A 288358-nucleotide genomic window follows, 5' to 3' on the forward strand; every position below is an offset into this window, starting at 1 on the left:
ACACTTTGAGTCCTTCGCTTTTTACATATTATGGAAGAGGGAGCAGTCGAATGTGTGATTGCCTTCAGCTGGGTGCTTGGGTGTTTCACGAAACATAAGCACATGAGCCTGCATGTCCAACTTTGCCAAAAAGCTGTGAGATAGACACAGGTAGGTGTTACAGAGCGACTTTTTTGAGGGGGGGGGGGGTTTGGAAGAGATGACCTTAGGGCATCCTTTAGATGATTTGCTGGGTAGTGTTTGGGTAATTGCTGGGTAGTGTTTGGGTAATTGCCAGGTTCTTGTGGCCTGGTTTGGCCTCTGTTGGAAACAGGATGCTGGGCTTGATGGACCCTTGGTCTGACCCAGCATGGCAATTTCTTATGTTCTTATGTAACACTTGTGAGCATGGAGAATACTAGGTACAGTACAGCTCATAATAAAGATAGCTTTTTTAGGACAGGTTGGCATAGCATGATATGTGGCCATGAACCTACCTCTAGCAGTGTTTTTATGTTAAAAGTTAGGTCCATGGGGGCTAGAGAGATGTTAATACTTCTTTTTAGAATACTATGTACATGTTCATACTCTGTACATGGCACATGAACACTGGTAGGATAAGGGCAGCAGGAGGATGGAAATGCTACATCACAGGGCTGGCGAGGAGAATGCAGCTTTCTCTCTTCATAAGGCCTGGTCTTCTCTATACTGGTTAGTCTGAGCTTCCAACATAATTCTCTTTCCCCCATCCCTTGATTTACTATGTTCAACTTTTTTACCCTCATTTGTTTGCACAACATTCACAGAGGCAGCAAGGCCAGGGGTGGGAGCCTGAGGAGATTGAAGGCAACACAGCCAGGAGTGTTTAAAGCTGTGGGCCAGAGTGCCTTTCAGGAGCTCTACTGTTTGTGACTATTGCCAGATCCATCCCTTTGTGTGTGTGTTGTGCTGTGTAAGGCTCTCAGTGACCCCTTCCAGGTCTTCTACCAGCAATACTGGGTGATAGCAAGGGGGAAGAGGAATGAAGAATAGTGAGCCTAGAGAAGAACTGCCCTGTAGATTGGCTTTGTAAGCATGCTAAGAGGTTGAGGAACAGCATAACTAGCCCTTTGCTCACTAAATAGGCCATAGTTGCCACTAATAAAAGGAACATATGCACACTTGGTCTCTTGGCAGAAGCCTTTCCATCCCTCCGGAATTCCCCCATTTCCTGTCCCACTTCATTCATCGCTTCTCTATACATGAGTAGCTGCATTTCACATTTTAAGTGGTGGGATGCTTTCTGGGTCCCCAGGGTATGCAGAAATGTGTTAATGAAGGTCGCAATGCAAATGTGTTTAATGTGTTATATTGTCAGCTGCATGTCAATGTCGTTGCTCTTCTCTGCTGTAGGTGGAGATAGTGATTGTGCTCCTGAAGTTCCTTCCAGTGCAGATGCTTCAGATGCCTGCATGCCTCATCTCTTGGCAGATGGCTCTCCCTCCTTGACCGCCGGCAGATTTCTTGAAGATGAAGTAAAACCTGAACATATACCTATCTGGAGTTCTTTCATTTATCGTCTGTTCTTCTTTTATTATTCACACTATGTATTCCCTCTCCCAAAACCCCTTGCTCCCTTCCCCCCACTCCTCCCTTCCTCCTCTCACTACATACTCAATAAACAGACAGGTGAATGAGGAGTAAACAATTTTTTTGCAAAATTGTAAAAAACTATTTACAATTAAATGAAAGAAATAATAAAGCAATCGGGGAAGGGGGACATCTAGGTACAAAATAGTATACAAAAGTATAAAAATAAAATATCCCAGGGAGTTAGGGAGGAGGGTGCTCAGGACGATGGCATCCTGCTAGCTAGGAGCCTTACAGCTGCCTCCAGCAGCTGTAAGGCTCATATGTTCACTTCCAGCATCCTGAGCACCCTCCTTTGGTAGGCATACAAAGCTCTCTGCTCCGCCGCCATCCCCCTCAGGAAAGCATGAAACTCCTGCCTTGTGAGAGTCTCATCATCGGGAGCATTTGCTCCCGATGATGAACCTCTTGGTTGCTGAGCTAGAGGGGTACCAGAGGAAGCAGAAGGCCATCCATGCCTACCTTGGCCAGCAAATGCTGGCCGGTCTAGGTCTCTGCATCTCTCTCTGGGCAAAACTGGGAGGAGGCCCTGCGGGAATGGAGTGTGGTCCAGCTGTAGGTGCACTTTTTGCACAAGGGGTGGTTCCATCCTTGCCACTTCCACCCTTGGTGGTGATAGATGAGGGGGGAGAGTATCCTGCTCCTCCCCAGCAGAGGCTGCTGCAGGTGCGGGGGCTGGTGCTTCCTCCTCCACTTCTTCCTGTATTTCGACCTCTTCAGCAGCACCTTAAACAAAAGCATGTGTGAGAATGATGTCCAGTGAAACTTTGTGATGAATTTAATTTATTGTGCCCAGTAGGCTGGAAGATTTATTTACCACCAGCCCCATCTTGCTGAGCACGTAGCCAATCAAGCCACCATCTCTTCCGGAGGTTCAGCCACCAGGCCTTTTCTTTAGGTCCTCGATCTAATGCAAAGAAATAGGAAGAGAAAATTGAGTGTGCTCTATAGCTGGTATTAGTTCCTCCATACTGGTGTGTGACAATGTATGCTACTACTATATGATTTGAGAAGCTGGTCTTGGGAATCCATTTATGGATGCTGCAGCTGCACCATTCCTAAATATTTAACCTCCATGAAGGAGGTCATGTAGCTGTGCAGTGCAACTAGTGGGAATATCCTTGAGCAGTTCCAAGGACTGTGCAAGTGGCCCTCATCTATGCCTTCTAAAGGCATTCTTAATGGTTTGCTATCCTATAAAGTCACTCACTGGGGCACACCTAGGCATGTAGGTTTTCTGGATTTCCTCTAGAAGCATGCATCATAATGAGTAAAGGAGAATGGCAGCTGAGCATGTCAGAATGGCTCATGCATAGTCATCGTGACTACCGTGAGAGCCTGATTGCCTAGGTGTCCCCTGAGGACTATCTTGCAAGCTATTGCTTGACATATCAGCATTAAACAATTCTCTAATACCTGAGAAAGTTGGTACCATATCTTTCTTATAGCATTATTATACTTGTGTCTCTAAGGCTTCAATCATTCCATGTAAATCTGCCCTACTATATGTCTTTTATCTACTATGATATAGTTAAGCAATGAACGTCCATGCTATTAATGTCAGGTTAAATCAGTACAATCAATATAAGTATCGTTTTAATATATCCCAGGGAGTTAGGGAGGAGGGTGCTCAGGACGATGGCATCCTGCTAGCTAGGAGCCTTACAGCTGCCTCCAGCAGCTGTAAGGCTCATAGGTTCACTTCCAGCATCCTGAGCACCCTCCTTTGGTAGGCATACAAACCTCTCTGCTCCGCCGCCATCCCCATTGGCACTCCCACCCAGGATTTAGCCTATCTCGCCACCACCCCCCCCGCCCCTCTTATGCAACAGCTAAGATTATCACTGTAAGAGCAGTCATCTTACCCCCCAATGGTAAGAGGCCTGCTGGTGGAAGGTGAGCTGCAGTTCCCTCCAGGCCCTGCGCATTCGTCAGAGATGCCTCCTCTGGTCAGGAATCAGGAACAGGTGACCCTCAACTATTACCACTAGGGACATCAAATGGGCGACTTCCCTGATGGTGAAATTGGGCTGCCTAGCTAGTCCTGGCATTTTCTGAAAGTGCACCCAGGAACAGGAAGTCCCACTCTTGCATTTGTGAGAATGCGAACAATAACCCACATCTGTGTATAACACGTGGAGATTTACGCACATATTAGTGCGTTCTTGGAGGCAAAAACATATGCTTATTTTACAGCATTCATGCGCATGTGGAAGAATAATTCAAAACACTGCCATGCATGCCCACAAACACACGTTTCTTCATGTTTCTTCGTGCACGCACAAACCTTTCAAAATTTACCTGCATGTGTTTAATGTATTTTTGTATCATTGTGGAGTAAATTTGTGACTGGTGACCTCAATCAGGGAATCATAATTATCTCTAGGAAATCAACAGGTGAAGAGAAGCAGACTCTAGAGAGTTCAAGTATTGGGAGTGGAAAAGAGGAGAATGTGGAGCAATAGGACTGAGAGGTATGAAATTTGGACTGGACACTAACATTAATTTGGAACATAAGTACTGTTATCCTTAGATGGGAAAGAAGCTTAACCACTATTTCATATATAGAATTGGAATAAATTCAGTGAATGAGCAATTGGTTCTATCCATCCATCCAAGTAATTTAGAGAAGAAGAGTTGTAAATTTATTAAAATCATAAAATGTGAATTTGGACTTTGTGAATATTAATAGCTGTAACAAAGATTTTCCAGATTCCATTATTTATCAGTAAAATTAGGTCGGAAACCACTCTTTGCTTCCAGCCTGATTATTACTGCCGTTTACAGAGACAGACTTTAATGGATGAATAATATCTATCCAACACTAAGGGCCTAGGAAACGATCTCCCCCCCTATCAGGAAATCATGGGCATGCAGATTAAAATGACAGCAGGAACAAATGGTAACATAATATCTAGCACTGAATTTGAGGTGTGGCCCTTGGGGACCTCAGGGGAGACCCTAGCCCAGGAGTTACATATTAAAATGTATAAATGAAATCATTAAAAATAATATAAAACATAATAGTAACAAAAATAATATATAGCAGAAGCAGTATACACACCTCTCTGCTGCAGGTGAATCACCAGCAACAGCAGTAGCAATAAAAGCCTGCCATTCTATCTTCTAGCTACAAGATGTCAGTAGTTATACAGTATGCCCAGTCTTTTCTATTTGAGTTGCTGCTCCCTTAATTTAAATTCTCTTCTACAGCTATACTGATTGGCTCTCTTTTCTGTGGCGCACAACACACAATGCAGCTACTCCTCTTGCGGTCTCACTCTGCTCTCTATGCCTTGGGTCGTTGATGCCACTCCTTGTGCCATTTTCCCCTCTTTGGGTGCCTTGGGGTCTTCATGCAAATTGGTACCCTTTGCCCATCTCTTGGTGCCTTAGGGTGTCATGTGCCACATTTTTGCCTTCTCTGGTGACTTGGAGTCTTCATACCACTGTTGTTAGTGCCCTTTGCCTTTCCTTTGATGTTTTGGTATCTTCCTGACACTGTTTTTGGTGCCTTTGCTCCTTTCATGGTATCTTGAAGTGTTCTACTGTGATGCTTTGCCTTGGTCATGCTGCCTTGGACTGTTAGTACCACTTTTCCCCACTCTTGGTGTTTTAGAATGCTGTTCTTCCTGCTGCTGGTGCCTGCTTGCAAGTTTCATTAGACTTGGATAGAAAACCCCAATGTTAGAGACTAAATGAGGATGCATTGCTTTCCCCATTGACTTTAATGGACACAAATATAATGATAGAATGAATGAACTTGGTATCCAGAATGAACAAACAAATAAAAATGGAAACTGAACTGAAATAACAAACCAAACCATTTTTTTTCAAATGCACACCCCTAGCTCTCATTTAAGATGGGAAGGACAAAAGCTGAAGAGTAACTTAATCTATGATACATCAGCAAAATACCACCACCCTGTCATGAACCATTAAAGAGAAAGAAAAAAATGTCAGCATGTGTCAAAAGAGCCAATGTATCTATAAAATAATTTTCACCATAATAGCCTTCAAAATCTTTTCTGATCATTTATAAAATTCACTTCCATCATAAAATTAAATTGACAATACAAAAAGAAAAAGAATTGATCATTTGGTCTATTTCAGAATACAGCTAAGTCTGTCTCAATGGTTTAGACTACTTAGCCATAAATGCATTGGGACCCCCTGAAAACACTGGTGGCAATTAGTAATGTGCCGACCTAAAAATCTAACCAACTTAATTACAGTTATATTACAACACATAGTATAATCATTCACAAAATCTGTATTCATGCCCAACAATAAACATACCGGATTTTACTTCTATAAGCTCTAAGATGTAACCTGAGAGCAGTATTTTAGCTCACTCCACCTTACAGGCGATGAAGTTATAGATTAAAACAATTCTTTGTAACAGTACCCATTTGTAAATCATGTTCTTCAGTTTTAATCATCTGCAATATACTTCAGTTACAGTGCTAACACATGATATGCTACAGAAGTGTAGCAGCCCACAAACTCAAAGAAATGCATTTAAAATCATGTTTAAACCACATGATTTCATAATGTTCATATTATGAATCCCAAAACGTTCACATTCCCTCAGATATACATCCAAGCCACCACACCACATGTGGATCAGAAACTTCTTTTCCAGAATTCGAAATATCAGTGCATCTGCAAAATGATAAGGTTGAATGAAATATTCCTTTTTTCAGAACATAAATGTGGCATCTGCAATGAAATCATGAGTCGACTATTCATGGAACATGTATAATTATATTAAAAGCAAATGTTTTAAACTGCAATATATTATGCATAAAAAATGAATTTTCAAAGGAGTTAACGCATGTAAAATTAGCAAATGTACACTTGAGTAGCTTGTAATCATGTACATGCTATTTTATAGGGTGAAAGCACACAGGGAAAGCGGAGAAAAGGGCACACACATTTAGATAAACAACAGCAGAATGATGTGCGGCAATTAATTGTACTGGACAACAACACTTTAGAACACCATTAGTTTTTTATTCTGTGTGTGTAGAAGACTGGAGTACATGGGAAGCACAATTCTTAAAGCCTTACCCACATTTTCAAAGCTCACACTTTATAGGCTGCATTTAAGGAAGGCATTTACAGAGGCATATTTAAGTGGGGGGGGAAATAATGTGCACAGATTGAATTTTAAAGTCCATGTGCTTTGATTTTCCTGTGAAATTTTCTCCCACACTCGGGGGCATTGTGAGCGAGGAATTTTCCTGTGCGTGGAACCTTCACCCCACAGCAGAGTAATAAGAAGTGACATCACAGAGGAGCATTATGACTGTGGGTTGGCTGCATGACATATAAGACCATCCGACCTCTGATAGATCACCTTTGTGGTCAGTTAGGAATTTGAGTGGGAAAAATTTATTGTGTATTGCTATTTTATTCGTTCTTTTGCTTGCCTTTTTCTTTGTTTTGCTGGGGGTTTTTTAACTTATTTTTTTTAGTTGTTTTTAAAAATATTTTTCTACTCCTCTTCCCCATCCCCTTCAGGACATAGACTGGGTGTTGTGCTCCATTTTGGGGCTCCTTTCCCCCCAGTTTACTGAGGAGAGCGTGGGTGCAGGTCACTCTCCCGTCCCCCAAGTCTGAGGAGAGTGGGCAAAGTTTAGCTCTCAGGAGAAGATCCCTAATAAAAACAAACCTGAAAAGCTGGTGTGTGCGACCAGTCAGGGAAGGAAACAAGGAGGAGAGTTATTGGAAATGATAAGTAAAGATGGCATTTTCCTCTCTATTGTAGGAAGAGGGCAATTGGTGACCTCTCTGGAACTTGGGGACCACTAGTGATTGAGAGATTGTGACTTAGGCATTCAAGGACAACCAGGGACAGAACTTGACGAGGTTGAGGGGACTTCAGGATCATGGGGGGAGCTAGATCAGACCTAGGGGAGGAGGGGATAGAGTTAGTAGGAATATGGGAGTCTACAGGACAAAGGGGTATAAAAGAGAGAAAGTTCACATGCACCCCTATCCCCACCCAATAATTCACACAGGTTTCAGGGTAACGAGGCATACTACTTCGAGTTTCCAGTTCAGATTTTGTTAGCACATTTCTGTCTGTAATTTGTGATCCCTTATTCTATATTTGGTGAGGGTCTGTCAATGCTCTGCATATGTGATGGAGATAAGGCATTGCATTATTTATTCATTTACTTACTTATTTTTTTTTATATACCGGTGTTCGATTTTACATATCACATCGGTTTACAGAGAACTGAGTGGTGCAGGACACTGAGCGGTTCCTCTTGTCAGTTACAAAGAACATCTATAACAGCAAAACGGTTTAGTAAATAACAAAGGAATAGATATATATTACAAAGGAACGTCTATAACTGGTAAACGGTTTAAACAATAAACAGTGGTATGTATATACGTGTCTTGTTGGTATACAGCGAACTGGATATCTATAACAGATAAGCTGTTGAACAGACAATCATAGAAGTAGGTATTACAGGTAAATAACTATTATTGATGAGCAATTAGACAGGGGTTCAAGGTGTGGAAAAAGAGGTAGATGTTAATTAGAGTAGAAGCGGAAAGGTTTTCCCATAGCATGGGGGGTTAGTGTAGGGTTTGGGATTCGGTCATATTATTGCTGCAAAGGTGTTACGTCCGTTGGCCCTAGACAGCTTTGCCCTGTTTGCCTCACCTTGTTCTCGCCTCCTCCCGCTTACCTTGGGAAATGGCTACCGCCGCATCTACAAGCCGCCCTCTCGGCGTCCCTGGAACGGCTATGGTGCTGCCTCCCCCCCATGTTCCTCCCAAGGCCCTACTAGGGTGCACACGTGCACGCTACCCACGTCTTTATTCCAGCATTGGCGTGAACCTCGGGGGCGTCCCCCTCAAGGCCCTTTAAATTCACTCTTACCCTCGACGGCTCCAACGCCGATCGCGAGCCATCCAGCGCCATCCTGCCGTCCTCGAGGCCCGCCCATGAAGCAGCCCTCCTAGGACCAGCCAATAAGAGCAGCCGCTCCCATCAGCCAATCCAGAGAGGCTCCAGAGGCCTTTAAAATTGAAACCAGCCCGGCAGATCTTCCTTCTTTCGTCGGACGCTGCGAGGGAGGGCCTGTGCAATCGGCGCCACAGACCCGCCGAGGTAAGGCCCTTTAAATTCACTCTTACCCTCGGCGGTTCCAACGCTGATCGCGAGCCATCCAGCGCTGTCCTGCCATCATCGAGGCCCGCCCACGAAGCAGCCCTCCTAGGACCAGCCAATAGGAGCAGCCGTCCATCAGCCAATCCAGAGAGGCCCGGAGGCCTTTAAAATTGAAACCAGCCCAGCGCGCGACAAAAGGGCAGGCCCTTTGTGCGACCCTTTGTGCAGCCCCTAAGTGTAGCCCTACAGATTAATTTTGACCAAAGGACTTGTCCGGAGGCCGGCCACGCAAGCTCATTCTGGTCCCCTGCTTCTCAGCATACCATACAGGAGCGGCGGTCGTAAAAAGCTGTCCCCTTCCGCTAGTGACTGTCGCCCTCAAACTAGGCCCCACCGGGCACCAAACAGCCAAGAACCCGAACCACGGAACAGCACTGATACGCTACATCAATCCTATCCCCTCAAAGACCATATCCACAATCCATAACATCCTCTCAGGCCATAGGATAACCACTGCTGCCAAATCTTGTACACGCAAACACTATAATCCTCTAAGGATGCTAGGATACTCAATACCCATATTATATCACAGTACCTCCTTCAAGATGAAGCCACCGATGCGGTACCATCTCAAATTCCATAGAAATCTCACTCCGGTGATGATCTCCCCTCTTACCCAACTCCTTGGGCTTGCCCTGTTCACTCTAACACTATTCAATGCCCAATCAATCACCAAAAAAACCCACATTCTATACGACTACTTGCTTGACGCCAAACCAGACATCTGTGCCATCACAGAGACCTGGCTGAACCCACAGACACAGTCTTAACAAATCAACTTCCTACCCAGATATACGATGTCTTCTCCATCCCTAGACAAAAGAAAAAAGGGGGAGTCTCCTCCTGGCTGCCAAAAAAGATCTTAATCTCATCCTACAACCTATCAATACAATACCTAAACTAGAGGTAGGCCTGTTCAAATCCAAATCTCTCCAAATCCTCCTCACATGCCCCCCTGGATTACTAGACTTGGATGCCTCTCCTATAGTGGAAATCATAGCAAAATACTTAAACCTGGACTCACCAGCCATTATCCTTGGGGACTTTAATCTACACATTGACGCCAATCCTCAATCATCTAACTGCGAAGCCCTCTTATCCGCCCTCTCGGACATGGGCTTCAAACAACTCATCAACCAACCCACACATAAAGCAGGTCATACTCGACCTTATCTTCACAAACACCAGCCTTACACCACTCTCCCCCCTCTGCCTCCCGGTCCATGGTCAGACCATTTCATGATCACCTCCACCCTCAGATCGATGACAAGATCTTCTGCACCCCCTCAGCTCACCACACTGCACTATAGGAAACCCTGCCCATCAGAACTCTCGGCAACTCTCTGATCAAAGAACTTTCTAACCTGGATCTATCAAACCCCAATGCAGCTATTCTTCTTGGCAAAATATCACAGAAACTATAGCCAACAACTTATGCCCACTGTCGACAAAAAATATAAACCCTTCTCAAAAAAACAAGCAGCCATGGTTCTCAAAGGAGCTCCGCTCGCAAAACAAAGCCTGAGACGGAAAGAAAAGGAATGGAGGAAGAACCCCAACCCTCACTCTCTAACCATACAAAGCCGCTCTCCACCACTACAGAACTGCAACGCTACGAACTAAAAGAGATTTCTACGCCCACCGTATCCATGATATGATTTTCGATGCGAAGGCTCTCTTCTCGTACGTCTTGGAACTCCCAAAACTGCTCCCCCATCAATCCCTGACGACCTAGCCCATCGAAAGCCAATGATCTGGCCTTATTCTCCAGAACAAATCTCCAATACCCTGGCTAGATTACCTACCAGCCCTACACGCTGTCTCTGGATCACCCCCACCCCCCGAACTCAGATGCAGGGTTGGAATCTTTCGATCCCACTTACACTATAGAGGTGGAAAACCTGATAAAAAGAATGAAACCTCCACTCACCCTCTAGACCAAATCCCATCCAACCTTCTGATTCTCATACCGGAATCCATCTCTAAACATCTAGCAGATATTATCACACTGCACCCTCTAACAAGGAATCTTCCCGGACGCTCTCAAATTGTCCACCCTTAAACCTATACTCAAAAACCGAACCTGGAACCCGACGACCCCAATAACTACACTACCGCCCTATCTCAAAATTTGCCGTTTTGTAGCCAAAATCATGGAGAAAAATCGTAAATAATCAACTTTCAAATTACTTGGAAGGAACATAATATTCTACATCCGTCACAATATGGATTTCCAAAAAGAACAACACCGAACACCCTCCTCATCTCACTTTAGATAGGTATTATTGGCATTGACAAAAGGATAGTCCTTCCTCCTAGCACTTCTCAATATCTCTGCAAGCTTTCGACACCGTAAATCATACTAGCCTTCTAAAACGGTTATCAGACACAGGAATCGCAGGATCCCGCTCTCAGATGGTTCGCCTCATTCCTTAGCAACAGAGGCTACAAGTGTTAAACTCGATAACAAGGAATCTCGCACTAACTCCCCATTTGGAGTCCCCCAGGGCTCCTTTTTATCACCCACCCTGTTCAATATTTACCTACTCCCTCTCTGCCATTTACTCTCAAAACTAAAACTGAAGTTCTACATAAACGCAGACGACGTTCAAATTTTAAATCCCCATATCTAACTCACTGGATTCAGCAGTCAAACTATGGGATTCTCACTTGCAAACGATCAACCATCACCTTTCAAGCCTCAACTTGGTGCTTTAACACTGCCAAGACAGAACTCCTGCTCATCACCCCAGAAGGCAGTTCCTTCCATCAACAGCTGCATGCTAACATACAAATCTCCCATGCAAGAGACCTTGGAGTCATAATAGATAGTCACCTGAGCCTAAAGAAATTTATAAACCACACTACGAAGGAGTGCTTCTACAAGCTACACGTACTCAAAAAAACTCAAGCCTCTTCTATTCCATGATTTCAGATCTGTTCTCCAAGCCATTCTGTTCTCCAAGGTCGTTTACTGCAATTCCATCCTGCAAGGTCTTCCTGCTACTACAATAAACCCCTCCAGTTGCTCCAAAATGCGGTGGCGAGAATTCTGATGAATACTAATCAGAGAGAGCACATCTCTCCTATATTAAAAGATCTTCACTGGCTCCAGTAACTTAGGATTCTCCATAAATCACTTACAATTATTCACAAAAGCATTCACCATCAGACCCCCCTTGACCTGCTACATCCGCTTCAAACTACACTCTATGGCCAGACCCTTAAGGGAAGCTTACAAGGGATCCTTACACGTTCCTCCTATCAAAGTGGTGCACCACTCAAACATCAGAGACCGGGCATTCTCAACAATAGGCCCATCCATCTGGAACACCATGCCCCTGGACCTCAGGCAGGAAACCTGTCTCCTAACTTTTAAAAAGAAACTCAAGACATGGCTCTTCGGTCGAGCCTTTCCCTGTTCCTGGTCCAACAGCTTGACTCAAAATTGTTCCTATCACTTCTGTATATAAAGAATCACTAAGACACACAAATACGTCATAATGAGGTTGGCTCCTTTGCCTCCCTCCCACACCCTCATCTGTATATAGTTCACTATCATTGTCAGCCCCTCTTTATTTCCTATCCCCAGTTAATGCGCCCTTGTTACAATGTAACTTTATGCTTCATCAAATTTTGTCTCTTGTTATTTGGATATGGTTAACTGCTTAGTTCGATGTAAACCGAAGTTGATTTGATTTGTATCAAGAAAGTCGGTATATAAAAGCCTTAAATAAATAAACAAATAAATAAATAGTTAAATAAATAAATAAGTGACGTCACACCATCCGGGTATTTAGCCTGAACTTTGTTGTTAGCTTGTTGAGTTAGCAAAGGATTGGTTTCGGCAGGTCTTAGCTACTCTGCCGCTTCCGTGCTGCTGCTGGAAGCTCTCTCTCCTTGCCCTTCGGGGTATTGACTAACCTGGGTACCCGCTCCTCAGGGGCCTTCTGCTTTATTTCAGGTGCCTTTCAGATATCAGGTAACTTGCTCTTCGAGGGCTGCTCTCCCTGCCTCGGTGCCAGTACATCTACTACAAGCCTGGTGGAATCCCCTACCTACAGCTACCATCTGGTGAGTACATCTCTCTGTCTGTCTCATCTCTAGCATTGCCTTGCTGGGAAACCTACACCGGACATCCCTATACCATCGGGTGAGAAGGGTCCCCTCTACTGAGGGTCCCGACAGCTGCCTTACACAATCCAGACTACCTCGCTACTGCCACCTCTGGTGGTATCCATCAGCTGTATAATAAAAGACTAATTCTGTGTTTGCGCGTCTTGAGTCTAGCCCAGTACTGTAGCTCCCCGCAGGGCTCTCCCCGTAGACGTGGTCATCTGTCACAGTACCTAAGAATCCACGCAAACATCACTAAAACCCTAACAGATTGCTAACTTCATAGATTCGTCTCAGTTCAACGCATTGCAGGCCATTCCAGGCCTGGCCCCGTGAATCTCCGAACAAGCAGAATGCACTGGAGGAATTTGACTGCTGCATTCAACCAGCTGCACACACAGATGACCTTACCAACCCACCACAGGTAAGAAGTTACACCGCCAGAAGTGACGGTCAAGACTACTGTATCTCTATCTGCTCCAACATGCTTCTCGGGGAAGTTTGGAAATGTAGAGGTTTTATTAACCAGTGTTGCATGCACTTTTCCCTGGCAACCTAGCCATTTTCCTACAGCTTATGCCAAGATCACCTATATCCTGTCTTATCTGGATGGAAGAGCGTTGGCTTGGGCCTCTTCACCTGTGGGAGCGCAATGATCCTGTTCTACATGATCTTGCCAGATTCCTTGAGCTGTTCAAAATCAGATTTTTATGACCCTGCCCGGCCTTACCGTTGCAGGATCTTCGTTGGTTCACTTGAAACAAGGTACCAAACCTTTGATGACTTCGCTATCAAATCAAGACACTGGCGGTCTGAATTACATTGGGGACCCTAAATGCCTGAGGACCCTCTTCTTTGAAGGACTGAACCTCTCGTTTGAAAGACGAGCTCGCAGCTCATGAGATGCCTGAGACCTTGGATGAACTGGTGAAGTTGGCAACTAGGATTGATCGCCGAGTTCATGACAAGGTTCAAGAGACCAAGACTCCCAGAAGACCCTGTCAGGGTGAAGCTCGAGTTAAGTCCACACCCAGGCCTGTTCCCCTCGGGTCCAGTTGCTGGCAAAGAAGAACCAATGCAATTAGGCCGCAGGCCACCTGACATCAAAAGAGAGAAGAACTCAGAAGAAATTGGGGTGTGCATGTGCTTGTGGACAAGCTGGCCATGCTGTTCAAACATGCCCTATATGTCCAGGAAACTAGCAGACCTAAGTCCTGGGGGAGGACTCTTCTTAAGTCTTACTTGCACCCTCTCCTCTGCTCTCTCTTCCTGTATCCTTGATCTGCGGACCCTTAGAGTATCAGACTCTTGCCCTAGTGGACTCAGGGGCAGGAGGTAATTTCATTTTTACAATGACTAGTGGAACACTTGTGGATCCCACTACCCACCATGATGTCTCCACTACTCCTATCTTCAATTCATGGAGAACCCTTTCCGGGCGAAGTAACCACTCACCGAACAAGTATGTCTACGACCGGTGCTCTCCATTTGGAAACCATCTCCTTCTTTGTTTTAGAGAAAGGCCATGTATTTTATTTATTTTATTAATTTATTTATAGGTTTTTATATACCGAAGTATTGGTGGAGGCCTTCACTCCGGTTTTACATTTTAAAACAACGAGATACAAAAAACAATCAAATGATAACTTTAACATATAACTTTAACAAAACAATCAGATGATAACTTTAACATATAATATTGAACGGGGGGTATTTACAGGTAGCATATGCGAGAGGAGTTAGACGAGTATAGTCCATTTTAATATGAAGAGGTCTTAGTTGAAAAATACATTGTGATCGGAGGATCCGCAGGGGGGGGTTGGGTGGGCTGGAAGGGAACAAGAGGAGGAGAGTGAGGATATACAAGAAGTGGCAGGGGGGGCAAGGTGTGGGAATGGAGGGAGAGGGCAGGGGGGGTGGAGGAGGTAGGGGAAGTGCCTGTGATTTATCCATCCCATCTTTGTATGCCTCGTTTGAAGAGCCATGTTTTGAGTAATTTTTTGAACATAGATGTGTTGTTTTGTGGTCCCGAAGGTGGAAGGGAGGGCGTTCCAGAGGTGGGGTCCGGCTATAGAGAATGCTCTATTCCTGGTGGTGGTTAATTGGCTGCACTGACTGGTGGGATTTCGAGTTGAGATTTGTTGGTTGATCTAGTGCATCGTTGAGATTGGTAAGTTTGGATTAGGGATTCGAAGCAGTCAGAGTTGTTGTGGTGGATAGCGTTGTGAATGATTGTCAGGGTTTTGTACTCTATCCTTTTTTCAATGGGAGCCAATGTAGGTCCCTTCAGTACAGGTGTGATATGATCGGTTCTTTTGAGGCCGGTGAGAATTCGTGCAGTGGAGTTTTGTAGAATTTGCAGCGGGTGTATGGTTGATTTTGGCAGCCCTAACAAGAGGGAGTTGCAGTAGTCGATGCCAGAGAATATCAGGGCTTGGAGAATGGTTCTGAAGTCGAGTGGTTGAGTAAGGGTTTGAGGTGTTTGAAGATGGAAAGTTTGTGGAAGCCTTCATTGTACTCTATAGTTCTGGGCTACCGTGGCTGCAGCGGCATATGTCTCAATTCAATTGGGCCACTCTGGAGCTTTCATGTTGGGTCCAGATTGCATGGTAAATGTCTGATGGAGGTCGCTCCTATACCCTGCATGCCAACTACCCCATTGATGCCTGGGTTGCTGCCTCAATACGCATCATTTCAAGATGTTTTTTCTAAAGAATCTGCCGACGTATACCGCCACACAGACCCTATGACTGCACCATCAATTTGAAGCCTAACACTGAACCACCCAAAGGACAGGTCTACACTCTCTCCGTGGTAGAGAATAAAGCCATGTCCGAATATATCAGGAGAATCTTCAAAAAGCTTCATATGACCCTCCAAGTCTCCCATTGGCGCAGGCTTCTTCTTTGTGGGGAAGAAGGATGGAATGTTGCATCCATGTATAGATTACAGGGGTCTTAACGAGATAACAGTGAAAAGTCGCTAGCCCTACCACTCATCTCAGAGCTATTTGACAGACTACCGGGAGGCAAGATCTTCTCCAAGCTTGATCTCAAGGGAGCCTACAACTTAGTCTGCATCTGCTCTGGCGATGAATGGAAGATAGCCTTCAACACCAAGGACTGTCACTTTGAATATCTAGTGATGCCGTTTGGCTTGTGCAACGGCCCAGTTGTCTTCCAAAATTTAATGAACGACAAATGTCTACAAATGTGTCGTCGTATACTTAGATGACATCTTGATATTCTCCCAAGACATGACCACTCATATTGAAGATGTCAAGAGTGCTGCAAAGACTCCGTGAGAATCATCTATATGCCAAGTTGTCTGAGTTTCACAAAGAATCAGTGCCTTTCTTGAGGTATATTGTTTCCAACCAAGGTTTCCAAATGGATCCACAGAAGCTGGAGGCTCTCAGACGATTCCTAGGTTTCATCAACTATTACAGAACATGAATTAAGTACTACTCCTCACTAACAGTTCTGCTTACAGCTATGACAAAGAAAGGTTGCCAATGTTGCCAATCGGTCTATGGAGGCAGTAACAGCATTCCAGAAACTGAAAGACGCCTTCTTGAGCAAGCCGTGCCTCCGACATCCGGATCTAACTAAGCCCTTCATCGTTGAGGTCGATGCCTCAGACATCAGCATAGGGGCCGTTCTAAGCCAGGCCGGTGATTCCAAGGCCTTACACCCATGCTCATTTTTCTCCCATCGCTTCTCACCAGCAGAGAACTACGGAATAGGAGATAAAGAGCTCCTGGCTATAAAGATGGCATTCGAGGAGTGGCACCCTTGGCTTGAAGGAGCACAACATCAGATCACAGTCTTTACAGACCATAAAAATCTGGAGTACCTCCGCCACGCACAGCGCCTAAACCATAGGCAAGCGAGATGGTCTCTGTTTTTCAACAGATTTGACTTTGTGCTGAAATACCGCCCTGAATATCTCGCTCATTCCTCTCTGAGGATGTTCCAGATTAACTGCAACATATCATCGACCCGAAAAGACTTATCTTGGCAGCTACTCACTCACTCCTGCAGGTAAAACCTTTGTACCCAAGAACCTAAGAAAAAAGCTGCTAGCATGGGCTCACGACTCCAAACTGGCTGGACACCCTCGTCAACGCAGAACTGTCTAAATTTCAGAACTATTACTGGTGGCAACCATGAAGGAAGACACATTCTCCTACGTTGCTTCCTGCGCTAATTGTGCCAGACAGAAACTGCCACCCAGTCATTCTTGGGGCCTACTTCAACCCTTGCCTGTGCCAGACGAGCCATGGACACATATTGTTACAGACTTTGTGGTAGACTTACCTCTCTCAGGAGGAAACAACACGATCTGGGTAACTGTAGATCGGTTCTCAAAGATGGCTCACTTTGTGGCTCTCCCTGGCTTACCCACAGCCATGGAGCTTGCTAAGCTCTTCATCATGCACATCTTTCACCTACACGGCATGCCTAAGCACATAGTCGCTGATCGAGGAGCCCAATTCACAGCTAAGTTCTGGAAGGCATTGGGCAAGAAATTTGATATCTCTCTCGACTTCACCTCAGCATATCATCCACAGTCTAACAGGCAAACAGAGAGAATGAATAGGATACTTAAGCAGTTCATTCGTGCATATGTGGGCACTCACCAGAATGATTGGGCTGAACTGTTGCCCTGGGCTGAATTCGCCATCAACTCTCATCCAGCAACATCAACTGGATCAACACCATTTGAAATGGTCTACGGACGACTACCAGCACCACCACTACCACTTCCACTGTCAGTGTTGTCCCCGGCAGCTCAATCTACTACCAAAGATATTCAACAACTATGGACTCAGACCAAAGAGATGCTTCTTAAAGCAGGACAACGAGCTAAGAAAGGATACAATGCTCATCACTGCAAGGCTCCAGAGTTCCAGCCTGGTGACAAAGTCTGGCTATCGACTAAGCACTTAGGACTTAAGCTGCCTTCAGCTCGCGTCGCTCCTCGCTTCGTTGGACCATTTCCCATTCTCCGACGACTTGGCAATCTCACATATAGTCTGAAGTTACCACCAGCATTGAAGATTCATAATGCGTTCCACGTCTCACTATTGAAGCCATTAATCCTTAGTGAGTTTTCACTGAAGACACCTGAACCTACACCAATAGATGCAGAAGAAGACATCAAATACAAGGTAGACGCTATCCTTGACATAAGAAAAAGAGGCAGAGTATGGGAATACCTCCTGTCATGGGAGGGTTATGGACCTGAAGAAAATGCGTGGGAGCCTTTGGCTAATATCATGGATAAAGAGATGCTTCAACAATTCCACAGAATGCATCCTCAGAAACCAAGACCAGATAGGAAGCCTGGAGGGTGCCCTTTGAAGGGGGGTACTGTTGCATCCGTCGGTCCTAGACGGCTTCGCACCATTTGCCTCACCTTGTTCTCGGCTCCCTTCCGCTTACTTGGGAAAATGGCTACCGCCGCATCTACAAGCCACCCTCTCTGGCGTCCCCGGAATGGCTATGGTGCTGCCTCCCACCATGCTCCTCCCAAGGCCCTACTAGGGTGCACGCCCGCTACCCACATCTTTATTCCAGCATTGGCGCGAACCTCGGGGGTGTCCCCTCAAGTGACATCATGCCATCCAGGTATTTAGCGTGAACTTTGTTGCTAGCTCGTTGAGTTAGCAAAGGATTGGTTTCGGCAGGTCTTAGCTACTCTGCCGCTTCCGTGCTGCCACTGGAAGCTCTCTCTCTGCCCTTTGGGGTATTGACTAACCTGGGTACCCACTCCTTGGGGGCCCTCTGCTTTATTTCAGGTGCCTTTCAGGGATCAGGTACTCGCTACTCAAGGGCCTGCTCTCCCTGCCTCGGTGCTAGTACCATCTACTACAGCCTGGTGGAATCGCCTACCTACAGCTACCATCTAGTGAGTAATCTAACTCTCAGTCTGTCTCTACAGCATTAACTTGCTGGGAAACCTACACCAGAAGTCCCCTATACCTCTAATGGCTGGAGAGGAATGTTCAGAAGCTTGACAATGTCATCCATGATGAAGCTGCCACTTGCCCCTGTATCGACAAGAGCAGTGGTGGCGAAGGAGTGGGACTCGATGCCCACAGAAACTGGAAGCAGGAGTTGAGGGCCAGTGACAGTAACGCCCAAGCTCGGGACCCCCACCAGGCTCAGGCGTTGTAGTTTTCCAGACGGACTGGACAGGACTGCCAAAGATGTCCGGAGGTGCCACAGTAAAGGAAAACACCTTCCTTCATCCGACGAAGACATTCAGTCGGAGACAATCGCCCACGGTTCACCTCCATGAGTTCCACCACGGGAAGAGGTGGTGGTGATGGAGTCTTGGCTGGAGGACTCCAGACACGCATGAGGCATAGAATAGGTGAGCGAGAGTCCTTTACTTCTAGGTACCATTGCCAGAGTCGATGGTTGATCTTCCCGGTGAGGGAAATCAGGTCCTCTAGAGACGTGGGAGTCTCACAGATGGAGAGATAATCTACAGACGGAGAGTTAATCTACAAGCCATCTAGGATGACGGCTTGTAAACAATCTTCTTTCCACCCGAGCTAAGTAGCGAGGGTCCTGAATTCCACCGTATACTCTGAGAGGGTCCGAGACCCTTGACGGAGGTGGATTAGATTATGGCTGGCTACAGCTTGGCGACCTGGGTCTCCGAAGGTCTGCTTGAAGACAGCAACAAACTTGGATAACTTGGAAAGCCGGGGGATTGGAGCGTTCCCACAATGGAGAGGTCCATGCAAGAGCCTTCCCCTCTAGGTGGGAAAGGATGAAGTTCACTTTAGTGGTTTCCTTCAAGAACAAGGAGGGTTGCAGTGCAAATTGCATGAAGCACTGGTTGAGGAAGCCATGACAAAAGCGTGGGTCCCCATTGTATCGTGGAGGTGCAGGGAGCGCCAATGATGCTTTGGGTAGCATAGATGCCGATAGGTCCACAGGATTGGCCAGAGCTGTATCTCGCAGCTGGGAACGGAGTTCTTCCACCGAAGAGGCTAACAATTCCAAAGCTCTGTGATGTTCTTGGACTGTTGCGGTGAAACCCGGTAGGGCCCTGGAGGCGGGAGACTCCGCCAAGTCCATGGCCTTGGCAACCTGATGCGCTTGGAGGTGGACCCTTGTCCTGGAGCAGTGTAGAATGACTCCTTGGTAGGGACCAGGAAGCACCTGCCCCCCAGGGGGTGGAGCACAGGAGGAGACAGAGGCTAGGAAGAGCTTCACCACTGGAAGCCCGCGGTCCCCCCAGGGTGGAGCCCGTAGGGACCTGGACCTCTTGGACTTAGGTGGGCCTCGCAGAGTCTCCCGGAGGGGTAGTAGAGAGGCGTGCCCATGAGCAGCAAGGGAGCGCGGTCGGTCACTAGGCTATAGGCCTGGAGAATCAGGGAAGGCCAGTACAGAGTAGGCAATGACAAGGCAAGGGACAAAGCCAGAATCAAGAGATGTAGTCAAAGGCAGCCGGGGTCAGATTCCGAGGATCAGTCCGAGGAGTGTCAGCCAAAGCAGGGGTCAGATTACAGGAATCAGTCTGAGAGTAGTCAACAAAGCAGGGGTCAGGTTCCAGAGGTCAGACAAGGTCACGAAGGCAGGCAGAGGTCAAGATCCAGGCAGCGAGCAGAATGACCAATGGACCAGGCAGAGATCAGTACCAGCGAGTCAGTCCGAAGGTACTACCTGGGGAGACAGGACAGACAGACGCTGGAACAGAAGGACACTGGAACAGGAGGGCACTGGACAAGGCTGGAACAGTAGGACGCTGGAACAAGGCTGAAACAGTAGGACGCTGGAACAAGACTGGAACAAGTCTTTGAACGCGGAGGCAAACTAGTACACATACAGTGCCTACCCGATTGCCAAGGCAAGGAAATGCAGGCAGGAACTTACTTATTTAGTACGTTCAATCAGGGCACACCGCGGAGCTAGGACACACCCCTGGCCCTACAAGAGTGTCAGCAATCAGATGCATGTTGGGTAAGAATGGTCATGCAAACAAATGTGTTATTATATCGTACCAGTTTGCCATTATGCATATCAATATAAGAAATGCTGACACAAACTAGCACAGAAAAAAAAATATAGATCGAGTAGCAAGTCAGCTATCTCTTGGTTCAATTGGAGCGAATGCCAATGATCCCCATGCTGCTCACTGCGTCACACTTCCTGTATAGCAAATTGAAACTATCTGTTAACATCACAGCGCGATCAAAACTGGATAAGTAAGAGATGTATGAAAAAGGAAAAACAAAATAAACAGATCATTTTAGTAGCAAAAAGGTACAAGGCATGGAGCCACGTCAGTAGAGGGTTTTTTTTTAAGAATTGGATATATAGAGGCTTGTTTTAATGTGTCCAGGAGGGTACCATAGCTAAGAGAAGAGTTAACCAATTTGGTGTTAAATCAAGAGGTTTCATTCTTTATGAGTTTTAACAGTGAGGTTGAACACTGGTTAAGAGGACTAGAGGTGGAATTCATTTTAGAAATGGTATAATTGATGTCTGACTCCGTAAGAATATCAAATTCTTCCCATTTCATTCCATCACTGAAAAAAAAGCATCCATGCCATTATCAACAGTAGGCTGAAAAGTATTTCTGACATCAATTACCTTTTGGTTAAAGTATGCAGCACAAGTGTCTGCTATGCTTACCCCCTAGAACTCTGGCTGGGTAAAAGCTGGGGCGCAAAGTATGCTCAGTGAACTGTCTAACCAAATGGAACAGTTCTTTAGGGTTATTGAATGGCAAGATTAATTTGGAATATATATGACTTCTTTGCTTTACTAATGGCTTCTTGGTAGTCTTTAAGACTAGATTTATATCTGATCAAATGAGAATTGATTGGATAGCATCATCATTTTCTTTCCGTCTTAATTCATTTTTTTTTTTTTACTGTGTAATGAGATATTATACCAAGGGGCTATCTTGATTCTCTTCCTTTTAAATGTTTTGACTGGAGTCAATTTATCTAGCGAATTAATATGAGTGAGGTATCCCAGCGGTTTAGAAACTCATGGGGGGGTGTCATCACAACTCCTCTCTAAGGGGGTCATTTTCGAAAACTTTCGCACGCGATAGCTAAATCAGGGTGGAGTCGGGGCGGCCTCTGGGTGGACTCCGTGACGACTTCGCCGACAGCGAAAGGTAAGATTCCTTATCGCTGCCAGTTTCGCGCAGAATAACACCTTTTATGGTGTAGTTATTCGGTGCGAAAGCCGGCAGCGATCGCACCACGGAGGTGCGATCGCTGCCTGCTTTCACAGGTCCGCCCCCCCCGCTTCGCCACCCAGCTCTAATAGTGGTAACATTTCCAGTGATAAGTCTTTAGGACCAGTGAAGCCTCTTTTGGTAATCGTACCATGATCCATGCATAATGTATGAATACTTACATTAAATTCAAGTGAAAACAGATGAGGTAATGATCACTCCAAGGGAAAGCATTAGCAGACATAGTTGCATCATCAATTGAGAAAAAGGTTTTATTAACAAAAACCAGGTCCAAAGATTGTCCATTGTTATGTATGGGTGTAGAGATAATCTGTTGCCAACCACCGGCAACTATCAGATTTAAAAAGGTTGTGGTGGCATGTGTCAAAGTATGATCATTGATGTGAAGATTAAAATCACCAAGGAAATATGTATTAGCATACATTAGTTTATTGCATTAGGAGTTACTTTTTTTTTTTAGTGAATATGTTAAGAAACAGTAAGATGAGTTTCATTACACAGTTTTAGTACCAGTGCTCAGGGATCCCTATTTAATGCATACGTCTGGCTGCATCCTCTGGCTATTTTTACTACCAGGTATTAGGGAAGGAAAACGTTCAGTGACAATCAGTAACTAATTCCCCTTTCTTTTATTTATGATTAAAATGATCTTTATTAGAAAATTGCATGACCTGACATTACACACAACAAAGATAGTACAATGCAAAAATTAAGATTTTACATCATGCTTCTGTTCAACCAACAAACAATCCTAAAACAGCAAAACCCATAAGGTTGGGGTTAAAGCTACCTGCTATTTATACCTAGAAGTTCTCTATCATCAAGATTTGTATAAATATATTTAGGCAGATAACCTTGCTCTAAGCAATATTAGATTCGAGTTGTTTGGGAGTCTCCCAAAAAGGAAAAGAATTGACTGTACCTTCTCTTTGTAAACTTCAGAAATGGCTCCCACTTATTCAAAACTTTCTGGTATGTATTTCATACACAGAAATCAATCAGCAAAAGTATGAAAACTTGCCACATCTGTTTCAGCCAGCAGGTAATTGAGAATTATACTGGAGAGTCTGTAATCTTATAGATCCATGAGATCTCTTCAGATCTCATGGATGCACACAAAAGAAAATGGATATGATGCCATTAGTAATGAATTTTGCTGCAAAAGATTTTATACAATTTGGGGTAGATTTTTAAACACACGCGCGCGCTAACTGGCACGCGCACATGGACACGCAATTTTATAACATGCGTGCGCTGGCATGCGCATGTTATAAAATCCGGGACGCTGCGTGCAAGGGGGGGTTGAATAATGCAATTTTTGCGTGGCAACGCATCGCAGCCTTCTCCAGTTCCCTCCCAGTCTGGAGGGAACATCTCTACCCTCCTGCCCATACTCCCTCCCTCTTCCCCTGTCCTCACCGACCCCTTAAAAGGCCCTACCATTTTTTTTTCTTTGTTTTAGAACTTATACCAGCTCCTGAACTAGCATAAGTCGTACGCGCTGGCAGGCTGCCAGGGCGCAATCCCCTGGCACAGCAGGAAATGGCTGCTGTACCGGCCGCCTCCAGCTCTGCCCCGCGCCCTTCCCGCCCCTTTTCTTCAGCTCGGCTCTTGTGCACATAACGAGGGTTAAGCGTGCAGCCGGGACCCTTCGAAAATGCGCACGTAACCCCCATATTTTATGCGTGCGGGCGATTTAAAATTCACCTGTTTATTTCTGTGGTGACAACAGTTTATTCCTTTGTGCAGGTTATAGCCTTACAGGCTAATTTTAAATGGCCGGCATGCGTAAAAAACAGGGGTTATGCGCGTGGCAGGACCTAGCGCGTGCTGCGCACATTTTAGAAGGGGCCCGGCCTCGTTCGTAACTCGTGTTACGCGCAGAAGTGCCGGGCCAAAGAAAAGGAGTGGTCTGGGGCTGGAGGCGGCAGGTACAGCGGCCATTTGCAGCTGTACCGGGGAAGGAAATCCTGGTGCGCAAAAAATTGCTACTGCTCCATTGGAGCAGTAAGCAATGAAATAAGAAAAAAAAAAGTAGGAGATAGGGTTTAGGAGGTGGGGAGGAGAGGGGAAGCGGAAGGGAGGTTACGGAGGCAGTAGGGAACTGGGGAAGGCCCAAATGTGTTGCTGCGTGAAACTTGCACAAATCTACCCTCCCTTGCGTGCGGTGCACACATGCGCACACAAATTACAAAATCTGGCGCTCATGTGCATGCGGCCCAACGATTTAAATCGGCATGTCCATGCATGTGCATCGGGAAGCGTGCGCACATGGACGCGAGCGCGCACGTACTAAAACCTACCCCTTATTGATGTTACTGATCATGCATGTTACTTTGGCTGTCAGATTTAACTTAGGTAGTCTTTGTCCTTCCTAGATCCAAGCATACATCTCTACCTGCACCCAGTCTAGGTGCTCAGCTATCAGCTGTTATTTTCCTTTCTTGGACATTCTGGCATCTCTCTTCCTACTGAGTTGCTGCCTCATCATTCACTAATATCTTACCCGTGGCTGCCTCCAATTGCTCTGACTTTTTCAGCATCTCCTTCTGGTCCTTCTCTCTCTTGCTAATTCTCTTTCTGAGTCATCACTTATGTACTTCTGTTTTAGGATTTTTTAAAAATATTTTTTCCTTTCATAACATTACTCTTTATTCCAGTTTTTGGCAGGCTTTCATGCATACCTTGTAGATTTATATACAGGCATCAAAATAGCAGCGCATTATCTCCTTTGTATCTTTTGGATCTATCCAACTGTAGTTAGTCATCTTAATATTTTTTTAATTAGTTTCTGTGATCTGTTTCCTGCTGCAGTGGGACCATACACATGTGCTTATCATTGCACCAGGGGTGTTGTTTTCACCTAAAATTTGACACTCTCACTAGGGTAAAACACGATGAATAAGTGCATTTTTATTCTGAATTGAACAAACCAAAAATGGACTTATTCCATAAAATATGAAAATTATTCAGCCATAAAATATGACCCCAGTTATAAAGCAGCCGGTGTCACTGTACTACTGAACCCAGTGGGGGCAGAAGCAACTGGGGTTACCTTCTGCCCCTTTCTATCTAGAATATTCTGGCAGAAATGGTAAGCATGTCCAAGGGGGAGAGGGCTGTGGGGGGAGGGGGAGGAATTGTGGGTTTGTGTTTTTTTTATTTCGGTTGACAAATGAATTGAACCAAAATAAATATCAAACACAGTGAATCCCCTAAAAAGGAAATGAAAATATTTTGTGCACTCATTCCTACTCTATCACCATCATAAGCCTAGTGCTTAGAATAAGGGTGGGCACTTTTAGTTCCCAGGTAATGTGCAGCCAATATGAATTTTTCTTTTTTAATCCTTTTATACTTCAATAGTGGTGGATGCCTTGCTGAGAGTTGGTGTTGATATTGTTCAGTGAGATCACCACATGAAGTTACTCAGCAAGATTCAGTAAGAGAAATTTACTCAGTTCAATTCTCTCCCATTCAGAACTTCCTCCCAGGGGCAATGTCTCCAAATGGGTTTGTTTTGTGCATGCCTTCACAGTCTCCCATGTGGGTCATTTCGTGATGTCTCAGCTGGTACATCAGACAAAAAGATTTATCACATTCAGAACATTTAAATGGTGTCTCTTTTATGTGGGTCATTTTATGTAACCGCAGGCTCTGTTTCAAAATAAAACATTTATCACATTCAGAACATTTAAATGGTTTTTCTCCAGTGTGGGTCATTTCATGCGAGCGCAGAGCAACTTTAACACGGAAACATTTATCACATTCTGAACATTGAAATGGTTTTTCTCCAGTGTGGACTGTTGCATGTCTTTTCATCTCAGATAGATGATAGAATCTTCTTTCGCATTCTGAACATTTAAATCTTTTCTCTCCTGTGTGGGTCATTTCATGGCGATGCAAGTTTCCAATCTGTCGGAAACATTTATCACATTCAGAACATTTAAATGGTTTCTCACTTTTGTGAATCATTTCATGTTGTCTCATATCATATTCATAACGGAATCTTCTTTCGCATTCTGAACATTTCAATCCTTTCTCTTCAATGTGGCTCTTTTCATGGCGATGTAAGCTGGCTTTCTGATGGAAACATTTATCACATTTAGAACACTTAAATGGTTTCTCACCTGTGTGGATCCTTGCATGTCTTCTCATTTCAGAATGGTGATAGAATCTTCTTTCGCATTCTGAACATTTGAATCGTTTCTCTCCTGTGTGTGAGATTTCATGGCGACGCAGGTTGCCTATTTGATAGAAACATTTATCACATTCAGAACATTTAAATGATTTCTCTCCGTTGTGAAACATTTCATGTTGTCTCAACTCACATTGGCATTTGAAACTTTTTTTGCATTCTGAACATTTGAATGGTTCCTCTTTCAGTGGTAGTATGTGAGTGGTTTCATATAGTTGCAGGTGGCCTTTCTGTGAAAAACTTTTATCACATTCTGAACTTTTCTCGCCCTTGTAGAATCTTTCATATCTTCTCAGCTCAGATTTGTGAATTAAGCTTTCGTCACATCCAGAATATTTCTCTTCGCTGTATATTTGTTCATGTTTTCTTATGTCTGGTTTTTCACTAAAGCTTTTATCATAATCTAAATATTTAAATAGATTCTGTCCATTGTGAAATGTCTCATGACTTGTAAGCTGTGTGTTGAATCCATCATCTGTTGGATAAAAATGAGAGTATGCTCATTAATTTGTTTATCTTTATAAACTGCCCAATCTATCAGATTCTCAGGGAAGGATAACACCAAAAACATATAATACAATACTGTAAAGCAATAAATATACCATGCAAACATAAAACAATTACTGTACATTCTGGGTGAGAGGAAAAGGGGCTGTAAAAGCCCAGGGTTTGTGCTAAACCATTTTCAAATGTGACTTTAAGTCCCTCCCATCCTGCCTTTTGTCCAACCATCCCAGGGTCCAGGTCTTCTTATACAGACTTGTTCACTTTATCCTCATCCACCTTCCTTTCTATTTCCTTTCTTATTTCTTGCATTCTCCCAAATACAATTACAATACCTTGGCATGGAATAGAACAATTCCTCTGAGGACTTTGTGACAGAGCAACAAAAGAAGCAATCATTTCTCCCATACACCACACTTGGTAGGTTGTAACTATGGTCTTGGGCTGCTACTCGCCTCCTTCTGATGTGGGTGCTAAGGGCCCTATTACAATTATAAACTATGATGGAGAGTAGTGAAAAGGCAGTGAAAGAAGATGTCCGGAGGTGACTTTTTGACATGTCACACAAGAAGTCATTATTCTTATTTTTTAAGTATAAGTAGCTTTATAAATTGCTCAGCATTCAAGCTTCAGTTTTGTGCTTTGCTTTTGCTAGACAGACAGATGCCACAGAAGGGAAAATGCTAGATAAAATTGCCGTGCAAGCTAAAAATTTATTAGGCCACAGTATTACAGAGTTATGTTTAGAACTCACCAAAGTTGTTTGCCACTTTAGTTTAGTTGCAGACTCATAGATAGCATTTACATACAGAGCGGAAGAGAATTTACATACAGCCATTCGGATTGTTTATAATAAATGGCCAGTCATAGAAATATTTTGACAACTGTGTAACCCAGTTACTGGTTTAGGGGTTGGAAATGTACAAAGAGTACACCCTACATAATGCCTTATTATCAGTAAAATTATCTGAGAGCTTCCTACTGGTGTCCTGCATGACAGTCTCTCATTCTCTCTCCATAAAGTATGACTTATTATACTAATGTTGCATTTAATAAAAAAGGATTTTTTTTCTCCACAGCTGTTGGCTCTAAGCATTTATTTGATTCACATCAGTTGGCAACTCACCAACTAATGTGGGTGAGTAGGAGTTGCCTGCTTAGCTGCCCTGTTTAAGGGAAAGGAGACATTGTTTTTTTCCTTACCTTCGTTCTCCTGCAGGAAGGAGCCCTACAGTTCACCACTGTCAACTGGCGGAGTCGGGTGAGGCAGAGGCCCAGCGGGAGCTTCACCTATACCAACCCAAGTTCCCCTTAGGTTGAGCCCTCAGGTGCGGGGGCCAGTAGGTCTTAGGTGGGGACCTCTCTGAAGAAATTGAAGATCCGTGGGCCAGAATGCAAGGCAGGTCAGAGTGAGGGCAGGCGGTGTTCAAGAATGTCCAAAACAGACATTGCTAAGGCACTGGAGGACGTCTGCAGGGGCATTTTATAAGGCCAGATGAGTGATGTCATCAAACAGCTCCTCCGGTCTTTTCCCGCTACTGGCTCTTTAAAATTATGGAGGTTGGTCGCACACATGCTTTAGAAGGAGCGGGGCCAAGTGGCACCAGGACTCTACCACATTATGATGTAGCTTCCTGCCACATGAGAAGAAGAGGCAACCCAGTAGCATTGTTGAACAGCAGCAGAGGGTCAGCCCGAGGGGTAAGTGCAGCGGTTTGGGGGTCCCCTCCACAGACCGCTGAATGCAATGGTACCCCTTCTCTTATGCCCCCCTCCCTGAGGCTCTTGTTTCTTGGAATGGCATGAGTGGAAGTCCTTTAGTAGGCTAAGATCCAAGATGTTGGAGACTGGCTCCCAAGAATTTTCCTCTTCCCACTTGGTGAGGTATTAGAAAGGGACCAATGTAACAGAGAGCCAGACGCATGAAAGGCACTCTCAAACGTATGTGTCATGTGCTCGGCCACACTCTCTTGCCCCCCTCAGAACTGAGGGGGCGGTCTTCTGTGGGCATCAATGGTTCTCTTGGCCCTGTCTGCGCTCTTCTAAATAAGGGTGTTGGTCTGTGTCCAAAGCTCTTGTAGCTCCTGGGCAGACAATTGGGCTGCAGGTGAAGATACCATCACTGGGAGAGGCAGAGGAGATAATGAAAGTCCCAGTTGTGGCATTCACATAGGTGTTGTGTGAGAACTCGGCCCAAAGTAGGAGAGTGGTCCAACTGTCCTGGTGCTCGTTGTCATAGGCAGAGAGAAAGGTTCAGAGAGTATGGTTTATGTGTTTGGCCTCTCCAGTTCCTTGAGGATGGTAAGCTGTAGTGAAATCCAGCATGATGCCAAATTTTCTACAATGAGTACCAGTATTTAGTGGTTAATTGCACTCCTCAATCTGACAGGATGTGCTTGGGCAAGCCATGGAGGCGAAATACATTGAGCATGAAGTTGTGCTAACTCTGGGACAGAAGGAAGGCCCAGAAGTGCCACAACGTGAGCTATTTTTGAGAAACAATCGATGACCACCCAGATCACGGTGGAGCCATCTGAGAGGGGAGGTCCACGATGAAATCCGTGGACAAGTGGGTCCAGAGTTTTATGCTGTGCACAGGTAGGGCATGAGTCAACATAATATCATCCAAGGGGCAGGGCTATCACCGGCAACAAGCAGAAACAGTAAGGCAAACAGCAAACCTGAGAAAATATAAAACAGCAAGTCCAGCAGTTTGACATATGGGAACTCAATCGCAGGTAGGCAGTCTATAGATTCCCTATGCCAGTACCCCCTACTCCAGGAATGAATCTAATTGAATATGATTTGTCTCGATTAACTGCTTCAGTGGTCTCATACTGCAAAATACTAACTGAAGTTATTTCTAGGGCATCTCTACAGGTAAAAGAGACACTGCCAAAATCCGGAGTGGATATTGCACATGGTATACAGCCTGGTGATACTGTTCTCATTTGAAACTTCCTCTAGGGAACAGCTTTTGAGACTCGCTGAGAAGGGGCCTTATCAGGTTCTACTCACCACATCAACAACTGTAAAAGTCAAAGGGAAAAAAGCCTGGATCCATGCCTCCCACATCAAAGCTTGCAAGCCAATGCCAGGAAGAGAAACAGACCGAGAATGGAAACAGATGACATCGACCAGGAGTAAAAGACAAGCACAGACCAATAAGAAGATGAATCCTTAAAACAAGGAGGGTGGGTATAATAATCCCTCCTCCTTTGCCTATTACCTTATATTGTGATTCAAGATCACACCATGGCATTTCTATAATTTGTTTTCTGTTCAGTGGTGTACCATTGGCCTGTCCACACCTTACAAACACCTATATTGCTCCAACTATGACCAGGGCCAATTCTTTTAGCTTAACTAACTGTTGGATCTGCATGCAGTCTAGGCAAAAAGTTGTGGGTCATTTCATCCCACTTCTTGATTCAATGAATAAGACTGCCACCTCTATTACTACTGCCACCGATTGTAAATATTTCCCAATGCAGTCATCTGACCCTACTGCAAGTTTATGTGCTCGATAGATTAAGACACAAACAAATGTATCCTCCACTGGACTTAAGTGTAAGAATACTACTATTAAGGTATATTCCAATGGTACCAGGACTATGCCAAAGACCTGGAATTGCTCAGACTGTTTTTGTAACAATACTACACCTACACATATGTTTTATTAATCAAACTCATGTTTTCCATTTAAAAAATATTATTTCTCCTATTAATAGTTGCAATACTTCTGATATAAAAGAAATCCAACTCCCTATCTTTTACAATGAGGGGATGGTTAGAAATCATTGATTAAAAAAAACCCTGCAGCACATTTATTGATTTCCTCTCTATGGGTTTACTATCTTGGACATGGATGGGGAAGTAAATGTACTAATAGCACAGGTACTGTCACTATAGGTTTCATACGTTTTCCCAATAAGAAATTGAGTCAGTTGGGGGGTTCAAAAAATATATATGTATTACTCGCATATTTAATTATGCATGTGCATGGGAATTTAAGAAAGAAAGCTCTCCCACCTGACAACATAAGGAGGAAAGCTTTTTTTGAGTATCTTTAGAGACATCGGGGAATACTCTTACCCTACAGCCGAGAAATACAACATTTCTTAAACACATCCTAAGCAACCACTCCTTGTCTGGCTCTAACGCCAGTGTCACTATTAGAGTTGCAGGTAATGCTTGTTCAGTATCTGATGTCTCTAATATTGCCGAGATATCCAAAGGAGGTTCCCTTCTCTGGATCTCCGCATCAGGGTCCTCTCTCTGCTCCGTTGGGTTTCTCACTCGTGGCAAATAGAAAATCTTTGAAAGAGATGGCATAGCTGACTCATCGATTTTCAAAACTTCCCGAAGATATTTCTTGAAGATCTCTCTAGGGGAACTCAACGGCACTTGTGGAAAGTTTATACATCTCAAATTCAGATTCTTCATTTGGTTCTCCATATTCTCTATTTTCACAGCCATATTCTTTTTATGGTACCCGTAATGGAGAAGGTTTTCATGGATTCAGATGGACTGAATCAAATCACGGTGAACCTAGAAGATGTGGTAGGCCTGATTGACAAACTGAAGAGTAGTAAATCACCTGGCCCGGATGGTATACACCCCAGGGTTCTGAAGGAACTAAAAAATGAAATTTCAGACCTATTAGTAAAAATTTGTACCTAAAAGATACAAAAAGGACTCTAAGAGCATTGGAAAGAAAATGGAGAAAATATAAAACATCCGAGAACCTAACTAAATACAGAAAGCATCTAGCTTTCTACAAACAGCTAATACTCAATGTTAAGAGAGAATATTTCAGCAATAAAATAGAAAAATTTGCAAATAATCCAAGAACACTATTCTCAATAGTTTCAAACCTAACCAGTGACAAACAGGAATCAACACAAAACCTACCAGAAACAAAATGTAATGAAATTGCCAAATTTTTCAGTGACAAAATCACTAAATTAAAAGACAAACTTCCAAATACTGCCAACCAAGAAATTAAAATGCAAAAAAGGGATGTCAACCCATGGACATCTGTCACTGAGATATCTGAAATGGAAGTGGAACAGATGCTAAAAAATGTAAACCCCGCCCCACACAAAATTGACACAATACCTACAATTGAACTGAAGAAATCAGCTAACATAGTCGCCCATACACTGACTAAAATCATAAACCTATCCCTAGAAGAAGGAACAATGCCAGATATACTGAAAGGAGCAATAATAAAACCAATAATTAAGAAAAAAAACAGTGATCTCCTTATCCTAAACAACTACAGACCAGTATCAAATCTTCCTTTAATAGCTAAACTAATCGAAAAAACAGTACAGAAACAGCTAGCTGAACACCTGGATAACAATAACATACTGTACCCATCTCAACACGGTTTTCGAAAACACTACAGCACTGAGACTCTTCTCCTCTCTCTAACAGATAACATTCTGAGAGGCTTTGATAATGGTAAACACTATATTCTACTAATGCTTGACCTATCGGCAGCCTTTGACACAGTAAACCATAAAATACTACTAAATAGACTGGAAGAAATCGGATTACACGGCCAAACATTAAAATGGTTCAGTTCATATCTAAAAAACAGGTTTTTCCAAGTTCAGACCAACAACACAGTATCAGAAAAAATTAATCTCAAAACAGGAGTTCCACAGGGATCAGCACTATCTGCGACCCTTTTTAACATATACATGCTGCCATTATGCCACCTACTTGCAGGACTAGGAATTATCCACTACATTTATGCCGACGACATCCAACTAATTCTACCCATAGACGACACTTTAGAGGAAACATTAAACCTAGCCAACATGTATCTAAGCATTATAAAACAACTACTGACACAAATGGAACTTGTAATTAATATTGATTTATTTATTTATTTATTTTTAATTTTTATAGACCGAAGTTCTTGTAGGAACTACAAATCAATCCGGTTTACATACAACTTTTAAATGCCCAAAAAGAATAGTGGGCTTTACATAGAACAGTTGAACAATAAAACAGGTAACAATAGAACTAACAATAATGCTGGAACAAATAGAATAGATAACCAATTAAACATAGTAATATAGTAATAAATATTATATAGAAAATAAATATAAAAGAGATAGAGTAAATGGAGTGTGAGTACAGTATAAATACAAAAGATGAAAGAGCTCAAAAATTAAGGTACAGTTGAAAAAAAATCGTAATAGGAAAAACAATTGATAAAACAGAATTTCGACACTTAGAACGAAAAAATTCTGAAATCAGTCAAACCTCAATAATTCTCAAAGACAACCAGAAAATTGAACTAACTGGAAAAGTACGTAACCTGGGAATAATTATAGACCCTGAAATCAATCTGAAACAACACATATCACTAAAAGTAAAGGAAGGTTATGCAAAGCTTATGGTACTCAGAAAACTTAAACCACTACTAACTCAAAATGACTTCCGAACAATACTACAGGCACTAATTTTCTCCAGCACAGACTACTGCAATGCCCTTATGCTAGGACTACCAAATACGACATTAAGACCACTGCAAATACTACAGAACACAGCAGCTAGAATACTAACCGGAAAAAGAAGGCGGGACCATATAACTGAAACCCTAGCATAGTTACATTGGCTACCAATTGAACACAGAATTAAATACAAAACCCTATGTACCATTCACAAACTAATTTATGATGAGAAATCAGATTGGCTAAACACAGCATTATGGGTACACACGCCACACAGGAATCTCCGATCAGCAAATAAAGTACTCCTAACCATTCCATCAGTTAAAACAGCAAGACTGACCCAAGTGAGAGAAAGAGCCCTATCACTAGCAGGACCCATAATCTGGAACACAATGCCTCCAGAGATCAGACTACAACGTGATCTAAAGACATTCAAGAAAAGTTTAAAAACATGGCTTTTTAAACAAGCATTTTACAAAGAGACAAAAGAATAGAGAGAAATTATTCAGGAAAAGACAGAAAGGCACAGACACACAGTACATAGAATTTTACAATAGATTAGTTTATGAACTCTACACCACAACAAACATAACTATAATACTATGTGTGATAAAACTACCCGTGTAAGTACCTTGGTACAACTGGTCATGACTTCACTAAATGTCTATGTCTAATGATATATTGTAACCGAACCTTTAACGGCACCTGTTAGAATGTACTATAGTATGCTTTTACCCTCATTAAATATGTGCCTACATGTAAACCATTGCGATGGTATTTAACTTAGCAACGGTATAGAAAAGTTTTTAAATTAAATTATCATTAAAATCATCCATTGTACCTGAAGACTGGAGGATAGCAAATGTAACCCCAATATTTAAAAAGGGCTCCAGGGGTGATCCGGGAAACTACAGACCGGTTAGCCTGACTTCAGTGCCAGGAAAAATAGTGGAAAGAGTTCTAAACATCAAAATCACAGAACATATAGAAAGACATGGTTTATTGGAACAAAGTCAGCATGGCTTTACCCAGGGCAAGTCTTGCCTCACAAATCTGCTTCACTTTTTTGAAGGAGTTAATAAACATGTGGATAAAGGTGAACCGGTAGATATAGTATACTTGGATTTTCAGAAGGCGTTTGACAAAGTGCGCTGCCTGTTCCCTCCGAGGCCGCTCCGAAATCAGAGCGGCCTCGGAAGGAACTTTCTTTCCACCCCCCCCCCCCCCGCACCTTCCCCTCCCTTTCCCTACCTAACCCACCCCCCGGCCCTATCTAAACCCCCCCCTACCTTTGTTGGCAGATTTACGCCTGCTGAAAGCAGGCGTAAATCTGTGCGCGCCTGCGGGCTGCTGGCACGCATCACTCGACCCGGGGGCTGGTCTGGAGGCCTCGACCACACCCTCGGGCCGGCACCATATATATATATATATAATATATATATATATATTTTTTTTTTTTTTTACCAAGTAACCAGTACAGACTGTGAGTTTTGCACCTCCACCATCTGCTGGAGACAGAGAAATACAGACAGACTGTGGGTGGCACCTGGGTATATATAGCCAAGTCTGTCAAAACTTCTCTGTCTCCATCTGCTGGAGGGGAGGCAAAACCCAGGAGTCTGGACTGATCCGGGTACGTACAGGGAAGGCCCTTTTTATAAACTTTCTGGAGGTCTTATGTACTTTAATATTTTTCTTTTTAGTGAGGATGCTGCTGGGGTACATTAATATGCTCTTCAAACTTACTGTATGATTTGTGGAACAACTATATGGGTACTCCTGAAGAAGCCTGATTCGGCAAAACATGTTTGGTTTCTTTGAAGAAGAATGGATTAATTTACCAGCGACTACCACTGATTGAATTGTTTGCAATACATTTGGATTATGTTTTGAAACATAGAAATCATGGCAGAAGAAGATCAACAGCCCATCCAGTCTGCCCAGCAAGCTTTCGCACTTTTTTTCTCTCATACTTATCTGTTACTCTTGGCCCTTAGTAACGTTTTGGTTCTGTTTCCCTTCCCCCCTCCATTAATGTAGAGAGCAGTGTTGGAACTGCATCTAAGTGAAATATCTAGCTTAATTAGTTAGGGATAGTAACCGCCGCAATACGCAAGCTACACCCATGCTTGTTTACCCCGACTATGTAATTCAGTCCTTTTTGGTTGTTGTCTGTATATAGATCCACTTTTCTTCATTCCCCCTGCCATTGACGCAGAGAGCCATGCTGGATATGCATTGAAAGTGAAGTATCAGACTTTCTCCCTTGCCGTTGAACCAGAGAGTAATATGCATTGAAAGTGAAGTATCAGGCTTATTTGGTTTGGAGTAGTATCCGCTGTAACAAGCAAGCTACTCCCTGCTTTTTTGTGAATGGAAATCCTTTTTTTTTCCCCACATTATCTCTTGCCGTTGAAGCTTAGAGCAATGTTGGAGTCGCATAACTGTGTATGTTTATTGAATAAGGGTATTATCTCCGGTAGTAGCCGTCATTCCCGCGAGCCACCCACTCTTCATACACATCCTCTAGACTTTATGGATCCACAGTGTTTATCCCATGCCCCTTTGAATTCCTTCACAGTTCTGGTCTTCACCACTTCCTCCGGAAGGGCATTCCAGGCATCCACCACCCTCTCCATGAAGAAATACTTCCTGATATTGGTTCTGAATCTTCCTCCCTGGAGTTTTAAATCGTGACCCCTGGTTCTGCTGATTTTTTTCCGACGGATAAGGTTTGTCGTTATTTTTGGATCATTAAAACCTTTCAAGTATGTGAAAGTCTGTATCATATCACCTCTGCTCCTCCTTTCCTCCATGGTGTACATATTTAGATTCTTCAATCTCTCCTCAAGACATTTGATGAAGACCCTCCATCTTTTTGGTCGCCCTTCTCTGGACCGCCTCCATCCTGTCTCTATCCCTTCGTAGATACGGTTTCCAGAACTGAGCACGGTACTCCAGGTGAGGCCTCACCAAGGACCTGTACAAGGGGATAATCACTTCCCTTATCTTACTCGATATTCCTCTCTATGCAGCCCAGCATTCTTCTGGCTTTAGTTATCGCCTTGTCACATTGTTTTCCCGACTTCAGATCATTAGACACTATCACCCCTAGGTCTCTCTCTTGCTCCGTAGACATCAGCCCTTCACCCCCCCCCCCCCCCCCCCCCCATCGAATACAGTTCTTTCGGATTTCCACACCACATATGCATGACTTTGCACTTCTTGGCACTGAATCTCAGCTGCCATATCTTCGACCACTCTTCCAGCTTCCTTAAATCCCGTTTCATTCTCTCCACTCCTTCTGGCGTGTCCACTCTGTTGCAGATCTTAGTGTCATCCGCAAACAGACAAACCTTACCTTCTATCTCATCAGCTATGTCGCTCACATAGATATTGAACAGGACCGGTCCCAACACCGATCCTTGCGGCACTCCACTCAACACTGCTCTCTCTTAACAGTAAGTTCCATTTACCATCACACATTGTCGTCTGTCCGTCAACCAGTTTGCAATCCAGGCAAACTGGATTTTGAAACCTTAACTTTACAGTCCATTCATTGATACCTTTTAACAGTTTTTGTGATTTTCTCCTCCCCTTCTTCCTTTTCTGAGGTTTATTTTGCCTCTTGATATTTTGGGATTTTCTTCTGGTTTTTTGCCCCTTTTGTCTTTTTTTGGGTAGTTTTTGTAGTATGTTGTTTGTCTTATATGTGTATATGTATATGTGTTGGTTTGGTTCCCCAACAGTGTTAATGTGATTGTGATTTCTTTGATTTTTGTCAGTACTATTTTTTGGTTCTTTTTAATGATCTAGGTTTGAAAGGCATTATACTTAAACTTATAAGACATTTTTAAGTTACATATTTTTGACTTAACTGATAATTAATAAACTGTATTATTGAAAGTTTGACAGTAAAGCTTTATTTTGGGGTAAAATCTTATTTTATTTATTTTATTTTTATTTATTTATTTTAAAACGTTTCTATACCATCGCTAAGTTATATACCATCGCAACGGTTTACAAATAGGCACATAGACTAAGGTTAGTAAATCTAGGATATCGTATATTCTAACAGGTGCCAATAAAGTTCGGTTACAATTTCATAAATAAAATCATTATTTGAGTAATGTTGGTCAAGTCCAGTATATTAATGAGTTACTATCTCTTTGAGATATTACTTCTTAAATGTAGGATTGAGTAAATTCATTCTCATCTGCATTACTCTGTACTTTCAATCTCTACCCTCCACACTCTTTAGTGAAGGCTTTTTTAAAGAGCCATATTTTTAAATTTTTCTTAAAGGTTTTGAGATTATTCTGTAATCTGAGTTCAGGGGGCATCGTGTTCCATAGTATGGGCCCAGCCAATGATAAAGCCCTTTCTCTCTCTTGGGTTAATTTTGCTGATTTTACTGAAGGGATTGTTAGTAGTGCTTTGTTTGCTGAGCGGAGGTTTCTTTGTGGAACGTGTACTCGTAAGGCTGTGTTTAGCCAGTCTGCTTCTTTATCATATATTAGTTTGTGTATGGTACATAAGGCCTTGTATTTTATCCTGTATTCGATGGGTAACCAATGTAAGTCTGCTAGAGTTTCAGTTATATGGTCCCTCCTCTTTTTTCCCATCAGTATTCTGGCTGCAGTATTTGGAAGTATCTGGAGTGGTCTTATCGATGTGTTTGGGAGTCCTAGTAAGAGTGCATTGCAGTAGTCAGTGCTGGAAAAGATAAGTGTTTGCAATACTGTTCTGAAGTGGGCGGGTGTGAGTAATGGTTTCAATCATCTGAGGACCATAAGTTTTGCGTAGCCTTCTCTTACTTTTATAGATATGTGTTGCTTCAGGTTGATTTCTGGGTCCATTATTACTCCCAGATTCCTTACTTTTTCGGCTAGCATAAATGAGATAAAATTAGCTGCCGATCCATTGGGCTCTAAGTCTATTGGAATACTAAAATCACCCAGGATGATTATGTGAAAGAGAACATATACAGGGAATATTCCTATATGATTATTTAAAGACATTTTCTTGGGTAAAGCTCCATATGACACATAACCGGCCACGAGGCTTGCCGCACCACGCCGACCCGACGTCCTTCGCGGCCCTCTCGCTCCGCCTCCACCCCGAGGATCACCCAATCAGCGAGAAGGAAGCCCGAGGACCAATAGGGAGGCTTCTTCAGGGGCTTTAAACCCCAGCACTCCCTCCAAGCGCCCTTTTCCCACATGCCCGGACCCGGAACCCGAAGCGGACGACCGGACTGGGGTGGGAGCCTGGGCCTGCGCAGCCGGTGCGGGAGCCCGTCGGGGTAAGGCCTGCAAAACATCACTTGCCTCCTCTGTCTCCCCCACTGGCCACGAGGCTCGCCGCACCGCGCCGACCCGACGTCCTTCGCGGACCTCGCGCTCCGCCTCCACCCCGAGGATCACCCAATCAGCGAGAAGGAAGCCGAGGACCAATAGGGAGGCTTCTTCAGGGGCTTTAAACCCCAGCATTCCCTCCAGGCGCCGCACGACAAAGGCTCGCGACAAAGGGGCCTGCCCCTTTGTGCGCCCCTTCGTGCGCACCAGACCATAGAAGCTGCAACTACACATTCTACATCAACCGGAATTTCTACACACACCGACCTCAAGCACTCCTACATCAGCTCTCCCCCCAACATTCGCCCAGCTTCTCCAACAACCACCCATCCTCTCCATCTTCCATCCAGCAGTCATCCAGCCACTCCATCATCCATCCAGCATCCGCTCAGCCACTCCAGCAATCGTCCAACCACCCCAGCATTCGTCCAACTACGGAACATCACCGCTACGCTTCACCAATCTTACCTCCCTCATAGACCATATCCACAACTCATCATATCCCCTCAGGCCATAGGATAACCACTGCTGACAAATCTGGTCCAAGCAATTACAATAATCCAATTAGGATGCTAGGATACTCAATACCCATACTATATCACAGTACTTCCCTCAAGATGAAGCCTCCGCTGCGATACCATCCTATATCTCGCAGAAATCTCACCCCAGTCATGATCTCCCCTATTACTCAACTCCTTGGACTTGCTCTATTCACTCTATCACTATGCAATGCCCAATCAATCACCAAAAAACCCACATTCTACACGACCACCTGCTTGACGCCAAACCAGACATCTGTGCCATCACAGAGACTTGGCTGAAGCCTACAGACACTGTCCTGACAAATCAACTTCCTACCCAGATGTATGATGTCTTCTCCATCCCTAGACAAATGAAAAAAGGGGGAGGTCTTCTGGCTGTCAAAAAAGGGATTAATCTCACCCTACAACCTATCAACACAATACCAAAACTAGAGGTGGGCCTATTCAAATCCAAATCTCTCCAAATCCTCCTCACATATGCCCCCCCTGGATTACTAGACCTAGATGCCTCCCCTATAGTGGAAATCATTGCAAAATACTTAAACTTGGATTCACCAGCCATTATCCTTGGGGACTTTAATCTACACATAGACGCCAAGCCTCAATCTTCCAACTGTGAAGCCTTTTTATCCTCCCTTTCGGACATGGGCTTCAAACAACTTGTCAACCAACCCACACATAAAGCAGGTCACACTCTCGACCTTATCTTCACAATCACCAGCCTCACCCCTCTCTCCCCCCCCTCTTTGCCTCCCGGTCCCATGGTCAGACCATTTCTTGATCTCCTCCACCCTCATATCAATGACAAGACTGTCTGCACCCCCTCAGCTCTCCACCCTCCACTATAGGAAACCCTGCCCATCAGAAGCATCAGCAACTCGCTGATCAAAGAACTTACTAACCTGGATCTATCAAACCCCAATGCAGCCTTCCTCTCTTGGCAAAACATCACAGAAACTATTGCCAACAACTTATGCCCACTGTCGACAAAAAGTTTTAACCCCTCTCAAAATAACAAGCAGCCATGGTTCTCAAAGGAGCTCCGCGCCCAAAAGCAAGGCCTGAGACGGAAAGAAAAGGAATGGAGGAAGAACCCCAACTCTCACTCCCTAACCTCATACAAAGCCGCTCTCCACCAATACAGAACAGCAACGCTACAAACAAAAAGGGATTTCTACGCCCACCGTATCCATGATATGATCTTCGATGCGAAGGCTCTCTTCTCGTACATTTCGGAACTCACCAAGACTGCCCCCCCTAGAATCCCCGATGACCTAGCCCAATCAAAAGCCAATGATCTGGCCTTATTCTTCCAGAACAAAATCTCCAATACTCTGGCTAGATTACCTACTAACCTTAACATGCTGCCTCCAGATCCCCCCCTTCCCCCGAACCTAGAGGTTGGTTTGGAATCCTTTGATCCCACCTACGCTATAGAGGTGGAAACCCTGATAAAAAGAATGAAACACTCTTCTCACCCTCTAGACCAAATCCCATCCAAACTCTTGATTCTCATACCAGAATCTTTCTCTAAACATCTAGCAGATATTATCAACTGCTCCTTCTCACAAGGAACTTCCTGGATGCTCTCAAACTGGCCACCCTGAAATCTATTCTCAAAAAACCAAACCTGGACCCGAATGATCCCAACAACTATCGTCCCATATCAAATCTGCCGTTTGTAGCCAAGATCATGGAGAAAATTGTAAATAACCAATTCTCAAATTACCTGGAGGAACATAATATTCTACACCCTTCACAATATGGATTCCGAAAAGAACACAACACTGAAACTCTCCTCATCTCGCTCCTAGGTCAGCTATACACTGGCATTGACAAAGGACAGTCCTTCCTCTTAGCTCTTCTGGATATCTCAGCGGCTTTCGACACCGTAAATCATACTACCCTTATAAACCGGTTATCAGACATAGGAGTCACAGGACCCGCCCTCAGATGAACATAAGAACATAAGAAAATGCCATACTGGGTCAGACCAAGGGTCCATCAAGCCCAGCATCCTGTTTCCAACAGTGGCCAATCCAGGCCATAAGAACCTGGCAAGTACCCAAAAACTAAGTCTATTCCATGATACCGTTGCTAATGGCAGTGGCTATTCTCTAAGTGAACTTAATAGCAGGTAATGGACTTCTCCTCCAAGAACTTATCCAATCCTTTTTTAAACACAGCTATACTAACTGCACGAACCACATTCTCTGGCAACAAATTCCAGAGTTTAATTGTGCGTTGAGTAAAAAAGAACTTTCTCCGATTAGTATTAAATGTGCCCCATGCTAACTTCATGGAGTGTCCCCTAGTCCTTCTACTATCCGAAAGAGTAAATAACCGATTCACATCTACCCGTTCTAGACCTCTCATGATTTTAAACACCTCTATCATATCCCCCCTCAGTCGTCTCTTCTCCAACCTGAAAAGTCCTAACCTCTTTAGTCTTTCCTCATAGGGGAGTTGTTCCATTCCCCTTATCATTTTGGTAGCCCTTCTCTGTACCTTCTCCATCGCAATTATATCTTTTTTGAGATGCGGCGACCAGAATTGTACACAGTATTCAAGGTGCGGTCTCACCATGGAGCGATACAGAGGCATTATGACATTTTCCGTTTTATTCATCATTCCTTTTCTAATAATTCCCAACATTCTGTTTGCTTTTTTGACTGCCGCAGCACACTGAACCGACGATTTCAATGTGTTATCCACTATGACACCTAGATCTCTTTCTTGGGTTGTAGCACCTAATATGGAACCCAACATCGTGTAATTATAGCATGGGTTATTTTTCCCTATATGCATCACCTTGCACTTATCCACATTAAATTTCATCTGCCATTTGGATGCCCAATTTTCCAGTCTCACAAGGTCTTCCTGCAATTTATCACAAGCAGATTGTGATAAATTGTTCGACTCTTTCCTTAGCAACAGAGGCTACAAGGTAAAAATCAATAACAAAGAATCTCCTCGCACTAACTCCCCATTCGGAGTCCCCCAAGGCTCCTCATTATCGCCCACTCTGTTCAATATCTACCTACTCCCTCTCTGCCATTTACTCTCAAAATTAAATCTGAAGTTCTACATATATGCAGACGACGTTCAAATTTTAATCTCCATATCTAATTCACTGGATTCAGCCCTCAAAATATGGGATTCTCACTTGCAAACGATCAACCTCTACCTCTCAAGCCTCAACCTGGTGCTTAACACTAACAAGACTGAACTCCTGCTCATCACCCCAGAAGGTAGTACCTTCCATCAAAAGCTACACACCAACACACAAATTTCCCACGCAAGAGACCTTGGAGTCATAATAGATAGTCACCTGAGCCTAAAGAAATTTATAAACCACACCACGAAGGAGTGCTTCTACAAGCTACAGGTACTCAAAAAACTCAAGCCGCTTCTCTTCCATCATGATTTAAGATCGGTCCTCCAAGCCATCCTGTTCTCTAAGGTCGATTAGTGCAACTCCATCTTGCAAGGTCTTCCTGCTACTACAATAAAACCCCTCCAGCTGCTTCAAAATGTGGCGGCGAGAATCCTGACAAATACTAATCGGAGAGAGCACATCTCGCCCATATTAAAAGATCTCCATTGGCTCCCAGTAAACTTTAGGATTCTACATAAATCACTTACAATTATTCACAAAAACATTCACCACCAGACACCTCTTGACCTGCTACACACCCTCTCAACTTCACTCTACAGCCAGACCCTTAAGGGAAGCCTACAAAGGATCCTTACACGTTCCCCCTATCAAAGTGGTGCACCACTCAAACATCAGAGACCAGGCATTTTCAACAATAGGTCCCTCCATTTGGAACTCCATGCCCCCGGACCTCAGGCAGGAAAACCTGTCTCCTAACTTTTAAAAAGAAACTCAAGACATGGCTTTTCGGTCGAGCCTTTCCCTGTTCCTAGTCCAATAGTATGACTCAGTACTGTTCCCAGCATGACTCAGAACTGTTCCCATCTCCACCGTAATTAAACTAGCACTAAGACTCGCTAATACATCATAACGATATTGGCTCCTTGCCTCCCTCCCACAACTCCACCTGTATATAGTAAACTATCTCTGTTCTCCCCCCTTTTTTTCCTATCCCCAGTTTTTGCTCCCTTGTTATAATGTAACTTTATGCTTCATCAAATTTTGTCTTTTGTTAATTGGTTATGGTTAACTGCTTAGTTCGATGTAAACCGAGTTGATTTGATTTGTATCAAGAAAGTCGGTATATAAAAGTCTTAAATAAATAAAATAAATAAATAACAGGACTTGGTGTTGCTTGCAGACAGGTATAAGTGGGCAACAGCACATGAACAGAGGGAAACAGATTATGTCTGATCTCATCCAGCAGATTCTGTGGCTCTAATCCTCATCTCTAATCTCTGCAATATATCCCTTCGCTTTGATTAGTCACTGACCAAAACTCTGGAATGCCCTGCTAGAGATCTAGGATTTATTCTGGATCTTATTATTTTTGATTTAGAAATACCTTTCTAAAATGAACATACAGAGGGTAATTTTATAGCTCCCTGTATAGGGGAGTTATAAAATCTACATGCAGACTTTACTGAGAATTTTCAAAGGGAACTTGCGGGCATAGGTTTGATTTGAAAATACTCGGGTAATTGGCCAAATAGACGCACAAATTATACCTTGCACAAAGTTACACTTGCTCCAAACAGGGTGTAACTTATGTGGGGTAAAGTATGCACACAGGGGTAGATTTTAAAAGGGTGCATGGGGGCGAACATGTGTGCACGCAAGCCGGCACGCGCACATGTACACCTGATTTTATATCTTGCGCGCGCAGGCTATAACATCAGGGGTCGGCGCACGCAAGGGGATGCACAATTGTGCACCTTGCGCACGTCGAGCCGCGCTGCCTTCCCCCATTTCCTTCCCCCTAGCTTGACCTTCCCACCCTTTCCCCTAACCTTTCCCCCCTAGCCCTACTCTAAACCCCCCAAAAGTGTTATACCTTTTGCGCCTCCTCTGGGCAGGTGCAAGTAGCACGCACCGGCAGCTTGCCGGCACCCGATCCTTCGACACAGCAGCAATGGCCCCGCCCCCAGACCACCCCTTTTTGCAAGCCCTGGGACTTCCAGCGACCCAGGGCTTTACGCGCGTCACCAGGCCTTTTTAAAATAGGCCCGGCGCGCGTAACCCCCCCGACACGCGTAAATCCAGGGCTTTTAAAATCCGGCCCATATTTTTTTAAATCAAAAAAGTATGTGCCTAAGTTCTAACAGCACCCCTGCCACCCCCGACAATGCCATCTCTGCAGTTTGCTTAAAGGCAGGCAAGTAACCAAGTTACACGTGTGCTTTTATAACTTAGCCCTGGACTATTTTAGTACAGCCATGTACACATCTAAAACTGGGTTTTAAGCATGTAAATAGTTTTGTAAAGTCCAAAAGAATCCTAACAATACAAACATTAAAAACAAAATTAAACCATTTAGAAGGCAATTTTCAACAGTATGCCCAAAGGCGCATAAATTGGAGCCTCTGAAAAGGCTAAATTTATAAATTGTGTGGTCGGAGCTGCACAGTTTATAAAATGCTACAACTCTGCCCCAAAAGCATGCACGTACATGCTTATATTTTAATGCAGGGAACCACCTACATTCTATGTTATGCCCATCGGTCGCAGATGGCTGCGACCTCACTTACATACTGCACCGTTCTCCTGCCCTCCTCGGGTCTGCTCGCGGCACAGGCCATTCTCCACCGCCGCATTCCTCATGGCTCCTCATGGCTGCTGAGGCGCCACCGCCAGCTACGTGGTCTCTGGGCCTTCCTAGGCATGTGTGCGTGTCATCAGGCCCTCCTTTGAAGCTTCTTCGGCGGGAACCTCGGGGGCGTCCCTGCTTGATGATGTCATTGGATCAAGGTACTTAAGCTCCACCTTCACCCTCAGCTAGCCAACTTGGCAACAAGTTCCATACGTCTCTACTAACTCCTGTTCCGTGTTCCGGTGGCTACGCTGTTGGACTCCGTTGGACCTTGGACTCTATCTGGAACCCGCTCCTCGGGGGCCAGTAGCACTCTATTGGGGACCTTGTCTCCTGGCCTTCCCCACTCCTCGGGCTGGCCCCACACTTCCTGAAGTCCTACTCTGCAAGGCTCCCTGCTCCTCGGGGTTGCCTCTTGGAACACCCTTACCACTAGGGAGTTACTCTAGCGCTTCCCCACTCATCGGGGTTCTGCCTACGTACTGTCTGGACTGTCGGCGCTTCCCCACTCCTCGGGGCTGCATCTCCCTACTTCTCAAGAGACTCTCATCACCGTCCCACTCCTTGGGACAGTGTCCTTGTGCTTTACCGTGACAGCCCACGCCTCCCTGCTCCTCGGTTCGTGTCTAAGTGCTATGAGACTACCAGCACTTCCCCGCTTCTCAGGGCTGTGCTTCTCTATCATACAGAGACTGCCTGTGCTCCCCGCTCTTCGGGTTCTACCTATGCATTCATCGGAGACCTGACTCGGGCTTCCCTGCTCCATGAGTGAGCCTGCGTCACTGCAGCCGCACCTCCCTCGCTCTGCAGCTCCTCCCCTCGGGAAAGTGTCTCCGCCACTCCTTCTGCACACCAGTCTCAAGCCTCCCACTCTATGGCCTGCCTGGCGCCTTCCCCTCCGTGTTCTCAGTCAAGGTATTATCGGCAGCCGCTTGTCTACTGGGGAATCTCTCCTGGCTCCTCAGGACTTCTCCACAGTCATACCCAGAGCTCCCTGCCCTGGGTATGTCTGTGGACCTCGCCTCCCGTTGGTGTGGACCTGTGGAGCTCCTCCCCACAGGTTGTATCAACTCATACCACGAGCCAAGGGTCCACCAACCCACAAACCATAACATTCTATACCTATTTTACACACACACATATTTTACAAGCAAAATAATTGTAACATCTGCAGAGAACTCCCACAATTTATGCATGAAGGCTAAAAAATTCATAAAGTACTTAATAATGTAATTGTTTGTTTTTACATATTGTGAGTTTTATTATACCCCGCCCTGAGCAATGGAAGGGCAGGTAACAAATATATAAAATAAACAAACAAACAAATAAATAAATAAAATATACACATACATCACTTATGAAAATACTTATGAATGTACTTTTAATCAACAGTTTTAACCACACTTCCATAAGTTCACCTAGACTCCCCCCCACCTCCACACACACACACACACTCTCTGTAGGCTCTTGTAGGCTTTACATTATGGCTGCTGTACATTCCAGAACTTTTTTCCAGGTGATATATATGGAGCACTAGCATTTTTTCTACCACCTGCTTGAACTGCCCTGCAGTTCCCCTCCAAAAACATCCATGTGTCCAGCATCATCTCCCCTCCCTCTCCTCGTGTCCTTTCTGCTGTGTGGGTTCACAGGAGACTGCTGGCGTCACCAGCCAATCCCTTCAGGCCTGCAGGAGAGTACGGGAGGCACAAGCTGCATCAGCCAATCACCGACCCCTGAAGAATGCAGGAGACACCAAAGCGGAGCTGTAACTGCACAGTGTCCCCAGCGTCATGAGTGCAGTCTCTTCTCATTGGCTTGAAGAGCCTTTATAGTTATCTAGAAGAGATGGAGTGCTGCTCCCAAGGAAAAGTGATAACTCTGTACCAGAGACAGGGCGGGAGAGAGCAGGAATTAGGCCCGTGCCAGCTAAGAAATGTAGGCCCCTATGTAAGGTTCTGCTGTGATACTTGAGAGAAATCGTTTTCTAAATTTCCCAAATAATTTGTATTTATTTAAGAAGGCTTTACAAGCTTTTTTGTAAGCAAATTCTTCAATTACAATTGAAATTTTTATTATACATGTTAGAAACAGATATATTTAGCTTTTTTAATTTTGCCCAACAAAAGTAGGCCCCTTGAACACTGTAGGCCCTAGCCAAATGGCCATGCTGGCATCCCCTCTCTCCTGGAGTGGCCAGAGAACTGAAGTAAGAGAAAGGGACTAGGGGAAGAAAGACTGCTGCTTGGGCAGGGAAGTAGGGTAGAGAAGAGGACTGATGCTGGGACCCTAGGAAACAGGGGATTTAGCCTGCCTGCTGAGAAGGTGAGAGACAGAGTGGGCCCCAGCAAGATGGGGGAGAAAGGGGGAAGTCTTATGTTTGGGCCGACCCCTTTTGTTGTTTTTGTGAGAGGGGGTTGAGTCCAAAATGCCCAGACAACAAAGGTAGGACAAAAATGGTGTTTTCTATTTATTCACTGTTGTCCTGCTTCCACAGCAGCCTGGTTCTGTTGCTAATGCTACTGTTCATGCTTTTTTCTGCCTAGTTTCAGTTATACTGCCAACTAATGGTCAGCCTGCACGTTCACTGCTTCTGCTGAATTCAGTGCAACGGTTCTAGAAGGTTAACCTCTGATTTGGAAGCAGAGGATCTTGGGTGTTTTCCTCATTGTGTTCAGCCAGTTTGCTGGCCAGCCCTGCAAAATAATCCTCATTTTACCCGTCTTTATTTCTGTGACCCACACTGCTCGGGTCACTGTTCTCTCCAGTTTATGCACAGTAAGACTTTATTTGTTTTGCCTGTTAATAAAGTTTGAAGCTGCTGTCTGCAAATAAAAGTTAAATTATCTGTTTAAGTTGTGCATAGGAAATGCGTAGCAGAGACAGAACTACATTTCCCTTTTGGTTTGTGGCTCGAATATGTTGGCTTTGGGAATGAGAATGTGCAGCGTCTGTGCAGGAGAAAACATACTTGTTTTTATTTCTTCAGTGTTGCATTGTATACAAAGTGTGGCTTCTTGGGATTTACAGTTCAGTTTTTGCTTATTTTGGTTTATAATTTGTGGTTAGTTATTCTGTATTTGGTGAGGATCTGTCCATGTTCTGTGTGATCAAGGTGAGGAATTCTGCTAGTGTATTGTTTCTGTGACATGATTGGCTTTTTCTATTTTTCCCAATAAGAGATGAGTTGATGTTCTAGGCATCGGTGTAGCAACTGCAATGTTGTCATTTCATAGGCTCCGGGGCCAGGCCTATCTTAGGGTCTGATCATTAAACATTTTTCCCATAGACACAGAATGGGAGAAACTCCTTTGTGAATCAGGCCCTTAGGGAGTGGGGGCCTAAGCAGTTGCTCCCTCTCACTCCCCAAGGATGATCCTGCATGTGAGTACTAACATCTTTTTTCCCAGAAAAAAAGCAATCTAAGGCCTTGATTTTCTAAGGTCGCAGACCTTAGAAAATCCGGCAGTAATAGGGGGCAGGCGGGAGGGGGGGAGGCGAGGCGGGGTGCGGGCCTGTGAAAGCCCGCAGCTAGCACACCACCGCGGTGTGCTGGCTGCCGGCTTTCGCACCGAATAACTACACCATAAAAGGTGTAGTTATTTGGTGCGAAACTGATGGCGATAAGGGTCCTTACCTTTCGCCGCCAGCGATGCCTCTGGAGAGTCAGCCCCAATGCCACCCCGACTCCTCCTCTTCCGGGGCCGACTCTGCCCCCATTTAGTGATCACAGGCGAAAAGGGACTTTTCGCCTGCGATCGCTTTTGAAAATGACCCCCTAAATCTCTTCTGAAGTCATCCACAAAAGCAACCAAAGTATTTCAATACTCAATCCAGGTCCCTGAACTGCAGATCTGCCAGTTTAAAACAAATGAATTCTAATGACTTAAAGTCAGTAATAAGATTCACCCTCTATGTATGAAATTTGAAATACTCCACAGCCAGCACACAAGTATTTCATTATAAAGGAATTTTTCACTCACCATTCTTGATATCCGTACTCTCCTGTTCTCCCTCGAACTGGTCGTCGAGATTAGGCACTTCTATTTTCAGGATTTCTGTAAGGTCAGGAACATAATTGTGACTGCCTGTTTGAAGAATGGAAAAGGATCTTCATCTTTTAAACAGTTTTGGACATTGACAACAAAAATAACATTTTGCTAAAAGTGAGATGATGGGCATTCTGTGAGCTCTGACAGTTTAAGTAACCTGGTGGAAGAAGTTAAACCCATGTAGCAGTGCTGCAAACAGGAACCATAGCAGGCCTCCCACAATACCATGGCCATGATTTGATTTAGTTATTTATATTCTGCCTTTCAGGCACACCAAAGCAGATTACATTCAGGCACTGTAGGTAATTCCCTGTCCCCAGTGGGCTCACAGTCTAAGTTTGTACCTGTATTGGTTTGTGCCTTTTGCTGTGGAATCCCACTTCCCTCCAACTTGTGCTACCAGCGAGGGATATCCCAACTACTGCTGCTGTCACAGGGTTAACCTGCTTCCCTTCCTTCTGCTGCTGCCAGTAGAGGTTATCCTGCCTCTCTGCAGTGGGGGCCATCCTGCCTCCCTCCTTCCAGCTGCCAGAGAAAACACAAACCATGTGCTGCTAGGAGGGAGGAAGGACTGGCATCCTGGAACAGCAGCGAGAGGCTAATAGTGAAGAATAAAAGGAAGAATGAGAAAATTCAGAGTGGATGAGAGACAGGATGTGATGAAAAGATTAAGTGAAAGGGCAGAGAGATATAGGAAGGAAGGGAGAAAACAGGAGAGGAGGACTATGGAAGGGAGGAGACAAGAGAAGAGGAGGTGCTTTTGGGAAGACAAAGGGTCCTAGTTAAATCATAGGGGAGGATGGGAGAGGGACAGGAACAAATGGTAAAAACAAACAGAGAGACCTAAAAAGAAAAAGAAAAAAAAGCAGAAATAATAGAAATAGAACAAATTATCCATGCAACAAAGAGTAGAAGTCAGGGTCCCTGACTGGAAGGCCTCATTCTCTCCCTGCCAGGTAGAGAAGGTGACATTTTTGTAAGAAATGTTTATATCCTCAGCCCATCAAAAGCTTTAATGCAAATTGCATCACCTGCTTCCTGCAGTTCCTCACATGTGCCTGGGATGGGCAGGTTTCCTCCTTCCTCACATCCCTGGGGCTCGGTTTTGAATTTCTTTTGCTGAAACCGGATTATAATGTCAGGCTTTCCCTTGGAGGATCCTGTTACAGGAAAAGATAGTTACAAGATGGTTCATAAAGCTATTGCAGAGCCTCCGGTATCAGTTCAAGTGAGTTTAGAGTGTGACAGACATTTGAGAACATTTTCAAAGGGATTTCCAAGGGTGAGCAGGTGTTTACCCGCAGAAAAATATCCCTTTTGAAAATTGCTTCTCCTCTATACAGGAAAAAGGGGAGGCACTGGGGGAGGATTCAGATGGGCTCTGTACACATACATGTGGGAATCTGATTTTGAAATCCCTGCCGCTTTGCACCTACATGGTATGCAGGGAAAAGACTTCCCAGACCACCGGCCTGCTGTGGGATTTCCTTACCTTGGTCTTAATTATTCTATGCATGAAGACAACATACAACTTTATTTAGTCTTTCCTGCACTTCCTTCATCTATTTTTAGTCAAATTTCCACTGGCTTTTCTACAATTTCAAACTGGATGTTGGTTTTTTTTTTTAAACACTTAAATAATTCAAAGGCTGAAATCCTCTTCGCTTCATTCTCAGCTGGTACTCATTCCCCTTTTCCATCACTTTTGATTCTACCCTCATCTCTGTTGAGAGCCTTGGAATACTTTCGGAGCTTGATCCTCAGATTTCTGCCATACCAAAGGTTTACCAATGCCATTTTTTCACCTGGCAGTTCCCTTCTGCTCCTTTGTACTTCCAGCTCAAATGAAACCAGGGCTGAATAGGTAGCTGGAGCCCAATAGGGCCGAAGTACTTTGTACACTCAGAATTCAGCCATACTTTCCAAAGCAGGCTTACATGTGTAAGTCCACTTTGAAAATTAGCAGATAAGATGGCTGCATGAGTTGACTCACACACACACTTGCTGCTCTATCATTTCCTTTTATCTACTTTTCCTAAGGCTCTCAAGCAGAAAGATGAAGTTCGGGTTTACCCTTTCGAGCCCCCCTCCGCCATGAGACAGCTTACCATAGATAACAGGTAATTCCCACTTCGACGACAGAGCTGCATCGGAGCTCCGAGGAATCTCTGAGTCGGCTCGACAGTCGTTTCCCCTCTGGCTCAATGTGAGAGGGAACCCGCTGGAAGCGGTTGGAACGCTGAGTGCTGATGTCATTTGGAGTGCTATAGGAGGAGGTCCATTGTGAGTCCTGTTCCAGACCCGCAGGAGGAAGAATTTCATGCCCCTCACTTAACAGCGGAGCAGTTGCTGGACGATTCAGAGAATAGATGCCGAAGAATGTCTTTTTTAATATCTTTATTGGATGGAGACGTATGAAAACAATAAAACCGCCCGACTCAGGCCAAGTTTCACCACATCCGAGTGGCTGCCTCAGGGGCTTGCAAATAACTGTCAAATTCGTAGCAAATTGGAAATTATTCGCAGCAAATTGGAAATTAATCCTATTGGTTCTTGAACATGAACCGCGGCACTGACATACCTTGATGAAGAACAAGTAGTTCATACACTTTTGTTGGCTCCATGCACTGAATGGTGCCTCATACTTTTATGCCGCCGGTTAGTGTGTACCGTCTCCACAAATGTATGCCCGATTTTATAACATGCACGCATGTTATAAAATCCGGGGGTGGCATGCACAAGCGGGTGCACATTAGTGCACCTTGCGCGCGCTGAGCCTTTGGGGAGCTCTGCTGGCTTTCCCCGTTCCCTTCGCCCCCCCCCCCCACCTTCCCTCCCTTCCCCTACCTAACCCGCCCCCCAGCCCTACCTAAAACCCCCCCTAACCTATATTTTATAAGTTGAACCTGCCTCCGGGCAGGCGTAGGTTGTGCGCGCCGGCCAACAGCCAGCCCGCAATCCCGGGCAGTGGCAAATGGCCACTGTGCCTGGAGGCTCTGTCCCTGCCCCCGGACCGCCCATGCCCCATCCCTTTTCAGGCCCCGGGACTTACACACGTCCCGGGGCTTTACACGCGCCGCCAGGCCTTTTGAAAATAGGCCGGGCACACATACCCCCCCTACGCGCGTAGGGCTTTGAAAATCTGCCCCCCCAGTGAGTAGATTCCCCAGATAGTAGCTCACCTGTCCTCTGGCCAGCCTGCCAATCATGCTGCGTATTCATAGTTTTTCAGGAAACCATCAGGCTCTTCTCCTGGAGTCATTTTAAGTGGTGTCAGTGACACGGAGGGTGGACTGGTTGCAGCAATTTTTATAGCTTGTGCTATCTGGGTTAGCACTGTATGCTGCTGTACCACCTGCTCTCACAATGCCCACTGCTGAACAATTTGCATTTCCAGGGCATTCTGTAATTGTTGCTGCCCTGTAGCAAGGACCTGGGTCACTTGCTCCAGCTTTCTGGCTTATCGAGCTGCCTCTAAACTAAGTATCTCTCCAGGGAAAGGAGAGGGGAAAATAAACTGTTGGCTTTTCTGCCCTTTCTCACTGCTTGACCCCTGACTACATAGGCGGAGCCCCCTTGGCCTGTTATGATAATGCTGGCTGGGTAGAACTGGGAGGCCCCAAGAAAAAGAGAGAAAAAAACCCAAAACTCTGCAGGTCTTAGCATAGTGTAGGTCTCTGCCTGCTCCCCGGAGCCTGTTTAACCCTTCCAGGCCCTGAGTTCTTAAACTCTGGTGAGGAGCTCCTTCCTTCACCAAGGATTCCCTGTAGGTCTGGATTTTAAGGAGGACCAGGTGAGACAGTTGTGCTTGGTCCTTTAAAGTAGTCTTAGGGAGTTTTCTATATACTCCCTCACATGAACAATGAGTGAGTTGATCAAGACTACAGATGACACAAAAATATTCAAAGTAATTAAAATACAAGTAGACCATGAGAAACCTCAAAAGGACCTTGTCAGACTCGAGAACTGGGCACCTAATGCAGACAAGTGCAAAGTAGGGATGTGTATTCATTTTTATACGTTTTCATTTTTTCATGCACACTAATTTAGTGCTCACTAAAAAATTAGTGTGCACTATTTCGATTCAGTATGCACTAAATCAAAATGGTGTGCAATACCAACAAAAAAAGAAAAAATTGGTTCTTACCTGCTAATTTCTATTCCAGCAATATCACACATTTATTTATTTATTTATTTTATTTTATTTTATTTAAAGGAATGTATATCCCGCAACCCTTCATGGTTTGGGGCGGGTTACAATAGAACATACATACTAATTTGAATGTAAAATGACATAACTAAAATGATTAAAATGAAATAAAATAAGATACATAGATATACAAAAAAGACATGAAGTAATGAGTGCGAAAAACCTAAGTATTATTGCATAATTCTGGGAATGCTTGTTTAAATAGATAATATTTTAGTGCCTTTTTGAAATCTATTTCATCGGATAAAATTCGAAGATTGGAGGGAATTAAATTCAAGGCGATTGGTCTTGAGATGGAGAAAAGCCCTTTCTTTTGTCATAACCGGTCTTGTAGGTTTCAATGAAGGGGCATTTAATAATAATTGATTTTTAGATCTTAAGTTTCTTGCAGGTGTATATATGTGAAGACTGGCTGATAGCCAGTCATTGTTATTGTTGTGAATAACATTATGTACGATAGTTAAAATTTTATATTTTATCCGCCACTTTATTGGAAGCCAATGTAAACTGAATAGTGTTGGAGAGATATGATCAATGTGTCTTAGTAAGCACAGTTTGTAAAATGAGGACTTTACAATGGTTTTAACGTGAGATTGCATGTCTAGTTTCAGATCTAATATAATACCAAGATTACAAATATTGTTTGATATTGGATGTTTATATTCTCATAGGAAAAACTATTTGGTGTGTCGCTAAATTGTGGGTGACCTAGTATCATTTCTGTTTTTGTAAGGTTGAGGCTGAGTTTGTTAGGAGATAACCATGCACTGATTGAAGAAAGACAAAGGGTTAGAAATTGTGCAGCAGAATTCCAGTTGATACGCGTGGGGAAAAAGAATTAAATATTGTTTGCATATAATTGGTAGGTGACACTTAAAGTAGAGAGCAACTGACAAAGTGGGAGAAGGTAAATGTTAAACAGAGCTGCTGAAAGAACGGATCCTTATGGTACTCCTGTCTCTAGGGGAAATGTTGAAGAGAATCCTGGGTTCCAGACTCCTGGGTTTTGCCTCCCTGCCAGCAGATGAAGACAGAGAAAGTTTCATCGACACTGTACATAACCCAGTGTGCCACCTGCAGTCCCTCAGTACTGACCTGTACCCAAGATGATAGCAACACTTAAGAAACTTAAATGCAAACACCCCCCCCCCCCCCCATGAGCAGGAAGAAAGCGAAGATGCCACAAAATGGAAAACTCGTTTCCCAAATCAAGTTATGTGAATAGCACTGACATCTGGATATGCAGACAGAGAATACATCTGCACCTTACCCCGAAGACAGCCCAAGGACAGCCATCTGGAGTCTTAGAGAGTTAAAGGCCAATCCCTTGACCAGACCCTCCTGTAGAAAAGCCAAAATATGCATCACTGTAGCCTGAACAGGCTGCACTCCGTTTACAGACATCAAGACTCAAAGACCCTCCAAATTCACACATAAACCAAGACTGTCTGTCCTGCAATAAGGTGGTAATAACTGCTTCAGAATATCCCCTCCATCTCAGTTGTCTCCTCTCAAAAGCCAGGCAACATGACAAAAGTGAACTGCCTGTTCCGAAAATATTGGGCCCTGGTGGAGAAGATTCAACAGATAGCTGGACCTCAGTGGCCCATCTATGACCATGTTGATTAGATCCGCGAACCATGGCTAACGTGGCAACTCTGTGTTATAATCCTGCTCGTGGAGGCCATCCCACGAGCAGGCCCTCCACTCATCGCCGTCTCTGCTGCCAGATGCCTGACCACCAGCCCGACACCGCAGGACTCCTGTTGCGGCCTATGCCGCCCTGGCTCGCCACTGCTGCTCCCGTGCGGCCCGATGCCGCCGAATGTGGCAGGAAGGGCCACTGTCATTCCTCTTCGCGGCAGGAGCCGCTGCCGGAATGCATTTTCGCAGCCCTAGTGCCATCGGTCCTCCTCACGGCCTGAGCACCGCCGCCGGGACCTCCCAAGCGGCAGGAAGCTGCCGCTCCCTCCACCTATATGGCCTGTGTGCCACCGCTGGGACCTTGCTTGGAAGACGCTTTACGGCCCTGGTGCCACTGCCAACTCTCCAGCCTCCGGGCTCCTCTAGGCGTGGGCCTCTTCAGGATATTTAAAGGGCCAGCGGCGGGAAAAGCCTGCGGCCCCAACGATGATGTCATCAGTCTTCACCTCAGTCCAGCTCTATAAAAGTGCTCAGCTTCACTTCCTCGGGGCCTTCGAATTGGATTCCATGGTCGTCCATGTTCCTCTTCTCCAGTCAAGGTCTTCCGTGGTCTGCTCCTGTCCACATGGCTTCGTGTTCCATGTTCTTCTTGTTCCTGGTCTCTTCCGTCTGATGTTCCGGGTCTCGTCCCTCGTCGAAGCTCCTTCGTTGCCTATTCTTCGCCCAGAAGTCCGGATGTTCCAAGTCCTGATGTTCCTCGTCCAGACGTCCTGATGTTACTCATCCAGAAATCCTGATGTTCCAAGTCCTGATGTTCCTGGTCCAGAAGAACCTGATGTTCCATGTTCCATACGTCCCTGATAAGAACATAAGAACATAAGAAATTGCCATGCTGGGTCAGACCAAGGGTCCAGCAATATATCAACAGATAACTAACAAGGGCAGCAGGTATTGAATCTGCGACCCTAGCAGTACAAGTTCAGGTGCTCCTGCCAAGGAGCCACAGGGACTCTGAGCAATTTATTAGCTGAGGGAGGACAGCTGGAATGAAAAGTGGTATTGGCTTTTAAGATCTTACGAACATAAGAAATTGCCATGCTGGGTCAGACCAAGGATCCATCAAGCCTAGCATCCTGTTTCCAACAGAGGCCAAAACCAGGCCACAAGAACCTGGCAATTACACAAACACTAAGAAGATCCCATGCTACTGATGCAATTAATAGCAGTGGCTATTTCCTAAGTAAAATTGATTAATAGCCATTAATGGACTTCTCCTCCAAGAACTTATCCAAACCTTTTTTGAACCCAGCTACACTAACTTCACTAACCACTGTTCCATGTTCCAGTCCTGGTCCTGATGTCCTCACCTCCAGCTCTTTGTCCTGCTTCCAGGTTCCTTGCTTATCTACCTTTTTGGGCGTACCACCATCATGGTCCGTGACCAGCCCATGGTACAAGGGCGCCTCATGGTACAAGGCCTACCTTCATGTCTGCAGCACAAGCCTCTGGAAGGCTCCTGTTTTTAATGCCAAGTTCCTGGGTCTTGAATCCTGTGCCTTGAATCCTGTCCCGGTCTTCGGAGTAACTTGTGCCTGCTTCCATCCATGCTCAAGACTCTGCCAGATCCTACTCCGCTTCAGTGTGGTCTGCGACCAGCCACAGGAGGCTGTGTAGGGCACGCCTCAGTGCAGGCCTCTCCTGAATCTTCGACATGTTCCCGGTCTAAAGTTCCACTGCTTCGCCTGGAGTCTGCTTCACTTCCAGCGTAGTCCGTGACCAGCCAAGGACGGCTGTGTAGGGCGCGCTGCAATGCAGCACCCACCCAGTACTGTGCCTGAATCCTGAATCCTTGCCTAAGACTTCCAAGTTCCTGAATCCTGTGCCTGAGATTTCCAAGCTCCTGAATCCTTGTCCTCGTCTGAGTCCTCCAAGTATCCTGAGTCTTCCAAGTCCTCGTCTGAGTCCTCTAAGTATCCTGAGTTCTTCAAGTCTTCGTCTGAGTCCTCAGACCAAGTCCTCCATGTATCCTGAGCCGTGTCCGTGTCTTCCAAGTATCCTGAGTCTTCCAAGTATCCTGAGTCTTCTGAGTCTTCTAAGTCTTCGTCTGACTCCTCAGTCCAAGTCTTCCTAGTATCCCGAGTCTTCAGTTCTAAGTTCCATGTTTTGTCTTGTTCCTGCGCTCAGCCTCTGTCTGGCCTCACGCACTCGTCGTTCCCAAGCAGCGGGTCCGGAAGGGCTACCGAGTGGCCGGAGGGCTACTCCTGAGACCAGCACCTCGTTGCCCTCCACTGGACCTACACTGGTGCGTGTAGGTCCAGTGGAGGGCTGAGCCTACCTTGTTCCAGTTCCTGACATTCCTTGCCTGGTTTCCAGTCCAGCCTTGCTCCTGCTCCGCCCATGCCTGTACACACTCACCTCCCAGGGTGTGTGTCTTGGGGCTCCTCCCTGAGCCGCCCTGTGGCCCAAGGGCTCACCATCTCCCAGGAGCAGGCGACCGCGCCTCCGCGTCCTCAACAGGATTCAAAGGCCCCGCGGTTGTAAAACTCTGGTGCCACCAGAATCATGTTGCCCAGTTACTACTTGAGACCATGGCAGAACCAGAGCATTGATTCCTTCTGCCCTGTGTTCTCTTCGGTGGCTCTAAAACTGAGATGCCTTGGTCTTCTGTCTGGTCACCATTGTCCATATGTGGATATCCCCATTTTCTGTGAGTGAGATACATCGCTGCATCTACCAGCTCCCACTCCCTGGGGAAGGGTTTTCTCTGACTGAGAAAATCATCCTGAACATTGTCCACCCTGGCAATGTGACATGACGCCAGCCGCTCCAAGTGCTGCTCCTCCCAGAGAATCAACTCCTGGGCCTCTCAAGCTACTGCCTAACTCTTGCTTCTGCCCTGATAGTTGATGTAGGCCACTGTTGTTGCATTGTCCAATAGAACTTGCACGGATGGTCACAAAACTGTAGCAGAAAAGCAAGTAACGTGAAATGCACCGCTCTCGTCTCTACCGACTGATAAACCATGTGGCTTCCTGTTTTGATCACTGGCCCTGCATCGACTAATCTTGACACACCACCCCCCAACTGGAAAGGCTGGCATCAGTGGTGACTATCACCCAATTCGGATCCTCCAATTCCAAACCATGCTCAAGACTGGCGCAAATAAGCCACCATGAAAGACTGTCCCTGATTTCCCCCTGTAGCAGAAGGGGAAAAAGAAACTCCTCCGATAATGGATTCCAACAGGAGAGAAGAGCCCTCTAAAGATGCCTCATATGTACAAATGCCCAATACATTAACTCCAATGTCGATACCTTAGAGCCTAAGACCTGTAGATAGTCCCAGACCTTGGGCACCGGGAGTCCTAGCAGATGTCAAACCTGCTCCTGCAATTTCAGCAACCTCTCATCTGTGAGAAACACTCTTCCCGCCAGTGTGTCGAACCGTGCCCCCAGATACTCCAGAGTCTGAGAGGGGACTAGATAGCTCTTTGCAGATTCATCACCCATTCTAGAGACTTCAAGCGCATCAGTACCTTCCATTCCGACTGCCAACAGAGGTCCTCTGATTTCACATGAAAGAGCCATTCATCTGGATATGGATGCACCAACACACCTTCTCTTCATAAAGTGGCTGCCACCACCACCATCACTTTGGTGAAGGTACACAGAACTGCCGCCAATCCGAAGGGAAAGGCCCGAAATTGAAAATGTTCCCCTAGGATAATGAACCTCAGAAATCCCTGATGGCTATATGCAAATATGCCTTTGTCAAGTCGAGAGACACCAAGAATTCCCCTTTGCGTACTGCCATTATGACTGACCTCACAGTCTCCATGTGGAAACAAACCTTGAGAGCTGCATTTACTTTCTTTAACTCCAAGATCGCCCGAAACGTCCCTTCCTTTTTAGGAACTATGAAATAGATGGAATACCTTCCTATCCTTTGCTCTTTCCAAGGGACAGGGAGTACAGCCCCTAGATGCTATAAGCGATCATCTGTCCCTTGAACAACCTCCCGCTTGGTATGAGAAGTGCAAGGGGAAACCATAAAGACATCTTGAACCAGATGATCAAATTCTAACACATAACCCTCTTTTATCACACTTAGGACCCACTGGTCCATGGTAATTTTGGTCCACTCCTCATAAAAGAGCATCAAGCACCATCCAACAGCCAGAACTGGACCATCCTCGCTTCATTGTAAGGACTTCGCACCTCCTGTTCCCGTACCAAGATTGTATCAGGATAGCTTCTGACCACCCCAAAGCCCCAAAGAACCTTCAGTTTGGCAAAATCTTTTATTATCCCGAAACCATGCCTGAGCAGGAAAAAAATCATCTGCCTCTAGACTTGTGAACTTTGGACTACCCAGATGCTTTATTATCTGTTCCAAGTCCTCTCCGAACAAGAGTTTTCCCTTAAAAGGAAGAGCTCACAGCTGAGATTTGGACCAAACATCCGCCATCCAATTCCATAACCACAACAGTCTCCTAGCCATCACTGCAGATATCATAATCCTGGAAGATGTCCAGATCAGGTCTTACTGAGCATCCACTATGTATGCCACTGCTGCCTCTAAGCATTCAGCCTGCTGTGCTGCCAGACCCAATATAGCTTGCATTTCCTGTAACTGCTGAACCCAACAAAGAGAAGCCCTCTGCATGAAACTGCTGTATATCGCGGCTCATTTGCCCAGAGCTGACACCTCAAAAATCCTCTTTAGATGAAGCTCCAACTTGTGATCCTGTATATCCCACAGAGCAGCTGACCCCACTACCGGAATGGTGGTCTTCTTACTGACTGCCAACATGGTCAGTAAGAAACCTTAGAAAACTCCGTCTTTTCTGGCAACAGATACAGCTTTGACATCGCTCTGCCAACCCTTAAGCTGGACAGTGGAGTGTCCCAGTCCCAAACTACCAAATTCTTCACTTTTGAACCGCAAACCATCCAAACACAGGATCTGATCTCTCCAGGTCAGACTCCTCCTGTGACCTTTGATCCCCAGTTCCTGAAGCACAGGCAGAATCAAAGGCCAAAGTTCCTCTCTTTGGAAAAGGCATACCACCTTGAGATTATCCTCCTCAGCAACCAGAACCTCCTCTGTTTCCTTGGCTGGGTCTGCCACATCCAGCATCTGGTCTGTACCTGGGGAATCCCCCATAGAAGCTTCTGGATCATCTGAGTCCTCAGTATCCACCTCAATTCCACCTGCCTGAGAGGGAAGACCCTGCACATGGCGAACACTCTGCGAATGCTTTCTTTTAACTTGCACAGAGTTCTTTACGGACCGGGTGTCACCCCTAGATCAAGACCTGGAACTAGCATCCTCTTCAGCTGCTCTTTCTGCTAAATAAGACTTATGCATGAGCAAAATAAACTCCAAGGGAAAATCCCCAAAATCCAAGCCTCCCCTATCCAAGGGAACATCTTCAAATTCAGATCCTCCCAGGAACAATCAACGAGAGATAGCTACGTGGTGATTCCCTGTCCTCCCCCATTGACACAGATGGCTCTGCCGAAGCACCTAAAATGGCTGTTATTCCCGTGCTGCTAACTGGAACCTGCCCAGCAAGTCTAGCCCCAGGAGACCCTTGCTGATTTAGCAGTGGTAGGAGCAGAGGAAAAAGTCCCCCCTGAAGTGCCTTCTCCACCTGTTACGCACCCCGAGCACAAGCCTACACGATTCAAGCGCAAACATGACCCGCCACAGGCATGGCAAGCCTTGCTGCGTGTCATTACCATGTAGCCGGGGATGTATGTTGCTACTCGTTGCACTGACTCACCCAAGGGAACCTGGAGAACAGCCATGTCCTCACATGCAAACTCAAACAGGAAAGTTGCTGCTACTATCAACCATGAACCCAGCCGCTGAGTAGGAAAAGCCTTATTCTTTTTTTTTTTTTAAACAACTTTACACAAACCACAGCAACTTAGCCCTGGAGATATGAAAGAAAAAAGGGATACTTCCCTGCTCCTCCAGGCTAACAGTGTTGAGCTGCTAGCGGGTCCCAAGGCTACCATGTGGGGATTGAGGGATCTGGATCACCAGATGTCCACCCCACTGACTTTAGGAGTGAGCCAGCAAAACAGGTCATAAATCCCCTGCTTGTCCACCTCAAACCAGGGAGGATGGCCCCACCAGGACCTCACAATCCTCTGGATGGAAATCTTCCATCTTTCCATCTAATACTTTTTTTTAAACTCTCCAGACTACAGGTTTTACACCATCTACCATCTGCTGGAGACAGAGAAATACGAGGGTGGCAGATGGTACATTAGGTTATATACAGTGTCAGTGCAACTTTCTCTATCTCCATCTGCTGGCAGGGATGCAAAACCCAGGTGTTATGACTTGTAGATGTGTGGGCCCTGGGCCAAGGTGAGAGATGGTACCGCCCACAGGGAGAAGCACTGTGAGCCTCACCATCGGGAGGCGCAGTCTCAGTGGACGTCAGACACAGCTGTGGAATAGAGTCTTTATTATAAAAGTAGCGAGGGGTGCAGAAGGAGGAGATAAGGTGCAGAAAAGGGGTATACCGAGAGGGAATGCCTCAGACGTGAATATCCGGTAATGGTCCACAGAGCGGGGTACACCGAAGTAGTCTCTCTGAAGTGGTGATGCGGTAGTGGCCTGCAGCGCAGGGTACACCGAAGGATTCCTCACTCAGAGAAGATGTAGTAGTGGCCCGGGTACGGGTACACCAGCGAGGAACCTGTAGCAATGATGTGGCAATGACCTGCAGCGCAGGGTACACCAAGGTGGCTCCTCACAAGTGCTGGCACGGTAGTGGCCCGAGGTACGGGGTACACCGGAGAGGGTCTCACAATAAAGCTTTCTCAGAAGTAGTCCGTGGAGTCAAGGTACTCACAGAGAGATAGTTCCAGAACAGGTCCTGGGGTACGGGAACAGACTGCAGTCCAAGGCAGAAGGCCCTCCGAGGAGCGGATAGCCAGAGACGAGGAAGGGCCCCCGAGGAGCGGGAACCAGAGCGTCTCATGCCGAAGTGCAGGAACTGGAACATGAAGTCCGTACATGAGAAGCAGATTCAGCAGTGAGGGAACTCCTTGCTAACTCGTTGATAGGCAGGACCAGGCAGCTTAAGCACAGCAGAGTGTAGACGTCATCTGGAGAGGACGCCCCCGAGGTTCCCGCCATGACGTGCTTAATACTGGCCTGTGCGCGCGCCTAAGTGACCCCATGAGCAAGATGGCGGTCGGCAGCCCACGCTGTCCCGAGAACACCAGGGAAGTCGGCGGTAGCTGGCGGAGGCCGCCACTTTCCCCAATGATGTCAGGGCTGCATAAAAAGAGGTGAGCATTAGTGGTCGCACCCTTCTGCGACCAACGAGCATAACACCAGGAGTCTGGAATGATCTGTGATATTACAGGAACAAAAATTAGCAGGTAAAAACCAAAAACAAAAAAATAAATATCAAACTGAATAAAAAAAAAAAAAAAAAGAACCAAATAAGAAAATTTTTTTTCTGGCTGCACATCCCTAAAGTGATGCATCCAGCACATAAAGAAAAATAATCCAAACTACAGGTACACATTGCTAGGTTCCCTGTTAGGAGTCACCACACAGGAAAAGGATCTTGGACAATAAGTTCAAATCCTCAACTCAGTGAGCAGCAGTGGTTAAAAAAGTCAACTATTTAATAATTTATTTTTTTTATAAGAACTTGATATTCCACCATTTCCTAAATAAAGGCCTAAGTACTTTAATACTGAGTACTTAAGTAATGGAGTACTTAAGCCAGTACTGAGTACTTAAGTAATGGAGACAGAGAGATAGGAGGTAGATTACAAGTATGTTCCTGGAGTTCAGTGGTGGGTGAAGACTAAAGTCCATGGTGTAAATAATGTGATCTAGGCTAGGTCTATCATCTTCTCAATAAGGGTCAGAATACAAGTAAAACCAAAGAGCTTTTGCTAATGGCAGGCACTTCATATTTTCAGTAAATTTTAGTAATTTTTATACCCCAATTAAGGGGTGAATTTTAAAAGCGTTGATCACACTAAACATAGAAATATAGAAATGACAACAGAAAAAGACCAAACGGCCCATCCAGTCTGCCCAGCAAGCTCCCACACTTATTTTCCCATACTTATCTGTTTCACTGATCACCAAGTTGAGGGCTCTTGTTGGTAACTGTTTGTTTCGAATTTCCTGCCAGCCCCTGCCGTTGATACAGAGAGTAATGTTGGAGCTGCATCAAAGGTGAATCATAAGGCCTAATGGTTAAGGGTAGTAACCGCCGCATCAAGCAAGTTATCCTGATGCTTGTTAACACAGACTGCACAGATCAATGCCTTGATGGATGTTGTCTGAATGTAAATCCTCTTTTCCACATTTCCCCCTGCCGTTGAAGCAGAGAGAAATACTATATATGTATTCAAAGTGAAGTATCAGGCTTAACTGGTTTAGGGTAGTAACCGCCGCAATAAGCAAGCTACCCCCACACTTATTTGTTTACGCAGACTATGTAGTTCAGTCCTTGTTGGTTGTTGTCTGAATGCAAATCCTCTTTTCCACATTTCCCCTTGCCGTTGAAGCAGAGAGCAATGTTGGAGCTGCATTAACCGTGTGAAGGCTTATTGAGTAAGGGTAGTAATCACCAGGTAATAGCCATCACCATTCCAGCAAGCCACCCCCTTGGCTCTTCTCTTCATTCCCATCCTCTAGCCTTTATGGATCCACAGTGTTTATCCCATGCCCCTTTTGAATTCCTTCACAGTTTTAGTCTTCACCACTTCCTCCGGAAGGACATTCCAGGAATCCACCACCCTCTCTGTGAAGAAATACTTCCTGACATTGGTTCTAAGTATTCCTCCCTGGAGTTTCAAATCGTGACCCCTAGTTCTACTGATTTTTTTCCAACAGAAAAGGTTTGTTGTTAACCATGGATCATTAAAACCTTTCAAGTATCTGAAAATCTGTATCATATCACTCCTGCTCCTCCTCTCCTCCAGGGTGTACATATTTAGGTTCTTCAATCTCTCCTTATAAGTAATTTTATGTAGACCCTCCAGCTTTTTGGTCGCCTTTTTCTGGACTGCCTCCATCCTGTCTCTGTCCCTTTGGAGACAGTCTCCAGAACAAAAGGTCCATATATGCAAGTAACTGGGCCGTGCATATTTTAAAAGACACAAATCACGCGTGTATATGAGCATACCCAAGCAAAAATAAAAGGGGTGAAGTTAGGGTCTGGCATGGGCAATCCAGGGCGGGGCTAAGAGTTATACATATCTACTAGATAAATGAAGCTTGACCGACGTGCCACAAATGCGCAGTAGAGAGCAACTCTACAGCGCATGCGCGGACAGCACGTCGGTCAGAGCTTGCCTATAACAAAAATGGCGTGGCGAGGAGCAGGAGCAGGAGCAGTAGCGGCGGCGAGGAGCAGAAGCAGTAGCAGCGGTGGCGCGCGCGAGGGAGGGAGGGGACCTCCCCCAGATATCTTCCGTCTGCGCCATCCAAAGAGATTGTGAATGAGCTGAGAGGGGAGGGGATTGAGGGAGGAGGGAGTGACTGAGGGGAGGGGGGAGGGAGGAGAGAGGGAGGGGGAGGAGGAGAGAGTGAGGGGAGAGGGATGGAGAGAGTGAGGGGAGGGGGAGGTGGGAGGGAGACTAGAGGGTGAGGGAGAATGAGGGGGGAGGGGGGAGGGAGGAGAATGGGGGGAGGGGGAGAATGAGGGGAGGGAGGGAAGAATGAGGGGTAAGAAAATGGACTGAAAAAAAAATGTTAATGTAGCCCGTTGTTACGGGCTTAACGGCTAATAAATCCATATTTTAAAACTGGCAGCCATAGCACTCAATGAGCTGTTAGTCACGCATGTATACTTCTGTTCCTGATGAGGTGCAAGTCTTCATAAATCTCTGTTTAGGCCTAAAAGGACCAGGTGAGGGGTCTGAGTCAACTGGGGGGACTGCAGGCTGAAGAACCAGAGGGGTCTGGATGACCTCAAGATGGACTGGATAAACTGGTAAACTAATTAGTAAAACTGAGAATGGCCTTCACACAAGCAAGTTTTAAATCTGTTTACCTGTGCGCATTAAAGCTGACAAAGCCCTAAGGAAGCAATGTGAAATACGTTTGCTCAAGTAAAATTAGGAGCACACATACGTACGTATTTTAAATCATATGCGTGTAAATGTGCATATAATTTAAAATTCTAGCGTATCTGCGTGTATGTGCACCTGCGCGTTCATTTTAAAGTTACTGCATCTATGTTTTGTTATCACAACTTCACTGCACCACCCCTCCCAAAATCATTACTGTGCCATCGCGGATTGTGATCCCTTCCAAAATCCCCCTCAACAAGTTTCATGAGCTTTCTCGCTAAACTTTGACCTGGTGGCATTCTCCAGTTTTGGTTCTTGCTATGCAAACGGAACCTTCCAACCCTCTTTTTTGTTTTACTAGCAGTGACTGGGGATTGCAGTTACTTCCTGGGTATGGCATTTGTTACTGGCCAGTGCCCACGAGTAGTCCTGGCATGCCCGCACCATGCACTTGCAGCAGATGTAGTGGGCCCCAGCTGCCCAGCAGAAGATGCTACCGCTGACGATGGTGGGGATGGCAGCAACTCCCCTTTTCTACTCCACCAGGCTCTGCAAGGGCATCAGAATGTTAGGAATTATTTGAAAAGGAATGGAGAACAAAACTGTGGCGATCCGGCCCGTGGCTGGGGCCATGAGCCGCCTCTCATCTCCTTTTTTCTTCTTTTCCCGCGGCCCGGAGGCCGCCGACCTGCTCCTCACGCGGCTGGTGCCGCGCTGCTGCACTCCATGCGGCCCGGAGCCCGCAGACACGCCCCTCATGCGGCTGGTGCTGCGCTGCCACATCCCTTGCAGCCAGAAGGCCACCAACGCGCTTCTCACGCGGCCCAGAGGCCGCCATAGTTAACTTGTGCCCTCCGTGGGCAGGGCCTGTCATCCCCGGGCTTTCCTGTGCCTTGAAGCTGCCTCCGGTCCACCCTCTGAGGCAGGAGAGCGCCTCCGACATCAGGGCCTGGTTCGCGGCCCAGCTCCTGCTTCACCTTCAGTGGCAGGGACACCGCTTTCCATGGTCCTGCCCCTTCTTCCTAAGGGGTGAGGCCGCACCTCCTCTCCCTTCTTAAAGGGCCAGCAAGGGAGTGGTGCATTTCTGACATCATCCTGGGAGCCGCCTCTCTAGCAGTATAAAAAGCTTCAGTCTTCACTTCAACCTTGCCTTCACAAGGAGCCAGTCCTCCTTAGGACTCTCGTCTTCCAGCTTCTCAAGGCTTCCGTTCTATGTGGGATCCCGTGTCTTTATCTAAATGTTCCTGGTTCCTTGGTCTCTCGTCTTGTCAAGCTTCTGTGTTCCAGATGTTCCGACCTTCATGACTTCACATCCTGATCTTCATTGCCAGGTGTCTTCACATAACCTGACCTTTATTTCCTGATGCCTTCTTACCTAATCTTCTTCTCCAGAGGTCTCCAGAGGTCTTCACGTATCCTGTCTTCATGTATCCTGATCTCCATGTCCTCGGCAACACAACCTCCTGAAGCTCCCGGCTTTTAATCCTCCTTGCACCGAGTCTCGCCTCAGTGTTTCTTCACAGAGTCCTGCCTCTGTGATTCTGGCTCCGAGTCCCGTCTCTGGATCTTCGGAGTCTATTGTGCCTGCCTCTGTTTTCACAAATGAACTCTGCTTTAAAACCTGTTCTGTTGGCTTGGTCCGCGTCTGGCCTTGATTGGCTGTGGAGGGCGCACCTCGGAGTAGGCCTCACCGGAGTCTTCGTCCTGTATCTTCTAGCAGTCTGTAGTGGGAACCATCAGCGTAGTCCGCAACACAGTCAGGCTTGGCTGTGTAGGACGCGTGGTGTGGCAGTATCTACACAGTATTGTGGACACTGTGGCTCTTTTGGAGTCCTCCTATTTTCAACCAATTCTGAGTCTTCTCAGACCTTCTCTTCAATCTTCCGGAGTCCTCCTTTTTACCTGAGTCCCATCTCAGACCACCTTCTTCAACCTAAGTCCCGTCTCAGATCACCTTCTTCAATCAATCCATCTGAGTTCTGTCTCAGACCACCTTCTTCAATCAACCCATCTGAGTCCCGTCTCAGACCACCTTCTTCCTTCAACCCATCTGAGTCCCGTCTCAGACCACCTTTTTCCTCCAACCAACCTGAGTCTCGTCTCACCTTCAACCAGCCTGAGTCTCGTCTCGTCTTCTTCAACTAACCTCAGTGGGGAACCAGTAGCGTGGTCCGCAACCAGCCCTGCCTTGGCTGTGTAGGGCACAAGATGTGGCAGTATCGATTCAGTCTCCTCAATTAACCTGAGTCTTCGTCTTCTTCGTGTCGCCCTCACATCTCCAGTCTTCAAGTCTCGTCTTCGTTTGATGCCTTCCTCCTTCAACTACTGTCCGTCCTGTCGCAGTTGCTGCTCCAATGTGGCAGATCTGAAAGGGCTATCGAGTGGTCGGAGGACTACTCCAGAGACCAACATTGCGTTGTTGGGTCTCTTTTGCTGCGTACAGGTTCAGCAGAGGCCAGGGCTCTACTTCCAATACTTCTAGCAACACCAGCCTATACTTGGACACTCTTTACCTGCCTCGGCACTTGCTGGAGCTCCTCTGCAGCTGCGTTGTGGCCCAGGGGAACACAATTTCTCAGGAATGGAACCGCCTCCAGCGATTCCACAACAAAAACTGAGAATATCATAATGCCTCTGTATAGATCTGTAGTGCAACTGCATCTTAAGTACTGCGTTCAGTTCTGGTCACTCTGGCTCAAAAAAGATATAATGAAACTAGATTTGCTGGATACTTCCTAGAGGTCCAGATTGGCTACTGGTGGAGACAAGATGCTGGATCCGATGGACTCTTGGTCAGACCTAGCATCCTCAATTCAGTCAGTGAGCAGCAGTGGTTAAAAAAACCCAACTATTTATTAATTAATTTATTTATAAGCACTTGATATTCCATCTTTTCATAAATGTAGTCCACAGCAGATTACATAAAGGAATAAGACACTTGAGTACTTAGGTAATGGATATATAGAAAAATGAAGTAGACTGCAAGTTCTGTGTTGCTGGAGATCAGTGACTGATGAGGACTAAATTCCATGGTGTAAACAATATAATCTTAATCTTAACTTACATTTTTATTCTCCTTCTGACCTTGTTTCACCAATGTCACTTGTTAAGGATAGTCCCTACCCCAGAGAACTTACTGTATAATCTAAAGTGATGTAAAGAAGTTTAAGATATGTATTCTTGCCTGTTTCAGGAGGGTAGATTCCATCAGTTGTCTCTGATTCAGGATGATTTATGAATGGTAGATCTTGCTCTTGTTTGACACTCAGTGAGTACACAGATGTTACAACTGGGAGGCCTGTTATAAGAAAAGAAGTATGTCTAGGAGGATTTAATGAAGACCGGCTAATAATATACTAGGGAATGGATTTTAAGTCTCCAAAGATTTGATGCTAATGGCCCATCTCCTGTGATTTTAACCTGTTATTTTTGTTAGACTTTTCTATTATTTTATTTGGTATTACATGTTCCATGTTCTTTGTACTCGCCACAAGGCGACAGTTCAGTTTTTCATGTAAACCGGTGCAATATGTATCCTATACAGAAACATCGGAATATAAAAATGAAAAATAAATAAATAAATAATAAATGAATCTGAAAATGCAAAGTCCTTTAAATCTCAAACATTTACTTACTAATGGTGGGGTCGTTCATGTTTTCTTTTCCTTCCCACTCAAAATGTTGAATGAAATACTTCTCATCATCCTTTTTAATCTTGAATATTATGTCAGGATTAACAATTGAATAACCTATTAATAAAAATAGCAAATTATATTTTAAATGTGAACTTGTTTTCATGGAGAACAGTATGAGTGTGTGTGTGTTTATATCTTTGTGTTTGTATTTAAGAACAAAAGAACATAAGAACATGCCATACTGGGTCAGACCAAGGGTCCATCAAGCCCAGCATCCTGTTTCCAACAGTGGCCAATCCAGGCCATAAAAACCTGGCAAGTACCCAAAAACTAAGTCTATTCCATTTGTGTGACAAAATCTTGGTACGACAAGTCAGTTGCAGCCTGCCACTTGATTAACCCAAGTCCTGGGATATAAAGATTATTCTGAGGAAGAATGAGGATATTTGACCTGTGGAATGTAGTTACCAAATGGAAAGACTACTTGGTGTCTCACCCGGTCGTCTAAAATTATCTAGCTCACAGCTAACATATCAGGCCCTCACACAGAAGTTGCTGCTCTTAGGTGGGAATTGGAGAGGTAAATCCACCTTCTGTTCCTCTGTACCAGCTTTTGTTGTAGAGAGGAGACAGATTCTAGCTGATCTTATATGAAGGCTTGGGTTTAACAAGCAAGTTTTATCCTACACGAGCACAGAGCAGTATAGTTTGCCAGGCCAGCAAATTATAGCTGGCCTGGCAAACCAGCAGCCATGGTGTCTTTTACTGAGCCCTGGAAAGCCACAGCAGCTCCTGTTGTACTTGGAATAGTATCAGAAACCAGACCCAAAATTTTAGTAGACATTGGACCTGGCACTTGGGATTTTTCCAGCCATAACATGGCAACACCAATTCTGCAATGTGTTTGAGTAGCAGATGGTAGAGAAGGCATATTTACCTCGTGACATCAGAAAGCCATGAATCTCCTTGATGACTTTCTTGTACAGTTCCTTCTGCCATTCTCCCAGAATGTCCCACTCCACTTCTAAGAAATATGCAGCAACATCACTGAATGTGATCAATGCCTGGAACAGCAAACAGGACACCTTCAGCCTCTTTCCCTCCAGCTTCATTATGGTGTGTGTATAATAAAGTTTATTATATGGTCTTTATCAGTTAGATCAGCTCCCCAGTAAATTATAGCCTGAAGAGACCTCTTAAATATTCAGTATTTTGTGAAGATTGATTGGCCTACAGACAAACACTGGAAATCTCTGGGTGTCCGTGGATTCAGTTGGAAGGAGGAGGAAACAATATCAGCACATGATGGCCAGAAAAATCAATTTGTGAGGGTTGGATGAAGAAGGCAGCAACTGCAGCAGTAGCAATTCAACTGGTGGGAGAACAAAAGTGGTTGAAGGCAGGAAAATGAAGAGTGCTGGGGTAGAATATGAGGAGAAGGGAGGGACTGTGATAGAGGGCCAGTGTGCTCATGATTTTACAGAGAGAAAGTTGGCATTCACTCATCCACCCTGCTAATCTCAGGATGACCATCAGCATAGATGCTGGAAAGGGATGGGCCATAGGGACCATGGCCCCATCAAAATCTGACCCTTCCTGCAAAATCACTGCAGAAGATAAGAACATAAGAGATTGCCATGCTGGGTCAGACTAAGGGTCCATCAAGCCCACCATCCTGTTTCCAACAGAGGACAAACCAGGCCACATGAACCTGAGCCGGTGGACAGGTAGCAGTTTTTTGACTGCAGGAAAAGGAGTTGTGATGTTTCAGCTACACCTTCCACCTTTGCAGCTCTGGGCCTGAGTGCTTTGAACTGCATGGGAATCTGTATAGCTGCATTGTTCAAAGCAGCAGTGGGGCCAGGCAGCAGAGGAGGATGTGGTTCCCCTCCTCCTGGCTCTGATCAGTGGGGAAAGGGATCCTAGATGGGAAGAAAGGGAGGTGAGGCAGGGCAAGACAGAGATAGAGGAAGGAGGATTGGAGGAAGAGAGCAAGAGGAGATGGGGCAGGAGAAAAGAGAGGGAGGAAGTGGGAAAAAGAAAGGGAGTGGACCTTTGTTGGCTTATCCATCTCCATCCCTTCCCCAGGCATTCCGCTGCCCTGGTGACCAGAACTCAAGCTTTGCCGGGTGGGAAAATATCTTTGTTTTGTGCTACGAGGAGGAAAGTGCTGCACCGGGAAACGTTTTAAGCGCTAGTGCTTTGAATGCACAGGATAGAGAAGACTTTCTCACCGGATCAGGATCTCGATCGGCCATTTCCCTACTGTCTTCGCCTTGCTTAGGGTGGATGCAGGCTGGAGATTTGGTTTGGCTTTGCTTTTTCTCGGCAGACGCTGGTTAAAGATGACTAAGGCGGAGGCTGAGTTGATTCCTGCGAGTCTCAGATGAAGTCCCTCCTCTCCCGAGCCTCCGTAGAGCGGAGAAAGACAGATCTGGGGCTCGCAGGGGATTTCCGATCCCGGGGAGAGCAGCGCTGCAGACACCGAGGAAGATTAAAAACCGCCGCCGGAGCACGTGCGAGGCTCTGCAGAAGAGGTCACGCGGAGAGGGGGAGGAGAGTCCCGCCTTCTTAAGGTGGATCGGTAGCGATACCCCACGGCTCTAGGACTCGGATGAACAGGTCAGGGTCTTGGTTTACTGCTGTTGCGCCACTCAAACGTGTCCTCTTTGGCTCATTTTCCTGACCTCATAAATAATAACCAATCTGGTAGCAAACGGGATAAAAAGGAGGACCAAATCACGTTTCCAGGATGACCCCCAAACTGTCCGGTAACCCGGGGGCGCTCACTATGTAATTATATAGATATTTTTCTTGTGTAATTGCAAAGAGCTAAAAACATTTATTGTAAAGCAATGACAAAAAAAAAAAAAAAAAAACCAAAACATGGAATATAATAAACAGATGGCAAAATAGCTTTGCTGCCCCCAGTTCTGGAGATTTGTGTTTGTTTTTGAATTCCCGGTCGAACTGGCTGCCCATAAACCCCGAACGTCATCTGCCAACGTGATGCGGTCACATGACCGGTCCACCATAATGTGTAGCTCGGTTGCTATGGTAGCCAAGTTTCACATGTTGGAAGAATGTATTTGTGCAAATTACATATATATTACACATAATAAGCCTCAGTGCCATGACACTGACAAGCCTCTACAGCCTAAATACCAGCAAGAGGTACCTCATAGATTTCTTATGCCTTAGAAAATTCTTTGTGCCCTGGGCTATTCTAGTTTTCAGATATTTTATCCCTAAATCCTGTAATTTAATCATAAAACAAGCCAGTTTAAAGGTGACACACGAGCCTATAAGAACATAAGAACATGCCATACTGGGTCAGGCCAAGGGTCCATCAAGCCCAGCATCCTGTTTCCAACAGTGGCCAATCCAGGCCATAAGAACCTGGCAAGTACCCAAAAACTAAGTCTATACCATGTTACTTTTGTAACCGTCTCTAAAAGTCAGTAAGGAGGTCCAGACAACTGATCCGTAAAGATAGACTTTTATTGCCAGCAAGATGCAGCTAAGACAAAGGCTCAGTACAACTGCATGCCACGCCCCCTTAGGAGCAAACTTTTATGCACTTTACAACTCTTATCTTTCACACATGCGTTCTGGTTTTGCTGAACAAACAATTTACAAACTGCTGAACAAGCATTAGCTAGCGTGGTCCTCTAGTAGGTGTAGCTTATGATCAGACCATCTTCAGCCCACGTGGCAGGGCCATAATATTGTACAATTCGTTCTGGAGGCCATTCCTGGTCCTTCCAGTCTCCAATAGAAACTTTACTATTTCTACGACGTTTGTTCGGTTTCATGGGACTGTACACCGGGACTCCTAACGTTTCTCCAGCAGTGATTGGTAAGAGAAAGAAGCTTGGTCGGATTGTTGCCAAAAAACAGGTGCCATACCAGTATGTGGATAACTGTTCATAAGCCCTTCGCCCGCAAACAAAATAATATCCATCTGGAGCGGCGAAGGTGGTAGTGGGCAGTCCTGCAGCAGACCATGTTTTGTTTAAAGTTAATTCAGTCCAAAAGGTAGTGGGCATGGTTGAATTGTCAGTTTGCCACCATGTGTGGTTGGTGAGGTTAGCAGTGAGAACCCCGGTACATGGGGAGTTTCCAACAGGTACAGTATATATACGTGAATGTTGTCGAGATATACATCGTCTGCCAATTACATCAGTCTGGAGAGCCCACTCATATGGATTGGTTTTCCGCTTATAAGTTACGGTTGTATTCAGGATATCGAGGTCATGTTGGAATATCTCCTTGGCTTCCCAGGGCCATTGCTCTCCTGTCTTTGTACCTCCACATACAAAACAATTTTTAACTTCCAGAGAGAGAGCTATATTTTCAGCCAAATTCACGAACATATTCTTTGCTTGATGTGAAAATGTGTGTTTTTGCAATTCTTCGGTAACATGGGATATCTCATCAAAGAAGGATTGATAACCAACCACAGTGGTCTGGTGTATGATTGGACGGGGTTTGTCTCTTCGCTGTGTGATGGTAATGTAAGTCATGGGGTCTTTTCCAGTTCCGTCGATACCAAATCCCCAAGTATCTTGCCATGGAGATCCTTCACTTCTTATTGGCCATTGCAATGCCACAATGTTTCCAGTTACTTCAGTTAATCTGCCTATTCCGTGGCAGCCATGGTAACCCCCTCCAGTGTAGTCGCAGACCAGTGCCCAACCGGACAGAGTCAGGTCCCCTCCACATGGTAACCAGCTAGATGGATTGGCTGCTCGATTGTAGGGGCAGAGGTATTTATGGTTGTAAACGTATGAAGCTTTCCAGGATTGAGAACCACAATGGAGTGCGTTTGGATGTTTACCAATTGCATCACATGCATCGAAGGTAATGGTAACGCTAGATCCGCCTCCCATAAGGATCTTAGTTGAGTTGATGTAGTACAAGATCCCTTTTCCTTCCGGGATAATGCTGGAAGTATAACTCTTTGGCAACCCGGCAGTGAGAGTAATGTTATAGTACTTGGGAGTGGTTGGTGTATGACAAATGACTTTGTCACCCTCTAGACATCGATGGAACGACTGATATCCTTGAGTTGTGTTCAGTGCACAAGCAGGTTGTGTTGCACACGAAGTAGGAGGTTGAGATTGGTGGATGATGGTAGAGACAATTTGAAATCCATCCTGAGTTGTAGTACGTATTAGTTTGATACACTCTGTACAATTCTTGCTCAGAGGCAGAATAAGAGATGTAGTTGATGTGCAGGAGATCAGTAGTAAAATCTGTAGAAGTCTTGTCAGCTGGAGGTACCAGTTTGGACTGAGGCGACTTCCCATATTCAGAATTTTTGGAGTAGGACAATTGATGTCATAAGGTATCGAGTCTGAAAGGAAGGAAAGAAAGAAATGTACACATTAATATTCTTTAGTAAATTATTGAAGTCTTCTACCCAGGACTAACACTGTGCCTGCCTTGAGTGAACTTCAATTTGTGGTCTCCAATCCTGGAGACTTGCCAATTAGAGGCAGCTGGTTTCAGTCGAGTCCAGTGAATCCATGAAGGGCATCCGGAGACTTTCACAGCTGTGGGAGTGGTTAATAACACAGTATGTGGCCCCTTCCATCGAGGTTTGAGGAAGTCTGATTCATCCCAGTCCTTCACCCAAACAGAATTTCCGATTTGGAATGGATGAGTCGGGGTTAGCAAGACTAGTGGTTCAATATCGCATGTATAGTTCTGGATGGCGATGACTGTGTTATGTAGTCCTTTAAGTTGATTACTAAGAGACAGCTCTCCTTGTATCTGCAGTGATTCAGGAAAAGATGGAAGGGGTGGAGGTCTTGCATACATCATTTCATAAGGTGTTAGACCAGACTTTCTTGGACTACATCGGATATGTAGTAAAGCTAAAGGTAGGATGTCTGGCCATTTAGTCTTTGTTTCTTGGCACAGCTTAGCCATCTGATTTTTCAGAGTTCTATTAGCTCGTTCAACAGCTCCGCTGCTCTGAGGTCTCCACGCACAGTGCAGATGCCATTTAACACCCCGAATTCAGCTCAATTGTTGTGTAATTTCGCTGGTGAAAGCTGGTCCATTGTCTGAATTGATTTGCCTTGGTAATCCGTATCGTGGTAAGATTTGATGAAGGAGTAAAGACACCACTTCTTTGGCAGTTTCAGTTCTTGTAGGTATGGCTTCGATCCATCCAGTATAAGTACAGACGGCTACCAACATTGCTTTGTATCCTTTTGAGGGAGTCATGTGGGTGAAGTCGATTTGACAAACTTGAAATGGTGTAGTTCCTCGTAGGATATGTCCGGGGGCAGGACCAGGTCCATTTCTGGGATTGTTTCTTGCACACGTGACACATTGATTGATTGCATGTTTGGTCAATTGAGTGATTCTGTTGATGTAATACGTTTTCCCCAATAGCTTCGTTAACGCATCTCGACCAAGATGGGTTTTGTTGTGGGCTTCCTTAACTATAGTCCATGATAATGCTTCAGGTATCCATACTCGATCATCTTGCAGAATCCACCAACCATTCTGCTGGCGAAACTGCTCAGTTTGTGCCCAATCATTTTCTTCCGTAGAGTAGGCTGGGATTTCAGTTGGGAATTGTAGAAGTGGACACGTTGTAGCTGGGGTGTGTGATAAATGTGCACGTGCTGCTGCTTTCGCTGTTTTGTCTGCCCATTGGTTTACTTTTGCAATGGGATCTGATTTCCCTGTGTGGGCTTTACAATGCATAACAGCTACTCTTTTCGGTGCCCATACGGCATTTAACAATTGATGTATCTCAGATGCATTAGTTAGTTGCTTCCCTTCAGCAGTTAGGAATCCTCGTTCCTTGTATAAGGCTCCATGTACTTGGATGGTAAGGAAAGCATATTTAGAATCAGTATAGATGTTTACAGTTTGTCCTTTTGCCAACTGCAGAGCTCGAGTAAGAGCGATGAGCTCAGCCTTTTGCGCTGATGTTCCCGGGGGTAGGGGCTCAGCTTCGATGATGTCATCTTCAGAAACCACAGCATAGCCAGCTACCCGAAGTCCATTTATAACCTGGCTACTCCCATCAGTGAATAAAGTCCATGCTCCTTGCCAGGGCTGGTCGCGCAGATCAGGTCGGCTGGAATGTACTGTAGCCATGATTTCCTCACATTTATGAGTAACTGGAGTGGGAATGGGGAGTAAGGTTGCAGGATTCAAATTCTTACTGTCTTGTATTTGAATTTCGGGAGTTTCACATAACAGAGCTTGATACTTTACAAGACGTGAATTAGTCATCCATTTTGGTCCATGGGTTTCTAGCAGTCCTTGAATGGTGTGGGGAGTCGTTACGTTCAGGGTTTGACCAAAAGTTAATTTGACTGCTTCTGGAATTAGTAAGCATGCAGCTGCAATGCTTCGAAGACAACCTGGCCATCCTTTTGCAACATTGTCCATTCCTTTTGACAGATATGCAACAGGTCGTTCCCACGAGCCTAGAGTTTGAGTCAATACCCCAATGGCCATTCCTTTCTTTTCATCGATGAATAGATGAAATGGTTTCATTACATCAGGCAACCCTAGAGCAGGGGGTTCAATCAAGGCGTCTTTCAGTTGACGTAAGCTTGCTAGCTCGTGTCCTTCCCATTGAAAAGTTTGAGACTCTGCTTCCTTTCCCCGTAATTTGTCGTACAGGGGTTGGGCAATAACTGCATAGTTAGCAATCCACAGTCTACAGTATCCTGCAGCTCCAAGGAACGCTCGGAGCTCTTTCTTGCAAGTGGGTACAGGTTGACCTCGTATTGAACTAGTACGAGAGATTCCAAGACAACGAGTGCCTTCACGAATTTGGAAGCCCAAATATTCCACTTCCAACTCACAAATTTGCGCCTTCTTTTTACTTGCACGGTATCCTTTCGAGTACAACGTCTTTAGCAAGTGGAGGGTGGCTACTGCACATTCAAGATACGTTTCTCGAAACAACAGAAGGTCGTCCACATACTGTATTACTGGCCCATACATGACTTGGTACATCTTCAAGTCTTTTGCCAGTTGCTCACCAAACAGCGTAGGTGAGTGCTTGAACCCTTGAGGCAAGCGAGTCCATGTGTACTGCTGCTTTATTCCAGTGTGCGCATTTTCCCATGTGAAGGCAAAAATCTTCTGACATTCCTCCGCTACTGGAACGGAGAAGAAGGCATCTTTGAGATCAATGACACTGTACCACTTTGACGCAGGAGAGACTTGAGCCAAGATTGAATATGGATTTGGTACGAGGGCTACTAGATCTGCTACTTGATTATTCACTTTCCGTAGATCCTGTACTGGTCGGTAATCAGTAGAACCAGGTTTCTTTACGGGCAACAAAGGAGTGTTCCACGCAGATCGGATTCGCCGGAGAATGCCCAAATCATACAGTCTCTGTAGATGTATCTGGATTCCTTGCCTGGCCATATATGGAATGGGGTATTGAGGTTGATTGATCACCTGTGCATTCTGTTTCATCTCGATCCAAACAGGGGTAGCATTGACGGCTATTCCTCCCGGGTTCTGTTCAGCCCACACTTTGGGCACGCTATCCATTAGTTGTCTTCGTTTTTCGTTGAGAAGGGTGTTATCTTTATATCGGTGTTCAGTGATTTGCTCAACTACGGGGAGATGTAGTCTCCATTCCTCCTGGAGTGGACAAATGAGGGAGACTGGATTATCAGCGAAAGATGCCTTGATTTCGCCAGTGGATTCGAATTGTAAATTAGCTCTTAATTTACAAAGGAGGTCTCTCCCTATGAGTGGTACTGGGCATCCTGGGACATAAAGGAATTGGTGGGACACTAATTGTCCTCCTACTCGAACCTGTCTTTTCTGGAGAAAGGGAGCAATTAGTGGTTTTCCAGAAGCCCCAACTATAGAAATATTCTTTGAAGTGGGCGTGGTGATAGCGGTGGTCATTACAGATCTTTGTGCCCCCGTGTCTAGTAATCCCTTGAATGTTTCATTTCCTACTTTTATTTCCACCAAAGGATCAAGGGGAAGGTTTCCCTTGTCTAGTCATGCTTCACTGTCTTCGCCGGAAGTTTCTCCCACGGCCATTTGCCATTCCGCTTCCTTAGGTTTGGACGGAGTATATCCTTCTTGTTTTGCTTGCAAAGCCTCCGGGCACTCAGACTTCCAGTGTCCTTCTTGTTTACAGAATGCACATTGATTGGTTCCTAATGGCATTCTTCCACCTCTAAACGATCCTCCTCTATTTGCTCGTCCTCTTGGCGGCCCTCTAGAGGGCGCCCTGCCTCTTCCTCGGGGTCCAGTATATCCTTGATGGTGCCTGGACGAATTCCCGAAATTAGTTTCTTCCAACGCTGCGGCTAACAGACTGACACTTTCTCTTAACTTTCTACTTTCTTTCTTGCCTACGTCAGGTTCTCGATTTACATAGACTTTATCGGCCATGGCTTTTAATTGGCTGATAGACATTCCCTCGAATCCTTCCGATTTCTGTAACTTCCGGCGAATGTCTGGACAGGATTGTCCGACGAAGCTCATCACTATGATGGATTGATTTTTGGAGTCCTCTGGATCAAATGGACTGTATTGTCGGTATGCGTCCATCAACCGTTCCAAAAAGTTTCCGGGGGTCTCGTCTCTCCTCTGCACCACGTCTTGGATTTTTCCCATGTTCACGACTTTCTTCTTCCCTTTCTTCAAAGCTTCAAGAAACGCGGTTTGATAAGCAGCGATGCGCTCGCGCCCTGCTGCAGTCTGGAAATCCCAGTTGGGATCGGCAACCGGGGCTTGTGCTTTCACTGCTTCATCAGGATTACCATCCGCCCCAGCTCCTAATCGAGCTGCCTCCTCCAGATTTAATTGTATTTGTCGGCATTCTTCAGTGGTGAAAAGAATGGAGGCTAAATGCCGAATGTCAGCCCAGTTGGGGTTATGGGCTGCAAAAATTCCTCGTAAAAATCTATCATCTGATCTGGCTTATCAGCGTAAGAAGGGCCAAGTTGTTTCCAGTTAAAAAGATCACTGGATGTAAAAGGTATGTAAGTAAATAACTTTATTGTTTGCGTAGTGCAATATTCATTTTCTTCAGTCGGGACCACGGGAACTACAGTGGATGTTTCCCGGATTGGTAGTTGCAAACTTGCGGCTTGGGTTTTACTGCGAGTGCTGTCTGCCACGGACGACTCGCCGCCGTCTTCAGCTTTTGCTGCCGCCCCTTCAAGCCGTACTTCGGGAATCGGTGCTACTCTAGGATCGGCTTGTGCACTGGCGGGGGCTGAGGGACCAGGTGGCGCAGGATACAATTGAGGACAACTAGGGGCATATGGTGGCGGCAAGAGATGTTCCGCATCGGACAGTACTGCGGGCGGCAGGGGTTTAACTTTTTTTTCTTGAGTCCGTGAATTCCCTTGCACTACAAATATGGTCGCCGCAGATGACGCCTGCTCTTTGGTTCCCAATATGGCTGCCTGTCCCTTTCTCTTCCGGTTTGGGGACTTCCGGTCACCCATTTTGTGCACTTGAGCTACCATTACGAGGGCGGCTCCCTCCACTAACTTCTTTGCCCATGACGGAGGATTCTCAATGACTGCAAGCCAAGCAGTTATATACGGTATATCCTCAGGGCAACCCGTATCCCCCTGTTTCAGGGCTATATTCAGGACCCTTGTGGCCGTTTGGAAATTGAAAGTTCCTGCCGGAGGCCAATTTACACACAAACTGGGCCACCTATGGGTACAACGCTGAATCATTCCGGGTTTTGTACATTTTCGTCTGTCGAACACTTCACTATAGTGCTTCGTCATGACTTTTAGTGGAGTTGAATAGCCCCCTCCCATTAGGATAGAATCACAGACAAAGGAGGGAAGGGAAGATGGATAGGTAAGGGGTCCGTATCCGTCAGACACAAAAGGGTCACAATCGCCTCGACTAGAACGCGGTCGCCCGGTCTAGAACTGCGAGGCCATTCACTCTCTTTCACACAACAAGAAACCTGTTCCCGCTATTATATACTTCACTTATAATTTTCTTCTTATGCGCGTGGTCTTCGGAACAGAATTCCTACTAAAACACTGCGCGGGGTGTGATCAAAGCCCCCTCGGTCCGCTCGGGGATGGACCGGTTATTTCCTTATCTACTCTTTACTCCTTCCACTGTTCCCACAATACTCGCCTGCAGGGGTCTTCCGATCGTCGCGAAAGCCTTCTTCCCGGATCACCAGCCCAGAGGTCTCAGAAGATTTTCTGTGGAACGGTCCCCTCAGAAACCTGATCGCTGAACTCAGCGGTGGCCACTCACCAGGTAAGTCTGGGGGATCGCTCCGCCACCAAACTACCGGACCAACTGGGGGGCTAAAATAGCGTCCCCGGTACCTCATGGCTGGCTCGCCAAATGTAACCATCTCTAAAAGTCAGTAAGGAGGTCCAGACAACTGATCCGTAAAGATAGACTTTTATTGCCAGCAAGATGCAGCTAAGACAAAGGCTCAGTACAACTGCATGCCACGCCCGCTTAGGAGCAAACTTTTATGCACTTTACAACTCTTATCTTTCACACATGCGTTCTGGTTTTGCTGAACAAACAATTTACAAACTGCTGAACAAGCATTAGCTAGCGTGGTCCTCTAGTAGGTGTAGCTTATGATCAGACTATTGTTTCGTCATTTAATTGACGTGTTAGACATTTTACAGCGGCGTTCGTATTAATACAATACAAATTATTATTCCAAAATGGAGTCACGTTACACTAAATGTTAGTGCGTAACTGCGTCACTACGCATTATGTGCCGTTTGCGTTGCAAATATTAGTACATTAAAAATGGCTGTGCGTTTCACTGCTGGCATGGTTAGACGAGAGACTTTTCAGTTGTTCAGTCTTCAGAGGTTCACGAAATTGAACTCCTTCACTTTTGCTAGTAATAGCAGTGGCTATTTTCTAAGTCAACTCAATTAATAACAGGTAATGGACTTCTCCTCCAAGAACTTATCCAATCCTTTTTTAAACACAGCTATACTAACTGCAATAACCACATCCTCTGGCAACAAATTCCAGAGTTTAATTGTGTGTTGAGTAAAAAAGAACTTTCTCCCATTAGTTTTAAATGTGCCACACGCTAACTTCATGGAGTGCCCCCTAGTCTTTCTATTATCCAAAAGAGTAAATAACCGATTCACATCTACCCGTTCTAGACCTCTCATGATTTTAAACACCTCTATCATATCCCCCCTCCAAGCTGAAAAGTCCTAACCTCTTTAGTCTTTCCTCATAGGGGAGCTGTTCCATTCCCCTTATCATTTTGGTAGCCCTTCTCTGTACCTGCTCCATCGCAATTATATCTTTTTTGAGATTCGGCGACCAGAATTGTACACAGTATTCAAGGTGCGGTCTCACCATAGAGCAAAACAGAGGCATTATGACATTTTCCGTTTTATTCACCATTCCCTTTCAACTGTAAAGGACTTCAAAGGGGCGTGGGATAAACTCTGTGGATCCATAGAGTCTAGAGGATGTGAATGAAGAGTGGGTGGCTCACGGGAACGATGGCTACTACCTGGTGATAATACCCTTATTCAATAAAAATACACACAGTTAATGCAACTCCAACATTGCTCTAAGCTTCAACGGCAATGAGGAAATGTGGATTTGCATTCACAAAAAAGTGGGGAGTAGCTTGCTTGTTACGGTGGTTGCTACCCCAAACCAAATAAGCTAATACTTCACTTTCAATGCATGATACTTCACTTTCAATGCATATCCAGCATAGCTCTCTGCTTCAACAGCATGGGAGAAAGTCTGACACTTCACACATATCCAGCATAGCCCTCTGCTTCATCGGCAGGGGAGCAAGACTGATACTTCACTTTCAATGCATAGCCAGCATGGCTCTCTGCTTCAACGCCAGGGGGAATGAAGAAAGTTGGATCTATATTCAGGCAGGCAACAATCAACAAGGACTTAATTACATAGTCTGGATAAACAGATACGCATGGGTGTAGCTTGCTTACTGCGGTTGTTAATACCCCTAACGAATTAAGCTATTTCACTTAGATGCAGTTCCAACACTGCTCTCTACATTAATGGCGGGGGTGGAAGGGAAAGAGAATAAAAAAGGTTAATAAGAGCCAAGAGAAACTTAAGTATATGAGAGAATAAAAAGTGCAAAAGCATGCTGGGCAGACTGGATGGGCCATTTGGTCTTCTTCTGCTGTCATTTCTATGTTTCCATGTTATAATTCCCAACATTCTGTTTGCTTTTTTGACTACCGCAGCACACTGAACCAACGATTTCAATCTGTTATCCATTAATGATCTGGAAAGGGGTACGATGAGTGAGGTGATCAAATTTGCGGATGACACAAAATTATGCAGAATAGTTAACTTTCAAGTGGATTGTGATAAACTGTACGTGGACCTTGTGAGACTGGAAAATTAAGCTTCCAAATGCAAGATGAAATTTAATGTGGACAAGTTCAAGGTGAAAAATAGGGAAAAATAACCCTTGCTGTAGTTATGCAATGTTAGGTTCTTTCTTAGGAATTACCACCCAGGAAAGAGATCTAGGTGTCACGGTGGACAATACATTGAAATCGTTGACTCAGTGTGCTGTGGTGGTCAGAAAAGCAAACAGAATATTAGGAATTATTAGGAAGGGAATGGCGAATAAAACAGTGTGTCATAATGCCTCTGTTTCGCTCTATGGTGAGACTGCACCTTGAATACTGTGTGCAGTTCTGGTCACCGCATCTCAAAAAGGATAATAGTTGTAGTGGAGAAAGTGCAGAGAAGGGTGACCAAAATGATAATAGGGGCATGGCACGGCTCCCCTATGATGAAAGGCTAAAGAAGTTAGGGCTGTTCAGTTTAGAGAAGAGTCAGTTGAGGGGGAGATATGATAGAGGTCTACAAAATCATGAAAGGATTTGAACAGATTAACGTGAATCGGTTTTTTACTCTCTCAGAGTAGTGCCCTCTAGTAATAGAAGGACTAGGGGGCACTCCATGAAGTTAGCAAGTAGCTCATTTAAATCAAATCAAAGAAAATTATTTTTCTCTCAGTGCATAGTTAAACTCTGGAATTCATTGCCAGAGGATGTGGTTACGTCAGTTAGTGTAACTGGGTTTAAAAAAGATTTGGATAAATTCCTATTGGAAAAATCCATAAATTGCTATTAATTATTAAGCAATAGTAACTTGAGATTTATTTAATATTTGGTTACTTGCCAGGTACTTGTGACTTGGATTGGACACTGTTGGAAACAGGATGCTGGGCTTGATGGACCCTTGATCTGACTCAGTATGGCATGTTCTTATGTTCTCTACACCATGTCCTAAACTCTAACTCAAAGCTGCACTGCCCCTTAAAGCTCATTCTTACAAGCTACTTTTGTTAACTCTCAAACAGAGGGGTTGTATTTGAATGCAACCTCCCCTATTTCTAATTTTCACTAGACTGAATATAGGAATACCCAGGGGTTAATGGTATCATAACCAAAGGGTCTGTCACACACGATTGTTGGGGGATATACATACATGTATTTTATAATTTGCGCTTACCTGATACGCATAGGTTATAAACTATTGTAATAGATTTCTACACAGCCATCTAGGTGCATATTTGGGAACATCTGGAGCTGTTTGAAAGTTTGAAAATTTTCCTCTTAGAATTCAAGAAAAACATTTTGTAAAATCAGTTTTATTAATTTTATTATTTGCGCAATAATGAAGTCTTATAATGTAATTATGTCACAATACAATACCTTTATGGCTACTATTGTTTCACTTAAAATATATTTTTCTTTTATAATTTTTTTACTGCTAATTCATTTTATGAACACAAGTATTGTTGCAGGATCTGAGGCTACATGGCCTTTACCAGAAGCTGATCATGTCAAATAACTCTGATTTTGTGACAATTCTCATTGAGATGTTGAGCAGGCCAGAGCCCAATGATCAGGGTAGGGAAAGTTGCTTAATATAGCGCTCCTGATACTGAAACAAAGAAGGAGTGGTTTTCCCACCTGTAGCAGCCACCTTCAGGTTGAGCCCTCAGGTGCTGATGGCTATGAGGCCTTAGGCCACATGGGACCAGTAGTATGAGGGGAAGGGGGAAATACCAGCTATCACAAAAGCAGCCATGAGGACAAATCCAGCTGAATACAGTCATGAGTAAGGGCCTGTGAGGGAGTGTATAAGAAACTCCCTCACATCACCTTAAGGGACTGACCCCAGCTGTAATGCCTGCAGGAATAGAGGGCCCTTGGCAGTGTGGTGTGATTGGCACTGCCTAGTGTGTAAGCCCACTAGACCCACACTGTTAGATGGTGGAGAAGCCCTGCAGCGGGACCAGCCAGAGCTTCGCCTATACTAGCTGCCTTCCTTGCAGGTTGAGCCTTTGGGTTCTTGCAGCCAGCAAGTCTTAGGTGGGTCTCTAGGGCAGTCCAGAGATGAGAGACCAAGGCAGGGTGATAGTCAGGGCAGGCGGCAAAAAATTGGCATGGACAATGAGCCACAAGCTGGGGCAGGCAGCAGACAAAACAGGGTTGTGTCCAAAGCAGAAGGTCAGAGCCAGGCGTCAATCAAGGAAGGTCAGGGTCCAAGCCAGGGTCAGAGTCCAGGAAGTCAAGCCGAGGGAAACAGGACAAGATATTAACTAAGACAAACAAGACAAGGCAAGATACAGACAAGACAAAGGCATGGACAAGGCAAGGCAGGACCAGAACACAAACAAGGAGGAAAAAATGTAGGAACTAGCAACACACACTGGGACACAAGGCACACCAGGGGACCTGTTGCTGAGGCAGGGGAAGAGAGTCTGAAGAGCTAATGATGTCATCAGCAGTTGCTGCGGCCTTTTACAACTGTGGGTCCTTTAATAGATCAGCTGTCGGGCGCATGCGCACCTAAGGAAGGATGCTTTATTGCTTACTATGTAAATATTCACTGTAAATGCGTTTTACTATGTAAATATTCCTGTCCCTTTTCTCTTTTCTCCTCCTATCCCAGTTGGTAATTTCCTTGTTCATTGTAACTATTATTTTCTGCACCAGTTCAATTACCCTAGTTCTATGTTTATTACACGACTTGTTAAATGTAAACCGACTTGATGCAACCTTTGGTCGTGAAAGCCGGTATAGAAATTAATAAATAAATAAATAAATAAATAAATAAATGCTTGGAAGCAGTGGTCATGGGAGCATTCTGCCACATTGGAGAATCAGCTGAGGCACGGCATTGGGGTGAGTGAGGCGGCTTGCAAGGTCATTCTGCAAGCTGCCGATTGTAACAGTACCTATCCCCCAAAGCCCCTTCCCCAGTCTCCTGGGCATGGATTTCCTGGGAAATATTTTGTAGAACTACTCTATAAGTTGGGGATCTTTATCTTATAGGTTGGAGGCTGGTTCCCAAGAGTCCTCTGGGCAGTAGCCTTTCCATGCAATGAGATATTGTAGCCAGTTATGAACTTTATGGGCGTCCAGGATCTCCTGCACCTTGTATTGGCTATCTTCTTCAGTAGCTACCTCAAGAGCCCAAAGTGGTGGTTTTCCTGGCCAAGAGAATGTCACTGGCTTGAGAAGGGATTCATGGAAGATGTTGTGCACTCTCATAGACAGTGATAGCCGGAGTTATAGGCAACATAGGAAAAGTCCCAATATAGCAAGGTGCAAATTGCATGGAGGGCATTTTTTTATCTGAGATGCTTGGTGCTCAGCCAGACTAGATTCCCTGGATGCAAAGGAGGTGCCGGGAGACATATTTTGCCAACTTGAGCTTTGGACCACTTGGCGGCTTGTTCCAGGAGCTGGTGGGTTTTTAGCCATAAGACTTGGAGCTCTTGTCCCCTTAAGGTAGCTGCTGGGCAGTTGTCAGGAGAAGGAACCGGCCTAGATATCCAGGGATGTCGTCCAAAGACAATGAAAAATGGTGAAGTGCCTTTAGAATTGCTCACATGATTATTATGTGTGAATTCCACCCTGGGGAGCAGGGATGCCCAGTTGTGTTTGATTTATCTAGGCCCCTAGGAAGGCCTTAAGGGTTTGATTCACCCATTTAGTTTGGCTGTTGCTCTGCGGGTGATTAGCGGAGGTAAAGTCCAGGGCTATTCCAAACATACAGCACAGACTCTTCTAGAAATGAACAGTAAACTGAACCCCCTTGGTCTGAGAGAATGTGGTGTGGAAGTCTGGGCAGCCGAAAGGCATGCTGTACAAAGAGCTTGGCTAATTCAGGTGCACATGGCAGGCCAAGGAGAGGAATGAAATGCACCATTTTTTAAAATCTGCCCATGACCACCCAGATGGTGGTGTTGCCATCAGAAAGGGGAAGGTCTCAGACAAAACCTGTGGCCAATGGGTCTAGGGTTCTGTGGGGGCTGGCAGCAGCTGTAACAACCCTCATGATCTTGCTTTGACACTTTTCTGAATGGCGCACATTAAAAAAGACTCTATGTAATGCTGGATGTCTTTTTTATTTGAGGCCACCAGTAATTCGCACAACAAACTCCAGTGTCCAGATGATGCCAAGTTAACCAGCTAGATGAGAGTCGTGCACCCATTCAAGCACTTTTTGTTGTAGACGCCTGGGAATCACTGTCTTCCCAGGAGGGTATGATCATAATTATACATTTGTAACCTGCTCCTATTTTTTCAAGGACATTTTCCCCATTGGAGAGAAAATATACCATAGCAGACTGGGAGCTGCTAGCAGTCACGTTCGTGCTGGAAAAATGGCAATATCTGCTGGAGGGATCTAAACCCCATAACAATCTACATGGATCACAAAAATCTTGAACATTTGGCACAAGCTCAGAGATTAAACCTCCAGCAAACTTGCTTGTCCTTGTTTTTCAATCGCTTTGATTTTGAGTTGCGGTATCTGCCCGTGGACAAGAACCATTGAGCTGACACTCTCTCCCAGTCATTTGATACAAAAAGAACCATGGAATCTCCTCAGAACATAAGAACATAAGAAATTGCCATGCTGGGTCAGACCAAGGGTCCATCAAGCCCAGCATCCCGCTTCCAACAGAGGCCAAATCAGGACACAAGAATCTGGCAACTACCCAAACACTAAGAAGATCCCATGCTACTGATGCAATTAATAGCAGTGCCTATTCCCTAAGTAAACTTGATTAATAGCCGTTAATGGACTTCTCCTCCAAGAACTTATCCAAACCTTTTTTGAACCCAGCTACACTAACTGCACTAACCACATCCTCTGGCAACAAATTCCAGAGCTTTATTGTGCTTTGAGTGAAAAAGAATTTTCTCTGATTAGTCTTAAATGTGCTACTTGCTAACTTCATGGAATGCCCCCTAGTCCTTCTATTATTTGAAAGTGTAAATAACTGAGTCATCTCTCATGATCTTAAAGACCTCTATTATATCCCCCCTCAGCCGTCTCTTCTCCAAGCTGAACAGCCCTAACCTGACACTGGCTAAAAGACGGGAAACAGAGAGTAGGATTAAATGGACAATTTTCTCAGTGGAAGGGAGTGGACAGTGGAGTGCCTCAGGGATCTGTATTGGGACCCTTACTTTTCAATATATTTATAAATGCTCTGGAAAGAAATACGACGAGTGAGATAATCAAATTTGCAGATGACACAAAATTGTTCAGAGTAGTTACATCACAAGCAGATTGTGATAAATTGCAGGAAGACCTTGTGAGACTGGAAAATTGGGCATCCAAATGGCAGATGAAATTTAAAATGGATAAGTGCAAGGTGATGCATATAGGGAAAAATAACCCATGCTATAATTACACAATGTTGGTTCCATATTAGGTGCTACAATCCAAAAAAGAGATCTAGGCGTCATAGTGGATAACACATTGAAATCGTCGGTTCAGTGTGCTGCGGCAGTCAAAAAAGCAAACAGAATGTTGGGAATTATTAGAAAGGGAATGGTGATTAAAATGGAAAATGTCATAATGCCTTTGTATCACTCCATGGTGAGACCGCAACTTGAATACTGTGTACAATTCTGGTCGCCGCATCTCAAAAAAGATATAATTGCGATGGAGAAGGTACAGAGAAGGGCTACCAAAATGATATGGGGAATGGAACAGCTCCCCTATGAGGAAAGATTAAAGAGGTTAGGACTTTTTAGCTTGGAGAAGAGACGGCTGAGGGGGAATATGATAGCGATGTTTAAAATTATGAGAGGTCTAGAACGGGTAGATGTGAATCGGTTATTTACTCTTTCGGATAGTAGAAAGACTAGGTGGCACTCCATGAAGTTAGCATGGGGCACATTTAAAACTAATCGGAGAAAGTTCTTTTTTACTCAACGCACAATTAAACTCTGGAATTTCTTACCAGAGGATGTGGTTAGTGCAGTTAGTATAGCAGTGTTTAAAAAAGGATTGAATAAGTTCTTGGAGGAGAAGTCCATTATCTGCTATTAAGTTCACTTAGAGAATAGCCACTGCCATTAGCAATGGTAACATGGAATAGACTTAGTTTTTGGGTACTTGCCAGGTTCTTATGGCCTGGATTGGCCACTGTTGGAAACAGGATGCTGGGCTTGATGGACCCTTGGTCTGACCCAGTATGGCATTTTCTTATGTTCTTATGTTCCTAAGACCCTTCACGCTGATGCACTATCCAAATCATTCGAACCTGAAGATGTCCCTGAAGTTCCTAGCTTCATTATTGATCTTGCCTGTATTTCCCTTGCCATGACCACTACAGTTCCTACTGGAAAAACTGTCATTCCTAAGAGATTATGTGAACGAGTTCTTAAATGGGCTCATGACTCCAAGTTGGCAGGCCATCCAGGCCATGCCAGAACCTTAGAGATGTTATGAAGACACTATTGGTAGCCCAATATGGTGCAAGACTCCCTAAACTATGTGGACTCATGTCCCATCTGTGCTCAACAGAAGCTGCCTACTGGAAAGTCTTGGGGCTTACTGCAACCACTCCCGGCACCTACTGAACCATGGTCAAGCATCTCGACGGACTTTATTATGGACCTGCCTCCTTCTCAGAACAACACGGTGATTTGGGTCATCATCGACCGTTTTTCGAAAATGGGTCACTTTATTCCTCTGCCGGGCCTCCCTTCAGCCCTGGAACTAGCGAAGCTGTTCTTAAAGAACATCTTTCGCCTTCATGGACTCCTCAAGGAAAACATCTCCGATTGGGGACCACAGTTTGCTGCCAAGTATTGGCGTTCTCTGTGTAAGAAGTTCAACATCTCCTTAAGCTGTACATCGGCCTATCATCCATAGGCCAATGGCCAAGCTGAAAGGATCAATCGGACCCTGAAGACTTTCCTCCACTCCTATGTAAATGATCAGCAAGATAATTGGTCTGATCTTCTTCCTTGGGTTGAGCTGTCACACAACACACATGTTGCTGCAGTCACCGATGTTTCCCCCGTTTTCTGTGGTATTTGGACAGCAGCCCCGCCTGCCTCTTCCTGTACCCTTGACAATTCCGTCTCCAGCGGCACAATCCATGGCTCACACCATTCGTCAGGTATGGAACGAAGTAAAACAGCGTCTTTCTCAAGCCGCTGAATGCTCCATGTGTAATTCTGATATCCATAGACGTCCTGCTCCACTCTTCCATCCCAGCCAAAAGGTGTGGCTAAGCACTCGACAAATACGACTGAAATTTCCCTCTCGTCGCTTGGCTCCAAAGTACATAGGACCATTTCCTGTAATCCGAAGAATGGGAGCAGTATCATACTAACTCCAGCTACCTCATGCCATGGGCATCCATAACACGTTTCATGTGTCCTTGTTGAAGCCGTTGGTCCTCTCCTGGCACTCATGCAGAGTTCCCTCTCGTCCACTGGTCTCTGCTGAACATGACTCCTCCCTCCAGGTAAGAGAGGTCCTTGACGTTCGACGGCGTTGAGGAAAATGGGACTACCTCTTAGCCTGGGAGGGTTATGGGGCCGAAGAGAATTCGTGGGAACCTTCCCATAATATCCTTGATAAGGAGCTCCTGAAAGCCTTTCATAGGGCTTAATCTGACAAACCACAGCTGCGTAGGGGGAGGCTTAGAAGGGGGATACTGTTACTCGCCCCGTGCGCACCCGTCCCACGCACGGGCCTGCTTACCTTCATGTTTCCACGGCAGGTCCTGGGTCGGCCTCCCTAGCGGCAGCTGTTAGCACTTCCAGGCCCCAGCGTCCCGCAGCGGCGGTCGCCGGGCCTTCTACTGAGCACCAGGCCTCACGCCGGAGCTTGGCGTCTTCGGCGCTGTTGGCCACCACCCTATGCGCGCACGCGCGCTGTCCGCCCGGCTTCTTGTAGGGCCAAGGGTGAGTCTTAGCTCCATGGCGCACCCTGATTAATTCTTTGTTATAAGGAAGTCCCTGCCTGCACTTCCTTGCCTTGGCAATCGGGTTGGCTTATGCTAGATTGTCTCCGTGCTTGTACTTGCTCCTGTCTTGTTCCAAGTCTCCTTCCAGGATCCTTCTGTTCCAGTTCAGTTTCTGCCTTGTTCCTGCTTCCTAGTTCCAGCGTCCTCCTGTTCCTGTTTGTCTGTTCGTCTCCCCAGGTAGTACCTCCGGACTGTCTCTCTGGTACTGACCTCGGTTTGCTACTTGACCTGTCTGCCTGCTGCCTGCCTTCTGACTCCAGTCTGTTCCTCGACTTGTCTGCCTGCCACCTGCCTCCTGACTCCAGCCTGCTACTCGACTCGTCTGTCTGCTGCCTGCCTCCTGACCTCAGCCTGCCTGTGACCTCGTCTGACCTCTGGTACCTGACCTCTGCTTTGTTGACCATGCCTCGGACTGACTCTGGACTCTGACCTCTGCCTGCTTGACCTCGTCTCTAGATTCTGGCTCTGTTCCTAGCCGTGTTATCACTTACGCTATTCTGGTCCTCCTTGTTCCACCTGACCTCCAGTCTCGAACCTGACCATGCTCCCCTTCTGCCTGTGGGCACGCCGGACTTCCACTCTCCCAGGAGACCCTGAGAGGCTCACCTAAGTCCAAGCGGCCAGGGTCCCTACGGGCTTCTCCCAGGGAGACCTCGGGCTTCCAGTGGTGGAGCTCTTCCTAGCGTCTGTCTCCTTCCGTGCTCCTCCCCCTGGGGGCAGTTGCCTCCTGGTCCCTACCAGGAGGCGCATCTCCACTGCCACAGGACAAGGGTCCACCCCCGAGCGCAACCGGTCATCCTTAAGTCCCAACCTAGCAAGGGATTCTGGGCCCAGGCAGGATCCCTTCACCCTAGCATAAAAAGGCAGGGCTCAGAAGGGTGGAGGAGATCCCAGGGAGGAGGTAGGAAAGTAATCTATGCTAGAACTACATATGATTAATTGTTTGTTAACACAAGGGACTGCTGAGGTAAGCGACCTTTATGCTGTATTTTTGTTTTTGCCTATAAATAAATTGTTTGTCTAGAACCAGCTGGATTTGGGCCTCCTTTTTGTCTCCTGGCTATTTCCCAACCTGTGACTGCTCCTCAGCGATCACAAGTCCACTTGAGAGATAAATGCTGAAAGAAAACACCAAGATGAGTTGCGTCCAGGGAGTAGCAGGACCATTACTAACGTAGTATAGGACCAAGTTGTGACAAGGAAGCATTTTTACAATTCTTGAATTGACTTAAACTGAAAAAAACATTAAACAAACTGAAAAGAATGAACACCTTCCCCCTCCCCACCCTCAAAACAAACCAAACAGAAAATTTTGGGGCTGCACATCCCTAGTGGACATTTTTATATAGTTTTTATTTATTAGCCTTGTACACGTTTCATATAGTGCATTCTGACAAGTATTTTTTGCCAGTGTTAGATATGGAGCCAGAATAGAAGTTATATTAACCTCTGTAAAATATGAATAATATGCATTTGGCTTGTCAAATGTATTTAAAGTATATTTATTCTTAATAATAAATACACACACTGTGATTTTAACTAGTACTGATTTTCAAAGCTTATTATCCCTGGGTCTCTTTCTCTGTATCCTTCCACATGCTACATGGCTTAGTAGCTGCCAAAACAAATCTGGAATAGCAGCTGATGGAGAAAGTGTAGTTGGCCATATGTTAAACTTGAGTGCTCAGTGACAAGCTGTTGCTTGAAAGAAGGCTGAGCCTAAGTTTACATGTATTGTCAGGGGTTGGCAATTAGCCCGGACTGCCATCTACAACTTATTAAAATGTTTTAGACTCTGCAGTTTTCCTATATGGTCTATAAACTTGTTTACTTTATGAAGGTCATCCTCTGTTGTTGTCTGCTGACAGGTATGAAGAGTTGCTTTGAAACATATCAAGATCCCACAGTCAAAGTGGCACCGCATCACTTCTAACCTCCTCTTGCCACCATATGATTCAACAACTGATGTGTGAAAGGAGAGCAGAGCAATAACCCGGTGGCAAGAAGAGGGAGGAGGTTACAAGTGTTGGGTTGCCAGGAGACTTGGAAGGTAAAAAAAAATGGAGAAAGGGTGAGGGAAGTCAGAATGTGAGGATGAGGAAGGAAAGGATGGCAGTTTGGGGGCATTGGAAGGTGAGAGAGGGGATAATGATGATTTGGAGTGGGGGTGTTTGAAAGAGAATGAAAGAAGGCAGCATGTAAGGGAAAGAATAAAGGAGCCAGATAGCTGAAAATGGTAAAGAGAGCAACCTAGCAAGAGGGAGATAGAGGGTTGAGAGGGGACAATAAAAGGGAGAATTGAAAAGATGTAGGATTGGGTCAGGGAGAACTGGAGGGTGAGAAGGAGGGATGAAATCTTCCTATAAATGTTTAGAGAGCGAGATGGAGAAAAATTACATGATGGAGATGACAGGGAACAATCAATATCAGATAGAGATGCATGGGATGAAATGAAGACGACAGGAGCAAGAACAAATGGACAGAAGATCTTCAAAAAGGAGCTAGGAGATTAACAAGAGGAAATCTGAAAAATAAGATGAGAACCAAAGTTATTAAAAACACCCCAGTATAATCACATAGAAGCAGGGTGGGAAAACTAGGCTGAGATCCAAACAGCAAAGAACATGGAGGTCCCGAAATTCCCATTCAGATTCATCATAGGCATGGCAGATAGACAGAGTAAGAGTAAGACCCTTAAGGTGATATCAGGGGCATGGAAAGTAGTCAGAGCAGCAACAAGATCTTCAAGGTGCTTTTCAGTCATCTTGCTACTTAAGAACATAAGAAAATGCCATACTGGGTCAGACCAAGGGTCCATCAAGCCCAGCATCCTGTTTCCAACAGTGGCCAATCCAGGCCATAAGAACCTGGCAAGTACCCAAAAACTAAGTCTATTCCATGTAACCATTGCTAATGGCAGTGGCTATTCTCTAAGTGAACTTAATAGCAGGTAATGGACTTCTCCTCCAAGAACTTATCCAATCCTTTTTTAAACACAGCTATACTAACTGCACGAACCACATTCTCTGGCAACAAATTCCAGAGTTTAATTGTGCGTTGAGTAAAAAAGATCTTTCTCCGATTAGTTTTAAATGTGCCCCATGCTAACTTCATGGAGTGTCCCCTAGTCTTTCTACTATCCGAAAGAGTAAATAACCGATTCACATCTACCCGTTCTAGACCTCTCATGATTTTAAACACCTCTATCATATCCCCCCTCAGTTGTCTCTTCTCCAAGCTGAAAAGTCCTAACCTCTTTAGTCTTTCCTCATAGGGAAGTTGTTCCATTCCCCTTATCATTTTGGTAGCCCTTCTCTGTACCTTCTCCATCGCAATTATATCTTTTTTGAGATGCGGCGACCAGAATTGTACACAGTATTCAAGGTGCGGTCTCACCATGGAGCGATACAGAGGCATTATGACATTTTCCGTTTTATTCATCATTCCTTTTCTAATAATTTCCAACATTCTGTTTGCTTTTTTGACTGCCGCAGCACACTGAACCGACGATTTCAATGTGTTATCCACTATGACACCTAGATCTCTTTCTTGGGTTGTAGCACCTAATATGGAACCCAACATCGTGTAATTATAGCATGGGTTATTTTTCCCTATATGCATCACCTTGCACTTATCCACATTAAATTTCATCTGCCATTTGGATGCCCAATTTTCCAGTCTCACAAGGTCTTCCTGCAATTTATCACAATCTGCTTGTGATTTAACTACTCTGAACAATTTTGTGTCTTCTGCAAATTTGATTATCTCACTCGTCGTATTTCTTTCCAGATCATTTATAAATATATTGAACAGTAAGGGTCCCAATACAGATCCCTGAGGCACTCCACTGTCCACTCCCTTCCACTAAGAAAATTGCCCATTTAATCCTACTCTCTGTTTCCTGTCTTTTAGCCAGTTTGCAATCCACGAAAGGACATCGCCACCTATCCCATGACTTTTTACTTTTCCTAGAAGCCTCTCATGAGGAACTTTGTCAAACGCCTTCTGAAAATCCAAGTATACTATATCTACCGGTTCACCTTTATCCACATGTTTATTAACTCCTTCAAAAAAGTGAAGCAGATTTGTGAGGCAAGACTTGCCCTGGGTAAAGCCATGCTGACTTTGTTCCATTAAACCATGTCTTTCTATATGTTCTGTGATTTTGATGTTTAGAACACTTTCCACTATTTTTCCTGGCACTGAAGTCAGGCTAACCGGTCTGTAGTTTCCCGGATCGCCCCTGGAGCCCTTTTTAAATATTGGGGTTACATTTGCTATCCTCCAGTCTTCTACTTGTATTGAAATTCTGGAAAGCCCATCAAAGGCAGATTGATTTTCAAAAAGATCAACTTTTCCATCAACTCTGGCCCCAGCCTTGAGCGATGAGGGTTCACAATGTTCTCTGCCATTGAGAAGAAACTTCACCGGGCATGCTTTTTATTGGGCAGGAAAAATAGTGCTGAGCCACTTTAACAGGTTCTGGTCAGACTGTGGACTTGTGTGACCAATATGCCACTGTATCTGTGTCCATGTCCATGATGGACTGTATGAGATGGTATGTCACAGAAATTCCCACTGGAGACTCCTTTCCTGGAAGGGACCAAGGGTTTCTCCCACTAGCTGTTTTAACTGTGACATGTGTCAGTAGAGATGGTTCTTTGTGGGCAATGGCTTTGGCGTATTGAGGTGGAGGAGGAAGTGGTAGCTGATAGGGTGATGCTTGTGCTTGCACTACTCTCTGATGTGACCACCCTTTCCTGTGCTACATTTCTATTGTACCTCTTCCTCTGGCACTCCTGTTCACACACCCTAGCTACCAGGATCTCCTTCATGAATGTGAAACACTGAGACCTGTGGATCACAAAGTGTAGCAAGCATGTATTTATAGTTTTCAGACAGAGGTTTCAGTCTCACTTGCACCTGCTGCTATAAGGAATCCAGAAACTGCAATACTACTCCTTCTATTCCACCTCACTTAAGGAAACCCTCTAATTTTCTCTCCATAAGGATAACTCCATACAGGGTAGTGCATCTGGAACTCAGATTCTCTGTGGCATTCTTGAAGGGCTTCAAGATTTGTATCAGCTGCTTCATCACTATCCAATCATGATTCCCCAAGGTGCAATCTATACCTATCTCTATTTCTAGAGAGAAATCATAAAGGGGTGTCTGCCATTCCATTAACCTCTGCAGCATCATATATGAGGAGTTTTAGAGGGTTCCAACATCTTGAATCAGATGCTTATGAGGCATTCTGAATTCTTCCTGCTTCTTATAGAGAAGCTGCCCACCCTTTACGCCTCAATAGAAATGCCCCGCTATTTTCCTGCACCTCTCTATCAGATCCTTCAGGAATATATTCCCATGAATCTTGGTCCCCAGTCCCAGGACATCCCTCACAGGTGCAACAAGTGTGCAAAGCACTGGATACTCCAAAAGCCACCATCTTCTACTGCCTTTGTCATATTTGCACTATTGTCTGTCATAAAGAAACCTTCCTGAAGACTCTTGATTCTCTGGTCTACCTGTCAGTCCTCCAGCATCTTTCTTATGGCTGATAGAACATTGCACGAGGTATGAGGGCTATCCATCACCTGGGTGTGAAGCACAGCCCATATGCACCTTCATGCTTGGTCCTCGCTAGAGCTGCTACTGCCCCAACTCAAGCAGGTTCCATCAGTGTGCCATCAGGGTAAGCATGTATAACATTTGTGCTGGTACAGATATCATTGGTGAAATGCATGCTTCTCTGCTCTATCTTAGCCAGCTATGCCTGGATGTGACTATGGCAGTGGTTGTACAGAGATGTAATAAACTACTACTAAATATAGTGTTTGAGGGAATTTTGTAATTAGAGGCTAACATGGATTGGTCATCTAGAATAATCATTTCCAGATGCTCCTTAATATTACTTTGGATGCTGCCTGCCTCTTGCTCTGGGACAGTGATACAGAACGTCACCCCATTTCCTCTATTGTAGGTTGCCACTTTGAATGCATGGCAGGTAGCTGCTGACCTGCCACCCAATTACAGGAAAAGGCCACAGAATGAGCATGGGGAATAGACATTTTTCAACCCCTTTCCTCTGGCTTTTACTTTGACTGGTAGATGAGATCCCCAGTTAAGTTCTGCCACCCTTCTCTGATGCCAAAGCTAGCAGGTGCTGCTTCTGCAGGTGATGCTGCATACCAGCATTTTTCAGATGTCTCACTTGCTCCCATGACTGATATTTATTTATTTGTACAGATGGACCGAGGACCATCACATCGGTTTACAATAATATAATTTTAAAAATACATAGGTACAAAAATCAATATAATAAAATAAAATATAAATATCAATACAATAAAAAATAAAATATCAATATAATAATATCAATATAATAAAATATCAATATCAATATAATAAAAATACATTCATACACAATATTAAAACAAATTTCAAATCATTAAGTGATGAATACAAATATCAAAGTAAACTGAATAAAATATCTAAAAGTGAGTGATAAAAGCAAATACCGGGGTGGAACATCTCAGATTAGTATTGTCAGAATGTGCCTAGCCTGGACTTTCATTAAATGCCTGGTTGAAGAGCCAGTTTTTAGTATTTTCCTGAATACCTTAAGACTGGATATACTTACTGCAATGAATACACTGAACAAAATCCAGGTCTTCCCTTACTTTATCTCCAGATCAGGGATGTCTTCTGCAATCTCTATATCCTTAGGGGCTAATGATGGCACTGGAGTTGAGGTTGAAGGTGGAACTTGTGGAAAAATGCCAAGGGTATCACTCATACTCTCTACATATGCTGTCTGCTCTTTCTGGGGGTTGCTGTCATCACTGTCATTATTATCATCTATCACCCCTATCAAAGCACTGGAGACTAAGATGCTAATGACTAATCCTTCTAAATTTTCTTCACCTACTAACTCTTCAATTTCTGGAAATCCCAGATAAGATTCTTCCTCAGAATCAGTTGTTGAAAATATTGCCTCCATTGTCTCAAAACCACTAACCAGTGTAGATGTGTGTGCTGCAGGCTTTGGCTGTTGAATTTCTGCTTCCCCAGTCCAAGCTCCTGTCCTGTTACTGTCAGGCTTGGATGGCTCTTCCATAGACAGATAACAATGGCACATGCTCTCCAAATTTCAATTACTTCTGCCTTGAGCTGCTTTCAATTCATATCATTCAATACCTTAAAAAGTCTCTCTTCAATTTAGGGGCAGGACTGCTTTTTTTTTTTTAATGATGTTACTAGGCTCTCTGCCAAAGCTGCCAAGTCTGCCATTCTCTCCTCTCCTTTTTTCTGATATAATAGAATTTGTTGAAACACACTGGGGGTTTTGATATTAGAAAGAATTTATTTATTGATACTGTGACAGTACACTAACTCAGTGTTTAGAGTTATCTGGTACTCATACACAGACACACATACACATTCAGTGTGTGTCCTATTTTCACTCAGTATTGATTGACTCCTTTTCCAATCAATACACAAAAAAACTGTTAAACACTAACAGATCCAAAAAGACTGACAGCCTGGTAAGACCCTTCTTCTCTTCAGTATGTCAGTATGTTCACCGTGTTCAGACAGAGAGGAGAAGATCACTAACACTGCTACAATCTTCACACTGTTTCCTACCCTGACCCTTCCCCAGTGAAGAGAAAAAAATCAAAAATAGCAATAGTGCCACTGCCTCTGTCTATCTAGCACAGTGAGTAAGTTCACTGCAGCACAGAGAAGATGAGAAGCAGCCTTTACCAGTGCCAAGTCCAAAAGTTTCTAGCTTTTTTTAACATTCTGGGAAGGCTTCCCCAAACATATCCTTCTTTTTCAACTGCTAGTGAGGAAATATATAGCTTCTTGCACATGCTCTGAAATTTCAGTGGGAGAAGTCAGTGTTACTTTATTTTATTTATTTATGTAGACATTTTATATACCATCATTCCATGTATAGATCATGATGGTTTACAAAGTGACAATCATAGTTATAACTCAACAAACAAACAATGATTGGTTACAGGGGAGGTATTCATAGACAGGCATTAATATCTATCAAGAGGAATTATCTAGTACATATTAATAATTGATCTAGTACCTAAGGGCCAGATTTTAGTAGGTCATCATGACATTGATTTGTCCGCTATGTGGTTTCCTTGCCAACTTGTGCTACCTTGGCTATGACAATGCTGTGAGGTCACACAGGCAAGAATTGGTTTCTATAGTTACCTACACCTATTTATTTGGTCACAGCACAGCCATAGATTTCAATAGTCCATAGACTTGATGGGAAACAAACAAATGAGGCAAAAACTTTTGTCTCATTTGTGGGACCCCTCCATTTGTTTCAGGGGTCAACAAACAAAATTAAAATAGACTCATTTGTTATGTTTTATCAATGTGTTTCAAACAAATGTATATCCCTAAGATTTAATAATATTCATGCACTGAAATTTTAGCCAAAATAAAGCACCAATCTGCAATGCTGTAGGTCTCAATAACAAAAATGGTTTGTCTTTTCTGAGTTGTCTTTGCTACCGTGTTTCCCCGAAAATAAGACATCCCCCAAAAATAAGACCTAGTAGGGATTTAGCCGAATTCTTAAATATAAGACCTCCCCCGAAAGTAAGACATCCCTTGTAAACAGGGGCGGATTGACCTATCGGGGGATCGGGCTTCCCCCGGTGGGCCGGTCAATCCTGTGACGTCATTTTTTATTTATTTATTTATTTTTTTAAAATAAAGTTTGCAAAGTATTAGGGGCAGATGCGAGCAGTGGTATCCGGAGGGGAGCCGATGCGCCCGGGCGCAAGGAGGCTCATGCGGCCGCTGAGCCTCCTTGCCCGAAGAAAAAGATCGCATTCAAATGCGCTGATGCTCTTTCTCCTTCCTGCCTGTGTGGCCCCGGAAGTAAACGTTGCCGGAGCCGCATGGGCAGGAAGGAGAAAGAGCATCAGCGCATGCAGAAGAGGAACCGCCGCGGGCTGCTGCGAATCCCAAGTCGCAGCGGCCCAAGAAGAGGAAGAGGCCCGGTAGCGAGGAAGAGGCCCGAGAAGTTCAGGGCCGCTGCAGAGCCCATCCTGCAGCGACCCGCGAAGAGGAGGCCTGCAGTGGTATCCGGAGGGGAGCCGATGCGCCCGGGCGCAAGGAGGCTCATGCGGCCGCTGAGCCTCCTTGCCCGAAGAAAAAGATCGCGTTCAAACGCACTGATGCTCTTCCTCCTTCCTGCCTGTGCGGCCCGGAAGTAAACGTTGCCGGAGCCGCATGGGCAGGAAGCAGAAAGAGCATCAGCGCGTGAAGAAGAGGAGCCGCTGCGGGCTGCTGCAAATCCCAAGTCGCAGCGGCCCAAGAAGAGGAAGAGGCCCGGTAGCAGGGCCGAGGAAGAGGCCCGAGACGTTCAGGGTCGCTGCAGAGCCGATCCTGCTGCGACCCGCGAAGAGGAGGCCCAGAGGTGAGAGAGAGGCTGAGGGTCTGTAGAGGGTGCGTGCGTGTATGAGATGAGTTGAGAGATTGTGTGTGAGAGTGAGGATCTGAATGTTTGCAGAGGCAGCATGTGAGAGCCTCTGTGTGTGTGAGAGAGACAGCGTGTGACGGTGAGAGCCTATGCTTGAGCAAGACAGCATGTGGGAGTGAGAGAGAGCCTGGGTATGTGAGAGTCAGACAGCATGTGCCAGTGAGAGACTGTGTGTGTGTGAGAGAAATGCATGTGAGAATGAGAACCTGACTGTGTTTGAGGGAAGAAGACGGAGAGAAAAGAAATACGGAAGAAAAAAGGACAATATAAAAGGAATTGGCAAAAAAATAAGAAAGGGAAGGTGGAAAAAAAAAAAGCCTGTGACCAACCGATTAGAAAACTAACATCAGCCAGCAAAGGTAAAAAAAAATAAAAATTACTTTTTAGTGATTGGCACATGTGATCTTTGGGAATGTGCAAGAATAGCACTTTCTCTATGCGGATCTCACAATGTACGAGATGAGCATGGAGAAAGTGGAAGCCCACGGGGCCTGCACAGAGGAGGCAGCAGAATGGGCTTCAGTGTCAGTAGCAGCAATCGGCGCCTCCCCAATAGCCAAGTGGCAGCAGTGACAGTGGCAGCAAGATTACTGACATCTGGGGATGGTGGCAGTACCAGTCGGGGGACCCCTTCCAAGCAGTGTGCAGAGGTTCAAAAGCAGCAGAGTCAGCCCAAGCTGACTACCATGAATGCTGCACACTCCTACCTCTGTCTGACAGCACACTGGTGAGGCATGGCTGACGCAGGGGCAGCCAGCAGCTCAACGGTATTAGACATCCCCTGAAAATAAGGCCTAGTGCATCTTTGGTACCAAAAATTAATATAAGACACTGTCTTATTTTCGGGGAAACAGGGTATGTATGGGGAAGCTCAGACCTTACTGTTTACAAAATGTAAGTTTAAAAAAACAGATGAGAATCTATCCAATCCCTATCTGAATAATTTCATGGAGTCCTCTTCCTCCTTCTCCAGATCCTGGGTTAAATTCAGGAAATGAAAGGATAGTTCTGTACCAGAAGGCTGAGACTAATCAACCTTCTTCTTAGCAAAAGGAGGCAGAAAATCCCTGGAGATAGGGGGCCAAGATTGCTCTGAAATTTTAGTTATTTCAGGAATATATTTCTGAAACATAGTAATAGACATAGCAGTAGAAGATTTATAAAATACTGTAGAAGCTGCTTAATTACATTTTCCAAGTTCTCCAATTTATAATAAAGGACCTGACTGTCTCTCATCTTCATTATATTAGGGCTTTTTAATTTGCATCTTTTCAGTGTCCAAATACTGCAACAATCCAAACCTTCAGTCTTAAAAATTTGAGAATTTTTCAAGGAACCATGCAGCTGGTTAAGAACTGACTGAATTTCTGATGAAATTAAGTTTCAAGTCCAGCAATGTTATGCCATTGAACATCAAAGCTAACCACTGGAGGTTTAGCAAAGAATTTTTACCAGGGGAGGTTAGGCAAGGTTCCACCATCCTGGGAAATTATTCTTTTTTTTAATAATTCTCTTTATTAAATTTCAATTTCACCAAAATGAAACTTTTTTTTTCAAAACATAATAGAGGCAAATTTGTATACAATCTAAAGAAAACAATTACAGTGATACCTCGGTTCTCGAACATAATTCGTTCCAGGAGGACGGTCGAGAACCAAATTGTTCGAGAACCGAAGCAATGAAACCCAATAGGAAATAATGGAAACTGGATTAATTCGTTCCAAGCCCCAGAAAATGCCTATTTACTGGCCTAATTTGTATATAATATGTAGAAAAACATGAGTCTCAACAAGAAATAAAACATTGGCAGCCTTTATAACAGCTTTATTCTTAAGGAAAGTAGAGATGGTTGATTTTGGCACGCCATACTCAGCAGACAGATCCGAAACACGTGTGCCCTGTTCATATTTGGCAATGATTTCTTTCTTCAGCTCAATAGTTGTTCTCACAGCTTTCCGCTTACCTTTGTCTGCATTACCACTTCTGGCTTTCTTTGGACCCATGTCTAAGGGTTAAATTCAGTGTAAAGCGTGACTCTCTCCACAAAGCGTGACTCTCTCTCTGCACTCACACTGATGACGCAAGCAAGGCGCGCTGGGCCGAATGAACGCCATTCGGCTCAACTCGGCTCATCTCGGAAGTTCGAGTTCCAAATATTTGTTCGGATTCCAAGACAAAAGTTTCTCGAATCTCCTGGTCGAATACCGATTTGGTTGAAAGTCAAGGCGTTCGAGAACCGAGGTATCACTAACTTAGAAACAAACAATTTGATTGTCACAACACCCCAATAAATGGGAAGCCGTTTAAGTAATAAAAATACATCTTAATCATGCAATTTTCACAGAAAAGAAGAGGATATTTCTTTATGATGGACCTAATTCTGCTACTATAGCCTGATTCGAATTCTCTACATTTTTATTCCTTAAAAAGGTTTCTAGGTATGATCGTTCAGAAAAAATAAACTTTTTGCCTTGAAAATTAATAAAACATCTGCAGGGAAACTTTAAATAAAAAGTTGCTCCCAAATCCAGAGTTTTACTTTTCAAGGCCAAAAACTGTTTTCTACTCACCTGTGTGGGCTTAGAAACATCAGGGAAAACAAAAATTTCCTGACCACAGAATGGTAAATCCTTATTTTTAAAGAATTTCTCAAAAATGAATTCTTTTTCTTTTTCTAAGGTAAAAGAGACAAACAAAGTTGCTCTTTTATTTATAATATCCATAGAGTCCTCAAGAAACGTTGATATACCTGTTGTTACACGCCCTGCCCGCGGTCGTCCCACCCGCGGGACCGCTCACCTTCAGGGTCACCCAGCTGGTCCCAGTCCTGTCCTGTCCCGGTCCTGTCTCCCTCACGGCGGCGGTCACCAGGCCTTCACTCGCATGCCAGGCCCCACACCAGGCCACGGTGTCTCAACAGCCAGCCATGCCCCTATGTGCGCATGCGCGGACCAGCCACCCTGATATGGGTTCGAGGGCAGGACCTAGTTCCGCGGCGCACCCTGATTGAAGGGATATTAAAAGGAAGTTCCTGGCCTCACTTCCTTGCCTTGGCAATCGGGTCGGTTTGTTCCTGAGATTGCCCCTCCTCGTGTTCCTGCTTGCCTGTTCCTAGACTCGTTCCAGGATCCTTCTGTTCCAGTTCCGTTCCAGCTTGTATCTGCTTCCTTGCCCTGCTTGTTCCTGTCTTCGTTGTTCGTCTTCCCGGTCTTACCTCAGACTGCCTTTCTGGTAAAAACTACAGCTTGTTCCTGACTCATCTGCCTGCCTTGCACCTGCCAAAGACCACAGCTTGTTCCTGACTTGTCTGCCTGCCTGCTGCCTGCCAAAGTCCTCAGCTTGTTCCTGACCTGCCTGCCTGCCTACGACCTCAGCCTGTTCTTGACCTTGCCTGACCTCTGGATCTTGACCCTTACTTCATTGACCACTCCTCGGACTGATTCCTCGACTTTGACCTTGCCTGTCTGACCTTGCTTGATTCTGGCTCTGTCCCTAGCCTTGCCATCTCCAAAGCTCTTCTGGTTCGCCTATCTCCAACATGTTTCTAGCCTCGAACCTGATAGCGCTCTTCCTGCCTCTGAGACTCCCAGGAGACCCTGCGAGGCCCACCTAAGTCCCAGCGGCCCGGGTCCCTATGGGCTCCTCCCGGGGGGACCGCGGGCTTCCAGTGGTGAAGATCAACACTGCCTCTGTCTCCTCTCATGCTCCGCCCCCTGTGGTCGGTTCCCACACCGCCATAGGCTAGGGGTCCACCCCCAAGCGCAACACCTGAAGACTGTTCCTCCACTCTCCCCGGTATATTATTCAATTGAATAGGGAAATAATAGATTTTTGATATGGAAGAAATTTCATCATCTTTATAAGCTAGATCTTCCCTCAGAAATTTTACAAACATCTCAAATGGAGATAACAGCCTAGTAAATGGAAAATTTACAAAGCATAAGTTCTTAATTCTTATAAGATTTTCTACATTCTCTGTTTCATTATGTAACAACAAATTATCTGTTATAAACATGCTCTCAACATTCTGGACATTTTACACTTTTAAAGACAGATTTTTAACCGAAGATTCCAAATCAATTAATCTTTTTCCTTGATCCTTAATAGCCAATCTATTTCCATTAACCATAGCAGAAAAAGAAGAGTTCATCTGGGAAACATTTGAGTCAAGCTTAAGTAGCATCCTCCACAGATCTCCCAGAGTAACATTGGAAGCATCTACGGCATTTGCCTGTATGTTCCCAGTGCTTGCAGTTAGGGTTCCATTGTTACCTTCCTGATGATTTAAAGTCAAAGCTGGGGGATTAGCAAGTTTCACCAATGGAGAAATAAATTCTCGGCCACTTATGTTTGCTGTATTACTCTCAATGGAATTATCCATTTCTGTAACTCCTGGGGGCTGTAGAGGAGTTGGTCCTATGCCAGGACTCAACAGACATCTAATACATCTCGAGCGCAGTCCTCTCATGGAGAGTTGAGCCTTTTAATATGTGTATCCATCAGGCCGAGACTTTGGGGCAGATTTTAAAATGTACGCGTTCGGCCTACATTTGTACACGCTACCCGGCATGCACAAATGTATGCCGGATTTTATAACATGTATGCGCAGCCTTGTACATGTTATAAAATCAGGGGTTAGCGCACACAAGGGAGTGCATGCGCCGAATCCTCATGGAGACCAGCTGGATTTCTGCGTTCCCTCTGAGGCCACTCTGAAATTGGAGTGGCCTTGGAGGGAACTTTCCTTCCCCCCCCCCCCATCTTCCCCTCCCTTCCCCTCTCTTCCCCTACCTGTCCCGCCCCCCCAGCCGAAAACCCTGTACCTTTATTTCACAGGACCACGCCCACACCCTTCCCCGGACCGCCCCACCCACACCATGCCCCTGGACTGCTCATTTTTTCAAGCCCTGGGACTTACGTGCGCTGCCGGACCTTTTGAAAAATAGGCCCGGCGTGCGTAACCCCCCTATGCGTGTAAATCCTCCTGGATTTACACGCATAGGGCTTTTAATATCTGCGCCTTAAAGGGGCTGGAGAGGAGGTAACAATTTTCGCCTTCCTCTTGCGACCCATAAATTTCGAGGCAACGATCAACCAAATATCAAAGGCAGTCAAAGCCAGTCTAAGCCGCTCACGCACTTCTTTGGTGTGTGCGGCTTAGGTGGCGCGCCGGCGGTGGCAGTGCACTGCTCCTCAGCGAGTTTTAAACCCGTGGTCCCAGGCTGATGATGTCAACATGGTTCCGCCCTCAGCTGGACAGCTGGATGCAATCAGGGCTCATCGCTTATGCCGGGTAGGCTACTACTGTCCTCTTCTCCTCTTTCTCGGCCCCACAACATGCCGCTCCTCAGCGAGTTTTAAACCCACGGTCCCAGGCTGATGATGTCAACATGGTTCCGCCCTCAGCTGGACAGCTGGATGCAATCAGAGCTCACCGCTTATGCCGGGTAGGCTACTACTGTCCTCTTCTCCTCTCTCGGCCCCCAATCTTGGGAAATTCTATTAACTTTTTTTATTGCTCTTGTTCTCCTCAACCCCAAAACCCTACAGTCTCTCTCTCCATGTTACGTACCCTTCCTACTATATAACACTAACTTGATTCTCCATCCCCATGGGCTTTGTTTATCCCGCTATGGCTACTACACCAACCAAACCAGTTCTTGCTGCAAACAATGTGTCGACATCATCAGTCAGCATCAGTAGCATCAAATCAGTGAATTGTCCTACAATGTCTGTCAGTGCAATTTGCAAACTGGAGCTCGGTATTGCTTTCCCATCTGTGATCCTTTCCCATCAGGGCCTCCAATAGGATTCCTCTAGTCTCAGGTACTGCATCAACCAGAAGTACAAATGTGTCTGTAGGTTTGGCTGCCACCATGGAGATGGAAGGTGCAGAAAATGTTCATGTCTTCTCTTTACATTTTACCATAACTACTAAGTGGAAAAATATCAAAAAGAACAGAAAAGGATTGCAATCCAAGGATGGTCTGAGCATGGTTTCTATGCATCTACTATCTTGCTTCAAATATATATTTTTAAATATTTTTTTAAATTATGGGAGAAATTATTAAACTATCTGGGTACCTGCAAGCTAATTTTCAAAGTGAACTCCTCACAGAGATGACAATATCATGAATGTTTTCAGGATTTCCAGTAATTGGAGGTATCTCAAGATCTAAATCACCTTTGATATTCAATATTTTTGTTGCTGGAGTTATGAGAAAGCATTTTGTGCTCTTTCGGTTTTAAATTCCTTCATAATTTGAACTTCCAGTAGTTTTGGCAGAACTGTCTCCATATGTTTTCCTTAATCATCACTTTCTATTACTTCTGGAATTCTCAAAATTCTCAAATTGATTTTCCAACCACTATTATTTGCATCTTCAAATGCAAATGCAATTCACCAATCACTTTGACTTTGTCCTATCGCAGTGTCACACTATTGTCTAACAGGTAAACCCCTTTCCTCCACTTCGTCCACTTTCATTTGAAATAAAAAATAAATTGCACTGTAAGGGAAGCGATCGCCATTTTAATTTCTTTAGTTGAACCATGATTCTTTCATTAGCATCTTCAGGGACTGAAGCTCCTTCAGGATCATGGTAAGGGAGGATTCAATTTCCTTGCCAGACACCATTCACTGTTTGGACGTTTTGATTTTTTACTATTCTAACTTCTTCATTGCCTGATTCACCATTGGTCATGATGGTTTCTAAGAATAAGAGATGGATTTTCAAAGAGTTTCGTATGTAAAAATCAGCACATGTGCACGCACAAAGGGCCTGATTTTCAAAAGCATTTACACACGTAAAACCCAGTTTTACACATGTAAATTCACTTTACCCGTGTCAAGTAGGCTTTTGAAAATTGCTACAATACATGCCATTGAATTGTCCATAGAATGTACCTGCATAAGCCCACTTAACTTGGGTAAATGGCTTTTGAAAATTGCTATGATGGTATGTTCCATTTACACGTGTAACTCCTTTGAAAATTCACCTGATAGCGTGCATTTGTGTAAAAGCGATTTTATAAATCTCAAACATTTACATATATAAGTTCTATTTTATAACCTCTGAAAGTGACATGCGTAAGTCTGCTATTTAATTTTTTATTTTTGTAAAGTTTATATACCACATAAATCAAATACAGTTGTACTGTGCTGTGTATATAAAATATATATATCTGCAAATTATCTGGTGTGAGAATAAAAGTCTTCATCGCCAAATACTGACTGGGTGAGGGATCTGGGTAAACGGGCAGTAGTTAAAGCTGAAGAATTGGGGAGGAGGGGGGACTTAATGACCTAGAAATAGACTGGGTATACTGGTGGACTAATTGGTAAAACTGTTTCAAAACTGGATTACTTACATGCGTAAATGCCAACAAGTGCTACAGAAAATACACAAGTGAAATCTCCACGTGTAAATAATTAAAATTAGGAGCACAAATGCTCATATATATAGGAGAGTCCCATCACTTATCCAGATAAATTTTGACTTCTCTGGGTAAGTGGTGGCTTTGCTGCCATTTAGCCAGTTAAGTCTCAAAAACTGCTACGTCTCTGGCTAAGTAATATAGCCGAATAAGTGTTAAAACTCTACTTATCTGGCTATGTCGACAACACATGCCAAGATTCTTTAAGATTCGCAAGCATGCTGTTGTGTTGATGTAAGTGTACTTTAGATCCTATACGTGCATTTGCGCGCATGATATAAAATACATGCACATGAGCGTGTGCGCCCCTATTCATGCATATACGGACGCATGCACATGATTTAAAGTTCTCATCCCTCTATTTAGAAGAGACAGCAATTTTCCTTGCAGGATTTATTGCTTTTTTTATCTTTTTTCCTCACAGAGCAAATCTCACCCTTCTATCAGGCAGCAAGCTCTCTAACTCCTCTCACCTTTATTTGTTAAATGCAGTGCTTACCTTATTGGAAAATAATATTTCCACCCCAGCATTTTTTAATTTTACCAAATTCTGGGTAGCACTAGTGAGCAAGCTAAAAGATGGCTTCTTCAGAGGGGTGCTCTATGAGGACTTCAGTGAAGGCACATTTTCCCATCTGCTTCTTCTAGCCAAGTATAATCCTAATGTGCACTACCAGCAGGGGACTGGGAGGAGGAGCCAGAGTCAGGGTTCCTGGGGACCATGGTCTGCTCCCCCACTGTCTCCTAGCTGCACATTATATTACTGCTGTTGTTTCAGACTGAGGGAGAGTATAAGGGCAGGGCTTGTTTGTTTGGGGTTTTTTTGTTTTTTCTTCCAGTATTTAATAGTACTTAGTACCTTTTTCTCCTTCTGCATCAGCCCCTGGGAAATGACAGGAGGGGAGAGACTGATTTAGGAAGCAGAGTAGCTCTGTTGTTTGCTCCAGTCTTATCCCTCGCCTCCTGATCTCAGCAGGCAGCTGCCTGGAAAAGGCTTAGATGGAGCAGGAGCATGCGGCCATCCTTTGCAATTTATTTAGAGCACTAGCGATATAGAATGTGACCATGGGCAATACAGAGCAAGCGTCCAGACTATTAATCATTCTGTACCCTTTAATTTTCATTGCAGCTAGCACATTTATTCATTTTTCTTTTTTCTCCTTTCAACCACTTTACGTATTGCTTTGGCAACACATGCACTAATTTCGTCATGCCAAAGTTTCCTGAATCTAAATCTGAGAAAAGCACCAGTAGGGGAGGGAGGGGAGAAAGAGGCAAAAACAAAAACATTGGGGAAGGGAGAGGCGAGAAGTAGAGAAAAGCCCCAGTGGTGCCTCTCTTTTAACCTGTTCCCCTACTGGTACTCTCCCATACCATGAAGTTGGCAGAGGAGGCACCAGCAGGTAAAAGCGCTGCTCTCGTGCTTCCTGCCAGGAGGAAGGAGAAAAGGAAGGGGGAGGGCCATGCTGTGATTAAACCCATTTGAAGGGGGAGAGGCAACTGCCCTGATTCCCCCGCAACCTCCAAGGATGAACTCTGCATCTGAGACCTGGCACCTTTTATCTAGAAAAAACAAAACAAAGCACTGTAGAAAGGTAACATACAAGTTTTGGGAGAAGATGGAACCTGGAAGGAGGTATGAGAGTCTAAGAGGAAAGATGGAACTTGGGTAGGGATAAGGTGGCCACGAGGGAGAGGAGACTAAGAGGGAAATGGAGACAGATTGGGAATGGATGAAGGTATAGAGGGGAAAATGGATAGCTGGGAGGAAAGTAGTGAGGCACACAGGGTAGATGGAGGTTGTGAGAGAGAGCTTGAGATAGTGAATAATGATAAAAGAAAATGATGAGGAGAAATAGGATAGAGTAGTGGGGAAGACGGATGGAAGAACAAGACAGAGGGGGAGATGGAATGGGAGAGATGGAGAAAGAAGTGATAGAAAAAAGAGCTGCAGAGAAGAGAAAAAGTTGGAGATCAAATAATATGAAAGACATAAGAAATATTGGAAGGCAAGAGGTGGGAGAGATGAAAAACAGCACATGTAGAAAAGGTTTGATTTTAATTTTAAGATCATGTTTTGTGAATATTGAGAGTTCCAGTGATGCGGTCCGGCATTTTCCATGGCCGGACCGCATCACTGGAACTCACTAGAGATGTGCAGACAAAAGGTTTGCGTTCATAAGTTGATAAGTTGAAGGTGAGGGTCGATTTCGTTCAATATGGACATATGGAGAATCCCATAAGTTGAGGGTCTGTCCATACGTTCACCGGTTCCCTAAATAAAAATTTAAACCCCTCACCCTCCTTAATCTCCCCCCAAGACTTACCAAAACTCCCTGGTGGTCCAGCGGGGAGTCAGGAAGCCATCACTGTTTTCCTTTGCGAGGAGCACGTGACGTTGGCGTCACGTCGGAGTGACGCGGACGTCACGTGTTTCTCCGCGCCTCCGCTCCGGAACCCCCGTTGGACCCAACCGGAACTTTTGGCCAGCTTGGGGGGGTCAGGAGGCCCCCCCAAGCTGGCCAAAAGTTCCGGTTGGGTCCAACGGGGGTCCCGGAGCAGAGGCGTGGAGAAACACGTGACGTCCGTGTCACTCCGACGTGACACCGACGTCACGTGCTCCTCGCAAAGGAAAACAGCGATGGCTTCCTGACTCCCCTTTGGACCACCCGGGAGTTTTGGTAAGTCTTGGGGGGGTCAGGAGGGTGGGGGTTTAAGTGTTTATTTAGGTTCAACGTATTCAACGTAGCTATGTTGAATAAGTTGAAAATGTGATGCGCTGCGCATCATCACTTTTTTTAAGTTAAAAAAATAATAAGTTGCGTTTTACATATGCGTTCAAAACGAATGCACACCCCTAGAACTCACTCCCCCCTGATCTACGCCAGGAAAAATGCCAGTTCTCCTTCAGAAAAAAACTGAAAACCTGGCTATTCACTCAAGCATACCGCTGAAGATTCCTTCTTCTTCCAGCACCTTCCATCTCCCTTCTCCCTAGTACCTCCCTTCCTTGTCCCCCCCCCCCCACCTTCCCCCCACCTGACCTCCCAGTCTCACCCTCATCTGTTCATACAATTATCTTATTATGCCAGTAACTGATCATTCAATTAACTTTTGATATCTGAACCACTAAATGAATGTACATGCTTTATTATCTAATCAATTGCTCTCTATTCATTGTTTTTTACTGTTTAATCTATCCCTCATTTTCTAATGACCAAGTTCTTCATTCCATGTTTTATTGTAACTTTTTATGCCTGCTGTGTTAATTGGTTCTCCCCTTGTTCATTGTAAACTGGTTCGATAAGACTTGTCTTGAGCATCGGTATAGTAAAAGAACTTAAATAAATAAATAAAAAATATATTGTATGTATATTTTTTAATTATTACGCCAAAGGAATTGTAGCATGGAAACCACTATGGTGGCTCTGGTGGAGTATGTATTGTCCAGCTTGGATGTGGGGGAAGCTGCCTTAGGGGGGTTAGGTTAGATCTGGCGAGTACTTTTGATTTAGTGGTTCATGCCATTTTGGTACTCTTCTATCAGGAGCTGGGACTGGTGGGGGGGGGGGGGGTGCTATTGAATTGGATTTCTGCTTTTTTACACAGGTGAGTGCCGTGAGGGAATTTTCAATGGGTTTTTTCTTTACCCAGGGAAGTGAATCTCCTCTTCTTTTTAATGTTTACATGGCTCCTCCAGGAAAGCTTATTCACTCATTCGGTTTTGTTTCATTTACATACAGATGGTACCACATATGGGGCAGGACAGGAGGAAATGAATGTATGTGTGCAGCGATGAATTGGTTGAAGCAGACTGGTCTGGCATTCAACACTAAGAAGAGAGTTATTACAGGTAGGGAAGCATCTGGAAAAATGTATTTTGAGAGTGGAAGGGGTTCCTGTGGTTGCGGTAGATGAGATGAAATATTTTTTGGAGTTAGGTTGGGTAAGGAGTTGACTTTGGAGAAGCAGACCACTCGGGTTGTGTGGAGGGTCTATTCGAATCTTAGGTTGGTGAGGCAGCTGAAACCATTTCTGGAATTTCATGGATTAAAAGCGATGGCTTATGCATTGGTATTATCACATTGAGAGAATACTGCAATGCATTATATATTGGGCTGCCAGGTAGAACTATAAAGTGATTACAAGTGATTGAGAATACAGCGACTAGAGTAGTGATGGGAAGAATTAGATGGGATTCAGCAGGCCCATTGTTATTGAAATGACACCAGCTGCCAATAAAATCATGATGCAAGTTTATTTATTTATTCATTTTAAATTTTATATTCTGCTGTCTTCCAAAAGTTTGTTCAATGTGTAGTACAAATACACAATCCTAATAGTAAATACTTCACAAACTGACCAACCAACAAATAATAAAATATTCACAAAAATCTAAAACAAACAAGTCAATCGAGTTCCTAGCTTTTAAATAGAAATTGCCAATTTACCAGTGCCAGGAGAGAAAACTAAACTGAACCAGATATTCGAGCAGAGTTGATACCTGACAGAGCAGCTCACTGTGAAAAGCTGAATGAGATTCGAACACCAAAGACGTCTTGACCTGATTAGGTTCACTGGAATTACCAAGCCTAGATGTCCCAAAAAAACTGAATCATTTTCCTTATCAAAGGCCACCGAGCAAAACTGCACAGAACCACCTCTGTCGGCCATCTCTGGAACAACACTTTTAAACCAGATGAGCTTTTTCCTCTTCCATGGCTTCCTTCAAGTTTACCATTCTGGAAGAACCCCATCAAATCCAAAGGTGGAAATCACCACCTGGCCTCTATTTGATTGCATGGTGTCTGAAACCAGGGTCATATTCCTGGGTTGACAATACTGTGACTGAGAAAATAAAACAAATCCAATGAACAAATTCCACACTGCCCAATGCAAAGCTGCAACATTTTTCACATTCGTTCTGCCAAATAGAATAACAATTCCAACTGTTATGACATGAGGACTTTTGGAGTCTCCGTCAAGGAGCACGTATGTCCCCTACCTTGGCTTTTCCTGACATCTTTCAGACTCCAAGATCTCATAGCTGAGGTTCAAAGGCAGGAGGGCCAATCAACCAGCTCTGGTTCCAAAACAACTGATGGACTACCTTGCTCCTTTCTGTGATCTCTGAACCTGAGTCACCTGTTCACTTCAGCGTACCAGGCTGGCATCTGTAACCACCATCAAGTATGCAAGGAATTCAAGATCCATGTTAGATCCAAAACCTCTTGATTCTAACCACAAATGCAACTCATCTTAACCGTTTACAGTAACAGTAGTCCTTATGGAGCAATATATCAACAGATAACTAACAAGGTCAGCAGGTATTGAATCTGCGACCCTAGCAGTACAAGTTCAGGTGCTCCTGCCAAGGAGCCACAGGGACTCTGAGCAATTTATTAGCTGAGGGAGGACAGCTGGAATGAAAAGTGGTATTGGCTTTTAAGATCTTACGAACATAAGAAATTGCCATGCTGGGTCAGACCAAGGATCCATCAAGCCTAGCATCCTGTTTCCAACAGAGGCCAAACCAGGCCACAAGAACCTGGCAAGTAGGACCTCTGTAACTCAAGAACCAGCTGAACTAGCAGAGTCCAGTCTGGAATTTAAAATCTAATTCCCAGTTCTTGGTTCAGCTTCTTTCAGACCAATCTTTTAAATATATCAGATTGCAGAACCGGGTGTTTTTCAGCTGTGATTCTACAGTTGTGGAATAATTTTCCATCAGAATTATGCGAGGTGAGTGACCTGTTTCAATTTTGAAAAAAGCTAAAAACATGGTTGATAATGTCAAGGGATTAGGATTATTGATGTTCTGATGGGTGAGTGGAGTTTTCAAATAGAAGAGTGAAGTTTATGTGTGTTATATTGCTTTAAAACTGTGTTATGTTATTTGTAATTGTTTTGTTTGTATTTTATGTATCGTATTTTTATTTTTTTCTTTTAAATTATGTGCATCACTTTGGGCAATTTAGTATAATCTGGAAAGTGATTCATAAATATTTTTAAATAAATAAATAGACTGACAATGTTTTTCTCTTATTTTATTTAGCAGACTGTAGTGTAGAGGGGACTAGGTTTTTACCATAGATTGAATTTAGGAACATTCCAGCAATGGGAGGTTCATGGGCCATAATGGACAATCTGAATGCCAGCAAGTGTCCATCCCCTAAAGGATGGGTCAGCGGTTCAAAGTTATAAAAGGGGGACTCTTAGAGTCCTGAGGGGAGTTGTTGAGGGAGCTGGAGAGAAATATTAAAAGGCTGCTTCTTCTCAGGGATCCAAGCTAGGACAGGGCAAGTTGTCTTGACTTCTGTCCACTAAGAGAGTGTATGTTGCTTTCTCGTTGGGTAGTAGGGGAATTCCAAGAGATATTCAGCCAAAAGTTTCTTAAAGGGTTTCTTTACTTAAGGTCCATGGGAGAAGGAGCCTTGCCTGGAACACTGAGTGCACAACCAGATATTTGCTACTGTTTAAAGTGGGAAAAGAAGATTCCTAAGTTCTGGGAGGTATCTAAGTGACATTTTGTAGGAGCCAAGGGAAGTCCAAATCTTTCCTGCTATATTTTATTTAAGGTATGTCTGCTACTATTGGATGTACTGATCTTTTTGCTTTCTACATTTTCTATTGCTAAACCTTTGTATTTCTTTTTAGTAAAACTAATTTTCTGTTTTGGAGCACAACCCTTGGCATTTTTAGAGTGAATGAGCATTAGCCCCCTGAATCTTGCAGCATAAATTCATGTAATCCCAGACACAGAAATAAGTTTGTCAGTGCTCAGCAGTCTCTGGTCTGTGGGTTCTGTGAGGTGGGGTTACAGTAATTTTGATATACTTTCCAGGGAGGATGTGGCAGAAAGGGAGAGAGGCCTAGTCATGTGCTGATTCTTCTTTTCCCATCATTCCCCAACCAGAAAGGATAACTTTCAAACAACTCTATGTGGCCCCATGGAGACCTACTACAGCATTTTGTAACCTGTGTATATCTGATCTACGCAGATTATAAAAGATGCGTATGTCTCCCCCCCCCACAACATAAGTGCATATGTTTGGTTACATGCGAATATCAACAATGCATTGAAAGCTCATAATTTTTCTATCTATTTTAGAAACATTCACATGTATATTTTATGCATGAAAAAATATATAACTTGCTCATGTAAAACCTGGATTTTTATGTGGAGATATTTTAAAACATGTTCACATAATTGAAATCACCAATTTGCTGATACCTCCACCAGTTCACCCAGTCCTTCAGGCCATCAAGACCCTCCTAGTTCCTCACCCTGAAGTCTCCCCATTTCACCCAGACCTCCCACCCAACAACAGCAGACCATAGACGAGTCTGAAATCAATTGTGCTTCATAATTAGTAGTTGTAAGATTGCACAAATATGTTGCCTAATGTATTCTTGTAAATCTCTTACAAAATAGCAACTTATGTGTGCTCCTCTTAGCTTTGCCTTGGAACTCCTCTAGACCACCCCTCATTTGAACTGGTAAATGTGTGTGCGAAACTGAAAATATGCATGTGTTTTTGATGATTATAAAATAGCATTACACGAATACAAGCTACTTATACACTCGTACATGTTACTTTTACTAGCATAGCTCCTTTGAAGATGCACTCTTTAGTTTCCCTGAAGTCAATAATTTAAATTTGTGCTGTCTGTATTTGTATACCAAATTAAGACCCTTAATATTGTTTCTTTTCCTTCACCAAACTTACCCCTAGATGCATCAAGCTGCGTTAGGACATTATGGTGAGATAAACGGGGTCTATTGCACAATAAAGTGGTACTAATGCTTATCGCAACGTGAATTAGTATTTTAATATGATAATTAATATACAAAATTTAAAAAATCATGCAAATGAGGGGACTCCTACCGCATTTTGTGATAAAATATTGCATGCTAACACTGGATTTAATGTGGGAAATAACAACACTTTTTTAATTTACAGTAGGGGCAAAAATGTTTTTCTCGTGCCATAGCAGCAGTTATTGTGGGATAGCGGCAATTATCGAAAAACGAGGCCTTCTCTCAGACACACCTACACAGCTTTGGTGAGCCAATAAAAACCCCTTTTCTTGCCAGCCCTGTCTTCCTAAAGCCAGAATGTTAGGTGGACACTGGATGCATCAGGCTGCTCAAGAAGAACAAAAGGGAAGGGAGGTTCAAATGCTTCTTAGGGAAGTTCCTGCACTGGAGCCAGAGCTGCGAGCCCCGTTGGTGAAACGGGATGGCCCACATCAGAGCTTGTCATGCAGAAGGGTACATAGGCAGTACAGGAAGCACATCTTTCATTCTCGCATCACATTGCTGGGGATGCCGGAAGAGCACATGGTTAAGAGGTATCACCTGAACTCTCAGGATATTATGGATTTATATCAAGAACTCAGAGAGGAGCTGGATCCTGTCTCTGAACGGTCCCTTGCTATACCTAGCCTTGCCAAACTTTTGTCTGCCCTACATTTTATGACGTCATCTAGCTCACTCCAAACAATAGTTGGGGGCATGTCATAAAACTCTGTTTCCTGCTATTTCGGCCAGGTCATAAGAGCTGTATGCAGCTGCGTTCATCATTATGTGGCAAACTTGCTGGACTTGAAGAGAGGATTTTATGCCCTAGCAAACTTTCTACTTGTTTTGGGAGCTATAGACTGAACACACATAGTCTTCATCCCACTCCATCACAGGGAGGAGATCTACTGCAACTGGAAGCTCTTCCATGCCATCAATGTGCAAGTGGTCTGTGATGCTCGATTGTGCATCCTTGATATAGTGGCCAAGTTCCCAGAATCTGCACATGATTCTTTTATACTTAGCCAATCTGGACTATTGCAACAATTTGAAGATGACCTCTAAGGTAAAGGTTGGCTCATAGGTAAGAGCTGTGCTTCTTTCTGTCATCCCTCTCGAGTTATGTGTTAACAGCAAGTGGCAGTCACATGCGGACCTGTCAGGTATCTGAACGTATCAGTTATATCAGAACTGTCTTGCTCATGTATTTAAAGACGCAAGAGTGGCAGGGCCCAGGGTCTTCTCTCTATGCTGTACAGGCTTGCTAATGTATCATGTGCATAGAGTACAGATTACAGTAAGGACAGTTTGTCACCAAGCACTACAGTGTTTCTATCTGTCTGAAGGCCTATAAAAATGAATGGCTTTTAAAATCCTTTGTTATTATAGAAAGATATATTGTTCCTCTCTCTTGTAGCTGTTGAAATGTCACTTGTGAACCAAAACCTATTAGGGTTCATAGTGCGGGGAATCACTGGTCAGCTGCCTGAAACCAACAAAAGCCATCAACTAACGATTCCCTTATCAGTATGCAATCTGCAGCACTTGTGCTCTGGCAGCCAGGATGTCAGGCAGTGTTTTGCCACTTGCAACACTTCCTTCCTTTACTATCAAAGAGGTACATGGGTTCAAGCAATGCTTGGAGATGTACACTAATGGCCAGATTTTAAAAGGCCTGCGTGCGTAAAATCCATTGTTTATGCATGTGGCAGGGCCTTGTGTGCGCAGTGCGAATTTTCAAAGAGGCCCGGCAATGCGAATAAACCCTGGTACACGCGCAAGTGCCAGGCCTCTTCAAAGGGATGGGCCGAGGGACAGGGTCTGGGATGGGGAGCGGGCTGGACAGTGCCATCGAACGCTGTCCTGAAGACTCATGTGCCGGCCAGCTGCTGGCATACGCAACTTACTTCAGCTCGGGCCCTGAAGTAAGTAGTAAAACTAAAAAAAAAAGGATAGATAGGTAGGGTTTAGGGGGTAGGGAGGAGAGGGGAAGAGGGAGGGAGTTAGGTAGGGGGTAGGGAAGTTCCCTCCCAGTCCTCTCCTTAATTGGAGTGAACGGGGAGGGAACCGGGGAAGGCCCGATTGTGTCGCCGCACAGAAATTGCAAAAGCTCCCTCTTGTGCTCGCCACCCACGCATGTGCACACAGATTGTTAATCCAGCGTGCATGTGATTGTGGCCACCTAATTTTATAACATGTGTGCACCGGCGCGTGCATGTTATAAAATCGGCATGTCGATGTGTGCTCATATGTTATAATATCTACCCTATGTGTATTTAGGGCCAATCCTCAGCACTGTGGGATGTCTCACAAAAGTGTTTCTGTGGAAGACATACAGCAGAACAGACAGGGACATGAACAATCATACCACAATGTTGATGTCTTTCTGCAATGAGATGCGTGGTAGCTGTGATTAAGCTCTGCATAGTTTATAGGAGTGGCATCAACTGTGAGAGAATATTTTTTTGGAGTCACCTGTAAAAATTGTGTAACAGTGTGATATGGCAATCAAAAAAGCAAGCAGAATGTTAGGAATTATTAGGAAAGGAATGGCAAATAAAATAGAGGATGTCATAATGCCTCTGTATCACTCCATGATGAGACCGCATCTTGAATACTGTGTACAATTCTGGTCACCACATCTCAAAAAGGATGTAGCTGCACTGGAGAAAGTGCATATAAGCGCGACCAAAATAATAAGGGATATGGAGTGGTTGCCCTATGAGGAAAGGCTAAAGAAGTTAGGGCTGTTCACTTTGGAGAAGAGATGACTGAGCAGGGATATGATAGAAGTCTACAAAATAATGAAAGCACATGAAAAAAATAATGTAAATCGGTTATTTACTCTCTCAGATAATAGAAGTACCAGGGGGCATACCATGAAGTTAGCAAGTAGCTCATTTAAAACAAATCAACGAAAATTCTTATTCACTCAGCACATAATTAAGCTCTGAAATTCATTGCCACAGGATGTGGTTACAGCAGTTAGTATAACTGGGTATAAAATAGGTTTGGATAGGTTCCTAGAGGTAAAATCCATAAAATGCTATTACAGTAATTAATAAGCAACAGTAGCATGTAATTTATCTAATGTTTGGGTATTTGCCAGGTACTTGTGACTTGGATTGGCCACTGTTGGAAACAGGATACTTGGCTTGATGGACCCTTGGTCTGACCTAGTATGGCATATCTTATGTTCTTATCCCCAGATCAAGGTCTACATTCATGATGATCAGACACAGCAAAAAAAGTGCTATAGTGGACATGTTATGTAACTGTTAAAGGCAGCATGGACTTACTTTTAGGACATAACTTTTGCACACTCATGTCAAGGTATAGCTTAGCTTCTACTGTGTTATAGGATGCAGGTGGTTGGCAGTCAAAAATAAAGTTACATTGTTGTGAATGACACAGCCATTATCTCTTTGCCACAGGAGATTCAGTGAAATGGCTGCAGGACCTGGCTTCTAACACCTGTTGCTATTCCCAACACACCAGTAGAGAGGAAGTACAATGAAACATTATGTTATATCCATTATATATATATATATAGCACGGACCTTTGAAGTTTTAAAAAGTTGATTTTGCTGTTTGGATAAATCAGGTGGATCTCTAATATATGGCCCAGATGGAGGTGTATATTTTGTAATCAACTGTGTATTTTATAATCTTGCTTAACGCTATGGCATCCCAGTTAACCTTGTTCCAAATCTACTTGAGGATCCGGGAAGTGCCCCTGTATATCCCGGGAAGAGCATATGGGCTGGTAGCCAGCTTCAGCAAAGTGTTTTACAATGCTACTTTGCCTGTTAGTCTTTATCTAGTTCCTACCACTGCATGGAAAAAACACAGATGAGTGGTTCTTGCTTCTCACATATGCATATTTCTTTTTGTAAACATTCCCCTGTCAGAATCCGGGTGTAACTGAAATCACCAAGGCCTAGTTAGGCAACTTCATGAAGTTGCATGTCATTAGCTGCTGTATAGGCCATAGTTTATTTTGTTTGAACAATAATGGCACCATTTGTGCAACAAGAACATTTTCTATTCCCTGAATCAAAAGCTAAGCTTTGGAAGAAGCTATAAATTAACTGTCTCTTGAAACAGGTAGCCATAGAGAAAGAATCCAATATCAGGGCCCAGCAAGGACCTTTGCTCTTGCAGCTCTAGGCTGTGCATATAGTCCTGCATTCTGTTGGTACAGAGAAAATCTGCAGAGTTGCTGTTTGGGTCTAATTGCTATCATCTGTTACTGTACGTTTACAAAAAGTGTCCACCCTTAAAAGACAATGGCTCTGCACTACAGTAGGGACAGACATAAGAACAAAAGAAATTGGAACACTGGGTCAGACCGAGGGTTCATTAAGCCCAGCATCCTGTTTCCAACAGTGGCCAATCCAGTTTGCAAGTCCCTGGCAAATACCCAAACATTAAATACATCCCATTCTACTAATGCCAGTAATAGCCGTGGCTATTCCCTAAGTCAACTTGATTAATAGCAGTTTATGGACTTCTCCAGGAACTTATCCAAACCTTTTTTAAACCCATCTACATTAACTGCCCTAACCTCATTCTCTGCTAATGAATTCCAGAGCTTAATTGTGTGTTGAGTGAAAAAGAATTTTCTTTAATTTGTTTTAAATGTTCTACTTGCTAACTTCATGGAATGCCCCCTAGTCCTTCTTGTTGTGCGTTCCGACCGCGTTGGTGTCGCGACTGGGCCTGCACACCTGGCTTTACCCTCCACCAGCGCGGGCCTGGCTGCTGCAGTGAACCCCCAGCGACCCCGTCTCTCACCGCAGCCTTCCTCGTCCCTGCAGGCCTCACAGCGGAGCTGCCGTCAGGGCTCCGCGTCTTCGGCTAACTCGGCCCCACCCTAGGCATGTGCGAGGCTGTCGTCTCCGTATTTAAAGGGACCAGCGCGGGAAAACCCTGGGAGGCACACGATGATGACATCACTGGGCTCCCATATATAAGGCAGGGCTCAAACCCCTGATCCCTGCCTTGGCAATCGGGTCGACACTTAGGTGTGCTAGTTTGCCTGTTCCAGTGTCTCTCATTCCAGTGTCTCTTTGTTCCAGTGTCTCCTCGTTCCCTGGTAGTACCCTCCGGACTGATCTCACGGTACTGACCATTGCATGTTCTTGACCATGTCTAACTGCTGCCTGGAACTGACCTCTTCCTGTCCACTGACCACGTCTGATCGCTGCCTGGAACCGACCTCTGCCTGTCCTTTGACCACGTCTGATCGCTGCCTGGAACGTGACCTTCACCTGGCCTCGCCCGGACTGACCACTGGTACTGACCCTTGCTTTGGCTGACCATTCTGAACTGATACTCTGGCCTTGATCCTCGCTATCCACTCGGTTACTCTCTACTGGCCTTCCGTGACCATCAGACCATCTTGTTTGGACATTGACTGTGCACCCTTGTTTGTGGTGGGCACTCCCCTCTGCTACCTCTCCAGGAGACCCTGCGAGGCCCACCTAAGTCCAGGCGGCCCGGGTACTCAAGGGTTCAACCTGCGGAAACTCCATGCTGTTTTTGGCAAAGCTCCAGCTAGCCTCTGTCTCCTACTGTGCTCCGCCTCCTGATGGCAGGCGCTCTCTGGGTCCGACCACTAGGCCAAGGGTCCACCTCCAGTGCAACACTTCTATTATCTGACAGAGTAAATAACCAAACTGAACAGCCTTTCCTTATATGTGAGCCATTTCATCCCCTTTATCATCTTGATCACTCTTCTCTGTACCTTCTACAGTGCAACTCTATCTTTTTTGAGATGCGGTGACCAGAACTGCACACAGTATCTTGGTGCAGTCTCACCATGGAGCGATACAGAGGCATTATAATATTCTCCATTTATTTACCATTCCCTTCCTAATAATTCCTAGAATTCTATCGGCTTTTTTGACCACCGCAGGACACTGAGCTGACAATTTAAATGTATTATCCACTATGAATCCTAAATCTTTTTTCCTGGGTGGTAGCTCCTAATAAGGAAACTTACATCGTGTATCTACAGCATGGGTTATTTTTCCCTATAAGCATCACTTTGCACTTATCCACATTAAATTTCATCTGCCATCTGGATGCCCAATCTTTCAGTCTCACAAGGTCCTCCTGCAATTTATCACAATCCATATGTGATTTAACTACTCTGAATAATTTTGTACGTTCTGCAAATGTGATCACCTCACACATCATATCACTTTCCAGATCATTTATAAATATATTGAAAAGCATCAGTCCAAGTACAGATGCCTGAGGTACTCCACTGTTTACCTTTTTCTACTGAGAAAACTAACCATTTAATCCTACTCTCTATTTCCTGTCTTTTAAACATTTTGTAGTCCATGAAAGGACATCATCTCCTATCCCATGACTTTTTAGTTTTCTTAGAAGCCTCTCATGAGGGACTTTGTTAAACGCCTTCTGAAAATCCAAATACACTACATCTACTTGTTCACCTTTATCCACATGTTTATTAGCCCCTAGAGATATGCATTCGTTTTTGCTGAATTGGAAAATTTCAAAGAAATTGTTCAATTCGGCATGGGTCAGAGGACCCGAAAAACAATTGGGTTTTCCCCAAAATTTCGGGGAAAAATCAATTTTCGGGTTAGCGTGGGGGGAGAGGCACATTTATTTAAAAAAAAAAACAAAACAAACCCACCCCAACCCTTCAAATGTACTTAATTAACCCCCCCCATCCTCCCTACCCCCCCCAAAAAAAAAAAAACTTGCCTAAAGTCCCTGGTGGTTCAGCGGGGGTCCTGGGAGTGATCTTCTGCTCTCGGGCCATCGGCTGCCAGTAAACAAAATGGCACCGGTGGCCCTTTGCTCTTACCATGTGACAGGGGCGCCCAGTGCCATTGGTCGGCCCCTGTCACATGGTAGGAACAATGGATGGCTGGCGCCATGTTAGGCCATTTGCCTCTCCAGATACTAAGCCACTCATTCCTGGGGAAACCACTGATAACAACTGTCACAATGTTCTATCAATACCAACAATGGAATTTTAACAGGACAAACTTTTCAACTGGTATTCCCATAGATTTCTCCTGACATTTATCATCCATTGGTTCCAAGAATCATCATCTGCCTCTGAACTTTCTGGATTTACCGAATACTACTTCACCCGACCATGATTGCCAAATCCCCACTGATCTTATTCTTGAACTTGATTTATCTTAACTCAGTCACTTGATTCATATGGTTGGGCCCCAAAATCACAGAAATCCTCCTCAGGAAAGAAATGGCAAGAGTACCCCCTATTTAGATGCTGTAAGAGTTGCGAGTGTCTTTAAAAAGAGTTTTAAATGGAATGCTATCTTTCATCACCCTTGAGTGCACCATTCTCAACTTCTCTGCCTATCATTATGTCAATGCTTCCATGATTACTTTTTCTTCCACTTATTCAGATATCCATTCTCAACATCAAGTGAAAAAAAGATAACTAACTCCATCAAATCCTTTCAGTTGGTACAAATGTATGCATTACTTAATCCCCAACCTTGGAGTCTATAAACTAGTCCAAATAGCCAATGAAACTAGCAAAATACTTGTAAAGCCTCAACAAGAAGTTTCCTTAATTGCTGGGATGGTTATGAATAACAGGGCAAGAATTGAAGGAACTCTCCTTTCAGAAAGTGTCTGTTTGATTCAATATGGACTAATTGCAAATTGTTTAAGAGTTCATGCCAGTGTAATAATGGTATGGTGTGGTAGCATGGAATGCTTAAAAATGTTTAAGTTTAGATCTGCTTAGCAAGAATATTACATTACTGCCTTGAATTTCCTTTGACCAGTAGTAGCTCTCAGAAAAAGTTAAGTATTGGAAGTCTATCTACTTCCCACAAACATTTATATTAATCTAATTCATTTGAACTTTATTAATTGTTGATTATACATATTGTTGCGATCCCGGGTCGGCCCCGGGATCGCCGCCTACCCGATCGTGGCTCCAGCGTCAATCCGCGTTCCCCAGGCCTCCGGGGACCTCCGCCGCCGCAGCCCCGACGTCGGGTAGCTTCACCCGGGCCTGCAGGGTCCTCTGCCGCCTCGTTTCTGCCCCGCCGGAGCAGCCGGCGTTCTTCGGCGGCTGGCCCCGCCCCCTAGACGCGCGCGCGTCTCTGCCTCCAATTTAAAGGGGCCAGCGCGGGAAACTCAGAAGACTGCCTCCGGTGACATCAGACGCTGCAGGGCTACTTAAGCCCTGCAGTTGCTCCTCTCCAGTGCCTTGCAACGAGGTTCCCAGGTATTCCCTGTCTCCAGTTGCTGCGTTCCTGTGTCGTTTGGTTCTGCTTGGCTTCTGACCCCGGACTGGCTTACGGTGATCCTCTGGCTTCTGACCCCGGACCGGCTTAAGTTGACTCTTCGGCTCTTGGACTCGGACTGGCTCACGGTGATCCATTGGTTCCTGACTCTGGACTGGCGAGCGACGACCCCCAGGCACTCAACCTTGGACTCCACCTGACTCGGCCCCCGTGGGTCCTCCTAATCCCAGCGGCCGGGTCCCTACGGGCCCCTCCTGGGGGGACTCCGGCTTCCAGGGTGAATCTCCTAAGTCCCAGCGGCCGAACTCCTACGAGCTCCTCTCGGGGAAGGATCGGCTTCCAGGGCGAAGATCTTCCCACTACTGGGCCAGCTCCATCTTCTCCTCCCTCCTCGCCAAAGCCCTTGGTCGCATAGGGCTTCCAGAGTTCCTCCTTCGGCCATCTCCAAGTCCGTCTTTGCCGCCTCCCGGTCGGGGCCACTGCTGTGACCATCTACAGCAATTCATCCTCTGGTTCCGATTGGCCCAAGGGTCCACGAATCCAACACATATATTATGGTCAAAGGACAATTGGCCATTTACTGCCCCCTTTTCTCTAGAGGGGGACAGTTTTGAATTCAAAGCATATAAATTGCAAATGATTCTTAATGTCAAATTTTCCTATAACTCAAGACTTAGAACTTAGTTCCAGTAGATCTTCTTATATTTATCATTTGAATAAAAAATTATGTTGTCATGCTAATCATGACAAAGAGGGAGATTTAGGGGTTCTTTCGAAAGGCTCTTTTCCAGACTCATTAAGTAGAAAATCATTACTGCACTGTGAAATTACACTGATCAAACTTGAAAAACTACTAAAGGTTCCTCATATGCTAGAATATGTTGAAATGCTAGAAAGTATGCTAAATCTCAAAAAGTATGTCAAGTTCAGCCTTAAATGTCATTCTTGCCTCTCTGGACTAAATTTACAAGCAATCTCATGACTTACGAGAATTCCAGTCCCATTAACATATATGAGATAAAATTAGAATGCCAATCAATTAGGAAAATGTTATGCAAACAAACAAAATAGCTAATTGGTGTGTAAATTGGAGGTGGTAATCTATTTATTGTGTCAGTGCTCTCAGAGACAGCTTTTGAATTGTCTTGCTGGTAATCTTGAACTCTCTTGGAATATTCCATACTTTATTTAGATAAAGCAGCTGGTATTGTGTTTATTTTGATAACTCACAACAACATTCCTTCTCCAATGTCTTAGTGAAAATTGAACTGAAGTATTTGTTTAATATTTCTGCTGTTTCTTCATCTTTCTCTACATCTTGCTCCTTGTCTTCTTTCACTCTTACAATGCCACCTCCTTTCTCTGATATATCTGAAAAATGTTTTGCCACCACATTTCACCTCTTTGGTAATCTTTTCTACTACTTGAGCTTTTGCCATCCTGGTTTCATTTCTCATTTCTTTCAGCTTCACCAGATATTCTTCCCTGTGTGCCTTTTTGTGTTCCTTTGCACTTTTTGAATGCTGATATTTTGTCTTTATTTTCTCAGCCATCACCCTGAGCAGCCATATTGCTTTCCTATTTTGCTTACTTTTATTTACTTTTTTAGCATAAAGGTTTGTCACCTTTGTTATAGTTCCTTTTTATTTGGTCCACTATTGTTCCACTTCACCCATCTCTTCCCAGCCTTTAGCTCCTCCACGAGGTATGTTGTCATTTTACCAAAGTTTATGTTTTTGAAATCCAGGGCCTTGATTTTCATGTGATTTCCCTCCCTCTTGGCTGTATTATCGAACCATACTGTCTGTTGATCACTGGGGCCCAGGTAGGCATCTGCCTGGATATTTGAGATATCCAGGTAGATGCCATTGTGAGTAGCAGATCCACTATCGCTCCTCCCCTTGTGGGTTCCATCACCATTTGTTTGAGCATAGCCCTTTGAAAGGTAACTACAGTCTCTCTACTTCTTGCAGATTCTGCAGCACAGATACTCCAATCTATACGCAAAAGATTAAAATATCCAACAAGCAGCACTTTTCCCTTCTTTCCCCACAAACTGGATGCCTTCAGCCAGATCTCTATCCAGTTCTGTCTGATCTGGAGGCCTAGGGACCACATCAGAGTTAATGGAAACGCCATCATCTATTGATAAGATAGGCCACAATGCTTCTTCCTTGCTTGGATATTGTTTTTAACATACGGAGCTATTCCTCTCCCATTTCTATCATCTATATCCTTTCTGAATAGGTTACAGCCTGGTATGGCCATATCCCACTTATGAGACTCACTGAACCATGTTTCCATAATAGCAACAATATCAATGTCCTCCTCTACCATTAGGGCCTGTAGATCTGGAATTTTATTGCCCAGACTATGAGCATTGTGCTTATAGTTTTTCAGCTTTTCGCACTTAGCTTGCAGCTCTTCCATAACACCTTTTCTGTCCTATTGAGTTGATTTTTGTTAATTTCTCTACCCACCTTCTGTATTTGTATTTGTTGGGGGTGATATTCCAACTTCCTTCTACCACCCCATCCTCTAATTTAAATGTATTATGACACATGATTTGAATGTATTTATGTATTTATAAAATGTATAACTCGCTAATCCATAAATCTCAGTGAGGAACACGTGAACATAAAGGCATCTCAATAAACTAGACAAAAACAAAACAACATGTCTTGCATTGAATAAACCAATGTCCATGCAAGTTATCCCATCACCCCCAACCACAAAGTACTAAGCTCTCTGAACTGGCCACTAAGTAGCAAAGGCCAAGGAAAAGAGATGTATCTTCAGTTGTTTCCTGAACTTCAACAGGTTATTTTCCCTTTTTAAAGCCTCAGGAAGTTCTCACTTAGAATATTTTTTCCAGCTATGGATAGATGTAAGTCATCTTTATTATAAAGCCTTTTATTGTTCCATACATTGCCCCAGGACCCATCATATTCAAAACCTTCCTCCTTACACCAGGTTTTGAGCCATGTATTGAAATTGTCTATATGGCTTAGCCTTTTCTTCCCCTTTCCTGACTTTGTCAAGACTTAGTCCTAGGACTAAGTGTAATCCCTGCCTCCTCAGAAAAATCTTCAAGACAGGGCTAAACAAGTGTTTAAAACAGCATGGTGAATTTATTGTGTTACGTTTTTGGGGGCACACTACATGGAAGCTTATACCAGACTCAAAAGTTTTAGAATTATGCAGATCCTTAAAGTTTTATTCATCAATACCGCTGTACTTCTGCTGGCAGACAAAGGAAATAATATGCAGTGTATTGAGGTATTTCATTCTGATATAATAATGCAGTATTGTAGGCTAGCTCTAGTGCAAATCATTGCCCGCGCCATATGGAAGGCAATTTTGAAAGCCATTTACTGAGGTAAATCACCTGGACCCACTGGCCAAGCTAAGAGTTCACTCAAGCATCCACTACATGAGGCAGCTGGCTTGTAGGTGTATTTAAGTCTGGGGGGAGTCAGAATAAACAGCACCCATACATATGATTTTCAAATATACGCATCTTATTTTGCCTTCTCTCAGCTTCTTGCACAAATAGCTAAAAATGCACAGTAAACAAGTGGAACAGTTCAAAGACACTTCTACAGTATATATATTTCCTTGCATGGCTGTGTAGGAAATATGAGTAACATGGTGGGCTGGGGAGGGCAGAAGGAACACAATTCTGTCCAACTTTCAGTCAAACAATCTTTTCCAACTTGGGGGGTCATTTTTCAAAGCACGTGATAAGGCCCTAATGCACGCAATAAGGCCATATCGCATGCGAAAAGGGCCTTTTCGCATGCGATATAATGCAAATTAGGGGGAGTACAGGAGTCGGGGCAGGGAGGGGGAGGAGTCGGCCGCGGCACCGCTACCGGCGATAATGTGGCGAATAGCTACACCTTTTATGGTGTCACTATTTGCTGTGAAAGGCTGCAGCCGGCCCCACCGTGGCCGGCGAAATCACACTGCCGTGGTGCGAAAGGCTGCAGCCTTTCACCCCACCCCCTTTTTTGCAGGATTCATCATTCCGCGAGGAATGATGAATCCTGCCCTTGTTTTCTTAGAATTTTACTAAAAATGTTTAAAAAACCTTTTTCTAAGCATGCCCACATAGGGAAACCTAGACTTTTAACTCTGAACTCATTCAGTCTCACTAATATAATATTAAAAAATGAAAAATTAACAAAAGATCTTCTATTACTTCTTTAAAATACTGCTATTGGAGAAGTGAACATAAAGCAGCCGTTTTATCAAAGATATTTTTACAACTGATTTTTTTTTTGGTCAGGTAAAACAAACAAAAGTATTTATTCTTGGTCAGGCTATACACTCCTGTAGCTTTACGCTTCTAGTTCAGTCAAAAATAGCCCTGGGATCTGGTGCAATGAGCATTCATTTGCAAGCTCCTGTGAATTTTTTCCCTAATCTGTATTCTCTCCCAACTCACTGCACCCAGTCACTGCAGCAGCAATCCTCGGCCAGGAGCTATGCATCAGAGCTCCTTTCAGAACCTTCAGTCATGGACCTTGAAGTCTAGCCACTAGGTATGGCTGCTGTGTGACGACTGAGACCATCTCTACCCCTTCCTCCCGGGGCTACAAAATCTGCCTGTACACCATCCTTAGCTCCAGCTAACCCATGGAGTAGAGTCCTGACATGTTAAGTGAGCTAAGGTTTTCTCTATGGCAGTGTACAATAGTAGCATTTGGATTGATAGACTACCACCTGGATGTCATTTCCATAGAGACTCAGTTCTTTTAGTGTACAATACCCTCCAGGCTTCCCTGTAAATACATTTGTCTCTTTTTGTTCCAAGTTTCTTTGTACTTCTGAGAAGATATTAATATTTAAAGATTTTGAGAGCTCCACCTTCATAGCCACTGTTAGGATGATCCTTGTCAGAACCCTGTGTGGGTACTGCAATTGACACATGTAAAACATAAATACAGCCTAAATAGCTGAAGAATGGACTGAGGAATAGTGAACATAATTTTTTTAAGAGATCATGGCCAAAGTAAAATATGTACATTTATTACTGGAAACATTAAATAGATCCCTGCCCTTTTCATTGGTTAAAGGATTAAAAAATAATTTAGTTAAGATAAAATGTATTGTTAATCAAATATTGTCAGAGTGGGAAATGCCAAGTCAGTTATTATTGTTTGACCTGTGCAGAAGGATGCAACAAAGGCCTCCGATTCACTTTCGAATTATCGCACTATAACAAATATTCCAACTTTAGGACAAACTGTTGAGAAATGTGTATTATCCCAACCAATTGAATGTCTGAAAAAGGAATAATATTCTAGATTCCCAACAATACGGGATCCGTAAACATCATGGAACAGAAACATTATTGCTCTCATTAGTGCATGGTTTGTATCACGAATCAGATCCTGGGAACTCTGGGGTTTTAATTCAACTTAATCTGACCATGACATTCGATACCATGGGCCTCAGAGTTCTCTTGTAACAGTAGGGACTAAGAGGAATGAGAGGAGTGGTGTTGAGGTGGTTTGCATCTTTTCTGCAGGATAGGCGATAACAGATACAGGTTGGCCACATTTATTCCACTTGAAAGGAGTTAGACGTAAGGGTTTCTCAAGGGTCAGTCCTTTCCCCTGTTTTATTTAACCTGTATATATTAATTCTTTGTTCAGTTTTAAGAAAGATGAATGTTAGATTTTATTAATGTTACGCTGATGATGTACAATTTTGTTTACCTAGTTTGGATGGTGAATTTCCTGGACTGTTGTTTTCACAGTGTATAACGGCAATATAAGATTGGTTAATTCAAAATCATCTACCATCAAATGTTTCAAAGACCACGTTATTGTGGATTGGTAAGGCCGTGTTACTAAATGTTGCATCCTTATCTTTTGCTGTTAATCCTTTGCAGCTTATAAAAGAAGCGTGAAATCTGGGGGTCAACCTTAATTCTGGGCTGATTTTTGTCCCACAGATAAAACAAGTAGTAAAAAGAGCTTTTTACTGGTTGAAGGTTTTGAAACCTATGAAATTTTTCTTATACCCAATACTGTTTAGAATGGTACAACAAGCATTATTGTTTGAACAATTGGACTATTGTAATAGTCTTTGTTATTGGCTTGCAAAAAATACCTTAGTGTATTGCAGTTTGTTTAGCATGCGGCAGTATGGACATTAACCAGAGTTTTAATTAGGGATTATATATCCCCAGTACTCTATGAGCTGCAATTGATGTTAGAGCTCAGTTTAAACTGGTAGTCATTATTTTTAAACTTTTACATACTGAAAACCCATGTTCTTTGGCCAATATTATTCAGAGATACATGTCAACAAGGCCACTTTGTTCTCAAATTTGTTGAGTGTACCTTCTGTTCAGTCCTGTATATTCTTAAGCACACATACAAGAGCATTTCATCAGAAGGCCCCAATACTCTGTAATGTTTTGCTATGTGAATTACATAGCATTTCTGATGTGAAAAGTTTTAGAAAGCAATTGAAGCCTTTTTTTTTTTTTATATGTTTTTAATATTTAAGTTGTAAACTTGTGTTATTTATTTTGTTTCATTTATTGTTGAACATTGTGAATGTTTTTGTAATTCTCAGTGAATATTGGATACAACTGTGGAATATAAGTGATGCCAAATAAATAAATACAAATATAAATATAAAAGAGAAAATGTACGAATAAGATCAAAACATGAACCAAGAAAGTAAAGAAACAGACAACCTGATATTTTGAAAAATCTAGCCAGCACTTATTTGAAGCACTGCATGTGGAGAAGGATCAGCTTTGAATTTAATTTCTAAAGCAGTGTATGGCAAGAGCGGGTTCTACCATTTAGCAAGCTAGGCAGTCACCTAAAGCATCAAACATTAGGGGGAAGCAGCTAAAATACTGCATTAGGGCCACTAGCTGAAGAATCACAAAAGTAACCACCAGGCCAAGTAGCATGGCTAGTGGGGATCCCTAGACCTCGTCTGAAGGCATGGGCAGAAGGAGCCTGTGCCTTTGCACCTTTCCGCCATCATGCCCACTCTGCCAAAATCACAAGCATGTTCAAAACCTTTCGACCATCACTTCCAGTTCCTGATCTTGTGCATCATAAGATCAATAGTAGGAAGTGCTAGCCCATGGGTTTTGAACATGTTCACAGTGCAGCACATAGCGATGGGGAGCAGCGGTAAAGCCTCCTATTACTGAATTGACCTGAAGCCAAAGAGACAATGGGGTGAGATGCTGAGGGAAGCAGGGAGACAGGCAGGAGGGCAGATCTTTTTTTTTGTTAGATTTGATATCCTGCTTTTAAAAGCTAAGCCCAAAGCAGATTATAGAAGCAGAAAATCAAATACAAATAAAATAGTCATAAAATACAATGCATCCAAAATACTACATAAACAAATATAATTTCTTGCCTAAGGGGTGTATTTTCTAAGCCATGTTAGGTGGTTACTGCATGGTAAATGCTTTGCAGTAGCAGTATTTTAAATATCATGTGTTATTTTACCCAAATATTTTGAAACGATATTGAGCTGCCCTGCATGCAAATGCTTTCCAAAGACATACAAAGCAGTTTATTACTCATAAATGTTATGGTAATAAAATAACACAGTTTGCCTGAAAGTTAGCTACAACTCAGGAGTTGTAGCTAACTTTCCCCAAGAGCATTGGAATGCAATAATGGTCTGATTGACTGCCATCTAAATATGGTATAGCCCCCCCCCCCCCTCGTGTACTTGTGAGATCCCCATCCCACCCACCACCTTTAGAGGAGGCCCTATTAAAAAAAAAAAAAAAAAAAAAAAATGAATAAAGAAAATATATAATTCATGTGGTGATTGCTCCACTCACCTTTACAAGCCTAACCATTGCTATAAAAGCCTCCTCTGCTCCAAATTCCTACCCCTGGCCTTCACCCCCCACTCCCTGACATACCCCCCCCCCCAATCCCTCACACACACCTTTAAAGACCTTGTGGCCTAGTGGGGCCCAGAATGTTCCCTAGGCACTGGGCCTATCGCCATCTGAAACTAAAAAGAGCAAACTGGCCACAATACAAGTTATGCCCCTACTATGTCATAGGGCACAACTTCTGAAGTAGAACGATGGTGCTATTTTGTATAGGAACTTAGGATTGCATGCTAACAATTTAGATTGGGTCCAATTTAGAAGAGCCTTTTTTACTTAAAATGCCTTACACTCACCCCAGAATCTGATTTTCTTAGGACACATAAATTATGCTATTTAATTAAATTAAGTAGTAATCAAGATATTTTTAAAATACAGGTTTCCTATATTAAAACAATTCAAACATGACTATTATTCAATGTAATAACTGTGGTGCCTTATTCCTAAGGCAGACCATCTATAGGTTTAGAGTTTGCCCTATCTGTCTGCAGTTCTGTACAATAAAAAAGTAGATCAATCAGCTAGAAGAGCCTCCCTCCTCTCTACAAGATTCAGGAAATCTGTCAGGAATAGATGGCTTACAGAGTGCTATAATAAGGTAAGGACCCAAAAAACAGCAGGGTAGGCGATCCAGTGAAACCGTAGGCAAACAACAAGCAAAGGATGCCAAAGAGCGTCTTTTTCAAACTTTAATCAAGGAGACGTGAAAGCTCCGAATAACATCACCAACAGTATTCGTCTCCTCTCAGTGAAATGTGTAAAGCCTTTACACATTTCACTGAGAGGAGACGAATACTGTTGGTGCAGATACGAGATATGAATATACATTGGTGATGTTATTCGGACCATCATCTGAACATTATTCTTTGATCATTAAGCCCCTGAGGCAGCCACTGTATGTGGCGAAACTCGGCCAGAGTCGGGCAATTTTATTTGAGCTTTCACGTCTCCTTGATTAAAGTTTGAAAAAGACGCTCTTTGGCATCCTTTGCTTGTTGTTTGCCTATAATAAGGTAAGACTTGTGACATACAGACACTCCCGCCCCAAAATAATACCCCTAAAAAATGTCCTATGTGTATTGGAAAACGAAGATCCAGAAATGGAAATTCAAGAGATTAGAAATTAAGATTATCCAATGAACACAAAATCCATAAAGCACTGTAAAAGATCTCAGAACAGAAAACTCCTGCTAGGTGATTCTGTTATCAAAGGCATTAACTTGAGGACACATTTTGAGGAATGAAAAAAGATTATATGCCTTCTAGGATCCTCGGCTAGCAGAAATACAAACCAGATTTTTAGTGCAATCATAGAAGAAAGTAAGGCTTCTTAAATTGTTATAATCCACTTGGGGACAAATGACCTGGATAGAAACTATATCTCTGTAGTACAGAGAGTTTTAAAATCTGGTTGAGGGGTTTAGGTAGATAGCTTTTTCATAGGTGTTTCATGTTCATGGAAAGGAGAAGGAAAGGCTATTCCTTATGGATTACTTCAATACATGGCTCAAAATCTGATATATAGATGAAACTTTTTTTCCTTCAATTATTTATGATTATTTATCATATTTTACAGGAAATTAACATCTTAAACATATCCATCATCCTTTTTTTCAGGAAAATACATATATTAGGCAATAAACAAAATATACATTTCAATCTCCTATAATCATATTCTGTAAGCCGAAACTAGGAGATCCAAGATCTATGAGAACAAACCATTAAAGTAAAAGGAAAAAAGCAATTAAGGAGGCTTACTTAAAACTTTTACATTTGCCCTCGACTAGCTAGGATACATTAACCTTGGATCTATAATTATCCAGAAAGAAACATAACTGAGAGGGCTCAAAAATATATAACGAGTATTATTTATATTTAACACACATTTACATGGGTATCTAATTGTTATTCTAGCACCTAGCTGCCTAGCCTTTTGACACATGTCGAGCAACTTTTTCCTGCAAATTTGAGTAGATTTAGTAATGCCTGGGTAAACCCATATCTTTTGTCCTAAAAATAACTTTTCCCTATTATGAAGAAAAGGTTTCAAGATATGGTCTCTATCTGCCGAAACAACAAAGGATATCAAAAGTGTTCCACTGTAGTCTATTTGTTCTTCTATAGACGTTTCCAGGAATGCTGTAAGATCTGTGTCAATATTCTGAGATGGGTTAGTCAGCACTGTATGGTCTTCCTTTTTTGTAGATGCAAAGCAAATGTTTGAAATTGGCAGAACAGCTTCTTTAGGTAGTTGAAGAATCTCCATCATAGAAGAAACGTTTTAATATATTGGAGGCTGGGGCTGTATATGGAACAATAAAAGATTATATGGTAAAGGTGGCCAACATCTTTCTGTGGCAGGAGCAAAAAAAAATCCTAAGTGAGAAATTCAGATCAAATGTCATCCGGCATTTAAACTACAGGATGGGAGTGGGAGAGGGAAGCCAATGGATTTGGAATGTCACTTCCAACAAACACATGAAGACAGTTGAGAACATAAATGGATGGAACAAGAAGATTGGAAAAATAACAAAAGAAATCAGCTCAATAATACACCATTCAGCAAAGGAAAGAAAAGGATACAAGGAAGATCAGTACACAAAGGAGACATTCCTGGAAGGTTAAAAGCACAAATGCTTAGTCTAGACCAGCGGTTCTCAACCGATGTGTCGCAACACACTAGTGTGTCGCCAAGCACCGGCAGGTGTGTCGCGGCTCCCGGTGTTCCACTGACCTGCTTGTGCTTCCCTTCTCCCTAGGGCGGGGCTGAAGAGTGGAGAGATCTGTGCACCACCGCTAGAGGCCAGGCCGGTGGGGCCAAAGAATGGAGAGACACTGTGCGCCACTGCTGGAGGCCAGGCCGGCAGGGCCGAAGAGTAGAGAAACCTGTGTGCCGCTGCCGGTGGGGCCGAAGAATGGTGAGATGCTGCACACTGCCGCCGGCAACTGAAGAGTGGAGTGACCTGCGCACCGCTGCCGTAGGCCAGGCCGGCTGGGCCGAAGAGCGGTCATAAAAAAGCTCAAGCCCCTACTCCATACCCATGATCTCAAAACTGTTATCCAAGCTACCCTAACGTCGAAGTTGGATTACTGCAACTCTTTGTACCTTGGCCTCCCCTTCTCCACAATCAGACCTCTCCAGATACTTCAAAATGCGGCAGCTAGGATAATCAGTAACGCACGTAAATCAGACCATATAACCCCCATCCTCAAAGACCTACACTGGCTCCCCATCCCCTCCCGTATCCTTTTCAAAACCATCACCATCATACATAAAACTATCTACAATCATAACTCCCTATGGCTCAATGAACCTCTCCAACCCGCTCAATCCGCCCGCCCCACCAGAACAAACCTCAAGTGCACCCTACAAGTCCCCTCACTCAAGAAAGCCCGACTCTCAGCAACAAGGACCCGTGCCCTCTCCATTGCAGGCCCCACCCTTTGGAACTCTCTTCCTCCCTACCTCCGCCTGGAGCAATGCCCATATAAATTCCGAAAACTGCTAAAGACCTGGCTTTTTCACCAGGCCTTTCCGGATTAACTCTTTTGACATCACTGCCCTGCCCCCCCCCCCTTCGCCAGCCTTCTCAATCTAATAATTTTTCTAACCCTGCTAAACCCTACTTAATCAGTGTAACCCATCCTTCTAGATCAAGTAATCTTAACAGTTCCATTTGTAAATTTTGTAAATCAAATACTCTTGTATAACTTGTATACTTCCCAGACTTGTTAATCATGTTACCTCTATCCTGCTTCTCTCCTTCATTTAGTTTGTCAGGTTCGCTGTTTTTTGAACCTTCTCTCAGTTGTCCCCTCCCCCATCCCTGTTATTTGTAATTTTCCACCTTTTGTTATTATGTAAACCGACAAGATGTGTACTTTAATGTCGGTATAGAAAAGCTGTTAAATAAATAAAATAAATAAAAATAAAAAGTCATGGGATAGCAGGTGATGTCCTTTCGTGGATTAGACACTAGTTAAAAGACAGGAAACAGAGAGTAGGATTAAGTGGTCAATTTTCTCAGTGGAAAAGGGTAAACAGTGGAGTACCTCAGGGATCTTACTTGGACCGGTGATTTTCAATATATATATAAATGATCTGGAATGGAATACGACGAGTGAGGTTATCAAATTTGCGGATGATACAAAATTATTCAGAGTAGTTAAATCACAAGCAGATTGTGATACATTACAGGAGGACTTTGCAAGACTGGAAGATTGGGCATCCAAATGGCAGATGAAATTTAATGTGGTCAAGTGCAAGGTGTTGCATATAGGGAAAAATAACCCTTTCTGTAGTCACACGATGTTAGGAGCTACCACCCAGAAAAAAGATCTAGACATCATAGTGGATAATACTTTAAAATCATTGGCTCAGTGTGCTGCAGCAGTCAAAAAACCAAACAGAATGTTAGGAATTATTAGGAAGGGAATGGTTAATAAAACGGAAAATGTCACAATGCCTCTGTATCGCTCCATGGTGAGACCGCACCCTGAATACTGTGTACAGTTCTGGTCGTCGTATCTCAAAAAAGATATAGTTGCGATGGAGAAGGTACAGAGAAGGGCAACCAAAATGATAAAGGGGATGGAACAGCTCCCATATGAAGAAAGACTGAAGACGTTAGGGCTGTTCAGCTTGGAGAAGAGAATGCTGAGGGGGGATATGATAGAGGTCTTTAAGATCATGAGAGGTCTTGAATGAGTAGATGTGAATCGGTTATTTACACTTTCGAATAATAGAAGGACTAGGGGGCATTCCATGAAGTTAGCAAGTAGCACATTTAAGACTAATCGGAGAAAATTCTTTTTCACTCAACGCACAATTAAGCTCTGGAATTTGTTGCCAGAGGATGTGGTTAGTGCAGTTAGTGTAGCTGGGTTCAAAAAAGGTTTGGATAAGTTCTTGGAGGAGAAGTCCATTTACTGCTATTAATCAAGTTTACTTAGGGAATAGCCACTGCTATTAATTGCATCAGTAGCATGGGATCTTCTTAGTGTTTGGGTAATTGCCAGGTTCTTGTGGCCTGGATTGGCCACTATTGGAAACAGGATGCTGGGCTTGATGGACCCTTGGTCTGAGCCAGCATGGCAATTTCTTATGTTCTTATATGATACAGACTTTTAAATAACTAAAAGATATTTAAAATGCACAAGAAACAAAACTTTCACAATGACAAATAGGTTGTAGACTTAAGGTTCATGATATGTAGCTCAAGATGGGTAGACTCAGGAATAATGTCAGGAAATATTTTTTTCATGGAAAGGATGGTGGTTGCCTAGAATGCCCTCACAAACAGACAACCTGCATGGAACAGCAGTTGCAACCCTAATTAGAATGCATAGGGTAACCTGCACAGAGCGACAATTATAATCCCAAACACCTGGAGGACTGGATGAGCCATGTTGTTTTTATCTGCCATTATGTACTATGTTAGTATGACCGGATTGTCCAGATATTGCTCAAATGACTGGTTAAATGGCCACCTCTTAATCATTTTCCAAAATTCTGGGAGGAAAGTTGAGAGAGAGAGAGAGAGAGAGAGACAGGAGGGATGTTGTACTGGAGGCACTGTCGCCAAAAGAAAGATCCCTCTGCCAGAGAACCTGGAGTGGAGTAGAAAGAGAGAAAGGGGGGATTGCTGTTGGACAAGCAATGAAAGAAAGAGATAGGGATGCTGGGAGGAGAGTGAGGGAAAGAAAGGAAGGATGCAATGCTATAGCCACTGTTGACAAAGGAGGGAGCGCTGTGCTAGAATCACCACCAGTGGGAGCAAGCACTGTGCTGAAACTGCTGCAAGTAGATATTTCCAGAGGAAGGGGGCAGGGGGTGCCTGGCTAAAAATTCAGCTAGGGCAGGGATGGCAAACTCCAGTCCTCGAGTGCCACAAACAGGCCAGGTTTCCAGGATATCCACAATGAATATGCATGAGAAAGATCTGCATGCACTGCCTCCACTGTATGCAAATCTATCTCATGCATATTCATTATGGATATCCTGAAAACCTGGCCTGTTTGTGGCACTCGAGGACTGGAGTTTGCCATCCCTGACCTAGGACATCTAATATTCTTTGCACAGGGCCTGCCTGTGCTATTCCGCTGAATGGAAGAAGCAATGCTGTGTTGAAATAGCTCCACATCCATATTGGAAACACTCTCCAGTACATCCAAGGTATTGTATTTTGATGGTCACCAGGACAGCTGAACATTTTGATAGTTGGACTCTTAGAAAAATAAGTTTAAAATCATAATAGGATTGCCCTTTTTATCACTGAATTGTGTAGAGAAGTGTACTTAAATAGTGGGTGTGAGGTAAGAATAATTTTAAATAAATTCATAACTGCAAATAAAATGCATACAATAATACTCAACTTGGAAACTCCACGAAATCTGCAGGTATCTCAGTCTTGGTAGAATACCACAGAGCTAAGGAGTGGCATATTGAAAAAAATGACTTCAAATATTACACAGATACACACCACACCAAGTTAAATATTTGCAAGAGTTAGGTAGGTGGAATGGATGCATTATTCCTAACATGAAGATCTTTTTTAAAAAGCTATTCTTTAAAAAAAAAAAAAAATTAGCACAACCAATAGGACCATTAAAAAAACACTTGTCCCTGTGCAGTGTACTTAATCTGTCCAAAGGCTGAGCATTTGATCTGAGATGTTTAAGCCTATGTATCTGAAAAGTACTCCTTCCAGTGTTTGCCTGATATACAGTATATACACCTGCACAGAGAGCTTCAAAGACATTTTATATAGTCTGTCTGATCTCTTCTAGATTACTTTTCCTTTTCTATTCTTCCCCCCACTCCCCTCCCCCATTCACTGGTGCACTTGAAGGAGATCTGGAGTCTCGAAATGTAAAGAAACATAAAGTGGCAGTTTTAAGCAAAGATGAAAAGACTCTAAATACTGTAGCAAGCTCATCTGGCTGTGACAGTTTGTGACTGAATGAGAGGAAAGTGCCCTAGAAACTATTCATTAGGAATTCGCTGGAAGCTCTCAAGCAAGCCTGGCAGAAGCTGAAATTGAAGTGGTCTCTGACCTAATTTTCTTCTGCATGAAACATCTGCATGAAGGCTCTCTTTGATGTATTCCACTTGGCTCTCTCCATGGCATTCTATCACATGGTTTGCTGTGTTGCTAAGTTCTTGAAAGACATTTTTCAGCCTGCAGAAGGTAATGCGATGTTACTCAGTTACTCAAACTAATCACTCAGAATGGCTGCCCCTGAAATAGAAACAATGCACTGTAAGATGCAGACAATATCATCCTCTTGCAAAGAGAGGCGTTGCCGTGGTTTAGAGGTTTGAAAAGTAAATCCACCCTGTTTTGATTTCCATCTCATGAATTTCATAACCAAAAATTAATCTGTGTGTGTGGAAAGGGTGTTAGGAATTTTAAAAAATGGAGGAGGTGGAGAGAAGTGTGGATACACTGAGGATACTGTGTAATATTGTTGTGGATAAGTAAAATACCTTACTGAATCTACATGAATCTTGTTCTCATGCAAGGCATAAGTCAGTTTTTATTTTATTATCAAATCTGAAATGGAACATTCTGGAGTTAGCAGCTTGCCTACCAATGAGACTTGATAGGGGATGTAAGTTTGGATCTTTGTTGATTGTTCAGTGCTGACTGACACCCAGAGCACCTGACAGGAGAAGGAAAAATAACTACCATGTGCCAGAGAGAGCTTCAAGGATGTTCTCTGTTGATTTCTTTAATGAACGACCTGTTCTGGCTGCATTTAAAATCCTTCCTTCTGGCTAAATATCTCCAAATATGTATTCAAATATTAAATAAATAACTGGATCAAAATATAATGTTTCCTTCTTTTAAAAAAAAAAATGGATCTCTGTTTCCTGGAAAAATAAAGAAAAGAGTTGCTGTGCAAGCCTACCAAATCACATGCTGTTTCCAACCATTACTTGCTTTATAGTGAGCAATTGTACTTTCCTTTGTATTCAACCCCTGAAGAAGAAACCATTGAAATTCTAAGTGCCCATACTGCAGGTTTTAATGTCTTTCTTTCACAAGTACACAGGATGTACCCACACACAGAGAAATGCAGTCTAGCAGCCTATTTAAAAGTCATGCAACGGCACCTCCTTCTCCCCATGAATATGATGTAAGCTTCACCCTCTTGTATATTCATCTCTATTCCTCTTTAGTTTTCCTTATACTGTAGATGCTGAAAAACATTTTTTGTTTTGGTTTTATTCGCTCCGTCTCCCTGTTCCTCAACTCAATATTCAGGTTTTTAACCGCCTTGACGATTGCAAGTTATAGGCATTATTGGTTAAATTTGCTATGTTTTTGAAATCAGAGTCTTCGCAGTCACTGGAGGAGTGTGGTCAGAGGGAGTAGGAGTGGAATGGTTGTTTGACACTCCCCAGTGAGAGGTGGAGACTAAGGTGTGTGTTTCATAAAACTCATGAGCCCACTTTGACTTGTGTTCTTCTCTCCTTTCCTGTCCTAGACATGTGCTAAGGTTCAAGGGAGAAGCACTAGGATACCCAGGTATGGGAATCTTTTGAGGTTCAAGAGGATTGTAAGACTGAGAAGATAAAAGGTTAGAGCTGATGAATGAGGATTTAGTTTCAACCCCAGGTTTCATTTTAGAGTGCCTTAAGTGTCTACTGAAGTGGAATTGTATTTGTCCGTTAAGGAGAAGAAATGGATTCAACAAGTTATCTGCTTTTTTTTATTTTAACTGCTTGAAAGAATTAATTTGTCTCGAGAAATTCAGGTACCAAGAAGGGGAAGAGCCCAGGAAGGGTCCCATCTCCATAGAGTACGTAGACTATGAAGAAACGTCTACTGAAAGCATATTTGTACTGAACTCTAAACTCCTGTTTGCCTTATTTTTTTCTGCTTGTCTTATAGCTGGAGGAGGAGTAACCTAGTGGTTACAGCAGTGGGTGGGGAGGCAGGGTTCAAAGTCCATTGATGCTCCTTGGGCAAATCACTTCACACGCCATTGCCTCAGGTACAAACTTAGGGACTGATTTGCTAAGCATTTTTCTTATAGACACAAAATGGGAGAAAACCTTTAGTAAACAGGCTTCTTAGACTGTAAACCCTCTGGGAATAGGGAAATGCCTACAGTGCCTGAATGCAGCTCATTTTGAGCTACCAATAACAAGGTGTGGGCTAATTAAAAAGAATATATAATAATCAATCAATTCACTAAGTTAACCAGTAAAAAGATATATTTTCCGAGCACCCCAAAACCGATGTGTGAGGGTTTTCTTTTTGGACAGAAATTTGACCAGAAGACTTCTAAAGCCAAAGGGCTCTGAAAGACTGTCCTTTCCTCCTGTCAGGAAGAACCCCAGGGAGAATGGAGTGCTTACTCACCCCACCGATCCCAACTGGATCCCTAAGTTCTACTAGCTGGCGGAACAGGGACTACACATATGTGCACAGAGGAGAGTGACTACATCTTCTGGCAATGAGAAGGTTATGTGTGTTGGGAACTTTGCAGAGGCTGATTCTTCAGTAAACCACTTAATTAGGACAGCTGAGTTATCTTTGATCTTTGTTGAAACAACCACCCTGGGTGCAATGAAATAACAGAGAGAAGAGAGAATCTGCTAAGTTCAGGTTGCCCAGAACTGAATGAAGAGGTATGTCTTCATCTCTTGACGTTGATCTTGATTGATTTTTCATTTTGTCCCATTTTCAGTTTCTTTGTATTTTTTTTTTTTTTTTTTTTAGAATCGTCTTTATTTCCCCACCCCCATTCTGCCATGACTGCATTATGGGATCTTTTATCACCAGTCTGGAAGATAACTAAACAAGAATTTCTACCTGTGCGTGTTTGTCCTGGTACAGAATGACTGTAGACCTTTGCTATGAGTACTGTTATTTTCACAAATTGTAAAGTTCCAAAATATGCTTTTATGGTTGGTTCACTGACTAAGGACCCATTGGTGCTCAGGTGAGTGAATTATTTTTGTAACACAGATGTACAGATACCTGGAGGCAATATGTTCAGAGTAATAACTCCTTAAATTTTATAAACAAATGGTGCAAAAAATACCCATCAAATGCTGCATAAGACTATGCAGAGTATTGGAATTGGCAGCTGTACTTTTCTTCATCTTGTGTAAGCTTTAACTAAAAGAAAGGAGGTAGAAAATGAGGCCCTATGGATGCAGTCAGCTGTGTATCAGCAGTGGTGGTGGTCTGAACTATTGCTGAACGTTTGAGCATGGGACAATGGCACAGTCTGGTCTGACTATTATCAGCTGGCATTTTCTGGTTAGCTTCCCCTTTATCTGAGCGCACAATATGAGCCTTTATCACTCTTTCAGCATTGTGACTCTGGAGGAATACATCTAGCTTTCTCTTTCAGCAGGCTCTGAAAAGGTCAGCCTGCTCATTTCTTAGAGGCAGGACACAACATTTTTCTTTCTGCCCTAGAAAGGTGGGTCCTACATCCTTCGGAGTGCCTTGTGTGCAATTAGACATGGTATCATTCCAGAAATCTGCAGCCAACAGTGATTTCAGTAACTACTTCACAGGCAGAGAGGACAGATTCCATACTGGGGTTTCTACTGTGGGAACTGGCAAAAGGCAACCCCTGAAAATCTCAGCACTGGAAAGGGGGAGAGGTTGCCCACCGTGCACCTCCTAAGCACCAGAACACGTCTCATTGGCAGATGCGCAGCACGAGGTGAACTTCCTCCGAGTTTGTAAATCTGAATTTTTCTAATCACTCGTGAAGATTATTTTATCTGAATATGCTATGTGTATGTTTGGGTTTTATTAAAAAATGACTTTGCACCATTGTGTACCATGGAAAAAAAATATTGAATAGGGTCGTATGTACCATGTTGCTTCTGTTTTTCATTTGAATGCATTTTTGTAGTTTACAATTTTACACTTTTTCATGATAAAAGATGTGCCCATCATATTGTTGCTATACCACCTGTGTTTAAAAATCTCCTTCCCTGAATCCTCATTTCAGTTGCTCATCCTATGTTTGTTTTTTACATGTATCAGTGTAATGCCTGCATCATGCAGAATGATCCAATATACTTGACTTCATGATGATGGAGTCGGCACAGAGGGAAGAGATCTCACAAGCTTGATACACTAATATCTTCTCAGTGCTGACATGAAAATCAGAGCAAGAGAGATTTTGTTAATGTGGGGATTTTGTGTAGCTATCTTCTGAATAATCTAAAAAAGTAAAAAATATAACACTTCTTCAGTCTTTAGCTATACCTCATTGAGAATGTCATGTTTACCTCCAAGAACCCACATTACTGTTTTATGGTCTGGTTATCACTAAAATCAATATCAGCACTGTCACTGATTAATATAATAAATAGTATCACTAAAGAGGCCAAGGACTGAATTAACACAAAGTTCGACTCTGCTGATACCCTACAGGTGGGCCTTCTGGAATAGGATCAAAGCTCATTTGAAAGGACAGTATAGGAATCATAACCGTCTTATTGATAATAACTTTTCCCAGATTTCTGGCTTCTAAAAGAACTCATAATATTGAATAAGGCCCATAACATGTTTCTCCCTATATTATACTCATGAGTATTTTCTACTTCAGCCAATCATGCATTCATCACAAACATGACATTAACCCCTACTTCTGGTTGCATTAGTGCAGGAGCAAATAGAGATTTTAGGGCCATTATCAAAACTCTAAACTCTCTCACACAGGTTTCTGTGAGCCTAGGGCCGGGTTCTTTTACTGGCAGGAGAGAATTTCTCCTCCAGGGCCCCGAGTAGCAGGGGTTAAACTGTCTCTGTTACTTGGAAGAGGTAGAGGGTTCCTTTTCACGTGTGTGATGTGAATGCCAATCAACAACTCAGGAGACTCTGGTGGAGTGTTCAAAATACATTTTACTGAAAGTATTCTTAAGATAGGTCCAGGGCACTGTTTGTATCAGTTCTTAGTGCCATAGATGGCATTTATAGCTCTTAGTCTTTCCTCTATCTGTATAAGGGCTCTTTTACCAGGGCAAGGGAAACACTCACACTCCAGAGTGTGGAAAAAGTGAGGCTCCCAGGTGGCATGGGGTATCCTTGTTTAGGCAGAACCCCCCCCTCAAAATGGTGAGAAGAATGATAGTCTCTGCACAGGGTCCTTAAATATCTCTTCCCCAGGGTGCAGACCCCTGATGGGGGTCCTCAGAAAATATCAGAATGGTTTACTCACAGATCTTCAGAATGTCTCTCTCACTCAGGATCCCTCACTGGAAAAAGGAGCCAACCAGGAACAACAGAGCTCTCTCAATGTTCCTCCTTTAGGGCAGGAGGGTGACAGCAACATTTTCCTCCCATCTCTTCTATACAAAAATCTCTTTTCTCCAAAACTGAATCCAAACTCCAGAGTCCACTTGCAATGGATCACCATTGAGGGTAGAGAGGGGCAGATCTTCCCTATCCTAGCCCCCACAGGGAGAGACCTCCCTATAATCTCTCTCCAGGACAAAAAAAAAACAAAAAACCCAGGGTCTCACAAGGTTTCCTACAACTAAAATTGGAAAAATCCCAAAAGATAACCCAGAAGGCAAACCCAACCAACCAAGCAGTGGACTGGAAAGGCAGCTTCCCAGGGACCACAAGCTAGAGTGCCTGAGCCCCAAAGGTAAGCCTAAAAATCCAACCAAAGCTAAAACTCTTTTGCTTCCTCTAACTCCAGACTCAAGTTGCATTGCCCCACTGTCTCAGAGAGAGCTTCTTTTATATCATATGGGGGATGGTCATCCCAGCACCCTGAAAGGGAGGGGCTGTTCTAAATGGTGCCTCCCTTAACTTACCAGAGGCTGCCTTTCCTAGCTCAAGGAGTTAACCTTTACTGGTAATGGATCCAAAGGATCATTAATTGACACTCTTTCTAAAAAAAGAAAAGAGAGAAAATGAAGGCACTCCCTCCTGCGTTCACAGTTTCAGTCACACTACTGGTTTGGGACTTTTTTCACTGGCAAAAACAATTATGTTCTTTCCAAGAATGAGATATGCAGTGTCATCAGGTTTATAACTTTATAGATTCCGAGAACTCCTCTTAGATGGCTGGGATTTAGACAAGTAATCTACAGATGCAAAGGCTTATGGCTTTGCTGTACCAGCATGCAATGGAAATGTTTTAACATTCCTATCTGTGAAGAGCTTGCCAAAACAGTTTAATGTTTCAAGAGCAATACACTGAGTTGGAGCTGGAAGAGTTCATGAAGCAGAAAATGAAGAAGCTCAAACCCAGAAGAAAATAGTTTTATTGGTCTACTTGTTCTATGAGAGGCTCTAAATTTACTCTGATCCACTGAAAGTACAAACAGATTAATCTGCACTATCAGGACAATTGCGCATGAGGTTTGTGTTCAGTTCTTCAGTGTTTGCTATCTTTATTTTAGTTTGTGCTTACTGAGGCAGATTTGGCTTCAAGCACTATCAGATGACCCAGTTTCTGGAAGGAAAGTTTTGGACAGTCCCCTTCTTGCACTTGCATCCCAATGCATTGTGGTATTTGTTGTCCAGCTGCTTCTACCTGAAGTCAGCCTTACAGGAGAGGGTATCAAAAGTCTCCTTCCTGAAACTGAGTCACTTGGAAACTCTTTAGCTTTCCAGAACAAAGGCTCTAATTGGTTCATTGATATCAGGTTGACAGCAAAGAAGGTCAGATTCCATATGCCACTCTTATTACACACTGCTACCCTCTTCCCCGCAACATATACAGTTTAACATCACCATTTTTTTAAAATTTTATGGCCATAAAATATCCCATGGGGAAGGCTGTTTGACACCAAACTCATGTTCTTACTGTGAAGTAAGCAGATATAATAGTCAAGAAGGGCATTCATTAATGGTAGGCCAACCTCTGAAATAACAAGAGAATGTTAAATGTGTTTCAGGGGTCAGCTCAACCAGTTTTATGAGCTGTGAAAGTTTAAATGTTCAAGAAGCTTCACAGTATAAAGCATTTCCTGCAATTGTAATGACAGCATTGGTCCTTCATTCTTTTTCTGCCAAGGCATTACAATAAGGCACTTGAGCCTAGAATCATCACAATGCTATAAATAAAACAGAAATATGGCACATTAGCATCTGTGATTTTACAAAAGGGATGTGATTAGGAAAATTTCTGAAATACTGCATCATGTAGGTATGTTGCTCAACATGCAATATTTTATTGCATCACCCATCATTTGACGCATCACGTGTTATTTTCTTTGTTTATATATATACTAGCCGTTAAACCCATAACAACGGGCTACATTTAAAAAAAAAAAATTTCGGTCCATTTCCTTCCCACTCCCTCCCCCTCATTCTCCCTCCTCCCTCTAGTCTCCCTCCCTCCCTCTCCCACCCTCCCTCTCCCTCCTCCCTCTAGTCTCCCTCCCTCTCCCCTTCCCCCCTCCCCCTCTATTCTCCCTCCCCTCCCCTTCCTCCCTCCTTCCTCCCCCTCACCTCTCCTCTCCTTCCTCCCTCCCCTTCCCCTCACTCTCTCCTCCCCTCCCTCTCTCCTCCCTCTCCTCAGTCACTCCCCCTCTCTCAATCCCCTCCCCTTTCGGATCATCCACAACCGGCAGATCTCCAGGGGGGGTGTCCCTCCCGCGCGCGGCGCCGCTACTGCTCGTCATCGCTGCCGCTGCTACTGCTCCTCCCACTCCTGCTTCTCGCCGCCGCCGCTCCTGCTTCTCACCACCGCCGCTCCTGCGGCCCCAGCACCATTTTTTTTTCGTCGCTGCCGCCGCTACTGCTCCTCCCACTCCTGCTTCTCGCCGCCGCCGCTCCTGCGGCCCCAGCACCATTTTTTTTTCGGGCACACTCGGCTCTGACCAATGTGCTCGCCCGCGCATGCGCGGTAGAGCTGCTCTCTACTGCGCATTTGCGGGCCGTCGGTCAGAGCCCATTTATAAGGTAGATATACCAGCTTCCTGCAGCTGCCTTTTTGAGGGTGTGTCCGGCATTGGAGTGAGAGAAGAGGAGGTGAGTTTGTTAGTAGGAGTTTAGGAGCATTTTCTATTGATTACCTGAATGAGTTTTCCTTTTTATTGTTCTCATCTGTTTCCCTTTCCCTTTGTCTCTTGTCTTTAACTGTCTGTAGAAGTTTTTGTTTGTCAAGTTTGTCTGTTTGTCTTTGTGTGGTGGTGGTGGTGGTGGTGGTAGTGAGAAATATTGGTGGTGGTGAGGAGTGGTGAGGAGTGAAGATCTGGAGAGGATGGAATGTGAGAGGCATGGGAGGAGAGGAGATGAGAAGTGTGAGGAGAAGAGGGGGAGGAGGGAGAAGAGGAGAAAGGAGGAGAAAGGAGGAGGGCAGGAGTGATAGGAGGAGGAGTAGGATTAGGGACAGGAGTAGAAATAGGGAGGAGGGAACGGATAGAAGGAGGAGGGGGAAGCTGATAGGCAGGCAAATGTTGCAGGAGGAGGATGGCAGGATAGAGAGGATGGGGGCAGTTAGCAGAGCATGTGCAAGGGGGAGGTAGGAAGGGGAGCAAGGAGTGGATAGTGACACCTCTCGGGAAGTGAAAGTAACAACCCAATCGCAGCCAGGCAGGAGGGCGATTCATCTTCACACACACAAGTTCAGCATCGAGGACAATGAGCTGATGATCACAGGGGTCCTCAAGAACTACAGCCTGCTCTTCAGGAACTGTGCATCAAAGACGCCCAGGGCAGTCAAGGGACATATCTGGTGCACCATTGCCCAGACCATATCCCGATGCACTGGAATAAGGAATACTAAAGAGCAGGTGGACCACCGCTATTGCAATATAAAGACCCAGCTCAAGACCAAGATGGCGAGCCATAAAAAATATCTGTAATGGACGGGAAAAGAAGTCTCTTGCCCCATCATCCTGACCCCCATGGAGCAGCAACTGATTGAACAGCTGGGACAGGTCATATTTGAGGGGATGGAAGAGGCCCTGGATCCCACCCAAGCCAAGGCCAGTAAGTTTACCTCACTTGTAAATGTAAAGTCTGCTATAGATATCCACATATTTTGGCATAGGATGCTCACATTGAATGACTGATACAAAGTATACATCTTATGTCAAACATTACATGTGGACTTCTTAGCATTTATACTTATGTCTTCTTTGTTTCCACAGCTCTCACCCAGGAAACCGCCTGTCCCAGCGGTGAAGCCCCTGCAACCAGCAGCACAGCCCCAGGGACCAGCAGTGCAGCACCAGCAGCAGCACAAGCTCGAACTGCAACCTTGCAATTGGACATTCAGACACAATGGACTGAAGAAGAGGAAGAAGAGGAAGAGGGGCAGCTGCAGCAGCAGCCACCAGAAGAGCACCAGCTGCTTCCACTCTTTGGCTCATCCCTCCAACTGGACAAGAACCTAACACTCTCCAGCCTGATGCCATGAGACCAAGCTGCCCAAGCCCCATCTGCCTCCAGCATGCCCATTCTAGGCAGATGCAACAGATACCCAACTTGGTCAGGCCACCAACCTGGATATGCCAGTATTGGACCTGAAGACAGTGCCTCAGCCTCCAATTACAGCAACAGCAGCACCAGTAGCAGCACAGGATCAGCCTGTCCACAAAATACTCAACCACACTGAGAGGAGGCAAGGGCTCCACCTGCTTCATATATGGGCAGAGCTGGTGCAGCTGAGGAGAGCTCACATCCGGAACACCAATGCTGTGCAGGCACACTCAGCAGCCCTTACGCAGAGCCTTACCACCATAGCAACTTCCATCAACAACTTGAAATATGCCATCACACAACTAATTCAAAGATTGTCAGAGCCTCCACCTGTGCCATCTCCATCCTCCCAGAATTGAACTCCATGCAGCAGTCTCTGGCTCTCAGGATGGCCCAGAGGTTGGTCCTCCAAAGTTATGCCACTCCCAACCAGCCAAAAGCCCAGTCGAGGAAAAGGGCCATGATGCCCCCAAGTTGTTAAGATGGTAAAAAGTAAAAGATTTCACTCAAAGATGACTTGTTGAAATAAGCCAGGCCCATCCTCACTACAGAGTTCCTGTGCCGGCTAGATGGAAGATGCTTGCTGGGCCCATCCTCATTGCAGAGTTCTTGTGCCAGCTAGATGGAAGATGCCTGCTGGGGCCGTCATCACTACAGAGTTCCTATACCAGCTAGATGGAAGACGCCTGCTGGGGCCATCATCACTACAGAGTTCCTGTGCTGACTTGTTGATGGGGATAGTCTACAGTCTGCCTGTGTTTGTCCTGGTGCTTGCTTGTTAAGCCCTCCTCTATGCTCTGCCCATAATCTTGCCTCCTTGATGAAATCTCCAGTCATGATCCTGCTGCTGTCTCTTATCCTCTCTCTTTCCCTGGTCCTGATACTGATGTCTCATCTCATCTCATCCTGCTACTGCCTTCATGCTAGTGTCTCATCACTTGGGGCTCCTGCCTCCTCGCTGCACTCCCTGATCATGTTCCTGCTGCCTGCTACTTGAACTTTGCTGCTGTGGCCTTTAGGCTGTACCTGTTTGAGAGTACGCCTTCAACATGGACTGTCTGGGCCTTCTATAAACTGTGCTGCCTTGGCCCCTTAGTCTGTCCAATTTTGAATGCCCTCTTTCAACATGACTGTCTTGGCCTACTTTGAACTGTGCTGTCTTGGCCCCTTAGGCTGTCCCCCTTTGAGTGCATTCAGCAACATAGACTGTTTGGTCCTTCTCATGCCATCACATAGTTGTGATGGCATCAGCTGTAAGCTTAGAGCTGTACTATATCTATTGGGTTGCTACTTCCACTTTCTGGGTTCTTTGATGTAATCATGATTTTGCTAAAGGATAAAATCATAATACAGTATATGTCATGTTGCTATTTCTAAATATCAGACACTAGGAAAACATGACTTTTGACTACATTCCAATTATTTTTGTGAGAATATATCTTCCTTATATTAAATCTTTTTAATTTTTATATCTTTTTTGTTATTCTTTTTTTAATTTTTTTTGTTTGTTTTTTTTTTTTTAAATAGCTGGTTACCACTAGATCTTGCAATAGTAGCAATTCATGCTTACTGCTTATTCCAACGAATTGTACTTAAGGAACTTGCATATTTGGATGTAAACTCCCTTCTATCTGTTGGTTGTCACTAGATCTTACAATAATAGCAATCCATACTTTCTGCTTATTCCAACTATGGGGTGTGTTGATCATTTCAAGATCAGGAGGGGGATCTCCTCATCATGGAGGTTCCCAACAGCCTGGGGGTCCCAACAGTGAGGTGAATAGCCAAAGTACAGTGAGTGATACGATCAGGGAGAGGTTCTCCTTGAATTGAGGCGATACGTGGTGGTACCTCCAATGGTTGGACTGGTATTTGAAGGAGTGTGGCAATCTCTTCTAAAATGAAATTTCCAGTGTCCACGAGGATGAGTGGTGGCGAATGAACGTGACTCCCTAAGGAGGGAGACAGGGAGCAACAGTTGAATGCCAGAAACTGTAGCGCCTAGGCTCAGGACCCCTGCTGGGCTCAGGCTTTGGAGTTTTCCCGGACATCCTCTCTAAGTCTGGAGAGGATGTCCAGAACCACTGCAATACAAGCAGAGACCAGATTTTCTTCCTTGGAGACGTTCCTCTGTAGACAGGCGGCCACGGTTGATCTGCATTGGCTCCTCAGGAGGTTGAGGGGCTGCTGGTAAGGCCTTCAACCAGGGGCTTGCTGAACAGGATGGCTGTAGGGCAGGAGATCAAAGAGCTCCTACCTCCTGATGCAATTGCCAAAGATGGTAGTCGATTCTACCGACCAGGGAGAATAGGTCTTCCAGAGAAACGGGGATCTCGTGGGTGACTAGCTCATCTTTAAGGGCAGGAGACAGTCCCACAAGGTAGAGTGCCTGCAGGCAGTCCTCTTGCCAACCCAACTCAGTTGCTAGAGTTCTGAACTCCACTGTATATTCAGCGAGCAAGTGCGAACCTTGACGGAGGTGGAGTAGGTGGTGGCCAGTGACCACCTGTCGACCTGATACTTCACTTGGAATGCATATCCAGCGCAGTTCACTGCTTCAATGGCAGGGGGAATGAAGAAAAGAGGATTTATATTCAGACAACAACCAACAAGAACTGAATTGCACAGTCTGGGTAAACAATTAAGTGTGGGAGTAGCTTGCTTATTGTGATGGTTACTACCCCTAATCAATTAAGCCTGATACTTCACCTTGAATGCATATCCAGAGCAGCTCACTGTTTCAATGGTAGGGGGGAATGAAAAAATAGGATTTACATTCAGACAACAACCAACATGGACTGATTTCCACAGTCTGGTTAAACAAATAAACGTGGGAGTAGCTTGCTTGTTGAGGCGGTTACTACCCTAAACCAATCAAGCCTGATACCTCACCTTGAATGCATATCCAGCGTGGCTCTCTGCTTCAGCAGCAAGAGAGGAATGAGGAAAAGAGGATTTACATCCAGACAACATCTAACAAGGCATTGATCTGAGCAGTATGAGTATACAAACATTGGGGTAATTTATCGATACGAAGGTTACTATCCTCAAACATTAAGCCTTATACTTCACTTGATGCAGCTCCAACACTGCTCTCTGCATCAATGGTGGGGGTGGAAGGAAATTGGAATAAAAAAGTTACCAATAAGGGCCCTGAACGAAATTGAAATCAAAAAGTTATCAATAAGGACCCTGAACTCAGCGGTCAGGGTAACAGAAAGGTATGGGAAAATAAGTGTGAGAGCTTGCTGGGCAGACTGGATGGGCCTGTTGGTCTTCTTCTGCTATCATTTCTATGTTTCTATGTTTCTATGTATGGTTGTGCATGGCTCTGGATGTTCTGAAGTATGTCCTCCAGAGATACACATTTGTCTGACATGAAGCAGTGACTATGATAAGGCCAAAAGGCACAACCCCCAGCTTCTATTTAACCCTTGTGATGTTCAAGACAAACTGTGGCTTACATCCTGGCTGTCAGAGCACTGACGGGGCACACCTGACCTGAGAGTGCCTGCACTATGGACACAAAAAGGTTGTGGTTGACAAGTGACATTTGAACAGCTCCAAAAGGGAAGATTTGAACAGCTACTTGTTTAAAGTAAACAAGTCAAAAATCTGTAGTGACTGATCATACAGAGAATTTTGTAGCAAGTGCATTTTTTGGGCACACAGCATTAGCAGGCCTCTCCAGCATGGAGAAACAAAACCAGGCCCTGGCACTATAGCTAACTGTACAAGCCACTTGTCATGTAACCGATACAGTCACATCCCCAACAGCTCCCTGTGTCAGTGGCTTTTGCTGTAAGCACATAGCTGGAGAGGGACTACAGAAAGAAGCAGCAGTCTTACCTACAAACCAACCGTCACCGTAGACTGTCTTCAAAATTTTCAAACAGGCCAGATTGTCTAAGTATAAAGAAATCATCTGTGCCTCATGGATACCTGGTGACCATGTCAAGGATGCGCATTCGAGCATCACAGACCATTTCCATGTTGATGGAGTGCAAGAGCTTTCTGTTGCGGTAGATCTTCTCCCTGCCACAGGGTGGGATCAGGGCTACATTAGTGCTGTCAATAGCTCCCAGAACATTAGGAAAATTGGCAAAGTCATAAAACCTTCTCCTCAATTCCAGCAATTCCTGCTTTTCATGAGGGAATCTTATGTACTGATTAATGCGGCCACATGCAGCTGTCATGACCTGGCCCAGAAAGCAAGAAAAAGAGGTTTGGGACATTCCCACGATGACCCCAATTGTTATTTGGAAGAAGACAGATGCCATAAAATGCAGGGTGCACAATAGTTTGGTGAGGCTCGGTATAGCATGGGACCTTTCTGTGACTGGATTCAGATCCCCTCTGCATTCTTGATATAATTCCATGATAGCCTGAGAGCTGAGGTGATATCTGGTAACCACATGTTCTTCCAGCTTGCCCAGCAATATGGATGAAAGATGTGCTCCCTGTACCATAGACATGCCCTCCTGCATGGCGAGCCCTGCTGCGGACTGGGCCACTCCACAGGATGGGCTAGTGGCTCTGTATTCAGTGCAGGCACTTCCTTAGGAAGTATTTGAACCTCACTTGCCTTGTTGTTGAGCATGAAGCCGCCAGTATCCCACTGGGTGGTGGATGCCTGGAATGCCCTTCCAGAGGAGGTGGTGAAGATGAAACAGTGAAATAATTCAAAGGGATGTGTTTTAAACACTATGGATCCCTAAAGGCTAAAGGATGGAAATGAAGAAAAGAATGCATGGGGGTAATTTGCTGGTGTGTTGGTTATTACCCTTAACAAATAAGCATTGATACTGTTAATACAATTCTATCTCTGCTTCAATGGCAGTGGTAAAAGGAAAATTGGATTTAAACAGAATTCAACAAGGGCCCTGGTTTTTACATTTTGGGGAACAAATAAGCATGGGGTTAATTTGCAGATGCGGCTGTTTTTGCACATATACCTCTCATTTTCTCAAACACAAAGGCCAATATTTAAAATAAGTTGAGCAATAAATTTAGACACCTAAGTTAGGTACCTAAGCAGATACCTCTTTTCAGTCACACTCAGGGGTCTAAATTTTCAACTGAAAATTTACCATAGGAGCCAAAAACCTGCCTGCTAAGTCCCCAACTTTTTTTCTCTGCCCTAAATCCACCCCTGTAGCCACCCACTTTTTAGGGTCGTAAATTTAGCTTTCTAGTGAAACTAGGCAGCTAAATTTAGAAACTCATATCTAATCAATTTTCAAAAAGGCCAATTTAGGATCCTAACTTCTAATTTTAGGAAACAAAAATATTTCAAAACTGACATCATAGCACTTAGCCACAGAATAGCATTGCTGTGCTGCAAAGCTACATTAGCAAGCAAGAGCACTCATACTGTCAATTCATAGCTCTAGGTAGCATTACTACATTCTATTATACTGTATCTCTGTCATACAAGCTATGTGCACATCATGGCTTCCAAATCTGTCCTAGTGACTTCACAGATGGCTGGATTTTCAGGATTTCCTCAGTGAATATATATATGAGATATATTTTCATGCATTGAAGATTTAGTTTATATAAATTTGTCTGAAGCCTATTCATTGTGGATTGCCTGAAAACCCAACTAGCTGTGAGGTCCTGAGGACAGGTTTGGGAAGCCCTCTGTCACATTCCTCCTTCATTGCACCAACACAAAACTTCCATTTAATGTTTTATCACTCATAAAAGTTTGCACATACATGTCAAAACACTAAATAGTCTATATAGGAACTGACATTACACACAAAAATATGTACGATATTAACAAACTAACACAAAACAAAATTGAAACAAATATAAAATGCAGGCTAATGGAATGTGAGCAAGGCAGGGCATGTCTGCATATTTTCTTTCTTCTCTAGTAATTGCTGCTGCTGTGTTGGGGGATTGGGGAGGCATAGAGGCCAGGGATTTGTTCTTTCTTCTGCCGTTCTTTCAGCTGCAAGAGTGATATCATATGACCGAAAAACAAGAGAAATAGTATCACATAGCCATTACCAAAACTTCAAGTTAAACTTTACCTGTCAGGTCAAACTGGTTGGTTATAAGGTAACCCCCTGGACTGGAGAAGAGCTGGACATAGGGGACCTGGCTAAAGTAGGAACAGGCGGTGTTGGGTCTTCTGCCCATACCAACCGCCTAATCATTGAGTTGAGCTCACAGGTTCTGCTGGCAGGCAGGACTTAACTGCTGGTGCACTTGAGGCAGGGGTACAGGAGGGAACTCATTGGGGCAGAGCTAACTGCAGTGTACAGAAAGTGCCCATGAAACAAGGAATAGGGAATGCACCAAAAAGCCAGACAGAGACAAGACTAAACAAAGTACAGGGCAAAACAAAGACAAGACAACAAGACACCAAAGACCAGACCTAAAGCCAACAAGCAAACACAGAGAACACATGTGCCCTTGCTCCCCAGTCCAGACTATGAATTACCTCTATGCTTGGGCATGGGGAGTACCACATGAAAAATTATGTTTACTAATGTGATTGATCTTCAGGTTTGTAGCCGGAGTGGGGGATGAGACATGGTCCTGATCACTCAGATACCACAATTCTGTGCCCTTCTCAAACAGCCTTTCACTTGTGGCACCACAGACCAGATAAAATCATCACACCAGAATAAATCAGTAATTAACTCTTTTACTAGTATTGTTTAAGTAGGCAGTAAATCCAATCAGAACAGTAAATTGGAAAAGTTCAGCAGTGACGTATAACATAAACTTTCAGTTTTCTTATTTTATATCAAGCAATGCAAAAATTAGGGATGTGCATTCATTTAAAATGAATAGCCAAGTTGCAACTAATATGTTGTATTTTTTTGATTCATTTCCCCCAGAAAATGAATGAGCAAGTCCCATGAATGAAACAACACTGATTTCATTTGTTTAAGTTTCCCATTGAAAAGCATTAGCTGCATTGGAAAGATAGAGCCTGAGGCTGGGCAAGTCATGTGGGAGTTTCCATAGTAACCAGCCCTGATGCCTATGATTCATGTGTAAAGTCACAGAAGAAAAATTTGTAACCTATCATAAATTTGTAACCTATCATTAAAATCATCCATTGTACCTGAAGACTGGAGGATAGCAAATGTAACCCCAATATTTAAAAAGGGCTCCAGAGGCGATCCGGGAAACTACAGACCGGTTAGCCTGACTTCAGTGCCAGGAAATATAGTGGAAAGTGTTCTAAATATCAAAATCACAGAACATATAGAAAGACATGGTTTAATGGAACAAAGTCAGCATGGCTTTACCCAGGGCAAGTCTTGCCTCACAAATCTGCTTCACCTTTTTGAAGGAGTTAATAAACATGTGGCTAAAGGTGAACTGGTAGATGTAGTAAATTTGGATTTTCAGAAGGCGTTTGACAAAGTTCCTCATGAGAGGCTTCTAGGAAAAGTAAAAAGTCATGGGATAGGTGGTGATGTCCTTTCGTGGATTGCAAACTGGCTAAAAGACAGGAAACAGAGAATAGGATTAAATGGACAATTTTCTCAGTGGAAGGGAGTGGACAGTGGAGTGCCTCAGGGATCTGTATTGGGACCCTTACTTTTCAATATATTTATAAATGATCTGGAAAGAAATACGACGAGTGAGATAATCAAATTTGCAGATGACACAAAATTGTTCAGAGTAGTTAAATCACAAGCAGATTGTGATAAATTGCAGGAAGACCTTGTGAGACTGGAAAATTGGGCATCCAAATGGCAGATGAAATTTAATGTGGATAAGCAAGCAAACAAAACAGGGGTGGGTAAGGGGCAAACAAAACATTTAATGTGGAAAAAGGGGGTGGGGTAAGGGGGTGGGTAAGGGGCAAACAAAACATTTAATGTGGAAAAACAAGCAAACAAAACAGGGGTGGGTAAGGGGCAGGGGTGTGGCCTGCTGGTTGCAGCGGTTGCTACCCCTGATTGAGCTGGATGTTCACTAGGATGGCGCTGCTCTCTGCATTGGTGGAGGGGTGGAAGGGAATTGGGTGGGAATTGGGGCCGGAGAGTGCTGGAAGCCAATAGTGATGAGTGGGAGGGAGAAAAAGGGGGAAAAAAATGGATAAACTGCGTAGCTTGCTGGGCAGACTGGATGGGCCGTTGGTCTTCTTCTGCCGTCACTTCTATGTTTCTATGTGATGCATATAGGGAAAAATAACCCATGCTATAATTACACAATGTTGGGTTCCATATTAGGTGCTACAACCCAAGAAAGAGATCTAGGTGTCATAACGGATAACACATTGAAATTGTCAGTTCAGTGTGCTGCGGCAGTCAAAAAAACAAACAGAATGTTGGGAATTATTAGAAAGGGAATGGTGACTAAAACGGAAAATGTCATAATGCCTCTGTATCGCTCCATGGTGAGACCACACCTTGAATACTGTGTACAATTCTGGTCACCGCATCTCAAAAAAGATATAATTGCGATGGAGAAGGTACAGAGAAGGGCTACCAAAATGATAAAGGGAATGGAACAACTCCCCTATGAGGAAAGACTAAAGAGGTTAGAACTTTTCAGCTTGGAGAAGAGACGGCTGAGGGGGGGATATGATAGAGATGTTTAAAATTATGAGAGGTCTAGAACGGGTAGATGTGAATCGGTTATTTACTCTTTCGGATAATAGAAAGACTAGGGGGCACTCCATGAAGTTAGCATGGGGCACATTTAAAACTAATACCCTGTTTCCCCGAAAATAAGACATCCCCCGAAAATAAGACCTAGCAAAGTTTTTATTTGGGAGCATGCCCGTCGCACAGAACACCAGAGCATGCAGCTGTGATTTTTTTTACCCTGCAGGATTCACAGTTAGTTGTCATCACAAACCAGCATAACCAGACAACTATTCAGAATATAATAAATGTTCATTTTTTTGTTCAACAATATATGTGAATTCTTCTTCATGGAAAAATAAGACATCCCCTGAAAATAAGGCCTAGTGCATCTTTGGTAGCAAAAATTAATATAAGACACTGTCTTATTTTCGGGGAAACAGGGTAGTTCCCGAAATGATGTGGCATTTCAGGGGCGTGCCCGGGGGTGTGGTCGAGGCCTCCGGACCAGCCCCCGGGACCGGAGGACGGAGCAGGGCTGCCGGCGACGCGCGCAAAGTTACGCCTGCTTTCAGCAGGCGTAACTTTGCCGACAAAGGTAAGGGGGGGGTTTAGATAGGGCCGGGAGGGTGGGTTAGGTAGGGGAAGGGAGGGGAAGGTGGGGGGAGGGCGAAGAAAAGTTCCCTCCGAGGCCGCTCCGAAATCGGAGCGGCCTCGGAGGGAACATGCAGCTCGTGCTGGGCTCGTCGCGCGCAGGTTGCACAAATGTGCACCCCCTTGCGCGCCGACCCCGGATTTTATAAGATACGCGCGGCTACGTGCGTATCTTATAAAATCCAGCGTACTTTTGTTCGCGCCTGGTGTGCGAACAAAAGTACGCACTCGCGTATTTTTTAAAAATCTGCCCCTTAGAGAATAGCCACTGCCATTAGCAATGGTACATGGAATAGACTTAGTTTTTGGGTACTTGCCAGGTTCTTATGGCCTGGATTGGCCACTGTTGGAAACAGGATGCTGGGCTTGATGGACCCTTGGTCTGACCCAGTATGGCATTTTCTTATGTTCTTATGTTCTTAACTGGGATTTGTTTTTAAAGAAACCAGACTGACAAAGCAATGGAACATTTTTTTCAATCAGCAAATCATTGCTCTGTCTAATAACATTCCAAGACTGTTACAGCTTGCATTTGTATCTCTCTCTTGTGGAGGATAGATAGTGCATTGCTGTTGTGTATGAATTCTGTAATTTACCATAGTCTTCTGTATCAACAGTGCTTTTGTTCAACATTAGAAACATTTCTTCTTTTCCATTATCCCCGTCTCCTCTTCTGGGGGAAGGCAGGCTGCTGCCTGGCAATGGCTTTGTTTGACGTGATTTATTAAATTTCAAACCTGTTGCTGTGTTATCTAACCAGAACCTCCAGGGTAGCATTCTCTGAAATGCTCCCTGTTCGACGCGCAGGTCCCCAGAGGCAGGCAGAGCTCTGGAGTGTTAGAATTTGTAGGTATGTGGGCCCTGGGCCGAGGTGAGAGATGGTACCGCCCACAGGGAGGAACCCTGTGAGCATCACCGTCGGGAGGCAAGGTCTCAGCGGACGACAGACACAGCTGTGGAATAGGGTCTTTATTGGAGAGAGAGAAGCACTGCCTGAGAAGTGGGGAGTGCAGGAGAAAGTCACAGAGTCTCTGCGGTGGGGTATACCCAGAGGGAATACCTCATTAGTGGAGATCTGGCAATGGTCCGCAGAGCAGGGTACACCAATGAGGTTCCTCTGTAGCGATGATTCAGTAGTGGCCTGCAGCGCAGGGTACATCGAGGGGTTCCTCACTTAGAGATGGTACAGTTGTGGCCCTCAGCACGGGATACACTGGTGAGGGTTTCCCACTAGAGATGGTACAGTAGAGGTCCACAGCGTGAGGTACACCAAAGAGGTTTCCTACTAGAGATGGTACGGTAGTGGCTCACAGTGCGGGGTATACCGGAGAGGATTCCACGCTAGAGATGGTACAGTGGTGGTCCGTAGAGTCAAAGTACCTACAGTGATGAATGTTCCAGCAGAAGCCCCGGGGAACAGGGATAGGCAGCAGTCCAAGGCAAAAAGGCCCTCTGAGGAATGGATAGCCAGAGATGAGGAAGAGCCCCCAAGGAGCAGGAACCCAGAGCATCTCATGTCAAATGTGCAGGAGCTGGAGCAGGAAGTCCAAGGTGAGCAAAGCGGATTCAGCAAAGAGGGAACACATTGCCAAGTCGACAATAGGCAGGGCCAACCTGCTTAAGTATCGTGGAGTGAAGACATCATCCTGAGGGGATGGCCCCAAGGTTCCCGCCATGACGTGCTTAAGACTGGCGCGTGCGCGTGCGCACCTAAGTGATCCCGAAGGCAAGATGGCGGTCGGCAGTGCCCACGCCGTCCCGGGTTGCCAGGCAGATCGGCGGTAGCTAGCGGAGGCCTCCAATTTCCCCAGTGGTGTCAATTCAGCAAAGAAAGAGGTGAGCATTAGCGACCGCAGCCTTCTTAGCAGTACCCCCCTTCTTAGGGCGCCCCCCCCCCCGTGGGTTTTGGCTTCCTTGGGTGAGAAGTATGGAACTGTTTGATCAGTTCCTTGTCGAGGATGTTGGCTGCAGGCTCACAACTATTCTCTTCATGACCAAATCCTTCCCAGGAGATGAGATATTCCCAATGCCTTCCGCACTTCCTCATGTCCAAGATGTCCTCAACCTTATATGTTATATCCTCTTCAACAGTTAGAGGTTGAGGTTCAGGTGGTTTCTTTGAAAATTCAGACAGGATGAGCGGCTTTAAGAGCGAGATGTGGAAGGCGTTGTGGATCTTAAGTGAAATGAGTAATCAAAGGCTGTACGTAACTGTCCCCAGGCGGCGAAGAACTGCGAAAGGCCTGATGTATCTGGGAGCGAAGCGAGCTGAGGGCAGTTTCAAGCAGATGAATTGGGTGCTGAGCCACACTTTGTCTCCGGGGTTCAACTGAGGAGCTGCCCGATGATGGACATCATAGAACTTCTTTGCCTTTTGACCAGCTTGCTGTAGAAGTTGTTTGGTGTGTTCCCAGAGTTGGAGTAATTCTTGCGCAGAGGCCTGTGCTGCCAGAGACGACACAGACAGAGGTATTGGAAGAGGAGGCAGAGGTTGGCATCCGTAAACAATTTGGAAGGGCGATGATCCAGTAGAAGCAGACTGGTGGGAGTTTAAAGCAAACTCGGCCCAGGGTAGTAAATCGGACCAGTCACTCTGCCTAGAATTCACATATGCCCGGAGAATCTGTTTTAAAGTACGGTTCATCCTCTCTGTCTGTCCAATGGCCTGCAGATGATAGGCCGATGTGAGGTCCAGGGATATGTCAGCTCCACACTGTGGCCAGTGCACAGTGTGGAGCTTATTTCTCTTCATGGAGCTGAATTATTTTGTGGAGCTGAATTCTCATTGTGGCTAAGCATTCTTGCTTATTACTTATAAGTATTGTAGAAGGCTTCTGTGAATAATTCCTGTCTGTGTTTTCATTTCTTTATAGTAAGATATTATTCTAGTAAATTAATTTGCTGTTTGGTTGCTCTGCTATAGAGTTAAGATTTAAAACAAAAAAAAAACAAAACACTCCAGCTTTCAATCTGATAAAATCTATTTCTCATTTGGAGTTAGCTGGCACAAATAATCTGTTTAAATATTAATATTGGGGCATAAAGACTAAAAAATTTACAAAAAAGGACAAACAAACTTCTAGAAGTGACCTGTCTATCTGGATTGGGTGTGGCTGTCTCAGAACTTGGGGGAGGTAAACTTAGAGAAGCAGGAGAACCATTATGGCCAGTGCACAGTGTGGAGCCAGGGAGCACTAAATATTTTTGTGTCCAGCTAAGTAAAGGTTTAACTTAGTTAAACTTACTAAGCCAATCTGGAGGAGGGTCTTATTAAACTCCATTGCAGATACAGAGTCCTGAGAACATCCGTGACCAAGGGTTAACTGTTTAACTCCCTCCCACCCTACCCCTCTGCCCACCCACCCCTAGGTTTGCTTTTCTGATATAGTCTACCTAAATACATAATTGATGTTGTGTCCCGCGCCTGTGGCCATCCACGGCGCGGCCCCCTACCTCCATCGTGGCGGCGACCCGCCGCGGCAACTCCTGAAATGCTCCCCGGGGCTGGTGCCCATCACCCCGGGGATGGTCTGCAGTCTGGCTGCCCGCTGGGGAGCCGTCCTGGCTCCTCCCTCGCGGCACTCTGCTGGCTTTCCTCCTCGGAGGAAATCCAAGATGGCCGCCACCATCTTTAGGCACGAGGCCACACCCCCCTGCTGGATTTAAAGGGACCTGGTCCCTTTAATGAGACTCACCTGCTTCCAATGATCCAGAGCAGAGGAAGTATTTAAGGAGGCTTCCTCTGCTCATTCCTCGGCTTGGCAACGTCCTCCAGCACTGTCCAGTCTGCTTGCTTCGGTGAGTCCTTGAGCTTTGGATCCTGTTCCGTCTTGGTGTTCCTGGTTCCTGACTTCGGATTGGCTTATGGTGATTCTCTGGTTCCTGACTTCGGCTTGGCTTCGGTGATTCTCTGGTTCCTGACTTCGGATTGGCTTACGGTGATTCTCTGGTTCCTGACTTCAGCTTGGCTTCGGTGATTCTCTGGTTCCTGACTTCGGATTGGCTTACGGTGATTCTCTGGTTCCTGACTTCGGATTGGCAAGCGGTGATTCCCTGGTACATGACTTCGGACTGGTGAGCGACGACCCTCTGGCACTCGACGTAGGACTCCTTCAAGACTCCGTCTCCAAGGGCCCACCTAAGTCCCAGCAGCCCGGGTCCCTATGGGCTCCTCCTGGGGGGACCGCAGGCTTCCAGGGTGAAGCTCCAGTTGGCCTTTGCACTGTTGCTTTGACCTCCATAGGTCCACCTAAGTCCCAGCGGTCGGGTCCCTATGGGCTTCTCCCATGGGGACCGCAGACCACCAGTGGTGAAGACACAGCGCCTTATCTCGTCTCTTCATTGTCTCCGTGTTCGCCTCAGCCTCCAGTGCCAAGGGTCAGCTGGTCCTGCCTCCTGTTCTGCCTCGCCACCTGACGAGAGAGCCTATGGACCCTCCGAAAGGTATACCATCCTCTCATTGGCCAAGGGTCCACAAGCCTGAGCATAACAATTGACAACAGGATAAATTAGTAAATTGATATTCCTTAGGTGTTAACCATCAAATTACCAACATGAGGACTATCCAATGCAACTATTGTGGAGCCTTTATTCTGAAGGAGATCATCTGGAAACTTAGGGCTTGCCCTATTTGTTCACAGCTCGCTTCCTTGAAAAAGGAGCTGGCTGAAGTTAAAGCTCAATTAGCTTCAATGAAGAAAGGCTCATCCTCTTTACAATATTTGGAAAGTAATTCCCCATTATCACAGAAAAACCAAAAGTCAAGGATAAAGAGATTTACAGTGGGCTCAGGCAGGATACGATCTGTGACCCACAGGCACCCATTCTTAACAGCTGTGCAACCCACTAGTCTAACCCCCCATTCACACAGGGCAATAAACAACAAGATTACAGAGGGCTCTGGTATAATTGAACCTCTGATGCAGAGACACACACTGTATCAAGTGCAACAAGTACAAAAAGCCTTCTCTGTATTAAATACTGAAGAAGCTCTAGAGAAAAAGATCGAAGTGTTATCTGAAAAGAGAGAAGAAACCCAAATGCATACAGGAATTCCAGATCAGTAACCAAAGGAAAAAGCTAATTGTGCTTGATGAATCTGTCACCAAAGGCACTAATCTTTCCCCTTGCTCAAGTGCAAAGGGAAAGGGAAAAGTGGATAACAAAACACAAGTAAAGTCACAAAAGGATTCCAGGAACAGCAGTAACCTGAACGTGGAAAGCTGGAAAGCTATGAGCACAAATGCTCATAGTTTGGGCAATAAAATCCCAGATGTGCAAGCCCTAATGGTGGAGGCGGACTTGGACATTGTTGCTGTCATGGAGACATGGTTCACGGAAACTCACGATTGGGATACGGCAATACCGGGCTATAACTTGTTAAGGAAGGACAGAGCGGATAGGAAAGGGGGAGGCGTGGCTCTTTACATCAGAAACAATATCCACGCATCTGAATTGCAAGGAAGATGGGGCAATGAAGAAGCACTATGGGCCAACCTAAAAAAAGATGGGACATCCATTTTTATTGGAGTGGTTTACAGGCCTCCAAACCAAAAGGAAGAGCTGGACAGAGATCTGGTTGAAGACATCCAAAAGATGGGAAAGAAGGAAGAAGTGGTGATCGTTGGAGACTTTAATTTGCCGGATGTAGACTGGAGAATCCCATCTGCAGAATCTAACAATAGTAGAGAAATAGTGGATGCTCTGCAAGGAGCTTTGTTCAAACAAATGGTAATGGAACCCACAAGAGAGGGAGCTATACTCGATTTAGTGCTCACTAATGCAGATAATGTCTCTGATGTGCAGGTGGGCACCCATCTCAGCACCAGTGATCATCAAACGGTATGGTTTAATATCACAAAAAGGATATGGAAAAGAAACACATGAACCCGAGTTTTGCAGTTCAAAAACACGGACTTTGATGAAATGGGGAAGTACCTGGAGGAAGAACTGGTAGGCTGGGAGAACGAGGGAGATTTGGAACAACAGTGGACCAAACTAAAAGGAGCAATTACCAAGGCAACTAATCTATATGTTAGAAAAGTAAAGAAAAGCAAAAGAAAAATGAAACCTATCTGGTTCTCCAAGGAGGTGGCTGACAAAATAAAGGCTAAAAGAACAGCATTCAAGAAATATAAAGGGTCCCAAAAGGAGGAGCACAAAGAAGAATATCTGGTAGCACTGAGGGAGACAAAGTAATCAAGACGGCAAAAAGTCAAGCGGAAGAAAGGATTGCCAAAGAGATTAAGAGAGGTGACAAAACATTTTTCAGATACATCAGTGAAAGGAGAAAAGTTCAAAGTGGTATAGTGAAATTGAAAGGTGAAAAGGATCAATGTGTGGAGAGAGACGAAGAAATGGCAGAAATATTAAACAAATACTTCAGTTCTCTGCTCACTAAAGAAGACCCTGGAGAAGGACCATTGCTAGTTAACAAACTAGAGGGGAATGGAGTAGATGTAACTCCATTTACAGTAGAGAATGTATGGGAAGAGCTGAGGAAACTGAATGTGGACAAAGCCATGGGGTCTGATGAGGTTCATCCCAGGATACTGAGGGAGCTCAGAGATGTGCTGGCGGGTCCGCTGTATGACCTGTTCAATAGATCCCTAGAAACAGGAGTAGTCCTGAGTGACTGGAGAAGAGCGGTGTGATCCCGCTTCACAAGAGTGGAAACAGAGAAGAGGCTGGTAATTACAGACCAGTTAGCCTCACCTCGGTGGTGAGAAAAGTAATGGAGTCACTGTTAAAAGAAGGAATAGTGAGCTATCTACAGTCTGAAGAATTGCTGGACCAGAGGCAGCATGGATTCACCAGGGGAAGATCCTGTCAGACAAATCTGATAGAAGTTTTTGACTGGGTAACCAAGGAATTGGATCAAGGAAGCGCGCTCAATGTCATATACTTGGACTTCAGCAAAGCTTTTGATACGGTTCCGCACAGGAGACTGGTGAATAAAATAAGAAGCTTAGGAGTGAGTGCCAAGGTGGTGACCTGGATTGCAAACTGGTTGATGGACAGAAGACAATGTGTGATGGTAAATGGAACTTACTCTGAAGAGAGAGCAGTGTTGAGCGGAGTGCCGCAAGGGTCGGTGTTGGGACCGGTCCTGTTCAATATTTTTGTGAGCGACATTGCGGATGGGATAGAAGGTAAGGTTTGTCTTTTTGCGGATGACACTAAGATCTGCAACAGAGTGGACACGCCGGAAGGAGTGGAGAGAATGAGATGGGATTTAAGGAAACTGGAAGAGTGGTCGAAGATATGGCAGCTGAGATTCAATGCCAAGAAGTGCAGAGTCATGCATATGGGGGTGTGGAAATCCGGAAGAACTGTATTCGATGGGGGGGAGAAGGGCTGATGTGCATGGGGCAGGAGAGAGACCTTGGGGTGATAGTGTCTAATGATCTGAAGTTGGGGAAACAATGTGACAAGGCGATAGCTAAAGCCAGAAGAATGCTGGGCTGCATAGAGAGAGGAATATCGAGTAAGAAAAGGGAAGTGATTATCCCCTTGTACAGGTCCTTGGTGAGGCCTCACTATGTTCAGTTCTGGAGACCGTATCTCCAAAGGGACAGAGACAGGATGGAGGCGGTCCAGAGAAGGGCGACCAAAAAGGTGGAGGGTCTTCATCGAATGACTTATGAGGAGAGATTGAAGAATCTAAATATGTACACCCTGGAGGAAAGGAGGAGTAGGGGTGATATGATACAGACTTTCAGATACTTGAAAGGTTTTAATGATCCAAAGACAACGACAAACCTTTTTCATTGCAAAAAAATCAGCAGAACCAGGGGTCACGATTTAAAACTCCAGGGAGGAAGACTCAGAACCAACGTCAGGAAGTATTTCTTCACGGAGAGGGTGGTGGATGCCTGGAACGCCCTTCCAGAGAAAGTGGTGAAGACCAAAACTGTGAAGGATTTCAGAGGGGCGTGGGATAAATACTGTGGATCCATAAAGTCTAGAGGATGTGAATGAAGAGAAGAGGCATGGGGGTGGCTTGAGGGAATGATGGCTACTACCTGGAGATGAATATCCTTATTCAATAATGCGACTCCATCATTGCTCTCTGCTTCAACGGCAAGAGGAAATGTGGAAAAAAGAATTTGCAACCACATAAAAGCAGGGGAGTAGCTTGCTTGTTATGGCGGTTACTACCCCAAACCAAAAAATACCTGATACTTCACTTTCAATGCAAATCCAGCATAACTCTCTGCTTCAACGGCAGGGGAGGAAGTTTAACACTTCACACACATCCAGCATAGCTCACTGCTTCAACGGCAGGGGAGGAAGTTTAACACTTCACACATATCCAGCATAGCTCTCTGCTTCAACGGCAGGGGAGGAAATTTTGACAATTCACGCATATCCAGCATAGCCCTCTGCTTCAACGGCAGGGGAGCAAGTCTGATATTTCACTTCAATGCAAAGCCAGCATAGCTCTCTGCTTCAACGGCAGGGGAGGAAGTTTGACACTTCACGCATATCCAGCATAGTCCTCTGCTTCAACGGCAGGGGAGCAAGACTGATACTTCACTTTCAATACTTAGCCAGCATGGCTCTCTGCTTCAACGACAGGGGAGAATGAAGAAAGGTGGATCTATATTCAGGCAACAATCAACAAGGACTGAATTACACAGTCTGAATAAACAGATAAGCATGGGTGTAGCTTGCTTATTGCGGTGGTTAATACCCCTAACTAAATTAAGCTATTTCACTTAGATGCAGTTCCAACACTGCTCTCTACATTAATGGTGGGGGATGGAAAGGAAATAGAATAAAAAAAGGTTACTAAGAGCCAAGAGAAACAGATAAGTATGTGAGAGAAAAAAAAAGTGCAAAAGCTTGCTGGGCAGACTGGATGGGCCGTTTGGACTTCTTCTGCTGTCATTTCTATGTTTCTATGAAGTTGATACCGAATTTTTGGCAAAGAGCACGCCAATATCTGGCAAAAAACTGCAGACCTCTGTCTGAGACAATATCCTTGGGTAAGACATGCAATCTAAAGATATGGTGGAAAAATAGCATGCCAACTGTGGAGCAGATGGTAGGTCCAGTAGGGGGACAAAATGGGCCATTTTTGAAAATCGGTCTATGGTTACCCATATTATTGTATGACCCTTTGATGGAGCAAATCCATGGTGAAATCCGTAGACAGATGGGTCCATGGTTCCTCGGGAGCTGGAAGTGGTTGTAAGACACCCCAAGGTTGACCGACCGAGGATTTTTGCTGTGCACAGATATTACAGGATTTGATGTACGCTTTAACGTTGGAGACCATAGTAGGCCACCAGAAGAACCGCTGGAGCAGTGCCAAAGTCCGTGCTCATCTGGTGAATTTGGAATCATGTGCCCAGCGGAGAACTCTTTCTTGGAGTCATCAGGGCACAACTGTCTTCCCAGCGGGAATTGGGTGAGTGGCAGATAAACAGATACAGGCTGGGTCTATAATGTGGCTAGGTTCTTCTGGAATGTCTTCAGGCTCGAAGGATCGTGATAGGGCATCTGCCCAAAGATTTTTATCGGCTGGGCAGTAACAAAGCTCAGAATTGAACCTGGAAAAGAACAGATCCCATTGAGCTTGACGGGCGTTGAGGCATTGGGCTTGACACAGATGTTCCAGATTCTTATGATCAGTGAACTCAGTGAATTTGTGTTGCACGCCCTCTAGCCATGGGCGCCATTCTTCAAGAGCCAATTTTATGGCCAGTAATTCACGATCCCCTTTGCTGTAATTTTGCTCTGCAGATGAAAATTTATGGAAGTAGAAGGAACAGGGGACTGTAGTACCAGAAGCAGTGCATTGACTCAGGACTGCCCCAGCCCCAATGGCGGAGGCATCCACTTCCACGAGGAATGGTCGATTTGGGTCGAGATTATGTAAACAAGACCCCTTCTGGAAAACTTCTTTGAGGCAGTGAAAGGCTGCGACAGCCTCTGGTGTCCAATTCCTCGTATCTTGACCTTTGCGAGTTAAGGCCATCAAAGGAGCAGCCAGAGTAGAGTAATTTATTTATTTATTTATTTATTGTTTTTGTTATACCAAGTTTCATGATAGGCATCACATCAACCCGGTTTACAAATAACAAGGAGTGTAAAGCATAACGTAACGTAAAAAACAATATTTTCAATAAGAACCTTGAACTTTAAATACAGTGAATCAGAAAAGGGAGAGGGAAAGTTACAAAAAACAAGGAAAATAAACTTGGGATGGAAGGGGAGAAATTGAACAGCACAATATTTACATTTCAGCCTATTGATACATTAGAATAGCAAGTGAAAAAATAAGACTATGAAACGGTACATAGGTAATCAAATGAATAAATATGACACAGTTGTGAATGGTAATAGTATGATAAATATTCAGCAGGAATTAGTGAGAGAGGGTTTGAGGTTGGTTGATTCGTGTTTACATTCTATTATTGCATACGAGTTAGTGCTAGTGAGAGGAGGTTTTATTCAAAGCTTGGAAATGTGGGATGAAGTGATGATAGTAGTTGAGGAATCCCAGGAAGTGCGAGAGAGCCTTAAGACCCAAGGGCTGTGGCCAGTCCCAGATGCATTTTAACTTGGCTGGGTCCATAGAAAACCCTTGTTGAGAGATAATATAAGCGAGAAAGGGTAGACTGAATTTCTCGAACAGGCATTTGTCCAATTTGGCAAACAGATGGTTCTCACGGAGGTGTTGGAGGACGGTTTGGGCATCAGTGCGGTGAGTATCCAGGTCTTTGGAAAAGACAAGAATATCGTCCAAATAAGCCACGACTTTGGTATACAGCAAATCTCTAAAAATTCCGTTCATCATTTGTTGGAATACTGCGGGTGCGTTACAGAGGCCGAAAGGCATCACCAAGTACTCGTAGTGCCCATCTTGGGTGTTAAAGGCGGTCTTCCAAATGTCGTCGGGGCGGATTCATACCAGGTTATACGCTCTGCATAAATCCAATGTTGTAAAAATGGATACTCCTTGAAGAAGATCAAATATTTCAGAGATTAGTGGCAATGAATTCTTATCCTTATGGGTGAATGCGTTTAGGCCACAGTAGTCAATACACGGCCTAAGTGACTCATCTTTCTTGGTTACAAAAGAATCCTGTCCCAGCAGGAGAAGAGGGGCGGATGAATCCCTTCGCAAGGTTTTCCTGGATGTATTCCATCATGGCCCTTGTCCTGGGCAGATACAGAGGGTAGGTGCATCCTCAAGGAGACATGGTCCCTGGAAGGAGATAAATAGGGCAATCGAACCTCCAAAGAGGTGGAAGAAGGTCTGCTTTTTGCTTGGAGAATACGTCCTCAAAGTCTCTATAAGGGGCAGTTATATCCAGAGAAGTGACAGCCAAAGGAACCACAGATGGAGGAACCACTTTCTGGAGACGAGACTGGTGGCAGGCGAGTCCCCACTCCACCAGTTGCAACGAACCCCAATTAAATTGGGGAGAATGCTTCTGTAGCCAGGGGAGTCCAAGAACACCGGGTGGATGGATTTCTCCAACACTAACAGTTCAAGTTCCTCAGTGTGTAGAGCGCCAGTGTGCAGCTGGACAGGTTCTGTAGTAAGGGAGATTCAGCCGGGTAATGGTTTTCCATAGATGTAATACATAAGGAGGTTTCAAGCGAGCGGGTCTTTATACCCAGGAGCTGGACAAGGTCCTTAAGAATGAAATTACCTCCTGCTCTGGAATCAACCAGAGCAAGAACTGGGAAGGACCAGGAATCCCAGAGCAAGGTAATTGGTACAGATAACTGAGGGGCCAGAGAGGTTGCGCCCAGGTTCAGGACCCCTACTGAACTCGAGCCAGGAAGTTTCCCATACGGATAGGACAAGTCTGTAGATGGTGGCCAGGTGCTCCGCAAATCAGACACAAACTGATTTGTCTCCACCGGAGGTGCTCTTCTGATGTCAGCCACCCATGACCCAACTGCATGTGCTATTCCATCTTAGCCACTATAGTATCACTGCTTGGGACAGGGTTGGTGGTCAGTGGCGAATGGAACCAAACCCGAGAAGGCTTCTTTGGTATCCAACTCTCCCGGTGACACTCTTGGAGATGGTGGTCTATTCGGTCTGTCAAGTCTATAAGGTCCTCAAGAGAAGAAGGGAGCTCCCTTGCAGCCAGCTCATCCTTCAGCTGTGAAGAAAGTCCATTCAGGTAGATAGCTCGTAGGCAGTCTTCCTGCCAAGCGAGCTAAGTAGCCAAAGTCCAAAACTCGATGGTATATTCAAAGAGACTTCTTTGACCTTGATGGAGGTGTAATAGGCTGGTGCTTGCCACAGCATGCCACCCAGGATCATTGAAGGTCCGTCAAAACACAGCCATAAACTGAGACAGCTCCTTTAATAAGGAGTCCAAGTGTTCCAACAGGGGGGAAGCCAAGCCAGTGCCTTCCCTTCAAGACGGAATAAGATGAACGTGACTTTAGTCAATTCATCCTGGAAGACAGAGGGCTGCAGAGCGAATTGCATATAGCATTGGTTAATAAATCCTCTGCAGAGTCTGGAGTCAACGTTGAAACGTGGGGGCACTGGTAGGGCCAACAAGGCTTGAGGCATCGATGGAAATGGCTGAGGATGAGGAGGAGCCGGAGTAGAAGCTGGATTATTAGTAAGGGCATCAAGCCGGGCGTGTAGACGATCCTTGGAGGAGGCCAGTACCTCAAGAAACTGCTGCTGTTCTTGTACCTTGGATGCCAGGCCTGGGATGGCCTAGAGGGCACGCGGCTCCACTGAGTCCATGGCCTTTGCAACCTGTTGCGTCGGAGGTGGACCCTTGGGTCGAGGTGGGGTTGATGCAACTCGTAGGCAAGGACCTACGGGTCCCCACCGTTGACAGGTGGAGTGGGCTGATAAGCAGAGGCTGCTGGAGCTTCACCTGTACAAGCCCTCGATCCCCGTGGGTTGAGCCTTTGGGTGCCGGGGTTGGCAGGACTTAGGTGGGCCTCGAGTAAGAGAAGGTAGTTCAGCCAGAGACAGCAGGCAAGGGATGGAGTAATCATACTCTGGACTGGGTAGGTTCTGGAAACCCGGGCGCCAACGGAACAAGGCAGACTGAGGGCACTCGAGCAAAGATAGGCCAAAGCCTAATAAGTCTACATCCAGGGGATAGGCAGAAGGGGCGTCCAAAGGCAGGCTTGGGTCAGGGCCGGCGGCAATCCAGGGGCTGTGGCAAGCGATGCAGAGGTCTGAGCACGGAGACATTCAGTATTGTAGCCAATCAAAGCTGAGGTCTGGTCATGGAGAAGTCAATAGCATAGTCGATCGAAGCTGAGGTCTGATCACAGAGAAATCAAAGCGTAGTTGGACAAAGCAAGGGTCAAGGTCTGGAGATAGGCAGAACATGGTCAGGCGAAGCAGAGGTCTGGATCTGGAGTGTTCATTGAACTCTCTGGGCTACGCAGCCCCAGATAAATGTTCAGGAGATAGGCTGTAGCATAGTCAGGTAAAGCGAAGTCAAAGTCCATGTAATCAAGCCGAAGCATAGACAGAGTAGAAGCGAGGAAACAGGAACCAGGAACAATGAGGATCAGGAACGAGGAGTAGAGATTAATCTCAGTAGCAATGAGTACTCGAACAACGAGGAGACCTGTTGCAAAGGCAACACTATAGAGCGGGGCCTGAGCTTAAATAGTATGAAGAAGTTGATGTCATCATCCGGGGCTGCGGCCAAGTTCCTGCCGCAGGCCCTTCATAAGGATCAGCAATGTGCGCGCACCTAGGGTGAGGTGCAGCACGAGTGGCGACGTCTCTCCGCCGGCCACGCTGAGAGGCCCTATGAGCAGTGGCATCAGGACTAGGAATGCTGAGAACTGTGGCAGGGCCGGAGGCACCGGGGGAGGCCCGAGGACGGAGCTGGCGGCCCGCTGCCGCCAGCGAGGAGGAACCAGAGGCTGGAGTCCTTGTAGAAAGATGAGAAGGCCGTGCCATGGGTCTGCCACGGACGGCATGCGTAACACTTACACATCAAATAACACCCAATTAATTAAAATTAATGAGGATAAAAAAATCACTTATTCTTCATATCTGGGAATGTTTGACTTCCAGTTACCCAGAGATTGTCATGGATTAGTGGGAGGGGAAGGGAGGTCACAAATTGTCTCCTCTCTCATATACACAGACATTCATACTTCTGTATACACAGACACACACAAACGCTCTTTCAAAACTCACTCACACTTACAGACACACACAAGCTGGCTCCCTCCCTCTCTCTCAGGTGCACATAAACACACACTCTGAAGCCCTCTATCTGAGACACCACACACACACACACACACACACACACGCTCCCTTTCTGCAGGTGCACACGCTGGCTCTCTCTCTTGCAAGCACACACACATTCATGCTGGCTTCCTCTCTCATAGACACAGAGACACACATGCTGGCTTCTTCTCTTTTAGACACACAAACTGGCTCCCTATCTACAAACAGATACATGCACACACATACACTGACTCCCTCACTCATAGACACACACATTGGCTCCCTCTCTCTCAAGCACAGAGACACACACACTCTAACTCCCTATTTCTAAAGCACACAGACACACACACTGGCTCCCTCTCTCAAGCACACATACACATACACACATACACACACACACACGCTGGCTCGCTCACTCTCAGATACAGACACACACACTGGCTCCTTCTCTCTCAAGCATACAGTCACAAACACACTGGGTCCCTCTCTATCTAGCACACAGACACATACACACACACTCTGACTCTCTCTTTCTGAAGGACACAGACACACACACACACTGGTTCCCTTTCTCTCGTGCACACAGACCTGCACACACACGCTAGCTCCCTCGCAAGCACACAAACACACACACACACTGACTCTCTCTTTCTGAAGCACACAGATACACACACTCTGGCTTCCTCTTTCTCAAGCACAAAGACACACACTTGCTGTCTCCTTCTCTCTGAAGTACACAGACACACAAACACATGCTGGCTCCCTCTCTCTCAAGAACACAGACAAACACACACTGGCTCTCTCTGTAGCATACAGATACACATACATTCACAAACACTGGCTCCCTCTCTCTCAAGAACACAGTCACACACACACTGGCTCTCTCTGTAGCATACAGATACACATACATTCACAAACACTGGCTCCCTCTCTCTCAAGCACACAGACACACAAACACATGCTGGCTCCCTCTCTCTCAAGCACATAGACACAGAGACACACACACACACACGCTGGCTCCCTCGTTCTCAGACACAGACACATACACGGTTCCCTCTCTCTCAAGCACATAGACACAGACACACACACACACACACACATACACATTGGCTCCCTCTCTCTCAAGCACACAGACATACAAACACATGCTGGCTCCCTCTCTCTCAAGCACATAGACACAGAGACACACACACACACACACGCTGGCTCCCTCGTTCTCAGACACAGTCACATACATGGCTCCCTCTCTCTCAGGCACACAGACACACACACACCACACACACATACATAATGGCTTCCTCTCTCTCAGATAGATGCACACACATGCTTGCTCATTCTTCTCCAGCTTGGATGTGGCTGAGGGCCTCCGCCACTTGGGCTTCTGTAAGCGATTGGATTCCCAGGCAGCCACGGGCCTCCTGCACTTGGGGTTCCAGGTGGGATGGGATCCCCCAGCAGCTGCAGGCCCTTGTGCACTTGGGCTGTCAGGTAGGATGGGATCCCACGGCAGTCATGGAAGTCTTCTTATCTTTGCACATAAAAGCTCCCTGCCCCCCTCCTTGCTATGCCACTGTTTTGATTTCCTGCTACCAGTTTCAGCAAACTTTATTTTGGAACACAACTTTTTGAGATGGAGTGTGTTGGGGAGGGAGGTTTGTGTGTGCGTGATTGCACTGGTGAACAGAAGAGCCAAATAAACCCTAGGAATCTTGAAACGCAAGATTTCCCCCCCCCCCTGTGAGGGAACCCTTGGAGGTCATGGGACCTTGTGTGGTCTGTGACCCTCCCTGTTTGTCCCTGTGCCTAAGTGCTGACCGGGATAGGGGCTTATATAACCAAGCTATGGAATGTTTTCTCTACCAGAAACTTCAGCTCGGAGCTGAAAATAAAAAAATGCGGTCAGTTCCTTCCGGGGGTGACACTTTCTCTCCCTCAGGTTTTTCATAAGTAAAACAGAAATAACCTTCCTTCCTTTCTTTCCCTTTATCTTAACCAAAAACCCACTGGAAGGAAATCTGAAAGCAGTCTGTAAATGATTTTGATCTGCCTGTGGTATTTAATACATTAATTTAATTCAATTATATCAAGCATCACCCATTAGTGTGATACCTCATTTTATTTGCCATTCCAGGCACAAGGAGATCTGTATTTAGACACAGTCCCAATAGCAAAGTTAGCCGGATAAACTTATCCGGCTGACTTTGGAGCTACAGCCTCACTATTGAATATAGCTGGCTTTCTTAAACTGCTAACCATAGTTGGCTAATTTTAAGACAGCTTTTTGACCCAACCGGACTTAGCCGGCTAACTCTACCCCTCCCAGTTATGCCCCCAGATTGCCCGTAACTTATCCAGCTAAATTTTAGCCCCCTAACTTATTAGCATGCTAGAATTTAGCCAGATAAGTACCCAAATATTCATTTAGCCGGCTAGCTTCTGAATTAGCTAGCTAAGGCCTGGATTTTCTAAGGTCACAGACCTTAGAAAATCCTGCGGTAATGGGGGGCAGGGGGCAGGCATGCGAAAACTGGAAGCCATCGCACCATTGCTGTGCGCTGGCTGTCGGCTTTCGCACCGAATAACTCCTCTTCCGGGGCCGACTCCGCCCCCATTTAGTGATCGCACGCGAAAAGTCCCTTTTCACATGCGATCGCTTTTGAAAATGACCCCCTAAATCCTTTTGAATATGGACCTGAAGATGTCATGGGAAAGAAGAATTAGAAAGAGTGCCAGGTTGGCAGGCAAATCAAAGAGCCACTGTGTGTCAGCCAGTACCACTCATCCTACCCAGTGTTTCCCAACCTTTTCAAGCATAAGGCAAACCTACATTAATAGAAATATTGTGTGGCACACCAGCCATCGGAAGAGGAAGTACAGATAGAGAGTAGACTTTTATATGGCCTAAAGAAGAGATAGGGAAGCAGCGAAAGCTCCTGCCAGCCTCTCTTTCAAATTTTGAATCAAAGGGAGAAAGGGGGGGTGGAGACCCCACATGGACTTGTCACAATGGAGCAATACTCCAGAAGCTTTTGAAATAAACTGATTGCCTGTGCCAGGAAAGGTGCTCCGGCAGCTCCCCCACACTACCAGTTTGAAGCAGGTATGTTTACACATATATGTAACACCTATTTCCAAAAGGTCACCTACTCAGCCTTGGGGAGCATATGGTAAACTCCTCCACAGTGAGAGAAACGCCTCTCCTGGGCCATGGGCTGTGGCCAGGCTAACTTGCAGGGCCAAAATAGGGCCTAGAACACTCCCACGTGAACCACTAAGAAATTCACTGTCCACATCACAGGGTGCATTCCAAACAAAAAGTTTATTTTAAATAGTCCAGAGAAAAAAAAACATAACAGAATTTTCAAACACTGCCCTTACTAATTTCTAGAAAGCCAAATTACAGTTCTCTTCAACCTACACTAGGCCTAAGCATCAATATCTTCCCACCTTTACTCACTCCAATTTCTATAGATGGATTGTAGTTTCCCAACTCAGCTCAGAGGCTCCAAACAGGCACAGGTTTCCTTCTGGTCCAACTATCTCCCTTCATAGTTCCTTTGCACCTAATAACACTTCAAATTCATATTTCAAAACTATCTCAGGCTTCCTGACACACGTTGGGCGTATCCCTGTCTGACTCCTGCTTCTCCCACCCTGTAACTCCTGGATATAGTAACAGCTACTTCCTCCTTCTTGCTCTGTGACACTGGAGACATCCCAGATCAAAAGTAGTCAGGATTTTTATAACCTTCTCCTAAAGCATGCCCATAGGGGCTGTACCAAACTGTCAGTCAAAAGAGTTGGTTGCAACACGTTCTGACCAAAAGATGATTTTTGATTCACTGGAATCTTTCCAACTCACAATACACAACCCTTATAGGATTCCCCTTTGGAGGAAACCACTATCTTTATATTAAACCCTGCACACTCTCTGTGGCATAGAGGTGCAATATATTTACTGTATATGCACCCGGGGCCATTGAGAGATGTTGCAATTATGGGTGGCTGCCCATGGTGCCAGCATGCCATGCTGCTGGGATGGAATCAAACTCCTGCTCTTCTGCTCCTGTGCATGTCATATTTGGAGACTTCAGGGCACATCATCACTGGAGAAGGACAGACATCAATGGAGAGGGGACCTATGCCTGATCAACTGTGATTTCAGAGGGAGACTCCCATAACTGCCTGAGGCACTTTTTAGCCCTGTGACAGTCCTGTATGTATGTACATACTTTCTTAATGAAAGGCAGATATGCATACATACATCAAACAGATAACTGCGGGCGGTTTTGATCCTCCAGTCATTACTGTTGTTTGCTGGCTGTGGCTGTTGAAGTATAAGTTCCATGTCTGGATTACCCACAGCTTCAGCACATTTTTTCAGTAACACTTCCCTGAGTTGCAACATTTTGGCCCCATTTTCATGCTCAGATGAGTCTCACCTCAGGCCTCCCCACTCCCCACCTTCAACACACACAGCTGTCTGCAGCCCTCTGCTTCACTGTATCCGCTTTTAGCTGTCTTTTAACCTGGGCCCATCATCTATCTTCTCCATTTCCTCACCATACAGATGCTCCTGTTCCCTTGTCTGAAAAAAAACAAAAAAACAAGACTTACCTGATCCATCGGGTATCCATTGAAGGCCAGGTCCTAACATCGAAGCCTTGGCCCAGGCCCAGGCCAGGGCCAGAGCTCAGGCCTGACACTGCGACCCAACCCAGAGGCCATGTCCCAATGTCAGGGCCTCAACCCAAACACAGGCCAGATGCCACAACCCAACCCAGAGGCTAGGTCCCAATGCTGGGTCCTCAGCATTGCCTGGGGTCCGAGCCCAGCCCAATGCCATGACCAGACCCAGAGGTGGGGTTCCAATGCTGGATCCTAGGCTCGGACCCAGGCCCAAAGCAGTGATCCAACCCGGAGGCCAGGTCTCAACGCTGGGGCCCGAACCTAGGCCCAACTCCATGACCTGACCCAGAGGCCAGACCTCAATGCCAGGGCTTCTGTCTAAGCTTGGGCCCAGGCATTGGGTCCTGATACTGAGGCCTAGGCCCAGACCCGAAGTTGTGATCTGACTTTGGAGTATTCACCCCAGTGGATGCCCAACATTTGGCATTGAAGAGCTGAAGAAGGAAGATGATAGACCTGAGGAGCTCCAGGGCCTAGACACCAAGGCCTGGGTCTGACCTTGGGCCGAGATCCAGGTGTCAGAATCTGGCCTCCTGGCCGAGGCCCCAGCATTGGACCTGGGTCCAGGCCTAGGCACCAGCATCAGGATTTGGCTTCCATGCCAGGTTGCAGGATCAGGCCTGGGTCTAAGCCGAGGCACTGGCGTCGGGACGTGGCCTACGGGTTGGGTCATGGTATTCAGCCTGGGTTCAGGCTGAGGCAAAGCCATTGGTACCCGGCCTCCAGATCAGGTCATGGCATTGAGCTTGAACTTAGACTTGGGCCCCAGTTAAGGCCGAGGGCCAGGCATCAGGACCCAGTCTCCGGATTAGGTCATGGTGTCAGGCCAGGGCTTGGGCCTCAGCATAGGCCAAGGACCAGGCATTTGGATCCAGCCTCCTGGCTGAGGTCCCGGCTTTGGGCCTGGGTTCGGGCCTAGGCTCAGGTGTCAGGACCCAACCTCCAAGTCAGGTCACGGTGTCAGGCCTGGGCTTCAGCCCCGGCATAGGCCAAGGCCCAGGCATTGGGACCCAGCGTATGGGTTGGGTTGCAGCATTGGTCCTGGACCTGGGTCTGGGCTCTGGCCTAGGCTGAGGCCCTGGCATCAGGACCCAGTCTCCAGGCCGGGCCATAGCATCGGGTTGCTTTCAGGGTCCGGCCTAGGCCAAGGCATCAGCCTTGAGTAGGCTGAGGCGACAGTGACCTCCCATGGCCTCGGCCTACACAAGTGCAAGACTTTGGCCTAGTTGCCACCAGCAGTTCCCCACCAGACTGGGTTTATGGAGGTCAGGGAGGATCCTCACCCCGGTATTGTTCAGGAGGGTGAGAGGGAGGCCTAGATTTTGGTTTTTGGCCATTTTGGAGTGTTTTTTTTTTTTTTTAATTGCTTGATTCATTCTTTTCACATGAATCAAACGAATCAAGCAATCTACGAACCAAATTTCATGGGAATAAAACCTGAAAATGAACCGAATAACGAAAGCCAATTTTTTTCCCTGCATATCCCTAGTCTTTATAGGCTTGACAATATGGAGCAAGTCATGCAGTGCTTCTCCTAAGGAAGTTGACAGCCTTACTGCATTGCACCTACTTGTTTGGTTAGGTTGCATAAGTTATATGTGTAGCCCACTTCTATGAATTCTACCTGGGCACAGGGGCTCACTAGGAGGGTCATGAGCCAGTGGGGAATGACTAACATCTCTAAACACTCCCACTCTACTCTGACATCACCCAGGGTCAGGGTCTGTTGAGACTACGGACTCCACACTAGTAAGGGGCAAATTCTGGGTCCCCCATACATATGGTTCAATAAAAACTCAGAAATGAAACTCTGAAAATTCACAGGTGAATGATGTTAGGCAAAAAGCACATGAATCACCTAACAAAGCTTCCTGAGAGAATACGCTGCATGTAAACATAGAATTAGCCTTTTTGAAATATATCCATCAGTATCACAGAAACATAGAAATATGAAGGCAGAAAAAGAGCATATGGCCCATCTAGTCTGCCCAGCAGTCTAATTTATCTAGCGCTTACAATTTACCATCACTCCCTGAGAGTTCCCTTGCATTTATGTTTCTTGAATTCAGATCAGGGGCGGATTGGGTGATCGGACATCCCCCGATGGACCGGTTGCACTGGTCACGTGGTCTGCTGAGAAGGGCCGTGACAGAGCGTGCAACTCACCATGACTTGAAGAAAGGCTCCGCAGGGCCATGACACAGCTCAAACCGCCACAGCTTTCTGAAGGGTTCAGCGAGGCCGCGACGGAGATCAAACCACCGTGACTGGATAAAGGGCTTGATGGGACCACAACAGAGTTGTACCCATTGCCAGCTGTGGCCAAAGAGAAAGGCCTAGCTGGCTGGAAGAATGATGCATCTGGCAGTTACAGGGCCATCAAGAGCATTGGTCACCTCCTACCTGCCCTCCAGCAGTAAATAAGGAGCAGCACTGGCATGGCCAAGGCCCAGCAGAAAGGATGAGACCTAAGGTATGTGTGTATGAGAAAGAGCATCTGTATGTCTGTGTGTATGAAAGAAAGAGCCTGTGTGTGTCTGTATGAGAGAGCCTGCATGTGTGCATGCATGAAGGAGAGTGCCTGTGTGTGCATGAGAGAGAGGGAAGATCCTGCATGTGTTCATGAGAGACAGAGAAAGCTGCATGAGTGTATGAGATAGAGAGCACTTGCATGTGTGTATGAAAGAAAGAGCCTGAATATGTGCATGAGACAGAATGCATGCATGTGTGTTATGAGAGACAGAGTGTCTGCATGAGTGAGCCTGAATGTGTGTATGAGAGACAGAGAGAGCCTACAGATGTGTGTGAGAAAGAGAGAGAGCACCTGCATGTTTGTATGAGAGAGTGAAAGCCTATGTGTGTGAAGGGGAGAGACAAAGGATAAAGATTGTTTGCCCCCCTCCCCCCTAATCCACAATAATCTCTGGGTAAGTGGAAATCAAAAGAGCCTAGTATTTCTTTATTTTATGGTATGGAGAGCTGGAGAATTTTTAATCCTATTTTAAATTTTCGGGTGTTATTTCATATGTCTGCTATTTTGAAATATTTTAGTGGTATTTGGAAAATATTAGAACAAATTTAAGTGGCATTTTAAAATTATTAGATGTTTGTGGCCTGTTTTGACATGAGGAAGTCAGATACCCCATGGGCCGGTTTTGAAAAAAAATCCCTGGGCTATTTTCCTGCAATCCACCCCGATTCAGATATCTTTTTTGCCTTTACCACCTCCACTGTGAGGCCGTGCAATGCATCCACTTCTCTCTGTATATAAATATTTCCTAAGATTACTCCTGAGTCTACCCCTATTCACCCTCATCCCATGACCCCTTGTTCTAGAGCCTCCTTTCCATTGAAAGAGACTCACCTCCTGTGCATGGAAACCTTTGAGTTATTTAAATGTATCCATCATATCTCCCCTATCTCGCCCTTCCTCTAAGGTGTACATGTTTAGATTTTTGAGTCTATCCCTATGAGCTTTAGAACGAAGACCACCCTCTGGAATATGCCTTGCCATATGACACCTAGAAAGGAAAGTCTTCATTTATAATACTTCGAATTTTGTGGACATGCATAAAAGTAATTTTCCCTTGGAATTTGAATTGTATTGTAAAGGGTTATGTAAGGAAATGTCCAGTTCTACCCTTTATTAGTCTTGCCCCTTACAAAAATGGCAACCATGGCCTCAGCTGGTCTGAGTGCCATCAGTATGTGTCAGGTGGCTCTACTAGTCCCTGCCCCTGTGGTGATGTTATAGTAGTAGGAATGTTTAGGGAGATGAGGAACTCCGCATTGGGAGAGGTCATTTGAGTTATTAAAATCCCCTGCACCCAGGTGATGCAAGAGGAGAACTGAGAAGAATTTGGCAGCAATAAGATGACTTGGAGGATTCCAAATCATGGAGTCCAGTGTGCCTGCCTTTTCACAAAGGGGCACCATTGGGCCTGAGTCTCTCCACAGGAAAGGCCGGGAAAAGGAGAGGCTATGTAGAGAAGTGTGACAATCTGGACCAGAGAAGATGGCTGGAATCCAGAAACAGTGATGCTCATTCCTAACTGCATCAAGAAGAGTGAGATGAGAAGTTAGGAGAAATACCTCATTACCCCAGAAAAGAGACAGAGGAAAGGGTAACCTGAGACAGAGGAAAGGGTAACCTGGGGAGTTTTGAAGGGAAAATAAGCTGCTCTGCTATGGGAAAAGAATCCTGCCAGAGTCCTATTCAAGGAGAAGTTTTCAACTAGAAGCTCATTTAAGAGGAAAGATTTGTTGGAGGAAGGAGGTATTTGTACCAGTGGTGTACCTAAAGTATTTGACATACTTCCTTTGGCAAACACCCCCACCCCCCCATATATATAATTTTAACATTTCCTAAACCAATAAAATATTTTAAAACAGCAGGCAAATCAAATAACACCCAATAAATAATTAAAGCTAATAAGGATTTTTAAAAATCTCCTGCTCTCTATATCTGTTACCCTAAGATTTTATAGACTGGGGGAATACATGCACATATATAATATGCTCCCTCTCTCTCTCAAACACACTCACACACACACACATACTTCCTGTGTTTATCTCACACACACACACAGTCACGCTTCCTCCATCTGTCTCACACACACATGCTTCCTCTGTCTCTCTTTCATACACTAACGTACACACATATGCAGACAAAAACTGAACTTGAAACCACAATAAGCCAGATTCTGTATGCAGTGCAACAATGGAAAAGCAGAAAATCATTATTCCTCAAAACAATACAATGAAGAAATATAAATTAATCAGAATAGTAAGACATATTAAAAAATATATATTTCAAAACAGCTGATGAATAGAATAATATTCAATAACTAGAAGCTCCTGTACAAATTTTATAAATTTTCTAAACATTGATAAAATATTTCTAAACAGCAGACATCAAATAACACCCAAAATTAAAACTAAGGATTTAAAAAATCCACCTCTCTCCATACCTGTCATCCTGAGATTGTCATGGACTGGGGGTACACACAAACACAAACAAAATATGCTTCCTCTGTCTCACACACACATATGTGCTTGGTGAGAGACGGATAGAGCTTGCGTGAGTGTGCATGACACAGACACACACATTTCCTCCAGCTGTCTCTCTCACACACACACACACACACAAAACTGCTTCCTCTATATCTCTCACACACGATTCCTCTGTCTCACACACGCACACATGCTTCCTCCATCTCTCACCCCCACCCTCTCGCATAGGCATCCTCTCATACATACAACAGGCAACCTCTCACACATACGCACTCACAGGCATCCTCTCATATATATATATATATATATATACACACACATACTCACTCTTATATATGCTCACCCTCTCATACCCACACAGGCACCCTCACATATACACACAGGCACTCTCATACACATGCACACACACATAGGCACCCTCTCATATATGTACAGGCACCCTCTCATGCCTACACAGGCACCCTTCCATTCACACACACACAGGCACTCTCTCATACATACATATACAAAAACAAATACACACAGGCACCCTCTCATACACACATATACATACACACACAGACACCCTCTCATATTCACAACAAGGCACCCTCTCATACACTGGCACTTATTCTCATAGGTTCAGTCTCTCGTTCTCTCACAGAGATTTTGGAGCTTTTCTTCAGCCACTGGCTGCACAGCAGGGACTTTTCTTCTGCTGCCGGCTCCAGGAAATGCCGGTGGCACCGCAGGGCCTCATCTTCATCTGCTGCCGGCCTCTTCTTCCACAGGACCTCACTTTTACTGGCAGGGAGTGGGAACTCTGCCAGCATGTCACTTCTTCGCACCACTGCGGGACCTTCCTGCTGGTGGCAATGGCACCCTACCCCCACTGTTGTCACCCAGGGCATACCACCCCCTCATCCCCCTCTTAGTACACCACAGATTTGTACTAACAAGCAGGTACTGGGAAGTTTCCAGGGAGAAAGGTTCCTACCCCTGTGTGCTGACTGTTGGGACTATATTGGATTTGATGAAAAGAGACTGAGTTTACTTTTTGTGTGCTGTTTTGAGTTTACATTTTCTTACCCTGCTCATCTATACCAGTAAAAACTTTATTTTTCTTGAACAACAATTTGAGCATTTGAGTAGAGATTTTTGGCTGGATTGACTGGTGGAAGAACAAAAGAGCCCCAGATTGAAGAAAAAAACCTAAGAGCTTTGAAAAACTGTTTTCTCCCCACCACCCCGTGTGAGAACCCTTGAGGTCATGGGGCCATGCTGGTCAGTGACCCTTCCCATGCATCCCCGTGCCCGAGAGCTGACCAGGACAGGTGCAAAGTTTAATTTCCTGCAGATTTTACTTGCAGGAGAAAATTCAATATCATGCTAAAAAAAGAAAAAGGAGCCATGATTACAATAGTGCTCATCATCGCCTCAAAAACGGTGTGGGATTAGAGCTGCATATATGAACCTCCTCATTTCTATTAGTTTATTTCTACATTTACTTGCAGTATTGTTGTTGTAAGTGTTGTTAGGTGATCCATATATTTTTTGGCTATCAATAAAAACTCAGCAGTTCTAGCCTCTAATCTATGATATTCTGAAGAGAAATATATTTTGCCAGGACAAACCTGAATATTCTTTATCCTCATCCCTCAAGTTAGACTGAACAACTTTTTCTGCAATGTGAGAAATCTTCTGTAGCCCTGATTCTTTCTACGACAGGTTCTTCTCCATAGGTGAAAGCTTGTATTTAAAGGCTCTAGTGGTGGGAACTTAGAAAATGCAACTTCTAACTCTTCTCAAATAATTCACTGTACCACAGGTTTATTGTTCCCATAATATTCTCTTTATCCTCAACCACTGATTGGAAAAGAAGATGTTGCAAAAGCAATTACTATCTATTTATAGCACAGTCGTTCCAGTGGCTGGATTAACTTCTTATCTCCAAGTTCAGTCCTACCATTGTTCAACAGTGACACAGTGGCCATTGCAAATTCCTGCCTCCATGCTAGACAAGTCTTCAGACTAAATAATTAATTATGCAGAAATTATTCTGAAGTACTGATCGCTGTCCACTTGATTACATCAAGAAGATAGGTAATACGTGCGTATTCTCCTTCCCAGCACAGCATTACTACTTGAAGATCCTGGATATCATCTCCCAATAAGTAGTGTCTTAGAGATCCCATCAGCCAAGATCTTACTCTCACTTGTTATCCAAACAGGTACAAGTTATATTACTTTTCCACACAGTTAGGGGGGTTTGAAGTTCTCTTTTTCCTTTGCACTAGAAATAAGTGGTTATACCCTCTCTCAATCACATCATGGCCAAGTACTTCTGAGACACACTCTCTCTCTCTCTCTCTTGTTCTATCTCTCCCAAAAGTCTGCAGGTATATCTCATGTACACACGCACCCCAGGGATGCATCAGACTATACCATCCATCCCTTTGTTATGGCATTAAACAAATCAGGCTACCACAGGGATTATACAATGCTGTGGGCTGCATACCACCCAGAGGCACTCAAGAATTCTGGCAGAATTGAGGCCCAAATGACTTGTATCCAGTGTAAGGTCTCATTGGATCCTTATTAAGCCACATGTCCCTTTTAGAAAGGACATAGTTAGCTGGGCAGTGTAGACAGGGGAAGTGAACCCTTTGCTGAAACACTCTCATAAGAGGTGCTACAATAGATCACTGCAGCAAATAAAATAGTGATCCTAGAGTTTTCCAGAATCAGAAATCAGAGAGCTTTGTTGAAGTGGAGTTGCACAGAGAAAGAAGTGTTTTTTCTTTCTTCCCTGGAGTAAAAGTGAACTGTAGGAGGGACACGGATCTGTGTTGTGCCCTGAGAGAAGCTAATTGCTTAAAGGAAAGAAATTGTGTGCTTTCTCTCTTTCTGTTATTTTTTTCTTCTTTAGACTACAGCGAGAGGGAAGAGGTTACTGGAATTGTCTGTCCCTGAAGTGTGTGTGTGTCTAAGTCCTAACATCTAGCACGAGTAAAGGTTTCCCGTTTCTGTGCACATAAAGCCTGCCCTTTATGTGCACAGAATAGGAAAGAGACATCGGGGTGATGGCACCTGATGGTCTGAAGATGGCGAAGGAATTTGACAAGGCAATAGTAGCTAAGGCCAGAGGGATGCTGAGCTGCATAGAGAGTGGAATAACCTGCAGGAAAAAGGAGGTAATGATGCCCCTGTACAGCTCCAGGGGGAGGCCCCACCTGGAGTTCTGGTTTCAGTTCTGGAGGCCGTATCTCAAAAAGGATAATGGATAGAAGCAGTCCAGAGAAAGGCAACCAAAATGGTGTGGGGTCTGCATTGAAAGACTTATGAGATGAGCCTAAAAGATCTTAATATGTATGCTCTGGGGAGGCCTGGGAGCTATGATACAGACCTTCAAATACCTGAAAGGAATTAATGATGCACAAAAATCAAATCTTTCCTGATGGAAAGGAAGTTGTAAAAGTAGAGACCACATTATGAAACTCCAAGGGGGAAGACTCATGAAGATAGTCAGGAAATATTTCTTTATGGATAGGGTGATGGATGCATGGAACATCCTCCTAGAACATTTGGTAATTGTGAGGGATTTCAAAAGGGCGTGGAACAACCACAGAGGAACCCTACTGGCTAGAGAATAGAAATTAAAAAATGGGGTAACTTCTTTGACACCAAAAGCTTACATTTTTGCTTGGGGATAACTTGCATTGAGCAGCAGCTACTTCCCTTAAGGGAAGGCTTGGGAGTAGCCTGCATGGAGTGGCAGTTACTACCCTAAAAAAACATGCTTGGCAGACTGGGGGACTATCTTGGCTTTTATCTGCTGGCATTTCCTAGGTGACTCCTTGGGGCTTTTTATCCCTGGTAGAAGAAAGCTCTGTTTTTGGAGTCTACAAGATTTTGCTTGTGCTACAAGGACGTTTCCCAGTGAGGAGACCGGGCCCTTTGTGTTTACGCCCTGTGCTGCCCAACCAGTGTAACTCATTTCCACCCAGGCCATGCTCCATAGGGGAGCGTATCCATCCAGTGCAGAACAGAAGGGAGGGTGTGCTACCTCACTATACTGCCAATAGTTAGAAAGAGACTAGAACAGACCAGAGCACTGGAGATCAGGTACAAGGGATGCTCGAGTGTAAAGGAACCCTCTGGCGAGTCTGGCCATTCTCAAGGAAAATCAAGGGAAAATAAAATTAGAGGGGATTCTGACAGTGTGTGCTTGCAAATGTAAAATTGTAAAGATATGGATTCATCTCCCAAGAAATGTGACATTTAACTAAAATTTAGCATTTTTTTGGAACACCACCTCTAGTGTGAAGAGTGTTTTGTTTTGGGTTTGTTTTTTTGAGTGACTGATATCCCTAACCCTAAGGGCTCTGCTTCTTCCATTCAGAACGAATCCCATGGCTGTAGTGAGTTGTGACCATCCTCAGCAGCCCCCACCATGACCACATCTTGATGGTAAAAACATGGGGGGGGGGGGGGGGGAGCCTAAACTAGCAAAGCTCACTGAATGTTGGGATATTGAGGGGTTGCTGGGGATTGGATGGGTGGAAGGGATGTTGGATGAGTGGGCTAGGATGGGGATGGTTCTTAATAAGATTGTTAACCATTTAGTATTTAATTTAGGTGGAATATTAGGCATTTTGTTTTAATAAAATTAAAAAAAAATAGCAATGTCCTGCTCAATGTGAAGCATTCCCTCTTTCACCTCCTTCCTAGTTCCACTCCCACGCTGTCTTACCCCTTCCCAGCTCCTCCAGGTCCTCCTCCACTCTTCCCCTTTCTCATCCACTCAAGATGCTTTAAAGTTGCCACATGAGACACAATAAATTGGGAATTTTCTGGTAGCTGGACAATGATGATGAAACCCAAGACAATTCTCTGTTCAGAAAGCAGATCGGGTATATCAGCCATAGACTTTAAAAAGTCATCGCCTCAGATACAGCAGAGACACAGTGGAGGTAAAAAAAAAAAAAAGGGGGGAAGCTGGTCACAGTATTGCAAGGAGTAATGTCCTGATTGCTGAAAATTGAAAATTATTCAGCTATTTTATAGGAATGACTGATAGCAATTTTGACTTCATAATGTATTATATTTTTCCAGAAGGGGGACGAGTAACTGAAATGGCAGCCCAACTATAAGTGTTGTAATGTTTTATGTATCTTACAGCTGCTGTTGTGGAACTCCAGACGCTAAAAAGAACACTTCAGATTAATCTTGTGCAATGCATTTTAAAGGGGGTTATTTATTTTTCAAATTTGTTTCCTGATAAATATATTTTAGTTCGTTTTGCTTTTTCTCACCTGCCATGGGAAAGACATTTGCTTTTTCTGTATTTGGTGATTAGCAGTCTGCCGAAATTCTGCTGCAGGCTGACACCATTAATGTTATGCAGCACTGCTATGGTGTCAGCCCTGAAAATAATCACAGCATCAGATAAATCAGGCATTCAGTAAATAAGAGATATGGATTGAGCACAACAGCATAGCCTAGTGTCTTCCTTGAGATGATTGCTCATGAAAAAAGTATGTCAGCAGCACAGTTTTACTCTACTTTGAAGAATATTCATGCTGTCTGCTATCAGTTTCGATCATCTTTGCTAGCAACTATTAACAATGCAAATTCCCATGTGAGGATATATTTTGCATTATCTGGCTGTTCTGGGTAATGAAATCAGAAGTAAATAAAAGCTCTAAAAGAACAAAAAACATAATAACTATAATGATGGAAATCATTGATCTTCTGGGGTCCCAGATTTTGCAGGTAATCTTTCTATAAAAGGCTGATGGAATTTTTTTCCCTTTTTTATAAACACTTCCCCATTGATGCTGTAACATAGTTGTAGCTTTGGGCAACGGTCTATATTTTTTTAATTGCCTTCTACCATTTCCTGTTGATTCTTTGGACTTCCAGTTTACTTACAACCTATGTCAACTATTTATTTATTTAGTTAGTTAGTTAGTTAGTTAGTTATTTTATATACTGTCATTCCAGGTGAAGATCACAATGGTTTACAAAAGTAACATTCATCTTTGGGTCATTACATAAGTTGGCGTAGCAGAATTTGGAATAACAATTTGGTGTAACACAATTTGGTAAAACAAATGCATTGGTAATATACAATATAGTATTACATGAACTTTGACATGAACTATATTTGGTAAGATATATACATTGCAGCACACAGTTCTTTTACTTCTCGACTGAAGAGGAGTACAAGGATAAGTAGGGTAGGGATTCTGTTTAGTAGTATATATGGTCATAGGGAGTAGTCGAGAGCTGCTTAGTTCTCTTGATACTTGTTATTGTTTTGGTTGTTGATATTTTTGCTTTTTTAGTCAGTTAGCATTTTAAGATAGATTACAAGCGTTTTTAAACAGCCATGTTTTTAATTCACGTTTGAATGTCTTTTTTTCTGGGATCAGTCAAATTGTCTCCAGTAGTGAGTTCAATAGTTTGGGTCCTGCGATGGAAAACCTGTGATCACTTATTTGCTTTAGGTGTGTGCTCCAGAATGTAGTTCTTAGTTCATAGTCCTTTGTTTTGTGACCTAAGGATTTATTGTGATTCATATGTTCAAAGCTTTACACCAATTAGTCCTGGGTTATTGCTGTGGATGATATTTAAGATTAAGGTTAAAAGATTGAAATATATTCGGCATTTTATCGGCAGCCAGTGCAGTGCTATAAGCGAGGGTGTGATGTGATCAAATTTCCTGGTTCCAATTAAGAGTCTTGCTGCTGCATTTTGTAGTAGTTGCAGTTTTTTAATAGATAGGTTGGGAGACCTAGTAGTAGGGAGTTACAGTAATCTTTATTTGAGAAAATTAGGACTGGTCGGAAATCTTCGGTAGTTAATAATGGTTTCAATCTATATAGGATTGACAGTTTTGCATATCCTGCTGTTATTATTTTATTTATGTGTCTATTCATAGTAACATTTTCACCATTACAACTCCTACAGAATGCCGCAGCACGTATCCTCATGAATTCAAAAAAGAAGGACCACATTACTCCAACTCTGATTGAACTGCATTGGCTACCAATACAGTCGCGAATCATATATAAAACTCTTTCCCTCATTCACAAAAGTATTACTAATGAGCACTCCCACTGGATCAACCCTCCACTCCTTCCTCGCACCTCCACAAGACCAACCTGTTCCACCCTCCAAGGAACTCTCCGCACTCCCTCGATCAAATCCACCAAACTCATCTCCACAACAAACAGAGCTTTTTCACTTGCTGGCCCCACCCTTTGGAACTCCATGCCCCCAGACCTACACGCTGAAACCTCTACACCCAAATTTAAAAAAAAACTTAAAACCTGGCTTTTCCTACAAGCCTTTCCGTCTCTCACTACCCCTTCTGTGACTAATTGCTAAATATCTTGCTACATAATGATGGATAACTGCGAAGAACTGCCGAAGTCTACCCGACCTTATCCAACTTTTCGAATTCTGGATTGTTGTTGTATATATTTGAACCTCGTATAAATTTCCTCCACTTAATCAGTATCACCTTACTTTGTGTAAATATCTCCCCCTTTCCCCCCCTCAAAACTCTGATTACAATGAACATGTACCCTAAAGTTGTACATAGTATCTTCTGTTCTTAACTTTTATTTAAACCCCCGTACCCAGTTAAGCTGCACCCTTGATTAATTTTTAACTGTTCTCATGTATTCCTTGTTCTTTGTAAAGGCCATGCCTAAATGATACCCAAGCTATCATAGTTCTAAGTTATATGTAAACCAATATGATGTGCAAACGGTTGTCAGTATATAAAATCGTTAAATAAATAAATAAATAAATAAATAAATAAATAAATAAATCTATCTGGATTCCTAAATCCTGGACTTGATCCGAGGGTGTGATATTAAAATTACCATGGTTTATAGACTGAGGATTTACTATGGAGGAGTTTTGCTTAACCAGATGACTTTGGGATTTTTTGTGTTACATGTTTATTTATTTATTTGTTTGCTTTTATATACCGACATTCATTGGGGTATATCACGCCGGTTTACATGTTAACACAGAGAATAGAAAGACTAAAGTGTCTTAATATTATTACATTGTAACGGAGGCAACTCAACAAATAATGTAATTACTAGAGATGTGAATCGTGTGATCGATCGTCTTAACGATCGATTTCGGCTGGGAGGGGGAGGGAATCGGATCATCGCCGTTTGGGTTTTTTAAATATCGTGAAAATCGTGAAAATCGTGTAAATCGAAAACCGGCACACTAAAACATCCCTAAAACCCACCCCGACCCTTTAAAATAAATCCCCCACCCTCCCGAACCCCCCCCCCCCCAAATGCCTTAAATTACCTGGGGTCCAGTGGGGGGGAGGGCGGGAAAACCGGCACACTAAAACAACCCTAAAACACACCCCGACCCTTTAAAATAAATCCCCCACCCTCCCGAACCCCCCAAAATGCCTTAAATTACCTGGGGTCCAGAGGAAGGGTCCCGGTGTGATCTTTTACTCTCGGACCTCCGGTGCTTGTAGAAATGGCGCCGGCGCTACCTTTGCCTTGTCATATGACAGGTCAAAGGTAGCACCAGCGCCATTTTGTTTTTTGTCCCCCGAGGTCAGGAGCGTAGGAGATCGCTCCCGGACCCCCGCTGGACCCCCAGGAACTTTTGGCCAGCTTGGGGGGGCCTCCTGACCCCCCACAAGTCTTGCCAAAAGTCCAGCGGGGGTCCGGGAACGACTTCCTGCATGCGAATCGTTGTTCCGTACGGAAAAACGATTCGCATGCAGGAAGTCCGCATACGAATTTTGCGCCGCCATTTTGCGCCGCCATTTTGCGCAAAATGGCGCCGGCCGTAGACAACACAATTCGACTGCAGGAGGTCGTTCTGGACCCCCGCTGGACTTTTGGCAAGTCTTGTGGGGGTCAGGAGGCCCCCCCCAAGCTGGCCAAAAGTCCCTGGGGGTCCAGCGGGGGTCCGGGAGCGATCTCCTATGCTCCTGCCATCGGGGGACAAAAAAACAAAATGGCGCCGGCGCTACCTTTGCCCTGTCATATGACAGGTCAAAGGTAGTGCCGGCGCCATTTCTACAACGCACAGGAGGTCCGAGAGTAAAAGATCACATCGGGACCCTTCCTCTGGACCCCAGGTAATTTAAGGCATTTTGGGGGGGTTCGGGAGGGTGGGGGATTTATTTTAAAGGGTCGGGGTGGGTTTTAGGGTTGTTTTAGTGTGCCGGTTTTCCCGCCCTCCCCCTTCCCCTCCCCCTTCCCCGATTTACGATTTTTTGACGATAAATCGGGGGAATTGGTATTGTATCGTGGCCCTAACGATTTTTGACGATTTAAAATATATCGGACGATATTTTAAATCGTCAAAAAATGATTCACATCCCTAGTAATTACATTTTAACAAAGGGGAAACATTGTAACGAGGGTACATCAAACAACTTAATAACTCAGCATCAGTATAATTACATTAGGAGGTAGGCATCTCAAGAATTGTTACATTGTAAAGATAAGTACAAAAGAAACTTAGTGGCACTTATTGTGTTATGCATTTCAATAATTATTGCATTGTGTGAATAGGTACATAGGAAGCATAGAAGAAGTTATTGTGATACACGGGCATGCAATAAGGCATAATAGCATTGTGACATTTTCATTTTATCAAGAGATGAGGAGGGGGAGGAGGTTAGGTCTGTGGGTTGGTAGGCTTTTTGGAATAGCCAGGTTTTTAGATTTTTTTTTTTGACTTGATGGATGTCTCCAATATGAGTTGTGCAGGGAGTGTATTCCATAATGAAGGTGTTATGAATCCGGAGGTGGACCCCTGTTCTAAGGTAACAGCGCTACCAAAGAGAGAGTCAACCCTCTCTGATCCCTACCGTCGGAGGGCAAGGCTTGAAGGTTCAGCAGTTAAATGAAGACTTTAGCCTGGAAGCTCGTGGTTCCCCCAGGAGGAGCCCGTAGGAACCCAGCCGCTGGGACTTAGGAGACTCCCTGAAGACTGAAGATTGGTCTGGATGCAGGTGCCTCCAGCTGGTCATGGATTCCAGACAACTGGCGCCTCCAGCAAGTCGAGTCAGTCCAGGAGTAGAAGCCGAAGAGTGGTCAGGAGCCAGTCCGAGGGTCAAAGCCAGGAGAAGAGTCGAATCCGTTCCAGAAGCAATTCAGGAGAATGGTCCAAGGCCAGTCCAGGAGCAAGCCAGGAGAAGGGTCCGCAGCCGGTCCAAAGTCAAGCCAAGAGAAGAATGACAGCCGGTCCAAGGGTCAGAAGCCAAGAATCAATCCAACGAGGGAGGAGAACAGTAGCGGGATGAAGACCAGGGACAAAGACCAGGAACGAGGCCAGGAATGAGATAGGAACGAGACCAGGAACACCAGCACTGAATCCAAACAACCAGAAGCCTCAATACCAAGGCAAGGTCTGAGGAGCAGACTTTGCCTTAAATACAAGAGGTGAGGGAGGAGTCCTGGGAAGAAGCCACAACAACTTCCTGTCGTGGCCCCTTTAAATATTTTCTTCAGCTGCATGCGCGGCCCTAACTAACCTGAAGGGGGCGGAGTCTTACAGGCTGTCCGGAGCCATGCGGCTGGCCTCAGCAGCAGCCATGGCCATGAGGGGAACACAGGGGAAGGCTGCCTGCTCCAGCAGGAGCCATAGCAGAGACCTGATGCCACGGGTGAGCATTTGGTCCCAGATGCAGACTACCGTAGCCAGCGGCCATGACTGTCAGCCCCAGCCACTGACCGCTGCAGCTGGCGGCCATGACGGTTGGCCCCGGTCGCAGACCACTGCAACCGGCAGCCATAACAGTACCCCCTCCTTTAGGCCTCCCTCTAGAAGGTCTGGGTTTTCACGGGTGAGCAGTGTGAAGGTTCTTGAGAAGATTCTTATCCAGGATGTTCTTAGCAGGCTCCCAGGAGTTCTCTGGACCGAATCCTTCCCAAGCCAGCAGGTATCACCAAGTATGACTTCGTTTTCGGACATCAAGTACCTCACGCACCTGATAAATCATCTCCTCTTCAGCCCTATGCTGGGAGGCTTCAGGAACCTTGCGAGTAGGCCAAGTGAGGACCAATGGCTTCAGTAGTGATGTGTGAAAGGAGTTATGAATTCTTAAAGTTGCTGGTAAACAAAGTTGATAAGTCACAGGACCTAGTTGTCATAGCACCGGAAAGGGCCCAATATAACGAGGGGCTAATCACATGGATGGAACTCTCAGGCAGAGGTGCCGGGTGCTCAGCCACACTTTCTCACCCGGACGGAACCGGGGAGCCGGTCTTCGCTGCCTGTTGGCAAAGTTCTTGGCGGTGAGAGCCGCTTTACGGAGCATCTGCTGATTATGGATCCAGAGTCTTCTTAGTTGTGTAGCAGTGAGCAGGGCTGCTGGGGCAAAGGTAAAGACAAAGGCAAGGGCGGCCTGGGTTGTTGTCTAAATACAATCTGAAAAGGAGAGACCCTCGTAGAAGTACATGCGTGAGAATTATGGGAGAATTCAGCCTAAGAGAGAAGAGTCGCCCAGTCATCTTGACGAGAGTTGACATATATTCGCAGAAATTGTTTTAAAGTACGATTTGTACATTCAGCCTGGCCATTGGCTTGTGGATGAAACGCGGTAGTAAAGTCTAATGAGATGTGAAATTTCTTACAGAGACTACACCAGTAACGTGCTGTGAACTGAGGACCATGGTCAGAAACAATGTGCTGCGGTAGGCCGTGAAGTCTGAAGATACGGAGCATAAACAGTTGAGCCAAACGAGGAGCTAACGGAAGGGAGGGTAATGGGGTAAAGTGGGCCATTTTAGAAAACCGGTCCACTACTACCCATATTACTATGTAGGGATGTGAATCGTTTTTTAACGATTTAAATTATCGTCCGATATTTTTTATATTGTCATTAATCATTAAAGAGTACGATACAATAGAAATTCCACCGATCTATCATAAAAAAAATCGTTAATCAGGTTAGTGCGCACTAACAGAAAATGATACAATTTGACACTTTTCAGGTCAGTTAAGGTCAGTTAGGAATGAATATGTATTCCTATTGGCTGCCCTCTTATTTATTGATGTTACCAAGGTTCCCACTGAGGTGATGGTTTAATATATAGGGGATGGGAAATGGAAACGGTTGGAAGCTTGACAAAGGGAAGGGAAAGGGGGAGATGAAGGGCCAAGCAGTCCCACTCCCTGGTCTCTGAAGGACAGATCTCTTCAGAAAATCAGAGCTGCTGAATGCAGGGGGCTGTCTCCCCCTTCACTGTACTCAAGTTTGCAGTTCCTGTGTTAAACTAAACTTTTTTTTTTTCACTAGAGTAGAATAAAATAAAATGAAGTACTTTGTGTATTAAACTAAAGAAACTTTACATAACATGAAATTAAGTACTTCTCTATATTCTACTTTAGTGAAACAAAACATTTAATACAGAAACTTGCAACCTGAGCTTCAAAACATTAACATACTATAGAAAAATTAAACAAAAAACTTTATTATTAATTTATTATATTTACAGTGGTTAAATTTAAAGAGCAGGCTGAGGCTAGAGTGGCTACTGGCTAGTGGCTACTGCTGGCACTGTCACTGCTGCAGCCTGCTGGCACTTTTTTTCTCTTTCTGGCTAGTGCGCAGTAACAGAAAATGATACAATTTTTCAGGTCAGTTAGGAATGAATATGTATTAGGGATGTGAATCGTTTTTTGACGATTTAAAATATCGTCCGATATATTTTAAATCGTCAAAAATCGTTAGGGCCACGATACAATACCAATTCCCCCGATTTATCGTTAAAAAATCGTAAATCGGGGGAAGGGGGAGGGCAGGAAAACCGGCACACTAAAACCCCCTAAAACCCACCCCCGACCCTTTAAATTAAATCCCCCACCCTCCCGAACCCCCCCCCAAATGCTTTAAATAACCTGGGGATCCAGCGGTGGTCCAGAACGGCGGCGGTCCAGAATGGCCCCCTCAATTGAATCCTGTTGTCTTCAGCCGGCGCCATTTTGCAAAATGGCCACCGCAAAATGGCGGTGGCCATAGACAAAAACGATTCGACGCAGGAGGTCGTTCCGGACCCCCGCTGGACTTTTGGCAAGTCTTGTGGGGGTCAGGAGGCCCCCCCAAGCTGGCCAAAAGTTCCTGGGAGTCCAGCGGGGTTCAGGAAGCGATTTCTTGCCGCGAATCGTTTTCCGTACGGAAAATGGCGCCGGCAGGAGATCGACTGCAGGAGGTCGTTCAGCGGGGGTTGGTTTTAGGGGGTTTTAGTGTGTCGGCTCACGATTTTAACGATTTTCACGATAGTTTACACACCCAAACGGCAACAATACGATTCCCTCCCCCTCCCAGCCGAAATCGATCGTTAAGACGATCGAGGACACGATTCACATCTCTAATATGTATTCCTATTGGCTGCCCTCTTATTTATTGATGTTAGCAAGGTTCCCACTGAGGTGATGGTTTAATATATGGGGGATGGGAAATGGAAACGGTTGGTAGCTTGACAAAGGGAAGGGAAAGGGGGAGATGAAGGGCCAAGCAGTCCCACTCCCTGGTCTCTGAAGGACAGATCTCTTCAGAAAATCAGAGCTGCTGAATGCAGGGACTGTCTCCCCCTTCACATCCTTCTTCCCCCCCCCCCCCCCCCCCATTCACTGTGCTCAAGTTTGCAGTTCCTGTGTTAAACTAAACTTTTTTTTCACCAGAGTAGAATAAAGTAAAATGAAGTACTTTGTGTATTAAACTAAAGAAACTTTACATAACATGAAATTAAGTACTTCTCTATATTCTACTTTAGTGAAACAAAACATTTAATAAAGAAACTTGCAACCTGAGCTTCAAAACATTAACATACTATAGAAAAACTAAACAAAAAACTTTATTATTAATTTATTATACTTACAGTGGTTAAATTTAAAGAGCAGGCTGAGGCTAGACTGGCTACTGGCTAGTGACTACTGCTGGCACTGTCACTGCTGCAGCCTGCTGGCACTTTTTTTCTCTTTCTGGCTACTGCGTGCTATATCTGGTAGCAAAATGGCCATGGGGGACAGCACCAAGCATGCGCAGCTTAGTGTGCACCTCTAGCTAACGAGCATTTCCTCAAATGTTACTTTTAAACCATTAAGTAACAATTTTTGATAGTGCACACTAACTCGCGTTAGTGTGCACTATTCAGAAAAACGATTAAAAAAAAAAAAAATCATGCCGATCCGATTTTTTTCTCCCCCCAGCCGATCCAGATCATTAAAATGATCGGGCACACGATTCACATCCCTATTACTATGTTGCCCTCTGAGGGCGGAAGGTCCACAATGAAGTCTGTGGAAATGTGTGTCCAAGGCTTCGAGGGTGCCGGTAATGGTTGTAAAAGTCCTTGAGTTTTCCCAGTAGGAATCTTATGTTGTGCACAGGTTGGACAAGAAGCCACATATGCTTGTATGTCTTTGCACATTCCAGGCCACCAATAGTACTGTTGAAGATGTGTCTGAGTCCGGGCTCATCCTGGGTGCCCGGCTAGCTGAGAATCGTGCCCCCAGGCCAACACTTTGTTACACAGTCTCTTAGGTACCACCGTTTTACCAGGTGGAACAGTGAAGGTTGCAGTGAACGTGATGCAGGCTGGATCTATAATATGTTGAATGGGTTCCTCTGTATCATCCATGGAAAAAGATTGGGATAAGGCATCTGCCTTAACATTCTTGTTAGCTGGGCGATAACGAAGTTCAAAATGAAAACGTGTAAAAAAGAGTGCCCAACAAGCTTGGTGCGGGTTAAAACGCTGAGCCCGCAGTAGATACACCAAATTTTTATGGTCTGTATATACCGTTATACGGTGTTGAGCTCCTTCCAGCCACTGCCGCCATTCCTCAAAGGCAAGCTTTATGGAAAGCAGCTCTTTATCCCCGATGGAGTAGTTACATTCCACTGAAGAAAATTTTTTGAAAAATAGGAGCAAGGATGAGAGGTCCCGGACATGTCATTTTGGCTTAAAACAGCTCCTATTCCTTCAGCAGAAGCGTCCACCTCCACTATAAATGGACGTTTGGGATCGGGGTGCCAAAGACAAGGTTGTTGGAAAAAAGAGTTTTTAAGTGCTTGAAAAGCCAATTCAGCCTCAATAGGCCATTCCTTGATGTTCGTCCCTTTACGGGTGAGGGTGGTAAGAGGTGCAGCCAGTTTAGAAAAGTTCTTAATAAAACTACGATAGTAGTTTGTGAATCCAAGGAAACGCTGAAGTGCACGTAATCCTTTAGGCTGGGGCCAAACTTGGATACACCTTAATTTGGAAGGGTCCATCTGGAACCCATGCTTGGAAATGATGTTCCTCAGAAAAGGTAAGGATTCCTGTTCAAAAATGCATTTTTCGATCTTGGCGTATAAGCGGTTCTCTCTTAAGCGTTGTAACACCTGAACAACATGTTGCCAATGTGTCTGTAGATTGGAGGAAAAAATCAAAATGTCATCGAGGTAGACTACTGCGCAACATAAAGTAGATCTCAGAATATTTCATTAATGAGATGCTGAAATACTGCAGGAGCATTAGTCAATCCGAAGGGCATAACAAGATATTCATAATGACCATCTCTGGTGTTAAAAGCAGTCTTCCACTCATCCCCTTCCCAAATTCTGATTAGATTATATGCTCCTCGAAGATCCAGTTTAGAAAACACTCTGGCTCCCTGTAGGCAGTCAAAAAGTTCCACTATCAGCGGTAGAGGGTATCGGTCCTTGATGGTGATCGCATTGAACCCATGGTAATCAACACAAGGGTGTAACGTACCATCTTTGTTCCCAATAAAGAAAAACCCAGCCCCTGCTGGAGATTTGGATCGTCAAATGAATCCTTTCTGTAAATTATCTTGGATATATTCAGTCATATCCTGTTTCCCTGAAAATAAGACAGTGTCTTATATTAATTTTTGCTACCAAAGATGCACTAGGCCTTATTTTCAGGGGATGTCTAATACCGTAGAGCTGCTGGCTGCCCCTGCGTCAGCCATGCCTCACCAGTGTGCTGTCAGAGAGAGGTGTGCAGCATTCATGGTAGTCAGCTTGGGCTGACTCTGCTGCTTTTGAACCTCTGCACACTGCTTGGAAGGGGTCCCCCGACTGGTACTGCCACCATCCCCAGATGTCAGTAATCTTGCTGCCACTGTCACTGCTGCCACATGGCTATTGGGGAGGCGCTGATTGCTGCAACTGACACTGAAGCCCATTCTGCTGCCTCCTCTGTGCAGGCCCCGTGGGCTTCCACTTTCTCCATGCTGATCTCATACATTGTGAGATCCGCATAGAGAAAGTGCTATTCTTGCACATTCCCAAAGATTACATGTGCCAATCACTAAAAAGTAATTTATTTTTTTTTTACCTTTGCTGGTTGATGTTACCGTAGTTTTCTAATCTGTTGGTCACAGGCTTTTTTTTTTCCACCTTCCCTTTCTTATTTTTTTGCCAATTCCTTTTATATTGTCCTTTTTTCTTCCGTATTTCTTTTCTCTCCATCTTCTTCCCTCAAACACAGTCAGGTTCTCATTCTCACATGCATTTCTCTTTCTCACACACACACAGGCTCTCACTGTCACATGCTGTCTCTCATACAATCATTCATACACACAGTCTCTCACTGGCACATACTGTCTGACACTTACACACACAGGCTCTTTCTCACTCCCACATGCTGTCTTGCTCAAGCATAGGCTCTCACCGTTACACGCTGTCTCTCTCACACACACAGAGGCTCTCACATGCTGCCTCTGCAAACATTCAGATCCTCACTCCCACACACAATCTCTCAACTCATCTCATACACGCACGCACACACCCTCTACAGACCCTCAGCCTCTCTCTCACCTCTGGGCCTCCTCTTCGCGGGTCACCGTAGGATGGGCTCTGCAGCGGCCCTGAACTTCTCGGGCCTCTTCCTCTTCCTCTTCCTCGGCCCTGCTACCGGGCCTCTTCCTCTTCTTAGGCCGCTGTGACTTGGGATTCGCAACAGCCCGCGGCGGCTCCTCTTCTGCATGCGCTGATGCTCTTTCTCCTTCCTGCCCACGCGGCTCCGGCAACGTTTACTTCCGGGGCCGCATAGGCAGGAAGGAGAAAGAGCATCAGCGCATTTGAACGCGATCTTTTTCTTTGGGCAAGGAGGCTCAGCGGCCGCATGAGCCTCCTTGCGCCCGGGGGCATTGGCTCTTCTCGGGATACCACTGCTCGCGTCTGCCCCTAATACTTTGGAAACTTTATTAAAAAAAAATAAAAAAAAAAATAAAAATGACGTCACAGGATTGACCGGCCCACCGGGGGAAGCCCGATCCCCCGATAGGTCAATCCGCCCCTGTTTACAAGGGATGGCTTACTTTCGGGGGAGGTCTTATATTTAAGAATTCGGCAAAATCTCTACTAGGTCTTATTTTTGGGGGATGTCTTATTTTCGGGGAAACACGGTAGCACGAGTCTCCAATGCGGATAGCGGATAAACCCTACCACGTGGCGGGGTAGTTCCAGGAACCAAATTAATGGTACAATCAAACTCTTGGTGTGGAGGCAATGGAGCTGTGGCCTTCTTAGAGAAGACATCGGTGAATTGTCCATACTGGGACGGAAGACCCTCCAGACGAGTGGTACAGATAAGGGTACTAGAGGCATTGGATTCTTTAATGCAGGTTTTTATGGCAGGCTGGACCCCAATGAACCAGTCTTAGCGATGTCCAGTCGAACTGTGGGTTGTGACATTGCAACCAAGGAATCCCAAGAACAACTGGGTGAATAGCTTTCTGAATGATATAAAAGGTGATGCTTTCGATATGATTTGGTGCAATATGGCAATCCAAGGGAATCTTGTGATGAGTTATTCTCCCTGGCAGAGGGCCTCCATGGATGGAAGAGATGATTAATGGGCTTGGGCACAGACTGGTAGGAATATGCAGGTGTTCTACCACATCTTGCAGGATGAAACTTCCTCCAGCCCCAGAATCTACTAATGCCAGCATAGAAAATTTGTGGTCTCTTAGAAGCAGTGTGAGTGAGGGAGCCGGAGTAGTGATGCCTAGGGTTACTCACCCAATAGAACCTAGGCTTGTCGGTTTCCCAGACACGTAGGACAACAGGCAATGTGATGACCCGACCCTCCACAATATAAACAGAGGCCTGCCTTACGTCACCTTTGCCTTTCTTCTGGAGAGAGAGGTCCACGATCCAACTGCATAGGTTCTTCGCCCAACTCCTCTGTGATGGATGTAGATTGAGCTGCCGGAGGAGAAGAATGAAAAGGACTAGGCACTGTCGTGTGTCTTCCGGTACTACGTCCTTCATGAGCTCTTTCTTGTATATGGCGATCAATCCTGATGACTAAGTCAATCAGAGAATCCAAGGAGTGAGGCAACTCATGGGCTGCCATTTCGTCCTTAATTCTGGATGACAATCCCTCCAAGAACATGGTCTGGAGACAGCTCTCCTCCCAATGGAGTTCTGATGCAAGAGTTCTAAATTCTATAGTGTAATCCGCCAACGGATGACCTCCTTGGCGGAGTTGAAGAAGCTTGGAACCAGAGACTACTTGTTTTCCTGGATCATCAAATACTGTTTGAAACAGTTTCAAGAATTGAGGAAGATTTTGCAGAATAGGATATGAACGTCTCCAGTAGGGGGAAGCCCACGGCAGGCCTTGCCTTCCAACAAAGATAAAATATATGTAGTCTTAGTCAGATCATCCGGAAAAAGAGAAGCTAGTAGATGGAAATGCATACTGCATTGATCGAGAAATCCTTGGCATAAATGAGGTTCACCAGCGTAATGTGGAGGAATAGGCAAAGGAATCATAGAACGGTTATTACCCTGCATCACGGATGGTAGTGGTAATAGTGGAGGAGCTGTCTGAACCGCAGCAATAGAATCCAGATGGGCGTTGAGTCACTTCAGGGAGGCTGCCATAGATTCTAATATCCGTTGCTGCTCCATTACTTTCTGGGCCAGTCCAGGAATGGGCTGACGAGCTGAAGCCTCTGCCGGGTCCATGGCCTTGGTATTCTGTTATGAATCCGGAAGTGGATAAGAACATAAGAACATAAGAAATTGCCATGCTGGGTCAGACCAAGGGTCCATCAAGCCCAGCATCCTGTTTCCAACAGAGGCCAAACCAGGCCACAAGAACCTGGCAATTACCCAAACACCTAGAAGATCCCATGCTACTGATGCAATTAATAGCAGTGACTATTCCCTAAGTAAACTTGATTAATAGCAGTTAATGGACTTCTCTTCCAAGAACTTATCCAAACCTTTTTTGAACCCAGCTACACTAACTGCACTAACCACATCCTCTGGCAACAAATTCCAGAGATTTATTGTGCGTTGAGTGAAAAAGAATTTTCTCCGATTAGTCTTAAATGTGCTACTTGCTAACTTCATGGAATGCCCCCTAGTCCTTCTATTATTCGAAAGTGTAAATAACCGAGTCACATCTACTCGTTCAAGACCTCTCATGATCTTAAAGACCTCTATGATATCCCCCCTCAGCCATCTCTTCTCCAAGCTGAACAGCCCTAACCTCTTCAGCCTTTCCTCATAGGGGAGCTGTTCCATCCCCTTTATCATTTTGGTTGCCCTTCTCTGTACCTTCTCCATTGCAACTATATCTTTTTTGAGATACGGCGACCAGAATTGTACACAGTATTCAAGGTGTGGTCTCACCATGGAGCGATATAGAGGCATTATGACATTTTCCGTTTTATTAACCATTCCCTTCCTAATAATTCCTAACATTTTATTTGCTTTTTTGACTGCTGCAGCACACTGAGCTGACGATTTCAATGTATTATCTACTATGACGCCTAGATCTCTTTCTTGGGTGGTAGCTCCTAATATGGAACCTAACATCGTGTAACTACAGCTAGGGTTATTTTTCCCTATATGCAACACCTTGCACTTGTCCACATTAAATTTCATCTGCCATTTGGATGCCCAATCTTCCAGTCTTGCAAGGTCCTCCTGTAATGTATCACAGTCTGCTTGTGATTTAACTACTCTGAATAATTTTGTATCATCTGCAAATTTGATAACGTCACTCATCGTATTCCTTTCCAGATCATTGATATATATATTGAAAAGCACCGGTCCAAGTACAGATCCCTGAGGCACTCCACTGTTTACCCTTTTCCACTGAGAAAATTGACCATTTAGTCCTACTCTCTGTTTCCTGTCTTTTAACCAGTTTGTAATCCACGAAAGGACATCGCCTCCTATCCCATGACTTTTTAGTTTTCATAGAAGCCTCTCATGAGGGACTTTGTCAAACGCCTTCTGAAAATCCAAATACACTACATCTACCGGTTCACCTTTATCCACATGTTTATTAACCCCTTCAAAAAAATGAAGCAGGTTTGTTAGGCAAGACTTCCCTTGGGTAAATCCATGTTGACTGTGTCCCATTAAATCATGTCTTTCTATATGCTCTACAATTTTGATCTTGAGGATAGTTTCCACTATTTTTCCCGGCACTGAAGTTAGGCTCACTGGTCTATAGTTACCCGGATCACCCCTGGAGCCTTTTTTAAATATTGGGGTTACATTGGCCACCCTCCAGTCTTCAGGTACAATGGATGATTTTAATGATAGGTTACAAATTTTAACTAATAGGTCAGAAATTTCATTTTTGAGTTCCTTTAGTACCCTGGGATGCATACCATCCGGTCCAGGTGACTTGCTACTCTTTAGTTTGTCAATCTGGCCTACTACATCTTCCAGGTTGACAGTGATTTCGTTCAGTTCGTCTGACTCATCACCCCTGAAAACCAACTCCGGAACTGGTATCTCCCCAACATCCTCACTAGTAAACACGGAAGCAAAGAATTCATTTAGTCTTTCTGCAATGGCCTTATCTTCCCTAAGAGCCCCTTTAACCCCTCGGTCATCTAATGGTCCAACCGACTCCCTCACAGGTTTCTTGCTTTGGATATATTTAAAAAAGTTTTTATTATGAGTTTTTGCCTCTATGGCCAACTTCATTTCAAATTCTCTCTTCGCTTGTTTTATCGATGTTTTACACTTAACTTGACAATGCTTATGTTTTATCCTATTTTCTTCAGATGGATCTTTCTTCCAATTTTTGAAGGATGATTTTTTGGCTAAAATAGCCTCTTTCACCTCACCTTTTAACCATGACGGTAATCGTTTTGCCTTCCTTCCACCTTTCTTAATGCGTGGAATACATATGGACTGCGCCTCTAGGATTGTATTTTTAAACAATGTCCAAGCCTGTTGAACACTTTTAACCTTTGCAGCTGCACCTTTCAGTTTTTTTCTGACTATTTTCCTCATTTTATCAAAGTTTCCCTTTTGAAAGTTTAGTGTTAGAGCTGCAGATTTACTTATTGTCCCCCTTCCAGTTATTAGTTTAAATTTGATCATGTTATGATCACTGTTGCCAAGTGGCCCCACCACCGTTACCTCTCTCACCAAATCCTGTGTTCCACTAAGAATTAAATCTAAAATAGCTCCCTCTCTTGTTGGTTCCTGAACCAATTGCTCCATGAAACAATCATTTATTACATCCAGGAACTTTATATCTCTAGCAAATCCTGATGTTACATTTACCCAGTCAATATTGGGGTAATTGAAATCTCCCATTATTATTGCACTGCCAAATTGGTTTGCTTCCCTGATTTCTCTTAGCATTTCATCATCTGTCTGACCATTTTGTCCAGGTGGACGGTAGTATACTCCTATCACTATACTCTTACCCAACACACATGGGATTTCTACCCATATAGATTCTACTGAGCATTTAGTCTCTTGTATGATCTTTAGCCTGTTGGACTCTATACCCTCCCGGACATATGATCTTTAGCCTGTTGGACTCTATACCCTACCGGACATAAAGTACCACACCCCCACCAAGTTGATCCTCCCTATCATTGCGATATAATTTGTACCCTGATATAGCACTGTCCCATTGGTTATCCTCCTTCCACCAAGTTTCTGTGATGCCAATTATGTCAATCTCATCATGTTACGCTCTCATCTTCCAGAGGGGAAGAGTTACCAGTCTGTTATCGCTCACCCCGCCAGGAGGGCGGAGTTAGCAATCTATTCTGCTTTTCTCCTGAAAGGGGGGAGGAGTTAGCAATCATGATCTGCTCCTCCAGAAGGGAGGAGTTAGCTATCTGTAGTGCTTACCCGCCAGGAGGTCGGAGTTAGTAATCTTGTTAGCGAACTGCTGTTAGATGCTCCTGTAAGGAAGGAGGTAGCAATCTGAGATGGATCAATTCCCCAAGGAAGAGGAGCTGGCAATCTGTTCAATGATACTCTTCTGAGGAGAGAAGCTAACAATAGATATATTGTACTTCACTACTGAGAGAGCAATCTATCATGCCTCTGCTACGGAGTAGCAATTTGTTATATATAGGCTGCTGGCAAGTCCCAAAGAGAGAGAAGGAAGCTATCTATATAATACTTCTGTAAGCGGTGGTAGTGGTTGGTAGTGGTTGGCTCCCACAGAGTGATAGTAGTGTAAGGAATGACCACTTAGAGGAAATGGTGAATCCCTGGGCTGATGGCAGATGACAGCAACCCCAGGAGGAGATCCTGAGAGGAATCACCAGCTAGGCTAGAATATGAAATAAACACAAATAGTTCTTTATTAAGCTGGAAGCTGGATCACCAGGGGTGGCAGTAGTGAGTCGATGTATTCGGCAAGACTGAAGTTCTTCTGATACTTGAATATAATCTCTGGGTCGCTGAGCTGTAGAGAGAGACTAGAAGTAGAGAGTAGACAGGTATACTGGATACAAGATGGTACACTCACGATAGTAGATGTCTGCAATGGTCTCTATGCCACAGAGAGTCTTCAGTATATTCAGGACAGGAGCCGTAGGCGAGCACTGATTCCTATAAACAGTCTGTAATAAGAACTCGCAATAGCTGTAAATGAAAGGCTTCTAGAGTAGAAGAGAGTCTGTAAAGGATTCTAGGAACATGGGCCCTTGTGGAGCAAGTACCGGTTCCTATCTGCAACCTTGCCAATATAACTCTCGATCTCTGTACCTGCGATAACATCTTGGACGGAAGGGAGTCTTCAGAGCTATAGGAATGTAGGCCCTCGTGGAGCGAGTACCGATTCCTATCTACAATAGAACTCACTGTGATCACGTCTGTGACCGCTTCCATTCAATGAGGAGTGTTCCGAGTATTCAGGAATGTAGGCCTTCGAGGAGCGAGTACTGGATCCCGTCTTGGCAATCTGAAATCAAGAAGAGAGAGTGGAGCCCCCGTGGAGCAGGTACTCCTGGTAAGTTTAAAAAGGCCGAGCAGTGGAGAAGGATTCCCATAGCTGACTCGGATCATTGTTGCAAGTATCGTGGACGGCCGAAGCATGTCCTGTTGGAGTTCCTTGCTAACTCGTTAGAGGTTAGCAAACAAAGACCTTTTAAAGTGGAAATGGATGACGTCACTACGGGGGGACGCCCCCGAGTTTCACGCCCTTGCTGGTATAAAGTCTGGAGCATGCACATGCTCGCACCCTTATGTCATCAGGAACATGGCAAATCTGTAGCGTCAAGCCAGCCCGTGGACACCAGGACCAAGAGGCAGAGAGAAGCCATGGCTGCATCTGTCCATCAGAGCCAAAGCGAGTCGCTCCCAAGGTAAAGAGGGTGGAGCGAGGGGCAAGAAGAGGCACGAACACAACAGTACCCCCCTTCAAAGGGCAATCTCCTCTTCGGGTACCAGTTTAAGTACCAGAGATGCGTGAGATGGAACTGATGAGCATCTCTTATCCAATAGGTCTAAGGATCCCAAAGATGGTTTTGGGGTCTAAGCCTTTTCAGGCAAACAAAGTTCAGTCTCTGTTCAAACATCCAGGTTCTCAAAGTCTTGAGTTTAAGTCCGTATAGCACAGATAGATGTAGAATTGTAGAATCTAGTAGAATGAATAATGACATCAGCAGCAATGAGAGGGCTGCCGTGGACATCACTGAGGTTTCAGTGGAAGTGGTGGTGTAGAAAACTGGTCCAATATCCACTTCTGATGTAGTTACAAAAGAACATAGGAACATGCCATACTGGGTCAGACCAAGGGTCCATCAAGCCCAGCATCCTGTTTCAACAGTGGTCAATCCAGGCCATAAGAACCTGGCAAGTACCCAAAAACTAAGTCTATTCCATGTTACCGTTGCTAGTAATAGCAGTGGCTATTTTCTAAGTCAACTTAATTAATAGCAGGTAATGGACTTCTCCTCCAAGAACTTTTCCAATCCTTTTTTAAACACAGCTATACTACCTGCACTAACCACATCCTCTGGCAACAAATTCCAGAGTTTAATTGTGCATTCAGTAAAAAAGAACTTTCTCCGATTAGTTTTAAATGTGTCACATGCTAACTTCATGGAGTGCCCCCTAGTCTTTCTATTATCCGAAAGAGTAAATAACTGATTCACATCTACCCGTTCTAGACCTCTCATGATTTTAAACACCTCTATCATATCCCCCTCAGCCGTCTCTTCTCCAAGCTGAAAAGTCCTAACCTCTTTAGTCTTTCCTCATAGGGGAGCTGTTCCATTCCCCTTATCATTTTGGTAGCTCTTCTCTGTACCTTCTCCATCGTAATTATATCTTTTTTTGAGATGCGGCAACCAGAATTGTACACAGTATTCAAGGTGCGGTCTCACCATGGAGCGAAACAGAGGCATTATGACATTTTCCGTTTTATTCACCATTCCCTTTCTAATAATTTCCAAAATTCTGTTTGCTTTTTTGACTGCCGCAGCACACTGAACCGACGATTTCAATGTGTTATCCACTATGACGCCTAGATCTCTTTCTTGGGTTGTAGCACCTAATATGGAACCTAACATTGTGTAATTATAGCATGGGTTATTTTTCCCTATATGCATTACCTTGCATTTATCCACATTAAATTTCATCTGCCATTTTGATGCCCAATTTTCCAGTCTCATAAGGTCTTCCTGCAATTTATCGCAATCTGCTTGTGATTTAACTACTCTGAACAATTTTGTATCTTCTGCAAATTTGATTATCTCACTTGTTGTATTTCTTTCCAGATCATTTATAAATATATTGCAAAGTAAGTGTCCCAATACAGATCCTTGAGGATGCTGGAAGAGAGATGTTGATGATACCAGCAAAACGAATACGCTGATGGATGGATAAATCTTCATCCTCTGAATCAAACAGTGCTGTAACCCCCAGCACGACTTCCGAATGATCCAACAAAGTTGATGAGTAGAAACATCTTTTTCTTTCCTTGGAATCAATCAGTGCCATAGGTATGGACACGACTTCCGAGTAATCCTTAATTAAATCTGATGAATAGAGATATCTTCTTTCTTTGGAATCAAACAGTGCTGTAACCCCAGCATGAATTCCGAGTGGCCAATTGCAATACTGGTTGCTAGGAATATCTTCTTTCTTCAGAATCAGCAGTGCTGTAAACCTCCAGCACGACCTCTGAGTGGACCAACACAAAAATTGAGAGGTAGAGATGACTTCTACTTCGGAATCAACAGTGCTGTATTCCTTCAGCACGACTTCCAAGTAGGTAGAATGTAATAATATTCTCAAATTTGTAATCCAAGAAGACATCGTAGATGAAGCGCGCCACCTAGCTATGGCATGCATAGCAACTGCTATGACTATCAGCAGGATTTAGAAAAACTGCTGGTGATGTTAATAAGATCCTCAAAAGAAGTGGTGGTGAAAAGAATCGTCCAAGGCCCACTTCAAAGTGTGATACAATATTGGATCTTCAAATATACCAAATGGACTCCTCAGGTATTCCACAAAACATCTGAGATGGTAGTTATCTCTTGCCCCTGAGTCTTTCAGGGCAGAGGTTTGATCCATCACTGGTTCAGGGTTCATCGAGACTGGACAAAAGAGTGGAGAAGATATTGCTGTATAGCCCAAGGACAGTCCTCCCGTGGGACTCAGGCTTGTCCGTTTCCCAGACAACTAGGGCAGACAGAAACATCATGGCCTGGCTGACCACAGTACATGCACAGGCCATTCTTCCTTCTATATCTTCTCTCTTTAGACGTCAAGTGACCACGACCAGATTCCTTCGGTTCCTTCTTCTTCACTGTTCCCCTTGTTAGTGCAGTAGTAGTGGTTGGTTTTAACCCAGGTAACACCTTAATCCGGAGTTCCTTTACCTTGTCTCGGAGCTGCCAGTCAATCCAAGTGGCTAAGGATATCAATTCTTCCAGCGAGTCAGGTGTCTGATGAGCAGCCAACTCACCCTTTTTACGAGTGTCCAGGCCTCTGCAAGAGAGTGTCTTCAGACATCTGGGTCCCAGTGCAGCTCTGCTGCTAGAGTTTTAAATTCAATGGCAAATTCCGCCAGGGATCTGTTGCCTTGCTTTAAGTCCACCAAAGCAAATCCTGCAATAGACATACGAGCAGGGTCATCAAAGACGGATTTACACAAGTCCATAAATCCTTCTACCTTGTGTTCCGACAAGGTAGAAGCCCACGATAAGACTCTCCCATCCATATAAAACAGAATATAGCTGGTCTTGGAGAGACTTGTGGGAAACAATGAAAGTTGTAGAGTAAAGTGTAAGCTGCACTGGTTCTCTTGTATAGAAGCTGTGCTTTGTGCCTTCTGTGTATGAAGCTTGTGAAAGGCTGCAGTAAGTTTCTCCAGGGTTTCTTGCTGTTCTGAAAGGCATTGAGCCAGGCCCGGTATAGCCTGCAAGGCAGAAAGGTGAGCCAGTTCCATGGGCTACAAACATCCAATACCTTGAGCTGAATCCCCAGGAGTACTGCTTCTCCAATTCTTTCTTGAAAGCTGGCTTCAAGTTTAAGCTTCTCCAATTCTTTTCCTGAAAGCCGAATTCACTGGAGTTAAAGGTAACAAATTCAAGCCAGATTCACTGAAGTTATTTTTTCCTATATTCAGCCGGATTCACTGGAGTTATTTTTTCATATATTCAGCCGGATTCACTGGAGTCAGCAATCTGTTATGCTCTCCTCCTCCAGAGGGGAGGAGTTAGCAGTCTGTTATCGCTCACCCCGCCAGGAGGGCAGAGTTAGCAATCTATTCTGCTTTTCTCCTGAAAGGGGGGAGGAGTTAGCAATCTGTCATGATCTGCTCCTCCAGAAGGGAGGAGTTAGCTATCTGTAATTCTTACCCACCAGGAGGGCGGAGTTAGTAATCTTGGTAGCAAACTGCTGTTAGATGCTCCTATAAGGAAGGAGGTAGCAATCTGAGATGGATCAACTCCCCAAGGAAGAGGAGCTGGCAATCTGTTCAATGACACTCTTCTGAGGAGAGGAACTAACAATAGATATATTGTACTTCACTAATGAGATGGCAATCTATCATGCCTCCGCTACGGAGTAGCAACCTGTTATATACAGGCTGCTGGCAAGTCCCAAAGAGAGAGAAGGTAGCTATCTATATAATACTTCTGTAAGCGGTGGTAGTGGTCAGTAGTGGTTGGCTCCCACAGAGTGATAGTAGTGTAAGGAATGACCACTTAGAGGAAATGGTGAATCCCTGGGCCGATGGCAGATGACAGCGCCCCCAGGAGGAGATCCTGAGAGGAACCACCGGCTAGGCTAGAATATGAATAAACACAAATAGTTCTTTATTAAGCTGGAAGCTGGATCACCAGGGGTGGCAGTAGTGAGTCGATGTATTCGGCAAGACTGAAGTCTTTCTGATACTAGAATATAATCTCTGGGTCGCTGAGCTGTAGAGAGAGACTAGAAGTAGTGAGTAGACAGGTATACTGGATACAAGATGGTACACTCACGATAGTAGATGTCTGCAATGGTCTCTATGCCACAGAAAGTCTTCAGTATATTCAGGACAGGAGCCGAAGGCGAGCACTGATTCCTATAAACAGTCTGTAATAAGAACTCGCAATAGCTGTAAATGAAATGGCTTCTAGAGTAGAAGAGAGTCTGTAAAGGATTCTAGGAACATGGGCCCTCGTGGAGCGATTACTGGTTCCTATCTGCAACCTTGCCAATATAACTCTCGATCTCTGTACCTGCGATAACATCTTGGATGGAAGGGAGTCTTCAGAGCTATAGGAATGTAGGCACTCGTGGAGCGAGTACCGATTCCTATCTACAATAGAACTCACTGTGTTCACGTCTGCGATCGCTTCCAGGCAATGAGGAGTGTTCCGAGTATTCAGGATCGTAGGCCGTCGAGGAGCGAGTACCGGATCCCGTCTTGGCAATCTGAAATCAAGAAGAGAGAGTGGAGCCCCCGTGGAGCAGGTACTCCTGGTAAGTTTAAAAAGGCCGAGCAGTGGAGAAGGATTCCCATAGCTGACTCGGATCGTTGTTGCAAGTATCGTGGACTGCCGAAGCAAGTCCTTTGGAGTTCCTTTCTAACTTGTTTGAGGTTAGCAAACAAAGACCTTTTAATGTGGAAATGGATGACATCACTACGGGGGCACTCCCCCGAGGTTCGCCCCCTTGCTGGTACAAAGTCTGGAGTGCGCGTGCGCCCTTATGTCATCAGGAACATGGCAAATCCGTAGCGTCAAGCCAGCCCGGGGACACTGGGACCAAGAGGCAGGAAGAAGCCGTGGCTGCATCTGTCCATCAGAGTCGAAGGGAGTTGCTGCCAAGATAGAGACGGTGGAGTGAGGGGCAAGAAGAGGCACGAACGCAACAGTGGACCCTTGTTCCGAGGTAAAGTTAGCGCTCCAAAGAGAAAGTCAACCCTCTCTGGTCCTTACCGTCGGAGGGCAAAACTTAAAGGTTCAGAAGTTAAATGAAGACTTCGCCCTGGAAGCTTGTGGTTCCCCCAGGAGGAACCGTTAGGAACCCGGCCACTGGGACTTAGGAGACTTCCTGAAGACTGAAGATTGGTCTGGATGCAGGCGCCTCCTGCAGATCGTGGATTCCAGACAGCTGGTGCCTCCAGCAGGTCGAGTCAATCCAGGAGTAGAAGCCGAAGAGTGGTCAGGAGCCATTCTGAGGGTCGAAGCCAGGAGAAGAGTCAAATCCATTCCAGAAGCAATTCAGGAGAATGGTCCGAAGCCAGTCCAGAAGCAAGCCAGTAGAAGGGTCCGCAGCCGGTCCAAGTTCAAGCCAAGAGAAGAACGACTGCCGGACCAAGGGTCAGAAGCCAAGAATCAATCCAATGAGGGAGGAGAACAGTAGTGGGAAGAAGACCAGGGACGAAGACCAGGAATGAGACCAGGAACACCAGCACTGAATCCAAGCAACCAGAAGCCTCAATACCAAGGCAAGGTCTGAGGAGCAGACCTTGCCTTAAATACAAGAGGTGAGGGAGGAGTCCTAAGAAGGAGCCACGACAACTTCCTGTCGTGGCCCCTTTAAATATTTTCTTCAGTCGCGCACGCGGCCCTAACTAACCTGAAGGGGGCGGAGTCTGACAGGCCATGCGGAGCCATGTGGTCGGCCTCAGCAGCAGCCGTGGCCATGAAGGGAACGCCGGGGAAGGCTGCCTGCTTCAGCGGGAGCCATAGCACGGACCCGACCCCTTGGGTGAGCATTTGGTCCCTGCCGCGGACTGCCGCAGCTGGTGGCCTTGACTGTCTGCCCCGGTCGCGGACCGCCATGACCGGCGGCCATAACAGAAGGGCCAGCTATTGATATGGCGCATTCTCTGGTTGTGGTGAGGTGTGCTTGTTTTGCGGAGGGTATGTTTAGCAGGCTGGTGTTCTTGGATCTGAGGTTTCTTTAAGTGTCGTGGTGGTGGAGGGCGTCTTTTAGCCATTCTGTACTTTTATTGTAGATGGATTTGTAGATGGATTTGTGTAGTAGGGTTAGGGCTTTGTATTGGATTCTGTGGGTTATTGGGAGCCAATGGAAGAGATGATGGGTGTGATGTGGGAGGATCAACTGCTGTTTATTAGGGATATGGCTGCTGAATTTTGGAGTAGTTGTAGGGGTTTGAGGGTGGATGAAGGGAGCCCGAGGAGGAGGGAGTTGCAGTAGTCTAGTTTTGAGAATAAGAGGGATTGGAGTACTGTCCTGTAGTCTTGATTGAAGAGGAGGGGCTTGAGTTTCTTGAGGACTTGTAGCTTGAAGTAGCCCTCTTTTAATGTTGCGTTGATATGTTTTTTAGGTTGAGCTCTGAGTCCAATGTGATACCTAGGTCTTTTACTTCGGTAATGGATTGGCTGAATGGTTGGATGGGTGTGGGGTCTTGGATGTTCTTTGTGAGGTGCTTGTTTGGTATGTAAAGAATTTCTGTTTTTGAGTGACTGAGTGTGAGGAATAGCTGCAAAAGGACGTTTTTTATTTGGGCTGAGTAGCATTCCCACAACAGTAGGGTGCGTTGTATGTTTTCTTTTATCGGGAGTAGAGAATCTGGACATCATCTGCATAGACGAAGTAGTGGAGGTTCATGTTGGAGAGGAGTTTGCATGTATATGTTGAATAGGGTGGAGGAGAGAGAGGAGCCTTGTGGTACACCATGGGGGAGTGGGAATTGTTTAGATTCACTGTTGTTTAGTCTCACTTTGTAGGATCTACTAGATAAGTAGGTTTCAAACCATTTTAAGGTTTTGTCGCCTAGTCCGATTTCCATTAGCTGGGTTAGTAAAGAGTTGTGGTTGATGGTGTTGAAGGAGGAAGAGATGTCCAGTAGGTATCAGGAGGTAGGAGTGTCCGGCATCGAGACCTCTCAGGGTGGTGTCTGTGAGGGATAGTAGTAGCGGTTCGGTGCTGAGAGATTTCCTGAATCCATGTTGAATGGGGTAAAGGATTTTGTGTGTTTCTAGGTGTTCCAAGAGTTGGTGGTTGACAATTTATCCTTCAATATGAAGGATAGGTTTGAGATGGGTCTGTAGTTAGCAGGGTAGGATGGGTTCAGTTGTGGTTTTTTTAGAATGGGTTTTATTATGGTGCACTTGAGGGCTTTGGGAAAGAGGCCTTGTTCAAGGGATGTATTTATTATGTTGGCTATGGGTTTGGTGATGACTTCGAGGAATTAGCTTGAGGGTTTTGACTGGGATGGGATCTAGAGGGTGGGTGGCTGGGTTGATTTTTTGTATAATCTTTTTTACTTCTGTTGAGGCAATGAGGTCGAAGCTAGTCCAAGTGGGGAGTGTTGTGCTGCAGGGACTTTGCCTTTCCGGGCATGCTGGGGGGTTGGTTGTGCATGCTGGGGGGTTGGTTGGTATTAACTTTGATATTTTGTTTGTGAAGTATTGGGCGAGTTCTTCACAAGCCTTCGTGTAGTCTTCCTTTAACTGTGGGTTGTGGCTTGGTTGGGTTAGGTTGGAGACAAAGTTGAAAAGGATTCTGGGGTTATATTGGTGTTGGTGAATTTTCTTTGAGTAGAATTCTCTTTTGGCTTTGTCGGTGTCTGTTCTGTATATGTGAAGTAGTGTTTTGTATCTGTCGAGATGATGTGAGGTAGGATGTCTTCTCCATCTTTTCTCTGCTTGTCTGAGAAGTTGTTTGGTGTTTTTTAGTTCTGGGTTGCACCAAGGTGTTTTTTGGGGGTTGTTTTGGGGGTGGCTCTTCCACCAAGCCTTCTCCGATCCACCAGACAATCACTAATGGCCTTCCACTTTCACCCGGCCTTTAGACACTTATCTCCATGAACTATGGACTCTGGCTCCTCCAGGTTAAAGCACCTTCAAGCTTTAACCCGTTCTCACTATCATATTCATTTATTATTATTACCTACCTTCATCTTCCTTCCAGCTTATTATAAGCTTCCAAGTTCTCGATTCCTGTTGATTGTAACTTTGACTTATTCATATCTATTGTTATCTATTGTTTTTACCTGAATTGTTTCCTTCAGTTATACCCTCTGTTAAATGTAAACCGATCCGATATGGATATTTACTATGAAGGTCGGTATAAAAAACCGTTAAATAAATAAATAAAATATTGATTACTTTGGAGACAATTGGGCATTTGGATTAGGCAATTTCGGCATTGATGGAGATCCAAGAGTTGATGGCAGTGTTTGTGTCATCGAGGTCAAGGGTTTTCAAAGTGTTGGGGAGGGTTTCTATCAGTTCTTCGCTGGGGCATGGTTTGTGGAATTCAATGTATTTTTTGGATTGGTTGGTTTCCGTATGGGAGCTTTTCAATCGGAGTGTGGTCTGGATTAATTTGTGGTCCGACCATGGGACGCTGGTTGTTGTGGGTGGGTTGTTTGTGGAAGTAGCTTTGTTGTTGATGAATATTTATTTATTTATTTATTTATTTAAAGACTTTTATATACCGATGTTCATGTAATAGTACATATCCTGTCGGTTTACATAGAACAAAAGTTAGAAAATACATTGAACATGTGTGATACATATAACAAGGCGTACGTAATAAGAATTATAGATATTATCGCTAAACCAAAAACTTAGAAATACATCAAACGTATTAAATATGTGTGTGATACATATAACAGGGCGTATTTAGTAAGAATTAACGATAAACTAAGAACTTAGTATTACATCAAATGTAATAAACACAGTTGTATGAACAAAGTGAACACATAAGCATATACCCGAAGAACAGTTGAACAAATGGGCATTTGCCTCAGAGATTTTTCTACCCCAGGACCATGGTCTGGGAGAAGACTAGCTCAGGATAAGGTGAAGAATGAGGAAAAAGAACGGCCAGTCTAAGCTGAGGTGAAGGACTTATTGAAGTCTTTAAGTGAAGGCTTTAGTGAAAAGCCAAGTCTTAAGCTTTTTCTTAAACGTTTGCTTGCAAGGTTCTAGTTGAAGGTCCGTTGGGAGGGTGTTCCAATGAGTGGGACCAGCGGTCGAGAATGCACGTTTCTTGAGTAATGACTTGGCTGGAGATGCATAGAGTGTGCCTAAATAATTGGTTCTGATCGGTCTAGATGATGTGTGATGATGAAGAGGGCAGTTTAGTTCTAGCGAAGTTTGGGAGTGAATGGTCTTGTGGGTTATGGTTAGGACTTTATACAAAATTCTGGATTTAATGGGGAGCCAATGTAGGTCCTTAAGGATAGGCGAGATGTGTTCTCCTCTACTGGAATTGGTTAGGATCCTGGCCGCGGAGTTCTGTAACATTTGTAGTGGTTTAGTGGTGATAGCTGGAAGGCCGATTAGCAGGGAGTTGCAGTAATCTATTTTTGAGAATAATATTGCTTGGAGAACTGTTCGAAAGTCCTGAAAATTGAGGAGAGGTTTCAGCTTTTTTAGTATGTGAAGTTTATAAAAACATTCTTTTGTTGTATTAGTGACAAATTTTTTTAGATTGAGCCTGTTGTCAATAATTACGCCGACGTCTCTTACGTGTGTGGAGGAGGTCATTTGGGGTGTGATGAGGTTGTTGATTGCTTGCGCATTGTCATCCTGAGTGATGAACATAAGTTCGGTTTTAGAAGTATTGAGTACTAAGTTAAGGCTGGTGAAGAGGTTGTTTATGGACTGTAGACAGTTATTCCAGAAATTGAGGGTGTTGGAGATTGATTCTGTGACTGGTATCAAAATCTGGATGTCATCGGCATAGATGAAGTGCATAACCTTTAGACTTGTGAGAAGTTGACATAGGGGAAGTAGATAGATGTTAAATAAGGTGGGTGAGAGGGAAGAACCTTGGGGTACTCCGAGTGTGGACTGGACTGGGTGAGAGTCTTTGTTGCTTATTCTAACCTTGAAGCTCCTATTGTCAAGGAATGACTTGAACCAGTCAAGGGCTGTTCCTGAAATACCTATGTCTGAGAGCCGCTTGATGAGGATAGAGTGCTTCACCGTGTCAAATGCTGCAGATATATCGAAAAGGGCCAGGAGGTAGGGGGTCTTTTTCTCAAGGTCTGTGAAGATTCTGTCTGTCAGCAAGATTAGAAGGGATTCCATATTGAGAGATTTGCGGAATCTGAATTGGGCAGGTGTTAGAATCTTATGTTCCTCTAGGTATTCCGATAGTTGTTTGTTATCTATCTTCTCCATGAGTTTGGCGACAAATGGTAGGTTAGCGATGGGGCGAAAATTGGCCAGGTCCACTGGGTTCAGGTTGGGTTTCTTGAGTAGAGGTTTGAGGGTGGCTAGTTTCAGCGAGTCCGGTACTAATCCTTGAGCTAGCTAGCAGTTGATGATCTCTGCTAGTGGTTTAGCGATGGTGATTGGGATGGTAAGCAGTAGTTTAGATGGAATGGAGTTCATCGGATGTGTGGAGGGTTTCATCTTTTTAAGAATATATTCAATTTCGAGTGTGGTGTGGGTTCGAAAGATTCTAGGATTACTTTCTGGCTACAGGAGGGAGTGTAGTGTGACGAAGGTTCTATATTTGAGGCTGCCAGTAGAGCTGTTAGATTGTGGATTTTTTCTTCGAAAAATTGCGCGAGTTCTGAGCACCTGGATTGGGCTTGATTGTCGGGGATGACTGAAGAAGTGGGTGTCATGAGATTTGATACATAAGAGAACAAAACTTTGAAATCAAATGAGAAGTTGTGAATTTTGCGGGCATAGAAATCTCTTTTTGTGTGAAGGATGATGTTTCTGTAACTGTGCATGAAGGTTTTATACTCAGTTAAAGTAGCATTGGATGGTCTCTTTCGCCAAGCATGTTCTTTGTGTCTCAGTTCTAGTTTCATGTTTTTTAGTTCTAGAATGAACCAAGGTTTTTTGTTTTTAATGGAAGGGTCTAGTTCTTTTGTTTTAACAGGGCATATTTTTTCTGCCACCTTGTTTGTGATATTGTGCCATGAAGTGATGGCTGCCTCTGCGTCAGAAAGATCAAGGTTAGCAAGTTCCGTTGATAGATGGGAGGTGAGGTCGTCCATGGAGCAGGAGTTCCTGTATTGGATTGTAGTTTTGGAGACTGGTGTAACTAGGTTGTCCTTGATACAGAGGTCAGTGGAGATCATTAGATGGTCTGACCATGGGATAGGGGAGCAATGAGGCGGTGAAGTTAGGGTGAGGCCTGAATTTATGAATATGAGGTCCAAGGTGTGCCCAGCTTTGTGCGTGGGATTGTTAATGATTTGTGTGAATCCCATGGCCATGAAGGAGGATAGCAAGGCTTCGCAGTTGGAGGAGTGGGGGTTTACGTCGATGTGGAGGTTGAAGTCTCCCTTGATGATGGCTGGGGTGTCATATGAGGTCAAGGGTGTGGCCTGATCTCTGGGTTGGTGAGTTGACAATTTCTTTGAAACCCATTGCGGTCATGGTGTCTAGGAGGAGGGTGCATGAGGGGGGAAGGGGGGAAGGGGGTGGCGTCAACATGGAGGTTGAAGTCTTCTAAGATGATTGTGGGGAGGTTGTTGTTGATTTGGGAGAGATGGTTTTGATGAGGTGGGAAAGAATGAGATCTAGGCATTTTGGTGGGGAGTATAGTAGCAGTATTTGGAGGTTTCTTGATTTGAAGAGGCCTATTTCCAGGGCGGGTGTTATGGTGATGGGGTGGTGTGTGAGTTTGAATTCTTTTAGGGCTAGAAGGAGTAGGCCACCTCCTTTTTTTTTTGCTTAGATAGGGAGATGTCATAACTTGAGCAAGGAAGTTGATTTATTAGTGCTGTGTCAGACTTTTTGAGCCAAGATTCAGTAATGCATAATATTTCTGGGTGGTTGCCTGTAAGGAGGTCGTGTAGTATGGGGATTTTTTTGGAGATGGATTGGGCATTTATGAGGAAGAGGGTTAGGATTGAGATGGTTGCTATGAGGGTGTCTGCATTGTGGGGATTGTTGTGAGATGTCATTGGCATTGAGGGGGGTTGTGGTTTTTCAGTGAGGTGCAGCTGCAGTTTGGATGAGGAGGGTAGACATAGGTGTGCATGGTGATACTGGGTTGACTTTCTGGTGTGGTATGCTGGGGCCAATTGGGCCCAATGGGGTGGCACAAAGGCGCTCACTAAGGGGCAGGCCCCTTGGTCGCGATCCTTAGGCATGCGGCGCCAGGCGCGCAATGCCTGGGAGGATGGACGGAGATTTAAAGGGCCATCAGGTCGCAGGCTGTTGATGTCGCAGTGGGGGCCTTCCTTGGGGGGCGGTCCTCAGTGGTGGTCGCGACGGCTCCTGACCCCGATGGGTCTACGCCGGACACGTGGAGCATCGGCGGGCCTTGGGGGTGCAGGCCTCAGTGGTGCAGGCCTCGGCGGACAGCTGGCTCCAGCTTTGCAGGCAAGTGAAGGGACTTGCCTGGGAGGATGGCCGGAGATTTAAAGGGCCGTCAGGTTGCAGGCTATTGACGTCATTAAACCTGCATAGGGTAGGGTCAATTAACGATGAGTAAGGTCTTGATTGCGCAATTTTTTCTGAAACCGAATTGGCTTGTATGTAGAATATCATGGTCTTCTAAATGGTTTTCCAGTTGGCATAATAGTGCTTTTTTGAGGATTTTAGAGAGGAAAGATAGGTTGGAAATTGGGCGATAATTGGAAATTGGGTGAAAGGATGATTGTCCCAATCATCCTTTCTAACAGATTTATTTTTAGGGATTGGTTTTATCACTGCTTGTTTTGCCCCATCTGGGATCAGACCTTCTGAGAGTGAAATATTGATGATGGTTGTTATTGTCAGGGTAATTACACTGTTTACAAGTTTCAAAGAATTTGCTGGGATTGGGTCAAGAGGATGTGTTGCAGGCTATGGATACATCTTCATGAGACTTCACTTGCAACAATTCAGTGTTTTCCCTCATTTTTATTCCTTCAACTCTTCCTCTCATTTATTTATTTATTCCCTCAGTAGGGAGCTTCAAAGACTTCTGGTGTAGTTCTGGTCACTGTGTGCTGTTCTGGTCACATCTCAAAAAAGATATAGCTTCACTGGAGAAAATGCAGAGAAGGGCAACCAAAATGATAAGAGGCCTGGAATGGTTGCCCAATGAGGAAAGGCTAAAGAAGTTAGGGCTGTTCAGTTTGGAGAAGAGACAACTGAGGGGGGATATGATAGAAGTCTACAAAATCTTGAAAGGCCTTGAACAAGTTAATGTTAATTGGTTATTTACTCTTTCAGATAAAGAAGGACCAGGGGGCACTCCATGAAGTTAGCAAGTAGCTCATTTAAAACAAATTGAAGAAAATTCTTTTTCACTTAGCTCATGGTTAAGCTCTGGAATTCATTGCCAAAGGATATGGTTACAGCAGTTAGTGTAACTGGGTTTAAAAAAGGTTTGGATAAGTTCCTAGAGGATAAATCCATAAACTGCTAGGATGGTAATTAATAAGCAATAGTAGCTTGTGATCTATCTAATGTTTGGGTACTTGCCAGGTACTTGTGACTTGGATTGGCCACAGGATACTGGGCTTTTTGGACCCTTAGTCTGACCCAGTATGGCATATCTTCTATTCTTCTGTTCTTATGTTATGACCATGGCTCCCTTCAGAACCCAATATGTTTGCACCCTCTGATCAACCTGTAGATGTCACTCTTGCACAATAAATGGGAATTCCTCCAGCTGCCCCCATCCCTACCCTGTGGGCTGTGAACACTGCCTCTGCACCATCCTTGGCCCTGCCAGCCTGAGCTAACTATCTATGCTGTAGGCTAATCTGATCAATGACACTTTGGTGTCTATTTATTAAAAATTGTTTTGCACATGTTACTGTTGCATGTTTAATGTGCTATTCACTAACTGGCTAATTTTAAAAGGAACACACATGCCCCCATAAACACCCGTATTGGTGCGCAAGCTGAGCTGCAATTTTATATCGTGCGCGCAAGTACGTGCGTATCATTTAAAATACCCTGCCACGCGCATGTGTGCACATATTCTTAAGAGGCGGCCCGAGTAAATGTCCCACGTGTAATTCTGCTAGGGCTTTAGTGGCTTTTACACACATATGCAGGCGGATTTTAAAACATGCTCGCGCAAGGGAAAAAACAGTTTTTCAAATTAATCCACCTCTTGTTCTTCATCCTATAAGCACCTCACTTGACCCTGAATCTTCACACTGTGCTGAAAGCCCTAAAACTAAAGATATCCAGACTTTCTCCTCATCAGGACCTGCAGTAAAGTTACGTGGATAACACGCAGACACGCACCATAGTCAGCTTTTTTAAAATTTGGAGTTACGTGCATAAGTTTTGGCCCTACCCCGGAAGGCCCATTCCCCACGACTTTTCTGTCCCCTTGTTCTTGACACGTGCATGGGTATGTAAGTGCGTATTTCACGGCTTCTTAAAATTTGTGTTGCTCGCACGCAGCCCACATTCATGCATAAGTGGCCATTTTTCCATGAGCAACTCTTAAAATCTACCTCTAAGGGGCCGATGCAATACAGTGCGCTTAGCCAAATGCACTGTTTAACTCACAGTTGGACGTGGTTCTGTTGGCGTAACCTAATCCCCTTAGTTATCTACTATAACAGTGGCCCCTTAGATGTCAACCCAGTCTTCGGGACACATAAGAACATAAGAAATTGCTATGCTGGGTCAGACCAAGGGTCCATCAAGCCCAGCAGCATCCTGTTTCCAACAGAGGCCAAACCAGGCCACAAGAACCTGGCAATTACCCAAACACTAAAAAGATCCCATGCTACTGATGCAATTAATAGTAGTGGCTATTCCCTAAGTAAATATGATTAATAGCCGTTAATGGACTTCTCCTCCAAGAACTTATCCAAACCTTTTTTGAACCCAGCTACACTAACTGCACTAACCACATCCTCTGGCAACAAATTCCAGAGCTTTATTGTGCGTTGAGTGAAAAATAATTTTCTCCGATTAGTCTTATGAGTTACTTGCTAACTTCATGGAATGCCCCCTAGTCCTTCTATTATTCGAAAGTGTAAATAACCAATTCACATCTACTCGTTCAAGACCTCTTATGATCTTAAAGACCTCTTAAAGACCTCTATCATATCCCCCCTCAGCCTTCTCTTCTCTAAGCTGAACAGCCCTAACCTCTTCAGCCAGTCTTCAGCCAGTCAGGTTTTCAGGATATTCACAATGAATATACATGAGATAGATTTGCATACAATGAAGGCAGTACATGCAATTCTCTCATATGCATATTCATTGTGACTATCCTGTAAGCCTGACGCTATCTATGCTCTGAGGACTGGGTTGAGAACCACTGCATTATATGTGTCTCTAGCTCAAGACCTGGGTTAGGAATTGGGGGAGGGGGTATCATTCCTGATCAGCACCTTCAGTGAGGCTGCTGGATTGGCCAGACCATCATGTATAAAAGCAGGCAGAGTGGGACATCTATGTGGCATTTTGGTTTAGATTTTGTGGTAAGGGGAGGGGAAATTTCAGTTGGGAGTTTTGAGTTAGTGTACAATTTTTGGAGTTTCCCCCAGTCCAACATTAAAGCCCACAGCCTGACATCTGGGAGAGGAGAAGAGGCATATTATTGTCAAGTACCCAGGTAGTCTGGAAGTGATTGTCTCAATGGAGTAATAAATTGTATTAGAGCTTTTGTTTTTGTGGAGAGTCTCTGTTCCACCCCTCTGGAAGGATTTTAACTCTTGCTTGAAGGAGATCAGGAAAAAGAGCTATGGGTTCCCTGCCTGAAAAACAAGAAAGGACAACAGTGTCTTGCCACAAGGAAGTTGCTGTATTTAGGAGATGACTAGCGGAATACCTGTGCTTCGCTACGGTGGAGAAGTTGATAGAAATGTGTGAGTTTATTTCACGCAAGTTGAAAAGTAATTGTTTTGAGTGAGTGAGGGCTTTGGAGTTTATATATTTAAAATGAACATGTTATTATTATAGAATGAGGTTAGTGGTAATTAAAAAATGTGAAATGAATAAGTGGAATGAATGTACAGTGAGTTGCCTGTCATGACATAATGATTTCTTTGTATACAACATTTGCTGTGCAACCCTCTGGCTGCAGTATGATATCAGCTAAGCTGACTCTAGAACAGGCCATGTACAGCTGGCCGTGCGAGAAGCAGTGGTGCCTCAAGTCAACACCAATGACCTTGAGAATCTGGCCCTGAGATTTGTTAATAGTCATCGCAAAGCACACTCTGACCGGGAACTGCAGGTGTTTAAATTGAAAGGGTACGTCTGATGGTATAAGGGGGATGCGAGGGATGAAAACTGTTTCCCCTCGTCCACAACCTGTGAAAATGATTGCTTCAATGACATTTCTGTGGAGGGACTTGACTAGAAGTCTGGTGCCATTGCAGAGTTTTGGTGGCTGTAGATTTCTTAGTAACATAATGGGTGCGCTGACCTTCAAAATGAGATTGTGCTGAGGAATGCCTGGAGGGTTGAGACTGTGCAGGAACTCGACAGGGTAATGTACCGGGTCGTCGACTTCGATGACCGAGTCTACAGACTTATAAGTTTTTGTTTCTGAGGTGAACGCCTGCAGGAGTATCATTTGTAGAAGTTAAAATTTCCTCTCTCTCTAAACCATGATGTGTCCTTCATGTGGATGTTTTGAAGATCTGGGTATAACTTTTGTGTAGGACTTTTCTAATCTCTGACCAGGTGACATAGATTTGCCGGCAGTTTTACTTTGCCATCTTGTTCATGGAGTGTACCATCTCCTATAGCCAAAAGAAGGCGTGAAAACTCTCCTGCCTTGTCGTCGCCTGTCAGGTGCACCCTCATGTTCACTCTCAAGGACAGGGCTTTCACTGTGGGCCACAGGTAAGAGGACTTGAAAGAGGCTTTAACTTCATCAGCACGGGTCCCCCGTGGAACAACTGGCAGAGTCTGTATGAAGTCCCCGGCGAGCAGTAGTGTCAACCCTCCCATGAGGCTGTTGTTGTTTCAGATGTCTGGGAGCATCCAATGGAGAGCCTCGATGTCGCCTCTGTGGGCCATGGTGCACTCATCCCACACTATGAGTTTGCACTGTCGGAGTACCTGCGCCATGTTGCTCTGCTTTGATATGTTGCACAGAGGTGTTTTGGTGTTGTTGAGATTGAGAGGAAGCTTGAAGGCAGAGTGTGCCATCTGTCCACCTTCCAGAAGTGTCGCTGCAATGCCAGAAGAAGCCACAGCAATGGCAATGTTTGAGTCTCTTCGTACCCTGGCAAGCAACAGGTTGATGAGGAATGTTTTACCAGTACCTCCTGGAGCATCTAGGAAAAAGATTTGGCCACTTTGTCAGTGAACACTGGTCATGATTTCGTGATAGACATTCCTCTGCTCGGTATTCAGCCTTGGCTCGTTGTCGTCGACTGTCTTGGCCAGATCGCAGATGTTGTAAGCCAGCTTTCTGAAATAGCCAGGGTTAGCTGCAGCGTGTTCGTGTGATGGCACAGGCAAGTTGTACTTGTGATGAGGTTGACCTCCTATAGCCAGTACACAATCCTGAAGGAAGGTAAGGCATTTGTTATAGATTATGGACAACCGTTCTTGGATATCGTCTTGGAGAGATTTCCTCTGCAGCTGCCTACGAATATCCTCTCAAAGACTATCTTTATGTTTTTCCCATAGTGGTAAGGGGTTTGCCATTTGACAGAACACCAACATAATAGCAAAGAGCTGACGGATCCTAGGTGGTGAATGTGAGAGTGCAGCTTTCTGGAAAGTATTGTCCCAGTGTGTATCGTCTTCTAACAGACTGAGTACTTGACAGGCAAACTGGAATGTGGGTTGTAGCACACCAGCGACAGTTTTAAGATATTGAAAGGACATGGGCCCTCTGACTTCATGAAGCAAGAGTCTGAGATGATAGCACTCCAAATTGTTTGGGTGGACTGTGTACACTCTGCCGAGGACTTGGTCCTTTTTCTCTCCTGGGAAGCCTGGTACGCGCTGTCCCTGTTTCCTCCTAACAAATTGGTTATTTTTCCAAACGCAGTAGGCTGGAACCTCAGAGTACAGGAGCTGTTTGGCAAAATCATCCTGTGTGCAAAGATCAAAGAACTCCAAGAGGGTTGTTTGGGGAGGATTGTGTACTTTTTCTACAATGTTATCAGCTGTGAAGTAAATCCTCTGGCCATTCTCTAGATGAACGGTGAGTTGAACGACTGGGGGAAAACATTCATGAATAGGGAAACAGAATATGTGCCAGGCTGCTTCAGAGCTGCTGATGTAATGCCCTGTCTCATACTGAAATACCTCGTCGTGTTGTTTCTCCAGGGCAAATGTGGCCTGGTCACTGCCCTTGTTGATGGATTTACAGATGTACTTGATTGATTTTACAGAATTGCAAAACTCGACATTAATATGAGCATGGAAGGTTCGGGAGAGTACACGGTTATAAGGGACCACCCATCTGTTGTCTAGTTCAACTCCATTGATGGTGATGGTATGGCCACCTTCGGAAAGAGCACGCCATCGGTACTGGGGGTATCCATCATCTCCTGTCTGAGTTTCTTTGATGAGCGGACGGGGGTACTTCTTACTATAGGATCCGCTTACCATGCAAGGGGAGTTTCTGTTTTGGAGTCCACACGGTCCATGAAGCATCGTTGACTTAATGATTTGGTGGAGTAGGGGGTCAACTTTGGGTCAGGAATCTCTGCAGTGATCACCTGATCAATGAGGTCCGATTTGATCCGATCTCGCAGCCATAGGAGGATGTTGACATGGGGAAGACCTCGCTTTTGCCACTCTATCGTATACATGTAGCAAGTAGTGGAGCCAAAAAGGAGTTCTCAACATTTTTTTTGGTGACCCTGACATGACCCTGGCGGGGTGTTTCGTTCAAAGGCTGGAACGAACCATCGAATGTAGGAAAGTGAGAAGCAGTTAGTTTTTCCAAGGAATGACGGAGCCAAGTTTCAGCCTTCTAGGATCTCGGAAAGTGGGAGAATTAGTGATGAGTGAGTCAGTGAGGGCTTTGGCATTTATATATATATATATATATTTTTTTTTTTGTTGCTTTTAGTTGGGAGGAATTTATGCCCACCATACCTGCCTGAGAGAAGGCACTGAGAAGTAAAGTCCAGTACAACCGGGCATTGGACTTTACTTAGCCTGAGATTGATGCTTATATAGTTCCAGTATTATGGATGCCACTCATTACTAATCAAGGAAGGTATAGCAATTTATTCAGTGTTAGATAATGATCCTCCATTTATCATCCATATTGTGTAACAACCATCGTTTGCTGTGACATACTTGTTGGTTCCTCTTCTATTGAAATGTCTATAATGCTCAAGCTGCGAAAAAAAAAAGTCTCATTTTTTATTTACTCTCAGAAGCAAGCAGACTTTTTTTGCATTACAGACACTTAATTACTTAATTCTTAATATCATTAATCAAATTTGTCCTATAAGATATGCTTGCTTTTCTCAACCTAGGAAAGAGGGTAAGGGCAATGGCCTTCTTATCATGTAAAGTAAGGCCTGGAAACCCAAATTTGAAGATCTGAGTGGGGATTCACCATATGAAACTCTTGTTCTATTGTCTATTTGTTATTCTATTTGTTTTATCTACTGCCCTCCCAAACTGCAAAAGTCTAATCTTTCTCCCTTTTTTGAGCAGTTACTTGCCTCTAATCTTAATAACAGGATTATACTTAGCGATTTTCATTTACATGTTAATAATGTCCCTCTTGCTCCTCTTATTTCTCGAGAAGATTTCAACATATTTTCAACAATACTACCTAGATCCTTTTCCTGAATGGTGACTCCTAATGTGGCACCTTGCATTGTGTAGCTATAATTTGGGTTACTCTTCCCTAAGTGCATCATTTTGCACACAGGCTCACACACACCGCGTGCGCATGCGCAAACACACACATGCACACACAGGCACTGCCAGACCCCTTCTTCAGTTGCTGCAGGATGGAGTCCATGGGAAACCTCAGTGGCCATCCTTCAGACCTCTTCTGTAATCAGGCAGCTCTGATTACATGAGCCTAAGCCCTAAGTGAGCCATGGCCAACCTGCGGTTACACCACTGTTGTGGATTGTGAACTGTTTAAAAGATAGGAAAAAAGAGAGAGATTAACTGGTCAGCTCTCAAAATGAAGAACGACAAACAGTGTCCCAGGGATCTGTATTGGAACAAGTGCTTATTCATCTTCTGTAACAATTACTATTGAGCGATTTCTAAAGTTTGGCAATGAGAGATGTCTAATATTCTGTCAATGTTCTTACTAGATAGGAGATTCATAAGGTGGTAAATAGGAAAATAATGTTTTCCGTAGGTGGACCAAAATTGTGGAACTCGGTACCCTTAGAGGTGAGGGTTGAAATAAATTATCTCAGTTTCAAGAAAAATGGTGAAGGCATGGATTTTTCCATCATAATAAGGGTCTCATCATTTGTCATTTCTGAAGTGGATTAAGTCTGGGGTAGGTATATGATGGTCTTGACGCTGAATATGTTATGTGGGTTATTTTTCTTTTAATGGGGGCTGGTGGGGGGGGGGTAACTTTTATGGTTAGGAATGATTGCTACATTGATTGCTCTTTTATAATAGCATTTTGAATTTGTAAACTGCTCTGGCCAGATCTGGTATCTGTTGTGCAGTATATAAGAAGTAATAAATAAATAAATAAATACATAGATAAATGTAGTTTATAGAGAGGTTCTCTAAGTTTCTATATGCTTTCTGTTGATTACCTAACACAATATAACAATATTTATTGTTTTCCTTTTGTTCAATTTGAAATTTCTAGCTGTTATGGACCAGATATCCTGAGCAATGCTGGGTACTTTTCACTAATATGTCCTGTCTGTAAAGCCTTATCTCTCATGCTCCCACACACAGGCACAGGCAGACGCACACACACAAACACACACACATACTCCCACACATAAATGCACACACACAGGCTCCCAAACACAAAGCCACGCACACATGGTGTGTTTTTCAGGATCCGCCAGACCCCTTCTTCAGCTACCATGGGATGGGGTCTGCAGCGGCTCTCTTCTTTAGCAGTCACATGATGGAGGTTCTTCAGTGGCTTTCTCCTTTGGCCACCACAAGATGGGAACCACGATGGCCATTCTGCGTGCTTCTTCCTCTGGTGTCGGGCAGCGCTGGTCGCATGAGCCTGAGTCCTACGTTGGTGGGCCATAGCCCACCCAGGCCCACCTGTGGCTACACTACTGTTTTAGATTGTGAACAGTTAAAAGACAGGAAACAGAGAGTAAGACTAGCTGGTCAGTTCTCTCACTCCTCTCTCTATCTCCGTGTCACCAGTGACATCATCAGCTTGCGAACCCTGTGGCATGCAACCACTGGTTCGCAGCCAAAGGGGCGCACCACTAGGCTCCAATGGGAAGGAAAAGAAAGGGCAAATGGTAATATCTTCTCCAGTTTCCTTAAGAATCCATGGCCAAATGGATAAGCATGTCTGCTGCTTGACCGAGCCGCCTACTGAGGACTTGAGCTTGGAGAACCCTTCCTCTGGGATCCCTTTATTCCAAATGATAACCCATCTCCTCCCCAACCACAAAATCAGTTATCTGCTGAACCAGCTTCTTTGAATTTGGACATTATGGCACTTATATGTACTGTGTGGGAAGTTGGGCCGCCTGGAGTGGGGAACTTTGTAGGGTCTTACAACCTATCAAGAATCCTTCACCTAGATCGTTTTCAGCCCTTCTTCCATCAGTGGTTCCTCTCCCTGTGGTAGTAACAGGAGGATTAGTTGAACCTGAAAAAATTTCTGATTGGATGTTTGGAAGTTAGCTGCAAAGCTAGACCAAACTTTTTCCGTCTGTTTCACAACTTTGTACTTTTTCCTCAGATATGATGGCGGAATGAGACTAAACTATATGATTTGGAAGACTCTTTATAAGTATTATCCCTGTAACTGTTTAGTTTCTTATCAGAGTGATCAATTTGTATTTTTTATCCTGTTACAGGGCCGGTAACTTTCAAAGGGGCGCATGAGCGCACATTGACGAGTGTGCGTCGGGGCGCATCCATGGATGTGGCGATTTGATAACATACACATGAAGGTGTGTGCCTAATTTTGCAAGTAGGTGCACCCAACCACGCAAATTGGATTTCAGCTGCGTAAGTCAGGGTATTTTATAACTGGCATGCATCCACACCAAGACCAGTTTCACCAGTTCATCCACCAGTTAACCCAAAGTAGAGGTAGGTCCTCCAACCCCCCCCCCCCCCTTGGTTTAATAGTGTGCACTCCCCCCAGTTACCCCAGACCCTTTAAATCCCTCAAGAATGACTTCTCTGTTGTTTTTAACTTACACCTCCTCCATAGTAGAAGTAAAGTTACGCAGCACTGGACCTGGGTGCGCGTACATATTTCTGCACACATCTCTTGGCATTGTCCTGGGATGCCCATGCCCCTCCCACACCACACTCCCTTTTTATTCTGAGTGATGTATGCATGCAGTGGGAGATATACACACACACATACACACGACTTTTAAAATATGATGGGCATGTGTAAGCTCTACATGTGCTCACATCTCCTGATTTTGGTGCATGCTGGGCTTTTACAATTCACCTTTGAGCATTTCCTTTTGGATAAGACTAAGGAAATGTAAATTAGATCGGCCTAAGAATCATCCTTGAGAGTATAAATGGATACTGAAATTGTTTTTACCCTAAGGCTCTCTGATAGGTAATCTCTCCTATAGTTGAGCTTGTTGTGATATATCATTGTTTTTTCCTTTTTAATGCTTATATTGGTGCATTGGTATTGATCACATATCTAGAATTATTTCATTTGCTTAAATGGTTTAGTGAATAAAGTTTACATTTAAAATTAAAAAATATTTGTCATTTTCACTTTTGTTTGATTTTAAAATTTAGAGCTGTCATGGGCAATCTTATTTATTTATTTCACATATATATATATATATATATATATATATATATACACACACACAAATACATTTCATTCATGAATCAACATTTAAATTGTTCTTCAAAACTTGTCTTTTCAGTATAAATATATAACCATTTTTGAGGCCTCGTGAATTTTCCATAGGATGTCATGGTGTGTACATTGCTATTTTACAGGAGTGATAATATGACGTGATATCTGTTATAACATCATTCTGCTTATAGGACACTCTTTTCAAAAGTTCCAACATGTTCTTTCCTGTGGAAGTAATTCCTGCCAGAAGAACATTCTGCTTATGCAGTATAATGGCATTTTATCTGGTCTCAAGGGTGCTCTTAACAGAGGAATCCAGTGCATTGCTGTTCGTAGATAAGATCAAACAATTGTAGGCAAAAGCATGTGATTTCTTTTTTGAGGAAAGTCGGTATATAAAAACATGTACATAAATAAATAAATGTGAGCTAGAAGATGAGGACAAAACACAATAAAAATCTGATTCTGAAACAGGATACCAGATTTTATTTCTGGCCAATAATAGCTTCTACAATCAACTGACTTCTAATGTGCATTTTACATCCTGCCAATGTTTCCTTATGATTTCATGTCAAGTATTCTGTCATGTGGTACCATATATTTAAATAAAATGCACAATGATATGAGTTGCTGGTATTCTTAACAGAATTATTTAGTTGGTACATATTGAAACAGCTGATTTATCCATGGACCATTTCTGGGTATTTGTGGTTACATGCACACTGCATGTGCACCCATTTATTAACTCAACACAGGTATTCATCAGTTAGCACAGACTAACTCTCATGGCCATGTATTATCATCTGGGAGGAGTTTGGCTGAGGTACAATTGAGTCAAACCCCGATAAAAGGATTATATTTTCTGGCCATAGAAATTGTAAAAATTGTAATACCATTGTATATTTTATACTAGGTTGTTTTCATCTACAAGAGGATGTCTTCATCAGTATGTATTATTCCATAAGAGGCTGGATTCATATACTAAATAGTTTAATGTGATGTCTTCCAAGTTCCTGATATTTTAAGTTTTTATACTTTTACGGTTGTTGCCTTCAGTGTTCTGGTAATACTTTGATTACACATTTGGGTAATGGAGTATGGAACAGACTGGATTATAAAGCATGACAGAATTATTGCAATGGTTCTGAAAGCTACTAAATTTTACTAATTGCTCTCCAGCTTTGTTGTTTGTAATGAACAGCACAAATTAGTGTTTGTTTCTGTAACAGAAAGTAACTTTTCTCATTAGCATATTGCCTCTCTCTTCATCCATTTCTTTTATGAACAAACAAGGAAGCTCAAAGGCAGTCAACATTTGACTGGAGTTATCTTATTAAAAAAAAGGTCAGAGCAACAGTAGCAAAGTATGAATTGCAATTAGGCAGGGGTGAGGCAGCCGCCTCAGGTGGCAAAACTTTGGAGCAGAAGAAATAAATTCCTCTCCAAATACCCCTGCAGTGACCACCTGATTGTATCCAAATGACAGCCCAGCAGCAGTTAAATGAGAAGCTAGTGGGGTTCCCACAACCTGCCTGCAAGAAGAGGCCCTGCATGTCAGCACGCAATGGGCCCAATTTTGACCTGCTAGCAGGAAGAAAGAGAACAATTGAGAGTAAAAGGAAGGGAAGGAGTGACAGGGGTGGAAAAGAGAAGGAATGACTGAGAGGGAAGAGGGTGGGAAGAGAAGGGAGAGAAGATGTGACTTAGAGGAAAGGGAAGGAGTGAGGGGGAAGGAATGACAGAGGGAAGAGGGTGGAAGTGGGAGGGAAGGGGTAAGTGATAGAGGGATGAATAAAAGTAAGAGGGTGTGAGTGAGGGGAAGGAATGAGAGTGTGGGGAAAAGGGGTATGAGTGAGGGAAAGGAAAGCGAGTAAGGTTAAAGGGGGTGTGAGTGGAGAGGAAGAGAGGAAATGAGTGTGTGTGTGTGTGTATGTGTGTGTGTGTGTCTATTTACTTATTTATTTATTTTATATTTCGCTGTATTGAAATTGTTTTTGGTTTTAGGGAAATTTTTTAAGTTTTTGCCAGCTGTTTTGAAATAGTCATTTTTATTAATATGGTTCACTCTTATGAGTGATATGTTATATTTCTTAATTTTGTTTTATGAAGAATGGTGATGGTGATGTTTTTGTTTTTCTATTGTTTTAATGCATATAGGGGGCTGGCTTGTGGTTTCCAGTTCAGCTTTGGTCTTCGTGTTTCTATTTATACTTCTTGGTCTCTTTATTTTGTATTTGGTGAGGGTCTATTTATGTTCTGCATTTGTGACTGAAGTGACAAATTTTACTAGCGTGTAGTTTCTGCGTAAGGATTTTTAGCAGCCTGGCTTGTTCTGTTTCCTAGTAAGAGGTGTATTGGTGGTTTTGTGACTGGTGTATTAATTGCATCAGTCCCAAAACTTTTGCTTTTTCATAAATAGGGTCATTACTGTTTGAGTGCTTGCAGTTAGTGATGTTTTGGTATGAGAGGTTTACTATATTGTATTTCTGCTTACTCATGGCTTTCTGAGGGCCAAGCCTATACCCAGTATGCTTTGCAATAAGCCTAATAACATACATATTCCAAGTGTCTGGCAAGTTAAATGTAAAACATTGATAAGACAGGCTAAAAGAAAATTTGAAAAGAAGTTGACCATAGAGGCAAAAACTCATAAATAAAAACATTTTTAAATTTATCTGAAACAGGAAGCTGCGAGGGAGTCAATGGGACCTTTAGACTAGGGTTAAAAAGGCACTTAGGGAAGATAAGGCCATACTTAGAGATTAAATTAATTCTTTGCTTCTGTGTTTACCAAGGAGGATGCTGGGGAGATACCCTTTCTGGAGATGGTTTTCAAAGGTGACAATTCATATGAACTGACCCAAATCACAGTGAACCTGGAAGATGTAGTAGGCCAGATTGACAAACTGAAGATTGGCAAATTACCTGGACTGGACGGCATACATCCCAGGGTTCTGAAAGAATTAAAAAATTAAATTTCAGACCTATTATATGTAATTTTTAACCTACTATTAAAATCATCCTTTGTACCTGAAGACTGGAAGGTGGCCATTGTAACTCTGATATATAAAATGTTGAGAACCGCATATGCGTGAGCTTCTTTTGCCATGGCTCAACCTCAAAGGCTGGGTCCCAAGGCCCATGCCAATGGCAGGTGAGCAAGTCTTGGCATGGTCCAGGCTATGACAGGGATCAAAAGACTATGAAAAGATAAGGCTGAGACAGAAAACTTGGCAAAGCCTAGACTGATGGCTTGAGACAAGTCTGAAGGCTTGAGGCAAGGGTTATGGCTTGAGTTAAAGCTGATGGCTGAAGCGGAGTTGAAGACTGAGGCAAGCTGAAGACTGATGCAGGCTGAAGACTGAAGCAGGCTGAAGCTGAAAACCCAAGCGGAGCTGAAGACTGAAGCTGAAGAGTAGCTGAAGACTTGGAGTAGGTTGTGGCTAAAGCTAGATTGGAACCAGGAGATGGCAGAAACCAGAACCCTTATTGCTGAGGCAATGCTGAGGTGACAGAAGAGCCCTTTTATAGGGCAGGCATGAATGACATCATCTGAGAGCACTGTGGCTTTTCCCTCTGTGGATCCTTTAAAGGAAATAGTATCGTGGCACACATGCACCTTGGAACAGCATCAGAGTAGTGGCATCAGAGGTGTATCTCTGCCGCATGGAGCATCATGGAGCAGCAGCATCTGGCCAGCATGAGAGTGAGTAAAGCTGTTCATGGGCCGTCCCACAAGTGGTGAGCTTAACAGTACCCCTATCTCTAAACCCTCTCCTCAAGTCTCTTTTCTGTGGCTTCCGAGGATATGAAGGTACTTCTTTACCAAGAGGGGTCCAGATGCAGGATCCAGGAATGTTTTGGTTTCAGGACTGAACTAGAATAGCATTCAAGACTGAAGGCTTTGACAAAGACAAGACTGGAAACTTAGATGAAAACTGAGGCTGGACCTGATCGATAAACAATAATTCTTTGGCAGGAGAACAACACAGTTCAGGATTCATATGGGAATAGGAAGTACATTGAAGTGGTAACACCTGCTCTTTGGATGAAGAAGTTCAAAGTGGAGAGAAGGATGAAATGATACAATGTTCTTGGCAGGATGGACCCCATTGGTCAAATTATAAAGAGTTCTGGTCAAAAGACAGTTGATGGAGACTCAACCAAGGTAGCTGCTTTGGATAGTATGCAGAACTGAAGGTTTTCTTGGTGAGATCAAATCTGTATCATAATGGGCAAAGAAGCTGTAGTCACACGACTTGATAGGGGTTCTCTGTAAATGGATGAAATGACACAGGGGATGATTAAGCTGGTAGTAGGGCAACCATATTGATGTAGCAGTGATTCTTGGATAAAGTTGCCTCTGGCTCCAGAGTCTACTAAGGCTTCAGTCTGAACTGAGTGCTTTCTGCAGATAAGTCATACTGGTACCATTAGTAATGGAGAGAATGCAGGATGGTGCAAGGCTACCATCCTGATGAGACTTCTCTTTATAGTTTTTTGGTCTCAGAGGACACAGACTGACAAAATGATCTTGTGCAGCACAGTAGAGTCAGAGATTTTGTGATCTTCACCTTTCTTTCTCATTAAACAAAAGTCGGATATTATCCAATTGCATGGGTTCTTCAAAGGTGTTCACTTTCGGTGGTTATAGGATGGGTTGCAAAAGATTCAAAGGTCTGGGAACCATGAGCAAGGTCCACTGGGAGTTCTTTTTTCATGAGTCTATTCCTGGAATCTCAGGTCAATATGAATAGCCAAGCAAACTTCAATTCAGATAATGATGACAAAAATAAATGTGAAACACTAGCAACCTACTTTCATGACAAAATTATTTATTTTATTTAAATACTTTTCTATACCGAAGATCATGTACAAGTACATATCGGTTCGGTTTACAGTGAACCAACAGTTGGAAATTACATCAAACAATAAGAACATAATTTAACTAAACCTTGTACAGCAAACAATAAGAACATAATTAACAAAATTGTACTAGAGTAGAACTGTAGTTGAACAAGCATAACGAGTGGAATATAGGGAATATCGAAAAAGGGAAAAACATGATAATCAGCACAGGGAGTACATTATAGAGGTTACGGGGAAGTTCGATCGGTTAGACACGATTGAACCTAAGTTCTAAAAAGTAAGGACAGGTATGGGACTTTAAGTAAATGCTAAATTAATGCTATTATGAATCGCATCTCTACTTCCCCCCCCTTCTAACCTCTCTACAAACACTACCCCACCCTCGATTTCCCCTACACATAGACCTCCCACACACAATCCTAATCTACCCATTCTCTGCTCAGCTTCCCTCACAAAATTCGAAACCACAACGACACTAGAAATTGAAGGTATCCTCAAAAAAACTAAACCAGCAATGCACCCTTTTGACATCATGCCCACAAAAACACTCCTCGCCTTTCCATCTAGAATTGCTATACCCATAACCAAGATTCTTAACAAATCTATCACCTCTGGAATGGTACCTGCACAACTCAAGTACGCCATAATAAAACCAACATTGAAGAATCAAGATTTGGACCCAACGGAATCAGCAAACTTTCACCCAGTTTCGAACCTCCCTTTCCTATCCAAAATTATAGAAAAAGTCATCAACAAGCAACTCACTGAATACCTAGAGGAAAATCAATTACTATCCCCATCCCAATATGGATTCCGTAAGTACCATAGTACCGAAACTCTTCTTCTAACACTCTCCGATTCAATTCTAAAAGCACTAGACAATGGTCACTCTTATATCCTTGCCCTGCTGGACATTTCCTCGGCATTTGACACAGTCAACCACATTACCCTTTTAACTCGCCTATCACAAATCGGCATTACTGGCACTGCTCTATGTTGGCTCAAATCTTTTCTGCAAGACAGGAAATACAGCGTAAGAATTGGCCAACATGAATCCAAACCCAAAAATCTACTACAAGGAATACCCCAAGGATCCTCTCTCTCTTCAACACTTTTCAATATATACCTCACTCCACTCTGTCAACTATTGATGAAACTGGGTCTGCCGCACTTCATTTATGCAGATGATGTGCAGATCCTAATCCCTGTTAATGACTCTCTATCTAACTCTCTCAAAACCTGGAATACTACACTAGAGGAAATTAAGAATCTACTCACTGAGAACTCGTTGGCAATAAATACTAACAAAACAGAGCTACTCATCATTTCGCCACAAAACAACATCCATTCTAGCCCCAATCTACAATCTCTATCTGACCATCATAATATACAACAAGTCCGCAGCCTTGGCGTTATAATTGACAAACATTTCACATTAAAAAAAATGTATTACTGCCACCATCAAAAATGGTTTCTATAAACTTCATACATTGAAAAGGATCAAACCCCTCCTACACCCACATGACTTCCGGACTGTTCTACAAGCGACTATATTGTCTAAATTGGACTACTGCAACTCCATCTTACTAGGTCTCCCAAATAACTCACTACAACCATTACAGATGCTACAAAATGCAGCTGCACGCCTACTCACTAACACGCACCGCCACGAACACATTACTCCAGCGCTACAATTCCTCCACTGGCTTCCAATTGCATCTAGGATATTATTCAAAGTGCTTACCCTTATACACAAGTCATTATATAACCAAGATATGCATTGGTTCTCTGATCATTTTACATTCCATACATCAAACAGACCAATAAGAAAAATGCACCAGGCTAAACTATCTAATCCTACGCTCAAACATATAAAATATGTTTCTATGAGAGAACGATCATTCACGATAGCTGGAATCAACATATGGAACAAAATGCCTACGATCTGCGCCAAGAACCCTGCCACAAGAAGTTTAAACAGAACCTGAAAACCTGGTTGTTTAAACAAGCCTACAATTTATGAACACTTCCCCCTCAAACAATACTATTTATATGACACATATACAACATTATCTATCCATACAAAACAGTTACTATTCAATAATGCTAAACACATTCGTTGACCTATACACTTGCAATAATCTCTCTATTATAAAGACTATTTGACCTATATACTTGCAATAATCTCAATATTATAAAGTCTATATTGATCCTCTAATCTGTCAATTAACTCCTGACTCAAAAAGTAATCTACATTTCCTGCCATATATTCCCAAAGTGTAAATATTTTATTGTTATTTGTATCCACTGGCTAAATGCGCCTCCTATAGATTATTTGATGTTAATTATATTACAGTTTAATTTTATCCGTTATGTACCATTCTATAGCTGTTGAATTGTAAAGCTCATTGCAAATTTAATGTTTACTGTACCATTCTACAGTTGTTGGATTGTAAAGCTTGTTGCTAATTTAATGTTCATTGTAAACCGAGTTGATGTTTTCTAACGTGCCACGGTATATAAAAAACCATTAAATAAATAAATAAATACATACATAAATACATAAATAAGGCAACGAGTGCTTCGAGGGACGGAGGAAGGTCCAAAGCTGCAAGTTCATATTTTATTCTCTCAGATAATCCCTGACACAAAATGGAGGTTTGGCTACCTTCACTCCAAATGAGTCTGGAAGCTAAGGAGTAGATTCTACCACATATTCACCAACAGAATGAATATGAAGGCGTTTTGTGGCAGTGGACATGACACACCCAGGTTGATAAAAAAATTAAATGGAACTGCTGAATGAAATTGTCCAAATTTCTGAGAAGCAAATCATCTTGTACCCACAGGGGAGAGACCCAAGCAAGATCAGGACTATCCAACAGGGAAAGTATATATGTAAGTTTGACATGGTCAGAGAAAAAAATGAGCTGGCTCTAAATCAAATTGCATTTTGAACACATTAAAGAAATCTCTGCACCCTTTATGATCACTACCATACCTTGGAGGTGGTGGGAGTTGAATCATGGACTCACCAGTCCAGATAGGTGCCAGGGCAGGGTTCGCCAGAACTGGAACTGGGACTAAAGCTAGATGTTGAATTTGTATTACATCTAAGCACTGTGACACAGTCTGTAATGAGTCTTTTACTTGAGCAAGTTGCTGCTGGACCTGTTGCATGAACTGTTGCAAGAGACCAATCAATTCTGTATTTTGCTTCTGCATCTGGGTGATCTAGACAGTGACAGCCCATTGTGGGGATGTTTTCACTGAGCTCATGGCCTCAGAAACAATGTTTTTGCCTGTCAGCATACTGGTCAGCATATTTCTTGGCTATATGTTTCGTATTGGGTGCTTTCACTGGTTAAACATGGGATATCTCCCTACAGTACTTGCCAGGTACTTGTGATTTGGATTGACCACTGTTAGAGACAGGATACTGGGCTTGATGGACCCTTGATATGGCTTATCTTATGTTCTTATATTCTTATGTCTTTTTTGCATGATATTCTTGTTTAATACCACAGCAGTGCATGTAAATATAATATACATATTGTAAGTGATGTTTTATTTCTCAGAAAACTGTACTTTGAATGCCCTTTTTTCATATAAAATCTCATTTTTTGGATAGGGGAAGTGTTTAAAAAAATTTAAAATAAATACATAATTTTTTTATTGTGTGTGGGGAGAGCCAGAGAGGGTAAATGGAGCAAGGCTGAAGGGTTCACCTAATACGTTTGTACTAGCCTTAAGAGTGTGCCATGTGCAAAGTTTGACTGTTCACTCATCACCCACATACCCTGGATGCAGATGCTGGGGAAAGGTGTGAGGCACGTGGCAGCTTTCCTGTGGTTGTGGCAGGTTTTATCTGCTACTCCTCTGGGAACTCTGAAACCTGCCCCTCTTCCCCAGCACTTTTGAGAAGGGAGGCACCATCTCATCCCTCACCTTAGGCAATAGATTGTCTTGAGCTGCCCTGTAAATAGTGACATTCATTTTCAGTTTTTGTTTAATTTTGCCTGAGAAATTCAATGTTAGATTAAAAAAGAAATCAGTGGGAAAAATGACTTTTCTACTAATTTATTTCATGTGGATTATAACAGTATCATTTTTCCACTGATTTTTGTTGTTGTTGCTGTTGTTGTTATAACATTGAAATTCTTAGGTAAAATTAAAAAAAAACCACCCTGAAAACAAAGGTCTCTACTTGTAATTAACATGTTGGTTTGATTATTGTTAACTCTCAGAGGGGGAATTCAAGATGTCTGCAGCCTGACCTTGCCCTCCCCTATCAGCCCCCCCCCCCCCACCCCCCCATCACTGAAACTCACTGAAACTCTTTTTTTTCTAAACTCCATCGTACTATTTTCTTTGGTTTGTGTGATGGTTAAGCTTAAGGGAAAGACTTGCATCTATCCCTTCAAGTCTGGTCTTCCCTTGCCATGGACTATAGAACAGTATATGGAGACTTGGTGGTGGAGCCAACAGGCCCAGATAAAGTAAAAGTACTGCATTTACAGCTGCAGACTCTTCTTGGAGGAGACCAGGGAGGTGCTTCACCTAGGCTCTTGGAGTATGGAACAACACTGGCACAGCAAGGAGGCCATTACCAGCAATGCTGCTGTTTTACAATAGATGCTAGCAGCTATTTCTCAATTATGTAATTCTTTGTACAAATGAAGGAACTCAATAATCCTTTGCAAGGAGTAGTGCCCAGACAAAAAGCTCAAGAGGAAAAGATTAGGAATCATATCCAACAATTTGGTCAGTTGTAAGGGATATTGTTCTCATTTCAGGAGGATTACATTGCATTAATGAAAGTTATTACGACTCTTCATACTAAAATAGAATTTTTGGAGAATGCCACCAAGTGGAAACATCTGCACCTTATAAATTTTCCTACATCTTTGTTACCTGTTCTGTAGACATGATAAAAAAAAAATACATGGTGGTACAGCCAGGGGGAAGAGCAAGATGGCAGATGTGAAATGAAGCTGCTCCATTCACCTCTCTTATTTTCCTTATTGATTCACAATAGAAAAGTGAAAGGGAACATTAAGGGTATTCCCTTTCGCTTGACCAACCCTTGTATCAACATATGCTGCATTGCCTGGGTGTGTTCCTATGGAAGTTGGTAGGAAAAGGAGAGCTGTCAATGCTCCAAGACATCCTTTAACCCTGAGCTCAGGACGCCAAATTGGATCTGGCAGATGGGGACCATTGGCACAGCTGGATAATATAACTCTGTTGAAGGAATGAGGGATTCCTCTGGTCCTGAACAATACATTGACTAAGGGAGCATCAAGTTAAGTAATCATAAGTCCACTGTTGGGATCTATCAGAGTTACCGCTGGATTCATTATGGTTGAAAACAGAGGTCTTTTCTGTGAGGTTGCTGGCAGAGAACCTGGCCCATAGGTAATTTTGATGGGATTTTCTGTAGAGGGGTCTACTAAGTCAGAATCTGTGTATTCCTTTATTTTTCCTGCTGTGACTTTGGTGAAACCTCTGGAAATTGATTTGAACAGCTTGTGGAATGCTATTGCTGGGCTTGGAAAGTCTTTTGCTATGAAAACCCAAGGATTATCTAATCAGCTACAAGGATCCATGAAAAAGCTGACTGTATTTGAAACCAAATTGGAAATAATAGTAAGTGTCTTGATACACTTGAAGTTTCATTAAAGAAGGTACCAGATAAAGAAGATTGTTTAATTAGAGATAACTCTTTGCTTCATGACAAGATACAGAGATTGGAAAGTGTGGCTAGGCATCATTCCTTTAGATTTATTCAATTTCCTAAAATACCTATGGCAGTAGCTTTAGGTTGGTTTAGGAGATACATGATGGTAGTCAAGGATTCTGGAGAAATATCTCCCCCTCCCCCCATTTCTAGAATGTATTATTTTCCTCCTTTTAGTAAAAAAGAAAGGAGCCATGGATCAGAGTCAGATTTTTTCAGTTTCCTGAACTTAACTCTGATTATTGAGGGGGAAGATGAGAAATTGGTCACCACTACATTGATTGATTGTTAATCTTGTTTTAGAACCAGATAGGAACTGGGTCCTCCAGCTGTTTTCCAAACACTAGGAGACCCAGTTCCTGAATTGTAAAATATAGCTGAAGCAACTCAAAGAAAACATAAGCAATTTCTTCTCTTAAGGCCTAGAATTGTCCAAACTGGGGCTATTTTCTAGAATAATTTCCCCTGTAAATGTGTGATGAAGTATCAGTCTTCTAGATATATTTTATACGACCACTACCAATTTCTTTTTTTTTTCTTAGTAATAATGTTGGGTTTGATTCCCCTGCAGCTTCCTCCTCTGCACCTCTACATGCCAATGCTTAATGTCCTGAACTAAGAAGAAGATCTTACGATTCCGGAAGTGGACCCTTAGTCCATCTCTGGTGTTGAAAGCCGTCTTCCACTCATCACCCTCCCATATCCTGATAAGATTATATGCTCCTCGAAGATCCAACTTTGAGAACACCCTGGCCCCCTGTAGGCGGTCAAAGAGTTCAGCTATTAGTGACAATGGATATCGGTCTTTGATAGTGATGGCGTTTTAGCCCAAGGAAATCAATACATGGACGCAGAGTCCCATCTTTTTTCCCAACAAAGAAGCCAGCCTCGGCTGGAGATTTGGATCGCTGTATAAATCCCTTCTGTAAATTGCCTTGGATATATTCGGTCATAGCATGGGTCTCCAAGGCGAATAACGGATAGACCCTACCGCGAGGTGGGATAGCTCCAGGAATCAGATTAATAGTGCAATCAAATTCTCGGTGTGGAGGCAAGGTGTCCGCAGCCTTTTTGGAGAATACATCCATAAACTGACTGTACTGGGAAGGCAATCCCTCAAGATGGGAGGTACAGATGAAACTACAGGAGGGATCTGATCCTTTAATGCAGGTATATGGCATGCTGGACCCCAGTGGATGAGTTTTAAAGATGTCCAGTCGAACTGTGGATTGTGACATTGCAACCACAGAATACCAAGAACGATTGGATGAATGGCTTTCTGGATGACATAGAAGGTGATATGTTCAGTGTGGTTCGGTGCAATGTGGCAATCCAACGGAACCGTGTGATGAGTTATTCTCCCCGGCAGGGGATCTCTGTGGATGGAAGATATAATTAATGGCCTTAGACACGGATGAGTAGGAATGTGCAGTTGTTCTACCACATCTTGCAGGATGAAACTTCCTCCGGCCCCAGAATCTACTAGAGCCAGAGTGGAGAACTGGTGGTATCCGAGAAGCAGGGTGACATGCAGAGTTAGTGGGGGAGCCGGAGAAGTGATGCCTAGGGTTACTCCCTCGATGGAGCCTAGGCTTGGGAGTTTCCCGGACGCATTGGGCAACAAGCAATGAGATGGCCTGATCCTCCACAATATAGACAGAGGCCTGCCTTACGGCGTCTTTGCCGTTCCTCGGGAGAGAGAGGACCACAACCTAACTGCATAGGTTCTTCGACAGTCGCCTCTATGGTGGATGCAATTCGAGAGATGGGAGGAAAGGGACGAGAAGAGGTAGTACCTGCCATGCGCCTTCTCGTGCTCAGTCCCTCACGAGCCCTTTCCTGTAGACGGCGGTCGATCCTGGTTACTAATTTGATAATAGAGTCCAAAGAGCGAGGTAACTCGCGGGCTGCCATTTCGTCTTTAATTCTGGATGACAAACCTTCCAAAAATATGGTCTGGAGACAGCTCTCCTCCCAATGGAGTTCCGATGCAAGTGTTCTGAATTCAATGGTATAATCAGCCAGCGGCCGACTTCCTTGTCGAAGTTGCAGAAGATTGGAATCAGCGACTACTTGTTTTCCTGGATCGTCAAATACTGTTTGGAACAGTTCCAAGAATTTAGGAAGATTTTGCAGGACCGTGTCTGATTGTCGCCAGAAGGGAGAAGCCCAGGCCAGGGCCTTACCCTCTAACAGAGACAAGATATATGTAGTTTTTGTAAGATCATCCGGAAAGAAGGAGGCTTGAAGTTGGAAGTGCATTCTACATTGGTCGAGGAGTCCCTGGCACAAGCGAGGTTCGCCAGAATAGCGTGGAGGAATTGGTAATGGAATCGTTGAACGGGTATTTCCCTGCATCACAGATGATAGTAGTAATGGTGGAGGGGCTGCCTGAGCCACAGCTACTGAATCAAGACAGGCGCTGAGTCGCTCCAAGGAAGACACCATGGATTCTAATACCCGTTGCTGCTCCATAATCTTCTGGGCCAGTCCAGGAATGGCCTGTAGAGCTGAAGCCTCTGCCAGGTCCATGGCCTTGGTATTCTGTTACGATTCTGGAAGTGGACCCTTAGTCCGAGGAAGGGTTAACGCTACCTAGGAGAGAGTAAACCCTCTTAGGTCCCTACCATTGGAAGGCAAGGCCGGGTGCAGCAGAAGTTGAGCCGGTACTTTGCCACTGGAAGCTCGTGGTCCCCCCAGGAGGAGCCCGTAAGGACCCGGGCCGCTTGGACTTAGGAGAATCGCTGAAGACTGAATATAGATCTGGATGCAGGTGCCTCCTGCAGGTCATGGACTCCAGACAGCTGGTGCATCCAGCAGGTCGTACGTCGGTCCAGGAGTGGATGCCAAAGAATGGTCAAGATCAAGTCCAATGTTCCAAGTCAGGCAAAGGGTCGGAAGCCAGTCCAAGGTCCAAGCCAGGAGAATGGTCAGAAGCCAGTCCAGGAGCAAGCCAGGAGAATGGTCAGAAGCCGGTTCAGGGTCAAGCCAGGAGAATGTTCGGAAGCCGATCCAAGAGTCAATCCAGGAGAATCAGTCCAAAGAGAGAGAAGAGCAGAAGCAGGACGGAAGAATAGGAACCAGACCAGGTAGCGGGAACCAGGAACTCGGAGCTCAGGAATTAACCAGACTAGAAACCTCAATACCAAGGCAAGGAGCAGACCTTGCCTTAAATACCTGAGCCGAGGGAGGAGTCTCAGGAAGGAGCCACGACAACTTCCTGTCATGGCCCCTTTAAATTTAATTTTCAGCCACGTGCGCGGCTCTATTCAACCCGGAGGGGGAGGAGTCAGCCCGGCAGAGCAGGAACCATGTGGCCGGGATTAGCAGCAGCAGCAGTGGCCTTGCAGAGAGCGTCGGAGGGGGCTGCCTGCTCCAGCAGGAGCCTCGATGTGGCCCGATGCCACAGGTAGGTACTTGGCCCCGGTCGCGGACCACCGTGGCCGGCAGCCATGAGGGGCATCGGAGGTGGTCTGTCACCTCGGAAGAGAGACCTGCCCCGGTTGCGGAACGCTGCAGCCGGCGGCCATAACAGTACCCCCTCCTTTAGGCCTCCCCCTAGAAGGCTTAGGTTTTCCTGGGTGTTCAGTGTGAAAGTTCTTGAGAAAAGTCTTGTCCAGGATGTTCTTATCAGGCTCCCAGCAATTTTCCTCAGGCCCAAATCCCTCCCAAGCTAGGAGGTATTCCCATGTGTTGCTGCGTTTCCGGACATCAAGCACCTCACGCACCTGGTATATAGTCTCCATCTCTGCCCTGGGCTGAGGTGCTTCAGGAACCTTCCGAGTAGGCCAGGTGAGGACCAAAGGCTTCAAAAGGGATGTGTGGAAGGAATTATGGATTCTTAATGTGGCCGGCAGACGAAGTTGATAAGTCATAGGACCTAGCTGTCGCAGCACCGGAAATGGCCCAATATAACAGGGGGCCAGTCACATGGAAGGAACTCTCAAATGGATGTGCCTGATGCTAAGCCACACTTTTTCTCCCAGGCAGAACCGGGGAGCAGGTCGTCGATGCTTAGGCAAATGTCTTTGCGTTATAAGTCGCTTTATGGAGCATTTGTTGGGTATGAGTCCAGAGCCACCGCAATTGTACTGCAGTGAGCTGGGCTGCTGGTGATGGCACTGGCAAGGGCAAAGGCAAAGGCGGCCTGGGTTGTTGTCCAAATACAATCTGAAAAGGGGAGGCCCCCATTGAGGTACAGGCATGTGAGTTGTGGGAGAACTCAGCCAAAGAGAGAAGTGTCACCCAGTCGTCCTGACAGGAGTTGACGTACATCCGTAGAAATTGTTTTAAAGTACGATTCGTATGTTCTGCCTGACTGTTTGCTTGTGGGTGAAATGCAATGGTAAAGTCCAAAGAAATGCAAAACTTCTTACAGAGATTGAGCCAGTAACGGGCCATGAACTGAGGGCCGTGATCAGATGCGATGTGCTGCGGTAGGCCGTGGAGGCAGAAGATATGTAGCATGAACAGTTGGGCCAAACGAGGAGCTGACGGGAGGGAGGGTAGCGGAATGAAGTGGGCCAATTTTGAAAATCAATCCACTACTACCCATATTACTGTGTTGCCCTCCGATGACAGAAGATCCACATTAAAGTCTATGGAGATATGCGTCCAAGGCTTCGTGGGAGTAGGTAGCGGCTGTAAAAGTCCCCAAGTTTTTCCAGTAGGAATCTTATGTTGAGCACAGGTTGGGCAAGAATCAATATATGCTCGAATATCTTTGTGCATCTCAGGCCACCAATAATATTGTTGGAGGAGTGTTTGAGTCCGGGCTCGTCCAGGATGCCCGGCTAACTGGGAATCATGCCCCCAGGCCAGTACTTTGTTACGCAGCCTTTTAGGCACCACCGTTTTACCAGGTGGGACAGTGAATGTCACAGAGAGGGTAATGCAAGCCGGGTCTATAATATGTTGAATAGGCTTATCTATATCTTCAGCAGAGAAGGATCGGGATAGGGCATCTGCCTTAATGTTCTTGTTAGCTGGTCGATATCGCAGTTCAAAGTTGAAACGTGTGAAAAAGAGTGCCCAACAAGCTTGACACGGGTTCAGATGTTGGGCCTGTTAGAGGTACACCAGGTACTTATGGTCAGTGTAGACTGTTATACGATGTTGAGCTACCGCCAACCACTGCCGCCATTCCTCAAGTGCCAGTTTAATGGCAAGAAGCTCTTTGTCGCCAATGGAGTAATTACGTTCCGCCGATGAAAATTTCTTAGAAAAGTAGGAGCAAGGATGAGAAGTTCCTGTAGTATCATTCTGGCTTAAGACACTCCTAACCCTTCAGCTGAGGCATCTACCTCAACCACAAACGGACGTCTGGGATCAGGATGCTGAAGGCAAGGTTTTTTGAGGAAGGAGTTCTTGAGCGCTAGGAACGCTTTTTCAGCTTCTAAAGGCCAGGACTTGATGTTTGCCCCTTTATGAGTAAGAGCCATGAGAGGTGCAGCCAATTTAGAAAAATTCTGAATAAAACTACGATAGTAGATAGCAAATCCAAGGAAGTGCTGGAGCGCATGTAATCCGTTAGTTTGGGGCCATTCTTGGTCGTGGACTCCAGACAGCTGGCTTCCGACCCTTCATCTGACTTGGACCATTGGACTGGCTCTTGACCATTCTTCGGCCTCCACTCCTGGACCGACATACAACCTGCTGGAGGCGCCAGCCTGTCTGGAGAAGATGGCCAGAAACCCCACAGTAGAGGCAGAGACCAGACTTTCTTCTTCAGAGGTGTTCCTCAGGTGTAAGGTGACCGCGGTTTATCTGCATGGGTTCTTACGGAGGTTGAGAACCCTCTGGTAGAGCCTTTAACTTGGGGCTCGGAGACCGGGGTGGTCATAGGGCGGGAGGTCGGAGAGCCTTTACTTCCCGGTACCGTTCCCGGAGATGGTGGTCTATCTGCCCAACTAGAGATATCAGTTCTTCCAAGGAAGTAGGAATCTCTCAGGTGGCCAATTCATCTTTCAGAGCCAGAGATAACCCCTCTAGATAGAGTGCCTGCAAGCAGTCTTCCTGCATCCCAACTCAGTTGCCAGGGTCCTGAACTCCACAGTATATTCGGAGAGTGAGTGTGATTCCTGGCGGAGGTGTAGGAGATGGTGACCAGTGACCACCTGTCAGCCTGGGTCTTCAAAGGTGCATCGTAATGCTGAGATAAACTGTGGCAGCTGCTGTTGAATGTAGTCGTAGCGTTCCAAAAGCGGGGAGGCCCATGCCAGGGCCTTCCCCTCCAGACGAGAGAGAATGAACGTGATCTTTGTCACTTCATCAGGGAAGAGAGTAGGTTGCAGTGAGAACTGCATGTAGCATTGATTGATAAAACCTCAACAGAGACAAGGGTCCCAATTGAAACAGAGTGGAGCTGGGAGGGCCAGCAATGCCCGAGAGGGCGATGAGACAGCGGACTGGCTGTGGGCAAGAGCCCCTGGATTGGCCATAGCAGATTCCTCGAGTTGAGAACGCAGTCTTTCGACTGAGGTTGCCAATGCTTCAATGAATTGTTGCTGTTCCCGGACACATGTCGCCAGACCTGGAATGGCCTGCAAGGCAGAGGACTCCGCCGAGTCCATGGCCTTGGCAACCTGTTATGCTGGAGGTGGACTCTTGGCCAGGATTGGTCGGACCCAGAGAGCGCCTGCCACCAGGAGCTAGAGCACACAAGGAGACAGAGGTTAGCTGGAGCTTCGCCAATAGCAATCTGGGGTTTCCGTAGGTTGAGCCCTTGGGTACCCAGACCGCCTGGACTTAGGTAGGCCTCTGAGGGTCTCCCAGAGAGATAGTAGAGAGGTGTGCCCACCACGAGCAAAGGTGCGCGGCTGGTGAAGAAAGGATAAACTATACCAGGACCAGGATCACCGGAGACCTCTGGAAGGAGACAGGAAGTGAAGGTCCTCCAGGCAAGATAGGCAGCTCTTATTATTCTAGCTGGAAGCAGACAGTGGGCAGCATCCAAGCAGGCTGGTCTGGTTGTCATAGGAGTGAAGAGAGTATCCGAGTGTAGCGCAAGGGTCAAAGCCAGTGTATCATCCAAGGATAGTCAGCCAAAGCAAGGGTCAGTTCCAAGATCAGTCCGTACGTAATCAGGATAAGCAATGGTTAGTTCCATGCAGTGGTCAAATGTGATCAGGAGGCAGGCAGAGGTCGGTTCCAGGAAGAAGTCAATTGTGGTCAGAAAGCAGGCAGTGGTCAGTTCCAGGTGGCAGTGAAACATAGTCAGGCAAGCAGAGGTCAGTACCAGGAATCAGTCCAAGGAGGTATGACGTAGAACAGGAACAGGAGAGACGCTGGAACAGAGAGGACCACGGGAACACAGGAACACTGGAGCACTGGAGCACTGGAACAGGACAGGAACACAGAAACACAGGAGCACTGGAACAGGACAGGAACACAGGAACACTGGAAAAAGACTGGATCAAGGAGGCAGGAGAACAAGGAACAGCAAACTAGCTACACCGAAGTGTCGACCCGATTGCCAAGGTGAGGTTCTAGGGACAGAGCCTTGCTTTAAGTAGGAGCCTAGGTGATGCCATTGGGGTGTGCCCGAGATGAGCTTCTCGCCCTTGGCCCTTTAAATGTTCTTTTGTCGGCTGCACACGCACCTGGGGGCAGGGCCGAGGAGGTCGAAGACGCGGAGCCCCTATGGGAGCTCTGCTGGGAGGCGTACGGCATGGAGGAAGCCGGAGAGGTCCATGGTGAGCGTCAGGGACATCGGGAGCTGGCAGCAGTGGCAAGAGAGTAGGAACCGGAGCTGGTGGAGGGAAGCACGAGGTGAGCAGGCCTGGTCGCGGCACCAGTGCGGCCGGGACACACAACATTGTTTTAGCTTTGGATGCTTTCTTTTCCTTTTTATACTGTAATATTCCTCTCCTTAAGTGTTAATATCTCAAATAAAGGAAGATATGAGGAAGAGTCGTATCTGAGACTCTTTTCTTCTGTTACAACATTTGTGAAATGAAGTGAAAAATCTTGTCTTGCATTCTCACAGTCTTAAGACAGCTGTACTATAGTACAGACTGCTAATACTGCAGATTTCTGTAAGTAGTCGTTAGCCACTACAAAAAAATAAATTGCTCTGCATGAAATGTCTCATTGTTTTCCACAATAGCATCTGCATCTGTGCGGTACCAATAGATCTCAATTTATCAGCTTCTTCCCTCTGTTGGTCTTATTCCTATTCCAGTCCATGATTTGTTTATATTTTAGATCAGGAGTCCTCACAAGATACAAACAAGATCTGGTTTTTAGGCTATGCAAACTAGCCTTATTCTTAGACCATGTGTATGCAAATATATCTGGATAATCATTCCTGAAAACCAGTTTGTTTTATGGCCCAAACTGCGAATCCCTAGCATAGCTATACCAATACAGATTTCTGACAATTAAATATAACTCACCTTGACTGCTTACCTCACGGGGTGTTCCTGGGTCCTCACATTCTTGGTGCCTGGTGCCTCCACCTGGGGAAGAAGATGTTAGTGGGTGGGATTTCCCTCCCTTTACCCCAGGAAACAAATGGGATTGTGAACAAGGCTGGCAGTACAGGTTTATTAGACTATACAAGCATATACATTTCTACATGACTTTGTACATTGCTAATAGAATGTCAAACAGCACACTAATCTGCTTGTGGTTAGTAGGCCATGCAACTATATACATTTCTACAAGATAGTAAGAACATTTAATATTTGACAATTTGGGGTTGTTGGCCCCCACAGTATACCACCATACATTCCCGCTTAAGCAAGTATTATTATTATACTCCCCTTTTTTTCCCCAAGTCTCACCCATGTGAGAAGATGCAACAGGGTTGGTGGGCAATGTTGGCCCATGGGATCTGTTGTATCTAAACTGTCTCCTTCTCTGCTAAGAAGTCTGCTCTGCTGAAAGGTCCATGTCAACACTGGGGTCCATGCCCACCTGGGGGACCCAACTCTACCTCCTGGTCTGTCACTGGGGTCCATGGTCTCCTGGGGGACCCAACTCAACCTTCGGACTATCACTGGAGTCCACACCCTCCTGGGGGATCCAACTGCCTCCTGGGCTGCTGCTGTGGTCCACACCCTCCTGTTGGATCCAACTGCACCTCGGAGTCTGCCACTGGTGTCCCCTTACTCAAGGGGGACCACTTGATCCACTGCTGGGTTCCCCTCCCTCAAGGTGGGGAACCATTCCACCTCCAGAGTTTCTGCCATCTTCTCCCTTGGTAAAAAGGTTTTCCCTGGCTTGGGTTTACAGCTCCACTAGGCTCATGGCTGTTTTCGTGTTCAATGTTTCTGGCCCTCCAAGTTCTCAACTTTCAGTGATTTTAGCTCTGCTAAGCTCATGGCCAGTCATGCCCTGTTACCCAGCCTGGATAAGTCATCTTCTCTTAGCCTGGCTTTTGCTTTCTCTGTTGCCTGACCCTGTATGAGTTACCTGCTCTCAGCCAAAAGACCAAGAAAAACCCACGGAGAGAGATCATGCTCCTCCATCCTACCTGTTCATATCTCTATTGTCTGGGAACTCGGCAGTCAAGTGTCTAAATACCCTTGTTAGTCAGGGCGAGAATCTGTTTGCATCCTTGGACTGTTCTCCAGTACATTTCTCTCAAAAATCTCTTTCCCAGTCATAGTTCTGTAATTTAGGAGTTTGAATCCTTTGATTTTTAGTGATATTTCCTGCAAAATTATCAGCAGTAGACCAGGTGGCTGTGACATGCAAATCTCATACCTGAATCTCTGACTGATCTATTCAATGGTCATTTAAATACCTTCACAGTAAGGAGTCTGGCAATCTTTTCAAGTTCTTGGGCTGGCGGCTCAAGTTACATAGTTGCATTGTCCTGTTTTTTTCTCTGTTGCAGTCCACTTGATGGTAGCATGCTCAAACCTCCGTTTCTTGTGAGGGGGAGTTTCAAAAAGAATGACACTACTGCGTTAATTCAGACCAAAATTAGTGGTAATGCCACCAGAGAAGGGGATTTTGAAAACTTCAAGCACGTATATCACCTTCCAAATAGAATACAACTCTGGTAGAAAGCAAGTCTATCATAACCCTTTTCTTTGTTTTGACTGAACTGCCAAGTGAATTAAAAAACATTGATTGTATCACAGTAAAGGAGATTCACAGAAAATATATTTATGTAATAGAGCATGAATATAAAAAGAAAAGGGAATCACATTTTCCCTAAATCTTCAGAGGAATAGTTGTGTTAGTCTTATGTTGTTGGAGTTTATGTCGGCCTCGAGCTCGGGACGCTCAAGGCTTGGCACTCCTGTTGCGCTGACGATGGGATGGAGCGCAACCTAGGGCTCTCCAGGATGGGACAAGGAGAATGCGGTGAAGACAGTCCAAGTCTTGGATCCTCTGCCGACCTGTATGCCCATGAGACCACCAATGCAATGGTGGTCTCTGAATGGTCCTCCGACCATTCCAAGCTCTTTTGGACCTGCCACAGGGTGTAGCAGAGGCTTCAGGTTGGACAGAGGTCACAGTAGAAGAAGGTCATAAGCATCGGAGCTTGGAGTGAAGACTGGAACTTGGAGTGAAGACTGGAACTTGGGACGAAGACAGGAAACAGGAAGGATGAGCAAGACCCTCAGGCACCCTATGCAGCAAGTGGGGCTGGTCGCAGACTACACTGTCCCCCTTCACGCCCTACACGGCCGGATGGCTGGTTGCGGACTACGAGGAAATTGGAACGGGCTCAGGCAGTCTCATAGCGCAGAGTAGCGGAAACCCCTCGGATCCTCTGGAGTCGGAACTTGGGAACGAGATAAAACTGTAGAGCTTGAAAACTCAGGATAAAAGCAGGGAATCTCCAGAGGCACGGGTCCCACTGGACCTGGAGCATTAGGACCGGGAACATGATGGACTTGGGACATCAGGACATCAAGGAACATCAGGACATCTAGGAACATCAGGACATCTAGGAACATCAGGAACTTGGAAACATCATGGAAAGTCAGGAACATTAAGGAGACCACGGAGATACAAAGATACAGGATACACGGAAGTCCAAGGATGAAATCAGGATGCCAGGAAGGAGCTGGAAACATGGAGTCCTTGGGAGAAGTAGCCCAGGAGGACTAGCTCCTTGCCGAAGCAAAGACTGACTGATGGAGAAGCCTTTTTATAGGGCAGGAAGCAGGCAACTCCCTGGGAGGAGTTCAGATGGGCCACACCTGGCTGGCCCTTTAAATCCAGGCAGAAGCTGCAGGCCTGCCCCTTAGGAAGGAAGGGGCAGGACCCTAGATAGCAGCCATGCTGCCGCTGCAATGCTGAGCCAAAGAGGAGGAAGCTGGGTCTCGGGGCAGGCTCCGACGACGTCGGCAGCGTCTAGCTATGAAGAGGAGGCAGAGGAGTGGTTTTGTGCTGCAGAAGCAAGGACCCCTCCCCCCAGAGGGGACAAGGAGTGTTGGCGGCTTCCTGCCACATCGGGAAGGCCTGGCACGGCTCCTGCTGCGCCGGCAAGATGGTGGCTGGGCAGCAGGAGCACCCGGTGTTAGCAGCCCCAGACAAGGCCCCGGCTTCTACTGCGGCCTATTCTGGATGGCAACAGAGGTAAGAGGCGGCTCGTGGCTTCAGCCAGGGGCCGCATCACAACAGATGTAGCAAAAAATGACAGGAGTCGGGTGGCACCTTATAGACTAATCAAAAATTGGTTACTCTATAAGGTACCACCTGACTCCTGTCATTTTTTGATACATCAGACTAATACAGCTATCCCTCTGAAGATTTTTCATGACATAGACGGCACAGGATTCAGCCATATGAAGTGGAAATCCATCAACCTTATGAAGAAACTTGCTCAGATACAGATGGTTCTCTTCTTCCTATCTAAATGCAAACAACACCCTAAAGGATGCAGGTTAAAAAATCCACATACCTTACAATCTATGGAGACACATCGTGCTATACTCTCCCCAAGAAACTACTCAATCACCTAATCAGCAGACATAGCCAAATGAACAAAGAACTTTCATACCTGGAACATCACATAAGGAACCAACATACCACTGACTCCCCAACTAAATAGGATTTCTCCAACAAGAAATAAGCCATCTACCACAAACATTTCACCAAGCTCAAGAAGAAGAAAGAGGCAAAACTATCTAGCCTCCACATCAGGTCATACAATGGATACACAAAACCATACCAATATTATCAATCTGTCCTACTACACATACACAACACAAAACAGGAGCAATGAACTGCACTCCAATATAATCAGTACCATCATCCAGGGAGATGCAGAAGATTCAATAAGTCCCCGTAGCTTCAAATGAATTTAATGCAAAGAAATCTTTTTATTTATCAACGGCAACTCTGTTGCTTGAAACAGCACAATTATTTGAAACAGGGTCCCCCGACACGGACCCGTGTTTCGCCAAACCCGGCTGTGTCAGGAGGGACAGACAATTTAATGTGGAGTTCATCAACTTATCAACATTGTACTGACACTTGCAAATCAAGTTGATTGTGCTGTTTCAAGCAACAGAGTTGCCGTTGATAAATAAAAAGATTTCTTTGCATTAAATTCATTTGAAGCTACGGGGACTTATTGAATCTTCTACTACACATACAGCCAGGCAGAAGAAGGTGTCCTTTCATGGGGACTCTCCTTCTACTCCACCAAATCTACACAGATAATACAATTCTGTGGTGATCTGGAATCCTATTTTTGCTGTCTCTAACTCAAGGTATACTTCTATACCAACCAACACACCAACACACAGCTACACTTGGAAGATGAAGCTTCAACAAATTGGTTAGTCTATAAGGTGCTACCCAACTCCTGACATTTTCCCGATGCAGCCTTTGAAAAACATGTAATTATAGTTTTTAATTGCATATGCTCGAGAATATTTTTATCTTGACTGCATTAGTTATTTTGTGCTTTGTGATGTATATTTAATACAGACTCTATATTTGTTATGTGCTGCTAATATTATCTAATCGTGTTAATGCTGTAAACAATTTTTTTTATTTTAATATACATCACTTTGATACTTTTTTGAATTTCCAGTATATTAAATAATAATGCTAACTAACTATGGCATAGATTTACCAATGTCGCAGGGCTCCCTGAATCCCGCGGTAACGGGAGGCAGGGGGCGAAACAGGGGGGGCGGTCCTGCAATAGTCTGCAGCAATCGCACCTCGGCGGTGCGATCACTGCCGGCGTCACGCCAAATAACTATACCATAAAAGGTGTTGTTATTCAGAGCGAAACTGACAGCGATAAAGGTGCTTACCTTTCACTGTCAGTGCAATCTTTGCGGCGTCAGTCCCGGTGCCGCCCCGACTCCTCCTCTTCTGGGGCTGACGCCGCCCCGACTCCGCCCCCATCTTGGTTTCACACGTGATAAGGAACTTTTCACATGCGAAACATCCCTTATCGCGTGCGATCCGCTTGGTAAATGACCCCCTATATGCCTGATTTACTAAGGCAATGTCTATAGTTAGCAAATGTTAACAAATGTAAACCGATGTGATATGTTCTCATGAAACATTGATATATAAAAATAAATAAATAAAATAAAAAATAAAATAGTAAAAATGTTTACTAAATGACACCCTATGTTCAAGAAAAAACTTAGATGGATTCAGGAAATCTGAATGTTCTATGCTGGTAAAAAGACTTATTTGTTTCTCATTTCACTGAAAAAAAAAACACTTTCATGAACATCTGGAGTATATTATAAAGATTATAAAATGATTTTGTTAAAATGTTAGGTTCTGATTTGCATATGGTGATTATAGGTGTGTGTGATCGAATAGAGCACACTGGTAAGAGCAAATAGCGGAGTAGCTGGTAGAAGAAATGAGGAAGGGATGCTGATTGTTGGAGCAGTTTAAGAACTCTATGAGGTACATATTCAAAGCAGTTTGCCCTACTAATTTTGGACTTAGACAAACTGCAGGGTTTGAATTTCCGGCTGAGCCAATTGCCACAGATTTATCCAAATATAAAAAAAAACTTAGCCAGATAAAGAGGGGGTGTTCTGGGATGGGTTTGACTTATCCAGATATTAGCCGGATAATGCTTATAAGTCTGGCCATGCCGTGAGGCAGTCCTAAAGGTATCCAGATAAACTTTGATTTATTTGGGTATATTCAGTTGTAATGAATATCTTAAGTTATCTGGACTGCCCATGTCTAAATATCGATCTCTATATATTCTAAAGCAAATTAAAGATTAGAGCAAAGTATTCACTCCCAGACCTCTAGGGCTGCCAACAGGTCAGGTTTTTAGGATATCCTTAATGAATATGCAAGAGATATATTTGCATACAATGGAGGCAATGTGCATTAAAGTCTATCTCATGCATATTTATTAGGGATAGCCTGAAAACTGATTGTGGGGCTGATTGTGGCCCTTCAGAGCTGGGCGTGAATACCACTCATAGAAACATAGAAACATAGAAATGATGGCAGAAGAAGACCAAACGGCCCATCCAATCTACCCAGCAAGTTTTGCCCTTTTTTTTTCTCATTCTTATCTGTTACTCTTGGCTCTTAGTAACCTTTTGATTCTATTTCCCTTCCACCCCCACCATTAATGTAGAGAGCAGTGTTGGAACTGCCTCTAAGTGAAATATCTAGCTTAATTAGTTAGGGGTAGTAACCGCCGCAATAAGCAAGCTATACCCATGCTTATTTGTTTACCCAGACTAAATAATTCAGACCTTGTTGGTTGTTGTCTGTATATAGATCTACTTTTCTTCATTCCCCCTGCCGTTGAAGCAGATAGTTATGCTGGATATGCATTGAAAGTGAAGTATCTGACTTTCTCCCTTGCCGTTGAAGCAGAGAGCTATGCTAGATATTTGTGAAGTATCAGTCTTTCTCCCCTGCCGTAGAAGCAGAGAGTTATGCTGGATATGCATTGAAAGTGAACTATGAGACTTTCTCCCCTGCTGTTGAAGCAGAGAGCTATGCTGGATATGCGTGATGTATCAGTCTTTCTCCCCTGCAGTTGAAGCAGAGAGCTAGAGGGTCAAAACATGAAGAATACAAAAGCCAGCATGCAAAAATTGGTAGTATGGCTGAAGAAAGCTTCCAAGAAGAGAAGGTAAAGTAAACCAATATGAATCTGTAGCATTGTTCTGATATATTCTTAGGCAGGAAACATTGACATACTTGGTATGCCAAATGGTCCTTATCTGCTGACATCTGGTATTTTACTTTGTAAATTTATGCAGTCAATCACAAAGAAGGAATTTCTTCTACAGCTTCAAAAATAAAAAGAATTAAGCTTATGATTGATTAAATGGGTTTCTCTAGGAATAAAATTGTTTGATAAACAGATTTTATAAAAAATTTCCAGAATTAAAGAATTCATCTACAAACAGATTTGATAAAGCATCCACAAAGAGAAATTCATGCACCCAAAGACGTGATGGAGCCCTTCAGCAGAAATAAAGGAGACTCTCTTCCAACCAATCTTTAAAAGACTTCATTTAAAAGTGAGGAAACAAAGAGTTTTATTGTATCTCTCTGTCCAATATAGCCTAATTTAGCTTATGTGGTTTAGAGATCAGAATAGACAAAAGGTATTTGATTGTATACGTAGAAGCGACTATTTCAAATTATAATGAGAATAAAAGGTATGTTTCAAACTTCCTTGAGGCTGTACTGTTAGACTTTTGACTCCATGATCAAGATAAAGGATAATTATATTTGGTAGAAATAGATATAATAATGTGTGATCCTTTCTTATCAGTAACAAAATGTGCTGCGCTTACAGATAATTATAATTAGAACCTAGGCCACGCTGACTTGTTGATTAATCAGGACCTAGGATATCTGTTGCTTGAATAAATGCAGAGGTGAAACTGTGATTGGTCAAGCTAAGATAAAATGCTGACGATACATTTTGCTTTATCATGCTGACCTTGTTTCTAGAAACAATATATGTCTGATTGTGCAGTGTGTAATGGATTTTGAGAGCACCCACTGAGAGCCTGTTTGACGTGTGGTCTTCTTCAATACAATATTGGAATATTACATTTGAAAATAAATCTTGGAAGCATTGTACTGCACCAGATTCATCCTTGTCTATTTTAAATTGGGGAAAGAATACTAGGGAAAGAATACTAGGGAAAGAATACTAGGGCATAGATAAAAATCTGCACTAGAGTCCAGAGCTTGTGATATCCAGTTTTTAGTAATTCCACACAAAGGAGAGAGTTTAGATTTGAATACATTAATTTTGCTTATTTTTAAGAACCAGGTAATGAAAGCTAGACTTTCTTAGTAGGTAAGACCATTTGAAGTGAGCTATATTTAATATCACAGAAATTTGAAGTGAGGCAATGACCCTTTCCAAGAGTGATGTTCAACTCTTGTTAGTCATTTGGCATTTTTGCAACAAACCAAGTTTCCAAGCAACTTTTGTGTGTCACCTTCATTTAAACTTTTCATTTCAGCGATTACTGTTAGTGAAGAATTAGAAGATTGCTCCAGCTTCTTGGTCAGGCCATTTGGTATCTCTTTTAAATTGTCTGGTTTCTTATTATTTTCTTGCAGTAGTAAGGTTTTTAAGCTAATCCAATCAAAAGTAATATAACCCCAGTCCCACCAGCTAATAGGGCCTAGGATAACATTCTGACCCCTCTTCCCAGGCTAGTTTCTGAATGGGGGGGGGGGGGCGAGAGAGGTAAAATCTTGCAAGATCATAGGCTTTCTTTACAAATATTCTGCTTAAGTCAAGAAATGAAAAGAACAAAAAACACATTGATTATAATCTTTTTACTGATTAACTTGATTGCTAATGAAAAGTCACAGTAGGTACACTTTGGAAAAGTGTACTTCAGTACAGAATATAAAGTCCACAAAAGGGGACATTTTTTTTCCATGGATCCTGCTATATCAGTCAAGGCAAGTTGGTTATGTCCCCCCACGAGCAGATGGAGTCAGAGCACACAGCTTTCTCAGCCATGTCATTGCCACTATATAGAGGTTGTACAGCACAGAGATACCCAGTATGGGACAGATTTTAATACCTACATGCGGGCATAGATTTGTGCACTCATCCCGGCGCGCATAAATCTACGCCCGATTTTATAACCTGCGCGCACAGCCGCTCACATGTTATAAAATCCGCGGTCGGCGCGCGCAAGGGGCTGCACACTACTGCACCTTGCGTGCACCGAGCCCTAGGGGAGCCCCGATGGCTTTCCCTGTTCCCTCCGACACGTTCCGAAATCGGAGCGGCCTCAGAGGGAACTTTCCTTCTGCCCCTCCACCTTCCCCTCCCTTCCCCTACCTAACCCGCCCCCCAGCCCTACCTAAAAACCCTCCCTAACCTTTATTGCAGGTGTAGGTTGTGCGTGCCGGCCGAGTCCTGGCGCACGATCCCCCGGCCTAGTGGCCCTACGGAGGCATCTGGCCATGCCCCACCCCATCCCCACCCCAGACCTCCCACGACCTGCCCCATTTTTCAAGCCCCGGGACATACGCGCGTCCCGGGGTTTTGCACGCATTGCCGGGCCTCTGCAAAATAGGCTCGACGCGCGTAACCCCCCTACGCGCGTAAATCCAGCTGGATTTACGCGTGTAAGTCTTTTAAAATCTGCCCCTTTATCTATGACAAAGAAATAGAACAATAACATGAAAAAATATTCAAAATAGCAAAAAACCCATCAAATTAGAAAATAAGACCCTCATAGAATGCATTGCCTGTCTCTTCCCTAAAACAAGGTGAAACAGATATAAGAGAAAAGATACAACAGGTAATAAGAGGAAGAACAAAGGAGATAAGGAAAATCCTCCTCCATGAATATAAACACAGCAGACACACGAATCATCACCTCCTCTTACTGTGGCCCAACTTCCCAGAGTGTCCTAGACTGGTGTAACAGGATACATGGAAAAAAAATTAACAGGTAAGAACATTTCTCCTTCCATTTTATCCTGCTACACCAGTCCAGACAGGTACGAAAGCACATCAAATTGGAAGGAGAAAGTAAGGGTCACCCTAAAGACAACAGCCCCCAATGCTGCATCCTGCTTAGCCATTACATCCAGTCTGTAATACTTGGAAAACGAATGCAGTAACAACCAAATTACAGCCTTACAAATGTCTACTGGCTCATCAGTAATTGACTCTGCCTAGGAAGAAAATTGGGCTCTAGTAGAATGAGCAAAAATGTTCTCAGGAGCCATCAGGCTCCTAAGCAAATATGCTGCAGAGATTGTTCCTTTGATCCACCATGTCAAAATAGCTTTAGAAGCTGCTCACCCTTACACAGTCCTCCAAAAATAACAAATTGCCTATCTGTCCTGCAGAATGGATTGGTGACCTCTAAATTCTTAATGAGAACTCAGACATCTAGAATTCACACAGACTTGTTGCTGCCCTGACAGTCCTCCTAGTAAGCAGATAGACTGATATGAAATACTGACATAACATTTGGAGAAAGGATAGAACTGGGTGAAAAGATACGGAGTCAGACCCAAAAACTAAGAAAGATTCTCTACATGAGAAATCTTGAATTTCAGAAATATACTGAGTGAACAAATAGCAACTAGAAAAACTGCCTTCAGGGACAAGACCTTAAGAGAAGCATGTTTTAAAAGTTCAAACGGAGGCAAAACCAGCATCCTCAATACCAAGTTAAGATCCCACTGTGAAACTGTAGGCCTAAATGGTGCTCGGAGTCTTTTCACTCCTTGAAGAAAATAAACCACATCTGGATCAGAAGCAACTGAATATCCCTGCTCTACCTCTGAAACAAAAGATGGTGGCCACCTGAACCTTCAAGAAATTTAGGGCCAAGCTCTTATCTAAGCACCTCTGAAGAAAGGATAAAATTGAAAGGATATAAGAAATTGCCCAATCCTGCAGCAAGCTTCAAAGACATGGCAGATCCGAATATAAGCCAGAGAAGTGGAAGACTTGTGGGCTTTCAATTGAGTGGAAATTACCGATAACAATTACCCTTTCTGTCTCAATCGGGATTTTTCAAAAGCCGGGCTATAAGATAAACTAGAGTTGGATCCTACATGGTGACTGGGCAATGAACCAGGAGACCACGAGCAGCTCGAAGCTAAAGGGGCTGGTCTGGTAGCATTCTCATTAGATCCGCATACCAAGGCCTCCTTGATTCATCTGGAGCTATCAGAATCACATAAACATTCTCCACTTCTATTGATCTTATGATCCTGTGCTTTTTTATGGCTAAAGCAGATCACTTCTAGCCAAGACTGTACAAGGATGTCTATACTTTCAGCTTCAAACTCTCTGTGCCGACTGAAAAATCTGGGAACTTTGGCATTCTTGTGGTTGCAATCAGGTCCATGTGAGGCAAGCTCCATTGCCTCATAATCAATTGATAAGCATCCTGACTGAGTTCCCACACGCCTGGGTCCAAGATTCCTGCTCAGAAAAACAGCTTGAACAGTCTCCTGACCCACAATATGAGCCACCGACAAGTGAAGAAGATATTCTTCTACCTAAGGGAACAGGAGATCCATCTCCTCAGAAACCACCAGGGTTTTGATACCACTCTGTCAGTTCACATACGTCTCTGCTGTCACATTATGGGAGCGCACTCTGACTGACTTTTCCCATATCATGGGAAGGAACTGATAAAGGGCTAAGCCTTATCACCCTGGTCTCCAATCTATTGCTGGACCAAGAGGCCTCCTCTGGAGACCACAGGCCTCCCCTGGAGACCTTGAGCTACCTGATTCAAACAATGTGCTCCCCAGCCCACAAACTTGCATCTGTCATCAGAATCAATGAGATGGGCTGAAGACTCACCCCTTTCAACTGATTCCCTTCACAGTCCCAGACAAAGGAACATTCATAAACCAGGGATCACCGAGACAGGAGTGAGGCCTGAAGCGGCCTCATATGACCTCTGGCCCAGGGTGCTAAGTTTAGCATGGCTGCCATTGAACCGAGAAGCTGGAAATAAACCCATGCTCTCAGGTTCTCTGAATGGAGAATCTCTGGACTTGTTGTACAAGCTTAGAGACTCTCTCTGGAATTAGTTAAACTTGTCCACATTTATAACAAAATTTGTGTCACGATATTCCAAGTACTGAGTAGGAAAGAATTTGCTCTTTGCAAAATTGACTACTCAGCCCAAGCCTTCTGAGACTCATACTACACTGTTGGAGGTTTTGGAGTCCCTCCTGGAATGACTTGGCCTTGATAAGACATTTTTCCAGATAAGAGTGTACCAGGGTACTGCCAGCTACTATGATCTTGGTAAAGGTTTGCAGAGCCGTGGTCAGGTCAAACAGAAGTGCTCCGAACTGAAATTATTTCTGTAAGATGTAGAAAAAAAGGTACTTTTGGTTCTCTGTCCAGATGGGAATGTGAAAATAAGCCTCCAAGAGATCCATGGATGTGAGAAACTTACCAGTCAACACTAACCACTAGAATGGAGCAGAGAGCTTCTATTCTGAAATGTGAGATTCAGAGACGGCTGTTTACATCCTTTAGATCCAGAATAGGCCTGAAGGAGCCATCCTTCTTTGGAACCACATAGTAAATTGATTTTTGGCTGTGACCCTTGCTCGCTTGGAAGCTTTTAAAGAGTAGTGCAGGCCGCTGCTTACTTGAAGGACATGAGGAGATTATGACGTGGGAGTGGCCAGCTCCAGAAAAAATGAAATGAATAACTTCCAAGACAAGGGTGAATTGCAGGAAAATATCAGCCCGGGGGATTTTTTTCAAAACTGGCCCACGGGGTACCTGAATCCCTTATATACTTTCCTTGCAGCGCATACTTCAACAGCTGACCCTTTATAAAAACACTATATATCCTGGGCCCTAACAGAATTGAGCCACATAATCTCTAAAATAAAATTTTACATTTTACCTAAATAAGACGTAGAGGACAACCTTGAGCAGGGATGAGCAAACAGAGCTGTAGTCCCCCTTCCATCCATTCAATTGATTGGGTCCCCCCACAAGTTTGGTTACATCCTGTATATAGATAGATATCCTGGTACAGTGTTAAAGTCTCTTGTCTATCAATCAGCTCTTGAACCAACTGCCAAGTAATGAACCACACTGCCAAACAATGTCAGGCACACACACACACGTGCTCAGTTACTCAGACATATTTTCAGATTGAGGAAACTTTATTGGCACACAGTACATACTGTCAGTGTGTGGGTGTCTCTCACAAAGACACACACATCTCTTGGCTCTCAGACACACCCACACACTGACAGCAAGAAAGAGAGTACCTATCTTTGTGTCAAAGAGACACACATACACTCACACAGACTCTCTCTCAGACATAAACACTCTCTGCTGTTGTGGTACTGCTCCTCATGTGCTCACACAGTGAATGCCCCCACCCCAGCATTGCCACATCACTATATACAATTCTTGCTTGCTGCCAGCCCTTCCCCAGCCTGAAGCAGCCCCTCCCTTTCCCATTTGCAACCCTTCCCAGCACCCCCCAGTCTCCAGGAGACTCACTCAACGCACAATTAAACTCTGGAATTTGTTGCCAGAGGATGTGGTTAGTGCAGTTAGTATAGCTATGTTTAAAAAAGGATTGAATAAGTTCTTGGACGAGAAGTCCATTACCTGCTATTAATTAAGTTGACTTAGAAAATAGCCACCGCTATTATTAGCAACGGTAACATTGAATAGACTTAGTTTTTGGGTACTTGCCGGGTTCTTATGGCCTGGATTGGCCACTGTTGGAAACAGGATGCTGGGCTTGATGGACCCTTAGTCTGATCCAGTATGGCATATTCTTGTGTTCTTATACATTTAAATTGTCAGCTCAGTGTGCTGTGGCAATCAAAAAAGCAAACAGAATGTTAAGAATTACTAAGAAGGGAATGGCAAATAAAACAATGGATGTCATAATGCCTCTGTATCACTCCTTGGTGAGACCGCATCTTGAATACTGTGTGCAATTCTGGTTGCCGCATCTCAAACAAGATATAGATATAGTTGCACTGGAGAAAGTGCGGAGAAGGGTGACCAAAATGATAAGTAGTATAGAACAGCTGGCCTATGAGGTGATGCTAAGGAAGTTAGGGCTGTTCAGTTTGGAGAAGAGACATCTGAGGGGAGATATGATAAAGGTTTACAAAATCATGAAAGGACTTGAACAAGTTAATGTAAATCAGTTATTTATTCTCTCAGATAATAGAAGGGCTAGGGAGCACACCATAAAGTTAACAAGTAGTTCATTTAAAACAAATCAAAGAAAATTCTTTTTCACTCAACACATACTTAAACTCTGGAATTCATTGCCAGAGGATGAAGTTACATTAGTTAGTGTAACTGGGTTTAAAAAGGTTTGTATAAGTTCCTAGAGGAAAAAATCCATAAACTGCTATTAATTAATAAGCAATAGCAGCTTGAGATTTATTTCATGTTTGGGTATTTGAGACTTGATTGGCCACTGTTGGAAACAGGATGCTGGGCTTGATGGACCCTTGGTCTAACCCAGAATGGCATATCTTATGTTCTTGCTTTTCCATGTGGAGCCAGCAAAGCCAGGGACGGTGCAAGGAACCAAGGGTGAGCCTTACAGTTTTGCATTCCATTCTCCTCATAAGCCTTGCCCTCCCCAAACACAATTAAAATTTATGCATTTCTAGTAACAGATTTTACCTGAAATCCAAAGTATAGTCTTCTGAGGTAAAAACATCACTTAAAGCAATGTGTTTATTATATTTATGTACATTGCTTTGGTGCCAACTATAAAACCCTTGCAAAAACAAAAATGACTGCTGGACTGCTGTTAATAAGCCTATTATAACGCCTGTTGGGCTTGGGCATAGCCTTCTAAAAGTCATGAGTAAACCTCCAAAAGGAAACAACACAAACTGCCAGCACTCAAATTGTTACAACCCTTCCTACGAAAAGGCAACACTTCAAATATGACACCTCCTATTAGGAAAACAAAACAAGCTAGGCTGCTATAGATCCCTACACAGAAACTAGAAAGTAGAAGAATACTTCAGTTCGGCCATACATGCAGAACACAGACAGATGCTCACCAAATACAGAATAAAGGGACCATAAAATATAAACAGAAATGTGCAGACAAAAACTGAAATGGAAATCACAATAAGTCAGACTCTATGCAATGCAGCAATGGAAAAACAGAAAGTACCATCATAGAACATCCAGTAATTTAACTCATATACACATTTTTGAAAATTTCCCAGACTCCAATAAAATATTTCAAAAACAGCAGACATCAAATAATATCCAATAATTAAAACTAATAAGGGAAGAAAAAAAGATCTCCCCTTCTCCATACCGGAAAATTATTAATTTCAGTCACCTTGAGATGGTCATGAATTAGTTGTTCTCTAGCACACATGTCACACATACTCATTTGCTCACTCATGCACACACACAGTCTCCTTCTCTTACTGATGTGGTTGCTTGCTCTCACTCATGGCCTTATGCATGCGCTCACTGTTATGGTTATGAGGTGTTTGAGTGGATTAAGAACATAAGAACATAAGAAATTGCCATGCTGGGACAGACCAAGGGTCCATCAAGCCCAGCATCCTGTTTCCAACAGAGGCCAAAAACCAGGCCACAAGAACCTGCCAATTACCCAAACACTAAGAAGAACCCATGCTACTGATGCAATTAATAGCAGTGGCTATTCCCTAAGTATAATTGATTAATAGCCATTAATGGACTTCTCCTCCAAGAACTTATCCAAACCTTTTTTGAACCCAGCTACACTAACTGCACTAACTACCTTCTCTGGCAACAAATTCCAGAGTTTTATTGTGCGTTGAGTGAAAAAGAATTTTCTCCGATTAGTCTTAAATGTGTTACTTGCTAACTTCATGGAATGCCCCCTAGTCCTTCTATTATTCGAAAGTGTAAATAACCGAGTCACATCTACTCGTTCAAGACCTCTCATGATCTTAAAGACCTCTATCATGTCCCCCCTCAGCCGTCTCTTCTCCAAGCTGAACAGCCCTAACCTCTTCAGCCTTTCCTCATAGGGGAGCTGTTCCATCCCCTTTATCATTTTGGTTGCCCTTCTCTGTACCTTCTCCATCGCAACCTGGGTGCGATGTGGAGGTGACCACACCCACGGGGAGGATCCCCGTGAGGAACCACAGTACTAGGCTAGACTGGAGACACGCAAACACAGAGATTTGTCTTTTATTATACAGCTGAGATATACCACCAGAGGTGGCAGTAGTGAGGTGATCCAGAGGTAGCACTCCAGGGGCCCTCGGCAGAGGGGACCCGTCTCACAGAGATAGTATAGGGAGATCCGGATGCAGGTTCCCAGTGCAGCAGAGCTGTAGATGAGACAGACTGACAATGTTAGATCACTCACTAACGGGCCGATACAGTAAAAATGCGGGAGAGCGGGCGAACGCGCACAGCCATTCTCCTGTGTGCGCGATACAGTATCTTAATTTATTTAAATTAGGCCCGAAGGTAAAAAGAGGTGCTAGGGACACTAGCGCGTCCTTAGCGCCTCTTTTTTGATGGAAGCGGCGGCTGTCAGCAGGTTTGATAGCCGACGCTCAATTTTGCCGGTGTCAGTTCTCGAGCCCGCTGATAGCCATGAGCTCAGAAACCAAACACCAGCAAAATTGAGCGTCCGGTTTTCGACCCGACAGCCGCGGGCCCATTTAAAATTTTTTTTTTTAATTTTTTACTTTTTTAAACTTTTGGGACCTCCGACTTAATATCACCATGATATTAAGTCGGAGGGTGCACAGAAAAGCAGTTTTTACTGCTTTTCTGTGCTCTTTCCCGGTGCCCGGAGAAATTAGCGCCTACCTTTGAGTAGGCGCTAATTTCTGAAAGCAAAATATGTGGCTTGGCTGCACATTTTGCTTTCTGAATCACGCAGGAATACCTAATAGGGCCATCAACATGCATTTGCATGTTGATGGCCCTATTAGGTTCGGGGGGGGGGGGTTGGACACGCGTTTTGGATGCGCTATTACCCCTTACTGAATAAGGGGTAAAGCTAGTGCGCAGGCAGAAGTAGTTGTATACAGGCACCGAGCCAGGGAGAGCAGGCCCTCGAGGAGCGAGTACCTGATCCCAGATAGGCATCTGAAAGAAAGCAAAGGGCCCCCGAGGAGCGGGTACCCAGGTTAGAGAAATACCCCGAAGGGCAGAGACAGCTTCCAGTGGCAGATTAGCTAGCAAACGAAGGGCAGGCTAAATACCCAGATGGCGTGACGTCACTCGAGGGGGACGCCCCCGAGGTTCCCGCCATGACGTGGATAAAGACATGGGTGACATGCGCGCGCGCACCTTAGGAGGCCCTCAGGAGAAACATGGCGTGAGGCTTTGCCATTGCCGTTCCGGGGACGCCAGATAGAGCGGCATGCAGACGTGGTGGTAGCCATCTTCCCGAGGCTAGCGAGGAGAGCAGAGAGAAAGGTGAGGGACAAAGGTCGAAGCCATCTGAGACTGACGGACGCAACACTCACACACATGCTGACTCATTCACTCTCCCGCACACACATGCTCACTGACACACTCGCACTGTCACACTCACACATGTTCACTGGCACACAAACTCTCCCTGACACATCCGTCCAATCACGCTCACACACATGCTCAGACTTATGCACACTCATACATCCATTCTGTCCCTTACACACATGCTCACTGACACACTTGCACTCTAACACTCACACATGCTGACAAACACACCCTCGCTGCCTCATACATTCAGTCATGCTCATTTATGTTCGCTTTTCTCCCCCTTTGTGAATAAGTAAAACAAACCTTTTTACTTACATTGGTGGTCAGGGAAAATCCAGGCAGGGCCCAAGAGGGGAGAGTCAGACTGGGCTTTTGAGGGAGGGGGGTGGCCATTTGGAGTGGGAAGACCCAAGGTCTTTTAAGCCACTTAAGCCTTGGTGTAATTTGTTTTTATATTTTTGCTGTAGTATGAGAATGAAAGGAGCCTGCCGCAAAGGAAAGCTGTGGGAGCTGAGAGGCAGGCATTCAGCTGGTGCTGAGGCAGCAGCAGAAAGTGTGCTGGATACCTCATGCCGGCAAAATCAGAAACGTGGTAAGTGCGAATGGAAGCAGTGGGAGTGTTTCCCGCAGCCACAGTGATGATGGGGGTCGGGACAAGTACAGTGAGTAGGTTCTAAGAGGAAAGCTTTGGGGGAGGCTCCCACTCTCTGAGGAACGTTACATGGCTGCTATTGGTTACCGCAATTCTGTACTAGGCATGCGGCCATGGCGACCAACACCTGTCACGTGATTGGGGTGACCAGCCCAGCGGGGCATGCCTGAAGCCCCCATAGGCCAAGACCCATTGGCTTGATGTTATATGGGTCCACGTCAAATAAAAATGTGGTAAGTGACCTCCCACAGGAAATACCAGAGAGTGAACCCACTGTCCCTCATTGTGAAGCACAACTGATTCCCATGGAACTAGATGAGTCTGGCCTTGACTTCTTGGATCCCCAAAAAGACTGAGATCTGCCCTTAGATCAGAAGAAGGAAGCATACCCCTGCTTTCCAGGTCTATAACTTCTGGAGTCATGAAAGCTTCCTTGACCTCTGCCAGGCCAATGAAATACCAACAGAGAGCATTTATCTTCAAACAGTCTGTTAGGTTTTGGATCTCCAAGAGTTTTTTTACCAGTTGCTCAAAATCTTCACCAAACAATAGTCTACTCACCTCGATTGTCCTGAGTGTAGTTCCTGAGTTGTTATCTTCCTGATCCTGAGTTCCAGTCTTCGTTCCTGCTCATTCCTGATCCTGAGTTCCAATCTTCGTTCCTGCTTGTTCCTGATTCTGAGTTCCAGTCTTCGTTCCCGCTTGTTCCTGATCTTGAATTCCACTATCCATTCCTGCCCTGCCTTTGGACTGAGTTTTGGCTTGACCCTTGGACCAGACCCGACTACGAGTTTGCCGCCTGCCTCTGACCCCTGGACCGGACCTGACTGCTGTGGCCCCTGGACTGGATCCTCGCTGTTCCTTGTCTTGCTCCACATCTGGCCGTCCCTAGGATCATCCACACAGAAGCCCACCTAATATCAGCCGGTTCCGGCACACAAGGGCTCAACCTGTGGAGAACAAGGGCTGGTATTGGCAACGTTCCTGTTTGCCTCTGCTTCCCGTCCGGCCTCGCCTTCCAATGATGGGGACCTGTGGGGGGTCTTCCCTCACAGGTTGCGCTAACCCTATCTTGGGCCAAGGGTCCACCTCTGCAACAAAACAGGAGGGTCTTCTATCTTGGAATCCGCAATTCTCAGAAAAGAAACCATCCTACCTAATAAACGAAGGTTGACCGACTTGCCGCAAATGCGCAGTAGAGAGCAGCTCTACTGCGCATGTGCGGGCGAGCACGTCGGTCTCAGCCAGCGTCAGAAAAAAAAAAACCAACATGGCGGCGTCGAGTGGCAGCGGCAGCAGCGTCGTCGGGTGGCAGCGGCTTCGGCAGCGTTGGGTGGCAGCGAGCGGCGGCAGCGGCGGCCAGTAGCAAGGGAGGGAGGAGAGAGAGAGAGGGAGGGAGGAGAGAGAGAGAGGGAGGGACGGACTGAGTGGGAGGGAGTGACTGAGTGAGAGGGAGGGACTGAGAGGAAGGGAGGGAGGGAGGGACTGAGTGAGAGGGAGGGTGGGATTGAGTGAGGGGGAGGGACTGAGTGGGAGGGAGGGACTGAGGGAGGGGGAGGGAGGGACAGGGACTGAGTGAGAGGGAGGGAGGAGTGGGTGAGTGTGTGGGAGGGAGGTAGGGGGTGGGGAAGAGTGAGGGGAGAGGGAGAATGAGGGAGAGGTGAGAGACAGGGATGTTAGTAAGTGGAAGGGGGAGAGGGAGAATGAGGGAGAGGTGAGAGACAGGGATGTGAGTAAGTGGAAGGGTAAGAAGTTGTGGAGCAGAGAAAAAGGGAGTGGAGGAGGGCTGAGGGGGAGGGGATTGGATTGAGAGAGGGTGGGGAGTGACTGAGGGAAGGGGAAAGAGGTGGGAGTGACTGAGGGAAGGGAGGGAGGTGAGAGTGAGGGGAAGGAGGCAGTGGGAGACAGAGGGTGAGTAAGACTGAGTGGAGGGAAGGGGAGGAGTGAATGAGGGGAAGGGGGAGAGAGGGAGAAAAAGTGTAGAAGGGTGCTGTGTTAGAAAATGGACTGAAAAAAAATGTAATGTAGCCCGTTTTAACGGGCTTAATGGCTTGTTTGATCAATAAATGTGGCAATATCATCCCTATGAACGACACAAATAATGGAGTCATCCTCCCTATCAGAGGGAATCTCACTTTCTTCGAGAGGCATGGCTGGCAGAGTCAACCTGGTCCTTAGAGGTCTCTTGTATATCCTCCATTTCACAAACAGAATCTCAGGAAACAACCTATGGCATTTGCTAATTGCTAGGCACTTGGTCCTCAGGCTATGCCCTGAAGGAAGAACTCCACTTGAGAGATAGTCTCTCTCTCCCTTCAGGCTTAAACGCAGAATATAAACCAAATAAATAAAATATTTTAAAATGGAAGCTCTGGAATTTGTTGCCAGAGGATGTGGTTAGAGCAGTTAGTGTAGCTGGGTTTAAAAAAGGTTTGGATAAGTTCTTGGAGGAGAAGTCCATTAACTGCTATTAAGCTGATTTAGGGAATGGCCTCTTCTATTACTGGCATCAATTAGTGTTTGGGTACTTGCCAGGTTCTTGTGGCCTGGTTTGCCCTCTGATGCAAACAGGATGCTGGGCTTGATGGACCCTTGGTCTGACTCAGCTTGGCAATTTCTTATGTTCTTATATTCTAGAAGACACTGCCATGGGAGAAGGATTCAAAATGGCGGTCCTTCCCACCAAAACCGGCACTATTGCGGCCTCCCCTTACCTTCAATTCAAATGCAGCTTAATAGGCCTGAACTCCCCAGCACTGCCAAAGCCTTAGATTCCTTCCTGGAAGCCTTGGAGGTCTCCCCGGGGATCTCCTCACTACTTAGACAAGTGACGCAGAGAGAGCCCAAAGCCAATGCAAAACCCACAACAGTGGCTGCAGTCAGCCTTCTCCATGCTAGCTGAAAAATCCTCCCCCAAAAGCAGTACCATTCGAAACAGTCCTAGCGATGAGCACTCAAAAGTACACAGCCCTATATAAAACTTACCAGAACTCCCTGTGCCAGCAAAGAGTCACTCTGCTTTAGCTGCATTCCAAGTAGGCTGCCTGGCTTCTAACTACAGCACCTTTCCTCATGCTTTTTTATAAAGTGCCTCACCTCATGGAACAAGAGTGATGGAAAGAGAGAAAGGGGGAAAAGGTGGGAAAGGACAGGCTGCCAAGAAGATCCTCGCCACAGCCTGCAGCTGCTGGCACTGAATTTCTTTATCTCCTAGATAAGTGCCTAGAAATAGGACACCCTCACCTCTCCTGGGCTCAACCAACACCCTACAGGGACTGGGACCCTCAGATTGGCTTGTTCTGCTGGGAGAACCAGGAGTCTGGCCCGAACAAAGCCAAAGCCTAATTCCCTCTGGTGGAAGGCAGGGCAAAGAAGAAAACCTCTTTTGGGGTCCAAGAACATCTCTCAAGTTTCTAGGACCCAGAAACCCCACCTTTGGTCCCAGTCATCTTCTCAGGACAGAAGGTTGGAGGAATAGAACACAAGCCAAAGTGTTAAACACACGTTCCCTGCAAGATACCTCCCACCAGAGAGTGTCAGTGAAATGTTTGCACTCCTACTCTCTGTGACTTCACACTCAAGGTCTGTCAAGGTCTGTGAAGGCTCTAATGTTTTCATGCTTATAGTGAGGTGACGACGCTTTGCTTCCTGCACTACAAGGTAGAAGTGGCGGAATATAAGAAATTAAAATAAATAAAAAGTATTTGTCCTTTGCTTGCATGGGGGTTTTTACAGTTTGGGGAACCTCCCCATTCTTTTTAATCATCCCCTTTTGGGGTTGGGCTCAGTGAGCTATATATTATTTACTAAGCATCCTCAAAGGAGAACTCTTCTAGGTTGGAGAAGAGAGAGGAGTAGATGTTTTGATAAGGGGAGGTTTTTGGTGGGTCTCACTGCTGACCTGTGAAGTGCTATTGGAAGGTTTCTAGAAAGATTTTTCTCATGTTTTTCTACAGTTTTGACCAGTGCCTGACATAAGGACCAGTTTTCCCCTTTGTTGGATGGGCTTGACGTTGATAATGGTTCCATTCCCATGACTAGTCAACAGTGCATTGGAATTGCTAATTTGGAAAGTTAAATATTGGCCTTAATAAGTAATTTTAGGCTTACGTTTGAAGAAAATATGTTGGGTTTTGGCTTTTCTCCAAGGACAGCCAATAGAAGGTTATGTTATTGCTGGCGATGGATGTTGTCTGAATGTGTGTATTGTAATTTAATTTATTTTTTGGATATTCCACTTTTCGGCACGTCAAAGCAGATTACATTCAGGTACTGTAGGCATTTCCCTATCCCAAGAGGGTTTAAAATCTAAGGGGGTGATGCATCAAGCTGCATTAGTGTCTCTAACGCACAATATTATCTTCTTTGCATGTGACTGCATGCATGAAAAATGCAAATGCATGCAAAGAAGGTCATTACTAGTCAATTTTATGTGAATATTGTATTGTGGCCGACCAAGAAAGTACATGAAATATGCAAATGCATGTAAAGAAGGTCATTACTAGTCAATTTTATGTAAATATTGTATTATGGTTGACCAAAAAAGTGGTCAGCCATGACAAAATAACACCTATTTGAAATGCTTTTCATGTGCGGTGGGAGGCACAGGACCCTAACGCAGGTCCCAAGGCTCCCGCTGCACATTTAAAGCAACAGGAAAAAAAAAGTCATGGCAAATGGGGAGGTTGAGCGGGGATCAGTGCTGACCTCCGTCTCCACTCTGGGCTACCAGTCCAACACTGATGGCTCCCCTGATATTCAATATTCCCTCCCTCCACCCCCACCCCCCAGTTATACCTTCCTCCCCGATTTAAAAAAAAATGGACCCCAACTCCTCTTCCCACTCTCTCCCCCAAAATGAAAAAATAAAATGTCATTTCCTGGTCACATGGCCTGGGTCTGATCCCCAGACCTTACCCCAGTTCCATGGCTGGGGCTAGGTTAAGTCGGCACCATTTTGGAAAATGGTACTGACCGGGCTAGATGCCATGGTGCACCCAGCCCCGACGTGAGATCTGTGTTTAGGTAAGAGGAGTGCAGGGGGGAGGGGATGGGAAGGGGGTCCATTTTTATTTTAAATTGGATGGACATCAGTGAGGGGAGGGAGTATTGACTATCGGGGGGATATCAGTGTCACCTGGAGGGAGGGGATAGGAAGGTAGGGCTAGGGCTTTTAGTTTATTGGAGGAATTTGGGGGGGCCAGAGCCTTTATTTTATTGGAGGGATTTGGGGGGACTACTGCCATCCCTGTGTGGGTGCATTTTTTTAATTTAAATTTTGAGGGATGTCAGAGCTGCCTTGACTGGTGGCCCTGGGTTGAGACCGGCTCAACCTCCCCTTTTTGCCGCTATTTTTTTTTTTTGGCTGGCTGCCCTTTAAGATGATGGTGGTCCTGTAAGGTTGGGGCCACCATCACTTTAAAGGGCTGCTTGCCAAGTTCTTTTGTCCCTCAGTGTTTGGCCACAATGCTTTTTTAGAGGAGGGTCTCCACTATTACTGTGACCACCCCTCCCCCACCCCCCGCAATATAATATGGTGACCTAGTGCATCCAGGGCTAAGTTTGTACCTGAGACAATGGAGGGTAAAGTGGCTTATCCAAGGTCACAAGGAGCGACAGTGGGACTTGAACCCTGGTCTGTAGTACACTGCTCTAACCACTAGGTTACTTCTCCACTCTGTAATGCAATTCCATTTTATTCTATGCTAGTCATAGTTTCCTCTTAGGTATGGTCTCCCCCAAGTGGATAGTGGAATAAGTACATCTGAATTTCTGTGAATTGTCATTGATGACTTGTGTGATATTTTGCTTTGTTAATGGAAAAAAAATCTGAATCAGTACCCTGTTAAAGATTTTTTTTTTCCGCATGGGAGGATATGACGGGGCTTTCCTTCATGCACTAGTATTTGCCCTTTGCTTGCATGGGGGTTTTACATTTTTGGGAACCATCTTTTTTAACCATCCCCTTTTAGGGCTGGGCTCAAAGGGGGATTTTTCTAGATTGGAGAAGAGAGAAGAGTAGACATTTTGATGAGGGGAGGTTTTTGGTACGTTCACTGCTCATCTGTGAAATGCTATTGGGAGGTTTCTTGAGAGATACGGAATTTTTAAACAGTTTTGACCAGTGCCTGACACAAAGGCCAGTTTCTACCCTTGTTGGAAGGGCTGGAGGTTGATGATGGCAGCATTCTCATGACTAATCAACAGTGGATTGAAACAGCTGGGAACTGCTAATTTGGAAACAGTTTTGAACCAGCTGATGAGAAAGGGATTTTGGATTTCTTTCCCCCCTAGCACAATGCTAGAGCAGGGCTTTTCAAACCTGTCCTGGGGACCCCATGGCCAGTTGGGTTTTCAGGAAATCCGCAATGAATATGCATGAGATACATTTGCATGTACTGAGTCTCCATGGTATGAAAATGTATCTCATGCATATTCATTGTGGATATCCTGAAAACCCGACTGGCTGTGGGGTCCCAGGACAGGTTTGAGAAGCCCTTTGCTAGAGGAAGAAGAACACTTTCCCACCCTTCATGGGCAGGTCTTTTGACACTGGTTCAGAGGAAAGTACAGGAGGTATTAGACCATGCACTATGGATCATGAGACTGTGGCTTTTGAAGTGATTACTTTTGTGCTGGCACTCATGATGTTTACCATCTTGGCATAGATTTTGTTTTTCAAACTTAAGAAAATGTTTTTGAGTTGAACATCACAGCTGACTCTTTGCCGTGTTTTGGGTCTAATTTCCTCAACAGGACTCCTCTACCCGTGAGCACCAGCTGATCAGTGACTGTAAAAAGGAGTAAAAAAACAAGTGACTACAATAAAGGGCTGAAGTCTGATGAAAGTCTAGGAAATAAGAGATCTGGGAGAGAAACTGTGGCCCAGGGACTTTGCTTTGACCCTTCAATTAGGTAGCCCCAAACCAAGAGGGTTTTACAGTAAGATAAATGCGCCCTCCTTTTTAGACACTTTTGGTGATTTTTCTCTCAATTCAGCCATGAATGCTGTTGATTCTCTGGTACAGAACTGGAATTGTAAGTTCTCAGGGGTACTTACAAAGACATTTATGTGCCTTTTGAAAACCTCACTGGTTTACTGAAGCTCTTTGAGTCCTTTAACAGAAAAGGTCACTCGTTTGAGCATCACTGGTGTAAATCTCTCCTAACATCTGACAAATTAGCATGTAAAGTTCATTTGGAACTGAACAAACTAGCAATTGCAGTTGCTAAGAAGGATTACTTCTCCACTACTATTCTTGCAGCAAGAAGTTCCTCTAGGGAACTATTCCTGATTACAAATGGAACACTGCAATGAGTTTTTATAGTATTTCAAAAGGAAGATTTAAGTTATCTAAGATGAATTAGAAAGCCATGTACAGTTGGTTTCTTCCACTACTTTGTCTGATTTTCATGCAGTTTCTGTTCAGATAGTTGACACTTTTCTGATGACCATGAAAACTGCTACATGCCGACTCGATCCTTGCCCTTCATGGATCTTAAAAAACAGTACGCAAGGTGCTATTGGTCCCTCTTACAACAGTCATTGATGCTTCTTTGACACAGGGGTTTATACCACTGTCCTTAATACCAAGCAATTATATGTCCTTGACTGAAAAAGAAAACATTAAGGGGGTAATTTTTACCCACAACTTTGCACCAGTTTTCAAAGTGAAAGTATGTAAATGCTTTTACTTTGAAAATTATCACAGAAAAATTGCTGGTGCACATTTACACATGCAAACTGGTGTGGGCAGTTTTTCTAAGAAAATACTGTATATACTTGTGTATAAATTGATCTCATGGAAAAGTCGAGGACATCTTGGGGCCAAAAAAATAAGAAAATTGCTGTGACCCATGGATAAGTGGAGAGTAGAACCTGGGGATTGACTCCTCTCCCTCCCTCCCCCATGGCTATCCCTCCTTCCCTCCCTCCCTCCCTCCTCTTAATTCATTAATTCACCTGCTGCTATCACGATGACGACGGGACTTGCAGTAGTTGCTCAGGCACGTCCTCTCTCCTCCCCCACGCTGTCCCAGTGTGGCAGTAGGACAGCTTCTCCCTCAAAACTCCTTCCAATCCTTTAACTCAACCACTCGTTGCTATTAGGATGATGACGGGACTAGTGGTTGCTCAGGCACGTCCTCTCTCCTCCCCCGTGGGGTCCCAGTGTCACGCTTTGAAGCATGTGGTTCTAAGTGCGCCAATCAGGCCCTGGCAGTGGAGGAGGGAGGACATACCTGATAGCGGGTGAGTTAATGGATCGGGAGGGAGGGAAGAAGTGAACAACCAGGGATAGTCATCAGAATAATTACTGGGGATTGACCCATGGATAAGGCAACCCTGTTTTTAAAAATGAATTTTAAAACTTTAATTTCTCAACTTATACATGAGTATATATGGTAGTGATTATTGTATCAAGTTAGTGATTGGAGAAAAAGACCTCAGAATCTTGTACCACCACAATCAAAGTTTTAAGGATAACTTTATCTGGCTAATTTTAGCGCTACTCTATGGTACAACCAGAAAGAACATTTTTCATTAAGCACAAGCATGACATTATAATGCAAAGGGCATTTATGAGATTGTCACGGAGCCCTGATGCAGCAATAGAGAAACAAGTGCCACGTTGGCATTTTGGCAGTCAATGAGAAGCCATTCCCTGTTTATAACTTTACGTCAGTTCATTATACCATCTCATGGATCTTTTTCATGCTGCAAAAATATAATTTAAAAGATAAGCAATAAGTATTTTATATCTGAAAAAGTAAATAACCAATCACATTTACACATTCTAGACCTCTCAAATCCCCCTTCAGCAGAGCTTTCTCCATACTGTACAGCCCTATCTTCTTTAACCTTTCCCCATATCAGCTTCATTCCACCCCCTTTATCATTTTGGTTACCCTTCTTTGAACCTTTTCCAGTGTAACTACATCATTTTTGAGATGTGACAACCAGAATTGCTCACAGTACTCAAGGTGCAGTGTCACCACGGAACGATACAGAGGTTCTAATATATCCTCCACTTTATTCACCATTCCTTGATTGATTCTGTAAGCGGTCAAAGATAAGATGATCTATCAGTCCTTCATAGAAATTGGGAAGGGGGAGCTACAGAAAGGGTCAGGCTCACTGCTATTTACTTTTTGTTTTCAGCTTTAATGTCCTGCCTGACCTGCTTACTTCAGACAAAAATGCTTGTGCATCAATGATTTAGTCTGCAGAGATGCTCCCAGACCTCAGCTGACTCAGCAAAGAATTTGTCAGAATGAGTATGATGATTTACAAGCACGACTTAATGAAAAACATGTTATTTTTTACCACTGGCAGCTCACACACTGAGTAGATGAAGCTTTGCCATAGTTAAAATTGAAATTGTCAGTGCATATTTTTCACCAAAGTAAATTGCTTTACTGTTTTGTTTCTTTTATCTGCAATGTCCATGCCAACTAGACCCTAATGAAGATGTGTGATACAACAAACCTTTGATACTTAAATCTTCATTACATGCTCTGTTTTTGAACAATCCTCATTTTGTATTTGGCCTTGGTAGAAGTAGGGGTAAGGCCTCATATAGCATTATTAGTCCATTAAAATAATTTCTGCTGCCCTATGAATCAGGTTCAAAGGACACTCACACACAGAAAGGAAACAGAATGTCAGGAAATGTTGAGTATGTCTGAAGATTCACTAAAACAGGATTGTAAGGCCTAAGGGAAGAAACCAACAGTGAGATTGCTATGATCCAATTACCTCCGTTCCAGGAAAACATGCCAATTCACAGCTGTAGCACTGAAAATTTCCTGTCTGGTAGTTTAGAAACTGCCAAAAGTGGAGAGTAGCAGGCAGCAAGGGCTCTGTTGTCACTGGTCCAAATAGGAAAAAAAATAACATATTTAAAATATGAGAGTCTGTTTTGCATGTCCTATGGTTAGACATTTTTGTTGGAAAGAGTCCAGAATTGGCCACTTTATTCACCATCTGTCATTAATCGATTTGCCTTCAGCAAAAATTTAGGCCTAATGCATGAAGCTTGGTAAGAGCACATTTTTTTATCTAAAAATGTGACTTGTTCTTTGTTTATCATATCATCTAGTCCTCGAAATGATATTGATTATAGTAGTAATGTCACAGGGACTATGAAAATGTCTCAAAGGTATTAATATTTTCAAACTGAATACAAATGTATAACTATAATTACACACATGTATAGATAGACTCTAATCATGCTAGGAACTTGAAATGGAATGATGCAACAAATCTCTGACTATGTCAGTGTTTTGATACCATAGAGTCAGCTGTTTTCCCAGAGGTCAAGGATATCACAAAAACGCCATGATACCTACAGTCAAAGCATAAAAAATCTGAAACAGCGAAATTAATTTAACACTCCTTTAAGCAAAATTCCAGCATATCTGTCATAGGCAAACCACATAACAGTCCTCCATTAGAAGGCTGAAGTAATGTCAAGTTGTAAACAACAGAGTATGTAGACCTATGCTGAATCTGCAAGTTCTCAGTGATATAAAAGTGTCTGATTAGGTTTTGGTTTCTCCTACTTCACAAGCAAAGACAGATCAGGAGAGGGTCCAGAAGCCTAGCTTCTTCCCTGGGAGTGGAGGGCTGTTGGGCTCAGTTTGTATTTCTAGAAACTATTTAGATGCTGATACCATCCTGAATAAGAATATTCTGCAAGGAGTAGAAATCAGCATCTATTTATATCTGTTAGTTGATTCACAGGATTACAACCAGCATCATTCTGCTTTTTACAGCCCGTTTGCAGCTCTCAGGATTAGAAGTGAACACCACTCTCTTAAAACATGTACTTTTGGTCACTTCCTGACTATTGAGCAAGCTCTACTTCAATGCATATTTAATTTGTTGGAACACCAGCTCCAGTTTTGGAGTGACTATGAGACCTGTTCTTAAGGATTGTAAATCTATTGCTTCCCCCTATTCATAACAAACCAACTGGAATTGCACCAAGTTTTGTCAGGTCTTAGCAGGATCCAGACTAATCCCTCTGTCCATAGTAAGGAAACAGAAGGGTGAGCTAACATGGGACCTGAGGGAATTTAGGACTTTATTTCATTTGCTCTAACGCTAAGACTTCCATTACTCAGCACCACAAAATAGTTATTTCACCAGGGGGAGAAACCACAGAACTGTAAAACAAAAAATGTCCATCATTCCTGTCATTGATACAAGATGAAGATCAGCGCACAAAAAGGTCATAAAGAAGGTGTCTCTGTGCATGCCCATGTCACTGTGTGTATCGTAACTGTAACAGCCTGATTGCAGTGCTGGAAATATTCAGGACACAACACACAGAGTGAAGTACAAAAATACTTTATATATGTATAACTATCTAAGTATATACAGTTTATATAATAATAGCAGAGGACTTATAGATATAAAAGGTAAAAAAAAAGGAAGTATATACAAAACGGGTAAATCACATAAATAAAGAATGCAACAATTATTTGTTCATTAATTAGACTCAGCAATTAGTTCAGTAAATAAGCTTATATCCCTTTTGAGGTCCCCATTCTGATAAGTAGTACAACCTAAACGTCTACCTCCGCTGGGAGATGGCAAAAGATTGATGATTGCTCCCCCAGATTATGAGAACTTACAGCTCTGGGGCACAAATCTGTACAAACTGATGGGTTCAGAACAAAGCGTTTACCATATAGTACACATTCATGCACAGTTCTAAGCTATAAATCACAGTTCCTGCTCACAGTGTTCCACTTTCCCCGCCCATACAGTGAAAAGTCTTAATATCCACTGTCCATCCCCATGTTCTATGGAAAGTAGAACACTGATGTCAGTGATACATTAAGCACATTGTTGAAACATCTTAAAAAGTGCATCTAATAAAGCAACACCAATGAAGATAGCAAACCCAATACAAATATAGAGTAGAATATTGGTAACTCGCTTCTTAAGCCTAAGCCATATGGAATGGAAGCCTTGGGCCCAGTCGGGTTCCTTATTCCAGTCAGGGGGAAGGTTATAGTTCTCTAGAAAAAATGTGAAGGAATTACCAGTTTGAGGAGTTCTATCAATAATTTACATGCAACACTCAATACCAAATCGGTCCCTGAGGAACTGACAGACACTTCCTTCCTTAGCAAGCAGCCAGTCTAAGACCATACAGTTGTCCACAGCATTCTTACGGGTCTCTTCCAGCTGACTGGAAATAGCAAGGAATTGCTCGTTGGTATGGTTCTTAAAAAGTTCTACGAGGGCTTGGAGGCAAAGGACAGTGGTCGAAAGATGGCCTATGGAATGTATGTTTGAAAAGGCAAACCCAGCAGACGCCATGAGGTTGTGGCATTTGGCAATAGCAAAGGAAAGGTAGCGTCCATGGTGGCTATAGCTAGCTAGATGGGGACGGGGGAAGGGAATACAAATAAACAGGGGTATACAACACATTGCAGTTAGCAAGAGAGAGATAAGCAGTGTAAAAAGGAGGCACAGAGGAAAAAAACATTAGAGTGGACAATAAAAGTTCCCCATCTCATTAAAACAGAAATCAGTAAAGCGAGTGAAATTGGAAGATGTTAGTAGGGAGCCGAACAAGTTAGACATTAGCAGAGAAGCATTGCCAAAATTATAGTGCATAGACAGCAGTGGAAAGTTAGAAAAACTGCGGGGGGGGGGGGGGGGAGGGAAGACCAGGACTCCTCTTGTTGGACCCTAGGTCATGAATAAGGTGCAATGATATCTCCTCAGGCCTGGGCACCATAGGATCAGTACCGGCACATGGTAATGGAAAACTCAGGAAAAACATAGCAAACCCTAAGTGAGGAACCATAGGAGTGTGCCTTTTGGGATAGAATTTATTTCATGGGACCAATTAGCCAACTCAGCCATAGCCTGCAGGTAGTTGAAAGCAATTACATAAGAAGCATCATTAGAGTCAGGCAGATGATAGCAGATCAAATAAGGGATAGTAATACTGGAAATATTCAAGAGGGAAAGGGAAAGGAATTATAGGAGGTTAGCAGGACCTTGATTATTGAGTAAGGGTTGGTCAAATGGGGATGTGCTGGGAGTGTGAAGGCAAGAACTGGCTTAGCTGGTGTAACAAGCAAGGGGCCATATAAACCATACAGTATCTACAAAAATTCTCCCTGGGAAGAGGGGAGCAATCAGAGAAAAGTGCCTCATCAATAATAACATCAGATTATGCGTAACTATCAATGACATTAACTGTTCATAACTAAAACATTGAAAAACTGAGATGGCTCGGGGGAGGACTTACATTCTATTACCCCGGATGAAAATTCATCTCTTCCTCAACAGCTGGCAGGTACTGCCACCACTTTGCCAAAGATTATCCCCTGCATGAATTTTTAATGGCTGTTTAATTAGGCTATTTAGGCATTCCACCAACCCTGCTACCAGAGCGTGGTAAGGGACAGGGTATTCTTAATGTACACCATGGTTGTCAGCCCATTCCTTTACTCAGGATCCCATAAAATGTGACCCATTTCCTGATTTGCTGCCTTGGAGGGAAAACAGCTGAAAATGTATCAACCATTACTAACACATATTTAACACCCTCTGGACCCTGTAGCAGTGGTCTAATATAGTCTAACTGAAGAACTTACCAGGGAATAGTCCCACTCTTATTCTTACCGTGGTCAGCTAAAGGTGGAAGGGCATAGCATTTGACCCACTGACATAGTGAGCAAGAGACCACGGCCTCATGTGGGGCATCTTGGTTGACTGGAAGGTAGTTTTGCCATGGTTCCAAGGAAAGTGAGGCAGAGTGGATTCATGCAGCATAGTCCACCTTAGCATTGTGGCGAGGGTTGTTTTGGGGTTATAAACATTTATGTGGTGGGCCTGCAAAGGGATGTCACTAGTAAGGGACTAATATTTTGCCATAGATCTTGACTCCAAAGGGCCATCCACAAATCCGTGGAGATGATACAATGTGGATGCTGCTGTTCCTTGGCATGAGAAAGATCCAGATGCACAGCCTGGAGTTCTACAATGCCCAGGTCCAATGTCCACCAGAAAGATACCATCATGTGAGCTATAGGCAGCAGCCATCCAATCCCATTGTGCATGAAGGTTGCAGCAGAATCCATTGGTGAACCAGGCAAAGGTCTAAGATAAGAATCCAACAAGTCATAGAGTAGTCTCGTACTCCAGTATCTAATACTTCAAGTTGTATTGAGGTGGTCAAGCCATCTACTAGGCTGTCCAACACAATCTCATCTAGCAGAAAGAAGTTCCTGGTGCAGAACAGGCTCAGGCAGCTATGTACCACTTCTTTTCCAAGATGGAAGATCAGAGGGCTGAGCCTCTCTGGGGAGCAACCGCTTCACTGTTAATCCAAGTCATAATCAGTATCTAAGTCTGGAGATGAACAGGCTTCTCACCAGTGATTTGGTTGGTTTCAACTTAAGCCCAGCATGCCACCAGAAGTTGATGTGCAAACAGCATATAGTTGGGGGCAGCCATAATCCATTTGTGATTCCAGAATTCAATAGGAAAACACTGACCGCATCCTTGCTGCCTGAGGCTCCACTTAGGGTTGCCAAATGGCTCCAGATTTTCAGGACAGGTTGATCCAGTCCTGGGTTTACTCCCCTGCATGCAGATACTTATAGTCTTGCTTTTCTTAGGGAATGCAAAAGGAAAATCAGTCCCAGCATGCATTGGGGTAAAACCAGGACTGGATCAACCAGTCCTGAATCTGGAGCAAGTTGGCAACCTTAGCTCCACTTCGCTGAGTCAAAAGTGCAGGAAACTTCAAGCTCAAATGGCACAGCTAGATCAACCAAATACAATGAAAGGGAGGTAAAGATAGCAGCCTTGGCACCTTGGCATGCCTGTTCACACTCTGGCAAACAAAGGTAGAACATTTTTGGCACAGATTGTAAAGAGGTCACAGCATCTGGGCCAGCTTCTGGATATGGAAGCATCAATATGTCAAGAGACCACAAAACTGTTGAATGTCCTCCTTGGATTGAGGCACTTCTACTGACTGGATGCAATCCTTGACCTGATCAGGAAGCTTTGGCTCCATCAAATGGCCAGAAATTTCAGTTCTTGGGATGGTCCTTATATCTTCCCTTTATTAATGGCTCAACCATGGCCCCGTAAAAATAACACGAGGATGTTCAGGGCCGAACATACCACTTCTTCTGATGGACCTTGGAGCAGGATATCATCCACATAATGGTACAAGGCCACCCCCTCTGAAGGTGTAAATGCCTGAAGAGTTTGTGATAAGAAGTCATGGCAAATCATAGGACTATGTACAAAGCCCTGAGGCAGTCACTGGAAGGTTTACTGGATATCTCCCCATTAAAAAGAAAACTCATCCTGAGATTTTGGGGTCAAAGCTATGGAGAAGAAAGCATTTGCAATGTTCATGGCAGTGTACCAGGTACCAGGATACACTTGGATATGATTAAAGAAGGTAACCACATCTGGAATGGCAGAATGGAGGGTCAGTCTAGCTTTGTTCAGCTGTCAATCAATGGTCATCCACTAGCCTCCATCAGATTTCTTCACTGGCCAGCCCAGGCCAACAGCTGTTTGAACGTGTTGAGGTAGGCTGTATTATGCCCTATGCCCAGCACCAGTCCCAGGCCTAGGCCTCTGTCTTAGACCTGGTCATCAGTGACCAGGTTCTGGCCTCAAGCTGGGCTCCAGCATCTGACTCAGGCCTAGATCTGGGCCTTAGCAATAGGACCTAGCCTCAAGCTGGGCCCCGGGGATGAGTTTAGGCCGAGGCCTGGTTCCACCAGAGGCCTATTTTGGTTCCACCAGAGGCCCATTTTGTTTATTTTAATGCATAAATACAAAAATATCAGAACATTTTTAAGTGTTTTTGTCGGAAGCTAATTTTCAGTTTATATCATTCATACGAACCAAAAATGACTTCATTTGGTGTGTTTTGCCAATTTGTTTTAAACAAATGCTCATCTATAGTGCCCAGACTCTTTAGGAGTAGAGACATTTCTGCTGAGGAGTCCAAAGTGGAGTCCTATGTTTTCCTGAAGAGCCATATCAGAAGGAATGCTTCAGAAGTTGGAGAAAAGAAGATTTAACTTTGTCAAAGTTCAAAGGAAAACTTCCTAACAACTGGGCACAGATATCAGCCAGAGGCTCATCTGATGGTGAGGCATGAGAGAATTTCCAGAGAGGAGGAAAAAGAGCTCTATCATAAGAAACAGGTTTTAGAGAGAATGATTCCTGCCCCAGAAAGCTTACCTGCAAAGGTATGCAGCCTTTATTTCTATGTGAGATACTGTTTAGTTTTATGCTGCTGGATTTTATTTTTCTGTACTGTTGGGTGCATTAGACCATAGTGTGCTGCTGTGGATTTTGTCTGGCCGTCAGTGACCAGTAATGAACTTTAGGTTTTGAACAATATCTTCTGTGTGGCTTGTGTTTTTTCTTGTGTTTTACCGGGCTGGTTTGCAGAAGAGCTCCAGGAGAGAAGAAACTCCAGAGGGCCTTGAAAGATTGACGTTCATCCTTGAAGGTATAGGTACTGCTCTTGCCCATGACTTCTCCAGTGATCTGTGTCTAGCTGGAAATCGGGTCAGAGGTTACTTACAGTCACTTAAATAAAGGTCTCACATCTTAAAGTTTGTTCCAATAAATAAAAGTATACTGCAGCAGGTAGCAAAATGGTATGAGGTAACAAAATGTTCTTTCAGAATTTTAGTCAACTCAGGAATACAGGCTAGTAAAAATAAACAAAAATCAATCATTTTATTTTATTTATATTCCGCTGTTTGTACACTTCAAAGTGGATTTCATTCAGGTAACATTCTGTAGTGAATGTTGCAGGTGTCCCTTTGCACGCCCCTTGCCCTCTTTGCCTCCACGACTTCCTAGAATCAATGTAGGTTCCTCCGTTACTATTACAGGTTCTCCCTTGACAACTGTGGTCCTTGCAGCCTCTAAGGATGGCTCTCTTCTCAGCTTGCTGGCTTGGATTCTCTCCAACTGTTGTAGTCTTCGCCAGCAAAGTACATAATAAATTCTTCTCTTCTACAAAACTGGAATGCAGCCAAATAGCTGTAGATTTCTAGGATGCTGCAAGATACCTCTTAATCACCAAAAAAAAAAAAAAAGATCTGTCCAAGAACTTTCTTTCCTTGGAGACAAACTCTGAGAGGGTTGAGCTTACTTCCCTTACAGAATACAAAAGGAAACTCTCCCACTCACAAACTTAGTAGGCGTACATAAAGGAACACATCCGTAATATCTGTGTGTAAGGAGAAGTGATCTCCCCATGGAAACAGTGAGAAATAGGATAACACTTCCAAAGAGGAGGCAAGCAACTTCACTCTCCATCTCTAGAGTTTCTTTTCACAATGTGCTGCTCCTCCACCTAGAGCTGCTGTCATATATAATAAGGGAAACTTCTCCTGCATGGGCTGAGACATGTAAATAAGTCAGGTGAAGGACCTTGGAAGTCCCTACACTATGATGATGCTATAGCAATTAAGAAATGACAAAGTGTGTACATATGTAATTGTAATATATAGCATTACAGCACATGCCTTCTGAAAACTTTGCAGTAACTGAAAAAATGTGATATGTTTTTAGAAGGCAACATATATATTCCTTAAAGGACAGGGTGTTTTACATGTAATACACTAAAGCCTAGCATGCTCACCAAGGCTGTTTAACATACAGGCTCAATTGTGTGCTATGCAATAATGCTCTAATATCCAGGCTAAACTGATGTTGGAAAATAGTGTGTATGCACATGTGAATGAAGTACATTGTATGCAATTTCAACTGTCGTAGGCACACGGTAAGGCATGTTCTCCTCCACACACAATTTGGTACATGCTCACTAAGCCTAAAATTCAACATCTGCTCGGAGCAGGTGTTTTTAGCTCACATTCAATTTAAAGGGCTCAACTAACAGCATGCATTGGGGTGTTATGGAATGAAAAGGTATGGTTGCTACAACCGGAAGAATTATGGGATATGTGGAGTACAGTATGGGGAGAAATAGAGGAGAGACCAGACACCAGCACACATGTAATCACTTCAAAAACAATTCCTCCGTTATTTAGGAAACACAGATGTATTTTCCAACAAAAGTTAACAGAAGGTAATTGTTTTTCAAACATGTTTGTATACTTCACCATATATAAGACACAATGTTTTATCTATCTATATGCCAATTGTGATGTTTGTATGTTTGTTCATCCTATTATTCTATTAAACAACATTGCCACCTTGTGGCCACTGCTGATACTGCAGACTCACATTTCTTAGACTCATTCTACAGTCTTCTACTGTTTTCTAAAAAACGGAAACATTTTCTAAAAAAAATGGAAGCAAATGTTGTTTATTATGGTGACTTGGTGCTGGAATATTAAGAACATTAGAACAGGGATGGTGAACTCCAGTCCTCAAGGGCCACAAACAGGCCAGGTTTTCAGGATATCCACAGTGAATATGCATGAGAAATATCTGTATGCACTGCCTCCACTGATGCAAATCTTTCTCAGGCGTACTCATTGTGGATATCCTGAAAACCTGGCCTGTTTATGGCCCTCGAGGACTGGAGTTCGCCATCCCTGCATTAGAATATAAGAACATAAGATATGCTATGCTAGTTCAGACCAAAGGTCCATTCAGCTCATCATCCTTTCTCCAACAGTGGCCAATCTGGATCACAAGTACCCAATAGATGCCAAAGAATGGATCTATTTCTTGTTTTTTCATTCCCAGAGATAAACGGTGGCTTTCCCAGGTTTACCTAGCTAATATTTGTTTATGGACTTTCCTCCCAGAACTTATTTAAACCCTTTTAAACTCAACTGTGCAAATGACTTGATCATATCTTACAGCAAGAAATTCCACAGCTTGCTTATGTGTTTAGTGAAAAAATATTTTCTCCAATATGTTTTAAACCTACTACTTGTTAGTTCCATGGAGTGTCCCCTAATCTTATTACTACTTTCCCTATTTCCCTATTCCACCCCATTCATGATTTTATAAACCTCAATCACATCCAAATTGAAGAACCTAGTTCTTCCATCCCATTTAGCACTTGTTACTCTTCTCTGTCTCTTTTGTAGTTTTGCTGTATCTTTTTTGTAATGGGGTAACCAGAACAGTACACAATACTCAACGTGTAGTCGCACCATACAGCGATACCTCTGTATCGCTGTATGGTGTATCGCTGTATGATATTCTCTACTTTATTTTCTATTCATTTTACTTTGGGTTGGTTAACAGGAGGAGTTTCTCAACAGCTAGCATGGACATTGCACTTTTTTATGTTAATGTCTACATTAACAACAAGGCCATGCTATTGAGGAAAAGTTTTTGTAAGCAATTGGTAAAATGTATTGCATAGCTCATTAAGGCCGATTTGTTTCCTAGTGAGGCCTAAGGTGATATTTGGTAGTACGAGCGGACTGGCTCCTTAAGTACATGGGCAAGTCTTATGTATTAAAAACAATTAAAAACAACAAAATTGGGTGTAAGATGTTGAAAATGATTAGGGTATAGGAGCTGTATTTCTGGAGAATTAAGGGGTAGCAGTGATGGTGTCTAGGTCTTGTCATGAGTATTTTAATTATGAATGTATTATTGTACACTGCTTTTATTGCTTTTAATGATTAAGCGGTATATACATTTCATAAAGAAATAAAGTCTCATTTTAATGTGCACATAAAAATGTTACCAAGTCACCCATTAAAACCCTTGCAGTGCAAGCTTTATTATATAAGCCCTAAAATGGGGGAAACCTTTTAGTACATTCTCAGGAACTATAACTTGTGCCAGTACGCTATATTGTGAAGATACAGTTTTAATGCAAAAAGTAACTTTACAAACTACCTGCTTTTTAAGCTCTTAGTCATTTTAGCCACCTGCTCCTTCTTGGGGCTGTGTTAATGACTTTATTAATTCCTCCCTTCTGTTTTCTGATTTGGCTTCTCCGCCCCTTTATATTCCTGGGATATAGTATCCTGCAGCCTGTGACTGGTATACTTATCTTGCAGGACTCTATCACACACAAATACAGTTTCATTGGCCGTAAATACTTTTGAAGTGGAGCAAAGCTGATGCACGATAGTGCTTTTCTGTAATAATAGGACCATGAATACAAAGTATGTTACCCATTCCTAAAACTCTCACAAGATAGGACTAACTTTTCAGTAAAATGCCTAACTGCAAAATAAACACACATTCTTTTAAGCCAGCAGAAAACAAATTGATTTTCAAATACAAGGTGCTCATCTAAATTAAATTTTGAATTTGGATTATGTGGCTAAATACATGGATGTACATTTAGGTAAAGGAAAACAGGTTATAAGGTTAGTTACATTAGCAGTATGCTGTCTATATGAGTACCTTATGAAAATGTAATGGGGGGGGTATGCAATAAATCATAGCATATATATAAAGGCCATTTTGCATGCTTTAAAACTTAAAACAATAGCCCAGGAGACAGAGTCATGGTGCTCGACCAGCAGGCCACCACACTCCTTGATACAGAGGAAGAAAGATCAGTAATTTAGCCTGCAGATGAAAGAGGAAAGCTCTCATTGGACTAACATGGAAGCCACATCTGATTGGCTAGAATATATAAAGCCCAGGGTTCTCCAGATTCTTTGCTCATGCAACCATAATCCTGACACTTCCCTTCTGTTTCTGGATTATGAGCTCCAGCATAGGCACACTCACCTTATGGCCTGCTCAGTCGAGGACCCTCTCCAGATTCCTGCTTCATGAACTCTGACCTAGCCTGCCTCATGGAAGAACCCACTAACTCCTAATCTCCAGGACCTTTGACCATATTCCCCAGATACTTCAGGTATCTAACTTAACGTTTCCAGCTGCTGTGCAGCCTCCTCTCCACCAGGGACACCCGGCAAACCCTGCTCGGAACTATACCTTTCAGCACGTCTTTGGTCCTTGGCCTTCCCCTGTCCTACAGCCTCCATGCCACCAGAGGATCTGCATGAGCTCTCGACCCTGGCTGGCCAAGCCCTTCTCTCCTGCCTTCACCACACCCAGACTCCTGCCATACTTAACCCTGTCTATTCTTCCCCTCAATGCTTCGGCATCAAGTCCTCCTAGACTCCCTGCTTTAGCCACTCTTGCTTTGCGGCCTTCCAAGGCCTTTCCTTATGTTCCCGTGTGGCCCCTGGGCCTTCTGATTCTAGTTATACCTAGCTTGTTCCTGTGGCCTTTGGGCCTTCTGTTTCTGCCTTTTGCCCTTCTGTTTTTGCCTTTTTCCTTGCCCTCTGGCCTGCAAGCCTTCTGAACCTGTATTGCCCTTGTGGCCTACCCTAGGCCTCTCTGTTTCCTGATCTCTAAACTAGCCTGAGACTTCTAGGTCTCTTCCTTGTTTCTAGGTCTCTCTCTGCCTTGCCCCTCAGGGCTTTCCTTGTCTAGGCTGCTTTTGGGTATTCTATGAACTGTCTTGTCCTAGCCAGTCTTGCTCCAGTCTCAGTTCCAGTATTCCAGTTCTACGCTTACTTGCATGCTTACCCACACTCTATTCCTGTGTTCCAGTTCCACCCTTACGAGCATTCAGTTCCAGTATTCCATAAGAAAATAAGAACATAAGAAATTGCCATGCCAGGTCAGACCAAGGGTCCATCAAGCCCAGCATCCTGTTTCCAACGGAGGCCAAACCAAGCCACAAGAACCTGGCAAGTACCCAAACACCAAAAATATCCTATCTTATTAACGGGTGGCAATATCTTGAATGAGACGCTTGAATGAGACGCTGGCAAGTACCCAAAAACTAACTCTATTCCATGTTACTGTTGCTAGTAGGGATGTGAATCGTTTTTTGATGATTTAAAATATCGTCCGATATATTTTAAATCGTCAAAAATCTTTAGGGCCACGATACAATACCAATTTCCCCGATTTATCGTCAAAAAAGCTGGCCAAAAGTCCCTGGGGGTCCAGCGGCAGGAGATCGACTGCAGGAGGTCATTCAGCGGGGGTTCCAGACCCCGGCTGAACGACCTCCTGCAGTCGATCTCCTGCCGGCACCATTTTCCGTACGGAAAACGATTCGCGGCAGGAGATCGCTCCCGGACCCCCGCTGGACCCCCAGGGACTTTTGGCCAGCTTGGGGGGGCCTCCTGACCCCCACAAGACTTGCCAAAAGTCCAGCGGGGGTCCGTCCGTCCGATCCCAATACTCAAAATCGCCGTCCCGCCAATATTCAAAATGGCGCCGATCGCCGTCATACTGAGGGCAAAGGCGATCGGCGCCATTTTGAGTATTGGCGGGACGGCGATTTTGAGTCTCAAAATGGCGCCGATCGCCTTTGCCCTCTCTATGACTGCGATCGGCGCCATTTTGAGTATTGGCGGGACGGCGATTTTGAGTCTCAAAATGGCGGCGATCGGCGCCATTTTGAGTATTGGGATTGGACGACGGCGTGAAAGGAGGTCGCTCCTGGACCCCCGCTGGACTTTTGGCAAGTCTTGTGGGGGTCAGGAGGCCCCCCCAAGCTGGCCAAAAGTCCCTGTGGGTCCAACGGGGGTCCCGGAGCGACCTGCCATCAGATGCCAGGACTCAAAATGGCGCCGATAGCCTTTGCCCATACTATGTCACAGGGGCTACCGGTGCCATTGGTCAGCCCCTGTCACATGGTAGGAGCACAAGATGGTGCCGATGGCCATGTGACAGGGGCTGACCAATGGCACCGGTAGCCCCTGTGACAAAGGCTATCAGCGTTATGATGAAACTAGTACCGAGGGTCTGAGTGAGTTCCCGGACCCCACCGCTGGACCACCAGGGAGTTTTGGTAAGTCTTGGGGGGGTCAGGAGGGTGGGGGGTTGTAGTTAATTTAGTAATAATGTATTTACAGATCGACAATTTATTGAATTCTCCATTCTTCCGCATGAAACGGAATTGACCCCCCACGAATATGGGTCACGTACGCAACGAAAATGTTTTGCCTGCACATCCCTACAAATCTCTATACAGACAGTAAACACTAGTAAAATGCCTCACCTCTGGCACATGTGGGGGACAGACAGACCCTCACCTATTATATAATAAGGGACCACAAATTAGAAATAGAAAGAAATATGAAAAGGCAGTAAAGATAGAATACGACAACCAGAAAATCATTATATTCCTGGACAATCCTGTAAAATTGCTAGGTGTAGAGAATTTTCATCTATGTGTGCAGAACTATTTAAACTGGGAATTAAGCTTGTGCTCTTATACCCAGCCAAGTTAAAGATATTTACACAAGATGGGATTAAAAATCTTTGAAGAGCCGTCCAAACAGAACAGGGGAGCTTAAGCCATTCCCTTCACTTTTTCAAAGTTTATTTCTCTATAGGGTTGGTTGGACTCTTGCACATATGCTACAGTGTGACTTGTTTTAAATTATTTTTTTGTTATATGTATGAGATTATTTTGGCCCTTTTGAATGTTTTAGAATGTCCTAGTATTCTTTTATCTTTCCTTTTCTAACTTTCTTTATTGGGAGGAGATCACGATGGCAAGCAGGAATGAGGGCTAGCGAAATTAACTCATCAATGGGGAACAGTCAGGAAAAAAAGCTATAATAATGCATATCTGGGGAAATTTTCTTCCGTTAAATATTATTATCTTACATTCATCTACAAAGAGGAAAAACCTCTGACATAATTCAGGAAAAAAAGCTCATACATTGATGCTTCAGAAGATACATTGGGATGATGCCTAGTTACAAAAAGAGCGATCATGGCAAACATATTTGCCTTCTGTTAATAGAAATCAAAGAGAAGAATCTAGATTGGATAATAAGAATACTCTTTTAAAGTAGAAAAGGTTATTAAAGATGAACAGTGTAGATCTGTGCTGATTGTAGAGCAATTCATGAAAGATAAAATCCTCTTCAGTAGTATATATATATATATTCCTAACCAAGGCAGTTCCAAATTCTGTCCACGTCTATGTAAAGAATTCATTCACGATCTGGAATGCAAGATTGTTTTAGCAGGAGATTTAAACTCTGTGGTCAGTCCTAGGCTAGACATGTCTCCTTCTGGGAATTAATTCCCTGATCTCTAACTTAAATGTAAGGGATGTCTGGCAAATAACCAATCTGGAAGAAAAATATTTCACTTTTCATGCTAAGCTGAATAAGTCCTTTTCCAGGACAGATTATATATTGGTTTTGCCAAATACTCTGAACCATATAATTAGGGCTGAAATAGTAGCTACTTCTGTCTCAGGTCACTTGCCAGTGAGCACGAAGCTATTACTGGGACAAGCAGAATTTCAGGGTTATTGTTGAAGGGTAAAATCTTCTTACCCAGGATATGAAATGTATAAAATATTTAGTGAATACATGGGATGATTTGAAAGAAACAATGATACTTGTGAAAGCAACCAGGTACTTTGCTGGAATAAATCTAAAGTTATTACATGGGGACTTGAAAAAAGAAAGAATCAAATAGCTACTGACTATTCATAAATAATTTATCCTTTCTCTGTCACTCGAAAAGGAAAACAAATTCATGATAGAAAAAAAAATGAAATGAATTTAGGGTTACATGCTCAAGTCACAAATGTAGGGAAACCTTATAGTTTTAAGCTATTTAAATATGATCATATACCAAAGAAATTACTAGCCAAACTGGTTTTAAGACATCTAGAAAATCTAAATCTATTGCTGGATAAAAGACATGCAAGAAAGATATATCAAAAACTAAAGTTAACATAAAGATTTTATGGAATATTTATAAAAGTCTATAA

At 44.3% G+C, this 288358-nt stretch overlaps 1 protein-coding gene and 1 pseudogene across 5 annotated transcripts; both read right to left on the reverse strand.

Moving 5' to 3' along the window:
• Positions 1-7738: 7738 nt before the first annotated feature.
• Positions 7739-143513, reverse strand: LOC115093130 (zinc finger protein 701-like). Of its 5 annotated transcripts, none has more exons than XM_029604869.1 (9): positions 70817-71095; positions 69520-69646; positions 68583-68696; positions 68132-68245; positions 50055-50183; positions 48955-49059; positions 26482-26823; positions 26281-26397; positions 7739-7906 (listed from the first exon to the last, which is right to left on the reverse strand). In XM_029604869.1, exons 1-9 carry the CDS (start codon positions 70838-70840, stop codon positions 7890-7892), a joined length of 1089 nt encoding a protein of 362 aa, XP_029460729.1. In that variant the 5' UTR covers positions 70841-71095; the 3' UTR covers positions 7739-7889. The 5 variants fall into 5 exon arrangements, with proteins under 5 accessions (XP_029460729.1, XP_029460743.1, XP_029460739.1 ...); XM_029604883.1 differs by lacking the exons at positions 7739-7906; positions 70817-71095 and adding exons at positions 24172-26065; positions 143022-143513; XM_029604879.1 differs by lacking the exon at positions 7739-7906 and adding an exon at positions 24172-26065 and having other exon boundaries at positions 48955-49029; positions 70817-71092.
• A 77135-nt stretch (positions 143514-220648) lies between these two features.
• On the reverse strand, positions 220649-222756 carry LOC115096989 (annotated as a pseudogene).
• Positions 222757-288358: the final 65602 nt, after the last annotated feature.

Source organism: Rhinatrema bivittatum, chromosome 1 (assembly GCF_901001135.1).
Source record: "Rhinatrema bivittatum chromosome 1, aRhiBiv1.1, whole genome shotgun sequence".
Taxonomy (NCBI): domain Eukaryota; kingdom Metazoa; phylum Chordata; class Amphibia; order Gymnophiona; family Rhinatrematidae; genus Rhinatrema; species Rhinatrema bivittatum.

Excerpts from the sequence above, each read along its gene's own strand:
- LOC115093130 (XM_029604860.1), bottom strand. The coding sequence starts at position 70,840 with ATGGCCGATCGAGATCCTGATCCG. Across the intron at positions 26,824-48,954 it reads GAGTACGGATATCAAGAATG|ATGATGGATTCAACACACAG; the intron begins GTGAGTGAAAAA and ends TTTATCCAACAG. Across the intron at positions 26,398-26,481 it reads AAAAAGTTTCAAATGCCAAT|GCAACCTGCGTCGCCATGAA; the intron begins GTGAGTTGAGAC and ends TCTATCAAATAG.